Source organism: Dendropsophus ebraccatus, chromosome 4 (genome assembly GCF_027789765.1).
Source record: "Dendropsophus ebraccatus isolate aDenEbr1 chromosome 4, aDenEbr1.pat, whole genome shotgun sequence".
NCBI lineage: Eukaryota > Metazoa > Chordata > Amphibia > Anura > Hylidae > Dendropsophus > Dendropsophus ebraccatus.
Window position 1 is genome coordinate 135292208 of NC_091457.1, and position 288358 is coordinate 135580565.

The following is a 288358-nucleotide window of genomic DNA, read 5'->3' on the forward strand; positions in this document are numbered from 1 at the left end:
AGCGGCCAAACCATGAGAAGGTACCCTTATGCCACCGTAAGAGGTCCTTCTCTATCGTCTGAAGCAGAGGAGGGAAATTAAGCTTATACAACTCCGGAACCGAGGGCGTAAGCTGGACCCCCATGTACTTGAGGGAAGTGCGGTACCACCGGAAGGGAAAAGACGCTTCTAGAGAGGAGGTCACTGCCACGGGCAGGGACACGTTAAGCGCCTCCGATTTCTGCAAATTAATTTTGTAGTTGGAAAGAACCTGATAGCGGGAGAGTTCCCTCAGAAGATTAGGAAGAGAAAGAGAGGGTTGAGTAAGAAAGAAAAGAAGATCATCCGCATAGGCTGCCGTTCTGTGTTCCACTGGCCCCACCCGAACTCCTGTGATGTCCGGGTTCAGTCTCACTCGCCTAAGAAAGGGCTCCAGTGTCAAGATGAAAATGAGGGGGGAGAGGGGGCAGCCCTGCCGTTTTCCGTTAGAGATTGGGAAGGCGGCGGAGAGAAGGCCGATACCTGGGCCAAGGGGTGGGAGTACAGAGAGCCAATCCACCTCAGCATGTGAGGGCCAAGGCCGATACGTCTGAGTCTGGCGAACAGGAAGGGCCACCTGACACGATCAAAGGCCTTCTCCGCGTCCGTAGAAAGGAGCATGGCAGGGGGGCCTGAGGAGCGAGTCTTATGGATTATGTTTATGGCTCTAGTGGTATTATCGCGGGCTTCCCTCATGGGCATGAAACCCACCTGATCGGGATGGATAATGTCTTGCAACAGGGGAGTGAGCCGTGCAGCCAGAATTTTAGAGAAGAATTTAAGGTCTAGGTTAAGGAGGGAGATAGGTCGGTAATTTTGGCAATATGAAGGGTCCTTGCCTTCCTTGGGGATAACGGAAATATGGGCACGGAGGGTGTCGACAGGGAGGGAGGAGCCAGAGGACACAGAATTGAAGGCCGATAGAAAATGGTCCCGTAGGAGAGGGGCGAAAGTTTTGTAGTAGGGCAGCGTGAGCCCATCCGGGCCCAGGGCTTTGCCTGAGGGTGACGTCTTAAGTGCCCAGTCCCATTCCTCGGCTGTGATGGGAGATTCAAGAGCCGCTGCCTCCTCCTCAGACAGTGCCGGGAGGCCGGAGTCCTCTAGGTATGCACTTATGTCCCGATGGGGAGGTGAAGAGTCGGGGGCCCCCTGGGTCGGGGAGAGGCCATAGAGAGAGACATAATAGTCCCGAAAGGAGTCTGCTATTTGGGAGGAGAGAGTTTTGTGCCAGAGGGGGAGGAAATGTGGGGAATAAAAGAGCGCGCTCTCTGTTGACGCAGGGCCCGAGCTAGGGTCTTGCCCGGCTTATTGCCGAACTCGAAATAATGACGGCGGCACCGCGCTAAGGAGGCTTTAGCCGTGGCGAAAGTGAGCTCTCTTAGCTTGCCGCGCAAGGCCGCCAGCTCTGCGCCCGCAGCAAGGGCGAGGGACCTCTTGTGCTGCTTTTCAAGGTTCGCAATCTGTGCGATCAGTGACCGGATACTTGCCGCTCTCTCCTTCTTGAGGCGGGAGGCCAACTTGATGAGGGTACCTCTAATGAAGCATTTATGTGCTTCCCACACGATCAGTGGAGGCGAGTCGGGCGAGGTATTGGAGGAGAAATAGGCGGCCAGGTCCGCCCGGACTTCAGCCAGAACCCCCTGGTCCCTCAGTAGAGTGTCGTTTAGGCGCCAGCCGGCTGGGGGGGGGGGGGATAAGGCCAGGGAGAGGGAGATCACTGCGTGATCTGAAAAGGTAATAGGATCTATAGAGGCCGCAGACACCCGGTCCAAGTGGGCGTGTGAAACAAAGGTATAGTCTATGCGAGAGTACACGTTATGGGGATGAGAAAAGAAGGTATAGTCTTTGTCCCGGGGGTGGAGAAGCCGCCAGGTGTCTATTAGCTGATGAGAGTGAAAAAGTTGTCTCGCCCGCCGCAAAGAGGTAAAGGAAAGAGAGGAGTGGCCAGAGGAAGAATCAAGAAGAGGGTCAAGAGCCATGTTGAGGTCACCTCCGAAGACAGTCATACCTTCCACGAAGTCTTCCACCTCTGATAGACACTGTTCCAGGAATGCCACCTGGCCTGAGTTGAGAAGATAAGCCGTACCGAAGGTACATATCGCACCCGCCAATTTACCTTTAACGAAGAGGAACCGTCCCTCAGAGTCTGACCTCTGATCAATAAATTCCCAGGGGACTGAGCGCGCCACCAGGATCGACACCCCCTTCGTTTTAGAGTCTGGGGAGCAGCTGTGGTAAATGTCCGGAAAATGGTAATCTGTCAATCTCTGCACCTGGTCACCACGGAAGTGGGTCACCTGGATAAGGGCTACCGAAGCCCGTTTTGCCCACAGTAGGCGCAACAAAGAGGAGCGCTTCTCTGTAATATTTAACCCCTGTGTATTGATCGACAGGCAGAGCACGGTCGACATGACTCAGTGAGGAGCAAACCTGGATAACTAAGGTAAGAAGATGGACCGGGGTGGGGGGGGGAGGAAGGAGAGATGAGGGGGAGAGAAGGTCGGGGGACAAGGAATAGGGAAAAGAAAGAAGAATGAAAAGGGGATGGAAGGCAGACAACCTTCCGAGCACTAGGGAGGTCAGGATCCAACAGACCACCGTCCAAGGACCTGTGTGGGGTTGTGGGAAAACGCGGAAGAGCATGCCCGAGGACCCAGCCCGGGCCCAGAGTCCGATGTCAAATAGAGAGAGGACAGTGGCATAAAAGGGGAAGCCCCCGAGGGGGGGAAAAGCGACAGGTAAAGGAGGAAGCACCCCGAGGACCTGTGAGAGGGCCGCGAGAGCCAAGACAGTAACCTGCGTTGACCCCGAGCTACAGTTCCACACACCAGAGGGTGTTAAGGAGGAAAGAGAGACCAAATAGGCAGAGGGAAGGAAAACCTTTTTCGGTATACGGACCAGCAGAACCTGCGTTAATTGAGCCAAGGAGAAAAAACATTATCAAGACATGAACAAATGTCACACTGTAACGCCTGGAGTAGTGGATCTACTGGACCGTCACTAGCGATGGCACTAACCTCACAGGGAGCGGAGTCTAAGGGGCCGCTGGTTCTCACCAGAGCCCGCCGCAAGGCGGGATGGACTTGCTGCGGCAGGCGACCCCCAGGTTGCTACCCCTGGCTTGGTTGCTAGTGACGGCAGGCGAGGCGTGGCAGGAGCAGTAGGCAGGAGATGGTGCTGGCAGAGGTCTGTAGGCGTAACCGCAGGTGACAGGCTGAACACAGGAGCAATAGTGTAACAGAGGAGCAGGAACCAGGAACGAGGACTAGAGACCAGGTAGCGGACAGGAATCAGGAACAAGGACTAGGGATCAGGTAGCGGACAGGAATCAGGAACAAGGACTAGGGACCAGGTAGCGGACAGGAATCAGGAACAACAGGGAGCTGGGCCAAACGCTATGGGAAGCATGTAGAGGCTCCAACACCTGGAAGGGGGCAGGGCTGGAACTTATAGGGGAGTGATTGACATACAGGCCAATTAGGAGCGCACTGCCCCTTTAAATCTGAGACAGCCGGCGCGTGCGCGCCCTAGGAGGCGGGGCCGCGCACGCCAGCCGGCACCGCGACGGACAGGAGCGCGGTGAGGTGAGGCCCCCCCCGGGGCCGAAGCAACAGCAGCGCCGGGTTCCTGCCTATGGACACCGGCTGCTGCAGATGCGGGAGAGAGGGTGCGGCGGCGGTCCGGAGCACGGGACGCCGCCGTGGCCCTAACACACATACATGGCAAACAGTTAACCCCATGACCCTCATACGTTAAAGTAAGCCTCCCACACTTCTGGTCCACCATTCATGGGTTATGATAGAGGGACAAAGGGGACGGGGGGGGAGGATGGGGGAGGATGGGGGAGGAAGGGGTGGGGGGAGGGAGAAGGAGGGGGGGATCTGGAACCATGAATGGGAGGGGGAGGGAAAGAGTGGGAGAGGGAAGGGGAGGGAGATGATCCTAGTGGAGGGAGGGAGGACACATAGGGGATAGGGAAGATAAATCCAGAGGGGGGGCGACAAGCGACAGACAGGTGGTGAGGGGAGACCATCAGTGGATTGAAAGTGGCGCCCAGTTCTGACCCCTATGGTAGACACTGGTCAGATCATCCATGGCCGCATCTCTACAGGCTCCAAAAGAACCCCTGAAGCGTCCCGGGTATCATGTGAGGCGGCCAGGGGGTGAGAGGGAAGGATGAGCCCAAGGGAAGGCCAGGGTGCAGGAGGGTAGGGAGAAGGGAGTGAGATAAGGCACAGTTCAGGGATGGGGGGCATATCCCTCCAAGGACAATGGGACCGGAGCGGTGCATAGCAGGTACTTCGGCCCGGCAGGGGCTACAAAGCTGAACAGTCTCAGTGGGACCGATCCCCGTATGGCGTTACTGCTCAGCTCATGGCATCACTACCATTGCCGCCCAGGTCTGTCCATTGAAGGGAAAGGAAGAAAAAAAAAAAAAAATCGAATCAGTGGGGAGGCAAGGTTCCAGGGGACAGGGCAGGGGGACCTGGAGAGAGGAGTGCGGTAGGGCACTGCTCAGGGGTGGGGAGTGTATATCTCCAGGGACAGTGGCAAAGGGGCAGAACAGAATAAGTACCTTCGCCCACCAGGGCCTATGAAACGGAGCGGTCATACTTGGGTCGATCACCGCATGGCCGTACTGCACAGTTCAGTTCAGGGCTGTAATGCTGTTGCCATCCAGGACTATCCAGTGAGTGGTGATACGTGGTGGGCTGTCGGGCATCACCTGCCAATGTCAGGCTGACACCATTTAGCGGGACTCCGTCGGGTGATGCGGTGGGGAGCGGCGCTCTCGATGGCGCGGAGAGGAGGTGGAACCTCGTCATGGGGAGCGGGATCTACGCGGCTCCTGTCACGGGGAACGACCCCCCCGATATCAAACCAGCCGGCGGAGGTGGTAGCACCGGCTCCATCCAGTCTGGGAGGGTCAGCGAGGAGAGACCCAGGAGCTGCAGAGCCCCCGGCAGGTCCGCTGGTGTGCGGAGGAGATAGGTTGTCCCGGAGTGGCGGATAATTAGGTGGAAGGGGTACCCCCATCTGTAGGTGGCCCCCGAATCCCGAATAACGTCTAGCAGAGGACGAAGCATGCGGCGCATAGCCAGGGTGCGCCTAGACAAGTCAGGGAGGAGTACGATCTCTGCCCCTTCAAAATCCAGTGGTCCCTTCTCCCACGCTCTTTGTAAGATCGCTTCTTTTTGCTGGTAATAATGTACCCGGCAGAGCACATCCCAGAGCTCATGCATGACACTTGCTCCCCAAAGTATTCTATAAATGTATTCATAAAGTCCCCAAAAGTACAGTGCATAACATTACATTACATACACTGTAATTCCTATGGAGTGTCCAGCAAGGGCACACTATATATAGAAGTCAATGGTACTCATTGACTTCTATATAAAGAGCGCCACCTGCTGGACACTCCATAGCAATTACACCTTTCGTCGTGACGTCACTGGATCTGAGAGAATTCTAACACTTCCTGATACACTAAATTAAGGGAAATAGCAGTATATGAGCATTTCCCATAATTAATGTACATTAGAAAATAACTTTTCATAAGTAATAACATATAAAAAAATAATTTTGGCCGGACTTCTCCTTTAAGAACATCCCAAGCAAGATGACCACCCTATAACAATGTACAAAAAGTGAAATAAAAAAAAATTACAGTCAGAAAAAAAAAAAAAAAAAAACAGATTAGAATAAAACAACTTTTAGTATCTAGATCTAATCAGTAAAAGTTAGGTGAAACGTTCCCTTTATATGCTCACTGTAATTTCAAGTAACTTCCCTCTATTTATCAGCCTGTGTAATTTCAAAAAAATGTAAATCACATAAACATGGACCTAGACTTTACAATGTATTTTCTGGGGTAAGGAATATTGTTTTATTAAAGTGAACCTGTCAAGAAAAATAACTTTAAACAATTCATTAGACAGCAGAAACCCATATATCCATGCTGTCAGTTTCCAGATCACAAGCAGTGCATACTTACCATCAGACCTGCTGTGTGATCCGGCATCCCGTTCTCTAATCCACCAGCCACTGCTGTATCTCCAGGTCACTGTCTCCTCACTAATGATTGACAGTCAGAGGAGGCAGGGCCTAAAATTGCAGTACAGGAGTGACGGTAAAGCAGGATGCCGAATCACAAGCAGCGCGGATGGTAAGTATACAATGCTTGTGATCTGGAAACTGACAACATGGACATATACATATTTGTGCTGTCAGTCCCCATGTCTGCACATAGGATACAGGGATCCTTCATGCCATGTACAGGTACTGCAAATGAGCGCTGATCTTGCTAATAGGTGATCATTTGCGTCCACCCACCGCCTACAAATCTTTACACATTACAGCACCCTCACTCTGTCTCATTAATAATTTACCTGATGTCATTTGCAATGCATATATACTGTAATACTTCAGTACCATGTCCCTGTGGCAGCTGTGTGAACCGGTCAGATTCATGTTTATAAAGATTAGCTAAGAAGCGGCTCAGTTATCAGCAGATGTCTGCACAACCAGACGGCTTCTCTTCTGACTAACAGAGCAGGACAAGGACAAAGCTATGAACAGGATATGTGAATCGTCATGAGTTTTAATCCTTATAAAGAGGACCGAAGTGAAATGAGGTCAAAATGTCTGTTTATTCTCATTGTCCTGGCTGGATAAAGCGGCCAACGCCAAATAGAAAGTCAACTATCTAATAAGGTCAATAAGTCTATGCTGCAATGTTGTAACGTGTCTAACCTATTCCGGACATTTAAGATGTTTTATGCTGCCCATTCTACCAAAGAAGGTCAACAAGTCTATTACCACGGCTGCCTATTGTGTTACATAATAAAGGAAAGAAATGTCCATGTCCATGTGCCTGACCCAAGGTCAACCAACAGGAAAAACATCTGGTTTGGAAATCCTTTACACATTTACAAGATCTGATTGTATAGCTGGACTCTGTCACCACCTTCAATGGCTAAATGTATTTTTTCTATGAGAAAATTATAGTAAATAGTAGCCATATTATGCTAGTACAGTTCTGAAATAGTGTCTGCAGCACCAAAAAACCTTAGCAGTTGACTAGTGATATGGATCCTCGCTTGTTATTTATCAGCAGCATGGTTCTAACCAAGGTCAAGATGACAAGTGTCAATAAAACATCTGGTATCAAATACCATTAAATTGGACTCTTTAGTGGGTTCTTTAAACATAAAAAGAAACTATACCAATCCATCATTACACCCTAAGGCTATGTTCACACTACGTATATGTCCGGCCGCATATTTTTTGCGGCCGGACATATAAGTGTAAAACTCCGGCAGGGATTTACGCAAGTTGCGGCCGGCTACGTACGGTCTGCAAACTTACGCCCGTAAGCTACGTACGCTGCCTGAGCGGCGTACAAAGCGATCTGACAGCGGTCTTTTACTTGGATATCTTCGGCTAGCCCCGTACACCCCACAGAACCTTTTGGATCGGCAAATCAAAGTGTAAAAATGAAGAAATCACCACTACGTACGGGACCGCATGTCACGCTACGGGCGTACGTTACAGCATTCCCGAAACAATGGTCTGGTTCATTTTTTACGGCGCCGCATACGATCCGGGCGTAAGTTCTTACATAGTGTGAACTGTGCAGCCGTAGATCCTATACTTTCCATTGTACGCAAACTACGTAAATCTCCGGCCGCTTATTCACGGAGCGCGCTACAGCCAGAAACTTACGTAGTGTGAACCTAGCCTTAGGGTACAAACACACACACCGTATTTGCAGCAGATACGCAGCAAATACGCAGCAGATTTGATGCTGTGTTCAGTTATTTAGATCTAATCTGCGGCGTATTTGTTGCGTATTTCCTGCGTATCGCAGCAGTAAATAGGCTGCGTATACGGTGTGTGTGTTTATACCCTGAAGGTCTGTCAAGGGCGTATAAAACCCTCCAAGCTCACCCTCCTCCCATTTCATATGTGTCCAAATGGGAAGCTGAATTAGGCGTTTCCTACCCACCAGAACAAAGGTCTAATGTGTTCTCCGCTATAACCAAAGTGTCACAATGTATTAATCATCTGCAAGCCTCTAGAAAAATGCTTTATAGGTGGTATATGACCCCCATTCCGCCTCTCCAGAATTTTCACAGCAGTTTCCCCCATTTGCTGGAGATGTCAGAGCTCCATGGGGAACCTTCTGCATATTTGGTGGGAATGCCCAACCCTTAAACCACTATGGACCCAGATCTATAACCTGATAACCCAGATACTTCACACCCCATTTAATTGGACACCTGGTTTAGCCCTCTTGGGATTGGGCATGGACACATGGGACATATCGGATACTACTATTGCTTTTCATGTCCTGACATCCACTAGGAATTGCATAGTTAAGAAATGGAAATGCAAGGACCTACCTTCCATAAAAGAGATAATACATGCCGTAGACTACAACTTTGTGACGGAAACTGCTGTGGCAACCAGACTGGGCTCCCTATCGGATGTGCAGAAGCGTTGGGAAAAATTGAGTCTCTATTGCTCTACCCCTTCTACAGATCCGTTACTCGATTCTGATGATCGAACCCCTTCATAAAGGCACCTGTGTGCCTCTTACCTAGCCTCGACCTATAGTTAATCTGGTAGAAAATATATGAGATGGAATATGTGACATGCAGTGTTCTACGCATGGCACCTTTACATCACCTTGCGAGTGTGTTATATAATTCTTCTTGTTATGTAACTCTTCTAGTTTTGTTTTCTTGTTTTATTTGATGCCTTTGCTTTTTTTTTTTATATATATATATATATATATATATATATATATATATATATATATTTATTCAATTTTCCAAACAGAAGTATATTAATAACAATAAAGTCACATACAGTATGTACATTTCCGGTCGCACAGTAATACAAAAGCACATTATTCACCTTCTGAGTTGGACAGAATGAAAATAAGAGCGAGAATCCCTTATAACAAGTCACGTATCTGGCAGTCGCAAGGGGCCTAGCGACCCTGCGATATCCGCTTTACAGTACCATTCCGTATATCTAAATGGTTTAACCAAATCAACAATGGCGGAGTGGTCATAGTGTGTAATAATGAATGTTTTCCATTTCTGGAAGAACTTTTTAACAGCCTTCTCTTTGTGCCTTTCTGTGTCGATTCTGTCAATAGTCAAAAAAGTCTTCATCTGCTCTATCACCATAGGTATATCAGGGGGAGAGGGAGATAACCAGTTAAAAAGGAGACAGCGTAAGGCCACCACTAGCACTACATGAACCAGTTGGGGGGTAGAGCACCGATCATCACCGTCGTCAGGGGGGCGGGGTTGATGGAACAGGAGCACCTGCGGGGTGAGGGGGAGTCTGATCTTCCAGTGCGTATATACATATTCAGTTACCTGTTGCCAATAATGCTTTGTGGACGGGCAATTCCATACGCCATGCCACAGGTTAGACAGGGGCAAGTGACATTTGGGACATGCAACAATTCGGTCTGGGAAGGAGGGGGAGGGTAGAATGTCAAAATCATAGAGGGCACAATGGGCCAGCTTGAAGAAAGATTCCCTCCACCTCTCATTAATGATGCATTTCCGGACAGTAGCCCACCCCGCCAAAATGGTATCTGCTATGTCTATGTCTTGTGTCCATCTCACCCAAGTCTTAAAGATCGAGGCTTTGTCAGGTCTTTTGGCCTGTGTCTCATTTCGAATCGCATTGTATAGGGAGGATATGGACGCTTTGTGCGGCTCCGTGCCAATAATGTCATCCAAGGCATGGAGATTGGCCTCTTTGGAGAGGTCTACTAGTCTCTTTTTAAAAAAATTAGAGGCTTGTCCCGCAAATAAAGACCACGCGGAGGGGAAGCCATATTTGATGCTGATTTCAGCAGGGGTCAACCACCTATGGCGCTCTCGGTCCATAAGGTCCCCTGCCACGCTGGGTCCTTGGCGTGGCTCCCGTCGCAGCCAAGGGAAGGATTGTCCCTGGGGGAACTCCGGGTGACGCGCCAAGGGCATATTTTTAGATAAGAGGGAAGGAAGGCCAAAAGCCTTGCGTATCTCCTTCCATGATATAATCGTATCCCTCAGCAAGGCAGAATGCTTGATGGCTTGGGGTAATTTGGCATAGGATGTGTGGAGAAGGGCTTTAACATCCCATGGCTGCGCATAGGATTGTTCAAGGAGGGTATTAGAAAAAAAGGAGGAGCCATGGATCCAGTCTAATACGTTTCGGAGAAGGCAGGCAAGATTATAGCTTCTTATATTCGGGAAGTTGAGTCCCCCCTCCGCTTTACAGAGCATTAGTTTTGTGAGGGCGATCCTAGGGCGTTTCCCCTTCCAAACAAACCTTGTAAACGCTCTGTTCAGGGCAGAGACGTCTTTGTGTTTAAGTAAAAGGGGAAGCGTCTGGAGGGGGTACAACAGGCGGGAGAAACTAATCATTTTTATTAAATGACAGCGACCTGAGAGGGTTAAGGGCAAATTCTCCCATTTTTTCAGTTCAGCAATTATTTTCTTAAAAAGAGGGATATAATTCATAGTATATAAAGTGTCCGTAGTCCTACCAACATGCAGGCCTAAATATTTCACGGAGGAGGGGGCAACCGCCACACCGAGTCGTCGGGCTTGCTCCTGCCAATCCGGTCTAGTCGTGCCAATAGGAAGGATTTCACTTTTCGTTACATTAATTTTATAGCCAGAGAAACTGCCAAAATATGTCAGAAAGTCCAGGATCCCCGAGAGGTGCTCTGCAGGGTTGCCCAGAAAAAGTAAAAGGTCATCAGCAAACATAGTGAGCTTGACCTCCTGGGCACCCACCTGAATCCCCTCAAAGACTGGGTGAGGTACCTGGCAAGAGGCTCAATGGCCAAATCAAAAAGGAGAGGCGACAGGGGGCAGCCCTGCCGCGTCCCCTTTTCCAGCTGTTTGGGAGCTGATAGGAGGCCCCGGGTGGAGATGTGTGCTTTAAGGTCAGAGTATAGGCCACCCAGGAATGTGCGGAATGCCCCCGTGATGCCAAATCTATCCAGCACCGAGCCCAGCCAGTCCCAGCGTACGTTGTCAAAAGCCTTCTCAGCGTCTAATGTGAGAATAGCTGGGCGTTCGCCTGGCTGCGGTCGATGCTGGACTCGGTCAAGCACCATAACTACCTTCCTAATATTTGTCACCGCTGACCTGGTGCGCACAAATCCCACCTGATCATCACCTACCAGGTCTGGTAACAGGTCCGCCAGTCTATCTGCTAGAATTTTTGATATAAGCTTTATGTCCTGGTTAATCAGGGAAATTGGTCTATAAGACCCAGGATCTAAGGGGTCCTTCCCCGGCTTCGGGAGGACTTTGATGTGGGCCACTTTAGCTGCAGTCGGGATAACCCCCGTGCGTAATATGCCTGTGAAATACTCTGCCAGTAACGGGGATACCTGTGCTGTAAGAATTTTATAGAACTCCCCTGGGTACCCATCTGGGCCTGGGGACTTGCCATTGTGCAGGGCTTTAATGGTCGCTGCGACCTCCTCCTCCGTGATATCCGCATTCAGACCATCCCTCTGCTCTGGAGTCAGGGAGGGAAGAGATAACTTGTCTAGAAACCTAAGTCCCTCGGAGCAATCCACTGCTTCTGAACGGTAAAGAGCAGTATAATAGTCTTTCAGTGTCGCTGCAATTTCATGGGGTAGTTTATGAGTCACCCCTGTGGGGCCTCTGAGTGCCAATACATGGGAGGGGGGGGGGTTCTTCCCTTAGGCAGTCTAGCTAGCAATCTTCCCGCCTTATTCCCTTGCCTGAATAGATCCGATTCGTACTGACTACGATGCATGCGCTCCCTCCGGTCAATCCATAGTTCGAAAGCCGAGCGAGCATTCTGCCATTCTAGCTTAGAATCTGAGGAAGGGGAGCTCACAAAGTTAGAGTATGCCTCGCGTAACCGCCTGCTAGCCCCAATGTATTCGCGGTGGATCTTCTTTTTTAAAGAGGAATGGTAAGCCAGCAATCTACCTCGGAGGACGGCTTTGGCCTGTCATTTCTGTGTTCTCTATTGTCTGAAGCGAATTCTAACCACCAACCCTTAATCAGTTCCGGAAATGCATCATCTCTAGACAAATAGGTCGGGAATCTCCAGAGAAAATGGTCAGTCTTAGGAGCAGTCGTGAGAAACTCCATAATGACAGGGGCGTGGTCAGAGATGACTAAGTCCTTGATGTCCACCGAGAGCAATTTGTCACAAAGCCGTGGGCTGGCCAGCAGGTAATCTAGACGTGACCAGGAGGAGTGCGCATGGGAGAAGTGTGTAAATTCTTGGTCGTCTGGGTGCATGAGGCGCCAGCAGTCTTGGAGATCGGCAGTAGTGAGGACGTGGAGGACTCTGTCTCTGGGTCGTACTGGGCCAGTCTGGACCGTGGGGCTGCTTCTATCCACCGTCCAGTCCAATGTGGTGTTTAGGTCGCCCCCTACTACCTTCCAGGGTATCCCGTCCGCCTGAAGATCAGTGACCACCCCGTCAAAAAAGGCCTTGTTCTCCCCATTAGGAGCGTAGATGTTATAAATACTATATGTGTCTCCGTTGTGGTCTAAAACTAAATGTGAAAACCTCCCGTGCTCATCACTAGAATGAGAAAGTAAAGAAAAAGAGAAAGATGTATGGATGAGAGTGACGACTCCAGCCTTACCATCGAGAGCAGACGAACCGAAAACGTGCCCAACCCACATTTTACGCAACCTAAAGAAATCATCTGTAGAGAGGTGCGTCTCCTGCAAAAGGACAATGTCCGGCTGCAAGCGTTTGAGGTGACGTAGCACCTTGACCCTTTTCTGCGGTGACCTAAGACCTTTGACATTCCAGGTAAGGATCTTTATGGATTCAGCTGTCATCTAAAATATATTAGCAGTTCTAGGGAACTGCCTATGGGCCACATGGGATCGGAACCTTGGGTTAGGCAATTGTGGGGTGAGCACGTCGGTGCGGAGAAAGGCACAATCACTAGATAAAGACAGAAAGCAGAAGATCTTTTGCATTCATTTGGATAGGCAGAATAATCCCTAATGTATGTGACTTCAAAACATAACATAAACAACCTTAGTATGACAAAAGTCAAGATAACTTGAAACATCAACATCCCCTTGGAGTGTCAAAGATGACCCTTAATGTACACTCAGCACTAGGGTAGGAAACTTCCTTTCTTCGGGCATGCGGCGCAGAAGAGACCCCACCGCCCAGCCCATTTTATTAACTAATGTGGCAGCCATAGGGCTCACAAGTCCACGGCACTTGTTCTCCACCAGCTATGAAGGGGCATGAATCAGCACTAATCAGGAGAAGGTCATCTTTGAGCACACCACCATCTATATGTAAATATTGGGAAGCTAAATAAGCCTCTATGGAGAATGAGTGAGAGAGAGATATACAATAATGACAAAAGAAGACGTCCCCTCATAACAGCTAACAATTAACAATGATTCAGGAGACACCCTTAAAACCCCCCCCCCAACTAAATCTCGCAAAAGCAGCTCGTCCCCAGGAGAAGAGGAGAAGGGGGGCGCAATTCCTGAGCGGATAATATACATTACTCAGTCAGACAGGTGTCCAGCTCCTAGTCAGGAGATGGTGACCTCTCGCTGTCTGTACGCCGAGCAGGAGAACGTCTGCGTTTCTTCCGGTCCAGATGCGTCTTAGAGCTGCCAGAACGACCACCAGACCGTCCACTGTGAGATGCGGACGAGCGGGCCTCCATCGGTGAGCACGAACGGCTGCGTTGTTGCCGCTGCGGAGAACGAGGTGCATCCGGGTCCAGGTGCAGGGCTGAAGCCGCTTCTTCCGGGGTCGCATAGGTCGAGGAGGAGCCATCATTATGGAAGACTCGTAAAGTCGCAGGGTACTGGAGTTGGAAACGTTTGTTGGCCTTGTAAAGCGCAGAGCAGATATTGCTAAAAGCCCTACTCCGTTTGGTGACGTCCACAGAGAAGTCTTCAAAAAGGAGGAGGCGCTTCCGGTGTAAGGTGAGAGGCTCGCGCCTTTTGCGAAAAGCGCGTAATAGCTCTGTTTTGTCATTAAAGTCCAGCAGTTTAAAGATCACTTGTCTCGGTCTTTGAGATGCGCCCTCTTGCTGCTTTGGGTCTTGTGAGGGCCCCATCCTATGCGCCCGTTCAACCCTACAAGGGTGTTGGAGACCCAGCGCTTTGGGAAGGTCACGCTCACAGAAGCGTTGTATCTCAGCAGGGAGTATTTTTTCACTGACTCCCACCAGCCTTAGATTGTTGCGGCGGGAGCGATTTTCTAAGTCCTCAAGTTTATCTCCTGCTCTGCCCATATCTGATTCTAAAGCAAGAAGTCTGTCCTCCATATCTTTTTTGTCATTTTCCAGAGAGAGAACTCTTGTTTCCAGCTCATTAATGCGTGTGGTGTGGTCAGAGAGTTCCAACTGCATGTTATGCAATGTGGCTGCTATAGCCATTTCCACAGATTTCTGAATCTCCGGCGCCATAAGCCTGGCCACCTCCATAGCTAATTGTTTGTGGTCAAATATTCCCCCTGGGGGTGGAAGGGGTCGGTCTGCGGCTAGTGGCTGCGTACTGGGAGAGGGGGACATGTCTGCAGCGGTCCCGTTGTTCTGCGGCTGGGTGCCAGGCACAGTGTCCTGTGTGAGCGGGGTCTGTGCGTCTATGGCTGTATCCGCGGGCGCCATGTTTGCAGCGGCGCGCCGCATATCAGCCTGTCCTCCTGCAGCGGGCGGCTGCCGGGGAGTACCTTTCTGGAGGAACTTGTCCATCGTCCGGGGTCGCCGGGACCCGGTACTGTAATGGCGGCTGCCGGTCAGTCGTCCTGGGGGGACAATTAATGCTGGTCGGGCCGGCGTGTGCGGGAGCTTCTGCCTGGCGCTGCTCACATCCCCGCGCCGGAACCGGAAGTCGATGCCTTTGCTTTATGTGTTTTTTCTGAGCATTTAATGCTGCCCAATCTGTATGTGAACATTTAAAAATCTTTCATAAAATTATAAATAAAATAAAAAAAAACATAAAAAGAAACCATACTCACCTGTCTGCATCCTCTGCAGCTGCCCGTCCCTGCTGCCCTGTAAAAAATGTCTCATCAATCACTGGAGGAGGTAAGTCAATGCATCCACCATCTACTGACAGAATAGACAGTTCCTGTGGGGGCAACACATCATAGGAAGCAGACAGAAGTAGAGAACAGGGGAACTATTGGATCAGCAACTCCAGGGAATTAGAGCAGGTATGTTGCACCATTAAACCCTTATCGTCACAGGGCATAAATGGAAGCCCTGGCGTCGTTAAGGGAGTTCAGAGGAGGGTCGCCCGGCGACCCCGCTCTGAACCACCACGATCCTGGGTGCTATCTGCAGCCCGGGACCGCGACAATTAGCAGGCATGGTCCGATCACTGTGTCCACTATTTAGCCTTTTAAATGCAGCTGTGAAGTTGACAGCTGCATTTAAAATGCTTATTCGTGGAGGAGCGATCCCCGCATCTTTACTGGGCCAGGGTCTGCGCAGTAATGGCGCTGATCCCGGCTCGGCATTCTATTGCTCTCGGCTGCAGTATCAGCCAATGATCTGAATGACAGATCAGACTAGGAATACTATAAGTCCCCCAGAAAAATTGTAATAAAAAGTGATCAAAAAGTCGCATATGCGCAATCAAGGTACCAATAGAAAGAACACATCATGGTGCAAAAAATGACACCTCACACAGCCCCACCTCACACAGACCAAAGGATAAAAGCGTTATAAGGATGGTAATAAAGCAATTTTAAGGAACATTTATTTTTTAAAAAGGGTTTTAATTTTTTAAAAGCCATTAAATAAAAGTTACACAAATTACGTATCGTTGTAATCGTAAGAACTTGAGAAATATGCATAACAAGTCAGTTTTACCCTAGGGCAAATGGCGTAAACATGAAACCTCCCCAAATTTAAAAATAAAGTGTTTTTTTTTCCATTTTACCACACATTTAATTTTTTTTCTGGTTTTGCAGCGTACTTTATGCAAAAATTAAGCCTGTCACTGCAAAGTACAATTAGTAGCGCAAAAAATAAGGGCTCATGTGGGTCTGTAGGTGAAAAAATGCAAGTGCTATGGCCTTTTAAGCACAAGGGGGAAAAAAAAGGAAAGCGGAAAAATGGAAATTGGCCCAGTCCTTAAGGGGTTAAAGGAGAAGTCCGGCAAAATTTTTTATTAAAGTATTGTATTGCCCCACAAAAAGTTATACAAATCACCAATATACTCTTATTACGGGAAATGCTTATAAAGTGCTTTTTTCCTGCACTTACTACTGCATCAAGGCTTCACTTCCTGAATAACATGGTGATGTCACTTCCTGGATAACATGGTGATGTCACAATCCGACTCCTGGGCTGTGGCTGCTGGAGAGGAGTTGGCAGGGGGACACTGAGGGACACAGGACACTGAGCATCCCCCTGCCATCATCCTCTCCAGCAGCCACACCCCGCACAGCTCTGGGAGTTGGGTTGTGACATTACCATTTTATCCAGGAAGTGACATCACAGAGTTATCCAGGAAGTGACATCACCATGTTATCCAGGAAGTGAAACCTTGATGTAGTAGTAAGTGCAGGGAAAAAGTATTTTATGTGCATTTCCTGTAATAAATATATATTGGTGATTTGTATAACTTTTGGGGGGCAATACAATACTTTTAATAAAAATTTTCAACGGACTTCTCCTTTAAATATTTTCTATCCATGTAATAACCCTTTAAACTACAGTGTATTATTAGCATAGAGAGAAGTAAAAGAGGGAAACAAAAAGGACAATATACTGATAATTTTTTTGTAAAGCAGATTACAGCCATAACTTGCAACATATGAAATAATCCAGAATGCCTATGCAGGAAAACATTCCAATTAGTTTTCTCAGTAAAGCTTTAACATGAATCACATAAAGATTTATGGGTTAACTTCTGACGCCATGTGTCTTCTGGGAAGATAACATAGACTCAGCCTTTTATACCAGAATAATCATTAATAGTTATTTAAGTATCTGCGAATAACCATTAATATTGTGATTTTCTCCTGGTCAAGGGCAGGTCTTTGGGAGTTGACTTCTCTTTAACTCATTACTTGGAAGCACTGAAAACTCTCAGTAGCTTATTATATGTGTATTAATACTGTTACATGTATTAAACACAAAGCAATTGGTCTATTGTGCTGCATTTTATTGCAAACCACATGTTTGGAACGATAGGTGCCAGTTTTCCTTAAATGAGAAGTCCGGCCATTTTAAAAATTAGGCGGGGGCAGCGGTGAATTTGATAACAAGTACGAACTGACCTCTCCCCGCGCCTGCAGTGAGTGGCGGGATTGGCTTTAGGACACCCACTGGGCTCTGGCACTGCACACACTACGACTTGGGGATGGCCAGCGCTCCAGTCATTGATTGGCTGAGCGGCCAGTCCATCAGCTGGGACAGGCCTTTTTCCATGACATCATCACGACTTCTGGTGGGGGTCCCGAGGCCAGTCCCGCAGCTCACCTTGGGCATGGGGAGAGGTAAGTTCGTACTTGTTATCAAATTCCCCCCTGCTGGTGCCGAATTTTGGAAATGGCCAGACTTCTCCTTTAACCTAAATGAGCAGGGGCAGGGGGGAATTTGATAATGAGTGTGAATGAGTACGAACTTACCTCTCCCCACGCCTGCGGTGAGCAGTGGGATAGGCCTAAGGACTCACACTGGGCTCCAGGATCTCCAGCGCTGCACACACTATGACCTGGGGCGGGGCGTCACTCCAGTCACTGATTGGCTGAGAGGGCAGTCCATCAGCCAAGACAGGCCTTTTCCCATGACATCATTATAACTTCCTGTGGGCACGGGGAGATGTACAGGGGCCAGATTTTTAAAATGACTTCTCCTTTAACCTGAATGAGCAATTTTTTTTTTTTTTATTAGTTTTATTAAACAAACAAAAGTTTCAAATATATCTCTCTATCCCTAATAATATACTAATTCAATTATACATTATTCATCTGGCATCCCTAACCTCCTAATGTTTATACCATATGGGGAGTATTCCAGCTCCAACATGCCCTAAATGTCAACATAATCCGGCCGAATTTTGGCACATGATGTGGGCATGCCCTACTATTGTATCATTTTGGACTGAGGTGGTACAAATCTTTTCTGAAGTCATGTCTGTACCCATACCTGTTGACCACCTGATTTCCCCATTATGGCATCTGGATGAAGAGAAGTGGACTCACTACCACCATATTTTCCTTCAGGAAAGTCTGTTCATGAGCAGGAAAGCTATGGAAAGACTCTTGCCGCCACCAACACCATTGAAATGTGGAAGAGTCAAATAAATGCGATAATTCAATATTAGGAAATTATCTATTTACATAGGAAGTGTCCAAAGAAGTTTAATAAAATTTGGGACACTTAGGGGGACATTTATCAAACTAATTGCGCCTGTTTTTAGTCTAATATATCTAGTTTGCGCTAAAAAAAAATCTAATATGAATTTATGAAGCTTTTTTAGACAAGACTATCCAAATTAGATTTGACTTTTAGAATTAGATTTTTTTGTTGTTAATTAGATCGAAAGTGCGCCAGAATTTATTAACTGCTCAATTTGTTATAAAGTCGCATATATTAGCGCATCGCTACGTCTGCTCCGAACCAGGTGAATAATATTTTTTACAAAGGAGCGGTGTGTGCGGCTGGAGAGTGGTCACTGTAGGTATCGGAGCGACGTGAATGGGCTGTGAGATCTCCATATAGCGGTCGCGTAGTTGAGAGTGGGCGGAGTTAAGTGTGACCACTAAGAGCTGCTGCGGCTGTACGGAGCATGCAGGAGACCGGCTGCTGATGTGTTGGAGTGCAGTGGAGTTGGCTGCGGTTGTGTGCATGTGTGGCCGAATGAGAACGGGTCCATACAGTGAGTTGATGTAAATATATGTAAAATGTAAATAGAAGGATGTGTTAGTAATTAACAAGGTAGAGGCAAAAGTGAAATGGTTAGTATGGAGTAGATAAGAAGTGTGTAAATACATGATTAAAGGATACATAATGAATGAGAAGTACATATGAATGATATGAAATGATTAAAGGTACATAATGAATGATGAGTATTTATGAATGATAAGTACATAATGAGACACTAAAAATGATGGAACATGAATGAATGATGTATCTTTATGGTATTATGTACCTTTAATCATTTCATATTATGTATCTTGTAATCATTTCATATCATTCATATGTACTTCTCATTCATTATGTATACTTTAATCATGTATTTACACACTTCTTATGTACTACATACTAACCATCTCACTATTTGCCTTTACCTTGTTAATTACTAACACATCCTTCTATTTACAGCCGCAGCAGCACTTAGTGGTCACGCTTAACTCCGCCCAATTCTCAACTACGCGACCGCTATATGGAGATCCCACAGCCCATTCACGTCGCTCCGATACCTACAGTGACCACTCTCCAGCCGCACACACCGCTCCTTTGCTTACAGCAGCGGCCGATCATGAATAAGCTACAGCTCCCCCGTACCGCGCCGGCTATACAGCATGTTCAACCTCATGTTTATTGATTAATAATTATGTTTATACAATGAATTTTATCCGCATGTCTGTTTTACCTATGTGCAACACACAGCAAGGAAAAAGCATTCACAGAAAACTAGACTGAACTGGGAAAAGGTGAATACTATTCACCTGGTTCGTAGCAGACGTAGCGATGCGCCAATATATGCGACTTTATAACAAATTGAGCAGTTAATAAATTCTGGCGCACTTTCGATCTAATTAACAACAAAAAATCTCATTCTAAAAGTCAAATCTAATTTGGATAGTCTTGTCTAAAAAAGCTTCATAAATTCATATTAGATTTTTTTTTAGCGCAAACTAGATATATCAGACTAAAAACAGGCACTGGGAAAAGGTAAATATTATTCACCTGGTTCAGAGCAGACGTAGCGATGCGCCAATATATGCAACGTTATAACAAATTGAGCAGTTAATAAATTGAGCTAAAAAAAAAAAAAAAAAAAAAAAAAACACTATCTTTTTTGGACTATTTTTAAGACCATTTTTTTAAAGACACATTTACCATGCTATTAGACTTTAACAGTAAATTGGACTCAAAAGATTAGATCGATTTTTATGTCAAAACATCTTTAAAAAAAATCATTGTTTTAGATTTGTTGGTAAATGTCCCACTTAGTGTCAATGACCCCTTATAGCTCCATCCTCCCATCCTTCAGCGCTTATATCACTATACCTATAACCATACAGGTTTGTGATGACAGTTTCTGCTCTTGATCTATGTTCGAGGTTTGAATCTTTATATATTTGTATTACTTGTACTCGCTTTTGCCATGGTGGCAACCTATATGTATAAACCAACAAAACACAACAGTCACTGAACTCAGGGAGAACAGTGAAAAAATGCAATGGAGTACTCATTTAACCTCTTAACGACGCATGACGGGTATACCCGTCATGCGTCCGTTAAGGGTAAACAGAGAGGGCTCCCGGCGTGAGCCCTCTCTGCAGCGCGCGGTCCCCGGTTGCTATGTGCAGCCAGGGACCGCGTGTATTAGCCGGCGCGGCCGATCGCCGCGGCCGGCTAATTAACCATTCAAATGCCGCTGTCAAAGCTGACAGCTGCATTTGAACAGTGAATGTGGCCCCTCTCCCTGGTGTCTAGTGGGGGATCTCCCCCCCGCGATGCGATCGCGGCCGGGAGATCCGTTGTACTGAGCCGGCCGGGGCTCAGCGTCGCTCCAACGCTGTTCCCGGCTCGGCAATCTATTTAGATGGTCTGCAGCAGACCATTATAATAGAGCCATGATCTGATAAATCATTGCTCTATTATATACACAGGATTGATCTCAATGGGAGATCAGTTCTGTGTATATAGAAGTCCCCCAGGGGGCTTCATATTACTGTAAGTGAAAGTAAAAAAAAGTGTTTTTATTAATAAAAAATCCCCTCCCCTAATAAAAGTCTGAATCACCCCCCTTTTCCCATTTTACAAATAAAAATAAATAAATAAACAAACAAACATGTTTGGTATCGCCGCGTGCATAATCGCCCGAACTATTAATTAATCACATTACTGATCTCGCACGGTAAATGGCGTAAGCGCAAAAAAATCCCAAAGTGCAAAATTGCGCATTTTCGGTCGCATCAAATCCAGAAAAATTGTAATAAAAAGTGATCAAAAAGTCGCATATGCGCAATCAAGGTACCGATAGAAAGTAAACATCATGGCGCAAAAAATGACACCTCACTCAGCCCCATAGGCCAAAGGATAAAAGCGCTATAAGCCTGGGAATGGAGCGATTTTAAGGAACATATATTTGTTAACAATGGTTTTAATTTTTTACAGGCCATCAGATACAATATAAGTTATACATGTTATATATCGTTTTAATCGTAACGACTTTAGGAACAAATATAACAAGTAAGTTTTTCCATAGGACACACGGCGTAAAAATGAAGCCCCCCCAAAGAAAAATAATTGCGTTTTTTTTTTCAATTTCACTGCGTATATAATTTTTTTCTGGTTTCGCAGCATATTTTATGGAAAAATTGCGAAGTATAAATAGTGACGCAAAAAAAAGGGCTCATGTGGGTCTGTAGGTGTAAAAATGCAAGTGCTATGGCCTTTTAAGCACAAGGAGGAAAAAACGAAAACGAAAGTTAGCCCGCTCCTTAAAGGGTTGAGTCTCCATTGATTGCCCCCTACAAAATTTGAATATGCAAAGAAGGGGTCCGTGGAGCCTCAGTTATGAGTCTCAAAACACAGGAATAGCCAGATATCCCTCTCTCCAGAGAAGGAAGCCCGTTGCCAAGGGGTGCCTCCCAGTGGGGAGAACACCAAACCACCCTGATACGTAGTCCCTCAGGTCCTCACTCTGTTGCGAGCATTGGGACCTAAATAAGGAAACACCAGTGTTGCCCTTGCAAGTCAAAGTCTAACTCTGTGGCGAGTATAATGTCATAAGACAAGGGTTACCAAGGCTAGGCATCCATCCACAGACAGCTGTTTAAGGGTATTTGCCCCTCGTCAGTGTGGAGCAGGATTCTGGCTACTGTGGCAATGAAAAATGGACCAACAAAACACAACAATCACTGAATTCAAGGAGAACAGTGAAAAAATCCAATGGAGTACTCATTTAAAAGTAGAGGGCAATCAATGGAGACTCTTAAATGAGTACTCCATTGGATTTTTTCACTGTTCTCCCTGAGTTCAGTGATTGTTGTGTTTTGTTGGTCCATTTTTCATTACCACCAGTAGCCAGAATCCTGCTCCACACTGACGAAGGGCAAATACCCCGAAACAGCTGTGGATGGATGCCTAGCCTTGGTAACCCTTGTCTTATGTTATTATACTCGCCACAGAGTTAGACTTTGACTTGCAGGGGCCACCCTGGTGTTTTCCGATTTAGGTCCCAATGCTCGCAACAGAGTGAGGACCTGAGGGACTACGTATCACGGTGGTTTGGTGTTCTCCTCACTGGAAGGCACCCCTTGGCAACAGGCTTCCTTTCTTCCCTGGAGAGAGGGATATCTGGCTATTTCCGTGTTTTGAGACTCGTAACTGAGGCTCCACGGACCTTTTGTTTGCATAACCTAAATGTATAGTTACAAATGTTCTCAAATTTTTAATAAAAATTAGTAAAAAAAAAAAAAAAAATTGGTTGGGGTCTGGGTGTTCAGACCCCCACTGACCATTAGAAGTGTGTATTCACTCTGTTCTGTCTGCGTAACAGGAGATAGACTTCAATGGAAATGCATGCTTCTCCTGTTGTTTCTAATCGGATCACTGGAGATCTGACCACCCAGGCCGCAACCAATAAAAACTTTTGACATATATTTAGGACATACCAGGCAATGTCTAGGCTAGTAAGGGGGTTAATACCAACTTCTCTAGTGGTCTTAAATACTAAAAAGTTGTTGCTTAGGGTAGTAAAAGATATATTGACAACAGTCTTGTTGGCCTAGGGTATTGTCTAGGTCAATGTTAATATTCTTGGTGGTCTAGGAAATTAAAAGAACCAACAATGTGAAGTACCAAGTAGTCTACAGTAGTAAAGGATTTTGTCAATTTCTACTTTTTTAGAAGGGTCTTTTGACAATAAACTGATAACAAGAGTTCCCCTGCTGAGCTGTAATCACACCTTAAATAACTGAGCAAGCAGCCGGTATGGCCAACAAAAGTACAGGGGCCCGAGGGGGCAGGCCTAGACGCCTACAACGTATCAGAGAGGCAGGACCTACAGCGATGCTGTGGGCGGGGCTTGGTGGCGCTGCCGTCATGAAGCCCCTCCCAGGTGGCACAATCCGCCAACGATAAAAAGCATTTTTCATTGGACCAAAGACCAAGAAATCTATTATAAAGTAAGGTATGAAAACGGCAGAATTAAGGCTTAAGAAAGGGTTTTTCCGATTTAAACTTACTTGTAGGAGATTGCAGGGGATCTGACCTCCGTACCCCTCTCCCTGGAAGATCTCTAGATTGGCTTCCTGACTCCTTTGTTTTTAATCGACCCCCAGCTCCATTCATTCTCTTTAGAGCCACCGGAAAAAGCCAAGTGGCTCCATTAAAAACAAAAGGAGCCAAGTGCCAATCTAGAGATCCCCAGGGGGCAGAGACATAAGGGCCTATTACACTGGTCGTTAAGAGGAGCAAACGAGCGTTCTCAGCGCTCGTTTGCTCCTCGTTCCCTGCTCGCTGCCGCCGCTATTCGGCGCGGCTGCAGCAAGCGGGTGAGTGCGGGAGGGGGGGGCGGGGAGCTGCGGGGGGGCTGCCCGGGTGATCGTTGATCGTCCGGGCAGCCCATAGGATACAGCAGCGTCTGCTGCCGATGCTCCTATTCAACGGAGCGCCGGCAGCAGATCGCTGCTATATCAGTCGCTTGTTTTTCAACATGTTGAAAAACAAGCGACTGCAACGATCAGCCGACATGAACGATGTCGGCTGATCGTTGCACTCTATTCCACGGGACGATTATCGTCCGTAGCAGCCGATATTGGCCGAATACGGACGATAATCGTTCCGTGGAATAGGGCCTATAGGGCCTCCTGCGATCTCCTGTGGATAGGGGACAAGTACGGTTAGGCCAGGTTCAGACTATGTAACTGTGCGGCTGTATTTGCGGCTGTAATTGTGCGGCGGTATTTTTGGTGGTTCATGCGTACGCTGGAAAGTATAGGATATACGGCTGCACAGTGCACACTATGTATGAATCTACGGCCCGATCGTAAACGGACCCGTAAAAAATGAACAAGACCATTGTTTGCGGCTGGACATGCGGCCGAGGATTGACAGGCGGTCCGTACGGAGTACTTCAAAAATAGCCGGCAATGATGCCGAATGCCGATGCCTCTAATAGTTAATATATTAAATGAATAAAACACATTTTCTTTGTAATAAAGTCCCTTTCGTTGGTCAATAATTAAATTCTAACGAATCCATCATTTTGCAATTAAATATACTGTTAAAATAAATAGATATATAAATAAATGTATATTTATATATATATTTATTTTTTGACAGTATATTTAATTGCACAATGATGGATTCGTTAGAATTAAATTATTGAACAACGAAACTGAATTTATTTAATCGAAAATGTGTTTTATTAATTAAATATTAATTAGTACAGGAAGCTCCATTCCACGGGACGATTATCGTCCGTAGCAGCCGATATTGGCCGAATACGGACGATAATCGTTCCGTGGAATAGGGCCTATAGGGCCTCCTGCGATCTCCTGTGGATAGGGGACAAGTACGGTTAGGCCAGGTTCAGACTATGTAACTGTGCGGCTGTATTTGCGGCTGTAATTGTGCGGCGGTATTTTTGGTGGTTCATGCGTACGCTGGAAAGTATAGGATATACGGCTGCACAGTGCACACTATGTATGAATCTACGGCCCGATCGTAAACGGACCCGTAAAAAATGAACAAGACCATTGTTTGCGGCTGGACATGCGGCCGAGGATTGACAGGCGGTCCGTACGGAGTACTTCAAAAATAGCCGGCAATGATGCCGAATGCCGATGCCTCTAATAGTTAATATATTAAATGAATAAAACACATTTTCTTTGTAATAAAGTCCCTTTCGTTGGTCAATAATTAAATTCTAACGAATCCATCATTTTGCAATTAAATATACTGTTAAAATAAATAGATATATAAATAAATGTATATTTATATATATATTTATTTTTTGACAGTATATTTAATTGCACAATGATGGATTCGTTAGAATTAAATTATTGAACAACGAAACTGAATTTATTTAATCGAAAATGTGTTTTATTAATTAAATATTAATTAGTACAGGAAGCTCCATAAGCCGTTAATTCATATTGCCGGCAATAGAGCATTCTGTACTAATCATCACTTTACTTTAATGAAAACATCAAATGTTTCTTCTAATTATGTTATCACAATAGCATTATTAGAAGAAACATTTAGAATTATATGTGCGCTCAGCTGATTGGCTGATCGGCTGAGCGCACATATAAAGAGCCGGTCCGCAGTACAGTGACTTCATTGTGCTGCGGACCAGCGAAGAGGACACATCGGGGTGAGTATACAGCTCTCCCCACCCCCTCCCCAGCACTGCACCCCTCCCAGCAAGGAAGGGGGGTCACTTAACCCCTTCCTTGCTGGGATGGGTGCAGTCTGACATCAGTCTGGCCCCCAAGGGGTTAAGGGGGATGCAATACATCCTCCCTTAACCCCTTGGGGGCCAGACTGTAAGCAGCGATCTGTAAAGATGCTGCATACTGTAAGGTGCACAACACCGCTCACAATGATGGGTGTTGTGCTCCTGTTTGTGTGTTTTTTGTGTGTTTCTCCCTTTTTGTTTTTCAGATATCGGTATCCTGTGGATTACGTCGGATTCCGTGGACTACGTCGATGACCAGCGGTTTTTTTATGTTTTTTTTTAATAAAATGGTCAATGAGGGGTGTGGGGGTGTTTTTATTTGAATAAAATTTTTTTTTAACTTGTGTCTTGTCTTTATTTCTTTACTTTATAGACTTAGTAGTGGAAGCCGTCTAATAGACGGAATCCATTACTAAGTTGGGGCCTAGTGTTAGCCGGTCTAAAATGGCTAACACTAACCCCCTATTATTACCCCAGTACCCAATGCCACCAGGGGTACTGGGAAGAGCCGGGTGCCAGTGGTCCCGGAGCGTCAAAATTGGCGCTCCTGGACCAGGCGGCAGCAGGCTGGTAAGATTTAGGCTGGGGAGGGCCTAAACCAATGGCTCTTCCCACCCTGGTGTTACCAGGCTGCTGTCGTTTGGTTTATAACCCGGCTGGTTATAAAAATAGGGGGGACCCTATGCGTTTTTTTTTATTATTAATTTATTTAAAAAAAAACCCGCATAGGGTCCCCCCTATTTTTATTTAAGACACAAGTTAAAAAAAAATTTTATTCAAATAAAAAACACCCCCACACCCCTCATTGACCATTTTATAAAAAAAAAACATTAAAAAAACGCTGGTCATCGACGTAGTCCACGTAATCCGACGTAATCCACAGGATACCGATATCGGAAAAACAAAAAGGGAGAAACACACAAAAAACACACAAACAGGAGCACAACACCCATCATTGTGAGCGGTGTTGTGCACCTTACAGTATGCAGCATCTTTACAGATCGCTGCTTACAGTCTGGCCCCCAAGGGGTTAAGGGAGGATGTATTGCATCCCCCTTAACCCCTTGGGGGCCAGACTGATGTCAGACTGCACCCATCCCAGCAAGGAAGGGGTTAACTGACCCCCCCCCCTTCCTTGCTGGGAGGGGTGCAGTGCTGGGGAGGGGGTGGGGAGAGCTCTATACTCACCCCGATGTGTCCTCTTCGCTGGTCCGCAGCACAATGAAATCACTGTGCTGCGGACCGGCTCATTATATGTGCGCTCAGCCGATCAGCCAATCAGCTGAGCGCACATATAATTCTAAATGTTTCTTCTAATAATGCTAGTGTGATAACATAATTAGAAGAAACATTTGATGTTTTCATTAAAGTAAAGTGATGATTAGTACAGAATGCTCTTTTGCCGGCAATATGAATTAACGGCTTATGGAGCTTCCTGTACTAATTAATATTTAATTAATAAAACACATTTTCGATTAAATAAATTCAGTTTCGTTGTTCAATAATTTTATTCTAACGAATCCATCATTGTGCAATTAAATATACTGTCAAAAAATAAATATATATATATATAAATATACATTTATTTATATATATATTTATTTTAACAGTATATTTAATTGCAAAATGATGGATTAGTTTAAATTTAATTATTGAACAACGAAAGGCACTTTATTACAACGAAAATGTGTTTTATTATTTTAATAGATTAACCATGAGAGACATCGGCATTAGTGATAATAGCAATTCATGTAAACTGTGTCCTCTGCTTTCCCAGATGTATCCAGAGGTGTTTGCATCACTTTCTTAAGATTTTATTTGTTATTTTTAGTTGAACCAGATTTCAAAGTAAATGACCGTATGTTTTGAGCCGCATGTCTATTTTTTCCCACGGCCGTAGTTTCATCCACACATTTACAGCCGCATAAAAAATACAGCCGCACAGTTACATAGTGTGAACCTAGCCTTAAATCGCGAAACCTATTTAAAGCGAATGTACCATCGGGTACATTTGCTTTAAGTATTGCATAAAATGGCGCTGGCTGGGTGGTGCCGTGGTCCTTTTTTTGATCTCCCAGTAGGAGGAAACCCCTGCCCCTCTGTGACATGGCTCCATTGATTCTAGTCGTGTAACAGGGGAAGTAGGGCAGGGGTGGTTTAGGCTGCTCAGGCACATGGGGGGGGTTGTGGACACCATAGGTTTTATAGCAAAATTTCAACTGTTACCTCTGTAATCTCTCTATAGCTGATACCTTATTCATTGCGGAAGTTAAAATCCTCCAACATCTCCTCCTCTGCATTAAAGGCTGATATTGCTGCGACATTGTGCTACTAGACATCGCATGCTGACTGCAGTTTCACCCACATGCAATGATTGATATATATGCTGACTTCTGAGACATGAATTCAGAGCAAGTGAGCGCCAGGGAGAAAGCGGCTTCAGCCATCTTCTGCTCTCCGGAAGCTGATCATTCTGCCATCATAAACCAGATTTTATCATTCAGAATTCATAAACTTTTAAATAAAAAATAAATTACAAATCTATATAAAACTTTCTAAAAACCCGTTGATTTGAAAATATAAAATTACTAACCGGTAATTTCTTTTCTTTGAGCCTATGACGGCACCCCTGGAGAGGACCACCTCCTCCCATTGGACAGGAAACAGGACCACTGGACCTTTAAAAGAAGCATCTCGCCCCACTCACGCCAGTCTGTTAGCAAGAACCTAGGAGCGAAGGCTTAACAAACATACATGTAGAAAAGGACACACAGCAACAAGTGTAACACATGTGTGCTAGGCAAGTGAAAGTATCTTAGAATATATAACTATCTTTCTATGTGCATAACCTAAATTAAGTGTAATAACTTATAATGGGTGGGTATAGGCGGGGTGCCGTCATAGGCTCAAAGAAAAGAAATTACCGGTTAGTAATTTTATATTTTCTCCTCTCGCCCTATGACGGCACCCCTGGAGAGTAGACTAGGAATATCCGCCTAGGGAGGGACTACCGCCTGTAGGACTCTACGGCCAAAGCTAAGATCCTCCGAAGGAGAGAGCTGCAACCTATAATGTCTGAAGAATGTATGCGGGGAACTCCAGGTAGCTGCTCTACATATCTCTTCTATAGACACTGCGGCCCTCTCAGCCCATGAAGTAGAGACTGCTCTAGTAGAGTGTGCTGTTATAGAAGTAGGAAGTTCCTTATTACCACTTCTATAGCATTCCTTGATGGCCTGTCTAATCCACCTAGATATCGTCTGTGAAGAGGCTGCCCTACCTCTATTCTTCCCCTGGAAAGCTATCAGGATATTGTTATCTATCCTCCATTCCCTGGTAACTTCAAGGTAGTGTATTATAGCACGCCTAACGTCTAACGTGTGAAATAAAGCCTCCATATCGTTAGATGCATCTACACAAAAGGAAGGAAGGATAACCTCTTGAGATCTGTGAAATTCTGATACTACCTTAGGAAGGAAGGCCGGATCAGGGGAGAGTGTGATTCTATCATCTCTAATAACCATGTAGGGCTGAGTGATGGAGAAAGCTCTGATCTCTCCAACTCTTCTAGCGGAAGTGATTGCTAGAAGGAATGCCACTTTCCAGGAAAGAAATCTGATCTGTATCTCTGCAATTGGCTCGAAGGGGGATGTTGTTAGTCCTGAGAGCACCAGATTTAAATCCCATGGCGGCAGCTTGTTTCTCACTGACGGGTGGAGCCTTACTGCTGCGTTAACAAAGCGCTTGACCCACGGATGCTCTGCCAGCTTAAAGTCGTACAGTACACTGAGGGCAGAAATTTGTACCTTGATAGTACTTGGCCTGAGGTGCTTTTTGAGACCTTCTTGTAGGAAGTCTAGAACCAGAGGGATGTTGGGTGGTTCCAGGACGTTAACGGGATGACCAACGAATCGGAGAAAGGTCCTCCAGGTTCTGAAGTAAATGTCCGAAGTGACCTTTTTCCTGCTAGCCAGCATAGTAGATATTACCTCGTCCGAGAGTCCACGGTCTCTCAGTAACTGCCTCTCAAAAGCCAGGCTGTCAGATGGAGGCTCCCAATTCCTGGATGGTATACTGGGCCCTGGTTCAGGAGATCCGTTCGTTCTGGTAGAACCCAGGGATCCGCTAGAGACATCTTGCGGAGCCAAGTGAACCATACCCTTCTGGGCCAAAATGGAGCAATTAATATTATATGTGCCTTGTCCTGCCTGATCTTCCTGATGACTCGTGGTAGGAGTCGAATAGGCGGGAAGGCGTAGAGTAGACCCCTCTGCCATGATTGTGCAAGCGCGTCCAGCGCTAGTGGCTTGTCCGACTGGCATAGGGAATAGAATACTTTGGTCTTCTTGTTCTGACGGGAGGCGAATAGGTCTATCTGTGGATAGCCCCATAGAAGGCAAATCTGCTGGAATACTTCCTGATTTAACTCCCACTCCCCCTGGTGCAGCTGATGTCGGCTCAGGAAGTCCGCTCTGCAGTTGTCTACCCCCTTGAGATGTAGAGCTGAGAGGGAGAGAAGGTGAAGTTCTGCCAGCCTGAATATAAAGTGGGAAATCCTCATTAGTTCCACTGACCTGGTGCCCCCCTGGTGGTTTAGGTAGGCTACTGCTGTCGCATTGTCCGTGAGGATTCTCACATTTCTTCCCTTGATGACTGGAAGTGCCTGTGATAGTGCCAGAAACACTGCCCTTAGTTCTCTCACATTTTGTGACTGTCTGGAGTGCTCCGGGTTCCATACCCCTTGAAGAACTAGTGAGTCTGAGTGAGCCCCCCAACCGTATGGGCTTGCGTCTGTAGTTATCGTTAGTAACTCTCGTATGTTCCAAGGCATACCCTTGTTCAAGTTGTTTCTTTCTGTCCACCAGGATAGCGACCTGAGAGTCTGTGGAGATAAAACAAACACATCGTCTAGATTGTCAGTCTCTCTATTCCATACCTCTAATATCTGTAATTGTAAGGTCCTTGAATGATACTGGGCCCACTGAACTGCCGGGATGCAGGAGGTAAAAAGTCCCAACACTGACATTGCTCCTCTAATAGCGACTTCCGGGTGGTCTATTAGTTCCTGGACCTTTTGGATGACCAACAGTATCTTATTTTCAGGCAGAAAGGATCTTTGAGAAACCGAATCTAGGCATATTCCAAGAAATTTACAATACTGTGATGGGGTCTTATTAGACTTTTCATCATTTACTTCCCATCCTAGCCTAGAGAACACCTCTTCCACTATGGAGATGTCTGCTGTCACTGAGGCCATGGACTCACCGACCAAAAGAAAATCGTCAAGGTATGGGATAATAATAATGTCTCTCTCCCTGACATGGGCCATCACCTCAGCCATAACTTTGGTGAAAATCCTAGGTGCCTGGGAAATACCAAATGGCATGGCCGTGTACTGATAGTGAAACACCGATCCCTCTATATTCACTGCTACCCTCAGGAATTTTTGGTGATCTGGATGAACGGGGATGTGGTAATACGCGTCCCGAAGATCAATTGTGGCCATATAGCAATTATGGGATAAGTTTAGAATAGCCGTGGAGATGGACTCCATTCTAAATTTTTCGTAGGAGAGAGCTTGGTTAAGGGGTTTGAGATTGATAATGGTCCGAAAGGAGCCATTGGGCTTCTTAACCAAGAAGAGGGTCGAATAAAACCCTCTACCTTTCTGGTCCTCCGGTACCGGAACAAGGACCCGTTTATCTATTAATGACCTGACCTCCGTCACCATGGCCGTATGTCTCTCGGGATTAGAGGTAACATTAGTAACAATAAATCTTTCTCCTGGGGAGGACAAAAAAGAAATCTTAAGTCCAGACTTTATTATGTCACACACAAAAGAACTGTTGGAAATCGCAAACCATTCTGAACAGAAAAATTGTAATCGCCCTTCCACAGGAATCTGGCGTCATTGTGATTGTTTCTTAGAGGTATCCCCTCCTGAAAACATAAGACCTCTACCTTTTTTAGGGGGCCTCCAGTCCTTTCTTCCTACTTGGGTGCCACCTCTGCCTCTTCTGCCTCTACCTCTGGAAGGCCTGGTTGCTTGTGTAGAGACTAGTGGGAAGCTCTTTTTCTTATCTGAGGCCTTCTCTAGTACCTTCTCTAAGGCCGAGCCAAATAAGAGATTGCCCTCACAAGGGACCGCACAGAGCTTAGCTCTGGATGTGACATCTCCCTTCCAGTCCCTAAGCCATAGGGTCCTCCTCGCAGAATTAGAAAGGGCTGCCGACCTGGCCGACAATCTTAAAGCATCCGCAGAGGCCTCTGCCATGAAGGAAACCGAACCCTCTATGATGGGAAACTTGCTCAGCAATTCCTCCGTAGTGGCCCCCGATCTAATCTGTTCCTTTAGTTGTGCCACCCAGATTTCTGTAGCCCTTGCTACCGAGGTAGTAGCTACGAGAGGTTTAAAAGTGGCAGTAGTTGCTTCCCAATTCTTCCTTAAATAGACCTCTGCCCTTTTATCCATAGGGTCCTTCATGGATGCGGAATCCTCAAAGGGCAAAGCATCTTTCCTTGTTAATTTTGCCACCGGAGGATCAATCTTAGGTGCTGATTCCCACGTTGATACCTCCTCAGCATTAAACGGATATTTTCTCTTATAAGCCTGAGGAACAAAGAACTTTCTATCCGGGCGAGCCCATTCGTTTGTAATCAATGTCTTTAGACTCTGATGTATAGGAAAGACTGGGCGTTGTCTGGGGGCCAGACCCTCGAACATAATGTCCTGAATGGACTTAGGCTGTGGATTGTCCTCTATGGCCATGGTCTGCCTGACAGCCTTTACAATATTGTCCACCAGCTCAACTGGCATGAGCTTTTTTGCCGTATCTTCCCCCTGGGTTTCTATGGTCTGTAAAAGCTCTCCTGGTTCCTCCAGGCCAGATAACTGTTCATCCCCTTCAGCCTCTTCCTCCTCCTCATCCTCCACCTCCTCATAGGGAATATTCGGAGCCTCCCCACTAGGACCTGGGATTTCCCCAGGAGGGATCTCCACCACGGGATCTACTGCAGGGGGAGTAGAAGTGGATGTGGAAGGGAGAGAGGCCTGAAATACACAGAAAAAAATGTACTATAAAATATTCTCTTCTCTCTCTCTTTTTCTTTTAAAAGATAAAAATAGGAATTAACACACCTACCCGAATCTGCCTCTTAATTAATCCCTTCATACTTCTCAAGAATGCTGGTCCCTGGTCATCCAGCACTCTATTCATGCAGCCCCCACATAAGGTCTTTGTGTAGGAACTACTTAGTCTCTTCTTACATATAGGGCAATCCCTAGGTTTAGCCCTGGCTCTAGCAACCTCCTAGATTAATATACAGAGAGAGAGAGAGAAAAAAACCTATTTAGACTCTAATAAGAAACAAGACTTCATTGGGGGGAACCCCTCTTACCCACACCATACCGCAATGGTCTCAGGTTGAGGATTATCCGATTGTTCAGCGCCTTGTGACTCCATGATATTCTTCTTATTGGAACTTTTGGGAGTTTGTAAAGAGAAAAAAACCACCAAACAGTGGCTGAGTACACCTGTACTAGCAGCAAGCTCTCCTGGATGTACACTGCCTCAGCGACAGAATCCAGCTTTTATTCCTGGCACCTGCTGACAGAAGACCGGCTGGCTCCGCCCCCTGCCGCGGCGCTGATGCGGCACACCCTCCCGTGTGTGTGGAATCCCACCCCCGACAGGCCGAGGCCCGGATGCTGCCGGCAAGGCCGCAGGATATCCTACTCACAGGCCCCAGCGCGTGACGTCATCTCGGGGCGCCGGCGTCCTGCGTCGTGACGTAAGCGCGCCCCGCACGCACGCCGACGGCGGCTGCCAGGAACCACCAGGGCGCGCGCGCGCCGCTGCGCCCAGAGGCCCAAGCAGGACCCAGCACCAGAGGAGACCACGCTGCTCGGGACTGGAGCGCCGGGGTCACACGGGGACCCTCTCCAGGAGGTGCTGGGGCGGAGGACAGACTTGGCCGTGGCTCCTACAGCGGAGACTTATGCGGCCGGGATGACGGCACTATAGGTACGCCGGGTGCCCCAGTCCTAAAAGCTTCATGAAAAAGGAAAAAAAAAAAAAAAAAACCAGCAAGCAGGAGGATATACACTCCTGCACGTCCTGCTCCCATGGACAGGAAACAGAAACTGGCGTGAGTGGGGCGAGATGCTTCTTTTAAAGGTCCAGTGGTCCTGTTTCCTGTCCAATGGGAGGAGGTGGTCCTCTCCAGGGGTGCCGTCATAGGGCGAGAGGAGAAAAAATATTTTTTCCGCAGGATAACCCTTTTAATAACTATATATAGTTATATACTGTATAACTATGTAACTTGGTAGCATTTGCAGTTATATTACTATGACAAAGCCGCTATTAGCCAATAATTATTATTAGCTGGGTGTTATAAATAGCGTGCAGCTTCTTGTGTTGTGTAAGAGCTGGATTTCTGTAGGCAGACAATGCGTGTTTGTATAGTTATCACAAATAAATAAAGGTTTGTACGCTGTGATAAACTGGGATCAGCTCGGCTAGCACTACAAATACAGCGTTCTCAACCCAGAGTGGATGAAGAAGCAGAGAAACCCTGTACTAAAGCCCATGGAGGAGACTTGTATAGGAAACGTGATCTTCTGAATATATATATATATATATATATATATATCTATATATACAGTGGTGCCTTGGATTACAAGCATGATTCGTTCCAGGACTGTGCTTGTAATCCAAAGTTTTAAGAGTTTAAACCAAAGCAAATTTTCCCATAAGAAATCATTGATATGCAGACAATTGGTTCCACACCCCAAAAATAATGTTTTATTATTCTGAATGACATGTAAAACAAATTAAACAAACATTCAGAAAAAGCAGAATATGTGATATTATAAGTTACTGTACAGTAATGGAGAGGATGGGAAACACAAGGACAGAGACTGCAGGGAGCATGAAGGAATGAGCAGGACAGATGTGGGCGCAGTATAGCAGCACTCTCTGTCTGGGGAAAGAGGGGTTACAGCTATGGAGAGTCCTGTCCCCTGATGTAAGCCCCAGCCTGAAGTGGATCTGCTATGATTTGGAAGGTGAGGGAGACTTCCTGGGTCAGAGTACAGGGCTGTAGATCCCACTATGCAGACCATGCCCCTCCTCCACTCGCGCTCCCAACCAGTATAGGGAGCTCTTAAACCAAAGCAATGCTCTTAAACCAAGTCACAATTTTGAAAAACTGTGAGCTCTTAAACCAAAACGCTCTTAAACCAATTTACTCTTAAACCAAGGTACCACTGTATGTATATATATATATATATATATATATATATATATATATATACTGTTACTAATAAAAAAAAATACTTTGGCTTCATCATGAAAATGCTGATTTGGGAGAGCAGGGACACAATAGATACCATGGTACAACCTCTGCATAGTTATGGGGTCTTCTTTGCAGTGTGCCACCCACCATCTACTTGGCACATAACATGGACCTCACGTTATTTGTGTCGTATGATGATGAGGAAGGGCCTAGTAAGAACCAGGCAGAGCTCCTAAAGTTATACAAACAGTGAAGCTCCCGGTGATATGCCACTTACCCAATTCCCATTTAACTCAACAGGAGCCAAGCAAATTGCATTAGACTGCTGTCTATGACAGGAACAGTTCACAACAGTAGTAAATCCCCATAAAAAAAACCCTCTACTGTTCTAGACAGTTCCTGTCACAGCAGAGAGCACTGTGTCAGACTGGAAAGAATACACCACTTCCTGCAGGACATACAGCAGCTGATAAGTACTGGAAAACTTTGCAACAGTAGATTTGAAAGAACAATTTTTTTGGTCGGAGTGCCCCTTTAATTATACACAAATTACAGAAGTCAGAAAGGCTTAAGGGTCTTGCTCCCTCCATACCCCTACCCTCCACATATCGGCTGGAATCTCCCATCTGTGTGATCAGGCTACATTGTAATTTGCTTTCTTGCCTGATACGCAGCTGCCAAGAGGAAATAGCCCTAAAATGGCCCTATAATGTTTACTGTTGCATGTCACTCATATAAAATCTATTAATATGTAACCATTTCATTTCTTTTGACAACAGTCCATCCACGGCCTAAGAATATTTTGTAAATACCATTCCCATTATTGCGGCTACACCGATGCAGCTCTAGAAGCGTCCTCTTGTTCTTTACTAAATATAATTGCGTGTTCTGTTGTAATGTTCTTGTTCTTGTAATGGTCTCCGTCACTGTCCAAGCCCCAATGACACTTTATGAGATTTTTTTAATGTTTATTTAATTTCTTTGTTTTACTATGTTTCGTGCGAAGGAGTCGTTTTATAAGGCTGTACAATAAGATATTGACAGTATGATTTAATTCAGGGAATGGCTGGATGATTCATTGGATCTTGTTAAGTATTAACAAGACTGAAAGGAAAAATCTAAGGAAGGAGAGAAGACTGCTGCTGCTGACTATGCAATGATTTATACAGCCTTAGGCTATGTTCACACTGCGTATGAATTCGTCCGTAGATCGTACGCCGCTGTACATGTGCGGCTGAAACTATGGGCGTGGGAAAAATCGACATGCGGTCAGATGCGTACGAACCGCGAACATACGCCCGCAGTACAGTTATGCTTCCCTAGCTTGTTTCGAAGCGATCTGAGGCAGGTCATTTACTTGGAAATCTTCGCCCAGCCCCGTAAACCACACAGAACCTTTTGGATCGAAAAATCAAGTTCAATTTGGCTGAAATAAGTACTTTGTAAGGGACGGCATGGAAATCCACGGCCGTGAGTTTCAACATTTCCGTCCTCAAACATTGGTCTTGTTCATTTTTCACGGCGCCGTATACGATCCGGCCGTAAGCTCATACGTAGTGTGCATTGTGCGGGCGTATATCGTATACTTCCAAGCGAACGCATCAACCTCAAAACTACGTGCGTATATTCGCGGTTCGCACTACGGACGGAAACATACGCAGTGTGAACATAGCCTTAGGCTGGGTTCACACTACATATATTTCAGTCAGTATTGTGGTCCTCATATTGCAACCAAAACCAGGAGTGGATTGAAAACACAGAAAGGCTCTGTTCACACAATGTTGAAATTGAGTGGATGGCCGTCATTTAACGGCAGTTATTTACTGTTATATGGCGGCCATCCACTCAATTTCACCAATGTGTGAACAGATCCTTTCTGTGTTTTTAATCCACTCCTGGTTTTGGTTGCAATATGAGGACCACAATACTGACTGAAATATACGTAGTGTGAATCCAGCCTTAAAGGGGTTATCCAGTAAAAATCTGTTTCTTTCAAATCAACTGGTTTCAGAAAGTTATATAGATTTGTAATTTACTTATTTTTAAAAATCTCAAATCTTCCAATGCTTATCAGCTGCTGTATGTCCTGCAGGAAGTGGTGTTTTCTTTTCAGTCTGACACAGTGCTCTCTGTGAGAAAGGAACTCTGCAAAGCAGCAACAAATTCCCATACAAAAGCTCTCCTGCTCTGGACAGTTCCTGTCTAGGACAGAGGTGGCAGCAGAGAGCACTGTGTCAGACTGAAAAGAAAACATTTCCTGCAAAACATACAGCAGCTGATAAGTATGGGAAGACTTGAGATTTGTAAATAGAAGTAAATTACAAATCTTTATAACTTTCCGAAATCAGTTGATTTAAAAGAAAAAGATTTTCGCTGAATAACCCCTTTCAAGCGCTCTACTTACCATTCTAAGTTGATATCAATAAAAGCATTCAGATATTACCTTTGTTGCCTGTGTCTGTGTTTTCATTTTCAATTATAAAAAACTAAATTTTTTATGTGAATAGTGTCAAAGAGGAGGAGCCAATTGTTCCCTGGCCTTAGCACTGCTACACCTCACTGTGCTGTATGCATCCCTGAATATGCAGGAGGGGGGGGGGGGGCATACAGCATGGCGAGGTATAGCAGTGCTAGGGCTCAGGGAACAACAGGCTGCTCCTCTTTGACACTGTTCACGTATAAAATACGTTTTTTATAAGACAAGAACTTTGGCTACGTCTAAAACTGTTTTACCAATATATAGCCAGATTCTGGAGCATAATGAATGTGGTAATGCTATAGAATCGGTTTTGTTTTGTCCATGTTCTATAGTACAAACAATGGTGGAACATATACTGCAACTGCTCCAGAGTTCTGGTCCATCAAACTGGGCTTAGATGAATTGCACCACATGTTCTGAGCCTTGTTCAACAAAGAGACGCAGCATATTGAAAATGGGCATGGTTTAAAGTGTACCTGTAATGACACCCGCAGCTGGACCAGCGTTGAGTTCCTTTGATGTTCGGGTGTCCATGGATACAAACATGCAATGAGACTGTAATACACTATGGGCAACTCCCATTGGATCCAATAAGGGTAATGCACATTATGGTCTTATTGCGTATTGGTATCCAAGGAGACGTGAACTTCCAAATAACAGAGAAACTCGCCACTGATATGGCAGAAGGCGTCATGACAGTTACACTTTTTTTTACAGTACCTGGTTGGCGTTGGCACAGAAATCCCATTCATTTTTTAAAATCCCACTCAGTTCCCGCAATCAGTGCCAGTTTCTTCATGTGCACTTCGGCCAGTCTATGCACTGGAGGCGGGCCCGGCGCTCCCAGTGTACCGATATCCCCTCCCCTCTGTGACACACCTTCTTCAGAATCAAGTTGGGCCATATCCCCAAGGGGAGGGTATATAATTACACTGGGGGTGCCCCACTCACCTCCACTGCATAGAGCGGGTCAGTGCTCATTACAGGAACTGAGATCAGCGATCTGTTTCTATTATGGCTCTACAAGGCATTGCTCCCACCTAGCCGGAATCCTGCTTCACACTGATGAGGGGCAACACCCCGAAACAGCTGTCTGTGGATGGATACCTGGCCTTGGTTTTTCCCTTGTCATTACATTGACTTATAGGGCCACTTCATATGGTGGTTTTGGTGGTTTCTGTACAGGAGCCACCCCTTGGCTTGGTCCTTCCCAGAGGGATATCTGGCTAGCTCTGTGTTTCAAGACTCTAAATGAGGCTCCACGGGCTCTTCTTTTGCATAATCACAGGAACTGGACAACGTTGTGAAAAATTAACTAAGTCACCGGGATCTCTGCACTGGCGCCGACTAGGTAGTGTAAATAAATAAATTAATTGGTACATTAACTTTAATGGTAATGGGACAGTGTCAAAATGCAGCAAAACTGCACCAAATTCTGGTGCATTTGAAGACTGTATGAGGGTTTGTGCACTCTACAAAATCCTGGCTGATCACCCACTGCGGATTCCGCAGCTCACCTCCGCTGGTGGCCATGCACATCTCCACTGGTCCCACTGGCTTCATTCTATGGTTTGCCAGATTCCGCCATCCGCTTGAAGAATGAGTGGGTTCATTCTTCGGGTGGATGGCGGAATCTGGCAAACCATAGAATAAAGCCTATGGGAGCATGGGAGATGCGCCCGGCCGAGACTGTTAGCTGGTGAATTTGTGGCGGGTGATGCCCCGGGATTCCGTAGTGTGCACATACCCTAAGATTGCAAGAAAACTTGGAATTAGACTATGTTAATAAATTCCCAACATGTAAAATTGTATGGTATGATAAATGCCCCAAAATAGGGGTCATCTGGGGGGATCATACTTCTTCCCGGCAATGTATGCACAGTACTTTTATTGTACGGTATTTTAGATTTCACATTTCACTGAATATGGTGAAGACAGTGTCAGAATTCAGACCTTTATACAAACATAATTAAAGAATAGAAGTTTTGCCATGCCAAGGAATGTTCTCAAAATATGTGATTTTACAATTAAAAATTGTTGTGGTACGTGGCTTTTTAACCTGCAAACATATTGTAGGATTAAACAATCCTCAAAGGACACATCAAACTTTTCCTGCTACCATAAAAAAAATAACACGGAAACATCGCAAATACAAGAAACTGGATATGTTTTGCAGAGAGGATGTTTTCTTAGAATGAGGGTGATATGTATTTTGGCATATTAATCATTTATTTTATTTTTTTAATTTCAGCTATACAAATTGCAAAATCTAAAAACGCCATCCGATCCTCGAATATTTTGTTTAAGTAAAGATCTTGCTTCATTTCGGCTGAAAATGTCTCTCTAGACCAGGGGTCTCAAACTCAATTTACCCAGGGGCCGCTGGAGGTAGAGTCTGGGTGAGGCTGGGCCGCATCAGGTTTTCCACAAGAAGGGGACTGGGGGGTGACACAGGGGACTGGGGGGAGACACAGGGGACTGGGGGGAGCAGGGGGGTGACACAGGGGACTGGGGGGTGACACAGAGGACCAGGGGTGACAGAGGGGACTGGGGGTCTCTGAGAGGGGACTGGGGGTGACACAGGGGACTGGGGGGAGCAGGGGTGACAGAGGGGAGCTGGGGGGTGACACAGGAGACTGGGGGGAGCAGGGGGGTGACACAGGGGACTGGGGGGAGCAGGGGGTGACAGGGGAGCTGGGGGGTGACACGGGACTGGGGGTCTCTGAGAGGGGACTGGGGGTGACAAAGGGGACTGGGGGTCTCTGAGAGGGGACTGGGGGTGACACAGGGGACTGGGGGGAGCAGGGGGTGACACAGGTAACTGGGGGTCTCTGAGAGGGGACTGGGGGTGACACAGGGGACTGGGAGTCTCTGAGAGGGGACTGGGGGTGACACAGGGGACTGGGGGTCACTGAGAGGGGACTGGGGGGAGCTGGGCACACACCCCTCCTCCTCCTCTCACCCCTGGCACCGGCCCTCTCCTCTCAGCCGCACATGCAGCTCCTCGATCTCTGGAGGAGGAGGCCCCGGGGACTGCAGGGTGAGGTGATCGCATCGATGCAAGTCCTGGGGCTGTAAAGCAGGATCGGGGGTCTGCACTGCAGCGATGCGATCACCTTGCAGTCCCCGCGGCCTCCTCCTCCAGAGACCGGGGAGCTGCATGTGCGGCAGGGACGCTAGGGGGCGGCGGCTCTGCTAGGCGGCTGTAGGCCCCTGCACCGCTCACCTGCCCCGCACCGCCGCCGCACACCTCCCCTCCCACCGCCGCTGCCGCCTCCCACCTATCTGTCGTCTTCGGGAGGCCGGCCGAACAGCTGCAGTGTCCCTGATGCCGGCCCCCCTCTGCCGCGTCATCAGCTGCTCAGCCGCGATTGGCTGAGCATAAAGTTAAGCTCAGCCAATCGCGGCTGAGCAGCTAATGAGGGCCGCACTTACAGGAAAGCTACCATTGAGGTGGGGGCCGCAAAATAGTGTCTCGAGGGCCGCGAGTTTGAGACCCCTGCTCTAGACGTTTAACCCTATAGGGTACATTTACGTCTACTTAGTCTGCAGCAGATTTGATGCCATGGACTTCACCCTGAAAATTTGATTGTGTGGGTTTAATCAATAGAAATAAATATCTGAATCTGAAGAATTATATCTACAGTGTGAAATCCAGAGCATAAAATCTGTAGCAGAATAATTACTGTGACTGTACCTTAAAGGGTTACTGGTGTCAGAAAGTTATACAGATTTGTAAATTACTTCTATTTCAAAATCTTGTCTTTCAGTACTTATCAACTGCTGTATGTTCTGCAGGAAATTATATATTCTTTCCAGTCTGACACAGTGCTCTCTGCTGCCACTTCTGTCCATGTCAGGAATTGTCCAGAGCAGGAGAGGTTTTCTATGGGCATTTGCTACTGCTCTGGATAGTTCCTAACACAGACAGAGGTGGCAGCAGAGAGCACTGTGTTAGACATAATTTACTGGTATCAGTTAATTGGAAAAGAAAATCCCCCTATAAAGGTGAAACCACACAGTGCGGTTGTATTGTGAATGGCTATATACAGTTAGTACCACTGAAATGCTACTGTTAACCTGCATTTTCTTAACCCTTATAGAAATAACCAGGAGATGAAAACAGTCCCGTAGCAAAAATACTTCTTTGTTGCTTTTCGTGATGCAAACACATAACAAGATATACGGAGTACAAAAAAGATATCACCACAATGCCGAGGAACAGTAGAGTCCGGTCTTCACGCAACAGCGCTCATCAACTCCACATGTCCCACGTGAAAAGAAATGCCTACAATAAGGGCATATTACAAAGTTATATAATTTATATATAACAGCGATGATTAAGAGTGACACTGCTCGAAACACGTCCACTTTGTGCTCCTGTAAATGTTTTTATCTGAATAAACGTTATTGCACGTTCAAGTCAAGCGCTGGATCTTTTCCATTTTTGAAAGTTATAGAACTTTGCTGAAGAAATGTAAGAAAATATATACAATTTTTAGTTAACCGGAATACTCTTTTAAAATCAAGAAAGTGCAGATCTGAGGCAAAAGCCACACCTGTGGGTTTATAATACACTTTCTAATAGGGATAGGGAGATAAGTGGCTGCAATAAAGATCCAGTAGGTCGAGCAAACCACGCTTTTGAGTCTGATTAAGGGCTCGTTTAAACTGAGTAAAATCGGCAGAATTCTTTGGTGCAACTCTCTGTCGTGGAATCCCACCTGCCTCAATGTCCCACGGTGTCTCTATGGCAGGGGCCACGTACCTCTGCTCCCGACGCTCTCCCCTCAAAGATTTGACATGTCAATTCTTTGAGCGGAGAGTGACAGAAGCTTATAGCCCATAGAGACACTGTGGGACACTGAGGCAGGTGGGATTCCACGACAGAGAGTTCCACCGATTTTATTTAGTGTGAACTAAAAACTAGTTTAAGTGCAGGAAATGACCCAAACAGTCACCAGCTATTTATTTCTCATGCACTGACACGTGTAACATTGTTCAATGTCAATAAAAAAAAAATGTAATTAAATAGAATATGCTGCAAAAGCAAAAAATTATTTGTAAGGTAAAATTTAGAGACGAGCAAACGTTGAATACGGTCGAGTTCGTATGAACCTGAGGGTGCAGCATTTGATTGGCAGCAGCTGCAGAAGTTGGATGCAATCCTAAGGCTGCATTCACACGTTCCATGAAGTTGTCCGTGCGCATGAATCCGTGCACAGGGACAAATTTATAGCCCATTGCTTTGTATTGGGCTATTCACATGTTCAGTGTTTTCACAGATCTCCGATCCGTTCCTTTTAAAAATAGGACATGTCGTAACTCGGAACGGAAGCACGGATCTGATTCTACATAGAAGTCAATGAGATCCGTGTTTTTCATGGATGTACACGGATGTGACATCTGTGTTCGTCAGTGAAAAACACGGATGTGATGTAATCAATATAATTTAAAATGCTTCAAAACAGATCCGTGAAAAAAAACGTACACGGATGCAAAATGGATACCAAAACGGACTGTTTTGCACGGATCACAGAGGGAGCTAGCAGACTACAATCAGGGCCGTTTTATTACACTGGTCGGCCGGGTGCACAGCCCTCAAGAGTGCCCACCCCTTCCCTTTTTGGCACCCCCCCAACCCAGCGTTATCAGAATCGGTGCTCCACACACAGTATAATGCCCTGAAAGTGCCCCCCCCCACTGTATTAAGAGACAAATACATACTGTAGTTACCTTATAACTTTATTAATAAGTCACCAATGATACCATTACATAAAACCGCTACACAATAACAACTATCACTACAGACCCTATAACAAAGTGCAGTTACATCCATTTACTCACAGGGGGCGACTTCTCTGATCAGTCTTTCACCTTTTCTGCCAGAGAAACATTCTAGGCTCCAACACATACAGTAATTACCCCCCTCTGTGCCCCTATATAGAAGTTACCCCCCCCCCCCTCTGTGGCCCTCTACAGTAGTTACACCCATCTGTGCTCTATGCTCTGTGCCCCAATATAGTAGTAAGGTCCTTATATAATATAGGCCCCTCTGTGCTGCACCAATTAAGTATATAGACCCCCTATGTGCTGCCCCCAGGAGTATAGACCCCCCCGTATGCTGTCCACAGTAGTATAGACAGCTGTGTGCTGCCCCTAGTAGTATATAGACCCCTGTGTGCTGCCCTCAGTAGTATATAGACCCCTTATGTGCTGCCCCCAGTAGTATAGACCCCCCTGTGTGCCCCCTACAGTAGTATAGACAACTAGGTGCTGCCTCCAGTAGTATATGGATCCCTGTGTGCTGCCCCCAGTACTATAGACTAGGTGCTGCCCCCAGTAGTATATAGACCCCTTGTGTGCTGCCGCCAGTAGTATATACCCCTTGTGTGCTGCCCCCAGTACTATAGACCACTATGTGCTGTCCCCAGTGGTATACAGGCCCCTTGTGACTGCCCCCAGTAGTATATAGCCCCTCTGTGCTTCCCCAGTTATATACACCCCCCTGTGCACCCCTCCAGTAGTATATAGCCAACCTGTTCGCTTTCCTAGTTATATATAGACCCCCCTGTGCGCCCCCTGGTAGTATATAGACCCCTGTGTGCTGCCCCCCAGTAGTATATAGACCCCCCTGTGCGGCCTGCAGTAGTATATAGACCCCTGTGTGCTGCCCCCCAGTAGTATATAGACCCCTGTGTGCTGCCCCCAGTTATATATAGATCCCCCTGTGTGCCCCCCAGTAGTATAGAGACCCCCTGCGTGCGCCCTCCCCAGTATATATATCCCCTGTGTGCCCCCAGTAGTATATAGCCCCCCGTATGCTCCCCCAGTTATATATACCCCCTGTGCACCCCCTAAGTAGTATATATATCCCCTGTGCAACCCCCAGTAGTATATAGCCCCCCTGTACGCTCCCCCAGTTATATATACCGCCCTGCGGCCACAAGAGTGACTGACAGGGAGGGAGCCAATGGCCTGTAACTGTGAGCGCTCATGGCTACAGTGCACAGCGCAGCAGCAGGCGGGGGGGGGGGGGGCTGCACGGGGCGCCATAGATGGGTAAGTAGATTAACTACTTACCCATTCCCATAGCGCCCCCCTGACAGGCTGTTGGCCGGAGCCCTGTGCGACTGCGCTGGTCGCATAGAGCAAAGGCCAACCCTGCTCAGGGTGGATCCCTTTAACCAGTGGGACCAGTGCACATGCAACATTTGCTCTCTGGTTAAAGCGGCCCTGACTACAATCACAGACCAGGAAAAACACTGAACGTATGAATGCAGCCTAAGGCTGCCTGGAAAACATGGATACAGCCATAAGCCACAGGCTGTGTCCATGTTTTCCAGGACTCCCTAGGGCTCCATGAATATAAATGCAATGAATATCCCAGAGTCTCAAACAAGACTGTAAGTAAAATATACGTGAAGTAATATGGCGGTTTGGGCAAGCAATAACCCCTTCATGACTGATCTCATTGATGAACGGATGTCCAGATTACATTGCAGCAATGTTCCTCCTTGCCTTCTAAGAGCCATTGCGCTTTTACTTTTCCACCTACAGGGCTGGTTTGGGTGTCACTTTTTGCGCCATGATCTCTAGTTTTTATTGGTATCATATTAGTGTAAGAAATAAATTTTGATTTGAATTTTGAAACTTTTTTTTAGTTTTTCTTTTACACTTTTTTTATTACATATTTAAGTCCCTTAAATATACTGATGAATGCTATGCCACAGCATAGTATTCATCGGTATTATCTGCAATCTGTACATAGAGTCTGCCTGAGAGCAGACTCTATGCAAAGATCGAAGATTCGACAGGACGGAGGTAAGTGGTTTACCCCGCCTTTCTGTACAAGTGATTCGGTCCCGATCAATCAGTGACAGGTCCTTGTCCTACTACTTTAAACACCGCAATCGCTGTGCATTAAGCCTGGGTCTGGGGACAGTAATGTGTGCAGGGTACAGCGCATTGAAATGGCCCTGCACACATTAAAACTCCTTCACTGTCAGGAACGTTTATATTGCTTCTTGCTGCATGGGGTATGTGCAGCAGGAACCTATATAGCCATATGGCTGACTTAAGGGGGTTAATAATAAGTTTGTGTTGCAGCATATTTTAAAGAAAAAATTAAGTGTGTCATTACAAAGTACAATTATTGTCGTAAAAATAATAATAATAATAATAATAATTAAAAAAATGACAGCGCTGTGGCCTTATAAACACAAGCAGGAAAAAAATTTAAATTGACTGTGTCATGAAGGGGTTAAAGACTTGTACTGAAAAAAAATGCAGAAGATAAAATACCAGAGGTAAAAACAGCCTATAGTGATTTATACTAAAATAAGAAAATGTGAAGGAAGCCAAACATGGGTAGTATCAGTCTATCTGCCTGATAATCACCCCGTGTAATAAGGACCTCAGTGTACTCAAGTGTTTAACAATGAAAGATAAACAGTTCAAATAAATAACATATTAAACAACATGTGAGAATACGTATACTTGTTTGGTAATGGCGCCAGATATTATAGATAGATGGACAGTGACATCTAGTGGCCGTGCCTAGTCATAGCCTGCAGCTACTGGGACACTAGTGGGTGCTGCTGTATGCACTACAGACAACTGATAATACAGTACTGTGTAGGCTACGGCACTTACTGAATACAACAAAAAAACACGATAGGATCCTGCTACAGAGGTTTTTTTTTTTTTTAGAGGTTATAAAGAATTGGGATGTATGGGAAACAAATAGCAGGTTAAAAGAATCTAATGTGCTGTTATGTTCCTATTGAGCAGGGGATGCTGAGAATAAGGGTAATTTTTTTTGCGCTTTATATTTTCCTTTATATATGTAAATGAGGTTTGGCTGGCGCACTAGGCACAGGACCACAGCTCTTGGTGCACCCATCCTTCCCGCCCACAATCACACCATTTATACCTCATCATGCTGCAGCTAGAGATGAGCGAACCGGGTTCTGGTTCGAGTCGATCCGAACCCGAACGTTCAGTATTTTATTAGCTGGGGCTGCTGAACTTGGATAAAGCTCTAAGATTGTCTGGAAAACATGGATACAGCCAATGACTATATCCATGTTTTCCACATAGCCTTAGGGCTTTATCCAAGTTCAGCAGCCACCGCTAATCAAATGCTGAAAGTTCGGGTTCAGATGGACTCGAGCATGCTCCAGGTTCGCTCATCTCTAGCTGCAGCCCATAGAAGATAGGTGTCAGCTGTATATTATTAGCACTGGCCCTGTCACATCTCTGATCTCTCCGAATCCCAACTACTACATAATTGGGGGGTGCTGGCTGTCAAGGCAGCTGGGGGTCTTCTGATGGCCCCTGTAATAATAGATTTTATAGTCTGTAGCGTTTCATAGAATATTACCAATACTCTGAAACACTCCACTATTTTTCTTCTATTTATGATGGAACCTGCAAAAGGTGTGAATCCAACTTATAGCTACTCCATATTCTAGTAAGGCTCTGGTAAGGCTTTCGTCTGGCCAATGTGTACTACTTTGTTAGGTAAAATGTCACATACCATGGCAGAAACACGGTACAGCAAACAAAGTCATGGCCTCAGAGGGGCGGCAGGGCTGGCATCAGATACCAGCAACCGGAAACTAGAGCCTACTCAGGTACCGGATGCTACACCTGGCTCTTTAAGAGGTGAATGATGCAGCAATGTGACTGCCATTGGCTCCCCGCCCTGCCAATAACTCTGGTCACCGCAGGTAGCATTCTGCCTCCTGCCACAAGAGGTCGCTCCCTACCCCCACCCAGCCCGGTGAGTATATTTGTTTTTTTATTACATGATGCGGGTAGAGATGTGCGAACCGGCCGAGGTTCGGGTTCGTATGAACCTGAACTCTCGGCTTCTGATTCCCGCTGTCTGCAGCCTACCGTAGTCCCATGTGCCATAGTAAAATGAATAAATGTACTATGTGCCAACTTCTATTATGGCATTCAAAAACCTAAGTTGGTTGTCACTTCTTCCTTTATTGGACAGCTCTCATTTGAATTGGTGACGAGATCCGTCTCATCTCAAAAAAATTACAAATGCTGAAAAAAAGGCCTAGTCCCATAAGCAGCGGGATTCTTAATTCCTCAACATCCATCCACTTCTTCTGTAAAGCCAATGTGCAGCTATTTGCTTGGTAAAAGGGCTGCCGCGAGGAGCTACACATGAGGTAACAATGGCGGACCTGTATTTGCAGATGTTTTTGCGGATGTTATGGAAGTACATGTGTAAGCACGGCCCAATCAAGGATCCACAAAATGGCGACATATGAATAGGCACAGATCCACAATTATGAACATATTTAGCAGATGTGTGAATAGGGCCATACCACCACGGGAGACAGATGGAATTCCTGAGATCTGTCCCTGACAGAGGGGCTTTGCCCGTAGCATTCTTGAATGGAATGGACACCATTGCACTGCTGGCATACGGGATGTCGTTGTGCCCAGCACAGCCATGGCCTCACTTATGGACACAGACAGGGAAAAGGACAGAAGAAGTGATACTGTGCAGTCTCCATATATACTGAGGATTGCACCCAGCATACAGGACAGGAGAAGTGATACTGTGCAGTCTCCATATACAGTATACTGAGGATTACACCCAGCATACAGGAGAAGTGGTACTGTGCAATATATATAATATTTTTTATTTTTTTTTGAGGATTTCACCCAGCATACAGAACAGGAGAAGTGGTACTGTGCCCTGTCCATATATACCGAGGATTACACCTGATATACAGGATAAAGGAAGTGGTACTGTGCACTGTCCATATATACAGAATAAAAGGAGGCACTGAGGATTACACCCGGCATACAGGACAGAAGTGGTACTGTGCACTGTCCATATATACAGAATAAGAACAGACACAGAGGATTACACCCAGCATACAGGAAAGGAGTGGTACTGTGCACTGTCCACATATACTGAGGATTACACCTAGCATACAGGACAGGAGAAGCAATACTGTGCACTCTCCATATATAGAGGATTACACCCAGCATACAGGACAGGAGAAGTAATACTGTGCACTGTCCATATATAGAGGATTACACCCAGCATACAGGACAGAAGTGGTACTGTGCACTGTCCATATATACCGAGGATTACACCTGATATACAGGATAAAGGAAGTGGTACTGTGCACTGTCCATATATACAGAATAAAAGCAGGCACTGAGGATTACACCCGGCATACAGGACAGAAGTGGTACTGTGCACTGTCCATATATACAGAATAAGAACAGACACAGAGGATTACACCCAGCATACAGGAAAGGAGTGGTACTGTGCACTGTCCATATATACAGAATAAGAACAGACACAGAGGATTACACCCAGCATACAGGAAAGGAGTGGTACTGTGCACTATCCATATATACTGAGGATTACACCCAGCATACAGGACAGGAGAAGCAATACTGTGCACTCTCCATATATAGAGGATTACACCCAGCATACAGGACAGAAGTGGTACTGTGCACTCTCCATATATAGAGGATTACACCCAGCATACAGGACAGAAGTGGTACTGTGCACTCTCCATATATAGAGGATTACACCCAGCATACAGGACAGAAGTGGTACTGTGCACTGTCCATATATAGAGGATTACACCCAGCATACAGGACAGAAGTGGTACTGTGCACTGTCCATATATACCGAGGATTACACCCAGCATACAGGAAAGGAGTGGTACTGTGCACTGTCCATATATACTGAGGATTACACCCAGCATACAGGACAGGAGTGGTACTGTGCACTCTCCATATATAGAGGATTACACCCAGCATACAGGACAGGAGAAGCAATACTGTGCACTGTCCATATATAGAGGATTACACCCAGCATACAGGACAGAAGTGGTACTGTGCACTGTCCATATATAGAGGATTACACCCAGCATACAGGACAGAAGTGTTACTGTGCACTGTCCATATATAGAGGATTACACCCAGCATACAGGACAGAAGTGGTACTGTGCACTGTCCATATATACCGAGGATTACACCCAGCATACAGGAAAGGAGTGGTACTGTGCACTGTCCATATATACTGAGGATTACACCCAGCATACAGGACAGGAGTGGTACTGTGCACTGTTCATACAAACAGGACAGGGCGCCTATAGTCCAGTTTTTACAGCAGCAGCGGCGTCTCATTCAGAGGAAACGAAGTGAGATCATGTGACTCATGTGGGCGTGGCCTCGTCCATTGCACGTGTGGTTGAGCTTCCTGAATGTCGGTAGGAGACTCACTGCCGGTGTTGTGTGCGGGTAACTAATGGGGGCGCTGGTCACATCTACTATAGCTTCGTTGCACATGCGCAGTAGACATTACAGAGGCTGCGCCGTGCATTACGGTCATCCAGTGGAGACGTTTCATCGTTAGTCCAACCAGACTGTAGCTTTAATTTTGTAAACTGAAATCTGATTGGTTGTCTCTTGTACTCCCACGTGGACAGGAAGCAGCAGCCGTAGTGTCATACTGCTGCATGACAGCTAGGCGGCAGTGTTGTCACATGACCATAACAAGCAATGGCTGCTGCAGGCCTGCATATCCCTATAGAAGTATAGATGACTTGTTATAGTGGCTTATTACAGCTGACATCAGTTATTCTTAGACAGTGTTCACACCAGCTTTATAAACATCTCTAATAGATGATGCTGTGACCCATCCTTCATTGTTACAGGCAAGAATTCACTATAGATATATTATCTCTTATTGTGTCCTCAGAGGGAAGACAATGTCTCAGGCCACGTTTCACGCTCCCCGGAGGAAGAGGAAGGTGTACGAGTCCTATGAATCTCCCTTTCCTGTCCCGCTATCTCATGATGGTTACATGAAAGATTTCCGGATCTGCCGAGGAGAGATTATTAACAATACCGTCATTGTGAGGAGTGTAGAGGACATAGCACTTCTCTATGGAAAGGTAAGTGTTACTTTTTTTTTTTTTTTTTTACTAATTTTCCATGTGACAATCCACATTTTAAAAAAAATTATATTGTTTCCATTCTGACCCCCTTCCCTGTAGAACAGGGATGTCAAACTCTCTCCAGCTGTTACATAAATGCAATTCCCATCATGCCTGGACAACTAAAGCTTTAGCTTTGTTGGTATAGTCCAGGCTTGATGGGAGTTGTAGTTTTGTAACAGCTGGAGGTCTTTAGTTTGACACCTGTACTGTAGAATGACCTCTATAAAGGTCACTGAGCATGCCCATAAGCCCTTCTTTTTCCTCAGAAGGAGACAGATCCTGTTGTTGCCTATGCTCAGTGGGGCTGGCTGTAAACAACATCTCTAAATGCAGTTAAGATAGCTGAGGCAAGATGGCAGCCCTCATAATAGTGTACAAAAAATTAAAGGGCAAAATTTATTGATAACCTATCCTCAAGATAGGTTGTCATTTTGAGACCAGTAGGGTGCCAACACCTGAAATCTTCACAGAGAGTTGTGTTTCAGAGCTGTAACCCTGCCATACAACAGGAAGCAGACAGCTCCGTACACTGTATAGTGGCCAGGCTGGGTTACTACAGCACAACTCCCACTCAGGTGAATGAGGGCTGAGCTGCAGTAACCCAGCTTGTCCACTACACAGTGGATGGTGCTGTCATACATATGCCACAGCTGTGACAAATAGCTGAACAGTGGGGATTGTTGGGTATTGGCACCCCTCCCACATGATATTGATGACCTATCCTGAGAATAGGCCGTCACTCAATTTTGCCTAGAAAACCCCTCCTCTGCAGCACAGCAATGTCTATTTAGAAGTGATATATGGGGGGAGGCAAATTTCTCATAGAAAGATATCGAATAGGTTAATGAAATAAATTACAAACATTTTCTAAATCACCCACAGTTACATATTAAATGGCAGCGTCCTGATGCCAACCTGGCTTGGCGGCAGCAGACACCAGAGTGTACTCTACGGAATCTGCGTGTAGAACTTCAAGCTGATTCCAGCACGCGCCCCCGTTTGAAGTTCTGCCCGTCCCATAGGCTCCATTCTATGCTGGGGCAGATTCTGTCGTCCACCCAAAGCATTGACATGTCTGTATGAGGCTTAGGGAGTTCAGTACATGAGCCTTATACTAATTTATAGGATTTGTGCTTGGAACAAACTGTTGTATTTGTCTTCAGGGATATTTTGGGAAGGGGATCCTGTCACGTAGTAGACCAGAGTACAACATTGAACAGGAGGAGCTAAGAGTGCGGTGGAAAGGTAAGGATGATATACATAGTACAATAAATAGTTTTCAATATAGGGGAGACACCCAGAAACTGAACAGCTTTTTTCTTTTACAGGTTCAAAAGTGAAATTTCCGATTATTTCATCAATCAAGTAAGTGCATTTTTTATTACCTTGTATTATATTACTAGTATTTTTACCTATTTTGTTCTTTGCCCTACTTTTATCTTATTATCTACGATAATTATATATTTTCAGATACCAGCATCACTTACAATGGGCCAAAGAACTTTTAGAAGAACAGAATATGGACCCAGAGACTGTTATTAAAATACTTGGAGATTACACCAGTCCCATTCTTCTGCCAGATGAAAGAGAAAAGACTTTGGAGGACAACGTAGATGAGCTCCCACCATCTGAGTCCGCCAATAGGTCATCTACTTCTGATAAAGACTGTATGGTCCGGGAAGGAAATCCTGCGTATGATCCTTTGTCAAAATATGTCTCTGAGAACCCTGACACCGATCACACTCTGCTAGACAGAGAGGTTCTGGAGAAGATGCACTGCCATAGGCATGATGACTTTATCATACATTGTGGATGTAAGCCTGAAAAACAGACCGGACACACTGACCCGGAAGAAAGGGGACATGAGTATGTGATGGTAGAAGAGGAGGCTACGGCAGAGGCTGAAGACATGGAGGAGGAAAGAAGTGTAAGGAAGCTCTCTGAATCTACAGGCCGCCATACACATTAGAGAAAAGTGTCTAATATATATGGTTTCCTCCTGAATCTCCTCAATAGACCAGGTTGGCTAACTGCTGGTATTGAGCCCCTGAGAGTCCTGTCCATTGTGCACAACTATTTCTCATTCTCTCCATTTCATGGGGTGGGAACAGAGCTGGGCTGTTTTCCAGAAGTACCAGACACACAGGTACTTCCTTTTCCAGACAGTAAAGTTCCACTTACACAGAAAGATTATCTGCCAAAGATTTAAAACCAAAGCCAGGAATGGATTTGAAAAGAGGAGAAATCTCAGGCTTTCCTTGTCCTATGACCTGATCTTTGTTTATAGTCTGTTCTTGGCTTTGGCTTTAACCCATAGCTGCACTAGGACGTTACTGATCGCGCTGCGATCCTGGGTGCTACGGCTATTAGCGGGCACGGTCCAATCGCCGTGCCCGCTAATTAAAGGAGAAGTCCGGTAAAAATTTTCATTAAAGTATTGTATTGTCCCCCAAAAGTTATATAAATCCCCAATATACAATTATTATGGGAAAAGCTTATAAAGTGATTTTTTCCCTGCACTTACTACTGCATCAAGGCTTCACTTCCTGGATAACATGGTGATGTCACTTCCTGGATAACATGGTGATGTCACAAGCTGACTCCCAGAGCTGTGCGGGCTGTGGCGATCCGATCGCGGAAGGGTGATCCCCACATCCTCTTCCGGCTGGGGTCTGCACCATAATGGCGCTGATCCCGGCTTGGCACTCAGCAGCAGCATAAAGCAATAGATCACAGATTTCATTGATCTATGCAGTATATCTATACTGAATAGATCTCAATGAGGGATCAGTGTAGTAATACTAGAAGTCCCCCAGGGGGAATTCTAGTGTGTGTGTAAAAAAAAAAAAAAAAAAGTTTTTTTTTATTAATAAAAAATCCCCTCCCCTAATAAAAGTTTGAATGACCCCCTTTTCCCCATTTCATAAATAAATAAACATGTTTGGTATCACCGCACGTGTAATCGACCAAACTATTAAATTATCACATTCCCGATCTCGCTCGATAAACGGCGTCAGCGCAAAAAAATTCCAAAATGAAAAATCGTGCATTTTTGGTCGCATCAAATCTAGAAAAATTGTAATAAAAAGCGATCAAAAAGTCGCATATGCGCAATCAAGGTACCGATAGAAAGTACAGATCATGGCGCAAAAAGTTAAACCTCACACAGCCCCATAGACCAAAGGATAAAAGCGTTATAAGCATGGTAATGGAGCGATTTTAAGGAACATATATATTTTTTAAAGGTTTTAATTTTTTAAAAGCCATCAAATAAAATAAAAGTTATACAAGTTACATATCGTCGTAATCGTACTAACTTGAGGAACATGTACAATGAGTCAGTTTTACCCTACGGCAAACGGCGTAAAAACAAAACAAAAAACTAAATTTGGAAAAAAAAATATTTTTATTCAATTTCCCCACACATATAATTTTTTTCTGGTTTCACAGCTTATTTTAGGCAAACATTACATCTGCCATTGCAAAGTACAATTAGTGGCGCAAAAAATAAGGGCTTATCTGGGCCTCTAAGTGGAAAATGCACGCGCTATAGCCTTATATACACAAGGAGGAAAAACCGAAAGCGCAAAAATGAAAACTGGCTGTGTCCACTAAGGGTCCATTTACACAGAAAGATATTCTGACAGATTATCTGCCAAAGATTTGAAGCCAAAGCCAGAAATAGACTATAAACAGAGATCAGGTCATAAAGGAAAGCCTGAGATTTCTCCTCTTTTCAAATCCATTCCTGGCTTTGGCTTCAAATCTTTGGCAGATAATCTTTCCGTGTAAATGGACCCTTAGGGTTAAATCTTTGGCAGATAATCTGTCAGATAATCTTTCTGTGTAAATGGACCCTAACAGCGCAACTCATACTCCTCTTTGCTATGCCTTGAAAGGACACTGAACTGGGTTGATTTATTACACAGTATGGTACTATAGATGGTATGTAGGGGGGAAGGGGTTACTGCTACTCTGGTGTTACAAGCTGCTATGTGAGAAGAAAGGAAAGAAACAAGGAAGGGGTTATGTTAAGCACTAAAGCGCTGCTGATGTCAAGCTGAAGGAAGGGGGTTTGGAGAGATTAAAGTGCGGCACTATGGACATACAGCAGTAGTTACACTGGGTATTACTGACTTTTTTAGGTGGTGAGAAAAGAGCGGTCCCTTCATACAGCAATGGCTAAACCCCACACTGCCAGTGGACAGACAGTGGACAGCAAAGTGCAGGGAAGGGAGACACCTAGTGGCCAATACTGTATAGCTTTTATCTTTTTGGTAAATTTTGTTTTCTTGTGATAAGAAATCATTTTTACTAAATTAAGTCATATACAAGTATGTTAGGAATCCTATAATGACATGGAGGGAAGTTGTTTAAAACTATGGCGATCTTTTAGGTTTTTTTGTGACGTTTGACCACACCTTGTGACCTTTTTCCAACAATATCAAACGGTGGCTTTATGTTTCAAAATCTGGTGTTCTTCTAATTCTACCTTCCTCTTTGAAATGGAGAAGGTTATGTGGAGTATTTAACATTTTGTATACATAGATTTTATTTTTTATATTCATTTGTTATAATTTACATCTAGGAGATGAAGAAGTTGAAGTTAGTTTGCCGCCGGAATCCATTCCGAATTTTTGAGTATTTACAGCTCAGCCATGAAGAAGTAAGTTTCCTCATCTCTAATGTTCCCTATGGAATACTTCTATGTGTATTTTTAATACTTAGTCTTCTCTTTTCAAATTGTCTCCCTAGGCCTTCTTCTTGGTATACGCCTTAGGATGTCTGTCCATAACCTATAAGAAGGTAAGGCACATTTATACAGTTTTTAAAACATAAATTAGATTTAATGGAATACCAGGAAAAGCTGATACCCTGCGTTATGTCAAGTGCAGGGCCTGAGGGCTGGTGCACAACTCTGAGGTCCAGAGAACCTTAGGGGCCCTTAAGGCCGGGTTTACATTTGTCCGGCGGTGCGTCTGCGTTTTGGCGCATGAGAAAAGCGCCGGAGGGAAACGCATTATTGAACTGATCCCATTGTTTTCAATGGGATTGTTCAATATATGCGGCGTGTAAATAGTGACGCCGGACCGACCGCACGGGAGAACGCAGCATGCAGCGTCCTCCTGTGCGGCCCGCAAGGCTGTGTGGCGCCGCATCCACTAAAGTGAATGGAGCGCCGGCGTTGAGGCAAATAGCAGCACAATGTAAAAAAAATAAACATATATCTCCCCCTGTGTGCTCTCCCCCTCCCCTATAGCCCCCCCGTTGCTCCCCCAGTAGTATATAGCCCCCCCTGTTGCCCCCCCAGTAGTATTTAGCTTCCCTGTGCGCTCTCCCCCAGTAGTATATAGCCCCCCAGTAGTATTTAGCTTCCCTGTGCGCTCTCCCCCAGTAGTATATAGCCCCCCATGTGTGCTCTTTCCCTCCCAAATAGCCCCCCTGTCCGCTCTTCCCCTCCCATATAGCCCCCCTGTGCGCTCTCACCTTGTAGTATATAGCCCCCTGTGAGCTCCCCCAATTAGTATATAACCCCCCCCTGTACGCTCCCCTGCAAATCCCATTGAAAATGACAGGAAAACATACTGGGGAAAAAAATGTCAACTGATGAGAGCAACTTGTGATAACTGATGGAAACTGATGGTTTTTAATGAAAAGAAGGATAGAAAAACTGATGGCAACTGATGGAAACTGATGGTTTTTAATGAAAAGAAGGATAGAAAAACTGATGGCAACTGATGCATTTTTGGCATCAGTTGTGGTCAGTTTTTAGACAAAAAACGCAACTGATGCAAACTTATATATGTAAACCTAGCCTTAGAAAGCTGAGAAACAAGCAATGTTGTCCCATAGGAAACAATGTAAATTGGTTGAATTGGCTGATGGCTGATGACGCACATCCCTCTTTGTAAGCGAAGATGTGCAGCCGATAACAAAGAACTGTAATGGCAACATGAACAACGCAGTGAACGTTTGTGTGGGCCAGCCATGCGATTTTTTTTTGTGCTTTGTAAAGGCCCTGAAAACTAGCACAGCTGATCTCGTTTGCGCCCCTGGACAGCCGAAGGTTGAGTCATGTATTTCATAAACATGAACAGGCCATAAAAATAAAAATGTTCACCTCCACATATCATTGTCATGATGTCACTCGCGTTGACTGGCGTCGAGCTTATGGGGCATTAGGTCATCATATGGTAAAAATCACATGCTAACTTATTCTGTGTATCGTTATGATAACAAATGTATATAGTGTTTTATTACTTGCATTACATCGCCATATTCTGACCTATGAGTTTTTTGTTGTTTTTTTTTTGCTCACGGGAGCTGTAGTCTTAATTGGTAACATTTTTGGACTAGAAAGTTCCACTTCTGGTCACTTGTTCAGTACACTGCAATGCTGTTGTTTTTTCCTCCTCGTGCTTAAAAGGCCATAGCACTTGCATTTTTTCACCTAGAGACCCACATGAACCCTTATTTTTTGCGACACCAATTGTACTTTGTAATGACAGACTTAATTTTTCCATAAAATATGCTGCGAAACTGGAAAAAAAAAATTTGTGTGGTTAAAAAAAAAACAACACTATTTCAGGTTTCATGTTTAAGCCATTCACCATATGGTAAAACCAACATGTTATCTATGTTCCTCAAATCTGAACTATTACAACAGTACGCAACAGTATGTAACTTTTATTTTATTTGACGGCTTTTAAAAAATTCAAACATAAAAAAAATGATTAAATGTTCTTAAAATTGCTCTAATACCATCCTTATAACGCTTTATTTTTTAGTCTATAGGGCTGTGTGAGGTGTCATTCTTTTAGCCATAATCGGTACTTTCCAGTGGTAGCTTGCTTACATATATGTGGCTTTTTGATTGCTTATTATTCCAATTTTTCTGGATTTGATGTGACCGAAAATCAGCAATTTTGCGCTTTGGCATTTTTATATGCTTATGCCATTTACAGTGTGAGGTCAAGAATGCCATAATTTAATAGGCGATTTTTTTATTTTTTTTTTACACAGTAATTTGAATTCCCCCCCAGGGGACTTCTATGTTAACTGCACTGAGAGATCAATGGGGGGAGGGGGGGAGAGACGCCCACTAGACAGGGCCGATTCTAGCTTTTCTGCCGCCTGAGGCGAGAACTGCTAAAGCGCCACCGCCGCCTATCCTGTGACCTGACAGCAGTCTAAACTGCAGGGACCTCAGAGCAGGGAGAGAAGATCCAGGACAGGCACAGTGCAGCATCGCAGTGTGTATGGGACAGCACCATAGATAACAGTGTGCGCCCTGCGGTAACCAGATTTTTTTTAACTGTTCGAGCCACTATGGGCCCCCTGAGAGCTTCAGGCAGCTGCCCCAAACAACAATCTGCAACTGCTGACCTCTGACCTCAGGAGCCAGAGAAGAGCCATAAAACGGGCTGCTCTGTTAACTCTTTCAGTACTGCAGAATGTAGAGTATTACTGTGCATCACTTACATTCTGCAATACAGAAAGAGTTAACAGCAGAGCAGAACATTACTTTTATGCCTCTTCTCCTGCTCTTGCACTATGCTGAGGTCAGCTCGGAGTTCGGCAGTGCAGAGAAGACATAATAAAGCGTCCCCGCTGCTGTTAACTTTTTCTTTTCTACAGTGTGTAAGTGATGCAGAGTATAATAACTCTGCATTGTCGAAAGGGTTAACAGCAGGAGACACTATATCTATGTCTTATGTGATGTGAATACCTGTGAATACGAGGCTTCCAGTGCCTCCTCAGCGCTTCTCATGAGGCAACTGACAGGAAACACGGCTGGGCACTGAGCCGTAACTAGTTGTAATGATAATGACACAGGACGCTGATGCCGCCCCCCTCAAGGGCTGTGTTATCTGCCGCCTGAGGCGAAGACTTCACTTCGCCTCATGGCAGATATGGGCCTGCCACTATACCACCAGGAATGTGGTCTTAATAGCATTTAAATGCAGCTTTAAATGGCTAATCAACTGGGCACAGCGATTTGCCCGCTAATAGCTGTGTCCCTGGCAGCTAAGAGCCGCGTGGTTTAGTGCGGGGTCACAGCGTGACACCTCTCTGAACTCCCCTAAGGGCGCGATGACATACATCAACGGGTACGTATGGCTACGGGTCCTTAATGAGTTTTTCAGGGGAAAGAATAACATACTTCTTCAATAGGAAGAAGTTAACATTTGTAAAAGGTAATTTGCTGGCGCCATCTTGTGTCAATGTCGTCTTTAGGCATCAAAAGGCTAGCTTTACTCCCATCCCTTAGTTAGGCCAGCCTACCTCTATGTTGTCCAGATGACTCTTGCTCATCATTAGATGGCTGAGCAAGCTGGCAGCCATCTAATGATCTATAGGGAGATCAGGCTGGGCAGGAGAATAATATCTTTTGAACAAAAAGCAAGACCAGAAAGTAGTAAAGATCCGGAGATGGTGACCAGCGATCGGCGAAGGTCCAGGAGAGCATGGGGATTCTGGGGCTTTTTTTTTTTTAAGTGTCAGAGTTGTCCTTTAATGCAATATAAACTAAGAAATGTTTCCTTAGATTTCCATTGGCTATACAGCTATACTGTATATATTATCTAGAAGTTGAGTATCTGAACCAGTTATACCATCTAGTATTTGTTTATTTCCTAGGAATCTTTAACTATATTAAAGTTATGGGAATTGTTCAGCGCGGCACAACCAAACTTCCAGACACGTTATATGGCATATCACCACTTCCGAAGCAAGGGCTGGGTGCCCAAAGTGGGACTGAAGTATGGAACTGACCTGTGTAAGTCAGTATTTCACACCAAAAGATGAGGACCTTGAAATTAAGGATATTATAACAAAGCACAATTGGTCCAGCACAAATCAAGCCCTTATATGGCTCTGTACACGAAAAAATACAAGAGCTTTGCGAGTGTGAAGAGGAAAAAATGAAAATGTTAAAATTTTTCATTTTATTTTTTGGTCACTAAGTGGTTAAGTGAACAGATGTAGTTCAATGTTCTTCCATGGATAAGAAGACTACTTTGCATGTTCCAATTCCATAAATTTAGATCAGGAATAAAACATTGAAATGAAAGTTAGTATTATGGAGCGAGAGTGATAGAAATGAGGCGAGCGATAAGTCTATAGTAAGATTTGCTGAACCTAATGACTTGGCTGTCAAGTTGTTCTGCTTTCCAGGAGTCAGGAATCTTAATTCCACAGTTCTGCAGGGTTTCGGAAAACGGAAAGCAGAAGAACTTTTACAAAAGAATACATTTATTGACTGCCAGTTCTATATCTAAGTATAGCCTAAAAAGAATGCAATAAATGGGAACCAACATTGTGTGCTAGAAGATATGCAGGCCAGCAGGCCGGTCCCCGCTGGCAGGGAGTGGAGCTCCCCGGCAGCCAGCGGAGGTGAACCAAGGCCAGGTAAGCCGTGAGCCCCGCTCCAGTCCCCACCGGCGGGGGTGAGCCAAAGTCAGGAAGCCTCGAGACCCGCTCCGGTCCCCACCGGTGGGGTATGGAGACCCACGGAAGGCGGCGGGGGTGAGCCAAAGTCAGGAAGCCTCAAGCCCCGCTCCGGTCCCCATTTTTTGTATGTTTTAAGCCAGATAGCTCTGATTTTGATGTGTTTTTTTTTCCCTTTCAGTGCTGTATCGTAAGGGCCCACCCTTCTACCATGCAAGGTAGTTAAATATCCTCCAATGTGTTTTCTTTGCCCTACTAAATGATATTTTCATTGCTCATATAATAAACAGCAGTATTAGTGTATTTTTGCCTAACAGTGTTCTATTGCCAGGCCCAGCGACATCAGATGGCATGTAGGCAGTGTATTGCAAGCAGCACTGATGGCACAGCACAGATTCTTGCTTTCTACCTGGCATGCTAATGTGTCCTGTTCCTGTTAGAATGTATAATAGTTTGTTCATTTGCAGGAAGGGGTTGTGCAATAATTAAAGGGATATTCTGGGTAAGGGGTGTTTTCTATGGCCAGGAATGGGCTGTTTTAACATAATAAAGTTACCCTACCTCCCTCGCTCCTACCTTTTTAAGCCTAGTTGCACAACACCAAATGAAACCCTTTTTATAACCTAAAGGTTATAAAATTGAAAGGATAGCTGTCACAAAAAAAAACCTGAAAGTCACATTTTTATTAGTCAGACCCCAAATAAACAGTAGAACGAACTACGAGAGAAGCACAGTGCCACGTGTTGCTGTGCTTGCTTTGTGTCTGAGACCCCATAAACCAAATTTTTAGTTTGTCTTGGTTCTGTGACACAGAGAGAACGCAACAAGGGTATTTTTCGTAGCTCGTTCTTGTGATTGGTTGGGGTCTCTTCAGGTCCCGGCTGAGCAATCCCGCTTCCACTTCCAAGATACACTTGTCTGTGGGTGGCAGCCTGCTCAGCCAACCGATGGCCACCGCGCTGTCCCAACCTATTTTCCATATAGTGTGAAAAGTGTGTAAAACTGTGAGATAAAATGGAAAAAATAGGTATTTAGTATCATGTTTTGTAACCTATGGCACGTACCAAAAACGTATGTAAATGGGCACTGTTTACAGTAAGCACATTCTATCTTAGCTTTGTCCATACAATCAAGAGGGAATCGTAGTAAGTGTACAGACCCGTCTCCCTTCGCTGGCTTGGGCGCTTGTTTCTCCTCTTTTTGTGACTTGTCCAAAGTTTTTGTTTGGAGTGACAGGTTGATTTTAAAATAGGAAATCATTATTAAAAAGAATCATTGTTTCCATCTCCTTTAGTTACTCAGTAATTGTAGAACTTGTGGATGAAAACTGTGAGGGTCCTCCTCTAAGGCGACTGACATGGAGGTCCTTATCCGGCCTCAACAGGACAACTATGAACGTTTCTAAGGTAAAAACAAACTGGCTGGTGGGAAATGTTTACTTCATTTTTTTTGCACCTACTTGTTATTCAGTATGTAGTTTAAGTTTAAGCTCTATAGCAGAAGTTTAATAGGGCTTTCCTGGATTCTAAGAAAGTTTCTAAGCTGAAAGTGAATGTCTTTATTTTATTTAGTTTCTTTTATATATATACTATATCATAATTAATGGTAACAAGGTATCCCCATTCACCATTTTGTTTCTTTAATCAAAATATAATTTCATCATGTGTTTGTTAGAGCTTCATTGTTATGTAGAGCTCTTGTATAACCGCAGGGTTACACACAATTCTGGCTTCCTGTAGCTGCCACTAGGGGGAGCTTAGGAGTTTGCTGCATACTATGTATACCTCATACAGAGTAGTGTATACTGTAAGCTTCTGAGTTGCTCTTAAAATGACTCTGTACTCACAATCTGACCCCCTCCCCAAACCACTTGTACCTTCGGATAGCTGCTTTTAATCCAAGATCTGTCCTGGGGTCCGTTCGGCAGATGAAGCAGTTATTGTCCTAAAAAACATACTTTTAAACTTGAAGCCTGTGCCAAACAGGAGTATCTGTGCCCTAACTTTGCACAACTTCTCTGTCCCTCCTCCCCACCCTCTTCATCATTAGGAATGCTCCAGGCAGAGTGCCTCCTATTCCCCACCTGTGGCAGCCCGGCACATGGGCTGGATCGTTAAGGACCTGTGCAATGTTCAGCATGGAGAAAATGTTCCAGTGGCATTCCTAATGATGAAGAGGGTGGGGAGGAGGGACAGAGAGGTTGTGCAAAGTTAGGGCACAGATTTGGCACGGGGGTTCAAGTTTAAAAGTATTTTTTTAGGACAATAACTGCATCACCTGCCGAACGGACCCCAGGACAGATCTTGGATTAAAAGCAGCTATCCGAAGGTACAAGTGGTTTGGGGTGGTCAGATTGTGGGTACAGTGTCGCTTTAAAGTCTTCATATACATTAGAGAAAAGAATTCTAAACTTATTGGGTCGGCCGACGTTCTAATGTGTACAGGGTTTCCACCAAAAGGTTATAGGGAGGATAAGGATCAGGCAAGTTGAATTTTATCTGGCTAATTCTTTGGTTCTTAGTGATATAAGAGGAGCCTGGCAGCGGCTTACCACCCCCCAGCCCACCCCCCAGCCCACCCCCTTCAAGTCTGAACACACAAACGTTCAACTGAAACAAGTGTGTATAGGAGCATAACTGTATGTGTATACTATCATTACTAGTGACCTGTAACTCTATGATGGTGTATCAGAAAAAGAACCGAGCTTTACCTGCTGTAATGATGTGTTAAATGCACAAAATAAACATAAAAATGTTTCCATACCATGATGTGACCTGAAACCCCTGACAATGTGGGTTTGGGAAAGCGTATGCTCGTTGTTAACCTTGCTAGTAACTGATATATTTGACTGTCTTGACAGGAGCTTCTTATTTGTTACTTAATCAAACCTCCTGGCTTCACAGAGAATGACATGAACACCCCCGAGAGTATAAAACGGTTCAGCGTCCAGGTAATTCTGAGAAGTTACTTAACTCATCACAAACTCATCACCTATAGTGTTAGCTTGAAAGCCCCTTTAATTTCTGTTGCTGTGGATAGCTAATATTTTCAGCCTCTGTATCAGTTATGGATCCCATCTGCATACACTACATACATGGCCATTGATTAGAAGAATCGGCATGTTACACTGCATTTTCTAATTATCAATTTGGCTAGATCTTAGTAACTACAGCTGATTGCCAGGTGTTCCTGAAGCTGGTTCTACAGTAGTTGAATCAGAAATTACAAACTGTCACTTTAAATTAATGGACAGTCAGTGTTCAAGTCAGGGCTTCCTGGTGGGGTCCCTGCCTGGGCATTGTTCCTGTATGCTATCCATATGACCTAGCAGGGTCTATGCACAGGAGTTCTCCTGGTCCCTGTCACTTAAATAAAACTTCTGACCTGTCAAGAGTTTTGTTCATTCGGGGGCCGGGGTGGTCATTGTAAGTCTATGGAACCAGTGGATTGTAGTAAATCTTGGAGAGAAGCATACAGGCACGCACTTCTCCCACAACCAAACACTTTAAGCTGTCCCTATAACCGTGTCTTTTCTCTTTTGTAGGAAGTCATTGTGAGTCGCTGGATCTCCTCTCGTGAGAGAATGGAACATGATGAACTATGACATGCTTTCTACAATAAAATGTCTATTCAACCTGCTTGCTTTACTTGGAGAGATAGGTTAACTTCATGCATTCAGAACCATAGAACCCATTAAATAAATTATATATGGTTAATTTTCAAAAAATTTCTAAATCATTTTCTGTTTACTAATAGTAATAATTCCTTTATTTATGTAGCGCCAACTGATTCCGCAGCACTTCATATGGATTTGTCAGTTTTGGTCCCTGTCCCCATTAGGGCATACAATCTAAATTTGCCTGTTTTGGGAGGAAAACAGAGTATCCAGAGGCACCCCCACGCAAACACAGGGAGAACATACAAACTCCTTGCAGATGTTGCCCTTGGTGGGATTTGAACCTGTAAACTTAGTGCTGCAAGGCTACAGTGCTAACCACTGAGCCTCTCTATACAAAACATAGGTTTATTCTGCACATTTAGGGTGCCTTCACACCTACCGGATCCACAGCGGATCTCACTTCTGCGGATTTGAAGCGAGAACCGCTGCGGATCCGGTACCATTCACCCCTATGATAGCACGTATTCGCAGCGGGATTAACATCTTGCTGTGAATATGTGCTTTAACCCCTCGCTGTCCGCAGCCCCGCCGTCGCATTAGCCCATCCTCGGCCGCATCCCCCATCTCCGGCCGCATCCCCCCATCCCCCGCCCGCCGCCGAGAGCATAAAGTACCTGCTCGGCGGCGCGGCTGCAGTGAGGCTCCCGGCTCCGGTCCCGCTAATGAGCAGGTACTTTATGCTCTCGGCGGTGGGCTGCAGGATGCGGCGGGGGATGGGGGGATGCGGCCGGAGATGGGGGATGCGGCCAAGGATGGGCTAATGCGGCGGCGGGGCTGTGGACAGCGAGGGGTTAAAGCACATATTCACAGCGGGATGTTAATCCCACTGCGAATATGTGCTATCATAGGGGTGAATAGTACCGGATCCGCAGTGGTTCTCGCTTTGAATCAGCAGAAGTGAGATCCGCTGTGGATCCGGTAGGTATGAAGGCACCCTTAGTGGAGGTGTCGTTGGTCCAGTAGCTTCTATCTGCCCAGTACTGGAATGAAGATCTGTGTTATTCCAGGAGTTGTCCTTGACCCAGTAGTTGTAGAGAAAGTAAAGGAAGCACAATCTACTTAGACCTACCTAGAGGCATCTACTATATAGTAATAATTCCTGGACACCTCATGGCACAGAGTGATATACTTAGATGCTCGGCGGGTTCTTGGTAATACAAATTTCTCTGTAAATTCCTCTTTTGTAAAGGTTTTCTTCTCCTGTAGATGCAGGAGGCCATTGATGAACTTCAGGGCATACGTGTAGCAGTTGTGCTCCTTTTCATCATATCTGTAAGAGACATTAGTAAAATGTATAATGTGAAACCTAGAAATATGTCGGTTGTGGAAACTGTGAGATAAATTGATCATTAGCCATCCTGTAGGGGCTGCGGGGACATGTAAGTAATGTATACTTACCTGTCCCACTCCCCCGCTGCTGCTGGATCTCGGGCCAACTGTTCTCCTCCGCTATCAGTGTTTTGGAAACATCTGGTGTTGTCCTGCTCCCTCTGGAAATGGCCAGCCAGCATAGAATCTATGTTGACCAGACGTTACCGGAAGTTTCCAAAACACTGACAGCAGTGGAGCATGGGGAGCCTGAAATGTGTCATCGGTGGGGGATGTCCCCCGCAGCCCCGGCAGGATCGTTAACGATCAGTTTATCCTGGAAAACCCCTTTAAAGATTTATCTGAATATACCTGTTAGGTAGCCATGTCTCTTTACAGGAAAACTCTTCTAGATACGTATCCCACTGGTGAATGAGGGCGTATTGGTCGGGTGGCACTAGTGGGATGCTCACACACTGCTCCCAGCCAATGGTATCTTTGTGGGTGCCAGTTTCATTGTAATGATGCACAATTCCTGATAAAAATAACACACATTATATTCTGGTAGATCTGGGGCACATTCACAAGTAATGTCTAATTCTTAGTGTAGACGTAGACTAGACATGCACCAGATTTAACACTCATGCTTGTTTAATAAAAATCTTTAGGAAACTTAGTGTCACTGTCGTTAAATTTTTTTTTGCAGAAATCAATAGTCCAGGTGATTTTAAGAAACTTTGTAATTGGGTTTATTAGCCAAATATACCATTATCTGCATGTAAAAAGCCTTTTCCCAGGTCTCCCCCTCCTCTGCTTTCTATCATCCACTCCTCAGAATCAGGAAATCTCGACAGTTTTTTCATCAGTCGGATCTGTCTGGTCTATGAAGAGGGGAGGGCGAAGGAGCGAGATTAGCGGGAAGCTGAGAGACGAGAACAAAGGATTGCTCAGTGGGGGAGCTATTCAGGGCCCTAATTAGAGGTCAGAGAGGTCAGTGGTGACTGTCAGAGGAGAGAGCCACGATGTGAATGTAAATTAACTCTTTGTTGTCCTGAGAGCTTCAAACTGCTTTTTCATGCTAAAAAAAATCATTTTTCGGCTAATAAACCCAATTACAAAGTTTCTTAAAATCGCCTGGACTATTGATTTCTGCAATAAAAATTTTAATGACAGTGACACTTTAAGCAATTATAAACTAGGGACATGTCACTTATTCCAGTATATATAATATTTGAACCATGTTGCGTGTTCCCGTTGAGAAAAAAAAATAGGTGCACATTGCACAAGTTTCTAATACAATGGTGCCTTGGATTACGAGCATAATCCATTTTGGGACCATGCTTGTAATCCAAATCACTCTTAAACAAAGCAAAATTTCCCATTAGAAATCATTTGAAATGCAGACAATTGGTCCACGCCCCAAAAATAATGATTTTTTATTCTGAATAACATGTAAAACAAACATTTAGAAACAGCTGAATATGTGATATTATAAGCTACTGTACAGTATAGCAATCAGCATGTGGTGTATAATGTATAGTAAGCGCAGAAACCTGAAAAACAGCAGCAGTTTGTAGATACAGGATGGAACTGCAGATCCCCATAATGCAGTAGCGTAATACAACAGGCTGGAATTGAGAAGCAGGGCTGCTGTCAGAGGTCTGTGTGGTCACATGACTGAAATAGGGAAGGGGGTGTGTTCAGCATGAACCAATCAGGAAGTGAGAATCACAGAGCTGTGCAGGAGGACAGTGACAGAAACTTTTCTATACAGCAGTGTGTATAGCTGAGTAAGTTCAGAAACATTATAGCAGTAGTGTAAGTGCAGGCACATTATAGCAGGAATGGAGAGGATTGGAAACACAAGGACTGACAGAGACTGCAGGGGGCATGAAGGAATGGGCAGGACCTTTGGGCACTGTATAGCAGCACACTCTGTTCAGAAGCTATTGAGAGATTACCTCCACAGTCCTGTCCCCTGATGCAAGCCCCAGCCTAAAGTGGATCTGCTATGATATGGAAGGTGAGGGAGAATTTCTGGGTCAGAGTACAGTGATGTAGACCCCGCTATGCAGACCATGCTCTTCCCCCACTCCCGCTCCTACCCAGTACAAGGAGCTCTTAAACCAAGTTACAATTGTGAAAAACTGTGAGCTCTTCTTGCAAAACGCTCTTAAAGGGGTTATCCAGCGCTACAAAAACATGGCTACTTCTTCTCTACTCTTAAACCAAGGTACCACTGTATGTTTCAAATTGCATGTGGAAAAACTGGGAAATTATTTATACAAAGACAATTGGTGTAAAGATCGTGCAGTAATAGTAACTCATGCTGCAGTTTCTTAATAGGGATTTGCAGCATTGTACCCAAGTGAGACATTAGCTTGTTAATTCCATTTCTTATAACCTTCTTCACCTTTAGAGCTGGTGATGCCAACATGGAGATCTGAGCAGCCATCATAATCCCTAGAAGAGACAATGAGAATGGTCTGGTCATCTAAATAATTAAACTGTAATAATACAGTAGACATTGTATAGCCAGAGCACAAAGCCGGGAGGAAAATAGAACAGCACTGAGCAGTTTCACAGCAATAGGATTAGGTGTTTCCATGCTAGCTTTGCCATACTGTAACACTTTAAGGCAACCCCTATCTCTGCACATTACTAGTGCTGATCCTCTTCATAATTTCTGCTGACATAGATGGCATAAAGAGATACTGTATATTCATGTCAGCGGAAATTTTAAATAGAGGGGATGGTGGTGGAGCAGTAAGGGTAAGTATAAGAGATGAGCGACCCTCGAGCATGCTCGAGTCCATCTGAACCCGAACTTTCGGCATTTGATTAGCGGTGGCTGCTGAAGTTAGATAAAGCCCTAAGGCTATGTGGAAAGCATGGATATAGTCATTGACTGTATCCATGTTTTCCAGACAACCTTAGAGCTTTATCCAAGTTCAGCAGCCCCCGCTAATCAAATGCCGAACGTTCGGGTTCGGATGGACTCGAACCCGAACCCGGTTGGCTCATCTCTAGTAAGTGTACATTTCTGTTATGTTCCCGGCAGCATGATTCATTTTCAGTAATGACCTGACAACCCCTTTAACAATTAAATTTTTTTAATGGAGATACAACAAAGCCTGTAGATCAGGTCTTATTGATAATTAACTCACCCTAGAAAGCGGCCCTTTGTTGGTCTCAGTACAAAAGAGCATTTTTCCCGGTGAGCGTTAACAAAAGGGCTGGGAATGCTGACAGGAGCCTGCTCCAGATCCCAGGAGCTCACTGGGTTTTGCCCACAGATTGGACATTGCAGAGGGACAGAGCTGCTGTAAATGTCTCGGTTGCAGTGAGTGACCTTCACCAGGCTGGGAGCTGGAGGCTGTGGCATCTCGGCTCCTTCCTGATCTCTGAACTTCGCCATAGCAGCTGTCACGGGAAACAGGAAGAGACACCTGAGCTGCCCTGCCTGTCTCCTGGAGGAGATATCCAGCACTGACAATACTACTACCTGCAGCTACAATATGTGCTCAGAGGGGATAATGCAGGGTCAGACTATGACAAGTCAATATTATCATGTGATAACTCATATCAACAGGTTCAGCCATAGGGGACATTCGAAATTACCGCTGTATTGTGGTATTATTTTACTGTGTGAACATAGCCTTATTCTGCTTTTAAATAGTTATCCGGGCTTAGAAAAACGACTACATTCTTCTAGAAACCGCGCCAAGTTGTAATACCACACACATCTTGGGGACAGGTGTGGCGCTGTTTTTGAAAGAAAATAGCTGTGTTTTTTTTTTTTTTTTAATCCTGGATAACTCCTTTAGGCTGCTTTCACACGGTGTTAAAATTTAGCAAAAACGCCAGCATCCAGATGTTGGCTGGAAGTCAACTGAAGTTTATGATCTGCCTTACAGACATGGCGTTTTTTTTGCCTGAAAAATACACAAAGATCATCTCTGGAGTTTTTCTGACAATTTTTTTTTTTTTGGAGGCAAGAGAAACACCAAACAATAATCTGTGTGTGAAGCCACCCTTAAAGGGGTTGGCCACTTCATAGTAAAATTTTTTGTGTGTAGTATAAGTAAGTGTATTCACAGCTCCCTTTGTGCCTCACAGAGCATGGTCACATGCTCCTCCATTTTGGCCATCTTATGGACAGCCTCACCACAGAACAGGACACCACAGATTATCGGGCGAATTTTCGCGATAACGATCGCATTGAGCGATAATTGCTCCATGTAAACGTAGCAAGCGATCAAGCAATTAGCTAAAAATCGTTCATTTTGATCTTTGAACATGTTAATAAATCGTCGTTGATCGTTCGCAAAAAATTCGCAGATCGTTCACTGATTTTTCCTATGTGCGAGATAGGCTTAAGTGATCGCAAAAGAATTGCAAAACGAATTTTCTGTACGCTATATCGTTCCATCTAAACGCTGATCGTTATAAAAAAAAAAATTGTTACTTTGAAATCGTTAATCGTACGATCGGGCGAATTATCGCTTTGTGTGAACGTAGCATAACTTTAGCTCTACCCAGGGAGTTGCTGTCAGTATATATAGTGAGTACATTTACTAATACTGTACACTGAACAATTTACTTTAAAGTGGCCAACCCCTTTAAGACTGTGGTTGCCCCCCACCCACCCACACCTGATGGGTCATTGTGAATCTTAAAAGGAGAAGTCCAGAGATTTGAAAAATTTCACAACTGGCAGGACGGAAAATAATAATCATTACTTACCTTTACCTGTGCCTGCGAAGGAATTATCACCTGAGTTCTGATGATGAGTGACTGCAGCAGTGTCCCACCACAGTCACTGACTGGCTGAGGGGGTCTAGACAATGGCTGTGCAGGGGGTCCCAGCACTGGAGAGGCACAAGGAGAGGTAAGTTGGGCTTGTTTATGTTCCCCACTACCAGATGAATTTTTTTTCAAATCGCCAGACTTCTCCTTTAAGTTGCACGCATGTGATGCTTGCATTTGGATATTGTAGGAATCCACTCCCAGCTAGGCTGAGAGTATATCTCAATCCAGTGCTAGTGGATGGAATGTTTGCCCCTTTTCCCCATGCTTGTCATTTTTAGTTTTTGACCTTAAAATGGGGGCATAAGTTAAAGCATTACAGTCATTTTAGTAACTTTTGATGTCACAGTGATACTGGAATCATACATTTAAAAAAAAAAAAAAAAAAATTTTTTTTTTTTAAATGACACTGCAGTTTTGGTGCTGAAACTAGAAGTGGATCCAACAGAAAAGAGAAGTAAAATGCCTCCCTTTATATTCTCCATGCCTTCTGAATCCATTTTTGGCAGTGTGCATTTCTCCCCAGATGTCAATCAAATGTGACCCTTTTGCTTCATTATAGTCTCTACAAAGTAAAAGAGTCAAATCTTTGGCCAGCTTGGGAGAGGATAGCCATGCCACGACTGAATATATCTACTAATGACTATAGGGGGAGACTTATTACACTGTTGTAGTAGATTCTCTTTGTTGCCCATAGCAACCAATCAGCACTCACTATAACTTTTTGACAGGTTGCCTACATTTATCAGCGACATGGGGCAAAATGTGGTGTGAATGACCTCCAAGGGTATGTTCACACTGAGTAAAATCTTCGGAATTCCGTGGTAGAATCCGGCCTGCCTCAGTGTCCCACAGTATCTCTATGGGGAGGGCTTGTGTGTCTCCGCTCCCGCTGCTCTCCGCACAAAGAATTGACAGGCGCGGGAGCCCTCCCATTGAGATACTGTGGGACACTGAGGCCGCGGAATTCCGACGATTTTACTCAGTGTGAACATACCCTAATCCATTCTGCGTGACCTCATGTATATGGCAGAGCCCAGTGCAAGATGTCTGTACAACAGTCAGGTACGTGGATGTTCTCCACAGGGCTGTGGAGTCGGAGTCGTAATTGGAGCTAGTTTTGGCTGGAGTCGGAGTTGGAGTCGGAGCTAGCTTTGGCTGGAGTCGGAAAAAAATGTACCGACTCCAGCTTTGAAAAAAAATCTTTCAAAAATATAGTTGAATTTTGATATGAATTTTACAAGTTTTGCTCATGAATATATATTATGAGCAACATTCTAATAGGACACTGACCCTATTACATAAGGGGGGGTCATGGAAAAGTTGTTGGTCACTATTTGGCAGTTTGTTTCTGAGCTGGAAGAGTCCATTGTGTGTGTGGGGAGATCTGTGCTGTTCTCTTCCTGGATGCTGGTCGATTGTGTATGAGCAGCAGTGTAATATGAAGATATCCTGTGTAATATAGAGGAGGAAGAGAAGACATAAGTAGTGTAGCAGTAACCTCTGTCCTCAGTGTGGTGTTTTCTCTCTGGGAGAATATTGTGTGTTTTTCTTCAGTGTTCAATGGCTGCAGCAGTGTGTATCTGTGTGCGTGCTATGGCTGCAGTAGGCTGTGTGTGTGCTATGACTGCAGCAGGCTGTGTGTGTGTGTGTGCTATGGCTGCAGCAGGCTGTGTGTGTGTGTGCTATGGCTGCAGTAAGCTGTGTGTGTGCTATGGCTGCAGCAGGCTGTGTGTGGTGTGTACTATGGCTGCAGCAAGCTGTGTGTGTGTGCTGTGGCTGCAGCAGGCTGTGTGTGGTGTGCGCTATGGCTGCAGCAAGCTGTGTGTGTGCTATGGCTGCAGCAGGCTGTGTGTGTGTATGCTATGGCTGCAGCAGGCTGTGTCTGTGCGTGCTATTTCTTGTCCCAACAGTGACCTTCTATATCACTGTGGGACCTCTATATCACTATGTGTGACCCCTATCTATATCACTATGTGTGACCCCCTGTATATCACTATGGCTGACCTCCATATCACATGTATCTGGCATTGTTAGCAGTGTTTCTTTGTGTATGGTGAATAATTATTCAGAAACATAGAAGACTGTCAGCAGGAAAAGATCACCTGCTCCATCTAGTCTAGTTCTGAGTTGTTCAGGACATGGAGGCTGGAGACTGGCTGCATCCACTGCACGCACAGGAGAAGCTGCTTTATATGTTTCAGAAGTCGCCCCAGGATCATGTGAGACATTAGGGAGAAGCTGCTGAGCTAGTGTGATAAATAACTCCCCTGGTATATGACTGGCCATTTATGAAGGAGCAGGAGTCGGAGTCGGTCCTGAGAAAATTCAGGAGTCAGGGTCGGAGCTGCGGCTTACCGACTCCACAGTCCTGGTTCTCCACACACTATTGTACTACCTCCAATGGACTCTATTGTATGTACTGTACATAAACCTTTACTCATAGATGCAATGCTTCTACAGAATTCCTCTACATATGAGGGAAGATTTATCAAACATGCAGTAAAGTGAAACTGGCTCAGTTGCCCCTAGCAACCAATCAGAGTCCAGCTTTTATTTTCCAAAGAGTCTGTGAGGTATGAAAGGTGGAATCTGATTGGTTGCTAGGGGCAACTGAGCCAGTTTCACTTTACACCATGTTTGATAAATCTCCCCCATGGAGCATGCCACCATTATTGGACAGAATCCAAAATAGGATAACCTCCCTATGCCTCTGTATCTAATTGGATGTATATAGAGGTGTAGCAGGGACCACATTATCCATATGGCCTAGTTTATAATACTATGTCCCCATGCGCATGCATCTTTGAGAAGAGCCTGCGCCTATAATTTCAAGGACAGAACTAAACTAACTCAAATGTCTCTATTGCCAAGTTGATGACACCCAGGCATGGTTTAGTAAGAATATAAGCAAACTAGTCCCTTAAAAGCGTTATATATATATATATATATATATATATATATATATATATATATATATATATATATTTGGCTAAATGTATGACCTTTTAAAGTTGAAAACTCAATGGTCCGGAACTACAGTGCTGCTTCTAAAATTCTCGCCGGAAGAACTACTGTGCTGCACAACTATTGACGTCATCCCGCGACGGCAGCTAGGGGGCGGGGACAGGTGAAAGAAGGGGGAGGAGCCTGTGGAAGACCTCTGTGCGGCAATAAGACGCGTGTGGCCGGTGTCCGGTCGGAGCCATGAGTACGAGATACGTGACGTGCCGGTGAGTGAGGGGCCCGGTCCCAGGGGCAGCGGCCGGGTGTGTACCGTGTAGAGACGCGGTGGGCTGGGTGCTGTAGTGTTGGTGGGCGGGACTGTGCTAAGGGTAAGTGGGTGGGGAGGAGCAGTGAGGCTATTGTACACAGCAGCGCTATGGAGAGCCCCATGTGAGCCGTTGCAAAACTACAACTCCCAGCATGCCCACACAGGCTTCAGCTAAGGGGGAATGCTGGGAGTTGTAGTTTTGCAATAGCTGGAGAGCCACAGGTTGGGAAACACTGTGCTAGACCATACTTATCATCCCATGTGTGATCTATGGCTGAGCAGCAAGACCTGTACACAGCCCAAACCTGTCTCCACACTGTGCCTGGTCATGTATATACTATACATGAGCCCCAAGACCCTTGTCCAACCTGTACGTCATTCTCAAGACCCTTACCCAACCCTCACTTTACTCTGGAGACCTTTACCTATTCCATGACCTATACTGATCACATATGTGCATCTCTACACACTTACCTGACCTTACAGTATTAGTAACTGTATATACTGACAGCAGCTCCCTGTATACCTCATAGCGCTAAATCAGACTCCCCTCTTTCAGGCTGGGCTGTCCTGCTATGTGGTGAGGCTGTCCATAAGATGGCCGACATAGAGGAACATGTGACCATGCCCCGCCCACAGTGTCCAGTGCCATAGGCATATACAGGTTCAGTGGCGGACACTGGGGAGTGGGGCATGGTCACATGCTCTTCCATGTCGGCCATCTTAAGGACAGACTCACCACAGAGCAGGGCAGCCCAGCCTGGAGGAGGGGAGTCTGAGGTACACGGGGAGCTGCTGTCAGTATATACAGTGAGTACACTTATACTGTACACTTAACTATTTTACTATAAAGTGGCCAACCCCTTTAAGCAGTGTGAGGTTTATGCTCATATTTTTTATCTCAGCAGCTTTTTCACACATGACAAAACATTCTCATGTCATCACAAAGCTTCTGACTTGATTTGACCCGTGTCATGTTTTCCGTCCTCATTGTGTATTTTCAGGTATTTTATACACGGTGTATGCCGAGAAGGAAACCGCTGTTTGTTCTCACATGACTTGGCCAACAGTAAACCTTCTTCTATCTGCCGCTTCTACCAAAAAGGACAGTGTGCTTATGGATCCCGCTGCAGGTATGAAACAACAGTGATGTGCAATCATAGATGACCATATCCCCTAATGATGAACATTAATAGTACCACCTGATAATATAAAGACCCTCTCCCCCAGCCACCATGCTGTATTACATAGCTCCTCTAAGAAGGTAGTACCTGGTGAGATCTGTCCTCTGTATGTACATTGCAGATATATATTTGTGTTTTACAGATATGATCATGTTAAGCCTTCCGGCTCTCCCACGGTTTATTACCCACAAGATGTTCCAGCAGCAGCCACGGTAGAGACCCCCACCACATCATCATCTGCAGTGGAAACCCCTCCAGTTGTCACCAAGAGCACCCCGCACAAGCGAGAGAAGAAGTCTATTGTTCTAAGAGATCGTGGTACGTACAGCTTAAAAGGTTTTCTCATTACTGAAATTTGCAGCCCATTCGTCCCATGTGACCGTATCCAAACATAAAGTTCAGAACATAACTGGCTTACGTAGGAAGGATACACAATCCGTAGAACAGGAAGAGATCTCAGTACTAAAGCTTTAAAGGGGTACTCCAACAAAAATCTTTTTTAATTCAACTGGTTTCAGAAAATGATATAGATTTGTAATTTACTTCAATTTAAAAATCTCAAGTCTTCCTATACTTATTGGCTGCTGTATATTCTGCAGGAAATGGTGTTTTCTTTTCAGTCTGACACAGTGCTCTCTGCTGCCACCTCTGTCCAAGACAGGAACTGTCCAGAGCAGGAAACATTTTCCTATGGGGATTTGCTACTACTCTGGACAGTTCCTGTCTGGGACAGAGGTGGCAGCAGAGAGCACTGTGTCAGACTGAGAAGAAAACACAATTCCCTGCAGGACATACAGCGGCTGAGAAGTACTGGAAGACTTGAGATTTTTAAATAGAAGCAAATTACAAATCTATATCATTTCCTGAAACCAGTTGAATTAAAAAGATTTTCACTGGACAACCCTATTAACTTTCACGTTTAAGGAGTACGATGACCCAGCATTTCACCTGAAGATATAACATTGAAAAAACAGTCACTAGCTCCTTTTTTCTATAAAAATCTCAAAATTCTATAAAAATAATAATTCACATTATACAACCTAATCTGCAGGACCATAAGATGGCATTATAGATGACTAAGGGCTATAGTAGCTTGATATGGTGGTCAGTCTGTAAGACGGTCTTCTCCTATTTATTATGCCTTGTTCCATACTGCGGATACTGTGGAGTTTAGGGAGCTTGAATAAAGTTTTGGAATTTTAGGGGAAATTTTTTCAGTTCCTAAAAAGTATACGATGGGCTATAATGTTAAATTTGTTGTAATCTCATCAGATCTATGTGGACTAACAGAAGAGAAGAGTCGAGTCAATCCAGTTCAGAGCCCAAATTCTTGCAGCGAAGCACAAGGTGGCGATCAGGTACTAAAACCGCATTCTTACCTGGAAGCCATCTGTACGGGATTAGAAGAAGTGGAAACGGCCACCCCTTACGTCCAAGACCCCCAGCAGCTTTGTCCCTATGCAGCTGCTGGGACATGCCAGTACGGAGAAAGCTGTGTCTATATCCATGGAGACATGTGCGAGATCTGCAGCCTTCAAGTTCTTCATCCATATGACCAGGAGCAGAGAAAATCTCATGAAAAGGTGCGGAGAGGTCACTGTCAATAGGGTCTTTGCGCAGTTTCAGGTTTTTATTGTGAAATTGTCTTTAAAGAGAACCTGTGATCAATTTTCTGCTGCCTGAACTACAAGTCATTACGGCCCCGGTGTCGTCTTCTCATTCTGTCAGCCTTGATTGATGGATCTCTCCCTGTGTGGGTAGAGTGACGGAGAGGAGTGGCCTGGTACTACCCCAATAGCTCATGGTTCAGGCAGCATGGATGTGATAACTGGTACCCTTTAACTCAGGATTAAGGCCCCGTGCACACAACGGCACAAAAGGAATAACAGCTGCGTTCCTGGCTCCATATTTCGTTAGATTCTCTTTGACAGTTCGTTTCTCCACATAGCCACATTGAAATTCTTGCTTGGTCCAAAAGGAGTATGTTACTTGTCATTCATTAAAATGCATGCCTTTTGCTTCTCCCAAGGATAGTTTCTTAGCTCTGTCCTTTTGTTTATTCCAATGGTGCAGTGTAGGCCTCAGATTCCATCTAAGGGCTCTATCTATAGGCAGCCATTTGTTGCTAGAAAGGGAAAGACTGACTTGACCACAGCACAGAATCACTAAAGGGAAGAATAGGACCATGTGTAACAGGCCTTAGACTTAGGGTCCATTTACACAGAAAGATTATCTGCCAAAGATTTGAAGCCAAAGCCAGGAATGGATTTTAAAAGAGAAGAAATCTCAGGCTTTCCTTTATGACCTGATATCTGTTTATAGTCTGTTTCAGGCTTTGGCTTCAAATCTTTGGCAGAGAATCTTTCTGTGTAAATGGACCCTTAAGCTGTGGATAACAGGATAAGTTGTAGGATTGGGGACTTGCTTTGGACATATATGTTTAAAGCAGGAAAATAACTGGTAAATGATTTTTTTTTTTTTTAGGATACGTTTTTGCAATCCGTTTTTACGAAAAAAGGCATGCATTTGTGTGCATCCGTTTTAAATGTTTTTCTATTGACTTCCATTATAAAAAAACAATTTTTTTTTTAACTTAAACAAAAATAAGGTCAAGTACGTTTTTGTGTCTTTAAAAAAAGGATGCGTTTTGGATCCTTTTTTTTTTTATAATGGAAGTCAATGGAAAAACAGATCAAAATGAATGAACACAATTGCATCCATTTTTTCATCCGTTTTTTTTTTCGCAAAAGCGTAGTGTGAACCCAGCCTTAGATTATCAAACTCTATTCACTACCCTTTAATAACGATAACTTGTCTGCAGGTTAACCCTTTGAGGACCAGGCCCAAAATGACCCAGTGGACCGCGCAAATTTTGATCTTAGTGTTTTCGTTTTTACCTCCTCCCCTTCTAAGAGCTCTAGCACTCTCAGTTTTCTATCTACAAGCCATGTAAGTGCTTGTTTTTTACAGGAATAGTTGTACTGTGTAATGGCGTCTTTCATTTTACCATAACATGTATGATGGAATTCCAAATATATTATTTATGAAGATATAAATAGGTGAAATCGTAAATAAGAATGCAATATGGTAACGTTTGGGGGTTCCTGTGTCTACGTAATGCACTATATGGTAACAGCGACATGACACTATTATTCTATAGGTCAGTCCGAACACAACCATATGCAGGTTACACAGATTCTCTAATGTTATATATGTATTTTTTTATGAAATCCTTTTTTTTGGCAATTAAATATTAATAAAATGGGCTTATTGTGACGCTTATAACGGTTTTATTTTTTCACCTACGGGGCTGTATGGGGTGTAATTTTTTCCGCCATGATCTCTAGTTTTTATTAATACCATATTTGTGAAGATCGGACATTTTGATCACTTTTTATTGATTTTTTTTAATATATAATGTAACATAAAATCGGTAATCTGCGCACTTTTTCCCCTCTTTTCGTGTACGCCGTTTACCGATCACAATGACGCTTGTTATATTTTAATAGATCGGACAATTACGCACGCTACGGTATATTATATGTTTATCTATTTATTTATATGTTTTATTTATATAATGGGAAAGGGGGGTGATTTAGACTTTTATTGGGGGAGGGGCTTTGGGGTAGTGTAATAGTGTTTTGAACTTTTTTTTGTTTACACATTTGAAGTCCCTTTGGGGGACTTTTACATACAGTACTTTGATTTATACACTGATGAATGCTATGCCATAGGCATAGCATTGATCAGTGTTATCGGCGATCTGCTCATTGAGCCTGCCTGTGCAGGCTCAGTGTAGCAGATCGCGGATTGGACCGCACGGAGGCAGGTAAGAGACCTCCGGCGGTCCGTTTCAAGTGTGACTGCGGGGGTCCCGATCGGTAAGTGACAGGGGACTCCCCCTGTCACTTACACTTAAACGCTGCGGTCGCGATCCGCCTGCGGTCGCGGGCGGCGTTTAAGGGGTTAATGACACGCGGCAGCGCGATCGCTGCAGCGTGTCATTACCGGTGAGGTCCCGGCTGCTGTTTGCAGCCGGCCCCCACCTGCTATGAAGCACGCTCCGCTCCGGAGCACGCTTCATAGCGGGAGAAACACCCAGGACGTAAGGTTACGTCATGGGTCGTCTGGGGACAGACTTCCATGACGTAACCCTACGTCCAGGGTCGTCTAGGGGTTAAGGCTGGGGCTATACAGCTGTTCTGCGTTGCTAGATCAGGAACCACTGTGTTGTACAACTCATACAAGTGAATTGTGAGTTGTGTTGCAATTTTTTTAAAACTGTGAGGCTACTGCACAACCCTGTTCACTTGAACATGCTGTTCTCTATGAATCCTGGGGGTGTTTACTAGGCTTGTGTCTTATCACTCTTCTGTTTCTCCTCCTCCAGATGTGCATGGCGGCCTTTGAACATGAGATGGAAAAGGCATTTGCTTTCCAGGCCAGTCAGGATAAAGTGTGCAGTATCTGCATGGAGATTGTGTATGAAAAAGCTTCCCCCTCGGAGCGTAGGTTTGGGATCCTTTCGAACTGCTGTCATACATATTGCCTCTCCTGCATCAGACAGTGGCGATGTGCCAAACAGTTTGAGAATCCTGTTATAAAGTGAGTGTAAGACTTTACCAAACATTATTAGACAACATGGAAACACGTGGGGGATGTGGTTCTTATACTTCTCTATTCTTGTCCGAGATTTAACTGTGCTCAGCGCTGCCCCTCTGTGGTCACACAGTATTCTACAGTGATGATTTCTTGAATCCTGATCTTCTATCTACACCCACACAAAACATCTGATCAGGCTTTACAGAAGACATAGGGGTCGGCAAAACAAACAGCATTTCTTGTTGACCATATTCAATTACGGAAATGTAGTATCCGTGTTTTGTTTAATCACTTTTAGCCTTCACTTTGTGCTTCTATATAATGTTCCTTCTTTCTTCATCAGGTCTTGCCCAGAATGTCGAGTCATATCGGAGTTTGTGATCCCCAGTGTGTATTGGGTAGAAGATCAGTCCAAGAAGGATGAACTTATTGAAGCTTTTAAGCAAGGAATGGGGTGAGTGTGAGAAGTGAATAGGTGTAACTCCAGCTGTAATCTCCAATCTAATCTGACTTTCGGTGTGGAATGACTGTAATATACAGTAGGTGGTGCAGGTGCTGGGGCAACCTTGTTACCCAAATATTGTAGAAAGTTATGTATCGTCACTGATCCTCTGGTTGTAGATTTGTGCTTTAGTGTTCCTCTACACAAGATGACAGATCAGACGGGAGATTACACTAAAGTAGTCTTGTTTTTTTGTATAAATACTATCACATCTGCCAGCTTAGAGGAAAAAAGAGCCCCCAAAAATTTGTCACAAGTAATGATTTAGTTTTGTACTGATGGCTAAAATATATGACCAGCTGCATTAAACAGTACATACACTGAGAATAAAATGTGCTCCAAAATGTCAATAGACCAGTAGATGCCTCATTCATCTGAGAATAAGTCGTTTTTACAGGACTTGTCTACCCTGAGGAGCTTTTAAACATTTAGTCTGGGCTGCAGGGAACATAACAAACAGATATACTCACCCGCCCAGTCCGCCACCTCTGGATTTCTGGAGCAGATTTTATGCTCAGTATAAAGAATCTCTGTGCTGTAACAGCCAGGATATACTGCATTCCGTATTACTTTCATTACTTTCATTTTCATTACTTTTTCATTTTGACGTCCTATATGTGCAGCACTTTATGCTTGCCATCCAAACAAAAATCAATAATCTTAAAGACTGTATCCTGAAGCAGTGTACAAAATTAGACCACATGACCCACGTAGAGACTAAGCATCCTGCATATCCTTTGCTGTCCTTTAACCATTTGCAGACATTGCTGTTTGTAGTTTGTGAAAAACTTCTGCATTGTTGTAAACCGTTCAAGTATAATGTTTCATATGTTTCTGTTGTAGTAAAAAAGCCTGCAAGTATTTTGATCAGGGACGTGGCACCTGCCCATTTGGGGGTAAGTGTCTGTACTTGCATGCGTACCCCAATGGAACCGTAGCAGATCCAGAGAAGCCACGGAAACAGCTTGGGTCAGAAGGCACAGTGAGGGTAAGAGTCACACCCATTTATTATTTCATTTATCCTTTTTAGATGTTTGACCTATGGATTACTGTGTATTTGTGTGATCACAAGCTTCCTGCACAGAGAAGACCATTGTAGACAGACACTGGAAACAGATTAAGCATTTACAGATGACTAGTAAAATTTTGGACATGCTGAGATTAAAGTTTCTCATTGTCATTGTAAAAAAAAATGTATTACAGACATGTCAGAACTTTTGATAAGTTGGGGTCTGAGTGTCCCCCCCCCCCCTTCCTAATCTCTAAATACAACCAGGAGACGCCTGAGCCTGAAAGCTTCTATCCCCAGCTTCCTGCAATGGGGCTCATCTTGTACAGCAAGTGCTCAGCCATGCCTTGTTATCCAATGGTCGGTGGACAGACCCTAACCAAATAAAACTTTTGACATGTTTCTGTGACATTTCAAAAGTTTTTTTTTTTTTTTTTTTTTTTTTTTTTTTTTAAACGCACAAAAACGATTAAGGGTTCATGGATATAGCAGTGACAGTGTGGAGATCCGTTGGGCCCATTAAGTGACCCAAAGGCAATCCTTATCCTTTTCTTTCTTTTAATTTCTCCTCAAATGTTACAAAAAGATCAGCAAAAAAGAAAAAAAAAAAAAAGCTGTGTCCATAGAACTCAACAAGGTGTGCAATATTTAACCACACAGTCTCTACAAAAACAATCTCTTTCAGATGCACAGAACAGATTATTATTGTATTTTACAGTCTTACTGTATAAGACTACTTTTTAACCCAGGAAAATCTTCTCAAAAGTCAGGGGTCGTCTTATAGGGCAGGTGCTGAAAAACTTCAGAACCAGACTGGAGAATTTTATATTTTAACTGGAAAAGTTGGGTGTCGTCTTATACGCCAGAAAATATGGTAGTTACAGAAACCGCTGGAACAAATCTGTAGCGTGTCAACAGGTAACCTGTATAGCCTTCACTGTACTGTACTACATACTGCAATACCACTAAAGGAGACAATAGCAGTCTGGAAATGAGGGAAGAATTAAAAGAAAAATTGGGGATAAGAACGAAAAAGAATAATGAGGGACGCAGAGTGCGGAGAGTTATAGTGGCTTCTATCTGGAAACCACAATGAATTTGTGCTGCTGTACAGTTTTTATTTGCCTTTTTAAGGGATCACTGAAATTAGCATGGCCATAATATTCCATAATTCAGATGAATAGTAACACTGCAGTGCTATAGTCTACTGCATTGTGGCAGGTAAACTGGTGTGCTGGTTATAGTGCCTCATGCAATACGTGTTAAGAACATAATATTCATTGTCGCTGGTGTAACTTGTCCTATAAATCTACACTTCAATTTCTTTGCAGTTCTTTAACGCAGTCAGGCTTTGGGACTTTATTGAAGATCGTGAAAACCGGAGCGTCCCCAGTACCGACGATGAAGTGACTGAACTTGGTGACCTGTTTATGCATCTGTCAGGAGCCGACCAGCAAGACGCCGCTACTTCTAACTAGAGACTGTGAGGGATGAGTGTGAGAATGGCAGAACCAAGTGTCCTTCCCCTTAGAAAATAAAACTGAGCCACGCTGTGATCTTCTCCCAGCTCTGGGAATCCCTGTACCCAGCTCTCATCCTGTCAGGTTCTTACTTCACCACTCATTGTTTTGTATGTAGTATATAGCATAATACTAAATAGGAGCTGCCATATCTTAAAGGGAACCTGTCACCCCCCGTACCGGGGTGACAGGCTCCCGACCCCCCGTTAGAGACCCCTATACTTACCTCATCCCGCCGGGTCCCGCTTCTGGATTCGGTCGGGTCCCGGAGATCTCAGCCGCTGCAGCCCGGCGCGCGCGCTGAGAGATGAGTCCAACACCCATAGAGAATGACAGGAGAGTCCAGCGCTCCGTCATTCTCTATGAGCGTTGGACTCATCTCTCAGCGCGCGCGCCGGGCTGCAGCGGCTGAGATCTCCGGGACCCGACCGAATCCAGAAGCGGGACCCGGCGGGATGAGGTAAGTATAGGGGTCTCTAACGGGGGGTCGGGAGCCTGTCACCCCGGCACGGGGGGTGACAGGTTCCCTTTAAGGTGCCCATAAAATATTAGCTCATGAGGTTTTTCAGATTTGTGTCCAGGAGAAGGTGGCAGTAGCCAAGACCAAAGGGTCCTCAGTCTAACAAATATTCCCATCAGATTGTAACTTTCCGGTTATGTTGCTGGAACACTGTTCTATGAGACAAACAATTGGTCAGGATTAGTTATAGGAACACAGCTTCAAATAGAATGCGGATGATGAATTTTCTTAGTGTTTTCCTTTCAGATACTTTGTTACTTGGTCCCTGAGCATTTGTGATGTTGTGATTGGTCAGGCCTCAACTGATAACAATTATAATCCAGGATAAATCCAAATGCGTTTGCTATGGCCACTTAACAAAAGGAAGTATTTTAGCAATGGCCTATATAACAATACCCTCAGCCGGTACTATTCCAATTGTTTGTGTGTGTTTTTGGGGGGGGGGGGGGGAGGGGGTAGAATGGGGTTGGACGTAGGACCCTACTGATCAGACCCTATATTAACTAAGTACAAAATTACAGATTTTAGCCTATTTGTGAAAAATTATTTTTGTAGGTGTAAAATTGGGTGAGAAGACTCAGATGGATCAATTCTGTACAATTACCGTGGCTTTAACACAGTAAGGATAGCAAGCAGGCACTGTGACTTTACAATATAACTTTAGTAGGGATGAGCTGAGCGTGTCCCCAGGTGGCTTATACAGCTTCCTTGGGGGGCACATGTGGGAGCTCACATGGCCACTTTCTTCCAGAAACAGCACCTCTCTTGTGCTTAGTTTGGGTTGTGCAGTTCAATTCTCAGTTGATGTGAATGGAGTTGAATTGTAATACCAAACACGACCTGAGGACAATGGTGGCGCTATTTTTATAAGAAAGTAGCTGTCTTTTATAACCGAGGATACCTACTTAAAGTAAAACTATGTGTGTGCATCTTATCTGCTATTGAAAAGAAAGCTATGTAAGGCTGGTAGCGTTTATTGATTGATACTCATAATGATGATATCTGGAAACTCGCTAAAATAACTCAATAAGCTGAACTTGTGTGTTTGTGCCAACATTTTGCCATACACATTAATATGCATGTGATAAATCCCTTGACTATCTAATGTGTATGGGGGGCTCTGATATTGCAAGAGAAGAAATAGCATGTTGGACTTTTGTTCTTGGGTGAGACAAGTTGCCGCCTGAGGAGTTTGACAGTGGCTTTCTTCCCTCTTTGTTCAGAACACATGGACACTTGTTTGGCTCACAGCTGTCTGACGTGTTAGTGGCTGCAGTCTGGTTGTACTGTGTAGTAGTGGTTTTTCAGAGTGTTATTTAATCTGTATTACATATGTAAAAAGCTTAGTATTAGGGGGTGGGGTTATCCTCTGATACCCCTGCACTGGCTTCTCTCCTAGAACAGATCCAGGAAATAAAAGCAAAAGAACAGCACTCCATGGTTCACTAGGCTTTTTATAGGTTTCCCTTAGAACAATAGTCCAGATAATACTGCTGGTCAGTGTCTGCAAGTATGGTGCAATGTATTGTGTTACAGTCAACCCTTTACAAGGCTGTATGGAGGAAAAAAAAAATATCACAACAAAAAAAAAAAAAACTATGTACATGTGGGGGGGGGGGGCATATTGGTTTGTTAGGTCTAAGATACAACAACATTAAATTAGTGATGTAATTAAGTGGTGCATAGAAAGAAAGTATTTTATTATAGCAATTTAATGCTACTTGCGGTAAAATATCACTAATTAAATGCATGTGTGAACATAGCCCAAAGGTTAGTAAGGAGATAAATGGCTACCAGATTTTATACCTCTTTTTGGGTGCTGTATGAACTTGACCCTTTATATGTGTATTCAGTGTGGTCCACTATATATTTCAGATTAATCAATTTACTATTAGACAATGCATAATACTTCTGCAGCATAGTGCAGTCCATAGTGGTAAATCCCACTATGCCTGCGCCTTTCATTTGCATCATTGCCCCCCATCCAAAAAAATAAAATAAAAATCACATAACTGTCATTGTATCTTAGACCTAGATGATCTTTTCTCGCCTGCTAAAGGGTTGACCATAATCTGACAAACTGATAACTAATGGCCAGTTCACACAGAGCAAAAGCAGAATTTCAGTGCCCATAAAATTGCTGCAGTGCCATTTTCCATGAGTTCAATAGAACTTCCACTCACACAGCAAAATGTCTGCAGCAGATCTGCTTTCCGCCCAAAGAATTGACATGTTCATTCTTCCGCTGGGGGAATCCTATAGAAATTAACGAGGCTTTGATTTTCCTCTGAGATTTTTCAGCGGGGAATTTTCATGTGGAATTGTCAGAAAGAAAAAAAAGCAAAAGAAAACTTTGCAACATTGTCAGTGTCTCCCTCCAACACTTCTGCATGGAAAGTCGGTGTGGATATTCCACTGGCATTTCAGCGGAACACTTTACTCGCTAATTCCACCACTTTTGCTCAGTGTGAACAGGCCCTAATGCACAGTCATTTGCCAGTGCTATTGTGTGGTTCAGTCTACTTTAACTAGACTTAGTAACATTAAAGAGGAGTTCTTTTGCCTTCATCTCCTGGATTGATTTTGTATTGGAAGAAGTCATCCCCCTGGAATGTGCACCCACCCACTGTGTGATGGGAAATGCTGCCTGGTAGAGATGAGCGAACAGAGTTCAAGTCCGAGTCCATCTGAACCCGAACTTTCGGCATTTGATTAGCGGGGGCTGCTGAACTTGGATAAAGCTCTAAGGTTGTCTGGAAAACATGGATACAGCCAATGACTATATCCATCATTTCCACATAGCCTTAGGGCTTTATCCAAGTTCAGCAGCCACCGCTAATCAAATGCCGAAAGTTCGGGTTCGGATGGACTCGAGCATGCTCCAGGTTCGCTCATCTTTACTGCCTGGTCTTCTATTTATGAATTGACAACATCTGGATATGGCCATATGGACTTTTTCACTTAAAAAAAAAAATCTGCATGATTTTTTTTTTTTTTATCATAAATCAGCTAGTTAGCACATAAGTCATGAGCTTTGTCTAGTTGGCCAATAAGCATTCCTATTTTATTGGTTACCCCCATGAGAAGCTGTCTGCCACTTATTACCATAACATGTCAATTCATCCAAACGGCGGACTAGGTGACCATAGACATACAGCTGCGCTCTGTTCCAATTTCATTCCATGGTCCTTTCCTGTTTATTTGTATGGACAGCTCAATAGTTTCACACAGAACAAATCCAGTCACCGCTTTATCTCAATGAGGCGTGATCTAGTCGGTCTGGAACCACACACTGAAAAGCTCATGTTACTTTTTATAGTGAAGATGCCATTATTGGTGAACATCATCATGACATAGAATAATCTGTGGTTCTTACATTTTTATTGCAAACTCACTCAAGAAATATTCATACTCTAAATCGGTTTTATGTCTTTGATCACTGGAAAGTATATAGAAAGATCTCAAAGGCTTCATTCACACCTGTATATTGTCTTAGGGTACAGTCTACGCAGAAAACGTGTGACATACATTAAACAGGCCATAAGGTAGCATGCATCTCCCTATATGCTACTGTGGGCTCTGTTAAACAGATTTGTTTCCCCTTTACTTTAGCAGTAGTATAGGATATATCTGTTGAAGAAATTTCTGATCTGATACCATTCAAAAATAGTGATAGGAGAAATCCATGCACATGCTACAGAATCAGACCCAATCACATATGTATTACCAGCCAAGGAAAATATAAGCAACATCTGAATATAACCCAAGATGCTATTGTATTTTTTTTTTTGCAATATAGAGATAAACACACACCTAATAAAAGGACACCATTGTCCTGCATTGGGCTAATGTAACCCGTATAGACACATGTGAAATACTAAATAGTAATGAGAACATAGCCCTACATATATAGAAGTTAGGTCGTATGCAGTAATTCTATTAACACCTTCATGCCAGCAAAATATTTTATATATATATATATATATATATATATATATATATATATATATATATACATACTGACATGAAGGGGTGAATTCAGCAGGCTCAGGAGCTGATCCCATTCAATAAGCTTTGGGAGTAGGTTACTATGTGTAGCACACCCCCTGAGCTATTTACTAACACTGGTGATCATGCTGGTGGCAGTAATTTACCCCTTTTAATGCTGCCATGTTAAGCTACCACAGCATTGAATGACAGGTGCCACACTTGTTAGGTGTCTGATCAGCACCCTCTGCAACATTAATGTGGGGTGCTGATGGGTTGCTTAGCAAGCAAAGGGTCCATACTTACTCCAAAAAGTCTCTGACTATAAGCAGAGCACTGATCTTTGCAATGCTATATTGATTTCTTATGAAAAGTCCCTAGGGGAAGTGTAAAACAAAACAAAAAAAAAAGTTTTTAAAAAGTTTTTCCCAGATCATAAAGAAGTATGAATGAAGCCATGGCAGATAGAATAGATACACCAGCTGATGCCAGCCTGTCCCGGCCAGCCCGGAGATTGTGGACCTTATGTTATCATGAATGTCTCAGGCATTACCCTAATGTGCGGCCATAGGACTGACTTGTGTTTTTGTGTAAATATTAAAGTTATCTTTACTAAGGTATTGACTGCCATGTATGATATTCCTGCAAATGTTTGAGCCAGGGACTCCTAGTCAAAGTAGTGTTTATCCAATAAGATTCTGGCTACCGTGATTTCAATGAATACCACGTTACACGGGTATGCAGATATTAGTATCAATTAATTTGTAAAATTTAATGCAGTTCTTCTGCATTTAAAGCACTCACACACACACAATGCCTTTCCCTGCTATGGGCAGCAGCCTTACATATGCACATGGGCAATGCATGTGAGATTATGGGACATAGTCAGTGAGAAGGCATACCAGCCTGTGACACTTCAGGGGCTCTGCACCACCTCTCTAAGGTCCCTTTTACACATCCGGACATAAGGACCCATTCATTTCTATGGCTCAATGCACACGTCTTTGAGAATAGGTGGTCTGGTTTCACAGTCTCAACAATGAATGGGTCTGCGCAAATGTGGACAGCTACATGTGCACATCTGCAGACAGCGCTGTGGATGTGTGAATTTGGCATAATATAAGCCACTGAAGGTGAAGCCTTTTTCTACAGAAGCACAGAGAGCTGTATGAAAGGTAACATGTGCCACGCAGTCATCAGTGTGTCAGCTGATTCCCTTTAACACATGCAGGGAGTGCAGCATAGTATCCAGGGCACGAGCACACACTCCCAAGACAAAGGCCCCTTATACCTAGGGCTCTTTTTATATTACATTGTAGATTTCTTGACGCCATTTATAGTTAGTCCAAGGTTTCTGTCACCCACAGGCTCTCATATGAAAACATACTGTGTGGTATACTTTTTATATTGGATGCCTCTCTATAGAATAAGAATAATGAGTCTACTTGCTGCCTCTATACCTTCCTTAGAAACACATTTTAAACATAGCATGCCACTGAAATTAAGTTAAATGTCAATATAAAGTTTGTTATGTCTAGTCCTCATATGCATAATTTTGTTTTCCCTTCAAGGAAAATTGTGTTGCCTATGAGAGTTCCTGTGGCTCGGTGGTCTCTCCAAGGAGACAAAATACCCCCATTATATCCACACAGTACATCCTAAAGTGCCAGATTAGTTCCCTAGTGCATACGATAGTGTGGACAGGCAGTAAGCCTAAGCATTGTTACCTTGGAGAACCACAAAACATTTTTTGCCAAGTTGTGAGCTGAAGCTACCAATAAAGAGGCAGTCATTGAGGGAAAAAAAAAAACACAACTTTTGACACGTCAAAAGTTTTGGTTAGTCGGTATCTGAGTGTTTAGACCACGACTAATTGGGAGAAATGAACATGAGAAGACAGTCGCATACTGCAAGTCTATAGCGGGCACATGACTGTGTGGTAGTCTCCCCACTCATTCCTCTGAACGCCCAGACCCTGGCCGATATTTTTTTTTTCCCCGTGACATGTACCCTTTAAAGTCAATGGGAGCTTGAGTAGTGGCCCAGTGCTGCACATGGATTATGCCCTTGTGCACATGCAGCAGATTTGTTTTTTGAGGTTTTCATGATGATGATGACAAACGGTTATAAAATGTGAAACACATTTAAATTTATTAAAACTGGGTAATCAGGAGAGCTGGAGTTTAACATAAATGCAATAGGAAAACAAAGACAAATTACAACCCAAATCAAAAATAAAATAAAAGACTGTGTACACACTGATTCCCATATCTAGTGCAGATTCCAGTGTGTGCATATACACAACACGCAAATCGTACATATGCACACGGGCGATGCTCTGCACACGGGCCCATACTGTAACAGGTAATCCCGCCGCAGAATGTCCACCGCATTACAAAACAGAGTACCAGAGTGAAGCAGATTGTGCTGAGTCAGGTATTAGCAGTTCAGTCAGTTTTCTCGCTCCTATGTCCAGAACTGTGCAAAATAGTTCATTAAGAAATTTCCTTCCGTTAGAAAATCATGTGACATAATAGACCTTTACAATCGACCGTTCCAGGGGAGTCAGTGACCCGTTGGCACCTATGTAACACATAATGTCCTGTAACAAATTCATCAGAGGCCAGAGACTGGTAGTTCATGGCTCAAGAGGTGCATTGTGTACGAATGGGAAATAGTTCTTTATCCTCCACGTCATCTGCCATCCTATCTGTAATGACTGCTCCAGAAATGCGAATATAGCAGCATTTTCTTCATAATATCAAAATGAACGAGTGGAGACAAAGCAGTTTTCAGCTTATTTTTTTTTTTTTTTTAAACTAATCTTAAGAACACCCAGGGCCTAGGAAGCCGTGCAGGGGACCGTCTCTTCAGAAAACTGGCAACCGTGTGGACGTCAACGTACATGAATTAATGTCTTCTGTGTGGGTGGCACGGTGCAGGGAGGGCTCTGAAGCACTTCGGTTGATTTTAGGCAGAGAGTGTTGTAACAGCTCGATGGAAGAGAGGATCTGGAAACAGAAACATTTTTATCAGTCAGTGTAAATCATGTGCAGCTTAGGCAAATAAAATGAGGGTGTCCAAATAAGAAAACCTTTCATATACTTAAAGAGGTTGTCCAGGCTTTCTTCCACTTTCTTCCAGAAACAGCACCACCCCTATTCTCCATAAGGAGAGCCACACGCTAGACAATATACTAAATATTGATCACTCAAAAATTGCAGAAAATGGATTATTTCTGGTGAGGACAAAACATTCTGCACTTATGTGTTGACAAGTCATCTGGCCTGCAGGGGGCACCCTAATCATTCTGCTAAATATCCATAAACAAGGTTTTATACAACTATAAATACATATTCTACTTGGTTCTTTCAGTCATGTGGCCATTTCCCACATAACAGATCAGTAAACACTGAAAGCCCAAACAAAAACTGAATGGATACACTGACTGCCAGCAAGTCCAGTCTACTGTACACATCAAGCTTTGTACTTTGTACTTAATATACTATGTGCACCAATTCTGCCCCCCCTCCCAAGGAGGAGAGCACAGGGACCACATCTACATGTGCTATTTCTCCAGATATATAGTAACATAGTAAATAAGGTTGAAAGAAGACAAGAGTCCATCAGGTTCAACCTAGGGAAATCCCACTGTGTTGATCCAGGGAAGGCAAAAACCCCCTTGAGGCAGATGACAATTGCTCCATCACAGGGAGAAAACTCCCTCCCAACTCCAATGGCAACCAGAACAATCCCTGGATCAACGTATCACCGGAAATCTAATGCCCATAACTTGTAATATTATATTGTTCAAGAAAAGCATCCAGGCCTCCCTTGAACTTATTTAATGAATCGGCCATGACAACATCATGTGGCAATTGTGTAATTTTGTAACAAATAAGCCAATTTTTGTAACAAACCAAGGCATAAAAATGTGGCACACACATAACTAAGCCTAGCAAAAAGTATTTTACAGTCTTACACAACAGACTGCCATTGAGGACGCAGCCTCAGATTAGATTTATAGTCCCAAGTCCACTTACTTGAGGAAACAGGGGTCTTTCCTCCTTGACTTTCTGCACACAGTCTGCTACCAGCCGCTTCATTGCTTTGGGACAATTCTTATACAACTTGCTAAGATCAGGCACCAAACATCCCCGTCCGACCAAAAATATAATCTATGGGGAAAAATTATAATGAAAACAGGAATAGGAAAGAAACAGCAACAAATGTGCAGCATATTTACAACATAACTTGACAGTCTGTAGGTTCTGTTATCGAGCAGTTTACCATATGTGGTAGATTTAAGTGTCACGACTGAGACATGCCATGTGTCACATGTATTCAGGCTACACAATCCATTCTTAGGGGACCCAGCTGGTTATAAGGAACCTGCGGACAATGCAGTAATCTGGTGCCACAAGTAACAGGAGTAGCAGCACTCACCTGGTCTCGGTCCCTGATGTGAGAATATGGCAGCTCCCCGGTCATCAGTTCATACAGGACAATACCATACGAATAAACATCTGACTGGAAACTGAAGGGATTATTATCCTGCAACCGAATGACTTCTGGAGCCTATGGAAGCAACATATACATCTCAGTGAGCAACAAAGTCATGTATACAATGAAGCACTTAATGCTGCAATAAGGTACTATAAGGTCCAGCTAAATAATGTATACAAGACAGAAGCCTAGAACGTATCATCCCATCTCCTATCATCAACTCATGTCCACACACTGGTTTCTCGGTATTTGCTGAGCGATAATACCAGACCACACTCATATATTCATGCTGACTATAAGGCCAGGTTCACATACACTGGCTACATCAACATTTTTGTATCATATTACAGATACAAATCCTAGTCCGGCTGGGTTTCTCATGTTTAAGTTATCAGGACAAAGCTTGTGGCCATTATATATAGGAGTGTGATATGTAAACCCTTCTAAGGCGGAATCTGTTGGCGTTATACAAATAAATATTATTATTATCTGCTGCTCCACCCATGTGAAATATACAGCCAGTGCAGGTCACATACAGGAACATTCACCATAATGGGAATGTGCAGTGTACAGACTAAAGGATATGTGGGGCTCCATTTATTAGGCTGGAACGTACAATTCCTATAAATCTCTGTGTAGGCAGATTTATTATACAGATCTATAGGCCATAAGGGCAGACCAGATCAATAACTAATCATGGAAATCCAGAAACACAATATAAAATGGAATTACTCAAGAAAATTCCTAAAGGATGAACATCGCAAAATTAGGAAATTTAAATCTAAAATCCAGTCTTCATTCATGCTAAAACAACATTTAATCCAGCATCACCAAGACCTGATATATGGCAGATCACCAAGGAGAGATCTATCAATCAAGACTGGGGGGCCACAATGACTCAGGGATGTAATAATCCAGAATATTTGATAATCTGCCATGCCTCAACATCAATGAGACCTGATATCACACACACCTCCACATCTTTACTGGGATACATCTCTATAAGACAAGAATTTCTACAACACGGTGAATCAGAGTAACATTTTTCTGACAAGTGTAATTGACAGTGTCATTGTAAATGAGTTATTTTTATCCATGACGTTTAACAGGTTTCTTGGCAATTGTGGACAGGGTGACTGTGAGCGTACACTTGAGACGTCCTTTGGCAGCGTGCCTGTACACAAGGAACAAATCTATAAGTCAGCACAGCAAAAATGACGTGTTGTGTTGCCAGGGCCACCTTCTCATGACTTACCATCCACAGGATCGATCCAGTCGGCTGCTCCACCTGCTGTGAACCGCTCCATCGAGACTTGACCGTGGCCAGTCCAAAGTCACCAATTTTTACTGTTAACCCTTCATGCAGAAAGATGTCTGTATTATGGTAAAGGATAAGCACACAACCTCAGTACTTTAATAAAATGCTTAATAGTGGCACTATAGAAAGTTTACATCGACCGCATTTCTATATGCAACTGCTTACTTTTACCTGGAATATCTATAAGGGTGCGTTCACTCCTACAGGATTCGCAGCAGATCTGCAGCAGATTTGATGCTGTGTTCAGTTATTTAAATGAAATCTGCTGCGGATCCGCTGCAGAAAGTACGCTGCCAATCCGGTAAGTGTGAACGTACCATAACAGTGATCTCCAACTGTTGCAAAACTACAACTTCCAGCATGCTGAGAATTGTTGTTTTGCAACAGCTGGAAAGCCACAGGTTGTAAACCCCTGATCCATACAGCACAGGCTCCTAAGTACAGCAGTATCATGTCAGTGTTCTCCGACCTCTAGCTATGAGCATGCTAAAAGTTGAAGGTTTACAACCACTGGAGAACCATATGTTGAAGACTAGTGATGTAAAGACTCTCCCCTATCTAGTAGTTCCCATAACAATTTTTCTGAGAAAAATTTTTTTTAATTCAACTTATATAATTATTGGTAAATAAGTTTTCCAATTTAGTAAAAAAAAAAAAAGAAAAAAATCCTGCTAGGGCTGTAAAATGGAAAATACTCATCTTACTGGGTGCGGCACCAGTGTCTCTGTCCAGCCTGGTGCCTTAAGGCCATATTCCACGGGCCGACTGACAGGAGCAAACGAGCACTATTAGCGCTCGTTTGCTCCTCATTCCCCGTTCACTGCCGCCGCAATTCCACGCGGCGGCAGCAGCGAGTGGGTGAGTCCAGGGGGTGCCGCGGGGAGCTGCCCGGGTGATCACTAGATCGTCCGGGCAGCCCATAGCATACAGCAGCGGTCTGCTGCGGCCGCTCCTATTCCACAGAGCGACGGCAGCAGATCGTTGCTGTATGAGTCGTTTGTCTTTCAACATGTTTGAAAGACAAACAACACAACGATTAGCCGACATGAACAATGTGGGCTGATCGTTGGCTTCTATTCCAAGGGGAGATTATCGTCCGTAACGGCCGTTCCGTCGAATAGGGACTTTACTTACCCTGACAGAGCGCTCTCCTGCTGATTTTCCTAACCAATTGCAGCCAATCAATGATTGTCATCTGCAGAGAGGTTCGCGTGCATCATCAAGGGACATAAATAGGGGTGAAATAGGATGAGGATGGACCGGAGCACTGGCGCCAGACCTGACAAAGTGAGCCTTCTCTATTTTATTATATTACAGCTCTGCACCCATCTGTAGATCGATTATTCAGGGAACCTTTACCCCCCTACACAGGTAAAGAGGTTTTTTTGCTCCAGTAAAGGATACTGTTTGACTTCATGTCTCTGTGGATAATGTTCTTTGCATGTAAATAGCTGCAAAGAGAACAAAGGGCTGTTAAACATCAAAGTAAGAAAGAATACAAACAAAGGAATAACTTGGCTTGCCCTCCACAAACTGGCTAAAGGTTGTTCACGTTATTGCAGAGACTGGATTGTGCCTTTATACCTAACGCTTGATCATTGTACTGCTGGGACACAAGCTCCAACAAGTCGCCTGCCTGCTGGCACACACAGAGCAAAGCTGACATTTAGCTTATAATCAGTAAATATCCTGCTTGGCAGAACACGTGACAAGCCGCCGAGCAAGAATATCAAGAAACATGTCCACCGAGAACCTGGGATCTCTAAGCTATAAAGTGAATAGTAAACAGCGGATACTGGGAGCCACACATGAATGTTATTCTGGAACATAGAGATCCAAGGTAAATTATAGATCTGACTTCTTTCCTTTACAATGATCTACAAGAAGGACGACTTGCCGACTGCTGTGACCTCTGTGCAGCGATCAATACATGATGGTTCATCGCACTTTGATAGAGAAGCATTCATTCTATTCCATAAAGGTCCTTCTCAATCACATCTTTTCCAAGAGCTGCGGGGGGTGGTCGCTAGATCATCCGGGCAGCCCATAGCATACAGCAGCGGTCTTCTGCCGCCGCTCCTATTCCACGGAGCGATGGCAGCAGATCGTTGCTGTATCAGTTGTTTGTTTTTCAACATGCTTGAAAAAGACAAAAACGACTGCACGATCAGCCAGCATCAACTATGTCGGCTGATCGTTGGCTTTATTCCCTGGGACGATTATCGTCTGTAAAGTCCAATATCAGCTGAATACGGCCGATAATCATTCCGTGGAATAGGGCCTTTACAATGGAGTCCAAAAAGGCGATGAGAAGGGGAGTGAACTGTTCAGCTGTGTGCTTCTCCCAGCTCTATTTACCAATTAGGTGGTTTGGCATTTGGATACAGCCCTACGGAGTCTGGGAAAACATGTATACAGCCTATGGCTGCATGCTCTCATCTCTAGGGATGATCTGAACACCAAGGCCCTGACCAATCAAAACTTTTGAGGTCTCTAGGACATGATCTCTTAAAGTGACAGTGCCCAGTTAATTGACTGAATGCAGGGAAGTCAAGAATCCTAGTCTTGTACTGACGAGCCCAAGTAAAAGGGGGGTGATACTATGGTTACAAGTTAAATGCAAAGCTCTGAAATCCAGATATATTAAATCCCACCAGTAGATTCCCTTCAAAACTACAACTCCCAGACGTGGCTGTCAGGGTACCCTGAGTGTTGTAGTTTTGAAACTGCACGAGCAGGAGATTGCAATACTGAATACTTACTCCATGCCTTGTGCGGTCTGTCTGGCAATGTCTATCAGCTGAAACATCTGGAATTTGGTCTCCTGTACATGCAGATGTTTGTAGAGACTGCTGCCCTCACACCATTGTGTGACAATAGCCAAGTTTTCTTTTGTCATGTAACCCATGAAGAGCAGAATATTCACATGTCGCGTTTTCCTGTAAACATAGTAAACACTATTTTTCGATAGCGGATAAGATGCTGCGTAAAATCTAATACATCTTAGTCCCAGCACTACAGTATACAGATATTATACTGGAATATGTCAAAGAAAATCGATGTATAAATGCTGATCGCTGCTGTCATACTAATCTGATCAGCTCAGATGAGGCAGTAACCTCTACACTGGCCCAGGATGAGTCACTGGATGTCTTACTGTATCTTGCTTTTTAAGGCATCTGATACTGTGCCATATTGGTACAGAAAAGAAGAATGCTTGGGCTGGGGAACTGTGTGCAAGTGGTAAGAAACAGGCTCAGTGATAGGAAAAAGAGTGATTAACAGTCCAAACGCTGATAGGGTCATTGTTACTAGCAGATACAAAAGGGGTAATTCTCTTTACAATTGGATCAGGTAGGTTGATCCAAATATTTATTCCGAAATGTGGAGCTGGGAAGGAATTTTCCACCTTAAGTTGAGGAAACTCTGCTACTACATCATTTGCACAACTTACCTGAGAACAGCAACTTCATTTCTAAAAGCCTGCAACTGTTCTGGGGTTGGATCTGTAACTTTAAGGATTTTTACTGCCACATCACCTAAAAAACAGGAGATCAAATGATGTCAGAGCAATTCAGGGGTGAAATAGGGATCATAGTTCTGCTCTATGACACTTCTCCATTTAGTGAAATATCAACTTCTATGTTAGAACACAATGACGGCTCATTCCTCACAGTGATACAGAAGCAATAGAGGAAGCTAAAAAAGCTACCTTACTGAAAAGGTATGTGTTAGTATTAGATTATAGGAATTAACAAGGATAAAAAAAACAAAAAAAAACACAGCTACTTTCTTGTAAAAGCAGCACCACCCATCCTCAGATTGTATGTGATATTACAATTCAGTTCCATTCACTTCAATGGAACTGCGCTGCAAAACCTGCATCCAAACAGAGGACAGGAGAAGTGCAGTTTCTGGAAGAAAGCAGCCATGTTTGTCTAAGCCTAGACAACCCCTTTAAGAGAAGTGATAAACAGATCCCAAAACACAGTTCACTTAGGTTTCTTCATTGCACTCATGTTGTACAAGCTTGTAGTGCCCAGCACCATGCACTTTCTGTACTAAAGTCGGCACTCGGTCTGTACACAAGGTGCCATAACGCAGACCTTAGCAATCAGACTCCTGTATGTTTGCATTGTCTCCTGCCCAGATGCCGCTCTCCCTAGCACACAAACAGTTAAGCGATGCCCAGGCTTCTCTCCAGCCTGTTATTATCCAGCAACTGTTTACTGTCACATCTCGGTATTTTTGGCAAATTACATAGAAACCGGGCCAGGGAATCATTGCTTGCAGGTTTATATATAAAACACACAATCTCGCTGATGTCACAAGCCTCATACCCTGAACACGGCCTTTCTTATAAAGCTGCATATCTTGGCTGCGCTCTGCTAACCGCATCATGAATTAAACAATTTGCCAATCTGTTGGTCAGTTCTTTCGCCACCGTGTAGTGGAACAGAACAAGACGCGTTTTCAGAGACTCCTCTGCATCTTCGTACCGTCCCACATGCCAAGTGCAATTTTGGAATATTAATATGAAAACCTAATTAAATATAAAAATGTCCAATTGCTGTTTCCTATAGAGCGCTATTTAACCCTATAAGGTGAGAAAGAAAATGACTCAGTTGCCTATCTTTCCTGCTAATCTAGAGAATCCTGGCTTGTTTGCTTTCTTGGTCTTATTAATATAACATGTAGGTTGATATTCTTCATGGTAATGATATTCTTCCACTGACCTGACGTAAAGCGTACCTGTACTGTAAAGCCTTCAGCATGGTGAGAAGGTGACAAGCCCATGAGAACCCCCTCCGTGGTGCACAGATATTTCTAATTCTCTCTATTTCAGCAGTACTCACACCAGGACTTTCTTCCCCTTACTTGTCTGGTCAATCACAGCACAACACATACTCCTCTCTGCTATGCCATGGCATAGTTGGAGAAAGGCTGGCACTATGTTAGGAAATGGTTTACAGTACACCACTATAGATGGGCATGCAGGGGAGAAGGGGTTATAGCAATATTCTATGTGAACAGAGATGAAAACAGCAACAGCATCCCAGCTAGGCAGGGGCTACAGCATATAAGCAGCCCAGGTCTAGGCATTGTATTGCAGCTGCTGACAACAACAAGCTAAAGGGAGGAGGAAAGAGGGGATGACCGCTGCCCAAAACTAGCATGGACGCTCTGGATGATGCAAACCCACTCAGCTTGCATTCATATAGTCTAGGCGCTGTCCGGCACACAGCAGAAGTTACGCCCCATCTCCCCTAGAGTATCTGTTAATAACAATGGAATGAGCTTAACAGGAAGTGAACCCCTAATTCTGTTCTAGGGATAGAATAAAGATGATTCAGCACTTTGATTTTCCTAATCTACTATGTCTCTCTGTCTTTTGGAGGACAGGACTTTTATCTATAGTGAATTAAAACCAATATAGTATCATTGGCCAAATAAGATTTGATGGGGAAAAAAAACAAAAATATAGTTCACCATTCTCAACACTTCATCACCCACTACATCAATTTACACTTTATGTAATATGCATGGAACAGTTTAGTGTGGCTGGAGATGTAGGCATCTCCCTCTCCCCTCTCACAGCATGAATCCCAGACATGAGCAGCAGCACAAAGACCTTGCAATACACCCCCCCACACACACACACTGAACATTGTCTACTGATCACCTGAGGATTTTGGATATTCCTAAAGGGTAATGTCCAGAATCAGGGAAAAGAGGAACTAGAAGAAGCTAAAAGGGAAGATGGGTATCAATTTTTCCTCATAAGATGTGATGCAAATCTTAAGTAGCCAACCTTTAATGACCATATAAAAACTGGAAAAATCCTTCTACTAAATGAGTTACTATGTAAAGCATGAAATATTTCGATGCACAGGAATGTGGAGGCAGAGTTAATGTCTACACCGCCAGGTTCTCCATTTCCTTGTCAAGACTGAATATGTATGATGTAATTCCCACTTCAAGGACAACACCCAAAGTTACAGTCATCAGCCAAAACTTTCTACTTCTCTGTGTGCAAGTGAAGAGGCAAAACTATATATCTGTATGGGGTGCACACTAATTGTCAGAGGGAACAAGCCAAACTTTACACGGCAGCTTCCAAAAGAAGATATAAGCAAGAGCAGGAAGCAGTATATATTGGCTATACATCTGTAGTTTCCCATGCTGCAATAGAAAGATATTGAAAGGTCCCAATACCCTAATAGTGTTCCCACTCCACATTAAGACGTCCTAGCACATTCAGTCCTGTTTGTACTGCACATAATCCCACAAGTGGACAGGTCACTGCCCTCCATGAGACTCAGCCGACTCTTCTGCGGCCTCCAAGATGCTCCGGTTCTGCGCTTTATAAAAGACGGCATCTCAAATAAGGGGGCGCTCTGCTGCTTCTCAGGACCTGAACTGGTCTGAGCCTTACATACAGCTGTTACAGTGGAAGTTTTTGGCAAACTATTTACTTGTAACATCTGTTAGACGTCTGCTGGAAGGGAGCACAGTGAGGCCTATGTGTGCTTTGCGATGACGTCCATTAAAATAATGGGTTTATCTGGGATGACGAGTGTGGACATGCACCGATTCACCACCTGTAATTTAGTGCCGCACTTACAATGCACATGCTGCCACGAAAGTCAATGTCTGCTCCTATCACGCTCCGGCTAACGTACATTAAACAAATTAATCTGACTGGAAGTCGATCTTCAAAAGGAGATTCTGCCGCCTGTAACATATTTCCTCACAAGAATAGGATTTTATAAATGAATGGAATGCGATAGGCACACAAAGAATCTGGGCAAACATGAAAAGCTTTGAGCGGAGCTGTACCCGAGGAGAGTAGGTATGTGGCTCATCAGCAAAGTGCCTTAGAGTCTCTTATAAAAGCAGTTTTTAAAAGGGTTGTCGCTTGATGACAAACCCCTGACCATATACCCAATTGATGGTGTACTGCAACTAACACAAAGATCAAGATCGGTGTCAGTGCTGTGGTCAAGGCTGTAAAAACCCTATGGCAAGGTTGAAAAAAACCAAAATCAATGCAGGTTTTTCTTTCTGACAGTTCCAGTCCTAATTTTGGTTAAAGGGAACCAATGAGTACAACTGTGCTGCTAGAGCTCCCAACTGCATCCTACAGATCTAGGATAGAGCTCCACCTACAATAGGAGCCGCGTCTGCCAGGGGAAAATGTTTTATTACAGGCGGGAATAACTGACAGGCAATTAGGCCTGTCAATCATCCCCACAGAGCACACTGACAGGCAGAAAGCTGTGACTAGACACAAGCAGCTCTCCCCCAGATGACTAGTTGCACCCCCTTTTCCAGCCCCGCGCCCCACAGTAAAACACATTTTCCCCCAGTATAAAGATACCCCCAGCAGATGCGGCTCATATGGTAGGGAAGCTACATACTAAATCTGTAGGACACAGCTGGGAGCGATAGCAGCACAATTGTGCCGATTGGGTATCCTCAGTACTGTAGCATACAAAAAAGGAATCCACACAAGGGATCCAAAAGAATTTTTGCTAGACAATAAATAATATATCACATTGAATCTTTATTATTACACAGTAAAAAATTACATTAAAAACAGAAGGCAAAAGACAGTATCATACACCAAAAATTGGGGAGGGGACATATATCAGATTAACATATCTTTGTATAATAGTATATTGCACATATTCATGAGAAATATATACATAGATATATATGTATGTGTGTGTATACGTACAAGCAAATACCAGTATGTGACTAAATGAAACCAAGTGTATTATTAATGTATATAACTCAAAATCATAAAGAAATATAAAAAATGTGGATGTACTCCAAAATATATTGCAGAATGTGCTATAAATAATAAAATAACCGACCCAATAGAAAGGGTTCAACCTATGTTAAATTGGTGTGTACCGGATCCACAACAAATGAATAAATGCAAAAAAGTATATACCTATATACATAAACACACATATACCCCTGGTAACTGCATATACATATGATGTGAGTAGGTAGAGGGGACATCATATGTATATGCAGTTACCAGGGGTATATGTGTGTTTATGTATATAGGTATATACTTTTTTGTATTTATTCATTTGTTGTGGATCCGGTACACACCAATTTAACATAGGTTGAACCCTTTCTATTGGGTCGGTTATTTTATTATTTATAGCACATTCTGCAATATATTTTGGAGTACATCCACATTTTTTATATTTCTTTATGATTTTGAGTTATATACATTAATAATACACTTGGTTTCATTTAGTCACATACTGGTATTTGCTTGTACGTATACACACACATACATATATATCTATTTATATATTTCTCATGAATATGTGCAATATACTATTATACAAAGATATGTTAATCTGATATATGTCCCCTCCCCAATTTTTGGTGTATGATACTGTCTTTTGCCTTCTGTTTTTAATGTAATTTTTTACTGTGTAATAATAAAGATTCAATGTGATCTATTATTTATTGTCTAGCAAAAATTCTTTTGGATCCCTTGTGTGGATTCCTTTTTTGTATGCTAAGTTGCGTGTTTTGCGTATAGGCCAGAATATTTAGGGCATCTTGTGGTATATAATCCTCAGTACTGTGTAAAAGTATTCGCTTCCCAACTAATCCACAGTTGTCCTGCAGGTTGCCGATGCTTTTTGCAACAGAAAGCATGGCCGGCAGTCGCAATTCAAAGCTATACTTACACTATAAGTTTCTGTCTATTAATGCTTTGTACAAATGGAGGAAAACACATAGGGGACGATTTATCAAAGGGTGTAAAATTTAGACTGGTGCAAACTGCCCACAGCAGCCAATTACAGCTCAGCTTTCCTTTCAGCACTGCCTAAAGCTGAGCAGTGATTGGTTGCTGTGGGCAGTTTGCACCAGTCTAAATTTTACACCCTTTGATAAATCTCCCCCATAGACCATATGTCATGAAATGAAAATCTTTTTTCTTGGACATTATAACCCTAATCACATAGCTGACATCACAGGTGAGGGGCCATTTTCCTTAATTAGGCCAACTACACAAGCACAACTATTTTTATTTATCTAGCTCGGGTATATGGATCATCACAGAAGGCGGATGCAGATTCTTCTCTATTAGCAACTATGTACTACAAGCAGGGGTGTAACTAGGATTCGTGGGGCCCCATAGCAAAAATGCATGCACCCCTCCCCCCTCCCCCCAAAACATACTTACCTGGTCCAGCACGTCAATTGTGCATCGGGAAGCTGGGAGAACAAAGGAACACTGCATGGCCAAGGTGAGTATGTGTATGGAGGGGGCTCTTGTGGCCCGGGTTCCATAGCAGTTGCGTGGTCTGCCTTTATGGTAACAACGCCACTGCCTTGAATATGTATATAACATCCTCATATATACCACTATTATATATATTAGAGGTACACATGAGGGTATTTTATACATATTAGAGAGGGATAAGGGTATTATATACGTATTAGAAGGGTATGAGGGTATTATATAATATGTATATAATCCCTTTAAACCCCTCTACTATGTATATAATACCCTCATATTACTTGTTAGGGAGGCCTTTGAGAGCCGCCGGGTGGCCACCATGTACCATGGAGGCAGGTCACGCTCTGCCTGGAGGCCCGGGCTCCATAGCAGCTACGTGGTCTACCTCCATGGTAGCTAGACTACTGACTACAAGGCATCTGTGTAACTACCGTTTGATTCACATCAATATTTTTTCTTCTATTCTTTTTTTAATTCATACAGACAGGTCTTTAGGGCTTTGACATTCCGGCTGGTTGAACATACGAGACTGGGTGTTCTTACATATGGAAAAACACCAAAAAGAACAAGCAGTGTGAACGTTCAGTGCTTATAACGGGGTATTTACTTGTGCTGTTTTGTGGCTTTAGTCTCTCAGGATTGTTTTGCAAACAAATTGTAGAAAAAAAATAAATAAAAAAGGAAAATGCTACCTGAATATGTAGACTGCTCGGAGAAACATTAGAAATCCTGACAACAGAACCACAAATCACTGAATTAAACTGGGCCATATTGACCATTTAACCTTTGTTTCACAACAGCTCCTGACAACAAGAGCCACTTAACACCTTGTCAATCCTGTGATCAGGGCCAGAAGATGGGCCGCCTGCCAGCTCTTCCTTGTAGAACTTCCTCTATATGCATATAGCAAGTATAAGATGCAATGCTTTCCCACCCGGTTCAGTACTTACCGTGCCATTTGCCTTTGTATACTGTCCCAAAAGATCCTGATCCTATTCTGGAGGACAGCATGACCTCGCTTGCCTCTATTTCCCAGTAGTAACTGGAATCTCTCTGTCCACGGGAGCGCTGTAAAAACAAACATGTTAGATCTATTGTTTCTACATCTGATCACTTCCCAAACTGGTAGATTCATCCTCCACCATCTGACTACCTGCAGTACAGCAGACCCCAATACACACGCTACCATTGTCCCCATCCAGTCCTTACTAGCTTTCTGTCTGGACATAACTGGCAACCCGAGGGCTTTACTGGCAGTTCAGGGCTTTTCCCATAATGACAACTTATTTCATATTAACTGGACCGGTGATAAGTGACTTCTGGAACCCCCAAAAAACTGGGGTTCTGTATTCCCATGTTCGAATGGAGTGGAGGTCAAGTCTCCTCTGAGGCTCTATGGGACTTCAAGAAATAACCAAATGTTATACTATGTGCAACAGTCCCATTCAATATGAATGGAGTGGTAGTGCACATTCTTGACACTTGAGCCCCTTGTACTAGTGATCGGAGGGGCGTCTCAGTAGTCAGACCTCTAATGATCACATATCACTGCAGAGAAGTAAAAGTTTCCATTATGGGAAAGCTCCCTTTCATCTACTCGGCAACACAAACTGTTCCAAAGTTTCCCAAAATACAGAACAGAGCGTTGCACTCACTATTTTATTTTTCTCCTGGCTGCTGGACACTGCTGATTTCTCTCTGTGCGTTGGAGCTGGGGTTTTGGACTGAGACCATCCTGTAGGACTCAAGTTATTTGGACTCCCTGACAAGGAAATAAAAAAAAAAAAAAAAAGGTGAAGATTGAAACAGGATACAAATAAATATAAATATAAGAAAATATAACTAAAATACATCTAATGAAAACAAATCTAGAAACACAAACCATTAAATATTACTAAAATAAATACAAAATAAGGCCGGGTTTACACACTGTTAAACACAGAAGGGTCGTTGTCAGTGAAGATCATGTCGGCCAGTACTGCAGTACTGGCTGGATGAACTTCATTTATGTTGAATTAGGATGCGGGCACATCCGTGTGTGCCCACATCATAATTCACCATACCAGACAATGTAAAGTGTGGCTGGAGCCATTGTGTGAACTGACAGTTCTGTGTGGCTGCTAAAGAATAGCAGCCACACAAAACTGCCATGTCAGTTATCCGTGCGGCTGCTTGCAATCCCAGCCGAAGCGTATACTGTGTGTATACACTCCGGACAGGATTTCATTCAATTTTCAATGCGAAGTATGTTTTTAAATAATCACGGCCGTTGTTGCAGTTGTTGCAAATTGCAACAACGGCCATGATTAATTAAAAAAGTATGTTGTGTGAACATAGCCAAAGAATGAGACTAGTCTATAGAGATTATAAATAGATAGATACACAGATTCACTTACCTGATTCACTATGTGTTCTTACAGCATCCTGCAACACAAAACACAGGGTTTCATTAACCAGAGACAGAACTCCACAAGAACAAAAGAATAATGCCAATGGGGGAGGTCACACAGGTCGGAAAAAGGAACATCATGCAACATTACCAGGAACTTTTATAGAGACAGTACTAAATGATCTTTTAGCTATTTATTTCCTGTCTGCAATATAAAGCAAGCACAGCAAGTGGGCTTCTATTTTTCTAATTCTTGCACTGTGCACAGTGTACAGAAGTAAATCTTTAAAACACGCATCACCCCAATGCTTTGGCGACATTCCTTTCCCTTCAATGGTGACACGATGTCCCGCCATGAGATTAGTAATAAGCTTTACAATAGCAATCATCCAACAATATAAAATCTGGTAATTTACTGATGGCTGACACGTTGTTACACCTCCCTACTCCGGTATGTTAAATGCAGCACACAGGCACACTTTGCATGCTGTAGTATGTCTGAACCTCCTCATATTATCCCCATATTATCAAGAGACTTAAACCAGTTTACCATGCAAAATAATAGAGCGCTGACAGGTGCAGAACGGGAGTCGACACCTGGATGGACAGGAGTCACAGTAAGCCAACCGCATTTCACATTGTCACATCTCCTACTCAGCACGAGTATATGGTATCTCCAGTGTCAAGAAATCTTCATGCTGCAAAACTAAGTTAATCCACTAAACAAAAGGTAGAAGGACCCCCCATAAGTAGAAGAGACACGACCCACGATATAAAGCAAGCCTTCAATTGTCAGCAATAAGATCCTGAACATCACTAGAACCAAAGCCGCAAATACCTACTCTGCCCCACAGACAAAAACGTCTGCTCCTGGACCGCGGAGAAGTACTGAGCCAGTTATTCTAGTCAGAGGAAACGAAAGATAAAAGAGATGAAGAAAAAATGGAGAGAAGAAAGTCTAACTTACTATGTTATAAGTGGATAGACTTTAGTAGTGTGTGATTTATAGCACTGAAATGAGCACCAAAAAAGGACCAAAATACTACGTGTGACCGCTACCTTAAAGGGGTAGTGCAAAGTTTAAATTTTATTCACTAAATTACACACATTACAAAGTTATACAACTTTGTAATGTGTGTTATCAATGGGGAAGGGGGCCATTCACTTAAATAACACACATTACAAAGTTGTACAACTTTGTTATGTGTGTTATTTAGTGAATAAAAGTTAAACGCCGCACTACCCCTTTAATAAAGTGTCACTGTTTAATTTTTTTTGTAGTAATCAATAGTACAGGCGATTTTAAGAAACTTTGTAATTGGGTTTATTAGCCGAAAAATCCATTTCTATCATGAAAAAGCAGTTTGAAGCTGGGAAAAGTCTTTTTGAATGCAGATAATGGCATATTTGCCTAATGAACCCAATAACAAAGTTTCTTAAAATCGCCTGGACTATTAATTTCTGTAAAAAAAATAAAAATAATAATAATTATATTATATATAATTAAAAAAAAATACAACAGTGACACTTCAAAAGTGAACCTGTTAGTAAGAATCAGAGGAAAGGGTATTACCTCTATCATTCTGCTATCCACAGGCATTGTTGTGCTGACCATGTGGACATTGGGCGTAGATGTGGACCTCTGTCTTTGAGAAAGGGAACACTCTGAAGACGGATTTGGAGTTGTGAAGGTGAAGGCATGAGGTGTAGAATATCTGTGCTGAGAACTGGAAGAAAAAAAGATAAAAAAAACATTTAAACACAATACATGAGGAGAACTTTAAGAACCAAACATAAGGCAATATCCAATCTACTGTCTGCGCTGGTCAGCTGTAAAACATCTAATATAGTGTACGTCTCCCCTACGACACCAAGACAGCTTGGAGGCAGCAGGGGATGGGCTTTTGAAAGTCCCCAATGGGCTCAGACCAGATGGGCTAGCCTTTACTGCTCACAGAAACCATTGCACCTTGGTTGCCCATGACCCCATCACCAATTTATCCCTCATTCTTCCTTTGACCAGTTTTGCGAGGCATTAAACCGCTGTATACTAGGATTACCCCCGCAACAAACAGATGAGTACACAGCACAAAGACAAAAAGGAGTCAGGTTTTAGCCAGACGTCTGTGTTCAGAAAGACAATAATATACTTTATAGAGGAAAGCTACACAAAATACTATTACTTTACACTGATGGAATGTATTAGCTTATCTATAGAATTATAACCTCTCTGCAATAGAACAGAATTGGAATGAATTTACCTTGCTGGGCCACGGACTGATTCCCGCATCCGTCGCATTGATGGTAATGAAGGTGTGCTGCCGTCTACATTATTTGTGTTTGGAAACAATCTGCTAAGAGAACATTGCATAGGTAAGAATAGAATCCCTAAGTTTGAGCACGACACTGGAAAATAGAAAATATATAAAAAAAAAAAACTAAAACACTACAGGTAAGTAATAAATAACGTCGAGAACATCAGTCTCTAGATTTATTTTAGTAGGTCACAGCTCTGTAATGTTGATTTTTATATATATATATATATATATATATATATATATATATATATATATATATATATATATATAATTTATTTATTTTTTTGGTGTGTTGAGCGAACTTGCAGAAAATTCCAGTTTGGCGACATTTGACTGAAACCTAAGCATTTGATTCCCGGTATCTGAAGAAAGTGGAAGCAGCCCTAGGGAGTCCTGGAAAACATGGATACAACCATAGGCTCTATTCCATGTTTTTCTGGCAGCCTTAGGGCTGCTTCCAACTTCTCTGGCTACCGCTAATCAAATTACACGCTTTTGGCAAGTTTGCTCAACATTACTCTTTTTCTTTTAAACCTTTAAAGGGGTAGTTCAGCAAAATAAATTATTATTATTATTATTATTAATAATATTTTAAAAATCTTTCAAATTGGTACCAAAAAATGTCCAGAGATTTGTAATTTACTTGTATAAAAAAATCTCAGGTCTTGAAGTACTTATCAGCTGCTGTATGTCCTGCAGGAAGTGGTGTATTCTTTCCAGTCTGGAGAGCAGGAGAGGTTTTCTATGGGGATTTACTACTGCTCTGGAAAGTTCCTGACATGGACAGAGGTGGCAGCAGAGAGCACTGTTTCAGGCTAGAGAGAATACATAACTTCCAGTACTTATCAGCTGCTGTACGTCCTGCAGGAAGTGGTGTCCTGTTTCCAGTCTGACACAGTGCTTCCTGCAGGACATAGAGCAGCTGATAAGTACTGGAAGATTGGAGATATTTTTAATAGAAGTAAATGACAGATCTCTGGCACCAGTTGATTTGAAAGATTTTATTTTATATTTTGCTAAACTACTCCTTAAATACAAGTCTTGGAAACACTATTTTAATAGCCCTATAATATACTAACACATTGTACATAACATAGCCAGGGACATATTAATATGAAAGTACATACCAACTTTCTACCCCACCCCAATCCTATTGTTACATGGTTATCTCCCCCTATTTCCAGGTGTCATAGAAAATCTTGGTTGGACTCTATAGGAAAAACTGCCCTGGTGCCAGAACTACAGTGAAGACTGACATGCTGGCAGGGCATGCAAAGAGACAGTATATATGTTTTTAATGCTTTTAAGTTGACGGGTGATGTATACCAAAGTTTGGGTGGTCTGTATTGAGCGGATAGGGTTAAATATAAAGATAAACAGTGACTGATGACAGAACGGCTGAATCCCTTTTAGACAGATGGAGCGATGAACATGTGATAGACATTAATGAGATTATTATTTACATTCAGGATACAGGCGGCGCTGGCGCGGTTACACTCCCTTTGCGGACTTTCTATTCCAGCTTGATGAAAGCCTCTGGTGAGGAGCTGGATGAGCGCCGTGTTTATGCCCTTTGCTCATCCCACTGTCATCTCATTTACAATAATAACTTTGTTTAAAAATAGAATAAACTGGTTCATCCAGATGTTTCTCAAGTACCGGAATTTCTACTCATCCTATTAGGGCAGACATTGTCCAGGCTGCTCTATTTCCACAGTGACATAAGTGAAGCAGCATTTCACACACTAAGATACTCGGGGAGCACGTCCCGCTCACTCACAGTAATTGTCGGATATTGCTCCAGTCCACACACATGGTCGGGACCTTGGTGCTGCAGTGCTCGTGAAACTTGTACCCGCACGTCTGACACCGGAAACCATTCAGGAGAAACTTCTGACAGATGTCACAGAAGGCCAACTTCAAGAAAGTCTTTCGTACCTGGGAATTTAACAGAGTATATAAACATCACCTACACTTAGGACCCCATATAAGAGCTAGAACTGTGTGTGGTTGTCACTCTGGTAGATCCATTTAGTATATGATGTATGTTAAAAGTCAATTATAGTACTAGTAATGGAAAAAATGTAATGGGTACTGTCTCTTGAAAAAAATAATAACTTTTTAAAAGTTGGCAGAGACAAAACTTTTGATCAGTCGGGATCTGGCTGTTAAGACCACCAATGCTCACTAAAACATGCTGGAAGAAGTGCCCAACATGTGCAATTTCCTTGCAGCCCTGTGCCACATGATGAGTGAGAGAGCAGGGAGAGAAGCGCTCAGCCACACACTTCTCTCCCCATTTTTGTAGCGAAGAATTGGCCCCCTAGCTGATTTAAATTAACGTCTCTCAAAAAAAAAAAAAAAAAACTTTAATGTTGTAAAGTGCACAATGGTTCTCAAGCGGCAACTATTGTCGAATCATCACTCAATGGCGTGCATAAAGTTTGACCACATTTTCATTGGAAGTTCTGTATAGGAAACATAATTTACAGGATATACAACAAAACATTGGCTGATGTAAAAAAAAAAAATTACAGATAAGGGAGAGCACAATGCAAAAAAATGACAATGAAACTTACAAAATTATGGGTTGTGAGTGGGACATGATCCAAGAAATCCACTTGAAGCTCTGCCCCTATTAAGGACATCGCGTCGGTGCTCCAGTCCAGCCGCTGTTTTCTGATGGAACATACAATATATGAAAAACAGGACACGCAGCACATAAAAGAAAATGAGAGACATGAGAGAACAATGGAAAAGCAAAATGAACCAGTGAGATTTTCATGGGGCAAACATGGCAGGAAAAGCTGCTCGGGATTTCTTTAACAGCATGCTATGGTATTAGAGGTTGCGAAATCACTTCATCTTTTTACAGAGGAACAGAAATAGCTTCAACCTCCAGGAGAAGCGCTTCATGGAAAAGTAACTCTGTTCTCTATGCATCCAGGACTTGGTTATTTACGTGAGAGGGTCGACCACTCTCCTAAAAGCCAGGCTGCTTTTACTGAGGGCACAGCTACTTGTCTCTGATCTCTCTCCTAAGGGCTGCCTTCTCATCACCCAGCTCCTCCAAGGGTTACCATTTATCCCCAAATTTTATCACCCAACTCTAATATAACATAAGGCCAGGCCACTTGGCCCCTAGTTCTCCCGAAGGGATGACCACTTATCCCCCAACTCCTTAGGTGATCAGACCTCTTGTCCTTTAACTTCTTTACAGGCCAGACCCTTAGTCCCCCAACTTTCCCAAGGGCTGACAACTCAACCCCCAACTCTCCTAAAAAGAAAAGGTCATTAGTCCCAAAACTTCAACTCTCCTGAAGGACAGGTCATTAGCCCCCCACCTCAACTCTCCTGAAGGACAGGTCATTAGTCTCGAAACCTCAACTCTCCTGAAAAACATTGCTTGACTTCCCACGGCTCACCACTTAACCCAAATTCTCACGAAGGGCAGGACGTCTAACTATTCAACTCCTAGCTCTTCAGTGGGTAAGACCACTTGACCCCTAGCTGTACATAGGCCACAGCCAATTGTTCCCTCTTTCTCCAGAGAGCTGCGCCAGAAAGCCATACAGAGGGCACACCACTCTTCTATCCAAGATATAATTTGTTGCCTATCCAGAAGATCAGCCTCCTTCCACAGTTTACTACAGCTTGTCACCATTGTTACTTATATTAGTACAAAAAAAAAAAAAAAGTGTGCGCTATATTGATGCTGTAGTGTGAATCTATTTATGGCATCAAAGTGCAGCCTGAGGCAATGTGCTAGACATAGCCGGTCGACACACACACACCAGATTATGTCCTGGCCCGGGTACACACCTCAACTTCTCTTTGCAAATTTCAATGGAATATTTGAAAAGGCAAAAGTTAAAAAAAAAAAAAAAAAAAAGTCATTGTATCTGTTGGCTGACAAACACAGCAGTCTCACAGATCCCACAGGAATAAGTTTCGTGACTTGTCCCCACCTACAGAAACTTAGTATCTGATTACCTCAACCATAACAAAACGCACTGGGAAACATCCCAGCAGTTGCAGCAAGGCCCTGGCCAAGCATATGGTAGAGGGGGGGGGGGGGTGCAACATCAAGCTGATACTCCTTTCTACTCAGAAACATTTCACATGGTTGAACAACTTACAGTAAGACTCGTGACACATCAGGTCTAATAGGTAAACTACAGGAAAACTGAATATATTTCTACAACTATATTAAGAAACATTTATCATATCCAAGGAGGTGATACTAAAACATTGCACAGTGTTGGGCCTCAAAACTTATAGTGTATTAGTGAACAATCAATCCCCATTACAAACTGAATTTATAAAAAGAAAAAAAAAAAAAAAAAAAATCAAAAAAAAAAATCTTAAAAGGAAAATAAACAACAATAAACAAAATGCAGCAGACAAATCTGACCAAATGCCAAGAAAAACATCTGGCTGCACCTTGTGTTCCCTTCTCCATGCTTGATGAGTGGGGTGGTAGGATCTGTTTGCCCATCGGACGTCTACTGCCCTGCTGAACCCTTCTGTAAAGCACTAAGAACCAGAGTGTTAAGGTGGTCATACACCTTCAATAACTGACGGCCAAACGATAACCCGGCCATCTCCCATCCTATCCCTGCCCAGATACAGGAACTTTCGGCATGAGCAGAGCAATCCTGTTTGCTCTATGGGGAGGGTAGACAGCTCTGGCTGCAGATTATCTCTCTGACAACAAAGGGGTCGGCAGTGATTTTCCATCACACCTAAAACTTCCACCATCATCATCATCATCTGTTGCTGGAAGGTCGGGAGAGCCCCATAAACCCCATACTGATGGCTAAAAGTATAAGTTATATGGGGAGCTTTAGCAAGAGAAACTGCAGCAGCATCCCCCTCCTCCCCCTCTTTTACTATTTTACACTTAGCAGATCTTTGGTGGGAGGTTGCTATACATTTACCACAGTTAGGAAAAGGGAATTGCTGCTAGCCAGGGGTTAAAAACACACAGCCACATGCTTTTCCCACCTATATCAGTGGAGGTCTTCACACAAACACTGACTGATCAAAACTTTTTAACATATCTGTGGGACCTTTCAAAACTGTTTTTTTTTTCTTAAGTGACAGTAATTCTTTAATAAGTGTTCGCTCTTATTACTTTCTGACATCAATCTCATATTAAAATCAGTCTCTCTGGTTGTGAAGAAAATAATGACCTAGTTTCGTAATCAAATGGTAGTCCTAGAATTGTTATGGATGGAAGCCATGACGCTAGTATGAACACAGCCACTTGTCCGGGGAGATTATCCTGGGAATTATTGTTATAGCGTTCGAATTTAAAACGATAATCGACCAATGAGAAGCTGTTGATCGTTTGTATGGCAGTGACAAAATAATCATTGTTAATCGTTCTCTGTAATTCTGCATTCGTTCACTCATTGTTCGCTGCAATTGCACATTGTTCCTTCATTTGCTGGGATCAGCTGGAGTAAACGATCGTAGTAACGACCGTAACTAACGACTATTGTTTTGTGTCATATGGTGAACTATTTCAGGTTAACAATAAACAATCTTGTTTGCGATAGTTTGTCGTTAATCATTAAAAATCGATTCGTCTAATAGGACCCTAATTGTTAATACAATGTCCAGAGGACAAACACAGACTAAACACTGCACAGAGCTCAAAAGCCTCAGCCTCTTACCCTTTGGTATCCTGCAGAAGACGGAAAACAGCGCAACATTCTGGCTGGAGGCCTCGCACCTTCAAAGCTTTCATAAGACAGTCGTGTAAACTCATTCCGCTCCGTACATTAACCTGCGAGAATTAAGCGCAAAAGTGTTACCGTAATCTGTGCACCGGGCATTCATCTATTTTTCTACAAACAGCAATTTAAAAGATGAAAGCCACACTAGCAGGTAAAAATACATTTTACTTTAAAAAAAACTTACAATTTATAAAAATACACAATTTCTTTTTTTTTTTTTTTATAAAAATACTGGCACCAACTACAATATCGGAATTCTAGACTAAAACACTTCAGAATGCAGAGAACCCACTTGGGACCACCGATGAATTATACGGACAGTAATTTATATAAATAATGGTCACAACGCTGGAAGCAACCTTTTCTGTACCTTTAAGCTTGTTAAGCTTTTTTGGAAAAAATATTTTCCCAAATATTTCAATTTTACTATTATAATTAAGCAATTTTAATAATCCTAAATTGTGCAGCTATTATTCTGGCCACTAAGCCTAATAAGAGGCTGACACTGTAAAGAAAACTTTTCAGCTGACTACAAATTCCCATAACAGACAGAATTCCAATGAAGGGTGATGCCAGTATGTAGATCAGACTGGATAAAGCTGCTAAGGTCATGCTTAGCACAATGACCACAAGGCATGTCTAAAAAAACTTTCCTATAGTAGTCAAGGAGTCAAATAAAGACTGTTTTGTAGCCGCTTTAAAGCCAATGTACTATCACAGGTATTGAAAAAAAAATGTTTGTACCTATTAGGCACAGATATGCTATCCTTTTTCCAAAACGCCACCGGATTCTTGCACTCTTCGCTGTTTTCAGCTTGAGCACTGACCCAGCCCAGTGCCCCCTGGTGTGACTATAACCATAACATTTTCATTACCTGTGATGGTAAATTTGCTTTAAAGCATCTCTCCCACTACTGTTAATGGAGCAAAGCTGACACTCATAGGGCTGCCTCCGTAATAATTTACAATAAATTAAAAGAAAACGAACCTATTACCAAGTCTTCGCATGTATGGCCATTTAAAATAAAACAAAAAAATAAAAACAGAAAAAAAAAGTTAAAAAAAAAAAACTACCTAAGGCTTGTCTAAATAAGATAAAAAAAAAAAAATCAGTTTGAAAAATAATTCTTTAAAATCAGTTTGAAAAATAATTCTTTAAAATAAAGAAAATTCTATTACATTTAATCACTGACAGCATTTCATGAACCAATGAACAGTTGACAGTAAAAGTGGCTGAATGAAGCCTTTCACTTTCCACCCTGAATGAGACAATAAATAATACTTCAATTTTATGTGGAGTTTGTCCTGGAATAAAAAAAAAACCTTCCATACATTATTGCGGTAGGCATGTTCCTATAGAAGATCACTCAGATGTTTGTTATTCTTAATGCCGTTAGATGTGAGCTATGTAGACGTGGATTTTTCTTATTTGGATCCAAGTTATGCTTTCACTAATATTTATCTTGGACGACATATCTGGAAAGTCAGCGAGCGGCTTGCATGGAGCACACTGCGAGCCATTGACAGCAATTCCTCCATCTCGCTGTCATCGCTGATTTTTGGGAAGGATCCAGCAAGGATTGGTGGGAGGACTGCATAACACACATACATACATACCTCAGATGATAAAGATTACATATAATGCACAGACAGCTAGAAGGGAATGTGCCGGGTCTATGGGGAATGTACAAACCAACAAACTTAAAAATAAAATAAAATGATGGATGATTGCACCGGAAAAATCTGAGCTGTTCAGAGTATGGCCCCACGTAGCGGTGGGATACATGCAAATGTAACCCCCAACCACATGTAGTGGGCATGGTTTTCCCTCAGATTTGTTTAACCCAAGGCCTCCATACATGTTACAAAATTCAGCCAAACGCGTTAATTTCGTTGGGACTTGTCAACCCTCTGTTGTGTATGGGGACCTCCCAACTGTCCCAAATGTTGTAAAGCAGGGGTGTCAACCTCAAATAGACAGTGGGACGAAATTAAAAACTTGGACAAACTCGCGGGCCAACCTTAATATTCATTGAAACGCACAAGCAGCATATGTGTAACTTTCAGAGTGGCCTGCAGCGTTCCTGGCACTGTCAGAGTGCATCACCAAGTACTTTGCACTATGATAAATGATATGACAAATCCCCACAATGGTGCCCCATTTAGAACTCAGCCCCCCCAAATGTTCTATTTATATATATATATATATATATATATATATATATATATATATATATATATAGTGTCTCACAAAGTAATAGTGTCCCGTATAGTAGTCATTCCCCCACAATACTGCCCCATAAAGTAGCCATCACCCCACAACAGTGCCCAATATAGTAGCCAGCCCCCACAATATTGCCCGATATAGAAGCCAGCCCTTCCAATATTGACCCATATAGTAGCCAGCCCCCCACAATAGTGCCCAATATAGTAGCCAACCCCCACAATAGTGCCCAATATAGTAGCCAGCCCCCACAATAGTGTCTCATAGTATCCAGCCTCCCACAATAGTGCCCCATAAAGTTATCCAGCCCCCACAATAGTGCCCCATAAAGTGAGCCAGCCCCCAGAATAATGCCCCATGAAGTAGCCAGCCCCCACAATAGTTCCCCGTGTAGTAGCCAGCCCTAACCCAATAGTCCCCATGTTATAGCCAGCCTGTGCCCTGAATGCAGCTGATACCACTAGGGACAGGGGCACTGTTGGTCCTCTTGCTGCCATGTCTCCGGTGCCCGGTGTAGCTGCTCGCACTTTATCTCCTGCACGGAGCTTTGGCTCACGTGCCAGGAGGAGGAGAAGCTGGATCTGCCTGCAGCCTGAACCTGTCACCCCTGGACGGCTCCCGAACTCGCACTACCCCTGGATCCGTCCCATATACTTACGCCATCCTGCCGGTCCCGCTTCTGATACCGATCCTGCAAAGGAGATACGACCACCCGCTCATCTGCACGGACGGCAGTTTCTCCACGGCCGGATGGACATCAGGAGTGGGACCGGCAGGATGGTGTAAGTATAGGGGCCGGATCCAGGGGTAGCACGAGTTTGAGAGCTGTCCAGGGGTTACAGGTTTCCGGCGCACATCGCATCAGATTACAGTATGGGCGGTCCAGAAGACCGCCCATATTATAATCTGTTGCGGTGTCCTATCGGCAGGCCAGCTCTAGGGAATCAACTGATTTCTTAGGCGGCCAAAAATAATTGCGCACACACACAAACAGATAAAAACGGATCTGTTTTTTTTTTTTTTTCGATCTTTTTCAATTCGTTTCGATCCTTTTTTTTTTTTTGCATAATGGAAGTAAATGGAAAAACTGTTTAAAACTGATGCACACAAATGCATGTTTTTTTCATCCTTTTTTGCAAAAACCGGATGGAAAATCGGATTGCAGAAAAACAGTGTGAACCCAGCCATGGGCTAACCATGCATATTTAATCCAAAGCTGCTGCTAGACACCTCGGACATCTTTCACAAAACCACTAGAATTGTGCAGTGAAACCCAACATGCCTGGATCCTCCTTTCTCTTCATCATCTGCCACTGGCCCCAATACACAACAGACCCCTCAGCAGGTTAGTCCCGCTTTCTGATGTGTAAGTCACAGGGCCGCTTTAATCCTGAATTATTCAGATGACAGAACACATACTGCATATCATTACTAATTCTGCCTCATATAAAAAATGCTCTCGGCATAAAACAACTTATTACCAGGGCCGGCGTTAGGGCGGGGCAAACAGGGCACTTACCTAGGGCCCCCATCCCCCGGGGGCCCCCTACGGCAATTACATAATGTGTCTGGGGCAGGAGCACACTGGGAGCGTCCTGCAGCGTCTGTGAATGATCCCTGGCTACATCAGGGGTCACACAGAGGCTACAGGACGCTCTGCTCCAGTGTGCTGCTTCCCTCTCCCCCTTCCTCCAGCTTCACTACACCATGTGACCTCCCCTTTGTCACATGGTGTAATATTACAGCAGTCGGGACATGGAGGAGAGGGCTGCAGGCTGTAGTGTGAGGATCCCAGCCTGCTGCTGCTGCTGCATGGACATGTGTGGATGCACCACTATTCCCAGCATGCTGCTAGAGGTAGTAAGTATACTGTGTATGTAGTGTGTAATGTGTATGGATGTAGGTGTATGAGGGATGAATGCAGTGTGCGTTACAGGTCCTGTGTATAGTGTATGGGCTGGATGGGTTGGATCTGTATAATGTGTTTTCATGGATGTGTGTGAGATGGTGTGCGTGTGTGTGTGTGTGATGGTGTGTGGTGTGTGATGGTGTGTGTGTGTGTGTGTATATATATATATATATATATATATATATATATATATATATATATATATAAATAATGTGTGTGTATGTATGTATCAGCACTGCTGACTGCACTGTCCAGCAGAAGTGTAGCAGTAAATGTACTGTATATAGGAGCTGCAGCCATTCTCCGGCCTCATCAGTCCTATGTAATTGCTGCAGGTGACCACTGAGGCCGCTGATTGACTGCAGCTCCTATGTATAGTGTATGATGATGTCACTAAGGTAATACTGTGTATTTTACTAAGAAAAAAATAAGGTGGTATTCAGTCCTTAGGTGGTGGTCACTGTATGGGGGTAATATTAGTCTGTATATAGTGTCATTAATGCCATAAAGTTACCACCACATAATACTATATACACTATACAGACCAATATTACTGTCATAGACTGACCACCACATAATATTGGTCAGTATATAGTACATATATAGAGTTATTATGTGGTGGTCACTCTATGGCGGTAATATTGGTCTGTATAGTGTGTATATAGAGTCATTATGTGGTGGTCACTCTATAGCAGTAATATTGGTCTGTATATAGTGTATATAGAGTCATTATGTGGCGGTCAATCTATGGCAGTAATATTGGTCTGTATATAGAGTGTATAGTGCCATTATGTGGCGGTTAGGTGTGGTGCTATTATTGGTCTGTATATAGTTCATTATGCGGTGGTCACTCTGTGGTGCTAATATTGGTCTGTATATAGTGTGTATATAGTCATTATGTGGCGGTCACTGTATGGGGGTAATATTAGTCTGTATATAGAGTCATTATGTGGCGGTCACTGTATGGGGGTATTATTAGTCTGTATATAGAGTCATTAATGCCATAGAGTGACCACCACATAATGACTCTATATACAGACTGATATTACTGCCATAGAGTGACCACCACATAATGACTCTATATACAGACTGATATTACTGCCATAGAGTGACCACCACATAATGACTCTATATACACTATATACAGACCAATATTACTGCCATAGACTGACCACCACATAATGACTCTATATACAGACCAATATTACTGCCATAGACTGACCACCACATAATGACTCTATATACAGACTAATATTACTGCCATAGAGTGACCACCACATAATGACTCTATATACACTATATACAGACCAATATTACTGCCATAGACTGACCACCACATAATGACTCTATATACAGACTAATATTACTGCCATAGAGTGACCACCACATAATATTGGTCAGTATATAGTGCATATATAGAGTCATTATGTGGCGGTCACTCTATGGCGGTAATATTGGTCTGTATATAGAGTGTATAGTGTCATTATGTGCCGGTTATGGTGTGGTGCTAATATTGGTCTGTATATAGTGTCATTATGCGGTGGTCTCTCTATGGCGGTAATCTTGGCCTATACATAGTGTGTTTTCTTCAGTAACAGTATGGAGGTAATATTTGGTCCTGATATAGTTTTTTTTTTAAAAAAACATTTTTAAAACAAAGCATATGAATAGTTTTTGTGTTTACAACAGTAGCGCCAGTCCCGCCGTGTACAGTAGCGCCAGTCCCGCCGTGTACAGTAGCGCCAGTCCCGCCGTGTACAGTAGCGCCAGTCCCGCCGTGTAACCTTCTGAACTGACTCAATGTGAGTAAGGGCCAGAATACACGGGGCGAAAATTGTCCAAATCCGGACGATATCGCTCTGTGTAATAAAGACTACAGTCATCAACTGATCATTGTCTTTTGGCAGGTGTAAAAATCATTGGCTGCTGATTGTGCGTATGACATATGACATAATAAAGCTGTTACTTACCTTATCACGTCCCCCGGTGTCCTCAGGCTTTGTCTGTTTGTTACGGCCAGTGACTGGCTGAACGGCCGATCACTTCAGAGAGGGGACCAGAAGTGAATGCTGCAGCTGCGGTGACTGGGAGATCCCAGAGACACGGCCTGAGGACACGGGGGAACGTGATCAGGTAGTATATATCTTTATTGTTCACAATATACAGCAAGGGCTGCACAGACATCACTAATGATATATATATATATATATATATATATATATATATATATATATATATACACACAGCCTTTGCTGCACAATAATTGAGCCATGTTGTCGGCTCTGTAAGTGAACTCCATTCTACTAGATTGGCGCTCACTTCTCCGGAATATCAGGCCGTGTAACACGGCCCTTAAAGTGGCCGTACACTTCCAATAACTGCTGGCTGAACAGTCCTTCAGAAGACAATTATCTCTCCCATCTGGCCCCATCCTCAGGAATGTTCTGCACAGATGTGTTCCTGTTGTAGGCCCTATTCCACCAACAGATCTGACGAGATTTGAAGCCAAACCAAGGAACAGACTATAATCAGAGAACAGGTCATAAAGGAAAGACTGGATTTCTCCTCTTTTCAAATCCACTCCTAGGTTTAGCTTCAAGTCTTTGGCAGATAATCTGTCGTCAGATCTGTTGGTGGAATAGGGCCTTAAGAGGGATAAGCTATAGCCAGACAGATCTGATGGCGGCTTATCTCTCTGAGAACAAAGAGGTTGGATGTTGATTTTCCATCACGCCCGACCCCTTATGTCCACTGATGTCATCTGTCAGACTGTCCACAGAGCCTTATACACCTTACACTGATGGCCGAACCCACCACGAGCAGCAGGTACCACCAACAAAAGTGTAAAATGTATGGGGACCTTAAATTGTTGCTACAATATTTCAGCATATGGGGCCCCACCTTCAACTTTGCCCAGGGCCACATTTAGTCTAAAACCGGCCCTGCTTATAACACAGTGTCCACGTGAACGTAAAAAACACCAAAACACATGACCTACACATGACGACAAAGCAAAATCTACATATGTCTTCTAGGGATTAACAGAGAAGAAACCACCGACATCTTATCTTACCAATGAAGATGCAAAGCATCGAAGAGGATGGAGGAGCTTTCATTAACCTAGTGAACCCACACACTGCTGAGCTAAAGTATGTCACTGGAATACAGCAAAGGTCTCATGCCATGTCACTAGATTATACAGCCCCTATATTAGAGACCCCCAAATAGTAGCACATTGGACTTCAAGAATCACACCATAGATCTCACTAGGTGCTGAAGTCATTCTGAATTGCTTTCATCCATCTCTGGCTACAATTTCTTGCATATTTCTGCCAACTAGAGTCCTGTTTTTCTGTTTTTCTCAGACAGCAATGGCACTGAACTGGTGGTCTGCTGTTATGGCCCTTCTATGATAAGGAACAATTTGTGGTTGCACATCAGTGTTGTATTCGGCTGTACAGATGAGCATAACTTGAGCATGCTTGAGTCCGATTGTTCTGCATTTGATCATCAGTGGCTGAAGAAATTACTGTATACAGCCATGGAAGTCAAGGAAAACATGGATACAGCCATACGGTAATTGAGGATTCTCGACATCCTCTTCTGGTCTCTGCTGTTGAGTTGTTTACATCCACAGGATCTCCTTTCACACTGTTGTCGATATACTGTCGATGCTGTTGCATGAGAAAACCCTGGTCCACACAAGTCTGCACCAATGATCAGACCATGTTCCATGTTGTCAGGTTGCTGGATTATCCCAATGTAATGTCAATTGAAAATAAAATTAATGCACAGAAAACTTGATCACTGGATTTAATGCAGTATACCGGGGTCACCGCTCTATTTTCAAAAGGGACAACTGCGATCCAGAGGCCATGTTCACAGACTGTTTTTAGGGACCAAAACGTTTCAGAGCCAAAGCCTCTCATTTACAGCCATAAAGCATGTTGGTTCTAGCTATAGTTGTGTATTTTTGTACTTTATGCAACACTTATTTCTAAAGTCGGCCAGTCCAAAGTAGGCACTTTGCTAAATTTACACACAGAACTATGCACAGCCGACACAGTACACAACATCACATCCTGGGTATCAGACAAAAAAAGTGACTGCACACAAACGGCTATATAAAAATGGAAAATCTCTCTCTCCTACCATTTTACATTACAATGGAAAACTACTTAGCCAGCAATCCTGGAAATATTAGCAGTAGAGATGAGCGAACCGGGTTCAGGTTCAAGTCGATCCGAACCCGAACGTTCGGTATTTGATTAGCTGGGGCTGCTGAACTTGGATAAAGCTCTAAGGTTGTCTGGAAAACATGGATACAGCCAATGACTATATCCATGATTTCCACATAGCCTTAGGGCTTTATCCAAGTTCAGCAGCCCTCGCTAATGAAATGCCGAAAGTTAGGGTTCGGATCGACTCGAGCATGCTCCAGGTTTGCTCATCTCTAATTAGCAGCTGAGGTGTGCTGAGAATACAAAACTACAACTACAACTCCAATCATGCCTGGACAGCCAAAGTTGACCTTTGACCCAGCTGTCATCATGCAACAGTGCAAACGCTTTCCCACAATCCTTTGCTTCTATGTGAAGTAAGAACCAACTGATTGAACTTAACATGAGTGACCCAACTTAGTGGGTGCCTGGTGGGCCATAACCAAGAGCAAAAGGTTATCAAACAAAGCAGCACATGGGGGATTAATGAAATTATAGTTTTCAAAAGATAGTTTTCATTTACCATAATGCATCAGTATAGACTTGACACAACCCATTTAATGTGTAAAATACAGTACAGGGAATAAAAAGAGAAGAAACTATTAGTCTATGATCGGGGTGTGACCACATCTACATTCCTGCAGCTACTTTATCATATAAACCAGCGAGTTAATGAGGGAAAGAAATTCCTATTCTCCGCATCATACCAGCGCCACAATAAAACTATATATCATCATTCACGTCTGTATAGATAGGATCCGCGCAGCAATGCGGTGCAACAGGTGTGTCAGGTGGATCAGCCGCCACCATCACCATTACTATTTCAGGCCCTATACAAAGGGATCAGGCATGACACGTGTGCTATCGCCACAAAGCAGATTCTGGTGAACTGCCTGGGGATAATCGTACATTACTGGAATGAAAAGTAGAAGATTGCGGATTAACGTCGTCGATTCATCACCCAAATATTTTTCTCTCATTTGACAGGAATGCCACATTTATATATATATATTTTAAATATTAACCCCAAATACAAGAATGTTATCTAGTGTGTTATCGATCCCTGTCTCGGCTGACGGATGCCCGCTCAGCCCATCAGTGATTGGAGCAGTGTCGAGTTTCAGTCAATGACTGGGTGAGCGGGCTGTTTATCAACCGGACTGTGACATCGGCCCCCGCAGGAGATTCTAGAGCCCGGCAGGGGTCCCGGAGCGACAATCCAGCGCTGGAGAAGCACGGGGAGAGCAGAGTCTGGATAGTTTGTTATGTTCCCAGCTTCCCCTGCAGTTTGAAATTCTTTTCTCATGGCCGGACTTCTCCTTTAACTCCAATATGGCGCTTGTCAAGGGCTGGGATATAAAAAGGCAGCAAGTAATCAGTCAAGTCTTGAAGTTGTTGTTTTGGAAGCAAGAAAGATGAGTAAAGTGTAAGAATCAGTACGACAGTGACAAGGGCCAAAATGTGATGGCCAGACTACTCAGAGCGTACCCAGAACAGTAGGACTTGTGGCCACACTAAGAAACAGAATGTGCAGAGACCATCAATCCAGCATGAGATCCATTAAAATCCATCAATTTATGGTAGACACATTAAGAGCATGGTGCAATGACTAATACTTCTACTTTCTACTTGTGGCCGATTAGTTCTCTGGTTTTGGTTATTGTACTATTTAATGCGCTATGATTAGAACCGTGCCTTTTTGGATAAACTTCTGTTATGGATCGATAACATGCTTTTAATGTTGTTTCTACAACAAACTGATGAGATTTATTGGATTCATTGCTGGATCGATCTCCCTGCTGCACATAACTTCCCTGCTTGGAGCCACTGTGAGGTGCATGTTACGTCAAAGACAAGGTGAGCAGCTTCGATTAGATGTAAGAAATAGAAAGTGTTTTGTAAGGATGCCGAGAACTTACAAAATACTCGACGTGTAGTAACAAAATGTTCAGTCCCTATAGTTCCTACTCATAAAGAGGCTCAAAAGAGGGGATGGAGGATATAGCTGATGTGGATCTGCTGCCGTCACCGGGAGAATGTATATACATATGCCATGCAACAATCCAGGCAAATTCCAGCTGATAATTATTATGCACAAAGTCAGAGCAAACAGCACTGGCTTCATTTAGAAGGGAAAATCTGGTAGTGCTTCCCCTCCAAGGCTGCGTCAATATGCAGCAGCTAATTCCCAGGAGAATCTGTATATGTTTTACATGGGACAATTATCGGCCGAACCTGGTAGATTATTGCCATGTGTAAAAGAGTCAACAATCAGAAAATGAACAAGCAAACGCTCATAGGTTGGCTGATTGCTGGGACCTGTAGTCATTTGTTCGCAGCACCTCTCCCCATACAAAAAGGGGATGCAAGGCCCACGATAACTGAAGTGAACGGTCGCTGAAACAATAAAGTGATTGTTCGCTTGCTGCCACTTATTGTGCATACTCAATCGGCACTCATATTATGGAGATTATGAAAACAAGGCAATTCCACATCAAAATCGGCAAGGTTTGGTGCAAATTTTTCATGCAGACTGGAGAATTCTGAACTTTCCAATTGACAAACATTCTAAAACGACAATCACTCTAAGTGACCTTGTGGCTATCACAGCCTGCCACCTGTTATCCTGCCTATAATGCAAGTCAGGACAAGTATGACAAACAAAATTGATATTTAAGAGTCTGGAAACAAGCATCTTGTGTTCTTACACGTCTTTAGTCCTCATTCACACATGCCAGCAGTGTGCCACACAGAAAGTCTTTGCATGCGAGGCATGGCTGACCTGTAAAAGGCCACATCTCTGGTTTCACAGAGTTCTCCACATTACCAATGTTATTTTCCTATTTTGTAGTTACAGACGTTAAAACAAAAACACACAATGGTACTTACAACAGTCCTCTGCTTATTAGGTAGGTAGACTCTGATAGTACTGCTCGCCTTAGAGGGGTCACCCAGCTTTCCATCATCAGACGCTCGCCGTTGATACGCAAACTGTTGCATAATGGTTGGTGACATGCAGCTGGGCCCATCAAACACAGAGTCCTTAAAACCAAATCCATTGCTGATCTTCATCCATGCTCCCTGAATATGCTCCATTGGAAGTTAAAGGTGTGCAAGGAAATCTAGACAAGAGGGAATAATAATAATTTAGCAAACAGAAAGAAGTTATGGATATCAAAGATTTCTAAGGTCTGTGCAGCTCAGCAAAAGTTGCAGTAAAGTCACAACGGTTGCAATGCAGCTTATGAATTCTTTTGCCATAGGAACTATCAGGACTGCATGCAACTCACACTCTTAAAGGGGTCGTCCAGCGCTACAAAAACATGGCCAATTTCTTCCAGAGACAATCCCACTCTTGTCTCCAGCTTAGGCGGGGTTTTGCTGCTCAGTTCCATTGAAGTCAATGGAGCTTATTTGCAAATCGCACCTGAACTGGAGACAAGAGTCATGTTGTCTCTGAAAGAAAGTGGCCATGTTTTTGTAGCACTGGATAACCCCTTTAGTGTGCGTTCACACCTACAGGATCTGCAGCAGATCTGCAGCAGATTTGATGCTGTGTTCAGTTATTTAAATGAAATCTGCTGCAGAAAATCAGCTGCAGATCCTGTAGGTGTGAACGCACCATTAAGGGGTTATCCATCAAATGATATTCATGACCTATTCACAGAAAAAAGATGCTAAATGTCTGGAACAACAGATTTTGAGCTCCCATTTCTCCTCAATGCATGACCACAGAGAGGAGGAGTGTAAATAGATTTGTGGTCAAGCATGTGCACTGCTGCTGTAACCAAAGTCTATAGGAGCTGAGCTGGGCTGTGGAATCCTAAGCCACAGCTCTGACTTAGGGCCCTATTCCACCGGACGATTATCGTTAGCATAATCGTTAACGATTAACGATCTCAAACGACCGCTATTGCGAAAGACCTGAAAACGTTCACTCATTTCCATGGAACGATAATCGTTACTTATGATCGTAATTGCGATCGTTTCTTCTTCCATATTTATTCGCTATTGCGTTCGTATCTATTGCGAACGACCGAACGATGTCTTATTCAATGCGAACGATTTGCGAACGAGCAACGATAAAAATAGGTCCAGGTCTTATAAAGCGATCAACGATTTCTCGTTCGGTCGTCAATCGTTAACTGCATTTCAACCGAACGATTATCGTTTAGATTCGAACGATTTAACGATAATCTGAACGATAATCGTCCGGTGGAATAGGGCCCTTAGACTCCTGAATTTTATCAGGCACTGACTCCTTCATAAATGGCCAGTCAGACACCAGGGGCATTATCTATCACACTGGTGTAAAGTAGATCTGGCTCAGCAGCTTCTTCATAATGTCCTACATGATTCTGGGACGACTTATAAGTGAAGTCAGTGTGTGTGCACTGGATGCAGCCAGTCTCCAGCCACCCCGTTCCAAAGAACTCAAAAGTAGACTAGATGGAGCAGGTGGTCTTTTTCTGCTGACAATCTTCTATGTTTCTAACTAATATTTCCCACGCACAAAAATAATAAAAAATACAAAATAAATTGCTAACATGCCAGATACCTGTGGTATAGAGGTCAGACATGGGGCAAGATTTCTAAGCTCTGGCCCAAAAGAAACTACCCGCTTAGCCAGTCAGTGACTGCAACTGTGCCCCGCCACACTCACTGATTGGCTGAGCGGGCATTTCTGAGTGGGGCCGTCACATCACAGGATCGGGAACCTGACCATGACCTGTTACGCTGCACTGCAGGGGTACGGCGACGGTAAATAGGACTTCTTTATTATGTTTTCACCAACCCCTGGACCCCCTGGATTTTCACTGTTCCCCAGATAACCCCTAATTTCTACCTCTCTCTCTCTCTCAAACACACACAGCCTGCTGCAGCCATAGCACACGTACGTACACACATCTTTTTCCAGAGAGAAAGAAAAAACACTGAGGACAGAGTTTACCGCTACACTATTTATTGGCTTCTTTTCCACCTCCTTCTCTATATTACACAGGATATCTTCATATTACACTGCTGCTCATATACAGTCATCCAGCATCCAGGAAGAGAACAGCACAGATCTCCCCCCACACAATGGACTCTTCCAGCTCAGAAACAAACTGCCAAATAGTGACCCCCCCGCCCGTATCTAATAGGGCCAGGGTTTTATTACTGATATATGGAGGGAATGCTTCATCCTGTGTAACTAATGTATGTGAGAAAGCGTTTTTTCTGGGGGGTTTTTATAAATATGCTCCTTAGATTGATAGAATATAAAATATATTAATGAGGAACATTATATAAAAATATGAAAATTGAATTATAAAATTTTGAAAGATTTTTTGCAACTTCAACCAAGACTAGCTTCAACTCAGACTGAGTATAGTTCCATCAATCCCATAGACACAGAATAGAGAAGCACTGCACATGCCCGACCACTGCATCATTCCAACCAGTCATCAATGTGGTTATTGGGAGCAGAGATTATATAGAAGACAAATTAGACTAAGTCAAAATAAAGGCAAAAGGGAAAAATAGCTGTAAAGGACAATATAACTACTACTAAGCAATTCCTTGCAATCAATAAAACTCCCACAAGAGTACCCACCAACCTAGCTTGTCCCCCTCCCAAACCTTATTATTGATGTAGAGTTTCCATTGTGTATGAAGAAGCTTCATTGCATGAACTCGCATAGTGCTCCCTTTTGGTGGGGTTTAATACTACCACATACTATAAGCTTTCTCTACACCTTTGCTTGTAAGACCCTAATAGAGGAAGGAGGGTCCTTTAACAGGTCCTCATCATGTATTTAATACTGGCTGCAGACAACCCAGTCGACCCCCCCATCCCTCCAGGGGCCACATAGTGGCTGCCTGGTTTGCGTAATGCAGGCAAACGCTAGGATTGATGTCCTTTTGATTGAAACTACATGTACATTAGTAAAGGGATCCAGTCATCCAGCAGCCCAGATTGCAGAGGATTTCAGAATAAAGGTGATGTCATTTTGCACACGTCGCTATTCCGAGCCAAGTCTGCTTGTCTGCAAGTTCCTTAAAAACATATCAGCCTGAAGGAGCTCAGTCTTCTCAGCTGCACATTCACATTCTTCACGTCTTCCTTCCTGATTTCTTATGAGAAATTACAATCTTCTTGTATAATGAACAGTCTAAAGGGTCAGGGTGAAGACAAAACACCAAGGATCCCGTATAATAATGTGCAAAAAAGAAAAAGCTGCCATATTCATGTAGACATGACCGTCCAGGACTTAAGATAGCCTGGACTATATGAGGAAATCCTTATACAAGTATAATTCCTATATGACGGATATGCTCATTCATTCTTATTCACAGCACCTTGGAATCATGTGGGTAATTACGGGGCAGCTAGGAACATGTAGCAGCGTTCTTCCCTACAGAGAACCATTCATCTCAGTGTATCCAGGCTAATCCAAAAACCACAAAGATTCCCGGGACAAGTGTGCTTTATCTGAAACTTTTACCAACCTAACAAGTGTTATAGTAGTAAAGTTTTTAGGCTTTTCTCAGGAGCAGAAACACAAAACTCTTCTATAAAGAAAAAAAAAACCCAGTAGAATAAAAAAAAAAAAAACTACCTAATTCAAATGTTATCAATTAATGGGGTATTACTATGTGGACACATAATATGCCATATGTCTGATTGATGTAGGTCCCACCTCTAACATGCGAGACTCTGGTCCCTCCTCCCTTTGGACTAGTTATAACCACCAGAAATGCTGCAGCGATGACATCTTGTACATCCATGTGATCGCATGAACCAATCACTGACTGGGTTAAGTAGGTATGGTGCCACCTGGTATTTATAGTGTGTATGTATATTAGTGTTGGGTCCCTACCAATCACTAAAATTAAAAAAATCTGTATCACGCCCTGTTGGAATAAAGGGGACGGTAGGGCGTATTCTAGCAATTTCACTGTGTGTCTGAAAAATTAACTTCTATTAAGTGACATAAGACAGACACGGTGATGTCATCAGTGCGAGCCCAGGGACCTACGCCCACCTGACTGATTACAGAAGATCGCATTCAGCTTGATAACAGTCTCTCCCATAGGTTTTGTACAGGATGTAAGACCATGACGTTCTCTCTCCTGCAGAAAAGCAGAGCTGCCGAGACCGCTTCCCTCTCAGGTCCCTCTGCCTTGTGACATTTTAAAGGTTATGTATCCAACTACGCATCTCGTCTCGATGAGGAATCCAATGAACTCACTATGACCCATGGACCCCAAATATTACCAGATACCCTTCATGTGTTTGCCACATAACAAAAGGCAAAGCCATAGAATGCAGAAGTATTTATTTTGGCACCGATGTTGCCTGCTCGCCATGGGTCCCCAGGGACGGGTCAAAAGGACAGTATTATAAATAGGCCCGGCCAGTGGTCTGTCATGTCCAAAGTAAACAGGTTGGCGAGAAAAGTCAGACATAAGCAGGTTTTCTCCCGCTTGCTCAAGAAGCCTGAGGTACCCAAATAGAGAATTACGAGTAAGCTCTGGGAGGTTGTAGGATCAGGCCAGGAGGTCAGCGGTTTTCAGTCAAGTCAAATATTACTTTTCCTAGCACAGATGAGACCTGAAAAGTCCAATGAAATGATGTACACATAGAACAAGATTTTAAATGAAGCTTGTGTACAAGATTTTAAATGAAGCTTAAGGCTGGGTTCACACTACGTATATTTCAGTCAGTATTATGGTCCTCATATTGCAACCAAAACCCGGAGTGGATTAAAAACACAGAAAGGATCTGTTCACACAATGGTGAAATTGAGCGGATGGCCGCCATATAACAGTAAATAACGGCCATTATTTCAATATAACAGCCGTGGTTTTAAAATAACAGCAAATATTTGCCATTATATGGCGACCATCCACTCAATTTCACCATTATGTGAACAGATCCTTTCTGTGTTTTCAATCCACTCCTGGTTGCAATATGAGGACCACAATACTGACTGAAATATACGTAGTGTGAACCCAGCCTAAAAGAGGAACCAAAGAGGAAATACATTTTCTCAAATCAACGGGTTTAAAAAAGTTATATAGATCTGTGATATACTTCATCTAAAAATCTAAAGCCTTCCAGTACTAATCAGCTGCTGTATGTCCTACAGAAAATGATGTACTCTTTCCAGTCTGACACAGTGCTCTCTGCTGCCACCTCTGTCCATGACAAGAACTTTCCGTAGCAGGAAAGGTTTTCTATGGGGATTTGCCACGGTTGTGTACATTTTCTAACACGGACAGAGGTGGCAGCAGAGAGCACTGTGTCAGACTAGAAAGAATACACCACTTCCTGCAGGACACACAGCAGCTGATAAGTAATGGAAGTCTTGAGATTTTTAAATAGAATATAATAATGGACTAATCCTGTTAGTCATCAATGACAGAGCAACAAGTGAAAAGTTCTCAATCGCTTTACAAGGCCACAGAACCCAGTTGTGGTTTGCTAAGTGAGGTCTTACCCCAACCATAACATGCATAGGACTCTGTATTGCTGGTTTAATCCTTTCTTTCCCATCCACATACCTCTCAGACTGCAGGACAATGAGCGGGCGAGGAGCTTGCACTGACCACAGGTAACCTGCTGGTGGATTTACTCCGGCCCATCCTTCGGGACATGTGGAGATAAACTGTTTATATAGCACTGCCTGTACAAACTCACATGCAGCTTCTACACCGATGCCAACAAACTTGTTTATAGACGCAGTTCCTTTATGCTGCGCGTAGGAACATGTGACATCAGTGACTAACATCTCCAGGAGAATAAATCACTGGTGACAACTACAGAGAGCTGAGGCACCTCTTACAGAGACTGCATCAACAAGACAACCCCCGCCTATAGGCACAATCTGGTATTATGGGTGCTGAGGCACAGGATTTTGGTCCATTGGTGGAGCCATGAATTGCTCCAAAACAAGACTGTTTTACAATTCACAAAATGAACTCAAATGGAAAAACAGTTGTCAATTCACATTTAAGTAAATATTACAAAGCGTAGAATTATGGCTCAAAAGAAAACAATAATTTTCTCTCTTTTTATGGATCAACAATGCAAAAAAAAAGAGAAACAGCAAAAAAATCAATGCTAAAATTCCGCAAAATAAATAAATAAAAATATATTTTATACATAGAATTCGTTTTTTTACCCATTATCTACTACAAAAGGAAAAAAAAAAAAAACTCATGACATTACTAAACATAGCAAAAACGTCCCCCTCATCTGTTGTACTGTATTACGCTCTGGAGTTTAGCCACTCTGTGTGCGACTTTACTCCAATAGTAACATATAAATCTTATATCAGGATCAGATGTATTGCCCAAAAGTAACCTGTAGAACGCTGGATATATAAAAGTCGCTCTCTTGCTTTGTAAAGCAGGAATGTCCATCTACATATCACCAGGAGAAGTAGGTCAGTATTACACAAAAGTGACAGCGATGCCAACCAGGAGGCTTGTTACAGCATGCGGCAGCACCCGAGGGCTCCTGTTCATGTGTGCACCAGCTGGGCCAGCAGCACTGACGCCGCAGTCTTTTAAGGCTGTGTCCAGCTGTCCTGTCCATTACTCATCTGCTGTCATGTAAAAAAAAAGGGTTACAACTAGAGATAACCGAACCTCCAGCATGCTCGAGTCGATCCGAATCCGAACGTTCGGTATTTGATTAGCGGTGGCTGCTGAAGTTGGATAAAGCCCTAAGGCTATGTGGAAATCATGGATATAGTCATTGGCTGTATCCATGTTTAGAGCTTTATCCAAGTTCAGCAGCCCCAGCTAATCAAATACCGAACGTTCGGGGTCGGATCGACTCGAACCCGGTTCGCTCATCTCTAGTTACAACTATACTAAAGTGCATGGGTTTACTAATACTGCCGGCACATCAGGGATTGTAACCAGAAATCAGTGCTGGAATGGTATCAGTCTGGCCCAACTGCACAAGAAATACACCCTCTTCAATCCAGATGGTGCTGTGATAAACCATTAAACTATCAATACTGATATACTACACATTTATGGTACCGATTGGTAGCAGATTTTGCCATATCAGAATATACCCTAAAAGTGTCCCTGTCAGTTTTCATCGATCCGAGATCGGAGTGTTCAGATCAGTACCGATGGTGAGCCCGACTCGTCAGAGCTGAGAACGGACTGCGGTTAGTACAGTCTTCTCCTGGCTTGTTCTCCCGATTGGTACAGGGTGAGAACACTCAGACCCGGACCGATCAAAACTTTGAACATGTCTCTGTGACATGTCAAAAGCTTTTTTTATGATGACAGGTACATTTTGAAGAGCATCAGTGGTCAGTATGAAAAATGACTAATTTTAAACACTTTTTATTTTGTTGCTACACTCCCTGCTTCACCAGGCACAGTTTACTATTTGGTTGACCATATGTACTTTTTCCTTAACACCTAAACACTGGGTTTTTGTACTGTGCCCTAGTATAACTGTTTAGTTTTTTACTTTTTAGTGGTACATCTCACAAATGTTCCTCAATTGCCCTAAGTGAATAAGTTTTGACCCCATGCAGAACACATACAGTCTTATTCGTAGAAGAATACAAAAACCTAAAAATAAAAAATCTCATTTCATAGACATGCAGACAGTCACATTTCATGAACTAACATTAGCTGTGCTCCTGGAATAGTATATGAAGCTTGTATTCATGAGGAGGGGGCAGGGGTTGTGGTGGTATCTAGCATTACCCAACACAAGTCGTAGTATTTGGAGGCTATTTTAGGCGGCTGCGCTCATTGCTTCAGGAGGAGGGCACCAAGTTATTAAATACAGAATCAGACACGTTACAAGGGTGAAATCTGGAAGGCTTGGGCTTTATTGGGACGTCAACCCCATCACCTAAAAATAAGTAGAAAAATATCTAGCATTTTTTTAAAGTTGGGATGACATGCTGTGACCACGGTATAGAAACAACCTGAACAGATATGGATGCCGATGCAATTTCTAACCCGACTAGCTGAAAGCTAGTGAGTAATGGTCCATTTACACAGAGCGATAATTTACCCAATCGGTCGATTAACGATTTTGAAGCAATGATTTGGTTTTTATAACGATCAGCGTTTAGACAAATTGTTAGAAAAACCGTTATTGCAATCGTTTTTAAGATCTCTTAAGCCCATCTCACACATAGGGTCAATCTTTGAAAGACTGTTTACACGAAGCGATTTGCAAATTTTAAGCAAACGACCAATGATGATTTGAGAACATGTGGAAAGATCAAAATCAACGATTTCTTGCTCGTCGCTTGATCGTTGGCTGGGTTTGAGTACATGTTTATTATTCCTGTCTGAGAACTTTAAAAGGAACTCCCATGAAAATAAAGAGGCAGGCAGGCGGAGGGGTCAAATATGGACCTTATGGGCATGTTCCTGCAATGTTTTTTCTGGCCGCAATTTAGGACAGTCATCATTTTGAGGTGAAAATACATCCATACTTTATTTACGACTGTAATTATCAAAGGGCACAATAAATATTTACAGCAGTAATCATCAGAAAGCAACGTTACCTTCACCCGCCACAATCGACCTAAAAAACAGCCAAATAATAATAAGATTAAAGAAGTGTGAACTAGGGGTTATCCATCATTAGGGAAACGTAACAGCTTTCTTCCAGAAATTGCACCAAACTTGTCCTCAAGTATATGAATGGAGGAGTAAAGTTGTAATATTGCACACAACCTGATGACAGAGGTGGCGCTGCCTTCTGAAGATACAGTAGGTGTCTTTAATTTGTCACTGGAGTCAATCCCTTAAAATTCTTATATGTTATTTTACACAAACAAAAACTTGCCAGTAAATGTTATTTGTCATCATCTAGAAAAATGCTCAAGAAGAAGAAGAAAAAGGGATGCAAATGTACTTGGCAGTGAGCATTTAACCTTTAAAGCAGTGAAGTTTTCAGTGACAGATCTCCAGAGACAGGGCGGGATAGCTAAAAACAGCAGCTAGAGGCCGAGCAATAACACAAACAAACCCTCCGGGCGCCCTACACGCCTGCAGCAGCTCCACATTTCATCTTTCTCTATTAGATCTCTATATGACCAGGAGGATTACTGCAGGATACATGGTTTGGGTGCTCAGTGTCCGGCTCATTCTCAGGTCTGTAGTAATGTACACAGCCGGGCGGTGCCGAGCAGATGTCCAGATATTCTGTATACTACATACCGCCCAGCTGTATAAGCAGCTTTGGTTCCCCCTCCTGAAGCCACCCCCACACTGCACTAGTTGTATTTAGCCTGTGAAACCACCCATGGAATTGTCAAGACTTTGCCTATCTACAGGAAACATTCCCATTGCTGTGACAGTGTCAGCGGTCATGTACGGCGGGGTGTCAGCCGGCCCCACTGCGCACTTCACTATACAAATAACTGTGGTGAGACACAGGGTTGATATTTCAGTTTTCTTCAAAACTAAAGTAAATGTTTCCTCACTATCACATCAAAACAGCCCTTCCTCTCCGTAAAGCTTTAGTATTGGGACCAAGTAAAACAGCGCCCTGAAGTATTGACTTTGGCGCAAGCAAATACTTTGGGGCAGATTTATAAAGATTGGTGTTTCATAGACCAGTGTTAAAGTGGTCACTCGTCAAGTCCGCAACTCCATGGAACGCTAGATATAGCCAGGAGAAGTGGACAGCTCTGTGCTTCACCCCCAGCTCACCACTGAATGTCTCTCATTGAAGTCTATGAACCCCATCCCCTGCAATAAGATGGCTCAAGTGTCTAGCTGGGGAGCAAACATGCACAGCACCAACAATTCCCCCCCCCCCCCAATCTAATTTTTAGCTTTGCAATTCTCCCTGACCTGGGGGAGGCTACTTGTCATGATGTCCAGAAGAGGAGATCCTGCTCTACTATAGCTATGAGCACACCTTATGAAACAATGGCAGCAGCATGAAGGACGTTACATACGGTAGTAGTACTGAGCAGTGTAAGCTGTGTATCAAGCACCAGGGGGAAATGTAACACTTACTAGAGCTGCCAGCAGGTTCCCCGAGCTGCTTTCTTCAGTGACTCTCCCATCCCTTCTCCATGGACTTTTATAGGGAACAGTGAGCTGATCCTTCCCCCAACACGGATTCTAGCAGTTTTTCAGTGATAACTATAAGTTAAGATGGGAAGGGGAGGAGAAGCTTTATTATTCTATCTTTCTGCTTATTTACTTTAGGGGAAAGCAATCAAAACAAACAAAAAAAAACTTCTGTACCCAGGTCAGATTGTGAAAACACTGATAGAAAGCACAGAAAGCAGAGAACGTATGGAACGTATGTCACCAGACGACCCTGGACGTACATTTACGTCCTGGGTCTCTAGGGAGCTATGAAGCACTCTCCGGAGCGAAGCGTCCTTCACAGGAGGTGGGGGCCGGCTGCAGTGAGAAGATGGGCCCTCGCCGTTAATGAAAGACTTAACCCCTTAACCACCGCAGCGTTTAAATGTAATTGACTGAGGCCTCTCCTGTTACTTACCGATCAGGACCCCCGCAGTGTAACTGCAGGGGTGCTGATCGCTTTAACGGACCGACGGAGGTCACTTACCTCCTTCAGTGTGGTCCGATCAGCGCTTTGCTGATTGAGTCTGCCACAGGCAGGCTTAATCAGCAGAGCGCCTATTACACTGATCAATGCTATGCCTATGGCATAGCAATGATCAGTGTATGCAATCTAAGTATTGCAGGTAAAAGTCCCCCAAGGGGACTTAAGTGTAAAAAAAAAAAAAAAAAAAAAAAGGATTTTTTACAATACCCCAAAACATTTTCCCCCAATTAAAGTTAAAATCACCCCCCATCCCATAGTATAAATAAAACATATAAAAATAAATAAACATATTATATACCGTAGCGTGCGGAATTGTCCGATCTATTAAAATATAAAAATCGCCATTCCGTATGGTGAACGGCGTAAACGAAAAGAGGGAAAAAAGCGCCAGGATTACTGATTCTTTGTTACATTATATATAAAAATAATAAAAAGTGATCAAAACGTCAAATCTTTACAAATAGGGTATTATTAAAAACAAGAGGTCATGGCACAAAAATGACACCCCATACAGCCCCGTAGGTGAAAAAATAAAACCGTTATAAGAGGCACAAAAGGACCATTTTATTAATAACCAATTAAAGGGGATTTCAATTTAAAAAAAAAAATTAAAAAAAATCAGAAGATCTGTGTAAACCTGCATGTGATTGTGTTTAGACTGAGCTATAGAATAATGGTATCATGTCACTTTTACCATATAGTGCATTACGTAGACACAGGCACCCAGGGGCGGATTAACTTTACCATAGGCCCCGGGCTGTTTACCAAGTCTGGGCCCCCCCATCCCACAGTAACTATGGCAGCACTAGCCTGGAGTTCATAGTACAGGACAGATAATGTCATGATGTCCTGATTTGTGCAAAATTGCCATAAAAAACAGTCATTTTTTGCAAATCATGTCGGAAGTGTAGCTAGGAGACGGTACACCACTGAAAGTATAAGTCTTTTTGGGTGGTCATGGGCCCCCCAGGAGCTCAGGGCCCCGCGCTGCCGCCCGAAACGCCCCTATTATAATCCACTACTGCAGGCACCCACCAAAAGTTACCATTGTTTTTTTCCAATTTCACCAATTTATATTTTCATAAATAATATTTGGGGGGTTCTGTCATACATGTTATGGTAGAATGAAAGACGCCATTATATAGTACACCTGTTCCCGGAAAAAAAAAGCCCTTATATGGCCCTGTAGATAAAAATGTGAAAGTGCTAGAGCTCTTAGAATGGGAGGAGGGAAAAACGAAATCACAAAAATGAAAATTGGCGCAGTCCACTGGGTCATTTTGGGCTTGGTCTTCAAAAGGGTTAAAGGTCTTCCAGTACTTATCAGCTGCTGTATGCCCTATCAGAAGTAGCATATTCTTTCCAGTCTGACCCCGTACTAGGGCTGGGCGGTATACCGCAAAAATACTGATACCGTCACTGGCGTCAGTTAACCGACCTCAACTTAGCCAGGACGGTATCTGCGGTAATTTTGTGTTTCCCAGAGAGCTTCTGCACGCAGTCGCGGCCCGGCGTGAGCGCTGCACGTTATGTGCAGGGACGCCGGAATCAGAGCGGGAGGTGGAGGAGCAGCAGGGCCCAGGTGAGAATGCCCGCCCCCGGCACCCGTCCAGTGTGAGCGCCCGCCCTCCCCCTGTCCCATCCGGCGTCCCTGCACACACAGGACATTAACGTGCAGCGCTCGCCGGGAGGAGGGGGGGGGAACCAGGACCAGTCCTGTCCGAGCGCCCTTCTCCTCCGGCCGGCGAGCGCTGCACATGTTAATGTCCTGTGTGTGCAGGGACGCCGGTGTGCGCGCGGGAAGTGGAGGAGCAGCAGGGTCCAGGGGAGAATGTTCCTGAGTGATCCTGTCCTGACCGGCGTCCCTGCACACACATGACATTAACATGTGCAGCGCTCGCCGGCCGGAGGAGAAGGGCGCTCGGACAGGACTGGTGCCGGTCCCCCCCCCCCCTCCTCCCGGCGAGCGCTGCACATTAATGTCATGTGTGTGCAGGGACGCCGGTCAGATCTCAAGGTGGAGGAGCATATGCATGCAGCTCCCTGTGTACCCATCCACCCCTGTCCGCCCCCCTGTGTACCCAGCCACCCCTGCCCGCCCCCCCTGTGTACCCAGCCACCCCTGTGTACCCAGCCACCCCTGCCCGCCCCCCCGTGTACCCAGCCACCCCTGCCCGCTCCCCTGTGTACCCATACATCCCTGCCCGCTCCCCTGTGTGCCCAGCCACCCCTGCCCGCCCCCCTGTGTACCCAGCCACCCCTGCCCGCTCCCCTGTGTACCCAGCCACCCCTGCCCGCCCCCCTGTGTACCCAGCCACCCCTGCCCGCTCCCCTGTGTACCCAGCCACCCCTGCCCGCCCCCCTGTGTACCCAGCCACCCCTGCCCGCTCCCCTGTGTACCCAGCCACCCCTGCCCGCCCCCCTGTGTACCCATACACCCCTGCCCGCCCCCCTGTGTACCCATACATCCCTGCCCGCTCCCCTGTGTACCCATCCACCCCTGCCCGCTCCCCTGTGTACCCATCCACCCCTGCTGGCCCCCCTGTGTACCCATCCACCTCTGCCCGCTCCCCTGTGTACCCAAACACCCCTGCCCGCCCCCCCGTACACCCCTGCCCACCTCCCCGTAGAGGAGATAGATAGATAGGAGATAGATAGATAGGAGATAGAGAGATAGGAGATAGATAGGAGATAGATAGATAGATAGATAGATAGATAGATAGATAGAGATAAAGCAGCAAGAGTCCGCAGCACACCAGCATGTAGTGAAGAGTGGTTCATTCCATCAAATAAGGTGCAGGATACGACGTTTCAATTCACTCCAGAATCATTTTCAAGCATGCTTATCTCTTCACTATATGCTGGTGTGCTGCGGACTCTTGCTGCTTTGTATTTTGGAATCCCCTGCCAAAGGCCTTTCTGTGTTCAGCACCCTCTACTTCAGCCTTGGATGTGCGTCTGTCACGAACGATAGATCGATATCTTTACAGCGTGTCAGTGCAGTGCCATCTACAGCCCCCTATAATGTACGTCCCTGTACTGTCACCTGTATATACTATATACCCATCATATATACTCTGGGTACCTATAGTACATAGCTATATACCTGTATATACACGTCCTGTAGTGTGCACATAGCTGTATACCTGTATACACACGTCCTGTAGTGTGCACATAGCTGTATACCTGTATATACATGTCCTGTAGTGTGTACCTAGCCTTGGGTTGCTGCTCATTGAGTTACTGTACTTTTTTTAACTTTATTGAAACAAACTATCCCCAGTTTGGCACGGCCGAGTGGGTGTGGCTTGTAAAAGGGGTGTGGCTTACAAAGGGGGCGTGTCATAGTTATCATCCAATTATCGTTACCGCAGCTACATATGCGATAAACCGCGATATTGATTTAGGCCAATATCGCCCAGCCCTACCCCGTACTTTCTTCTGCCACCTCTGTCCGTGACAGGAACTGTCCAGAGCAGTAGCGAATCCCTATAGAAAACTTCCCCTGCTCTGGACAGTTCATGACACGGACAGAAGTGGCAGCATTAATATTGGAAGAACTGAGCTTTTTTTTAATAGAATTTACAAATCTGTATAACTTTCTGACAGCAGCTGGTAAGTTAAAGGACATGTCTGAGAGAAGAACACAACAAATGCACTTCGCCCCCAGGAATCAGTGTTAATTCACGGAGAACCTTTCCAAGGTTGATTATACTGATGTCATGTTGACCTGACCAAGCACGGCTAACAACATCGCCTACAAAGTATTCCTCACACCTGCAGTCCATCAAAGGCCGACCCTAGCCACTATGGGTGAAGGTGGCCATTAGAGATGAGCGAACCGGGTTTGGGTTCGAGTTCATCCGAACCCGAACATTCGGCATTTGATTAGCGGTGGCTGCTGAACTTGGATAAAGCTCTAAGGTTGTCTGGAAAACATGGATACAGCCAATGACTATATCCATGTTTTCCACATAGCCTTAGGGCTTTATCCAACTTCAGCAGCCACCGCCAATCAAATGCCGAAAGTTCGGGTTCGGATCGACTCGAGCATGCTCCAGGTTCGCTCATCTCTAGTGGCCATGCATACACGAACATTCAGCCGAAAGCTGTTGCTTCCAATCCCCCTCATACACATGCAAGTTTGGCTTAGCAGCAGATTATCTAACGAAAAACAAGCATATCTGAATACTCCAGCAAGTATTGGGTGGGTGGTCTCTCTTTAAGTTATGTCCGGAACATGGCTGCCATCTTAAAAGCCACCATACTGGATCAAGGGCAAGTTTTTCCAATGGGAAGGTGACCATGGAGAATCAGAATTCTATTGCCGCAATATCAGATTTGCAATATCTCTTGTGGTTAAAAAGTTATCAACACAGAAAGTTGCTTTGAGTTCAGTTTCAGTTCTGTGTTCAGCACCATGGATAATACACTGAACACGTCAAATAGCTGTGCATCATAATAATCATAGATCTTTCAATAACTGGCTCCAATGACGCTACTGTGAATTGATCTCAAAATGAAAAGAATCAGACCAATCTATTCACAATGTGAATCCTACCTTGTAAAACAAAAAGACCGGACCGATGTGGGCCAAACTTTCCTTATATCAAGTGTCACATTCGATTTTTAGTTTAAGCACTCAGGAAAAGGGACGTATAGCAGACGATAGCGGAACTGGGAACCTATGTAGCAAGGTCAAGTTATAACATCAATGTAGTAGAACAGCTGACAGCATCAATCCTAGGATCACCTTGTGGAGGAATTCTGCACACCCCAGTGGCAGAACAATGCACTCAACCTTTTATTAATATTAAAAGGGTTGTCAAGCTAAAAAAAAATTCTTTCAAATCAACTGGTACCTGAAAGTGCCAGAAATTTGTTATTTATTCTATCAAAAAACCTCCAGTCTTCTAGCACTTTTCAGCTGCTGTATGTCCTGCGGGAAGTGGTGTATTCTTTCCTGTCTGACACAATGCTCTCTGCTGCCACCTCTGTACATGAGAGGAACTGTACAGTATTAGCAAATCCCCACAGACTGGAAAAAATACATTACTTCCTGAAGGACATACAGCAGCTGATAGATACTGGAAGTGGTATATTCTGTTTTCGACAGAGACTGTACAGAGCAGGAGAGGTTTTCTATGGGGATTTGCTCCTGCTCTGGACAGTTCCTGTCATGGACAGAGGTGGCGGCAGAGAGCACTGTGTCAGACTAGGAAGAATACACCACTTCCTGCAGGATTTACAACAGCAGCTTTAAACTCAATGGACCTGCTGATTGTACGATGCAGTGCAAATTGCAGGATTTAAAAAAAAAAAAAAAAAAAGTTGTTTCAAAGAAAGTGCACACATTCATTAAATAGATATTCAGAGACTTGAAAATGTCATGTGAACAGTGTCTTATCTACTAAGTATTTGGGCAAGATGGCTGCTTCAGAAGATACAGAAACCTGCAGCACTGCATTTTTCTACATAACATGAATAAAAGCCTTTATCACCCAAAAGGTTTACAGTCAGGAAGTATTACAGAAATATGCTGCTTTGATCACAAACGTGGGAAATTTCTGCAATGGGATCTGCAATAGAGATGTGAAGATAGCTAGAGCCCATAAAGGAGTTGTCTAGCAGCAATACTCACCTACCCTGATCCCACACATCTTCTGATGCAAAGACCCTGCAGTAACTGCCCTGCTCAACCAATCACTGACTGCAGGGGTGTCCTGCCTTATAGTTAGCAGGCACCACGCCTCATAGGAACCAGGAAGAAGCAGTGAAAAGTGGGGATTGGGAGCCATCAGAACAGCAGCTGCAGGAGACTGGGGCAGGGGAGTATCAATATTTTATACCACATTTGCATATTAATATAACACTATCCCCAGATTATTTCTTTTAATTGCTAAAAGCAATGTACTCATTTCTGCAACACTGTCCTGGAACAAAGACATTTGGGAAGCCTTTAGGAAAGGTTTTCCGGCCGTTACGTGACTCATGGTCCTATCCCTACAAAATGGTATGAAAGCGGGGAGGATTTTATAAGCCAGAATTTACAGATCTAAAAAAGGAACATAAAACAAAAAAAGAAGATGCTACCTTTGCTGCACAGTAATAAACACCCTTCAACTAACATTTATACAAAATGTCAAACGCTCATTGTGAGACCCATTACATCTCTTATGCACAGAAAAGCCGAGCTCCTAGTGTTTACTTGGGAAGACGTCCAGAGCACGTGTTGTGTGGAAAGTACAAGGGCCTGAATCAGCTGCTGCTCCAGGGGAATGGAAACAAGCACATCTGGAGGGTAGGACCCTGCCATGAAGCCCACACCACACTGCATCTCCTCTCCTCAACTTTCTATATTAGAGTTTGAAAGAAATCTAATAATGAAGAGAAGAATACTAAATCAAAGAGCCCATATCATATTATATTATACATAGAATAAATCAGCATTTGGCACACGTGCAAGGTAAGGCAACATTCACACTGGTGGGTTTCGGACTTTTGTGCAGCCTCAAAAATACTAGAGCACAGATACTGAGAATTATAAGGTCAAGTCAATGAATTCTCAGAATCTGTAGGCATCTGTCCTGATTTGGAACTGCGATTTGGGCGATGAACAGAAGCCAAGATGCCAATAAGAAGACTCCCATGGCTGAACGGAACAGCTCGTTGCACAACTTAGGGATTTAGATTTCCAGGAACAAGTTTTTAAATAAGAATGTGGAAAAACAATGTGGTTTTTACCATTAGAGTATATTCACACTGAGTAAAAGAGGCAGAATTCTGAGGTGAAGCCCCCACCCCATACTCTGCTCGGAATCCCGCCAACCTTAGGGCCCTATTCCACCGGACGATTATCGTTCAGATTATCGTTAAATCGTTCGAATCTAAACGATAATCGTTCGGTTGAAATGAAGTTAACGATTAACGACCGAAAGAGAAATCGTTGAACGCTTTATAAGACCTGGACCTATTTTTATTGTTGCTCGTTCGCAAAACGTTCGCAAATCGTTGACATTGAATAAGACGTTGTTCCAGGTCAGGTGTGGTTTTCAATTAAAGGGAACCTGTCACCCCCCGTGCCAGGGTGACAGGCTCCCAACCCCCCGCTACAGCCCCCTATACTCACCTGATCCCGCTTCTGGATCCAGTCGGGTCACGGAGATCTCAGCCGCTGGAGCCCGGCGTGCACGCTAAGAGAGGAGTCCAACACTCATAGAGAATGACAGGAGAGTCCAGCGCTCCGTCATTCTCTATGAGCGTTGGACTCATCTCTCAGTGGGCGCGACGGGCTGCAGTGGCTGAGATCTCCGTGACCCGACTGGATCCAGAAGCGGGACCCGGCAGGATGAAGCCAGTATAGGGGGCTGTAGCGGGGGGTCGAGAGCCTGTCAATTGCCAGAATTGATAAAGGTTCCGGTAAAATTTGCTATCTATTCCGACAAAGTGAAAATCCCAAGAACAGTGCCTGAAAACACTCACAAGGACAAGGAGATAGTATTACATGGATACAGCTAAAGCGTGATCCAACCATACGTGTCATTTATGAAGTAATTTCCCAAACAAATGTCGTTTGACTGAACTAGACTACCCCTTTAAATCTGCATTCACACACTTACGGTAAAGCTGGGTATACACACTGACTACGTGTCGACTGGTTATTTGGTTGATAGCTCTCTCTCGATTTACCCATACACATGGATAGTTTGAATGTATTTCAGAGTATAGAGGGGAAAAACGTCGCTGCCAGACACCTCTGATGACAACTTCTCTCCCTCAGAAAAAGGCATCCTGAAACCCAACAAGCCCAACCACTGTTTACCCAAACACCTGCCCCTAAAGGGGTAGTGCAGCGCTAAGCATTTATTCACAAAATAACACACATTACAAAGTTATATACGGGGACACGGGGAAGGGGGGCCATTCACTTACATAACACACATTACAAAGTTGTATAACTTTGTAATTTGTGTTATTTAGTGAATAAATGTTTAACGCCGCACTACCCCTTTAATTCTCCAGAGGCCCCATTACACGTTTTGCCAAACTGAAGGCTACCAACACACATTAGGAAAAATCCAGCTGGATCTCTAATGTGTATGAAGGCCTCCAACCAGATGTCCGACGAGAGGAGGATCAGACATGTTGGATTTTAACTGCCCTATCCTTTTGTGCTCTAAGAGGTAAGTCAGTGGGGTTTGGCATCGGCTTAAGGACCTTTTACACATGCCGATTATTGGCAAGGGATTATTGCTAGAAACACTCCTTTGGCAGATAATGGGCCTGTGTAAAAGCGTTAGTGATGAGCTGAGGAGTAGGAAAACGCACACTCATGGGCTGATCACATCTTTGGAGCAAGTCATAAAAATCATTGTTTAGCGGTCACACATCTCCTTGTGTAAACAGGACATGTGTGGCCCATAGCAATGTATTTAACTGGCTGCATGAACAATACAGCAATCGTTCCTTTGTCCCGACCGCTTGATTAGTTGTGTATGTTAATTATGTAAAGGCAATGCTAAGGGTCCATTTACACAGAAAGATTATCTGCCAAAGATTTGAAGCTAAATCCAGAAACGGATTTGAAAAGAGGAGAAATCTCAGTCTTTCCTTTATGACCTGATCTCTGTTTATAGTCTGTTTCTGGCTTTGGCTTCAAATCTTTGGTAGATAATCTGTCAGATAATCTTTCTGTGTTAATGGACCCAAACAAGTGCTGATCTTGCCGAATGACGCTTGCTTGATTCCATGGACAAACCCATATTCCTGACATCTGCAGACAACAAGCCCCATACATAAGATAGTCGCCACTTCCTGCCAAAATAGCCAGCGGACGATTACAGCCGTCACCAATATTGGGGACAGATATAGAATAAAATAGACAGGGGTTAGGGATGTACACAGACTTTACCCTGCGGATGTCCTGTGCACTTCTATACATGCTTCTTATACATTCCTGGCACAATGGGCTATAAGGAGGGTATATTGGGACTTCTCATACCTCTAACAGCTCACCTAAAGCAGGTAAAAAGGAAGGGATTACAAAGAGGGGGTTTACATCTACACTGAGTCTATTCAATCTCACAGTCATCTTACATTCCTGTCTGGTGTACAACCACATGAGATACATCACAGGCCAGCGACATGTTGGGGCATGGATCATCGTCTGAGCAATACACATGAAGAAACGTACGGAAAAAAAATGTGACATATACACGCCAGACAAAACATTGGTTGTCTGCAGATTTACAGCGTAATGTAAAGTATACTGGCAGGCCGTAGGTTCAGCACAGGCAATGGTGCTCAAGTCGACAGCCTCAGAGCCCATGCACACTACACGGGGTATAGACAGGTCCATGGTATGAATGGGTCTACGTCCAAAGCTACATATGGCTACATATAATGTAACGTTTCAAGGAGAAAATGTCTCTAACGTATAAAGGGACGGAGTAGGCCTTGTTCTAGATGAGGTCAGTGTGGATCAAAGACCTGGGACTACATCTATCAAAGGGAATGTACTAGAGATGAGTGAATCACTCATATAAACAAAGCGAAGCACTTCGCTCATCAAGCCGCCAGCCTTTCGGCGCTGCTCCGCTCCCTGACGCTCCTCCCAGGATGCTGGGAAAGGCTGGATCCAATCATCGGAAACTTCTCCCAGTTTCCCAGGATTGTATCAAGCTTTTTCCCTGGCACCAAGGGTGGAGCGGCAGGAAGCGGAGTAGCGCTGAAATGTCTGCAGCATGATGAGCGGAGCGCCGTTCTTCTTGTACATTGGCCTGCTCTATGCTCTGGAGGCGGGCCCAGCTTGCCAAACGTAATGAGTTCCCCTACCCTCTGTAATGGGCCTCTATTGGGATCGAGCCTAGTAGAGTCACAGGGGGGAGGTGATATTTTTACACCTCCAGAGCATAAAGTAGACCAGTGCACAAGAAGAAAACTGTGCCTCTATAACTATAGTGATCACGTGTACAATATGGTGTGTGATTATCCTGAGATGACCAGAATAGCATACGGCTTCCGCTGTCCTTACATTTAAGGGCACAATAAGGCCAAGGAAGTTATTAAAGTACAAAAGAAACAGGATGTAATGTTAAGGGACAGGCGGAAACATATACTTTATTTAATAGAAGGTTCTTCTATAGGAAAGAACATTTCGTGACACATAAATACATACAGTTTCCTAATTTCCCAATTCTGGGAAAAGATCTTACTAACGGCTATGTGATAGACAAGCTGTATAGAGAACATCAGAGCGAGACCACCTGGCCATTGCTGATCTGAACATTGTTGAGTTCGACGCTAAGCAATGTTATGTCCCATAGACAGTGAACAGAACATTGGCCAAGCATGTACGCTGCTGATCCATTCACTCAGAGGACAACAGACTTCTATTCTGATGATTGGTGGGGTCTCAGCAGTCAGACCACCACAGATCAGCCTGTTATCCTGTGGAAACTTTTCAAATCTCAGGATAGCACCTTGAGGCCCCGTTCACACAGAGCAAGAGGGGCGGAACGCCGTTAGCCTCCGTGTCATAATGACACTCTATGGGAGGCGCGCGCTGCATTTCTCGGTGCTGAAGAATGAACATGTTCATTCTTCATCGCTGAGAGATGCTGAGTGATGCAGCGCGGCTTCCATAGAGTGTCATTATGACACGGAGGCTAACGGCGTTCCGCCCCTCTTGCTCTGTGTGAACAGGGCCTTAAGCCAACCCAAGTTTTTTGGTTCTATATATTAACAAGGGGGTCATGACCTCTGATGCACAGAGGGCCAAAATAAATGGCCCAAGGTGGTCTTGAGATTGTGATTTCTGTGGGATCTTCTGATGATGAGCCCCCACAGAAATAAGAAATGTACATAATTCTATTGTTCCACCAGGGATGACACATACCCTTACGAGCGACATACAGCTGATGGAAGTCTGCCACTAGGGAATGGAAACATTCACTGTCTACAACCAGAGGTGAGAGAAACCTTCCTCTCAGCCAAACCCAGAGCTAAAGGTTCGGACATTGACTGGTTTAGCCTGGACAAATTAGCTCAGTTTTCTAACCCTGAATACAAGAAAGTGGAGCTGAGACACCACCACACTGCAAATGAAAGGACTAAACAACTTCCCGTAAGGGTAAATTCAAGCAAAAAACACACTGACACCAGGAAAGTGTGTGATAACACTATATGAGTGAGGTAATCATCTTGGGTGATAGCTGTATTTAAGAGTTTCTAGTACCGGAATAGCTCTTTAAGCTGCATACGGTTTACAACCAGAAGCTGAAAACCATGTGGACATCCTATAGACACATGATCAAGGATACGATTAAGGCTGGACGACCGCAAATGTGAACAACAGTCATTCACAACTAGTAGAGAAGTCCAGGATAGACACTTAGGAACAGGGAGAGGCAGAAATTAGTCAAAATATATAGGGGGCCTCTCCTCTGCAAGCCCCCTGGGCCAATATGACGAGGGTGTTCCTTGGGACCCTGTTACTAAGAACAACAATTGCAGTTTCAATGAAGTCAGAGGGGCGGGGCATGTGTCAGCTGCAATAGGGAATTCATACAGAGTTATTACTAAATGCCCAACAACCAAAATTAGATCTGAAACTTTTTCTTCATAAAGACTTTTTAAACACCGCAGGTCTCAATGTCTTTTCTCCTGCCGTCATTCCTTGCTACATCTTAAGTCTCTTGCTGCTCGACCCAAAAGTATGTGAAGGGAAATTATTGCAAACAATGGTAACCAAGATACATTGTATGCAAAGCAAATCTGTACATAGAGATGCCCCGAGCAGAATTCTAGGTGCCTCAACTCTGCAGAGAGCTTTACTGACGGGGCGTCCGCAGTCTGGGAGACGGCCGTGTGAAATACTTGCATAAAGTTAGTCAAGAAGTCATTATCTGGCACACAGATGTGCAAGCGACCTTACACAGTCTTTTGTGGGTTTCTAAGTAATTCACTCTGAAGCTATATAGAGATAGGGAAGTTGATCTTCTAAGGTTTAAGCAGGCACCAGCTTAGAAGTGTCTGCTGACCGCTCTCAGCATTGGGGCGTGTATTATACTTGACTACTTCACGCCAATGTGCCATTCTGATAAAAAGGAGCGAAATGGCTGCTCGACACCTCCGTCCCAACTTATATCAAGGCTAAAGACACCTGAAAACATCTAACCTCTAAGGTCCCTATTACTCTAATAACACAGTGTGGACGTGCAGTCGACACACTATTGGTACTGGCGATGCCAGGAAATGTGGCATTACCCCATCCACTTGAATCATCGCAACACCTTAACAGGGGCTGAATAATCCCTTTAAGGAGTAATGGAATTATACTAGTACTGCAGCACCTTCATTCTTCTAATCAGTGGGGGTCTGAGAGATCACCCCCATCCCCACAATCATATAGCAGGCAATCACTTATTACCATTATAGACACACACTATGGTGATATCCATGTTTTCCCAGACTCCCTAGGGCTGCACCTAACTTCTTTAGCCACCAGTAATCAAATGCCGACTGATCAGAATTGAACATGCTCAAATTGCGCTCATCTCTAATGCACACCACATAGCTCTTGGCCCCTAATGCTATATCTGTAACAAGGTACCTTAACTATTATGTCATTTATAGCAGTGGGGACCTTGGGGCCATTTCAGGCTTCATAGCCACAAACCCTGCAACTCCAATAGTTACACCCGTGAGCCCGCTCAACCCATAGGCTCTAAACACAGCAACAGGGGATGTCTTCAGGGTCCTTTTATATGGCTCAATATTAGGCAGTGGAAGGAGGCAAGCGGGTTCCGATCAGCAAGGTAGACGCTCGTGTGTAGTGCCTTCAGAGGGTCACAGTATCGTTCATGTGGCCATTTAACTATATTGCTATCGGCTACAAATCCAGTTTACTCAGGGAGATATGTGGCTGATAGCGATAGAGATTAAAGTGTCACTGTCATTTTAAAATAAAAATGACATGTCACAGAGACACATCAAAAGTTTTGACCAGTCCAGGTCTGAGTTTTCAGATGGGTGAACGAGCGGGGAAAGGACCGTGCTGCAGAGTGTAACAAAAAAAAGAGTCAGGCTCCATAGACTTCCACTATGACTGAAGAGCAGGAGTGGCCGCACTGCAGGAGTCTTCTCCCGAGGATCAGGCATATTCCCTCTACTTTACATGGGACGATTATCGGCCAAAGGAGCATTTCTAGCATCACTCCTAGCCGATAATCAGCCCATATAAAAGGTGTTTTAGTCTATGCTTATTTAGGTCAATGATGTAAAAACACATTCTTGGAATTGGGGAACTACCCGATGACAGGCTTACAGGAACCGGCCCACTAGCACAACCCTATTGTCCTTCTTTGAATCCCATGCCAACACTACGTACAACTTGGCACTACCAACGTTGTCCATTACATCGTGAAAAAAAGTGTTCACCTATAAGAATACACAGAAGAAGCAGACTAAACGAAGAACCTCAAAAAGTAGTCAGGCAGGACTGTTGTATTTGGGAGGAGGAGGAGGGATAGAAGTCTAATGGCCCTATTCCACGGGTCGTTTTAGAGGAGCAAACGAGCGCTATTAGCGCTCGTTTGCTCCTCGTTCGCCGCTCGCTGCCGCCGCTATTCAACGCGGCTGCAGCGAGCGGGTGAGTGCGGGAGGGGCGGCGGGGAGCTGCGGGGGGGCTGCCCGGGGGATCGCTGATCGTCCGGGCAGCCCATAGGATATAGCAGCGTCTGCTGCCGATGCTCCTATTCAACGGAGCGACGGCAGCAGATCGCTGCTATATCAGTCGCTTGTTTTTCAACATGTTGAAAAACAAGCGACTGCAACGATCAGCCGACATGAACGATGTCGGCTGATCGTTGCACTCTATTCCACGGAACGATTATCGTCCGTAGCGGTCGATATCGTCCGAAAACGAACGATAATCGTTCCGTGGAATAGGGCCATAAGTAAATTACATCCTGAAAGTGCCCAGACTGGATAGAAGAGCAGGCAGCAAATCACAATGTGACAGAGGCTGAAGCGAACTGAGCTAAAGGCAAGGGTTAGCGAGCAGGACAGGGATCAATAAAGGTGGCACCACATGTTCCATCTGACTACATTACACTCTGCGATTGCATGAGATCCAGGGCCGCTCTATGAAGTCACCGCACTGTAAAAACAGAAAGGATTCCAGCCGACTCTTCTTCCATCCAGAAGACTTGAACATGTTTATACACAGGGTTAGATCTTGGCACAAAACCGCTGCGCTTGAAAAATAACATTTGGACGCGGCAGATTCTTGGGAGTTGTGTAACTTTCACTGAATAAAAGTACAGTGGGGACAGGGTAGGGGGAGAAGGGGCTTTCTATGCAATCTACACATTAAACAAACCAAAAGATACAAGAAACCAAAAACATCTGTACAATATTATTAAAAAAAAAAAAAAAAAATCTAAAAGGCAGAAACATAAATCCTTTGAGCTGTTCTGGCTTCTATGTACGTGGTCACCCAGCTTTCCCAGAATGAACTGTAAGGCCGGATTCACATGGGAATTTTTGTTCCCTATACTATTATAGTCTGCTTTATAATATAAAAGCGCAAAAAAAAAAAAAATAATTATCTTATGACGTGTGGGGATACAAGGAAAAGCAACAAAGAAACAGCCTTGCAGAGAGGACTACTCAAGAAACTATTTACAACACAAGTCCATGACAAGACGTCTTTCTTCGTGCGCTGGTGCGGAGCGCAGCGTTTACGATGATTTAAATAGAAGAGTCAGGAATGCAAAGCAAATCTGAACATTAAAGAGTCAACAGTGAGAACAAACAGTGTCACAAAAAGAGGGGGTCAGTACCTCAGGACCCGGTGTACCCCAACACCACCCAGCTTCTTATGGTCACAGTACACACCTGTAAAACCATTTATACACTGTACCCAAAAACCACAACATCGCACAACCTTACAGTCACATTATACACCTGCACAGGAGTCTACACACACCATTATATGTATCAGCATACACAACCCCGATCCAACAAGCTATAAGGTTCTGCGGGGTCATAACCCCCAAACATCACACCTCCTCCATAGCCCAAACAGATGTACAGCAGCTACGCACACCGCTCTGTCCCTGTACCCCTAAATCACACTGACCACCATACTCATGACCACATCGCCATTCTAGCACCCAAAACACGCTGCCCACCCCAGTACCCCTAACATTGCCCCCCAGCATGCCCCTTCCTCCAGTACCAGTAACCACACTGTCCCCTAGTGCCCCTCAGCACTCATTCCTCCAGGGGTCCCTTACCTCACTGCCTCCTAGTATCTTCTGCAGCACACTGCCCCCAAGTAAACTGACCCTACTACACCCTGCAGCACACTGCCCCCAAACACCACCCCAGTACCCCCTTAGCACACTACCCCCACAGCAAACTGCACCCTAGCATGCCCTCAGCACTGCCCATCAGAACCTTCTCAATACCCCAAAATACACTGCCCCCCTAGTACCCCCCGCAGCACACTGCCCCCCCAAGTATCAACCAGTACCCCCCTAAGCACACTGCCCCCAACTACTCCCTCAACACACTGCCCACCTATTCCCCCCCTCCTCAGCACACTGCCCCCTAGCATGCCCTCAAAACCCCCTTAGCACACTGCCCCCCTAAGTATACTGCCCCCTTAGCTCAATGCCCCTCTCTCTTTTAACTACCTCCTAGCCCCTCAAAAAACATTGCCCTTAGTTCTCCCTCAGCACATTACCCCTAGTTGCCCCCTAGCACCCCCCTCAGCACGCTGCCCCCTAGTTGCCCCCTCAGCACACTGCCCCCTGGTTGCCCCCTAGTAGCCACCCCAGCACATTACCCCCTAGGTGCCCCCTAGTACCCACCCCAGCACATTACCCCCTAGTTGCCCCCTCAGCACACTGCCCCCTGGTTGCCCCTAGTAGCCACCTCAGCACATTACCGCCTTGTTGCCCCCTAGTACCCACCCCAGCACATTACCCCCTAGCACCCCCATTAGCACGCTGCCCCCCTCAGCACACTGCCCCCTAGTTACCCCTTCAGCGCGCTGCCCCCTAGTTGCCCCCCTCAGCACGCTGCCCCCTAGTTGCCCCCCTCAGCACGCTGCCCCCTAGTTGTCCCCCAGTTCCCCCCTCAGCACACTGCCCCCTAGTTGCCCCCCTCGGCACGCTGCCCCCTAGTTGCCCCCCTTAGCACACTGCCCCCTAGTTGCCCCCCAGTTCCCCCCTCAGCACACTGCCCCCTAGTTGCCCCCCTCAGCACGCTGCCCCCTAGTTGTCCCCCAGTTCCCCCCTCAGCACGCTGCCCCCTAGTTGCCCCCCTCAGCACGCTGCCCCCTAGTTGCCCCCCTCAGCATGCTGCCCCCTAGTTGCCCCCCTCAGCACGCTGCCCCCTAGTTGCCCCCCTCAGCACGCTGCCCCCTAGTTGCCCCCCTCAGCACGCTGCCCCCTAGTTGCCCCCCTCAGCACGCTGCCCCCTAGTTGCCCCCCTCAGCACGCTGCCCCCTAGTTGCCCCCCTCAGCACGCTGCCCCCTAGTTGCCCCCTTCAGCACGCTGCCCCCTAGTTGCCCCCTCAGCACGCTGCCCCTAGTTGCCCCCCAGTTCCCCCCTCAGCACACTGCCCCCTAGTTGCCCCCCTCAGCACGCTGCCCCCTAGTTGCCCCCTCAGCACACTGCCCCCTAGTTGCCCCCTCAGCACACTGCCCCCTAGTTGCCCCCCTCAGCACGCTGCCCCCTAGTTGCCCCCCTCAGCACGCTGCCCCCTAGTTGCCCCCCTCAGCACACTTCCCCCTAGTTGCCCCCCTCAGCACGCTGCCCCCTAGTTGCCCCCCTCAGCACGCTGCCCCCTAGTTGCCCCCCTCAGCACGCTGCCCCCCAGTTCCCCCCTCAGCACACTGCCCCCTAGTTGCCCCCCTCAGCACGCTGCCCCCTAGTTGCCCCCCTTAGCACACTGCCCCCTAGTTGCCCCCCAGTTCCCCCCTCAGCACACTGCCCCCTAGTTGCCCCCCTCAGCACGCTGCCCCCTAGTTGTCCCCCAGTTCCCCCCTCAGCACACTGCCCCCTAGTTGCCCCCCTCAGCACGCTGCCCCCTAGTTGCCCCCCTCAGCATGCTGCCCCCTAGTTGCCCCCCTCAGCACGCTGCCCCCTAGTTGCCCCCCTCAGCACGCTGCCCCCTAGTTGCCCCCCTCAGCACGCTGCCCCCTAGTTGCCCCCTTCAGCACGCTGCCCCCTAGTTGCCCCCTCAGCACGCTGCCCCCTCAGCACACTGCCCCCTAGTTGCCCCCCTCAGCACGCTGCCCCCTAGTTGCCCCCTCAGCACACTGCCCCCTAGTTGCCCCCCTCAGCACACTGCCCCCTAGTTGCCCCCTCAGCACGCTGCCCCCTAGTTGCCCCCCTCAGCACGCTGCCCCCTAGTTGCCCCCCTCAGCACGCTGCCCCCTAGTTGCCCCCCTCAGCACGCTGCCCCCTAGTTGCCCCCCTCAGCACACTTCCCCCTAGTTGCCCCCCTCAGCACGCTGCCCCCTAGTTGCCCCCCTCAGCACACTTCCCCCTAGTTGCCCCCCTCAGCACGCTGCCCCCTAGTTGCCCCCCTCAGCACACTGCCCCTTCGCTCCGCTCACAACAAGCCTGAACTAGATACAAACAACTGAAACTGTTCTCCAGGACTTCTCTAAACTCCCAGCGCAGAACTCCGGGAGCTGCACTTCCCCGGCCCCGGGAGAGCCCGCACCTCCCGCTGTCACTTTACCTCTCTGGGATCGGGGCTCGGCGGACGCTCAGCACATATCCAGGCGGGGGACAGCAGCAGAAGAGCGGACAGGAGAGTTCCCGGCAGCCGTCACTCCCGAGCCTCACAGTCCCTGGCGCTCGGAGCCGCGCATAGCGGTGAACACTGGAGGGGGGGCTTGGACGCTTCCATTAGTAAACATCACTAGAGGACGGGGAGGTTCAAAACGTAACAACTCAGGAGTTAATCCGCCACCCAACCCCCTTCTGAGTACCTCCCCCCGTGTTGCTGCTTAATGGCTCCTCCCGCCATCGTCATTAGATCCGACCCCCTGCCAACTAGGAGTTGCCACGCCCCGGCCCCCTGATAGGCTGAGGTAGCATCGTTGACAAGACTTACTTCTTGACATTAACCACGCCCATATTCTTTGTTCCCGCCTCTGTGCTTCAAACTCCGCCCACATTGAGGAGCAAGAAATCTATTCGGACAGACAGGTCCCCTCACTGATAGCACAAGTTCCCGGAGCTCCAGCTGTTGTGGGCGATGGGATCTGCACTGACAGCCAGTATGGACTGTGTATGATCAGATATAGCAGTGTGCACATATCACTGGGACACATCATTAACCCCTTAAGGTCAAAGCCTATTTTCGTTTTTGCGCTTTTGCTTATTCCATTTTAAGTTTAAAAGTCCATAGCGCTTGCATTTTTTCACCTAGAGACGTATATGAGCGCTTATTTTTTGCGAAACCAATTGTACTTTGCAATGACAGGCATTATTTTTCCATAACATATGCTGCGAAACCGGAAAAAAATCATTTGCGCTGTCAAATTGAAAAAAAACCCAATTTGTTTTGATTTCGGGGAGTTTTGCATTTACGCCGTTCGTCCCATGGTAAAACTGACTTGTTATGCATGTTCCTCAAGTCGTTACGATTACTATGATATATAACATGTATAACTTATATTGTATCGGATGGCCTGTAAAAAATTCAAACCATTGTTAACAAATATACGTTCCTTAAAATCGCTCCATTCCCAGGCTTATAGCGCTTTTATCCTTTGGTCTATGGGGCTGTGTGAGGTGTCAGTTTTTGCGCCATGATGTGTTCTTTCTATCGGTACCTTGATTGCGCATATACGACTTTTTGATGGTTTTTTATTACATTTTTTCTGGATTTGATGCGACCAAAAACGCGCAATTTTGCACTTTGGATTTTTTTTGCGCTGACGCCGTTTACCGTGCGAGATCAGGAATGTGATTAATTAATAGTTCGGGCGATTACGCGCGCGGCGATACTAAATATGTTTATTTATTTATTTATTTATATTTATAAAATGGGAAAAGGGGGGTGATTTGGACTTTTATTAGGGGAGGGGATTTTTTATTAATAAAAACACTTTTTTACTTTTTTTTTTACATGGACTAGAAGCCCCCCTGGGGGACTTGTATATAGACAGCACTGATCTCTCATAGAGATCAATGCTGTGTATATACACAGCAAAGATCCATGAGATCGGTCATAGATTGCTATGGCCTGCTGCAGGCCATAGCAATCTATTGCCGAGCCGGGATCAGAGTCATTCCGATGCTGAGGCCCGGCACGGGCAGAAGAACGGATCTCTTCCCCGCGATCGCATCGCGGGGGGGAGATCCGACCCACTAGACACCAGGGATAGTGTGCATAAAGCACTTCAATGCAGCTGTCAGGTTTGACAGCTGCATTGAAGTGCTTAATTAGCCGGCGCGGCAACGGGACCCGCGCCGGCTAACAGAGGCACTGCCCGGCTGCACGTGTCAGCCGGGATCAGCGCCGTTCAGAGCGGGGTCCCGGCGGGACCCCGCTCTGAACACCCCCCGCGGCGCCATGACGTATCAGATACGTCATGGGTCGCTAAGGGGTTAAAGTGATCACCTCAAATCCAATAAATGATAGCTCTATCTACTGAGCGTACCAGCCTACCTAACTTTTGGGTGACTTAACTACTTTGGGTTATTTACCTGCCTACCTAATAGGGGAACCTCAAGGAAGACTATACAGTGGTACCTTGGTTTAAGAATAACTTCGATTAATAGCATTTTGCAAGAAGAGCTCACAGTTTTTCAAAATTTTAACTTGGATTGGGAGCATTGCTTTGGTTTAAGAGCTCCTTGTTACTGGGTGGGAGGGGGAGTGGAGGAGGGGCATGGTCTGCATAGTGTGGTCTACAACAGTGCTTCTCAATTCCAGTCCTCAGGCCTCACCAACAGGTCATGTTTTGAGGATATCCCATACAAAGAACATCTGTGATAATACCTGGTGCACTGAGTATAATTATATCACCTGTGAAATACTAAGGAAATCATCAAAACATGAGCTGTTGGTGAGGCCTGAGGACTGCAATTGAGAAGCACTGGTCTAAAGCACTGTACTCTGACCCAGGAAGTCTCCCTCACCTTCCAAACCATAGATCCACAGGCTGGAGCTTGCATCAGGGGACAGGACTGTGATTGTAATCTCTTCATAGCTGTAACCCCTCTCTCTATGGACAGAGAGCTGCATTTATGTGCCACATATGTCCTTCTCATTATTTCATACTCCCTGCAGTCTCTGTCCACCCTTGTGTTTCCCATCCTCTCCATTACTGCTATAATGTGCCTGCACTTACACTCAGCTTTACCCACTGCTGCTGCTATAATGTGCCTGCACTCACACTCAGCTATACACACACTGTTGGTGCTATAATGTGCCTGCACTCACACTCAGCTATACACACACTGTTGGTGCTACAATGTGCCTGCACTCACACTCAGCTATACACACTGCTGCTATAATCTGCCTGCACTTACACTCATCTATACACACTGCTGCCAGTGGCGTAGCCACCGTGGTCGCGGGGGTCGCCGGCGCGACCGGGCCCGCCACAAGGGGGGCCCGCGGGGCCCCCCGATCAATCACTCTTGTGACCGCAAGCATTGTTTTGCTTGCGGTCACAAGAGTCTGGCTCCGTCTTTCCCCGACTGCTGCGCGGCTGCCGGGGGTGTCGCGTCTTACCCCCGGCAGCGCGCGCATCCCAGAACTCCCTGCGCGCCTTGGGCCCTGACTTCCGGTTTCCGGCGCGCAGGGAGTTCTGGGATGCGCGCGCTGCCGGGGATAAGACGCGACACCCCCGGCAGCCGCCCAGCAGCCGGGGACAGACCAGGAGGAGTGAGAATCAACGTGGGAGCGCGATGTCAGGTGAGTTAAGTTTTGTTTTTTTATCAGCCTGTATGGGTGGGGGGAAAGGAGGGGGGCATCTATGAGGGTGGGGGGAAAGAGGGGGCCATCTATGAGGGTGGGGGGAAAGAGGGGGCCATCTATGAGGGTGGGGGGAAAGAGGGGGCCATCTATGAGGGTGGGGGGAAAGGAGGGGGGCATCTATGAGGGTGGGGGGAAAGGGGGGGGGCATCTATAAGGGTGGGGGGAAAGGAGGGGGGCATCTATGAGGGGGGGGGGAAAGGGGGGGGGGCATCTATGAGGGTGGGGGGAAAGGAGGGGGCCATCTATGAGGGTGGGGGGAAAGAGGGGGCCATCTATGAGGGTGGGGGGAAAGGAGGGGGGCATCTATGAGGGTGGGGGGAAAGAGGGGGCCATCTATGAGGGTGGGGGGGAAGGAGGGGGCCATCTATGAGGGTGGGGGGAAAGAGGGGGCCATCTATGAGGGTGGGGGGGAAGGAGGGGGGCATCTATGAGGGTGGGGGGAAGAGGGGGCCATTTATGAGGGTGGGGGGAAAGAGGGGGGCCATCTATGAGGGTGGGGGGAAGGAGGGGGCCATCTATGAGGGTGGGGGGAAGGAGGGGGCCATCTATGAGGGTGGGGGGAAGGAGGGGGCCATCTATGAGGGTGGGGGGAAAGAGGAGCAATCTATGAGGGTGGGGGGAAAGAGGGGCCATCTATGAGGGTGGGGGGAAAGAGGGGCCATCTATGAGGGTGGGGGGAAAGAGGGGCCATCTATGAGGGTGGGGGGAAAGAGGGGGGCCATCTATGAGGGTGGGGGGGGAAGGGGACCATCTATAAGGGAGGGAGGAAGGGGACCATCTATAAAGGGGGGGAAAGGGGACCATCTATAAGGGAGGGGGGGAAGGGGACCATCTATAAGGGAGGGGGGGAAGGGGACCATCTATAAGGGAGGGGGGGAAGGGGACCATCTATAAGGGAGGGGGGGGAAGGGGACCATCTATAAGGGAGGGGGGAGAAGGGGACCATCTATAAGGGAGGGGGGGGGGGAAGGGGACCATCTATAAGGGGGGGGGGAAGGGGACCATCTATAAGGGAGGGTGGGGGGAGAGGGGGCCATCTATAAGGGAGGGTGGGGGGAGAGGGGACCATCCATAAGGGAGGGTGAGGAGAGAGGGGGCCATCTATAAGGGAGGGGGTATAGGGGGCCATCTATAAGGGAGGGGGTAGAGGGGGCCATCTATAAGGGAGGGGGTAGAGGGGGCCATCTATAAGGGAGGGGGCCATCTATTTGGGGGGGCAACATAGGGGGAGAGGGAATACACAGAGGGGGGCATATATTATTAGGAGGTCACATAGAGTCAGGGCTACCCACTAAATGAGGGTGTAAAGGGGCCAGTACAGATGTGCAGTGTGTAGAGAGATGGAGATGGTGTCAGAGTGTGGAGCCTAATATGTCTGTCTGGCAGATTCTGTGGATTCGTGGCTCGGAGAAGTTCTCATAACGGCCCAGGACAGATGGAGAAGATGATGAAAAGGAAAGAACTCCGATCAGAAAAGACGTCTCCTGTGAGTCACCTGATATAACTGCACTGTAATGTATATGGTGTATAGAGCCTGTGTAGAGCTGGGGCCACCTCTATATGACTGGATGAGGTGATTTAGTATACTGGATTTGGTCAGTAACAATATGGTGGTGATGGTAGTGGTTGTGGTGTGGCGGTAATGTTTCCTTCCTATATTCTGGTATTACTGGTAATATTGGTCTCAGTATACAGGATTTGGTCGGTAACAGTATGGCGGTAATAGGTAATATCTGTCTTGGTGTGTGTGTGTGTATATATATATATATATATATATATATATATATATATATATATATATACATATATACAGTGGTACCTTGGTTTAAGAGTAACTTCGTTTAAGAGCGTTTTGGTTTAAGAGCTCACAGTTTTTCAAAATTGTGACTTGGTTTAAGAACATTGCTTTGGTTTAAGAACTTCCTGTATTGGGTGGGAGCGCGAGTGGAGAAGGGGCATGGCCTGCATAGTGGGGTCTACAGCACTGTACTCTAAACACCTTCCAAATCATAGCAGATCCCCTTCAGGCTGGGGCTTACATCAGGGGACAGGACTGTGTGGGGGGGGTAATCTCTCCATAGCTGTAACCCCTCTCTCCCCGGACAGAGAGTGCTGCATGTATGTGCCCACATCTGTACTGCTCATTCCTTCCTGCTCCCTGCAGTCTCTATCAGCCCTTGTGTTTCCCATCCTCTCCATTACTGTACAGTACAGAATAATAAATATATTTGGGGTGTGGAACCAATTGTCTGCATTTATATGATTTCTTATAGGAAAATTTGCTTTGGTTTAAGAGTGGATTTGGATTACAAGCACGGTCCTGGAACGAATTATGCTCATAATCCAAGGCACCACTGTGTGTGTATATATATATATATATATATATATATATATATATATACACACACACACACAACAATAGCATCACTTGGTCGTGAAAGGAGGGGGGGGGGGGCCCAAGTTGGCCTCTCGCACCAGGGCCCAGGAGACATTAGCTACGCCCCTGACTGCTGCTATAATCTGCCTGCACTTACACTCAGCCATTTACATTGCTGTAAGTTTCTGCCACTGTCCTCCTGTGATTCTCACTCCCTGATTGGTCCATGCTGAACATTTCCCATTGCAGTCATGTGACCACACAGACCTCTGACATCAGCCCTGCTTCTCTATTCTAGCCTGTTGTACTACACTACTGCATTATAGGGATCTGCAGTTCCATCCTTCCATATTCTGCTGTTTCTTATTGTTTAATCTGTTCTACATGTTATTCAGAATGTAAAAAAATCATTATTTTTGGGATGTGGAACCAATTATCTGCATATCAGTGATTTCTTATGGGAAAATTTGCTTTGGTTTAAGAGTGATTTGGATTACAAGCACGGTCCCAGAACTAATTATGCTCACAATCCAAGGCACCACTGTAAGCATTTATGTACGCGAGTGATGTCACTGCTGGCGAGCACAAATCACATATTAGTCAGGTGATCACTGCTTCCAGTTGAATTATATGACATCTATAGAACCCAAAAGTCAATGGCCTGGGCTGCAGGGTGTGGGGGCTATAGCTGTCTCTGTATGACAGCTATTGAAGATGTTGGGCCATCTTAACAGTGTAGGTCACCTGAGCCCCCATAATGCACTTGCTCTCTGGTGTCAGGAGAATTCTAAATGTAGCTTTTCTTTTACTGAGGCATCAGGGTTTTTCCTTATGATGTATTTACTGTCCTCCGCTTGCTGCATACATACTACAGCAGGTGTAAAAGTACAGTCTCCGCCTCTCAAAACAATGATAAAGTTCAGTCTGTTATAAAGGAAAATGGGGAGATTTATCAAACATGGTGTAAAGTGAAACTGGCTCAGCTGCCCCTAGCAACCAATCAGATTCCACCTTTCATTCCTCACAGACTCTTTGGAAAATGAAAGGTGGAATCTGATTGGTTGCTAGGGACAACTGAGCCAGTTCTACTTTACACCATGTTTGATAAATCTCCCCGATAATTTTTAGCTAAAAGGAAAAGTCTGGCAACAACATTTTTTATAGGACACGGGGGGGGGGGGGGGGGGGGGAACATAACAATGGTAACTCACCTCTGCCCGTGCCTGCGATGTATGGCAGCTCCGGGTCCTACCAGGATATCCTGAGCTGCCGACATTACAGCTCAGCCAGTCAGTGACCGGGGCGGGATGCCGCTCCAGTCACTGATTGGCTGTCCATCACCCAGGATGGGCATTTTACCCCCCGAGTCGTGACATTATCTCAACTCGGGGGAAAATGCCTTCCGGTGTGGGTCCTGGAGGCAATTCATGTTCAAAACTGCTGCCATCGTTAAATAGGTGTTAGGGCCAAGAGACACATGGTACCTTTCATATATCTGACTTTGCAGAAAATAAGACCCAGCTTCATTTTGCAGGCTTGTTCAGTATATTATAAGCCCTACTCCAAGAATAAGCCCCAGTTACAGTCAGCTGACCAGATCCCTGAGCATCAGCCAATCTGGGCCAGACTTGTTATGCCTCGCCCCCACCTGCTTAAAGGGGTTATCCAGCGCTACAAAAACATGGCCACTTTTCCCCCTACTGTTGTCTCCAGTTCAGGTGCAGTTTGCAATTAAGCTCCATTTACTTAAATGGAACTGAGTTTCAAAACCCAACCCAAACTTGAGACAACAGTAGGGAAAGAGTAGCCATGTTTTTGAGGCGCTGGATAACCCCTTTAACCCAAGCTACAGGGGAGGCAGGAGTGGTAAAAAGATGCACAGTAGGGGGCATCTATTATGGGGTGGGGGGTCAACTACAGAGGGGTGTATATTTTATGCAGATTGTATACAGTATGGTGGAAGAACTATGAGGTGGGGGGTATACAGAATGGGGGTCTTTCTGCACAGAAACTTAAAGTAGGGGCCTTTCTGCAGAGGGGGGAGTATACAGTATGGGGGAAGAACTACAGAGGGAGAGGGAGGTATATAGTATGGAGGCCTTACTATAGGGAAACTTACAGTATAGGAGCCTAACAACAGTGGGACATACAGTAAGGCAGACAACAGTTCTGCTTTTTTTCCGAATATAAGACCTACTCCAAAAATAGACTCTGGCCCTTTTTTTCTGAGGAACAAAAAATAATTTAAGTCCTATTTTAAAGAAACACAGTATTTCTATAAAACATTCAGCTATCGTTTATAAACCCTCACAGTATTTATAAGAGAAGGACTGAACCATACAGCAAAGATTCCACAAATTGAAAAGATTATATTTATCATATTTCTCGAACCACCTGATAGACGACTTGAAAACGTTCCCAACAGTGGTTTAAGCGCAGGCTGCAATCTCTGTGCCAGAACAGAAGATGATGGAAACAGCTGGTGGTCTTGGCGCAATGATTGATTGCTGGGATTAAAAAAAAAAATAAAAGGAGAAATTTTAACTACCATCATATATTTGGGCGTTTGATCTGTAAACTCAAACATGATTCAAATGATCTCTATGTGCAAGGGTAAGGGCTGAGACAGATTCCACTGAAGGTGCAAACGGCAGGGCCAGAATTCAGACCTGTTATTATCATCACAAATGATTGGTATTTCCCTCCACAGGGAATGCACAGTCATCCAGGACAGGTGACTTCATTCTGATATTATTCCAAGAAGATTTTATTTGTATATTAAAAAAATAAGCAAAGAGCTGAGTGGATGATTGGGAGTGTAGTTCTCACCTAGGGACATAAACCTGCCACTAGAGAACTATATGATGGGAGGTTAACACCGGTCTATGGACCATATTGTGTGTTATATAAATATTACAAATACAACATCATAGAAGCAGACTTATATTTTTGTTGGATTGCTTTAATTGGTCTTCTTAAGGTGGTGCACCAGAGACTAGAAGCAGAGCAAGCGCTGACGGCAGTCAGAGGGAGGCTTACGGGAGGCGGAATTGTGTTGGGCAGCCTCTTCCCCCTGTGTACAGTACCGTATAAAAGAATATACAGTACACGGGGGGGGGGGGGGGGGGGGATCCTGCTCTTTTTAGCGCTATGTAGCAGTGCTAGAACATAGCAGGAGATAGGGAACTGCATGGCTTATAGCCCTGCAGTTCCTGACACAAACAGTGGTGGTGCCCCTTATTGCTGCCAGGCACCAAAAGAACATATACTTTTTTTTAAACCTTTATTCATATTGCTCCTGAGCACTGTTAGGAGCACTGCCTGCCCCCAGTGTGCAAGTCTCACACACTGGGGGCGGGCAACGCTCCTAACGGTGCTCCAGAGCAAGGATTACACTGCTAACAGCACAGGAACAGCACGGAGGAGGAAGGTAAGAGACATACCTTCCTCCTCTGCACCCTGTGTGTAATAGGGAGCTATCAGCAGGTTCAATTAGTCTAACCTGCTGATATTTCCCCTTAAAAAGGTTCACAGGCCCTGGTGAACACGCTTGTCTTGGGCCCTCCCCCACCAACTTTGGTCTTATAGATATGCTGTCTCCAATAAATACAAACACACAAGCATAACAAACTGAGAGAAAGGGGTTAACACACAGTTCTTATTTCTTGTTGTTTTATTACTTTACTTCTCTGACCTCTAACCTGTGGGACACTTCTGCTCCTGTCAGTGCTCCCGCATAGACCTCTATATATTGCAGCTGCACCCCCTGCAACCCCTTTGGCTATGCCACTGAGTATACCCATACCTCGAGCCAAACATGGCATTTCTGCCATATAAATGTTAGGGATTTGTTGACATGTTCTCTCTCAAACTGACGAATCACACTGGTGAGTGCCACTACTTAATCTTTTGATTACATTGTTACCAGACGAGACTGTACTATTAGTGAGCACCCCAGGATGCATCATTCATTATGGGACTTTATGTCTTAGTCCTCATTCACACCTGTAGTGCTGATTGCTTCTGATCCTATTGAAAATTTCAAATAGTATCAGCCTTTATTGTGTGAACTAACGGCCGTTGTTTCCTTTAACTTCAATGGAACATCTGTTATTTCAAATTAAAAATGGGGGGCGTTATTTTACTAAAAAATACAGAGTGTGAACATGGCTTTAAAGGGAAATTAGTTCTAGTGAATGTCAATATTGAAGAGGGATTTAATGGCATCGCCAATGGGGGGATCGCCAATTTGAAAAGGGGGGTGGTCTTCTCATGGAGATGGTTTCAGGGTAAATGAATAAATAAATGAGTCATTTGAAATTGAAGGAGCAGAAAGCAGCTAAACAAAACATGCAAAAGTAAAAATAAAGTGCACCTGAGCACATCTCTACAAGGAAATTATACTCAAATAGCAGTAAACACGGAAAAAGTAAACACGGAAAAAGTCAGAGGAGACATTTGGCCTTTGCTTGAAACTTTTCACTCTGATGGAATTGTGAATCCCATTGATCCCGGCTCTAACCTTATACAAACACAAATTACATTAAATTGGCATCCAGCGCCCTGCCACAATTTTTTTGTCCAGCTTGTGGTATTTTGTGAGTGCGTAAGCAAGCAGCACACAGATGTCTCTCTGAGTTACCCCATAAATAGTCACTCGTCTAGCAGAGAGAAGTGTATTGTTGGTTGTCTGCTTTATGTCTATACCTTCTATACAAACAAGACAAATGGCAGATTGTGTGATGTTTTGGTAGATGTGGATTAAATAGAAATAATCAGTTGCATATAACTGTGTACTTGTGCGGAAATCTGATATAGACTTCATTATGTCGTATACTGTATAACACATAGATGTGACATCAGCATTTCAGCATTTCAGAACATAGGGCTCAGAAACTTTTAACTTAAAGTGACTCTGTACCCACAATCTGTCCCCCCCAAACCACTTGTACCTTCGGATAGCTGCTTTTAATCCAAGATCTGTCCTGTGGTCCGTTTGGCAGGGGATGCAGTTATTGTCATAAAAAAAACTTTTAATCCTGCAGCACTGTGTCTAACGGCCGGGGGTTACATTTGTATATGCATTAGGCTGGCACCACCTCTCCGTCCTTCCTCCCCACCCTCCTCATCATTAGGAATGATCCAGAAACATATACTGCCATTTGAACATTGCACAGGTGTATTAACGATCCAGCCCATGTTCATTATACACACAGGTTGGGAATAGGAAGCAATCTGCCCGGAGCATTCCTAATGATGAGGAGGGCGAGGAGGAGGGACAGAGAGGTTGTTCCAGCCTAATGTATATACAAATGTAAGCCCCAGCCGTTAGACACAGCGCTGCAGGATTAAAAGTTGTTTTTATGACAATAACTGCATCCCCTGCCGAACGGACCCCAGGACAGATCTTGGATTAAAAGCAGCTATCTGAAGGTACAAGTGGTTTGGGGGGGTCAGATTGTGGGTACAGAGTCGCTTTAAAATCTAACATAAAGACCCTTTTTCTGTGTAATATAAGTTGGTTTTAGTATACACTGCTTAAAGGGAATCTGTCTGCACCCATGCCCTGCCCGAGGTGCTGACAGTGTGCTGTAGTTAGCAGTCCCCTAGTGAGCATGGTACCTTTTGGTAATTTGTCTGTGGAGTGGATTATGAACTTACATCTACTACTGTAATGAAGAGTGAAAGATAAGTTGTGGCTCCGTGTTTGTGCCTCACTCTGGTACACCTCACCACTCATTCCTTCTCCCTCTTCTGCATAATATAATAAATCAATGCTGCCCGGCCTCCTGCTCACTCAACTGTCAGCCAGTGTCTCTGATTGCAGATCAGTCCTCTGTTTGCAGATACTGACTGACAGCTGAGCAAGGCATAGAGTGCGGCACAAACACTGAGCCACAAGTCCTCTTTGACTCTTCATTACTGTAGGAGACCCGAGATTGTGCATAATCCACTCCACGGACAGATTACCAAAAGGTACCATGCTCACTAGGGGACTGCAGACTACAGCACACTATCAGCACATCGGGTAGTGTCCAGGTGTTGACAGATTCCTTACAAGTTGCTTCAAGTGTCACATTATTGCTTTTTGATGTTTTTTGTGCCCCTATAACAATCCAACCACATCCCCTATAAAAACAGCCTATATCTATAATGTCTTATGGATGCAAGCACAGTACTGCCACATAGTTCCAGAGAGAGAGACCCAAAACAGAGATCAGCACTGAGGAAGAACTCTTCCTGGCATGGTGGCCTAGTGGTTAGCACTGTTGTCTTGCAGCGCTGGGGTCCTAGATTCAAATGTAACTAGGGCAACATTTACAAGGAGTTTGTATGTCGTTGTCCCCCTCCCTAATGTTTGCATCGGTTGACTCTGGTTTTCTCCCATGTTCCAAAACTTTACAGATGGGCAAGGATCAATGTAAGAGATGACAATCTCTGTACAGTGCTGTGTTATATGCTGGTGCTATATTGCTATAAAAATAAAGGTTATTAGTATTATCTGTTCTTTCTCACTTTAGTATACAAGACTTTCTGTACCATCTAGAAACAAAAAGATGTCAAGAACTCTAAGAGACAAAGGAGAATAATTCTCTCCTGATCTGCTTCATATTCCAAAATCAGACAGAAAGTGGACAGGCCTCTATTGCAGAGATTGGCTTAGGCTGGGTTCACACTACGTTTTTGCAATCCATTTTTTGCAAAAAAACAAACAAACAAACGGATGCATTTGTGTTGATCCGTTTTCCATTGACTTCCATTGTAAAAAACAAACAAACATTGATCCTTTTTTTTTTAACGGACACAAAAGTAGGGTCAGCTACGTTTTTGTGTTCCTTTTATAATGAAAGTCAATGGAAAAACGGATGCACACAAATGCATCCGTTTTTTTCATCCGTTTTTTAAAATAAAAACGATGAAAAAAATGGATTGCAAAAACGTAGTGTGAACCCAGCCTTAGGGAGGTTTCTGCCACAGAACGTTGTTTCACAACAAGACACAGAGACACTCCCCTTTTTGGAAAGCAATTGTTCACCTGGTTCTGACACTAAAAAAAGACAAAAAAAAAATGTTGCATGCAAATACCCTATACAATCTTTCTAGTTCTGTAAGGTCTATTTGATCAGCCGCTGCAAAATAGCTCTTGCGGAAAGCATGTGGTCAGCTTTTCTTTGGGTACTAAAACTACTTGTCCAACCACTTTATTAACAATGAGACTCTATGAATCAATTGTTTAAATACTTTATGCTGCTTACATACATAGACCGTAAGTGCTAGCAGTGTTGTCTCTTATAGGTCTGCTACATATTACACTTAGTTTGTTTGTAGCAAAGTTGTGTATAAACAACATGGCCACGATCACAGCAGACGCCAACCAGCTTTACAAGAGGTTTGAATTGCATGTGCCTAGTTATGCAACAATACAGGAGAATGCATTAAGAGGAGTGTAACTATGACTTAAAGGAGTACTCTGGCAGAAAAGAAAATTCTATTCAAATAAACCAATGTCAGAAAGTTATAAAAATTTGTAAAATACTTCTATTAAAAAAAATCTCAATCCTCCAAGTAGTTATCAGCTGCTGTATGTCCTGCCGAAAGTGGTGTTTTCTTTTTATATTGACACGGTGCTCTCTGCTGCCACCTCTGTCCATGTCAGGAACTGTCCAGAGCATTAGCGAATTCCTACAGAAAACCTCTCCTGCTTTGGACAGTTTATGTTACGAACAGGGGTGGCAGCAAAGAGCACCTTAAAAGACTGGAAAGAAAACAACACTTTCTGCAGGCCATACAGCAGCTGATAAGTACTGGAAGGACTGATATTTTTTAATAAAAGTAATTTTCAAATCAGTATAACTTTCTGCCAAAAAATTTTTTTTTTTCACCAGAGTACCCCTTTAAAGGGAAAGCTACCTCGAAAAGTTAGAAACAAAGAGCTGCACTGCATATCCTTCTTCCCTAAATGGGTACTGTCACTTTAAAAAAAGACTAAGGACATGTCAAAAGTTGACCCAATTGATCAAAGTGCATTGGGTTGTCTGATATTATGTAATGTGAAAAAACAATATTTAATCGCTTATGGTTGATCTTCCTGTGAATTTAGTTACCAGCAGAATTCCAAAGTAAGCGTGAGTAATATATCACAGGTCACAGACAGGTGAAGATACAGTAATATAAGACGGAATCTTTTGGACTATTACAACACCTTACAAGTCTAAATTTAAGTCACGTATAAGATATTATTATGGCACACCCACTGGAGATCTAAGTCAGATGAGGTCAATTTTATTGTGGGAGTGACCGTAACTAAAAATAAGTAGCCTGCATTTATAATGTCATGTTACACCTCTATATAATTACATGCTAAATATAAGATAAAATTGTCCCATGGCATTCCAGCCTGCTCAACACAAAGATGGAGATCCCATCCTTCAGCTGCTGCTGGTCCGTCTGAGGAAAACTGACCTCACTGCAGGAGGAATATCTATCAGTTTCTATGTTATTCCAACTATAGTTGCAGATCTGAATGGTAATGGCTTATCTGTCAGACTGACCAGTTTAGGCCGCTACCCTATTTGTGAAATTACTGTACATTAAAGCATATCTGACGTTCATATTGGGCATAGATAATCATCTATAGGTAGCCGGAGATATTGTACTAGTACTTTATTATATGTGTAGCAATCGCATGGCCTTCTGGATAGGAAATAACTCGTTTTATAACTAAAAGAAACAGGGAACCTGTCACATTATAAATGCAGGCAGCATGTTACCGAGCAGGGGGGCTGAGCAGATTGATATATCATTTTGTAGGTCTTGGATAGAGATGAGCGCAACCTGGTCATGCTCAGGTCAGATCGTTCAGCATTTGAATGATGGTGGCTGAAGAAGTTGGATGCTGCCCTAGAAAGTGTGGGAAAACATGGATACAGCCTAGTATCCATGTTAGGCCCCATTCACACAGCCGTGTCAGTTTTTACTGTCAGGAAATCCTGATCAGGAGGCCTCAAATGGCATCAGGAAAGCATCAGGATCAGTAATCAATTTTTACCTTCAGGAAACCATTAGGAAATGCCTTCTGGATTTTCTGATCAGAAAAAAAGTATTTTCAATATGGTCTAGTATGCCAACATACATTACAAGTACCCACATTGCCCCCTGTGTACCGCGCCATCGTCTCCCCCTCGCGTACCGTGCCACCATGTCCTCTTTGTGTACCATGCCACAGTCTCCCCCTCATGTACTGTGCCACCATGGCCCTCCCCCCCCCTTGTGTACTGTTCTTAATGCCATGTGTTATCCTCTAATCTGTTGCAGAACTACAACTCCCACCATGGACTGTCAGCAGGGCATGATGGGAGTAGTAGTTTTGCAATCTTAATGCCCACAGGTGGGGAAACTACAACTCCCACCATGGACTGTCAGCAGTTTTAGGGGGGGGGGGGTAATTTCACCTGTCCAGGTTCTCTGGCCTCTTCTGATCCTGTCTCAATGTGGGCGATCATTGCTGCTGGCGGGGTTTCTAGAGGGGTGCAGGGGTCAAATCATCACTGCAGTCCGGGGAAGGGGAATAGAGGTGCCCGGTGCCCGACCATCACCGCACTCAGGGGGGAGGGGAATATATGGGTGCCAGGGGCCCATTAAGCACTGTGGGCCAGGGAGGGATGGCAGGAGTTAGGGGTGGGGGAATAGTGGTGCCTGCACGGCACCGCACACTCCCCCGTGTGCATATGTGGGTGCCGGGTTGTGAGTACCGCTGCAGTCTGTGTAAGAATGGCAGGATCGGAAGCAGCCGCGGCAGCAGGAGGCATGGGACCACCTTCTTCACTGGTGCAGGCAGGCATCTACCAGTTCACCAGCGAGGTTCGGGGGTGGTTGACAGGTACGGGCAGCGGAGGGTGCGCTTTCCCAGGCCATCCAGAGGTCCGGGTGCTTTCCTGATGTGCATCATTAAAGCACCCGGAGTTCCAGATGAAAATAGGACAGGATCTAAAAAAAATCTTGAAAAAAAATAAAATAAAATAAATCTATTTTTTGGAACGTGCACCCTTCAGGAAAAACCCTGAATGGTGTCTGTCACTAATGCACTCCTGTGGCTCCGGAAATCCTGATAAGAAATCTGAGTGGATTTTCTGGACGTGTGAAGGGGGCCTTATCCAGGACTTCCTATGGTTGCACCAAACTTGTTTAGCCACATGACTGAGTATGACCACTTAGCCCAGAATGAGCAGAGATTTACATGTATAAATAAGTTATAAAACTTTATATTAATCTGCTCAGCTCTTCCTGCTCTATAACACAATGCCTGCAGGTTAGACTTCGCACTTTCAGTTTGACATTTCCTATAAGGAAATCTTATGTTAAAAGGGTATTCCCATCTTAACTAGAGGAGCCAATTAAAGGGTTATTCTCATCTCAACTAAGCGTAAGGCCTCATTCACACATCCACATTAACTGTACACATTTATTTTTTAAATTAACGATAGATCACATTGTTTTGAATAGGGCTATTCACACGTTTGCATTTTTTCGTTTGCTGTAGTGCGGATTAGCAATTGCAGATTGGGTCACTGTCTAGAACAGTGATGGCAAACCTTTTCAGCTTGGTGTGCCAAAGTTTGGCAAAAAAGCAAACATAACTAGGGTGGTGGGTGTGTCACTTTAACAAAACAACATAATTTCCCAATATTTGTAGTTTAAATAACAAAAAATTATACCCCAGTCCGCATCCCTTCACCAGCTTACACTCCCAGTCCCCCTGCCCCCATCCCATACCAGACCACTGTTTTTAGAGCAGAGTGGTGGTCTGTAAACCACACAAGGATTTTTCTACAATGGAAGAGAAGGAGCAGCATATGAGGAGAAGGAGGTAAGTTTGCTAAATCAATGTAATTGCAAAAATATGTAACTTGGTGAGTCCCCTAAGTATAACTGTTAGTTGAGGTGAGAATGTCCCATTAATTGGTTCCTTTTCTTAGGATCTTCTTTTTTGGTCAGAATGGAAAGATGTTGAAAAGAGGGTTTCACGCTCTGGAGGACCTGTTCTGCTCCGCATTTCAAAGACAACCTGTTGAATTGATTGAGCACTGTGTAATGCTGATAGGAAATTAAATGCACATATAGATGATTACCCACACATATAGATGATTGTTGGGAGTTGTAACGGTAGAACAGATGGATCCGCTGGACCACCATAGTGAAAATCCTCAGCTGCAAGGCAAGTTGGGTTTGCCGCAGCAGGTGACCCCTAGGTTGCTATTACTGATTTGGCTTGCTTGCTGTGGCGAGGTGCACAGAGAGCAATGTAGACAGGGCACAGCCAGGAACAGCAGCAGGGGACAGTGCAAAGGACAGGAACAGTAAGGGCAGGTAACAGGGACAGAAAATAACACTTTAATAAGGTGGGGACACAGAAGTTTCAACAGGGGAGCCACAACAAGGCTGGGCTATTTAAAACACACATGCTGCACGTTGCAGCCAATGAAAGGGAACCTGTCACCCGGGACGCAGGTGCAGAGCCCGCTCAACCCCCCCCCCCGTTCAGCTCCAGATACTTTCCCTTTCCTGCAAGTCCTGCTCCTGGAACCGCTCCCGGGATGGAGATATCGGAGCCCGAAGCTGAGAGCGCGCTGTATGCTAATCAGCAGAGATGAGTCCGATGCCCATAAAGAATGACTGGAGCCGCCAGTCTCTATCGGCATCGGACTCTTATCTGCAGCGCGCGTGCACCGCTTCTGACGGGGATATCTTCGTCCCGGGACCGGTTTCATGAGCGGGACTTGCAGGAAAAGGTTAGTATCCGGGGCTGCATCGGGGGGTCGGACGGGCTCTGCGCCCGCGTCCCAGGTTACAGGTTCCCTTTAAGGCTGGCGCTGCACGCCGTAGAAGGGGGAAGGTGTGCGCCAGCAAAGAGGAAACCACCAGGGAACGGAGACTGGTAAGGCGTCCCGAGAAGGGGCTGAACTGCAAGCGGAACCCAGATACGACATGCAGAAGTTTTATCAGTGAGCTTAAAGGGGTTATCCAGTATTAGAACGATACCGCTAATTTCTTGCAAAAACGACCCCACCGCTGCCCTTAGTTTGTGTGTGGTATTACAATTCATCTATTCACTTCAATTGAACTGAGGGTGGGTTCACACTGCGTTTTTGCAATCCGTTTAACAGATCCGTTTTTTTTAACGGTCAAAAAAGTAGTGTCAACAGTACTTTATTGTGCAACAAAAAAAAAACGCATCCGTTTTGATCCGTTTTTTTTTTTTTATAATGGAAGTCAATGGAAAAACGGATCAAAAACGGATGCACACAATGCATCCATTTTTTGCAAAAAAGGATCCGTTAAACGGATGCTGAAAACGCAGTGTGAACCTAGCCTGAGCAGCAAAACCCACACCACAAGAGTGGTGCTGCTTCTGAAAGAAAGTGGCTATGTTTTTTTAAGCCCGGAGTACCTCTTTAATGAGAAGAGTATCTTTCTACAAGCATTAATTGTCCAAGAAGAAAAGTGTTACCAAATATTAAAGAGGGGAGGGTGGCAGGTACCTCTAGCTGTGAAATCATGGAATCATGGAAGGTATTATATCTCATGTTTCGTTCCTAAATAATTTTATTTATTTTTTTTACCCAAGGATTTTGCTGCATTGTTTTCAGGCACTGAATAATGGTACAGAGCGTCACAACTGATGGTGAAGTAAAATAGTTTAAAGCGAATGTACCAGCAGGTACATTGGTTTAAGATCAATAGACTGGCACCGGCGAGGGGATGCTGGTGCTGCAGTCCTTTTTTTGAACAGTGGCCCGATATCCTCGTATGGCGCCGGTCTGTTCCTGGTCACCAGCCTGGCCTGAAGCGCTGGAGTGTGACCCCAGTGTGACGTTCTGCCCTCCCATCCCCTCTGTGATTGATTCCAATCAATGGAGCTGCGTCACAGAGGGGAGGGGTTTCGTCACACTGGGGGCCAGCCCAGTGCTTCAGGTCAGGCCAGTGACTGGGAATAGAATGGCGCCATGCTCAGAAATCGGGCGCGGTTTAAAGAAAACACTGCGGCACAAGTCTATTAATGTAAACTTCTTAAAGCAATGTACCTGCTGGTACATTCGCTTTAAGTGAACCTGTCACTGAAAAGAAAACACTTTAGTGCAAAAGTGCACAAAAAATTTTTTTCTTTCTTTCTTTTTTTTTTTTTTTTTAACATATTTTCTTTTACCCCCACGTGTCTTAAAAACGTTCCACAAATTCCACAAAAAAAATCTTCCACAAAGATTCACAATTATACTAATCATTACCAGAGCGAGGGCAGAGAAGACAGCAGAGGGACACAGTAGCAGGCAGCAGAATTCTGTGCTTTTTTACTTACCAAGGGACTTCTATAGTTACTGTTTACCTTCCCAGAATCCTTTGCTGGCTCAACCTCAGACCACAGGAAAGGCTGATGTGAGAATACAATATATGTGTGAATTGGAATGGTTAGGATTTCCCAGATAAATCGATGTCCTAACGTTGTGTCCAAAAATTGTAAAAAGTGTTAAAAATATTATTTACAAATATTTTTTTTTATAGCACTGTGAAAATGTCTATTATATATATGTGTCTTCCACTTTATAGAAAGATTGTGTTCCTTTGTGAGCCATATAAGATATGTATATTCTCTACATATTCTCCCAGCAGAGCGCCTATGGGTCTGTAAAATGGACTAACTGGGACCACTGTTTCCAGAGCTATGTGCTCTGGTAATGATCAAGTTAAAAATTCAACACCCTGATGATAGGTAAATTCCTTATTTGGCTTGTTTACTTGATAGAACAGCCATATTATAGGAAAAAATGTCCATAAAAACACCCCCTGTAAACATGCTGACATACAAGTGAATCTTGATGGTCTTACCTTTTCGGTCGGCAGCACAGCTTCCAGTATATAAGGCCAGGTTCACACTGTAAACTATGTGGGACATTTATCATCTCAAAAAGTAGCCAGATGTGAATAAATTTATTCGCAAATGGCCGTTTTACCAATAAATATTTGCTTATGGCCATTTTCCAGCTTCGCCAAGGGGGTGGAACAGGGGGCACTGACTCTGGGTCTGCTTAATTTATCATTTTTCTCGCCGAAAAATAAGGAAACCTCGCCAGCTCTGAGCTCGCTTTATAACAGGAGCTGCCAAATATCTGACCGTGCCAACATATAGAAAAATGTAGGAGAGAAAAAAAGGAGGAAAAATGCAGGGCACTGGATAAGGCATATAAATATCTAAAATTAAAAAAAGGAATAAAAACAATCCAACCTAAAGTAACAGAACAAAAAACTGCTTTTATTAAAGGGAATTTGCCAGTTGTAATTCACATTTTAAACTGCTGACACTGTTAGCTGTTAGGACAAGGAGACACGATGGCCCGTGTAATAGGACCCTTAGGCTGGGTTTACACGGCATTTCTGAAGTTCATTTTATCATCCATTTTTTGCAAAAAAAATGGCTGAAGAACGGATGTATTAGTGTGCATCTGTTTTGATCCATTTTTTTCTATTGACTTCCATTATAATAAAAAAAAAAAAAAAATCAAAATGCTTCCGTTTTTTTTTAGCGTACACAAAAAAGTGGTCAACCACATTTTAAAGTGTTCCGCACGGGCAATGTATATGTTCACTAAATGTAGCCACAATAAGATTATTCTCATGTCTAAGGGTTCATTGGTAGAGATGAGCGAACCGGGTTCGGGTTCGAGTCGATCCGAACCTGAACGTTCGGTATTTGATTAGGTGGGGCTGCTGAAGTTGGATAAAGCTCTAAGGTTGTCTGGAAAACATGGATACAGCCAATGACTATATCCATGATTTCCACATAACCTTAGGGCTTTATCTAACTTCAGCAGCCACCGCTAATCAAATGCTGAAAGTTCAGGTTCGGATCGACTCGGGCATGCTTGAGGTTCGCTCATCTCTATTAATTGACAACAGGTTAGGCTGCACTTTGCCATCCTTTTTGACAAGATAACTGTAAAGGGGGACAAAAGGATTGTTAACGTGTCCTGAGGCTATTTTGGGCCCTTTTCTCTGCTGTGTTTTTAGCAGTTTTTTGTTTCCCGACAAAGTTTTTTTTCCTCATGCTTTTTGGGCAGTTTTGGATGGTAAACATAGCCTGACATTGGTCAGCAGAAGTCGAGAACAATAAAGCTCCGCCATACTCTGCTCCATTGTCAAAGCAAGTGTCCTTCGATTTAAACTCAATTATGACCATGAGTAGAAGATTCTTAGAAACCATTGTATCTTGGTATTGCCCATATAGTATGTCCCAAGCTCTTGTAATAAATTATGCAAAGTACGGTATAAATATATTATGTAAATTATGAATTATAAATTATGCTCATGAAGGCCCCATAGCGTCATAGGTGACTGCAGTCTTTATGCCCACGGAAGGTTTATGGCATAATAACTAGATATCGAGCAGGAAAACCCTATACTACCAGTAATAAAACGAGATCACGGAATACAATCTCTGAGAACTTACTAATGCATTTAAATCCCCCTGAGCACAATTCAATTAAATTGCAGCTTAAAACCCAATCTGATTTGTGCTTTTATCAGTCTCTATCTATGTTATGTGCAGTTATGTCATCTCCTTCTCTAATGTAGTCATTCATTTATTTCTTAGAGACTAAACGTATTTATTTATTCAGTGCATGATTTCTGCGGATGATGACGTCTGTAGTGGAGAGACGATTGCTTGGTATCTGGTATTACACGAAACATGAATAATTCATCTGTAAAAGACCTCAAACTGGTGACAAAGTCCTTGGAGAGGGCTACGTATAATGGGTATTAGACTTTTGTCTCCATTGGGCGACCTTGGAAGGTTATTTTGATACTCGCTCAGTCGTGTCTTCCTCATTCGTAGTGGCTGTCCAGGACTGCAGCCGTACTGTCTGAACAGACACTTGTATGGGTTGGTGGAAAATAAAGATTGAGGATTGTAATTTGTTCCATACAATTATTTCACTGCCTGTCTAGATCATGAAAGAGCACCATGACTTCCATTTAATCAATGGCTTTCTGAAAAAATATATTACCATTTTTATTGGTGGTATTTAATTGTCACAGTTATAATCTACATAAAAAGGTACCATATAAAAATTATGAATGAAGCCATTAGGAAATTACCTTCTTCAGAAGACTTCCAGCAGCAGATTGAAGGGGTTGTCCAGGATTAGAAAAACATGACTCCTATCTTGCAAAAACAGCACCACGTCTGTTCTCAGATTATGTACGGTATTACATTTCAGTTCCTTTCACTTCGATGGAATTTAGCTGCAATACCACACATTACTCAGGACAAAAAAGGTGCTATTTCTGAAAGAAACTTAGACAAGCCCTTTAAGGGCCATTGCACACTATGGAAATCACGTGGATAAATTTCCAGGTATTCAGTGCACACTCCCACTTGACTCTCCGTCCGTCCCATTGACTCCATTCTATGCTTGGGGGGGGGGGGGATGCTTCAGCCGTCCGCCCAAAGAATTGACATGTCACTTCTCTGAGGAGATGACGGAATCCGCCTGACCATAGAATGGAGCCTATGGGACCGGCGAATTTTAATCGTGAGTGTGTGTGTGTGTGGGGGGGGGGGGGGGGCTAACACTCTGTACCAAAGAAGTTCAGATACAGGTTGATTAGTCACTAGACAATGTACACAGGAATAAATTCAAGCTCCTGGGCTTCAGTGCAAAATCTATGGTATGATCTACACCTCCTGTGTGTCAGTTACATATAAGGGAGTAAAACATAAGTGACTGCACTTTCCCTCTTACAAAAGGTATACTATTAAATGGGTAATCTGGAGGGAAAAAAAACCATCAATTTAAATGGTGTTAGAAAGTTAAAGATTTGTAAATTATTTCTATTAAAAAATCTCAAGTCTTCCAGTACTTATCAGCTGCTGTATGTCCTGCAGGAAGTGGTGTATTATTTCCAGTATGACACAGTGCTCTCTGCTGCCACCTCTGTCCAAAATAGGAACTGTCCAAAGCAGAAGAGGTTTTCTATTGAGATTTGCTACAGTTCCTGGCATTTCCTGACATGGACAGAGTTGGCAGCAGAGAGCACTGTGTCAAACTCGACAGAATATACCACTTCCTGCAGAACGTACTGCAGCTGATAAGTACTGGAAGGCTTTAGATTTTTAAATAGAAGTTATTTAAATATCTGTATAACTCTATGACACCAGACAATTTAATAAAAAAAATATTTTTTTCTGGAGTACCCAGAGAGTTAAAAATTAAAAAAAAAGTGTATCTGCATCATTTCTATAATGTGAAATTGTTTTGCAGGACTTCTGATGGTTTCTTTAATCTATACTGGATTGTAAGATTAAACATTTACATGCCAATTTGTTATGGCGATATATTGTAGTTATAAAGAACTTTTATCTCCGTAATGCACTCATAAATAAAGCATTGCTATGTCTAGCTCTTGTAGTCTTGTCCACAAATCCTATAGCAACACTAAAGTTCAAGCAGAGAGTTGGTTAATAAGCACATAATACTGGCAGGAAAATTACATTCACATATCAGGTATGGGGGTTGCTGTGAGAGTATCCAGAAGTATGTGATTAGTTTCTGCTAATAAAGTACCAAGCAATGCAATGTCATGTCAGTTTTGTGTTTGTGGGTATACATATACTGTATGTTTATATAAAAATAATCAAATAGTCTATGAAAAAGTAGGTTAAATATCACAGAACGTCTTGGTAGACAAGGTATTGGGAGGGGATATCCATGTTCTAGAACAGTCATGTCAAATGGCCTGCCTAGGAAATCAATGGTTTTCCTAGAGCTGGCCTGCCAATAGGACATCACAACAGATTAAAATATGGGCGGTCTTCTGGACCAACAATATTATAATCTGTTGCGGTATGCTAAAGGGGACCTGTCATCCCTGGACGTTCCCCCGGACCCACCCTACCCCTAAATACGGCCCCCTATGCTTACCCCATCCTGCTGGTCCCACCATGGAGATACGGCCACCCACTCATCTGTGTGCGCAATATGCAAATGAGCACAGATAAGTCTGATGTACAAATAAAATCACCAATTTCCTATGGACGTCGGACTCATCTCTGCTCATTTGCATATTGAACGCACAGATGAGTGGGTGGCCGTTTCTCCATGGTGGGACCTGCAGGATAGGGTGAGCATAGGGGGGGCTTATCCAGAGGTAGGGTGGGTTCGTGGGGCTGTCCAGGGGTGACAGATTCCCTTAAATTCTAGACCACAGACAGAGCCAGCTCCTCCCCTTCCTCCCCTCCAGTCAAATGAGACAAAGCTCTATGCAGGAGATACAGCATGGGCAGCATTGTGCAAGGGCCCTTACTGGCTCTGGCTATTGTGCACAACGGACACCGGAGACTGCACTAGGAGCGGCCGCTATGTGCCATCACCATGGCCCTTCTCCAGAGACAGCAAAAGGACCAACTGTGCCCCTGTCCCCAGTAGAGGTACCAAGGTGACGGCCGAGTTCAGATGACTACACAGCGCTGGACACCGGCTGGCTACTATTTGTGGCACTATTGTGTGGAGATGGCTACTATATGGGGCACTATTGTCGGGGATGGCTACTATATGGGACACTATTGAGGGGGCTTGCTACTATATGGGGCACTATTTTGGGGGCTGGCTACTTTATGGGGCATTATTACTATGTGAGGCACTATATGGAACACCCTTGGGGAGGCTGGCTACTATGTGGGACACTATTGTGGGGATTTATGATATAATTTATCATAGTGCAAAGTGCTTGGTAATGCGCAACACTCTGACTGTCAGTAACGCTGCAGGCCGCTCTGAAAGTTCCAGATATGCTGCTTGTGCGCTTCAATGAATATCAAGTAAATGTCAGGGTTGGTCCACGACTTTGTCTACATTTTGATGTTTTATGTAGTGGGGAGTACTAAGTTGCATCAGTAGTGGCACTAGTAATGAGCTGCACTACTGTGGGGGCATCAATACTGGAGTGGGAATCACTATGTAAGGCATAACGGAGGGGTACTCAGGGAGACATCATTACTAAGTGGTGGCAACAAGGGTCCTATTAGACGGCCCGATTATAAACTGTACACAAGCGCTGATCTGCTAGATCGGTGCTCATTTACTGAGCTATTACACAGGTCAACTAGGCAACAAGGGCTGCACCAACATTGTTAGCAATGTCCATGCAGCCCTTGCCTTTAGTGTAAAATTACTTACCCCGTTCCCTGGTGTCCTTGGAGGCCTTCCCCGCTGTCTGCAGCTCTGCCTTCTGTTCCGGTCTTTGCCCTGACAGGCCCCCAGCCACTGAGACAATCATTGGCTGAGACAGGCCGCGGCCAGTGATTGGCTGAACGCTGTGGCCAAAGACCGCATCAGAAGGCAGAGCTGCAGACAGCGGGGAAGGCCTCCAAGGACACTGGGGAACGTGGTAAGGTAAGTTAATACTTTATTATTTTACAATTTATCTATTACATGTAATGATGCACGTGCAGTGATGTTAGGTCTGGACCTAAAGAATCGATCAGCCAATGAACGATTCATTGGCTGATCATTCTTTCTATTACATGGAGTGATAATCGACTTAATTCGGCTGATTATCACTTTGTGTAATAGGGTCCTAAAGAGCATGGTGCCCGGAAAACATGGGTACTGCCTAGAAAACATGGATACAGCCGATGGTTTTCCAGGCAGTCCTCGAGCTGCATTCATCCTGTCCAGGCAGCAGGAGTCAAATGTCGATACTTCAGAAGTTCACAAACCAGAACTTACTGTAAATTCGCTCATCTCTAACCCTGATCTTCTAAGAGCAACAATGCCCCTGCTAGCTAGGCATAGGATATATTGCTAAACTCTAATAAAGCTTATATAGCCACATCCATAAATCAGATTAGATAAAACCACCAGTGGATATTCAAAAGAAACTTTTTGGACAGAGAAGTAACAGCATTTTTATTCAGTGACACACATTTGGGCTGGGTCCATAATGTCTCCCGCTATGCGATAAACAAGCAAGTTTGCTTTCTAGATTAACTCTTCCTTACATGAAACTTTAAATGTTCCAGAGACAGCCTCACTTTTGTCTCCAGCTTGGGCAGGGTTTTGCTGCTCAGTTCCATTGAAGTGAATGGAGCTAAATTTGAAAACCGCATCTGACCTGGAGACAAGAGTCGTGTTGTCTCTGAAAGAAAGTGGACATGTTTTTGTAGCACTAGATAACTTCTTTTAGGGTACAAACCCACACACCGTAAACGCAGCTTATTTACTGCTGCGATACGCAGCAAATACGCAACAAACACGCAACAAATACGCAGAAGATTAGATCTAAATAACTGGACACAGCATCAAATCTGCACCACCAAATCTGCTTCAAATCTGCTGCGTTTTTGCTGCGTATCTGCTATGTATACGGTGTGTGGGTTTGTACCCTAAGTCTATTTGACTTAAATTATGAAACCCATATAAAAAGCTGCATAATGAAACACATGCATAATCAAACCAGACAGCATTGATTTTATTATACATAGACAGGAACAGACCTATTTAATCGCTTTTACTTATCACCCACATCTGCACTGTGGCATCCATTGGCATGCAATATTTTTTAGAATCTATGAGCAAGGCACAAACTATACTTAACCCCTAGACGACCTAGGACGTACCGGTACGTCCTGGAAGTCTGTCCCTAGACGACCCTGGACGTACCGGTACGTACGTCGCGCTTCATAGCAGGTGGGGGCCAGCTGCAATCAGCAGCCGGGACCTCACCGGTAATGACACCCTGCAGCGATCGCGCTGCCGCGTGTCATTAACCCCTCAAACGCCGCAGCGTTTAAGTGTAAGTGACAGGGGGAGTCCCTTGTCACTTACCGATCGGGACCCCCACAGTGTGACTGCAGGGGTCCCGATCGGTAAAACGGAGGTCTCTCACCTGCCTCCGTGCGGTCCGATCGGTGATCTGCTGCACTAAGCCTGCACAGGCAGGCTCAATGAGCAGATCGCCGATAACACTGATCAATGCTATGCCTGTGGCATAGCAATCATCAGTGTCTAAAATAAAAGTAGTGTATGTAGAAGTCCCCCAAAGGGACTTAAAATGTATAAAAAAAAAAAAAGTTAAAAACACCAACACACAACCCCAAAACCCCTCCCCCAATAAAAGTTTAAATCACCCCCCATTTCCCATTATATAAATAAAACATATAAAAATAAATAAATAAATAAACATATAATATACCGTAGCGTGCATAATTGTCCAATCTATTAAACTATAACAAGCGTCATTGCGAACAGCGTACACGAAAAGAGGGAAAAAAGTGTGCGGATTACCGATTTTATGTTACATTATATATAAAAAAAAAATAATAAAAAGTGATCAAAACGTCCGATCTTCACAAATATGGTATTATTAAAAACTAGAGATCATGGCGGAAAAAATTACACCCCATACAGCCCCATAGGTAAAATAATAAAACCGTTACAATAGGCCCATTTTATTAATATTTAATTGCCAAAAAAAAGGATTTCATTAAAAAAATATATATAACATTCGAAAATCTGTGTAAACCTGCATATGGTTGTGTTCGGACTGACCTAGAGAGTAATAGTATAATGTCGCTGTTACCATATAGTGCATTACGTAGACACAGGAACCGACCAAACGTTACCATATTGCATTCTTTTTTACAATTTCACCTATTTATATCTTCATAAATAATATATTTGGGATTCCATCATACATGTTATGGTAAAATGAAAGATGCCATTACAAAGTACAACTATTCCTGTAACAAATAAGCCATTACATGGCCCTGTAGATAGAAAACTGAAAGTGCTAGAGCTCTTAGAAGGGGAGGAGGAAAAACAAAAGCGCAAAGATCAAAATTTGCGCGGTCCACTGAGCCATTTTGGGCCTGGTCCTCAAAGGATTAAAACCAAAAGAGTTGCACAATTAGGCAAAAGTATACAAAAAGTCTTTATTACAGTAAATCAATTAATAAAAACAGATAAAATGAGATATGGGATAGAACACAGAGGTCAAAACCAGAGGGGGAGGAAGACATCAGTGTAGTGTGACAAAATTATAAGTAAAGTATACTGTGGTAGAGAGTGGTAGGGTACTACCATCTAATAGTCATGTATGGAAATGACAACCATAGAATATGTGTGATATAAGGGGAAACTGTATATGACCCCAAACAAATTAAGCAATAGTGCGATTAAACAAGTGATCAACCAAACATACACAAAGAAAAATTAGTTGTATATAAGACCATACACGAGTAACTCATACCACAGGACCAACACTGAGATCTTACCCCCCGACTGGCACAACAGCCCGACGTACGTTTCGCTCACTTCATCAAGAGCTAATACTTAAACTATAAAATCATATTCCCATATACTAAGGGTCCTATTCCACGGGCCGAGCAGGGCCCGATTAACGTTGTAAACGAGCGTCAATCTGCTAGATCGGCACTCGTTTACTGGGCCTATTCCGCGGCCCGACATTCGTTAGCAAGGGCTGTAGGGACATACATTACCTGTCCAGGCGCAGGTCTTCTCCTTCTCCCAGTCCCGCGCGACAGCATGAGCTTCGGAGCGGCCTGACTGAACTGACAGAACGCTCAGCCAATCACTGGCCGCGGCGGTCCTGGCCAATGATTGGCTGAGCACTCTGTCAGCTCAGACAGGCCGCTCCAAAGCTAACGCTGCCGCGCGGGACTGGGGGAAGGAGAAGACCTGCGCCTGGACAGGTAATGTATGATGTTTGTAAAATCGTCGGTCGCCCTCCGCACCCGCTATTCCACGTAGCGATGCGCGGGTGGCGACCGATGATTTTAGGTTTAAACCTAAATAAACAATTAGCCGATGACACAATCATCGGCAGATCGTTCTCTCTATTCCACGGAGTGATAATCGGCCGAATCGGGCCGATTCCGCCAATTATCGCTCCGTGGAATAGGCCCCTAAGGGTAGTGATATTGTCAAAAATCAAGATAAGGAATAAAGGCGTTATTGGATCTTTGTTAGAGCTAAGAGCCACTAACAAAGAACCACTCTTAGGGCCCTATTACACCAACAGATTATTAACCCCTTCACGTCAGCCATCTGTATATATACGTTCCTATTGCACATGCCCCGTGCAGTAGGAATGTACATATACGTTCCGGCTTTGACGGGGCTTTGTGATGAGAACGGGATCGCTGCAGGGACAGCGATCCCGCTCTCATCTGTGTACAGCACCGGAGATAATGAGGATCAGCTGCGATTCCGCAGCTGACCCCCATTAACCCCTTAGTGACCGCCGAAATGGCGTTCACTAATGGGCCGGTGCCGCCGCTGTATTTCATCTCCCCCCACCGTGAATCCACGGTGGGGGGAGATGAAATAAGTAAAAATCAGACCCCAGATCAGCCCCCTAGTGCCCCAGTCACTAACCCCCCCTCCCGCGGCGGCCATCGGATCCAAGATGACCGCCGCGATCACTGTGAACAGACTAATGTCTGTTCACAGTGATCAAAAAAGAAAAATGAATGAAAGCCCCATGCTCTCCGCCACCGGAGGTAGCGGAGAGCATGGGGCAGTCATCGGGACCCCCCCTGTGGGGTCCCGGTACAAGCGATCAGCGGTATATACTATATACCGCTGATCGCTTGTGCCATGTGCTCCAGGCACTTTTTATCCCCTGTCACCATGAATGATTGGTGACAGGGGATAAAAAGTGATGTCCCCCCACCCCCCAAGTCGCCCCCCACCCCCCCTGTCACCCCCGTCCCCCAGTCACCCCCCCTTCCCCATATACTCACCGGATCCACGGAGCTCCTTCCTCTTCGGTGTCCTGGCTGGTTATGAAGTGCGCATGCGCTCCACAACCAGCCAAGCTCTGAAAATTTAAAGTGACAGAGACCAATTTGGTCTCTGACACTGAACTATGATTACTGAGATAGAAAATATCACATTAATCATAGTAATACAGTGAAAATGAATGTATAAAGTACAAAAAGTGACAAACATACAAAAAAATAAAACACACACTTTTTATTATAGTAATAATTACAGTTTACTCCCAAATTACCCCTAACCCCCCCCCAGATTACCCGTAACCACCGCAGGTTGCCCGTAACCACCGCACGTTGCCCGTAACCACCCCAGGTTGTCCGTAATCACGTCAGATTGCACGTAACCCCCCAGATTACCCGTAACCACCGCACGTTGCCCATAACCACCGCACGTTGCCAGTAACCACCGCACGTTGCCCTTAACCACCACACGTTGCCAGTGACCCCCTCCAGATTGTCCGTAATCACCCCAGATTGCCTGTAACCACCCCAAATTACATGTAACCACCCCAGATTAGCTATAAGCACTTCACTCTATCCGTAACAATTCTAGATTGTCTGTAACCCCTCCAGGTTGCCCCTAACCACCGCAGGTTGGGCATAACCACCCCAGATTGCCCGTAATCATGCCAGATTACATGTAACCCCCCAGATTGCACGCAACCACCGCAGGTTGCCTCTGACCACCGCACCTTGCCTCTGACCACCGCACGTCGCCTCTGACCACCGCACGTCGCCTCTGACCACCGCACGTCGCCTATGACCACCGCACCTTGCCTCTGACCACCACACGTCGCCTATGACCACCGCACATCGCCTATGACCACCGCACCTTGCATCTGACCACCGCACCTTGCCACTGACCACCGCACGTCGCCTCTGACCACCGCACGTCGCCTATGACCACCGCACGTCGCCTATGACCACCGCACGTCGCCTATGACCACCGCACCTTGCCTCTGACCACCCCACGTCGCCTATGACCACCGCACATCGCCTATGACCACCGCACCTTGCATCTGACCACCGCACCTTGCCTCTGAACACTGCACCTTGCCTCTAACCACCCCAAATTGCCAGTGACCCCCTCCAGATTGCCCGTAACCACGCCAGATTACAGGTACCCACCTCAGATTACCTATTAGCACTTCAGTTTATCCGTAACCACAGCAGGTTGCCTGTAACCACCCCAGATTGTCCGCAACCACCCCAGATTGTCCGTAACCACAGCAGGTTGCCTGTAACCATACCAGATTGTCTGTAACCACAGCAGGTTGTCCGTATTCACCCCACGTTGCCCATAACCACCCCAGGTTGCCTCTAACCACACCAGGTTGCCTCTAACCACACCAGCTTGCCTGTAACCACCCCAGGTTGCTGTAACCACAGCAGGTTTCCTGTGACCACCCCATGTTGACCGTATCCACCCCAGATTATCCGTAACCACCCCAGATTACCCGTAACCACCCCAGACTGCCCGTAACCACCCCAGGCTGCCCGTAACCACCTCAGACTGCCCGTAACCACCTCAGACTGCCCGTAACCACGTCTAGATTACCCGGAACCACCCCAGATTACCCGTAACCACCCCACATTACCTGTAATCTAATTTTTTTTATTGTATTTTAGTAACTGCGCTATTATAATAACTGTTACTAGCTGCGGTTTTGCTCCAGCAAATTGGCGCTCCTTCCCTTCTGAGCCCTGCTGTGTGCCCATACAGAGATTTATGCCCACATATGGGGTACCGTTGTACTCAGGAGAACCTGCGTTACAGATTTTGGGGTACATTTTTTATCCTGTTCCTTGTGAAATTTAGAAATTTCAAACTAAACCAACATATTATTGGAAAAATTCAAGTTTTTCATTTTTACTGGCCAATTTTGAATACTTTCCTCTAATACCTGTGGGGCCAAAATGCTCATCCTACCCCAAGATGAATTCTTTTAGGGGTGTACTTTCCGAAATGGGGTGACTTTTGGGGGGATTCTATTCTGTAGACACTACAGGGGCACTACAAACGCACCTGGTGCTCAGAAACTTCTTCAGAAAAATCTGCAGAGAAAATGCTAATTGGCGCTCCTTCCCTTCTGAGCCCGGCTGTGTGCCCATACAGTGGTTTATGCCCACATATGGGGTACCGTTCTACTCAGGAGACCCTGCGTTACAGATTTTGGGGTGAATTTTTTCTCCTGTTCCTCGTTAAATTGAGAAATTTCCAACTAAAGGAACATATTATTGGAAAAAATCGAGTTTTTCATTTTTACTGTCTACTTTTGAATACTTTCCTCTAATACCTGTGGGGTCAAAATGCTCACCACACACCAAGATGAATTCTTTGAGGGGTGCACTTTCCAAAATGGGGTGACTTATGGTGAGATTTTACTCCGCTGGCACTACAGGGGCACTGCAAACCCACCTGGCGCTCAGAAACTTCTTCAGCAAAATCTGCATTGAAAAAGCTAATTGGCGCTCCTTCCCTTCTGAGCCCTGATGTGTGCCCATACAGTGGTTTATACCGACATATGAGGTACCTTTTTACTCAGGAGAACCTGCGTTACAAATTTTGGGGTACTTTTTTTCTCTTGTTCCTCGTGAAATTGAAAAATTTCAAACTAAAGGAACATATTGTTGGAAAAAATTTGAGTTTTTCATTTTTACTGTCTAATTTTGAATACTTTCCTCTAACACCTGTGGGGTCAAATTGCTCATCCTACCCCAAGATGAATTCTTTGAGGGGTGTACTTTCCAAAATGGGGTGACTTATGGGGTTTTTTCTCTCTGCTGACACTACAGGGGCACTGCAAATGCACCTGGCACTCGGAAACTTCTTCAGCAAAATCTGCAATGGAAAAGCTAATTGGCGCTCCTTCCCTTCTGAGCCCCGCTGTGTGCCCATGCAGTGGTTTACGCCAACATATGGGGTACCGTAGTACTCAAGAGAACATGTGTTACAAATTTTGGGGTGCTTTTTCTCTCATGTTCCTTTTGAAAATGAGAAACTTTAATCTAAATGTATATATTATTGGAAAATTTTAATTTTTCATTTTTTTACAGCCTCATGGTGAATACTTTTCTCCAGCCCCTGTAGGGTTAAAATGCTCATTATACCCCTAGATTAATTCTTTAAGGTGTCTAGTTTCCAAAATGGGGTCACTTATGGGGGTTTCCAGTATACAAACCTCCTAAATCAACTTAAAATAAGAACCGGTCCCTAAAAAAATCAGTTTTGGAAACTTTCACGAAAATGTGGTAATTTGCTGATACATTTCTAACCCCCGTAACACCCTAAAAAAGTAAAATATGTTTATGAAATGAAGCCAGAATAAAGAGGACATATTGGTAATGTGACTTGTTAACTAATTTATGTAATACAACTTTCTTTTTTTAGAAGCAGAGAATTTCAAAGTTCATAAAATGCAAATTTTTTCAATTTTTCATGATATTTTGATGTTTTTCACAAAAAACACACAAAGTAGTGACCAAATTTTACCACTAATATAAAGTGCCATATGTGACGAAAAAACAATCTCAGAATCGCTAGCATACGTTAAAGCATCACTGAGCTATAAGCGCATAAAGTGAGACAGGTCAGATTTTGAAAAATGAGCCTGGTCTTTTAGGTGCAAATAGGCTTGGTCTTGAAGGGGTTAATAAATGGATTTAAAAGATGAGAAATCTCAGTCTTTCCTTTGTTACCTGTTCTCTGTTTATATTCTGTTCCTGGATTTGGCTTCAAAAAAATCTGTCAGACATACACAATGTAAAAAAAAAAAAAGAGAAAATGTGTCCCCCTTTTTCTATTTAAAAAGACGTCCGTTATTGCCGCAATTTAAATGACTTGAATGCAATGCATTGCCGTCCATGGAATGATGGACGTCCAATGCACAAAATGTATAAAATAACGGACGTTATCTGCGCAGACATCAAAATAATGATCATGTCAATTATTTTCGGATGTCTTTTGCAAAAAGTGGATGTTGTCTTTTAGTTGTTCACACACAGTTTCTCTCTTTTCACCGTCCATTTAACGTTTTTACTATTAAATTCAATGGACTTTTCAATTAAAGACACAGCCAAAGGCCAGTTAACCCAAAGGTCCACCAAAACAAGATTAATGTGCCAACAGCTGTCATTGCAGTGACGGGCGGCCAAACAGCAAAATGACGGACGTCATGTTAAACTCAAAATGACGGATGTCCTTTTACCAGAGCGGGGAAAAAAACCATTGTGTGAACATAGCCATACGCTGCTGGGTCAGCCCTTCCATTGCTGTAGCTTTTTACAGCAAACATTTAAAGGCTGAGCTACATTCAGTCTATAAAAACATTCTCACAATAAAATAACTCGTGTTCATACTTTTTTGTTGTTGTTGTTGTAAAGCACAATGCGTTAGGATTTTTTACATTTAAACAGACGTTCTGTTGTAAACGATGTTATACCTGACACATAACTGTGACGACTGTTGAGACTAATAGTGAATACGTAGGCTGCAGCTGGTTTGGTATTTGCAAACTGGAGTACAGAATCTAAGGAAGCTGATGTCTAGTTCCTTAAAGGGGTAGTGCGGTGTAAAAGGTTTTTTCACTCAATAACACACATTACAAAGTTATACAACATTGTAATGTGTGTTATTTAAGTGAATGGCCCCCTTCCCCATGCCCCCCCCCCCCCCCCGGCCATGGACCCGGAAGTGTGATGCAGTTCACTTACAGAATCACTGTCGACCCCGACCGCCATCTTGGGACGATCACGTCAGGAGGCCAGCTTCTTTGAGAGAGCTTGTGTTATGCTCAGCCAATTGCGGCTGAGCAGCTGATGACACACAGTAAGGGCCCTATTTCACAGTAACGATAATCGGCCGGATCGGCCCCATTTGGCCCGATTCGGCCGATTATCGTTCGGTGAAATAGAGAGAACGATCAGCCGATGATCAAGTCATCGGCTGATCGTTCATTTAGGGCCAGACCTAAAATCATCGTTCCCCCACCGCGCATCGCTATGGTTGACCGGCCATTCAGAAGATAGAGCGCGGGGGACCCGGGGAGGAGACGGAGCGGAGGACAAGCCCTGCAGCCAGGTAATGTATGATGCTGCAAGGGCTGCAAGGACATCGGTAACGATGTCCTTGCAGCCCTCGCTCAACGATCATCGGGCCGTGGAATAGGCCCAGTAAACGAGCGGCGATCTAGCAGATCGCCGCTCGTTTACATCGTTGATCAGGCCCTCCTCAGCCCGTGGAATAGGACCCTGAGCATACTGCTTCACACTTCCAGGTCCATGGCTGAGGGGGGAGGGGGGGTGGACATGAGGAAGGGGGCCATTCACTTAAATACCACACATTACAATGTTGTATAACTTAACCCCCATGTAGTGACTGAGCATGGATGTGGTGACCAGACCAGAATACTGTGGCAGGGATATACTGTAGCATTGTAAGATGAACCCAGGAGTCAGAGCCAAGACACTGCACCAGAGGTAGTACCACAAGTCCTAGGTAAAGTCACAGAATGGCAAGGTAGAAACATGGAGCAGGCCAAAGTAAAGAGCGGGGTATAGAGAACAACAGGTACTAGGCATTTGATCCAAGGGTTAAGAAAAGACTGGAACAAAGCTTAGATAATTCAGAAGCGATTTATATCAGGCAATAGTAGGCTAGAGGCAAATGCTTGACTAGTGCTGACGCTCAGGTCACTATTGCATAGACTAGCCAACTTATATAGCAATCTGGTCTTATTTTAAAGTAGCCAATGGAAGGGAGACGGCAAAGTAACAGCACAGTAGTAGTAGTTAAAGCGCTAAAAGAGAGAGTGAAATGTGTGGTGGTAGATGATATGGGGATCAGGCACAACATTCTGCTTTAAAACATATTGGGTCAAATTTATCAAAGAGATCAGAAGCCCAGACAGGCCACTTATGGACACGGTGCCACGGCCACAAAGAGAAGGGAGCTGGAGCTTGGAATAGTGAGTAACAGCACTATTTGTGACAACAATATCCCATGCTGCTATAAAAACCATGAAATTAATCTAACAAAGACCGTAAAAAATCATTTTGTATGTTGCTGAACTGAACAAATACCAGTGAAGTTGTGGACAAATTGCTTAATGGTTTCTGCTACCATAAATTACCCAAATTATACGGTAACCATCGTATTCTTGGCCTAAACACCTTATGTCTTCACTTCAACCACAACAGTGAAAAGATCTGCAAAAAAAAGCGAGTTGAAAGCAATAATGTACCACCCATGGAGAAGTTTTCTTCTGATGCGTGTAGGGACTATTTCCTCTCTGGCTGTGTTGCAAGTCCCTGCATAGCGATCTTAGGAAGAGGGTTTTTTCTGATTCATGTAGCTGCCTGCTATTAATACAAGCATTGTAGGTGCCATTTATTGAATATGAGCTTTAGTGAAAAAGCATCTGTCAGTATAGATAGAAAAGTAATATAGATAGAAAAATGGAAAATAAGAAAAAAACACCAAAAATTCTCAAAAAATATATTTAACATATACTAATTTTATAGTAATAAACTTAATTGAAAAGCACAGTCTGTAGAGCTGTAGTAGCAGTACGACTGGATGCAGATATTCAGATAGGCATTTGCCATAAGGTACCAACTATTACCTGATGCACAAGGACAAAAGTGTGGGTATTGTATTAATTGAAAAGCAGACTAAAAACAAACTGTATACAGAATGTATAAATGACCTGAGGAAGGACACAATATCAACCCTACCTCACTAGCCAAGGACTCGCTTACATGTAATGTATTGCCTCCCCCCACCTCACTTACATGTAATGTATTACCTCCCCCAACCTCCTCCTGTCACTATCATATAATAAAGTCACAGAGGAAGCAGTGGCGGTCTTTGGCAGCAAGCACCCCAAGCAATCGCTTGGGGCCCCCAACATCCAGGGGGGCCCCCACGCCCTGCTCTTGTGCTCAAGACTGCTGGACAGGGCCGCTGCTGCCATCTGAACTGTAACTATGAGCACTCGTAATGAGCGCTCATAGTTACATGCAGCAGCACTAACAGGGCAAGAGACATTGGCTCCCTTCCTGTCAGTCACTCTTGTGGCCGCAGGAAGGGTTTTCACTGGAGCATCGGCGCCAGGACAAGGGGAGTGCGGCCTCTTGTGATCGTAGGGAAAACCCTTCCTGTGGCCACAAGAGTGAAGAGAAGAGGAGACGCTCGGACCCAGGTGAGTATAAGTGTTTGTTTTATTGTGTTATATACTATATGGGAGGGGGAGCACACAGGGGTCTGTTTAACTGGGGAGCACACATCGGGGGTCTATATAACTAGGGGGAGCACACAGGGGGGCTATAGACTACTGGGGCTACACAGAGGGGTCTATATACCACTGGGGGCAGCACACAGGGGTCTATATACAACTTGGGGCAACAGAATGGGGTCTATATACAACTTGGAGAGCACACAGGAGGTCTATATCCAACTGGGAGAGCACACAGGGGGGCTATATACTACTGGGGGAGCACACAGGGGTCTATATACTACTGGTGGGGCACACAGGGGGTCTATATACTACTGGAGGAGCACGCATGGGTCTATATCCAAGTGGGGGAGCACACAGGAGCTCTATATCCAAGTGGGGGAGCACACAGGGGGGCTAAATACCCCTGAGGGAGCACACAGGGGGCCTATATACTAGTGGGGGAGCACACAGGGGTATATACAACTGGGGGCAGCACACAGGGGGTCTATATACAACTGGGGCAGCACACAGGAGGTCTATATACTTCTGGGGGGAGCACACGGGGGGGCTATATATAACTGGGGGAACACACAGGGGTCTATATACTACTGGGGGAAGCAAACAAGGGGTATATACTATTGGGGGCAGCACACAAGGAGTATATATTACTGGCGGTAGCGCACAAGGGGTATATACTACTGGGGGCAACACACAGCGGTCTATTGTTTTGGAACGTGTGTCGAGGGGGGGGGCCCAGACATAACTTCGCTTGGGGCCCCAGAAATGCCAAGACCGCCCCTGAGAGGAAATGTGCGCCATGCTATATGCACTGGAATTATAAATAACAAATCATAAATACATATGGACCATAAATGTATAAAGTGACAAAGTTGTTATATCCTAATCGATCCGACGATTGTACAAGCTATTATATATAATATGCTTATTTATTTTTACATGTTTTATTTATAAACTGGGAAAGGGGTAATTTTAAAATTTATTAGGGGAGGGACTATGTCATCTTTTTGTAAAAAAGTTTTTGTTTTTTTTTTACACTTTTTATGTTCTTGTAGGGGACTAGTATATGCAATCATTAGATTGCTGACACTGGTCAATGCTATGCCATTGTATATCATTGATCAGTGTTATATGCTATCTTCTCATAGAGATCGCCGGGATGACTGCCCGGAGGTAAGTATGAGACCTCCAGCAGACAATGAAAACGATCGGAACCCCTGCAGTCACACTGCTGGGGTCACAATTGGTCAGTGATAGAAGCAGCAAGAGGTTAAAAGAGGATAAATGGAAAATATAAAACATTTGATATGGCGCTGGCGCTGACATAAAAAAGGAAGTGTGACAAGTGGGGAACTGGAAGACATCACAGGGGGAACTGCAGGAGGCTCAGGTAGGTGAGTGTGCCTCAGCACCATAAATAATTTATACATCTGGAATGCTCCTTTAAGCAATTCTTTTTTTTTTTTCCATTTAATTTATGTTATATTATTAGGATATGTTGTCCACTTCTCATAACAATACTCCTTTAAGGGTTTGTTCCCATTATGGGAAAATGCCGGCCGTATTTCTGAACAGCTGTTGTTTTAACAGTAATAGATGCTTATATTTTCATAATGAAGGCGACAAATAATGATCATGAACATTATTTGACTGCTGTCTTTTGCCGCTAGAATAACAATCCAGAAAGACGGCCATCATTTTCCGCGTTGTGGGGACATAGCCTTAGGCTATAAACAGCCGTTATTTGCCATAAAATGACGGCCATTCACTCAATTTCAACAGTGTGTGAACATAGCCTTTCTGTGTTTTCAATCCACTCCTGGTTTTGGTAGCAAAATATTGAGTAAAAATACTTATAAGAACTGTATACAGTTACATACAGTATAAAACTAGAAAAAATAAGGAATAATGTGCCATACTTTTTATGTTTGGTTTACCTCATTTGCATGGTAATGGCTTGGCTGTTGGGTTGTGCATTTAGCATTACAGGAAACATAACAGATATGTTCCCATTATTCCTGTTACTGTATTTTATGTCTATACTATGTGCATGTTTCCTGTATCGTATCTGTATTATGGTTAAAGGAGTCTGGAGATTTACTTCCTTTTTTAGGTCCGGCAAGGACAGGGGGGAAATTGATAAGGAAAAACTACTAAAGCCCCTATTACATGGGGCGATGGAGCTGGCAGCACTCTCTTGCTCCTTGTTCCCCGCTTGCTGCTGGCGCTATTAGGGTCCTATTACACTGAGCGATTTTTAATGAATAACGACTAACGATAAACGATCGCAAACGAGATTGTTTATCGTTAACCTGAAGTCGTTCATCATATTACACAGAACGATAATTGTTAGTTACAATCGTTACTATAATCGTTATTGCGATCGTTACTATGATCGTTTATTCCGTCTGATCCCAGAAAAGCAATGAACAATGTGCAATTACACTGAATGTCTAGTGAAAAAACACGGAACTTGAGCGAACTAACGTGGAATTACAGCGAAAGATTAGCGAACGATTAACGATAATTTTAGGTTCAGATCTAAATTAACGATCAACGACATACAAACGATTTTTCGATCGTTGCCTGCAATTGCACAGCATGAGAATCGTTTAAATTCAAACGATTTAACGTTTTTTTGCACGATATTCGTCCCGTGTAACATGACCCTTACATGTGTCGGCAGCAAGCAGGTGAGTGCAGGGGGGCCTGCGGGGAGCTGCCCGGGTGATCGCTAAATCGCCTGAGCAGCCCATAGAAGATAGCAGCGTTACAGCTGATATCGACCGAATACGGGCAATAATCGTTTCATGTAATAGGGCCTTTACTTCTCCCCCTGCCCACGAATCCCCGTGCCAGAAGGTCCGGGACCCCCACCAGAAGCAATTTTCGGCCAGTCCATCAGCTGTTTCGTGACCCATGCAGTGCAGGAGATCCCAGATCAGCGATCCGGTGCTAGACAGGCACAGCAACGGGTGAGTAGTAGTGGTTATTATGTTCCACCCTGCCCCTGCCTCTTCAAAAAATAGTTGCAGCCCGGACTTCTCCTTTCACTTACAATTTTTACCACTATTTAATTAAAAAAACAAAATGGGGGTATTATTGTATTCTAGCTTTTCACACCAGTGTTTTTTTGAGCTGAATGTACAGTAGTGTACTGTTCATCTCCAATTCCTATGTTTGCTTGAGCAGGCTCCTGTATAGGAATGGATGGACGCCAAAGATCATCTTGTGGCCTGTGATTTAATTTGGAAAATACTAGAAGTAATAATTTTCCTCAACCACAGTTTCCAAAATAGCCCGGTTTGAAATGTTCTTAATTTTTTTTTTTTTTATTGAAATAGTTTTGTTTTTATACAAGAAGACGGATATTTGCATACAACAAATCAGTAGATTATTTTTTCTAACAATAATAACATGGGTATGAAAACTATAAAAACGTTATTTACTTCCTTCTAGACGAACTCTCTTCACCTATATTTGTCAATCAACTATTTCCATTTATCCAAAGGAGATCTAATGCTAGAAAATGGCCAACGGTTTAACCCCTTAACAGCATGTGAACATATCCTTGAAGAGAATGTATTGCTTACTTATCAAAACCAGATACTCCAACATGTTCTTTTTTTCTAATCTGTTTCTATTCTCCGAATGTAATTTTTTGTACATTATTATGGGGCTGCCTTTCTGGCTGAGCTATTTTAACAGCATTTAGTGATATCCTTCACAGCAAGCCCTATGGACCACAGGCACAACATGCTCAGTGACCTTTGTAAAGGGCATTCAACAGGGAGGGGGAGGCTAAGTTGTGAGCAGCAGCCATTGTGTTCACTTCTGTTATCTATATACTGGTGTTACCTGTCACTGTACTCCTGTCTGTGTTATCTATATACTGGTGTTACCTGTCACTGTATTCATGTCTGTGTTATCTATATACTGGTGTTACCTGTCACTGTACTCCTGTCTGTGTTATCTATATACTGGTGTTACCTGTCACTGTACTCCTGTATGTGTTATCTATATACTGGTGTTACCTGTCACTGTACTCCTGTCTGTGTTATCTATATACTGGTGTTACCTGTCACTGTACTCCTGTATGTGTTATCTATATACTGGTGTTACCTGTCACTGTACTCCTGTCTGTGTTATCTATATACTGGTGTTACCTGTCACTGTACTCCTATCTGTGTTATCTATATACTGGTGTTACCTGTCACTGTACTCCTGTCTGTGTTATCTATACACTGGTGTTACCTGTCACTGTACTCCTGTCTGTGTTATCTACATACTGGTGTTTCCTGTCACTGTACTCCTGTCTGTGTTATCTACATACTGGTGTTACCTGTCACTGTACTCCTGTCTGTGTTATCTATATACTGGTGTTACCTGTCACTGTACTCCTGTCTGTGTTATCTATATACTGGTGTTACCTGTCACTGTACTCCTGTCTGTGTTATCTATATACGTGTGTTACCTGTCACTGTACTCCTGTCTGTGTTATCTATATACTGGTGTTACCTGTCACTGTACTCCTGTCTGTGTTATCTATATACTGGTGTTACCTGTCACTGTACTCCTGTCTGTGTTATCTACATAATGGTGTTTCCTGTCACTGTACTCCTGCCTGTGTTATCTATATACTGGTGTTACCTGTCACTGTAATCCTGTCTTTGTTATCTATATACTGGTGTTACCTGTCACTTTACTCCTGTCTGTGTTATCTATATACTGGTGTTACCTGTCACTGTACTCCTGTCTGTGTTATCAATATACTGGTGTTACCTGTCACTTTACTCCTGTCTGTGTTATCTATATACTGGTGTTACCTGTCACTGTACTCCTGTCTGCGTTGATAAGGATGACACTGTTGGGAAATGATCTGTACAGGCCAGGAAGCCTCAACTTTGTTTTAAGCCTAGTGGTAAGAATGAAAACTGCAATTTTTCTGGATTATTTTAAAATTTGGAGCTGGTTCTAAATACAGGAATTGCACACCCTAAAATTTAAAGGGAACCAATCACGCCGAAATTGCCCCCATTGATAAGGAAGCGTGCTGGTACATCAGCCAGCACGCTTCCCAAACATCCCCCTGTCCCCTCTGTCCCCTCTTTTGTTAGCCCGTAATCTTACTTTTGCGATGTCCCGCGCCGTATGCTAATCAGCCCTAAGTAGTCCGGGTGGGCTGAACTAGTCAAGGTGGGCTGTACTAGTCACGGGCCTGGGCGCTGTAATCACGCCCAGAGGGGCGTGATTCAAAGACCTTCGCTCCACCGACGTCATCTCTGGCCCGCGTTCACGTCGGCGGCGCGCCGCGTCTTTCGCATGCCGCGCATGCGCAGTACGGCGGGAGAAGACGCTGACGTACTGCGCGTGCGCGGCGTGCGGAAGACGTTAGCGGCGCTTGCGTTCCAACGCCGACGTCTTCCGCACGCCGCGCACGCACAGTACGTCAGCGTCTTCTCCCGCCGTACTGCGCATGCGCGGCATGCGAAAGACGCGGCGCGCCGCCGACGTGAACGCGGGCCAGAGATGACGTCGGTGGAGCGAAGGTCTTTGAATCACGCCCCTCTGGGCGTGATTACAGCGCCCAGGCCCGTGACTAGTACAGCCCACCTTGACTAGTTCAGCCCACCCGGACTACTTAGGGCTGATTAGCATACGGCGCGGGACATCACAAAAGTAAGATTACGGGCTAACAAAAGAGGGGACGGAGGGGACAGGGGGATGTTTGGGAAGCGTGCTGGCTGATGTACCAGCACGCTTCCTTATCAATGGGGGCAATTTCGGCGTGATTGGTTCCCTTTAAACCCTCTAAATCCTACATATTTCCAAAAGTCAGAGAACCTAATGTTTGCAGTTGTGTTGGTGCCCGCCACATCAGGGGGCCTGGTGCTCCGCTCCTGTAATACACTGGGCCCCCTGTGCTATCATCATTTGCTGCACCTGGTGGCCTCCTGACAAGCACTTGTAGTTATGACTACACTTGCCGGCTTAGTGGTCAGATGGGAGGGGGGGGGGGGATCAAAAGTTTGCTAAAGAACCCCTAGTCATTTCCAGTTACACTCTGATTCGGATTATAGTATATGCTCTGTATTTGTTTCTAGTTTTCCTAGCGTTTTTCTAATAGCTTTTTCTAGTCTAGTTTGTTCTTAGCTAGTCCACTAGGTTTTTAGTTTATTCTTGCAATCCTTGTACAGTGGTGCCTTGGATTGCGAGCATAATTCGTTCCAGGACCGTGCTTGTAATCCAAACCCACTCTTAAACCAAAGCAAATTTTCCCATAAGAAATCATAGAAATGCAGACAATTGGTTCCACACCCCAAAAATAATGATTTATTATTCTGTATAACATGTAAAACAGATGAAACAAACATTCAGAAACAGCAGAATATGTGATAATATTAGTTACTGTACAGTAATGGAGAGGATGGGAAACACAAGGGCTGACAGAGACTGCAGGGAGCATGAAGGAATGAGCAGGGCAGATGTGGGCACTGTATAGCAGCACTCTCTGTCCGGGGAGAGAAGGGTTACAGCTATGGAGAGATTACCTCCACAGTCCTGTCCTCTGATGTAAGCCTCAGCCTGAAGTGGATCTGCTATGATTTGGAAGGTGAGGGAGACTTCCTGGGTCAGAGTACAGTGTTGTAAATCCTTCTATGCAGACCCTGTCCCTCCCCCACTCCTGCTCCCACCCAGTACAGGGAGCTCTTAAACCAAAGCAATGCTCTTAAACCAAGTCACAATTTTGAAAACTGTGAGCTCTTAAACCAAAATGCTCTTAAACCAAGTTACTCTTATACCAAGGTACCACTGTATCTCTATTTTATAATTTCTCTGTTTAATCCAATTTATCTTTTTGCTTTAGTTCCTTTGACTGCGTTCTACTCAGCTGTGTTTTGCCTCTGGGTCCAAGTGCTTTGCTAGGGTTGAATTGCAGGGTTATTATAGGGATAGTAACATTTGGTATTCAATTTTTACTGGCTTCATCTTCGTTTACTTGTCCTATCATCCATCATTATATAGTTCCTGCCACCTACTGGTGAATTGCTATGTTTGTTACAAAGTCCATATAAAAATGTATTGACCATTGATTTCTATTGTGCTATTCTGTGAATAAATAGGAAATGTCCTAATGCAGATGCGGATGCACTATGGATGCAATTATAGACCTTCTTTCACTTATCAAAGAGTAAAAATAACGGACCTATATGCGGACCTGAAAAATCACTGAACGTATGAATATTCTTGTGAATGTCTGCTTTCATACAATTTAGCCCTTCTTCTAGGTCTAGAATAGAGTTGATCGAACAGCAGAAATCTTAGGTTCTATAAAACTCGAACCATGTCGAACCTTCCGCATTTGATTCCCGATGCCTTCCCGGTCCATAGGGAAGGAGGAGACAGCCTGGGTACTTCCTGGAATTCCAGGCGGTACCCTGGAACCTAAGATTTTCCACTGTTCAATCACCTCTAGTCTAGAAGGCAAGGAAAGTGTGGAAGTTGCTCTCGCTTGTTGGTGGATAAAAAAATTCTATCTACTAGTGGTCTTTCTGGGCCACCAAAGCCTGTCTGCCATGTATGTGTATTTAGCTACTGCTCCCAACACCTCCAAATAGTTCAGCCAGAACAGTCTAGATCAGGAAAGAAGGACCTTCGTCCCTCCAGCTGTAACAAAACTACAACTCCCTCCATGCCTGGAGCATGATGGGAATTGTATTTTTGCAACAGCTGGAGGGCCTGAAGTTTGCCAATCCCTGGTCTAGATGGTGGATGAATCGTCAAAACGATCATCCTGCTTCTCCCAGTCCAATGGTGGGCCTCCTTTCCAAGTCTCACAGAAAAATGCAACACCTCACCGCAATGGCAAGATTCAGACCCACTACAGACATGAAAATAGTCATAGCAATGTGCTCCTGCCTAGTGTGAATGGTGTTCTAGGAGAGCTGACCAAATGTGTCTTTTTTTTTTTTCTATGTTTCAGTTGGGGGCAGTGGCTGCCTCTACTTGGTGGTGCACACCACCTATCCCACCCAGGTGGTGCAATTATTTTTGCCAGTATAAGACGGATCTTGCATGCCCAGAGCATAGGTGTATTTCATGCCATGGAGAGGCCATAGTACAGTGTAGGACTGTCCCGAGCATGAGGCCACCTTATCATGGTGGGGTAGTTTACACTGTTTGCAAATGGTAAACAAGAGCCTCATTATTTTTGTGGAAATTTTTTTTAGCAGTTGGGGGGGCTGCTTTTAACTATGTTCATGTCTGTAGTGGGTCTGTATCTTGCCATTGTGGTGAGCTGTTGCATTTTTCTGTGTGTTTGCAATTTCAGCCACAGCATCGTGCTCCTGCCTAGTGTGAATGGTGTTCTAGGAGAGCTGACGAAATTTGTCTTTTTTTTCCTTTCCAAGTCTGTCAACTAGGCAAAATGTCTTTATATTGGTCCCAATAGTACTTTGTTGTCTTAGATTTTTGTCTGTCTTACTTTTGCTAATCGCTCTTATGATGCAGATCTTTTTTTCCGTTTTGGGACTGTTCCTCATGGACACTTCTGTGGATACAATTTGAACTCTACTTTCCAATGCTAGGAAACACCAAGAAGTGCTCCATAATTATCTGTTTTCTCTATATGTTTTGCAATGTCCACATAAATTTATATTCAACTGAAATAATATTACACACTATTGCGACTTGTCTACCACATTGCGAATATTTGTGACTTGTAGTATTGCTTACTCTGAAAATTCTAATAAATTCTAAGAAAAAAGTCTTGGTATACATCAGAGAGGCATGTCTATCAGTCAACGATCTCTGACCGAGATGTACACTACCCTAAAGTAGCATTTGAGAGCCTTTTTTTAGGGCTTGGGGGGGAGGGGCACTTTTACACCATCCTGTGGCAAGATGCAATGTGTAATTAGACCTGTCATCACTTATATGTCTCCCTTGGCATACATGCCAAGTTTTGCAGCAATCTGACATTTTTATTTGGGTGTAGATTTTAGCAAGCTGTCTTAGGGTGCCTTCACACCTACCGGATCCACAGTTGATCTCACTTCTGCGGATTCGAAGTGAGAACCGCTGCGGATCCGGTATCAATTCACCCCTATGATAGCACATATTCGCAGCGGGATGTCAATGTGAATATGTGCTTTAACTCCCTGGTGCCCGCAGCCCCGCCGTTGCATCCCCCATCCCCCATCCCCCGCGGCGGCACATCCCCCCCCATCCCGGCCACATCCCCCCATCAGCCCACCCCCAGCCCGCATCCCGCCGCTGAGAGCATACAGTACCTGCTCGGCGGCGCGGCTGCAGTGAGGCTCCCGGCTCCGGTCCCGCTCAGCTGATCTGAGCGGGACCGGAGTCGGCAGCCTCACTGCAGCCGCGGGATGCGTCGGCGGGATGCGGGTGGCGGCGGGCTGATGGGGGGATGTGGCGGGGATGGGGGGGATGCGACGGCGGGGCTGCGGGCACCAGGGAGTTAAAGCACATATTCACAGCGGGATGTCAATCCCGCTGCGAATATGTGCCATCATAGGGGTGAATTGATACCGGATCCGCAGCGGTTCTCGCTTCGAATCCGCAGAAGTGAGATCCGCTGTGGATCCGGTAGGTGTGAAGGCACCCTTATAGTAAGAATCTCTTTTGTTGCCCATTGTACCCATCTAGGTGCACTATTTTTATTTATTTATTTTTATTTTGACAAATTGAAATTTGCATTGTTTTAAACAAGAAGTGAGACATCACTATGTTTTGGCCGCCAATTCTCTGCAATTCATTTCCAACCTTTATTCTATAAAGCTATTTTTCCTTTACTGAAAGTTAATAATTCATTGTGGAAAGTAAACTATTTTTACTTTAGCACAAAGTTTTTTTTTTTTTTTATAAATTCCTGTTTTAGCCTGAAGTCTCTATTATTCTATATTTGTATTCTTAGAGGACAGACTTTGCAGTGGTGTATAGTATCTGCATGACGCCACTAGATGTAACTGTACTCCTTGTCTCTGCCAGACTGGAATTGCATGTATGATCAGCACGGTGAGCCACAGACTGAAGAAAATCAAGCGTTACTTTATTATAGCAGTAAGCTGCTTTTGGTGGATACAGAGTCACTTTAAGACATTTGTGTCCCAAGAGGAGAGGAAATATCAGCCAATTCCCCTCAAGGCCAGACAGCGCAAAGTGCGTTTCTTGAAAACCAAACACAGCATATGAGCAATAACAAACTTTCCAACTCCACTGTATACTAAATTATTCTCAAGTCAAAAGGGAGTCCATCAATTTAACAGCTAAAGCTTGGCTGAAACTGGATGACGCAGCAGAACAATGATCCTAGGCACCAGCAAATCTACAAAATGATGATAAATAAAATGTAGATAATCATGGCTATGTTCACATGTAGCAAAAGTGCGGAATTCAGCGTCGGAGAATTCCGCCAGCCTCCCTGTCATAATGACAGTCTATGACAGTTCATTCTTCAGCGCGGAGAGAGGAGCCGCACTTTTCGCACTTTTGCTACATGTGAACGTAGCCTAAAAAAATTATCATTGTGTCAAGCCAATTAAACTCTTTAACGACACAGGGCGTAGATGCCGTTATCTTAGGGCTAGAGAAGGGCGCAGAAGTCTGAATGGGTGCTAATATTACATTTGCCCTTTTGTTCTCAGGGAGAAAAGACGTCCAAACAACTGGAAAAGAGTTGTCATGCTGGAACAATCCTTTAATAACCCAATGTTGGTTCTGAAATTTGCATACAAAACATGACCTATAGTTTATGTCCCAGCTCTAACCCTCAACACTGCTGCTTATGAAAAAGCTTTGAATGCCATTTCAGAGATGGGGAAATGTTACAGTGTTTTCTGTTCATAACTTTTTCTCAGGACTGTGGCATTTTGATGTGTTGAAACGACTATGAAAGGTTAACTCAAAGGGGAAATCTGAAAATCTGGTTTCTCAGAGTCAAATAAACCTTTGTTGCAATCTATAAGAAACTAATGCCGCCAGATCTGTGAGGTCAACAGAACACCTTGAATTATTGACACCTATGTTTACACAGTCTCTAAATTTAGTTGGTGTCATCAGATGTCCTGAAACCTGAAGACAAAGGAGTAACTTGAAACTTAAGATAAAAGGGCTGATGCTAATGCTCACAATGACAAATCAGCTCTCCAACAAGAAAAAAGCCAAATTGTACCTTTATAATGATGTACGTGACACCAGTGTCATTACTAAAGGGTAATGGGAAAAAAATGCAAAAATAAATTCATAAAAAAATAAAAGTAATAACGCAAAACCCACAAAGTATCCATGTTCCCTCATCCCTGAGCATAAGAGGGTAATTGTTGGCAATTTGTTTTTAAGAACTTTACACCAGATCATAACTATCTTTCAGAAAACACAGAGTTCAATTACTGCACAGAAAAGTGGCGGCTTTAGCCCTCTGCAAGGTGTTATCTGGGGGTAATGACCTATGGGGCAACAAAGGACCTACAGCTTGAATTCTGGTTGTGGATGAAATGATGCTTTAAAGGGGATTAATAGGTTCTTTCATAGCCACACTGCTAGCCTTGTATGTATAAAGAGATTCATATAGAGATGGTTCACATAGAATTAATAAACTAAATACCCCGACTCACTCATTAATTAGCATTAAAAAGGGGGGGGGGGGCGACCGCTTTATTAAGAGAAGCCACAGACCTGCAGTGTGCCGGTATTCCCAGAGGTCTTCAAGATGTTCGTGAATTCAGAATTGAATCCAAAATGGCATTCCTGGAAACTACTTACACTGGCTCCCAGTTATATATAGTATAATGTCTAATTGTACATACTGGCATCAAGTTTATAGCCCATGCTAAGCTGTTAGAGGTGGAGAATGGATCTTGTATATTTCAAGGGACACTTGAAAACTAATATTGTAAAAACAGTACATGTGAACACACATCCAGATGAATATCCCCCTTGTCTGAGAAGTTTGCCATAAAATAAGGAACCATTTGCTGATGATGGTAATGATGTTGTTGTTAATGATAAAGATTATTATGTTTCCAGCCACTGGGGGCACCACATTTTTTTTATTGATTCTGTCAAGAATTTTCTACTACACTGAAAATCCTTGTGACCCTTCTGGTTTTGTTAGATCAAGAAAGTCACTGCTCTTTTTTTAATTATGTAGGTCAATAGAAAATGGATTTTGCAGTATGGTATACAGCAGCATTTATCTTTACCATCCGTAAATGTATCTGTTTACTTTCCTTTTAAGCATATATGTTAAATGGAAACAAGAACTCAGCCTTACAACTTTAAACTGAGGTATTCCATTGCCACACATGCATATGATAGTTAAAGAGGACCTGTCACCCCTGTGCTGGGGTGACAGGCTCCCGACCCCCAGCTAGATCCCCTTATACTGACCTCATCTCGCCGAGTTCCGCTCCCGAAGCTGGTCCCGGGACGGAGATATCCTGGTCAGAAGCCGACACATGCGCTGTGGAGATAGGTCCGGCGTCCATAGAGAATGAATGGAGCCGGACTTATCTCTGCAGCGCCCGCACGGTTCCATTCTCTATGGACGCCGGACCTATCTCCACAGCGTGCGCGCCGGCTTCTGACCAGGATATCTCCGTCCGGGGACCGGCACTCGGCGAGACAAGGTCAGTATAAGGGGATCTAGCTGGTGGTCGAGAGCCTGTCACCCCGGCACGAGGGGTGACAGGTCTCCTTTAAAAATGGAAATAAATATATATATTTATTAAATAAATATGGAAATATATATTAAAATAAATGTCTATGTTTTTCTTTATACAACCACCTCCATTGACTGGCAGCAGTTAGGGGTGACCCCGGGCCGTCTGCTGCCACCATTGTCTAAGGGTTGTTTAAGCTCTGCAGTTCCCAGTACCCTATGCTACACAGGGTTATTCAGAGTGGCATCACCACCCATGTATATTCTTATTTAAATCTAGAGTATTTGGGGGAAGGCTGTTCCTCACTATAGCAGAACGTGACAGCCTCTCCATAAAAAAGCAATGATTACTATTACTAGAGCCAGTTCCTAATATGAATGTTGGTGGCAGCAGAGGGGTTGTGCTTTAGGGCCCTATTAAACAAAGAGATAATCGGCCGAATCAGGCCAATCGGCTGCTTATCGATCCGTGTAATGGAAACAACAATCAGTCAATGACAACGATCATCGGCTGATCGTGTCTTTTGGTCCTGACCTAAAATCATTGGCCTCTGTCCTTACATCACTATGTGCACAGTTGACGACTGTGTAAAAGGAAAATAATAAACTGTATACATACCTCTCCCTGCTTCCCGGTATTCTTTTTTCTTTAGCTCGCTTCCCAGAGCTAGCTTTAGAGTGGGTCTCTGAACTGACAGGCCACTCAGCCAATCACTGGCTGCGGTGGTCCCGTCTCAGTCAGTGATTGGCTGAGCGGCCTGTCAGCTCACAGACCTGCTCTGAAGCTACAGCTGCGGCCCTGGGAGGTGAGCAGAGGGCAGAAAATCACAAGGACTGTGGAGAGGTAATGTATACAGTTTAAGGGCAAGGGCTGCACAGACATCGCTAATGATGTATGTATACAGCCCTTGATGCACGGATAATCCATCCGTGTAATAGGCTCAGTAAACAAGCTCCGATCTAGCAGAAGTAAAGTGATCAGGCCATGTAATATGGCCCTTACTGCTGCTACTCAATTGGAGTGGCTGTATAAAGAAAAAAGTATACATTAATTTTAAGGAAGGTATATTACAATTAATATAACTTTATTAAAGCAATGTACTAACAAAAAATCTAAGTCTCCGGAGTACCTCTTTAATGTACTTTGCAATTTGATTATTCATATTATGTTCAGTACAACATTGAAGTGTGTTTGCTTGTTCATCAGCTGATGGCTCGCCCTTTTAGATAGGGCAATATTATCCCGTTCACCCTGTGGGCGCTATTGATGTACTATTAAGACGTGCGCTGTATAGTGGGCATAGCTATTGCTATTTGAGGAGAGGTTGTGGCTGCCACTGTTTGAGGGGAATTGCCAGAAACTGGATTTCAGCTTCTGCAGGTCCTTATAAAACACTGCTACAGAAGCTAACTATAGATACCTACGATAGATAGGACACAGAGACAAGATCAAAAGACAGATGCTAAATGTAAGGGCCCTATTCCACCGGACGATTATCGTTCAGATTATCGTTAAATCGTTCGAATCTAAACGATAATCGTTCGTTTGAATAGCAGTTAAAGATTAACGACCGAATGAGAAATCGTTGATCGCTTCATAAGACCTGGACCTATTTTTATCGTTGCTCGTTCACAAAACGTTCGCATTGAATAAGACGTCGTTCGCAGTAGATACGAACGCAATAGCGAAAAAATAGCAAAGAAAAAACAATCGCAAATACGATCTTAAGTAACGATTATAGTTCCATGGAAATGAGTGAACGTTTTCAGGTCTTTCGCAATAGGGGTCGTTTGAGATTGTTAACGATTATGCGAACGATAATTGTCCGGTGGAATAGGGCCCTAAGAAAGGGGTTTCAAAACATTTTTAAATAGGATATAAAAATCTCATATAAGATCCGGCTGCTGCAGAATAAGTATTGCAGTGTTAACATATTCTTACTTCAAAGGCATATTATCTTTAGCTGTACTATTAGGATCTGGCAGGAAAGTAAGCTCTGGGGACAGATTAAGCAGTTGTCTCCCAGGGAATCCTCGGCCTGAATGTACATTGGTTTATTGATGAATTCAGGCAGAAAGCAAATTTTGCGGTCTCTGTGGACAATATTAATGTGCTAATTATATCGGTCACAAAAGGTGGTTGGTTTTATATGTCAAAATTCTACTTTGTATATAAATATTTATATTGTTTATATATGATGGGATGGATGGACTGTATAATATGCTGCTCTTCTTTTTAGAATACACTTGTTCCAAAGCCTTGATCTTTAGTTACACATGAAACTAATGCTGTGTTTACACAGAACGATTATCGTTTGAATTTTCACAGCAAACAATCAAACGATGAGCGAGAAATCGTTCATTTTGATCTTTCAACATGTTCTTAAATCGTCGTTCCTTGAAAATTCGCAGATGGCTTTGTGTAAACAGTCTTTCACCGATTTACCCTATGTAAAAGATGGGCTTAAGCGATCTTAAAAACGATCGCAATAAAGATTATTCTTACGAATTTTCAAACGATTTTTCTAACGATTTATTCGTCTAAACGCTGATCATTATAAAAACCAAATCGCTGCTTCAAAATCGTTAAATGATCGATTGGGCGAATTATCGCTCCGTGTAAACGTAGCATAAAATACAAATAGTACTTCAATTTGACTATAGATCTATCAGTCATATTTCTGTGACTACATGGCAAATAATTTGGCCAATGTCTGGGTTCTTGCCATACACAGTGTCACTTCTTATATGTTAACTAGTCGTGGTTTTAAAAGATTTTTGTTCCTGCATAATTTAAGCAATGCTGAACATGGTCTCTAACCTGCAAATGTGGTTTGCAGACATCCATGCACATTGCTGCAGGCACAACGCTATCAATATGTACTGATAACTGCATGACACTGCCATGTGTTTACGTCTACTTAGGTCTGTGCATAGAAAACATGACATCAAGAAATGAATACTGTATTTTATTTCTCACAAAGGCAAAAAAAAAATGTCAAGATTGCAGCAATCTGCACCTCCCAGCTTGGGAGATACTGAAACAATTTGTACAAACTCCTACAAGGTGTACACTCCCCTCTGCACAAACTCCAGGATATTAAATCTAGATATACTAGCAGAGATCCCTATTAAACATGGATGCATAATAAATGGCAAGGCATGCACAGCCACCACAGCCGTGCACTGATTGGTTGATGGGGACCGAGGGGAATGAAAATTCCACTACAGATATGTAACCCCATAGAACTTCACACTACCATGTGTACTATCCGCTGCAAATCTGGTATATGTGAAGTTACACACCTTTTTATTGGCTGGAGCGCATCGCATGTGACGTTACCAGAAGACGCTGAGGAGGACGCTGAGGAGGAAAAACACCTGGCCCGCCCCCACGGCTCTGATGACATCGTCACAAGATGGTGCCCGGGAGAAGAGGACTGGGGTCGACAGTAATTGGGTATGTATACTTTATTTAAAGGGGTAGTGCGGTGCTAAGAAATTATTCACAAAATAACACACATTACAAAGTAATACAACTTTGTAATGTATGTTATGTATGTGAATGGCCCACTTCCCCGTGTTCCCCGACCCCCGCCCGTGGACCTGGAAGTGTAGTGCATTATACATACCAGATGCGTGTCGACCCCCGTCCGCCGTCTTCTGACAGTGATGTAATCTTCGGGAGGCTGGCCGACCCGCTCCTGCCGTCCCCCTCCGCCGCGTCATAACTATGCTCAGCCGCGATTGGCTGAGCACAGTTATGCTCCGCCAATCGCAGCTGAACAGCTGATGACGCGGCAGAGGGGGGGCCAGAATGAGGGACGGCAGGAGCGGGTCGGCCGGTCTCCTGAAGATGATATCACTGTCAGAAGACGGCGGACGGGGGTCGACACGCATCAGGTATGTATAATGCACTACACTTCCGGGTCCACGGGTGGGGGTCGGGGAAGGGGGCCATTCACATACATAACATACATTACAAAGTTGTGCAGATAGCTTATTGACACACATTACAAAGTTATACAACTCGTGGGGAATTTTGGGTTACAGAAAGTGGTTTTTGCCCGGTTTTGACCTTTTTTTAATCTCTGGTGCCCAAAACTAAACACAATATTTCATGTGTGGTCTGACCAATAAGTGTAGTAAAGCTTCTGCCAGGGACTTTGTGTTCCCCTGCCAGACACCTAATGAAGACACTCTGAGAGGAGAACTTGCAGACTGGTGAATATTTTTTGAGGCAGAAAGTAAGCCACCATTCTGGTTGTAAATTGAATTTTTTTTTCTAAAGGCAAGGGACCCCCACCAGGCTCGGGGACCTCAACCAAAGCCAACATCACAACCAGTTGATTGACAGGCTGCTCAGCCAGTCAATCAGGGGCGGCATGCCACTGCAGTCACTGATTGGCTGAGCGGCCAGTCCTTCAGATGTCATCAAATGGCTTCCGGAAGGGGTCCTGGGGCCGGTCACGCAGCTGATGGCAGACATGAGGAGAGGTAAGTGAGGACTGGTTATTATAATCCCCCTGCACCTGTCTTTAAAAAAAAAAATGGCCAGATTTCTCCTTTAAAGTGATTGTCTGGAATTTTTGCCTTGAGGGAAGGAACTCACACCTCCCCCACTTACCTGGTCTTTGCCATTCCAGGGATGCATAGACAGAGAACCTATGCAATAATGAAGACCTTTAGGGATCTCTGTAACAGCAGCACTATAAATTCTACTTTTAGGGTATATTCACACGGGCGGGCTCGCAGCGAGCAGGTCCTGTCAGTTTCCATAAACTACATACTTGCTGCGGTCTAAACGACCGCAGCGAGTATGTAATTATACCGCGCTTAACCCCTTCTACTCCCGCCGGCTCCCCCGCTGTAAGCAGCATACATTACCTGTCCTTGCTGCACGGATCCGGCGTCCTGCTCTCCTGCCCGGCCAATCAGTGGCTGCGGCTGGACAACACACTAATTGGCCGGACGGGAGAGCAGGACGCCGGACCCGTGCAGCAAGGACAGGTAATGTATGCTGCTTACAGCCGGCGGGAGTAGAAGGGGTTAAGCGCGGTATAATTACATACTCGCTGCGGTCGTTTAGAGAATCTCGCTGCGAGCCCGCCCGTGTGAATATACCCTTAGTAATAATCTATCACTACTAGTTATAGGGCCTTTTACATTAGAAATATGCTAGCTTTTATTTTCCATCTGGTTTCAAATTGATCTGATGGGTTGCAATGAGAGAACCTAAGAGTTCTGAGGATTATCTGTGATCATTGTTTAGTTATAGTGACCTCTAGTGATTGTTTCTGTATTTTACAACCAAAATACAATTATGTGCAGGGAACAGCGACTGGCCTATGACAACATATGCTATTTAAGGGTACAAACCCACTTGACGTATTTGCTGCGTGAATCAGTCTTAAAAATAAGCAGGCAAAACGCAGGTTGGCTTCATACAATTGTTCTGTGATAAAATACGCAATTGCGTATTTTTGAAGCATGAAGCTACATGCGTTTTTCGCACAGGTTGTTAACAACTGATGCTTTGCTAACAACAAGCTTCACGCTTCAAAAATGTGCAATTAAGTATTTTAACGCAGAACAATCGTATAAAGCCAACCTGCGTTTTGCCTGCTTATTTTTAAGACTGATTCACGCAGCAAAAACGTCAAGTGGGTTTGTACCCTAATTGCTAACCCTGGTGTTAATGTTACTACAGCCCTCTTAGAATTTTGCTACCTCTCACTTTACGGGCCCAGTGTATTTCTAACAATCGATGGGCCATTCACCTGTGCCAGTTTTGCTGCAGCTTTTAGAGTCAACACTGGCAGAGCAATTTAAGACAATGTAAAATATTTCCCATATACTGACAGTATAAAACAGCATAAAAAAGCACATCCTTCTTTTTATTTTATGCAGAGTTTACAAATGTTAAAATAGGGCAGACTGTTTCTGATCCTTCCAAAGGTTATATCGAGTTGACTTTATAATGTATACTTTCAATGCAAAGACGCACAGTAAATGTCTCATTGTTAAATGCCTCTGCGTAGAAAAGCAGTGAACTGCTTCCAGGGCCGGACTGGGACTTAAAATCAGCCCTGGCAATCAAACCCCAGCAGCCGTGTAAAATATGCACTGTAGCAAATTCTGCTTCATTTAGTCGTGTCCCCCACTACTCCCTTACACATGTGAACCCCACCATCAGCACCTAAAAATAATGCTAGTCACATCCTGTCACTCACAGTAGGTGTCTTCTCTGCATGAAGAGACGCCCACTTTTCCTTTTCTTCTCCATCTGGCTCCGGCCATCATGAAGGCTTCTCTGGCCATGACTCCTCTCCACGGGATCCGTTAGACAGACATTTTAGGCTTCTTTCTTCAGCAACATCCTCATCTATACATCATCCCCCCATATAGAATAGCCCCCCCCCACGATGCACATCCCTCTATATAGAATAGTCACCCCTGCATCCCCTTAGTATAGAATAGCCCCCCTGCATTCTCCCATATAGAATACTCCCCCTGCATCCCCCCATATAGAATAGCCCCCCCCCCCGCTGCACATCCCTCTATATAGAATAGCCCCCCTGCATCCCCCCATATAGGAGTCAGCCCTTTATCCCCTCAGTATAGAATAGCCCCCCCGCATCCCTCAATAAAGAATAGCCCCCCCGCATCCCTTAATAAAGAATAGCCCCCCTGCATCCCCCAATATAGAATAGTCACCCCTGCATCCCCCAATATAGAATAGTCACCCCTGCATCCCCTCAGTATAGAATAGCCCCCCCCCGCACCCCTCAATAAAGAATAGCCCCCCTTGCATCCTCCCAGTATAGAATAGCCCCCCTGCATTCTCCCATATAGAGTAGCCCCCCCTCTGCATCCCCCATATAGAAAAGCCCCCTATAGAGCCTCACACAGTAAGCCACCCCCCCTGCATTCCCCATATAGAATAGCCCCCTGTAGAGCCCCAGACAGCCATCCCCCATATAGAATAGCCCCCCTGTAGAGCCCCAGACAGCCATCCCCCCCCTGCATCCCCCCATATAGAATAGCTCCCCCTGCATCCCCCATATAGAATAGCCCCCCCTGCATCCCCCCATATAGAATAGCCCCTCTGTAAAGCCCCAGACAGCCATCCCCCCCTGCATCCCCCCATATAGAATAGCCCCCCTGTAGAGCCCCAGACAGCCAGCCCCCCCTGCATCCCACCATATAGAATAGCCCCCCTGTAGAGCCTCAGACAGCCATCCCCCCCTGCATCCCCCCATATAGAATAGCCCCCCCCTGCATCCCCCCATATAGAATAGCCCCCCTGTAGAGCCCCAGACAGCCAGCCCCCCCTGCATCCCCCCATATAGAATAGCCCCCCTGTAGAGCCCCAGACAGCCATCCCCCCCCTGCATCCCCCCATATAGAATAGCCCCTCTGTAGAGCCCCTGACAGACAGCCAGATCCCCCCCCCCAATGGCCACATGTAAAGGGGTTAAAAAAAAAAAAAAAACATTCTCACCTCACCTTGCTCCCGGCAGCTTCTTCCTCTCGGTCCTGGATCTTCGGTCCACAGCTGCTTCTTCCTGCTGCAGCGCAGCGGCGCCTCTTCTTGCTTTCCTCCCAGGTCCTCAGCGGCGCGTCAGGGAAGTGACGTCACCGCTGGGGGCCTGGCAAAGGTGCCTGCAGACGTGCCTGCGCGCGGCACGTCTGCAACCCCGGGCCGGCCCTGACAACTTCTTCCAGCTGCAAAGACAGGCCCGGGGAGGCACATGCCACAAGAGTGACTGACTGGCAGGGCCGGGGCCAATGGCTCCCTGGCTCTGTCAGTCAGAGCGCGGCCCTTGAACGCTCACAGTTAAAGGGCCAGGTCACCGGTCCTCTGCAAAGGCTGAATGAATAGCGCAGCGGCCGGCTGCGCTATTCTTGCAGCCACTGCTGAGAGCCGGCGCACATGGGGGCCAGGACAGGCGGCCCCCGGATTGGTAATCCTGGCAGCCCAGCGGGCATTTTCCAGATTACTAATCCGGGCCTGACTGCTTCATTGTGCCACGGGGACACTCTTTTGGCCTCTATGGGGTTAATACGAACCTATGGCTTTGTCTGGCATAAATCCACTTCTGCTTTTGGCACAAAACTGCAGTGTGTGTTTCTGGCCTAAAAGCACAGACCGATATTTGGAAGGTATTGTGTGTCTTCTTGTCCTAACAGCATCTAATGGTCCGTTTACACGAAGCGATAATTAACCCAATCGAGCATTTAACGATTTTGATGCAACAATTTGTTTTTTTTAACGATCAGTGTTTAGACGAATAAATTGTTAAAAACAATCTCAATAACGATTTTTGTAAGATCGCTTAAAGTGACACTGTCACCTCCTTTGTGCATTTTGACATCTCTACACAGGTGTAAAGGGTAAATTTAGCGGTTTTCATACCTTATTTTATATCATACGTCATGGTGCTTGTTCAAGTAAAAAGTCATCTATTATCAACTGCAGATTGAGTTAAGTGGGTGGGGCCTTGTGACATTAGCGCCACTTAGCCCCGCCCACAACACCACAGATGGTCCCGCCCCCTCGCCGGCCATTGGAACAGGCTGGCGAAAAGGTCTAGACCCCATCCCCTTTACGTCGGCCAACCAATGGGCGTCAAGTGGGTGGGGCCAACGGTGCACTTAATACAATCTGCAGTTGATAAAAGTACACTTTTTACTTGAACAAGCACCATGACGTATGAAATGAAATAAGGTATGAAAAACGCTAAATTTACCCTTTACACCTGTGTAGAGATGTCAGAATGCACAAAGGGGGTGACAGTGTCACTTTAAGCCCATCTCACACATACGTTGAATCTTTGAAAGACTGTGTACACTAAGCAAGCAGCAAATTTTTAGCGAACGACCAACAACGGTTTGAGAACATATTGAAAGATCACAATGAACGATTTCTCACTCGTCGCTTGATCGTTTGCTGTGTTTACACGAGCTGCTTATCGCTCAAATGCGATCATTATTGCGAAAATTCGAATGATAAGCGTTCCTTGTAAACACAGCATTACAGTGTCAGCCATTTGCAACACAGATTACAGATGACAAATTCCTTTTAATGACGGATTGTAGATAATTTCTGTTTGATCCTTCAGACATCTGGCTAAAGGTACAAACCCGCTTGCCGGATCTGCAGCGAGTCCCCTCGCTGTGTATTTGCAGCGAGACTCGCTGAGGATCCTGGCCCTATACTTTCAATGTCCGCAGCCCGCCCCGTTAACCCCCTGCCGGCTGGACACTATACATTACCGGGTCCCTGCTTGCATTGTCGGTTCCCGGCACGTTCCGCCCGGCCAATCAGTGCGCTGCCCTGCCGCAGCGCACTGATTGGCCGAGCGGGACATGCAGACACCGGGAGCCCCGAAGCAAGCAGGAGCGGGGACCCGGTAATGTATAGTGTCCAGCCGGCAGGGGGTTAACGGGGCAGGCTGAGGACAAACTCGCAGCGGGGATGTACATCCCTGCTGCGAGTTTGTCTGGCATTGAAAGTATAGGGCCGGGATCAGCAGCGGATCCGGCAAGTGGGTTTGTACCCTAAACATTATTTCTTGTTGTAAGGATATAGAAATATAACAGGGAGGTAAAGGCAAAATAAAAGTAAACACATGTCTGAGCTAATGTCTAATTTTTGACCCCCTAAATCCTGCAAAATATAAACAGCAGACAGAAACCATACAGACCCCATTAAAGCGACACTGTACCCACAATCTGACCACCCCCAAAACCACTTAATCCAAGATCTGTCCTGTGGTCCGTTCGGCAGGGGATGCAGATATTGTCTTGAAAAAACAACTTTTAAACTTACAGCCCGTGCCCTACGGATTAAAAGCATCTATATGAAGGTACAAGCGGTTGGGGTGGGGGGGGGGTGGGGGTTGGGGGGTTTCAGATTGTGGGTACACAGTCACTTTAAAGTCAAAGGGGTTTTTTCAGGAAATCGTCTGGATCCTTTAGTGTCGGACTTTGTAATGGAGGATCTAGACAGAAGTGTGAACCTCAACTGACTTCTTAAAGTTTCTGCTAGATCTCTTCGGAAGCACAGGGGTAGAGTGTATGCAATTCTAAGAGCAACCATACACGATAAATCGAAGATACTGCCATCAGGCTATTAGTATGTAGGTGATTACTAAACACAATTTTGTTTAAAGCGGCACTTCGCAGAGAACCTGCTGATATGCCGCAGTAGCAGAGGACCGTAGTAATACATAGCCATTAGTTTAACTCCTCTACCCCGCCGCATTGTTTGTAAAATCGCTAAATGCTCTTATGCAAATTACTTGCATAAGAGCATTTGGGGCGTTGCTCGGGGCCAGAGAGCATCTTGCGTCCTGCCCACTATGCACATTCATAACTGCATAGTGGGCTCTATACATGGGGGCTGCCCAGGGAAGCAGTCCCGGCCGAGACGGGCTGCTTCCCGCGCATCCGTGAACCCCCCCGGGCCTCCATCGATCCTCCGGGAGGTCCCTCAAGACGTAAGTATAAAGTTTATCTTATACTTACGTCCTGAGGGACCTACGGGAGCATCGGCAGCAGCCCGGGGGTTCACACATGTGCAGGATGCAAACCGTCTCCGAAGGGACTGCTTCCCTGCGCAGCTGGCATGTATAGAGCCCACTATGCAGTTATGAGTATGCATAGTGGGAAGGACAAGAGTGGTCGGGCTGGGCGGGACGCAGCGATGCTCTTTGGCCCCGAGCAACACCCTAAATGCTTTTATGCAAGTAATTTGCATAAGAGCATTTAGCGATTTTACAAACAATGCGGGGGCGTACAGGGGTTAAACTAACGGATATGTATTACTACGGTCCCCTGCTACTGCGGCATATCAGCAGGTTCTCTGCGAAAAAATTGCTAAAAGTACCGCTTTAAAAAAATAATTAACCTTTGTTTTACACATTCAGAACACTACAAATCAAAGAAGAATGTAAACAGAATAATAACAATTTATATTATTTTCCTATTTCTAAAGCTGGTCATACACAAGAAAGCAATTTCACCCCCATGTGCATATTTATGGCAGTGACAGAAAGGCCAAACCCTGCAATTCCCACAGTGACAAAGGGTCAAGAGGCCCCAAGCACAACAACCATGATGGGTCCCCCCAAAACACGCAATTCAGATCACCCTTATTTTATACAATAGGCCAAATTAACTGGGTTACGGCCTTTAGAGAAGATATCAGAATCTTAATACTATACTGTGGTTAATAAAGAGCCCCCTTCCCTTGTACATAACTTTACATTATTGATTGTGGTTTTTCAGTGGTTATGGTCACTGTTGTTTCCATCAACTTCCCTTCACTTGATCCCTATGCCCATGTGATGTGCCATAGGCTGTATACATGTTCTTCTGGGAGCCCAAGGGCTGCATCCAAGTTTTCCAGCCACCTAGAGTCAAATGACATCAGACATTCAGCACCTCGCACATCACTACTGAAGGACAGAAGAAGAGTGAAGTCAGTGTGAGGTGGGGAATCTTATAAGTGGAAGGGAAGGCATTTTCTCTAAAAAGATATACCTCATATGTCCTGGTGTACCTAAGGGAGTACAGTGAGAGCTCACAGCTGCTATCAGCTGCTATCAGCAGCTGTGGGATGGCACTAAGACCATTTAATAATAGTATATTATTATGGTGCGTTTACACGAATCGATAATTGGCCCGATCGTACGATTAACAATGTCGGAGTAACGATTTTTTTCATAACGATCAGCGTTTATACGGTACGATATATCGTACGGAAAATTCGTTTTGCGATCCTTAAGCCTATCTCACACATTGGTTAAATCGGGGAACGACTGTTCACACGGAACGATCTGCGATTTTTTTGCGAACGACGAACGACAGTTTGATAACATGTTGAAAGATCAAAATGAAAGATTTCTCGTTCGTCGTTTGATCGTTCGCTGTGTTTACACTTACGATTATCGTTCGAATTCGATCGTTATTGCGCAAATTTGCACGATAATTGTTACGTGTAAACGCACTATTATATAATACCATTTAACAATTTAAATGCCGCTGTAAAAACTGACGAGGGCAAACCTTGATTGGTGGTCCAATGGCCAGATCACCTCCCTGCAGTGAAACCGATCTGTTCATTAGGAAGCCTTGGGCCTCTTTGATATGTCCCAGGCTGCTTGACTCTAGAAGTGCATCAGGCTGAGGCAATCAAGTGTGAATATTCTGGATCAATGTAGTACATATGCACTGCATTGATTCCTATAAACAATACCAAGGTGGACTACAGATTAGTAGGGTGGGGAAATATATATATATGTGTGTATATATATATATATATATATATATATATATATACACTCACCGGCCACTTTATTAGGTACACATGTCCAACTGCACGTTACCACTTAATTTCTAATCAGCCAATCACAATGGCGGCAACTCAGTGCATTTAGGCATGTAGACATGGTCAAGACAATCTCCTGCAGTTCAAACCGAGCATCAGTATGGGGAAGAAAGGGGATTTGAGTGCCTTTGAACGTGGCATGGTTGTTGGTGCCAGAAGGGCTGGTCTGAGTATTTCAGAAACTGCTGATCTACTGGGATTTTCCCGCACAACCATCTCTAGGGTTTACAGAGAATGGTCCGAAAAAGAAAAAACATCCAGTGAGCGGCAGTTCTGTGGGCGGAAATGCCCTGTTGATGCCAGAGGTCAGAGGAGAATGGGCAGACTGGTTCGAGCTGAAAGAAAGGCAACAGTGACTCAAATAGCCAACCGTTACAACCAAGGTAGGCAGGAGAGCATCTCTGAACGCACAGTAGGTCAAACTTTGAGGCAGATGGGCTACAGCAGCAGAAGACCACACCGGGTGCCACTCCTTTCAGCTAAGAACAGGAAACTGAGGCTACAATTTGCACAAGCTCATCGAAATTGGACAGTAGAAGATTGGAAAAACGTTGCCTGGTCTGATGAGTCTTGATTTCTGCTGCGACATTCGGATGGTAGGGTCAGAATTTGGCATCAACAACATGAAAGCATGGATCCATCCTGCCTTGTATCAACGGTTCAGGCTGGTGGTGGTGGAGTCATGGTGTGGGGAATATTTTCTTGGCACTCTTTGGGCCCCTTGGTACCAATTGAGCATCGTTGCAACGCCACAGCCTACCTGAGTATTGTTGCTGACCATGTCCATCCCTTTATGACCACAATGTACCCAACATCTGATGGCTACTTTCAGCAGGATAATGCGCCATGTCATAAAGCTAGAATCATCTCAGACTGGTTTCTTGAACATGACAATGAGTTCACTGTACTCAAATGGCCTCCACAGTCACCAGATCTCAATCCAATAGAGCATCTTTGGGATGTGGTGGAACGGGAGATTCGCATCATGGATGTGCAGCCGACAAATCTGCGGCAACTGTGTGATGCCATCATGTCAATATGGACCAAAATCTCTGAGGAATGCTTCCAGCACCTTGTTGTATCTATGCCACGAAGAATTGAGGCAGTCCTGAAGGCAAAAGGGGGTCCAACCCGTTACTAGCATGGTGTACCTAATAAAGTGGCCGGTGAGTGTATATATATATATATATATATATATATATATATATATATATATTTGTGAACTGCTTTTTTAAGACTATTACATAGTAGCTCATGAGAAGACACCACACACGTGGATCTACAGACATCTGTCGTCTCACATCACAGGGGCAGTAACACATGGAAGGCTAAATATAGTCTGTTCTCCCACCACACACCCACTGTTCACTACATTATACAAAGTTTTTAACATTACTTTTTTTTATCTCAATAGACAATTATAACCAGAAATCAAGAAGGCCTCTAGCAAAACGAGTTGGGCCTCTACCGCCTAATGACAGAAAACTGAAACAACTACATGGGCTGCGATAACTAGAGGTAGAAATTATAGTGTCAAATATGAAATGACCCACATGATAGTGCTATATAGCCAAAAGCAACAAACGTGTTATATCCCTATCCCTACAAGGACTCAATCAGGTATAGGAACACTCAGCCTTAGGGTGCAAACACACAGGACGTATATGCAGCGAGTTTGTCTGCAGCCCGCCCTTTTAACCCCCCGGCCGCCGGAGCGTATACTTTACCTGATCCCGGCTCCGGCAGTTCCCGGTGTCTTCAGCAAGCCGGAGCAGGGACCAGGTAAAGTATATGCTCCAGCCAGCCGCAGCCTCCTTAACACATCCTGCAGCCACGATCGTCCCCACGGGCCGCCCTCCCGCAGCCCCGATCGGGGCTGCCGATCAGGGCTGCCGGGCGGGCGGGGGATGATCGGGCTGCAGGATGTGTTAAGGAGGCTGCGGCTGGCTGGAGCATATACTTTACCTGGTCCCCGCTCCGGCTTGCTGAAGACACCGGGAACCGCCGGAGCCGGGATCAGGTAAAGTATATGCTCCAGCGGCCGGGGGGGGGGGGGTTAAAAGGGCGGGCTGCAGACAAACTCGCAGCAGGGATGTTCATCCCTGCTGCGATTTTGCCTGCCTTTGACTACACAGGGACGGGATATGCAGCGAGTTTCACTGCGTTTACGCAGCGAGAAACTCGCTGCATATACGTCCTGTGTGTTTGCACCCTTAGGGTAGCTTCACACATACCGGATTCGCAGTGGATTTTACACTGCAAGTTTGCAGTGAAATCTGCGCATCCTGGAACTGTCACTTCAATGGGGTTACATACCCGCAGCAGAATTTTCATTCCGCTACGAGTATATAACCTGGCCCCTTTAACCCCCTGCCGCATACCTACTTGGCGCCACGGCTGCATGTGAGGCTCCCACTCAGTCAGTCACTGCAGCAGGTAACGTATGCTGCGGGCTGTTAAGGGGGCCGGGTCACATACTTGCAGCGGAATGAAAATTCCGCTGCAGGTATGTAAGCCCATTGAAATGACAGTACCAGGATTCGCAGTGGATTTCGCTGCAAACTCGCAGTGTGAAATCCGCTGTGAATCCAGTACATGTGAAGCCACAGGATAGGGGACAAGTAAGAGATCCGTGATCCTGCTTGCCCCACGGTGATCTCCAGACCAGCCCCTGCCTCCTTTGTTTAAAATACAGCAGCAGGTGGGCCCTTCATTCTCCATCGAGCTCTATATAGAGAGCAGTGTCCAGCAGTCAGCTCTTTACAGCAGCTCCATAGAGAATAAATAGCGCCTCAGGTCGGCATTCAGGAGATCGCCAGAGGGCATGGAGGTCGGACACCCGCAATCTTTTACTTGTCCCCTATCCTCTTAATTAAGAATAATTTGGGACATTTAGCAAGCAGACTTATGGTGCGTTTACACAGATTTATCTGACAGATCTTTACAGCCAAAACCAGGAACAGACTATAAACAGGGATCAGGTCATAAAGGAAAGACTGGGATCTATCCTCTTTTCAAATCCATTCCTGGCTTTGGCTTCCAAAATCTGTCAGATAAATCTTTCTGTGTAAACGCACCCTTAGGCTGGGTTCACACACAGTATATTTCAGGCAGTATTTGGTCCTCATGTCAGGTCCTCATAGCAACCAAAACCAGGAGTGGATTGAAAGCACAGAAAGGCTATGCTCACATAATGTTGTAATTGAGTGGATGTCCGTCATTTAATGGCAAATATTTGCAGTTATTCTAAAACAACGGCTGTTGTACTGAAATAATGGCAGTTATTTACCGTTATATGGCAGCCATCCACTCAATTTCAACATTGTTTGAACACAGCCTGTGTTTTTAATCCACTCCTGGTTTTGGTTGCTATGAGGACCTGACATGAGAACCAAATACTGCGTGTGAACCCAGCCTTAGGGTCCATTTACACAAGCAGATTATCTGCCAAACATTTGAAGCCAAAGCCAGGAATGGATTTGAAAAGAGGAGAAATCTCAGGCTTTCCTTTATGACCAGATCTCTGTTTATAGTCTGTTCCTGGCTTTGGCGCATAATGTCAGATAATCTTTCTGTGTAAATGGACTCTTACATAAGAAATCTCCTTTGTAGAGATGAGCGAACCGGGTTCGAGTCGATCCGAACGTTCGGTATTTGATTAGCTGGGGCTGCTGAACTTGGATAAAGCTCTAAGGTTGTCTGGAAAACATGGATACAGCCAATGACTATATCCATGATTTCCACATAGCCTTAGGGCTTTATCCAACTTCAGCAGCCACAGCTAATCAAATGCTGAAAGTTCGTGTTCGGATGGACTCAAGCATGCTCCAGGTTCGCTCATCTCTACACCTTTGTTGCCGACAGCAACCAATCCCTGCTCAGCTTTCAGTTTCCGAGAGCAACATGACAAATGAGAGCAGAGCTGTAATTGGTTGCTATGGGCAACAGAGAAAACCTCCCCCAGTGTTGCTAAATGAAGCCCATATTGGAGCGGAGTCAACAGCAGCAGCTACGGCTACAGTCCCGCCAATGTGTGTCAATACAACACACTTCCCTACTGATGGCCACATCTATTTACACGGTAGGGTCGCGTACATTTTACGCCGTCTAGCAGCCACTGCCTGTCCCTCACCGCAGCACGTGTAACCCTACACTCATGCACGCAGATCCACTACAACTGCTTCAAAACCAGTCAGCTGGTTATAAAAAGCAGAAAATGGCGGCCACGCCTGACTGAGGTAAAATGACAGGTCAGAAGGCGGGAACCTCCCCGCAGCGAGCCTCGAGTCACGTGTAAGGAATCTACCATCTGCAGCACCACTCTACACCAGCACACTGTACACGGCGAAACTGCAGAGGGGAGGGGGTGGACAATTCACGGGGCGGATATCTATAGACTATCATGCACATGAAGCAAGCGCTTCTTTATACTCTATATTATTAACGACCAAGAGGTGATACTACAGTTTGCTGCAGAGTATTTATTTTTTACCTAGGCTAAAAATGTACTTCCCCCATAGCGTGCAGCTGAATGGTTCGTTCTAATTGACAAGTGACAGCCTACCTTAACTACCATTGGGCGTGTCTTTCAAGGCTAAACGCCGCTCGTGATTGGCTAGTCGTGAGGCAGTGGCTGTGCATCGTCAAAGCTGATTGGTTGATGCGCTAGGAGCGCCGTGCGCAGCTCGACGGGCATTTTGGGGTCGTGTGCAAACCGCGTGTGGCGCAGCGAAGAGGAACTAGAGATAAACAGCAGCGGAACGGTGAGTGGGGGCCTGCATGGCGGAGAGAGGAGCGCGGGGAGGCTACGGAGGGTCAGGGGAGGGGAGTAAGGGCGCTGGGCCCTATGGCGGGAGTGCGGCGGAGCTCCGTGCTAGGTGTACGCCGAGGAGGGGGCGCGGCGCCAGGCCTACGCGCTCAGTCTTATCGGTGATGCAATGGCGTCACTGTATAGTGGTGCTGCAGCACTGGCCCCGCACGCGGTAACGCGTCTGGTGTGAGCGGCGCTGCGGCCTCCTCCGCCCTCCCCGGCCTCACGTGCTGCCGCTCTCCCCCGGCTCCGGTATAGGCGCCGCTGACTATTTATAACTCTAGATAGGAGCAGAGGCCGCGCAACACGTGGTCTGATCGGCTCACCATATATGGACAGGCTAAGGGTATGTTCACACGGGCCCGAAATGCTGCGGATTTTACCAATGAACTACAATAAGGAGGCCAGAAGCTGTAATGCATGGGCGACTAATCTGCAGCGTTTCAGCCCTGTGTGGACATACCCTCATGGGGCATGGTGGAAGGTATACATGCTGTTATACACACTCCTCTATGGTGTACACCAGTGTTCCCAGCATGCGGCTCTCCAGCTGTTAGAAAAAAAACTACCTCAATTATGCCCTATGCATGATGGGAGTTGTAGTCTTTACCCTTACTAATTGCTCCATTCATTACTTACTGAATAAACCCTAAATTTCCCAGAAGCCTCCTTTCTAATCTAAGTAGTCATCTGCTGCATCCTATCGCCCCTGTGCATGATAGATATGCATTATGGTTGTGTATTTTCACCAGTTTATACAGGTTTTAACTTTTTCTCTTTTTTTTTTTTTTTTTTTTTTTTTTTTTTTTTTTTAATCTGGTATATAGGGCTTTATTATGGTATAATATTGGGGGGATTGACACTATATTTTATTACATTGTGTCCCCTTCCCATTATGTTTCTTTATCGATGCTAGGACCAAACGCTGTGTGGGCTGTCTTTTTTTTTTTTTTTTTTAATTTAAATGATGAATTGTGATGCAAGCTTGCCATCTGGCTGACCAGACCCCTACAAATCTCTAGACATTGCCAGGAGAAGTGCACAGTAGCGTGCTTCACTCTCCGCCTGGCTACATTATCAGTCTAGCCCTTTAGCCAGTCCATTGCAGCTGGACAGTGAAGCATGCTAGTATGTAGATGGGTGGGCATATATTTGGGGGGGGTTCATCAAACGGCAAATGGGTCTGCCATGTGTATGTGAATATATTAATAAAAAAGCCACTTTTAAAATGGTGTGCATGGCTTCATTGTAAGGGGTCAGTGTCCCAGTAGTCTGCCATGTTGCAGGCTGGTGCACATGTGTCAGGCAGCCGCATGGGTGAGAGGTGTGTACATCTCTAAAATCCATGAGTCATCACCAGTGGTATATGGAACAGTCGCCCCCTTTTCCCCATGGCATGTGTTCCATCATCCTAAACAGTTACCTCCCCTGCCATCAGCTGTCGGTGGAGAGTTTGGAGACCCCCATACACCCAGAGGTGGCAGGTTGTGTTAAAGGGAACCTGTCACTGGGGACGCGGGCACAGTCACCCGAATATCAGCGCCCGAAGCTGTATGTGCCCCGCTGACATGAATCCGACGCCCATAGAGAATGAACGGAGCTTCGGACTCATCTCAGTGGCGGGCGCACACGGCTTCGGGTGCTGATATCTTCATCCCAGGAAGAGGACTCGCCGGAAACGGTAAGTATCCGGCGGCTGCACCGTGGCATTGGGCGGGCTCTGTGCCTGCGTCCCCGGTGATAGGTTCCCTTTAATTTTACATAAGGTTGGTTGGGAATCGGTGTCTTATGGCTCCCCCTGAGCTGTGTACATGGCTGTCATTGAGCTCTGTGTATACAGCCATCAGGAGGGCAGGGACAGTAATAAACCCTTCCTGTCTTCTCTCTGTATAGTCTGACAGCGGGCTCTCTTCTCCTCCAGCAGCACAATCTCCATGTTTAGGGGGGGAAAAACCTTACACATCTGGCTGGCCCACAAATTACACTGCAGAGTCTGTGGGCGCTTCACAAGTGGTCTCTTATGCCGGTCCCATTAATGGAGTCCATGAGCCTCTGTGTAAGAAACTTTAGGGATCAGCCCTGATCACCAAGGGGAGCCAGGATAAGCCATACATTGCTAACAGATGTTCATAAAGACATCAGTCAGTGGGCTGGCTCCAACCATTGACACTTATTGTTAGCAGCGTATCTGTACTAGATAAGTGGGTCCCTACAGGTGAATGTCCTCCCCTTGTCACATCTGTATACAAGACTCATTGGCAGAGCTTGCCCTCATGAGACATCCCAATGCTGTTATTTTTAGCGAATGCCTTGTAAGATGTATTATGCATAACATGAAATGGCTCCAGAGATGCAACATCGTGCAACAGATGTCGTCAAGGCCCTGGAAATTACCTGCTAAGGGAAAAGACAATTATATACACTACTTCTCCTAAAGGTCACATGACTTCATGCCTGTTAGACTACATAAAATTACTCTTGAATATTTTCATTTCCTATGTTAGGGTATGTTCACACTGAGTAAATGTGGCAGAATAATTGACCATACAATTCTTTGCGTGGCGGGAGTGGAGGAACGCGAGCCCTCTCATAGACGGGCTATGGCACATCGAGGCAGGCAGAATTCTGCCACATTTACTCAGTGTGAACATACCCATAATGTTTTATGGCAGCAAGCGTAATGGAATTCCCTCTCCTTAGGACAACCCTGTACATATGCAGATGTAATACATATCCCTCTTAGGTTAAATATTAGTTGTGTCACCAGTAAACCTGTGATAAGCATGGGCAGTCCTATGTAGCTTGTGCTTTCATTGACATCTGATTTAGATGAAAGGTAGTGGACAGGAGTCCTGTATCCATTGAGGCACTATATTTCTCTCTCTCTACAGGTGTCAAACTCATGGCTGTAAGGCTTTAGCTGTCCAGGCATGATGGGACTTGTAGTTTTGCAACAGCTGGGGGGGCCACAAGTTTGACATCTGTGATAAGAACTTTGACTCTTGGGATCTTTTGCCATGGTGTCGGGGGCTTGCCAGATGTATTCACTGGAAATCTTCTCTAACATAACCATGTATGCTAATATCTATATGTTATAGAGCAGAAGGAGCCGAGCAGATTGCTATAATCTTGTCACGTTCAGTATAACTTGTCATTTATTAATGTAATGTCTCTCAGTCCAGGATGAGGTCTTATCAGTGACTGATGGCTCTCTGTATATACACTTGTACAGAGATTCTAATAAGTAGATGATGACATCTTATACTAAACCGTTCCCCATACCCCTATGGTTGTACAGGGCACGCTGTAGGCAACAACATGAGACTCCTGTGATCTGTGTGGTTTTACAGTTTGACAGTTTATTTGGCAATACCACGTCATACAAAGCCAGTCTGATGTCAGGTAGCCAAGATTCCTATGCTGTTAGTCAGCATCTTCAACGTTTCTTTTTGCACTCAGTAGTTGATATATTGTGAACATTTGTAAATTTAAGCATGCTTTTATTTGCTTGTTCATGCAATGCAACTTAATATATTTTTCTTAACAGTAACCTACTCTTACGACATGAGCAGCAACGAGTGCTTTAAGTGTGGCCGCTCTGGTCACTGGGCCAGGGAGTGCCCTACTGGAGGTGGAGGTGGAGGTGGACGTGGCCGAGGTGGAAGAGGACGTGGACGTGGTGGATTTAACTCTTCAAGAGGTAACCAGATTTAAATTTTCTCCATTCTTTGCTTTTGGCTGCTGCCCAAACCCCTTGCCCCTTTTCCCATTTTTTTTTAACACGTATGTCGCTTTGCCGTTTTATTAATATACTTTTTTTTTTCTTCTCCAATATAGGGTTCCAATTCATTTCTTCATCTCTTCCAGACATTTGTTATCGTTGTGGAGAGTCTGGCCACCTTGCTAAGGATTGTGATCTACAGGAAGATGGTGAGTGCTGATCACACAAGGTGCAGGCCGACTCTACATTAGTTACTTAATGACTAGGTTGTGTTGTAAAACTTTCTTTGTAACTGGACAGCATCAGCCCTGACCCCAACAAGCCCCTAAGAACTGAAATGCTTGTAAATACAGGAAACCAACTTAGAACTTATTGCTGGTAATCTTAAAACGCTTCTAACTTCTCTACAGCAGTCTTTTCCAACCAGTGGCTCTCCAGCTGTCGCAAAACTACAACTCCCAGCATGCAGTCTCACCTAAATACTGTCATGGCATGTTGAGAGTAGTAGTTTTTCAACAGCTAGAGACACCAGTGTTGGGAAGCATTGCTCTATGTGAAGGTGTTCTTGTTCTGTAGCCTGGTATGGTTGTCTCTACATGCTACTTTGTGTAGTCTCAAAGGCTCCTTTTACTCATTGTGTTAGTTTGATTGCTGTGAGCTAGATGTTAACATGTAAATATACCTTGTGCAGCTTGCAACCTAGTGGTTTCTAAGCACCACACTTATCTATATAAGCACTTTAAAATCCTTAAACATCCTGATTTAGTAGAGCATCTCCGTACAGTTTTCTAGACCTAGGCTATGTTCACACAATGTATCTTTTCGTAAAAGTATGGCCGTTGTTGCAATCGGCAAAAACGGCTGTACTTTTTACGAAAAGATACGTTGCCTTGTCTTATTTGGAATCCCGGCCGGGGCGTATGCACATAGTATGAGCTCCGGCTTGGGATCTCTCGCGGCGCCATAGAAAAACGACATGTCAGTTTCTGCGGCCGCTTTTCAGTGAATTGCAGCTGCAGAAAACCCTTTCAGTGCACGCTATGGAGCGGGCGGCCGCAAGCTTCGTAGTGTGCTATGGGGAGTTCTGATACGGGAGCGCACAGATGCGACCGCATCAGAACTCTGCAGCTGCAAAGATCATTTGGCCGGTACTGCAGTACCAGCTGGGATGATCTTTTCAGAGGCCGGTCGTTCAGTGACCCGGCCGGGTCATGGAACAGCCGCTCTTTTACTGTGTGTGAACATAGCCCTGCACTGTAATGGGCTCAACCACACTGAATAATAATAATGTGTTCAGGGGTGACGTTAGCAGATTCTGCAGCAAATTACAATACAGTGAAATAATGGAATCTGAATGGCTTATATGCAGACCCTGCTTTTGAATTGCCTTAGTAAAAGGTTACAAGGTACATGTCCATATACCACCCGGTTCAATAGGCGGTGTGCTGCCTGTCACTTCTGAAGCAGTCCATGTGCCAGATCTTTTCATACAGGTCTTTATCTGATTAGTTGTTGGACTCAAATATAGAATTAGGGTCCAAGCCATAACGGTAAGGATAGGAGACCTTTTTCATCTCACGAGTGACCACATTGTTGGACGATACAAGGATATTTAGGCCTCAAGGTTGTGAACAGCTGTTTTGTTTTAAGCACTACATGAGGTTTTGTTATCTTGTACTGATCTTCATTCACTGCCTATATTCTAACCCAAAACATTGTTCAGTTTTCCTGCAGTTGGAGATTGTTAGCAGGCTTTCCTGGATATTATCTGAGCTGTTAGGTATGTTCACACTAAGTAAAACAGGAGGAATTCCACGGCGGAACTCTCCCCTGCAGAATCCTGCCTGTCTGTGTGACACTGCTCCTCCACTGCCACCGCTCTCTGCTTGAAGTGACATGTCACTACTTCGAGCGGAGAGCCGTGACAGCAGAGGAGCGGCGTGCTCTCCCGTATACAGGCTATGGCACACTGAGACAGTCGGGATTCTGCCTGTTTTTACTCAGTGTGAACATACCCTTATAGCGTATTGGAAGATAGGGTTCAGATATACAGTACCTGGGTTATAGTACAAACTTATAGTACAAACTTCCTAGAATAACAGTATCGGCTCCTTGCAGATTTACCAAGAAGTAATTCTGAGAGGTCTTTGCCACTGAAGCCTATGGATATATGTAGCTCTGGGGTATAATGCAGGCTGTAACTTGGGTCAGTGCAAGATACATAAAGCAATTTACTTACAAAGTTATTCGATGTGTATAGATTATACGTGTCCTCTGATCTTTGAAAAATATGCAAATAGTAAAGGATTACTGTCTGTATCTGAAATGCCTCTGTTAGGGTTTCAGCATTGTCCAAGGAGTACGCTGCTCAATTCCACACAGCAGAAGTAGTATCCTAATACCATTCCATCTGAAGTCAGAATGAAACCCCTGGCTTCCATAGGGTTAATAAAGAGCAAGCAGAGTTACATTAAACATACATTGCATACACTGCAAAAGTAACCAGTGAGCAGCAGATCTGTGGACACTAACAGCACTTCTGTGCACTTAGAGAGGTAGAGGCAATGTGAAAGGTGAGAGCGATCATGAGAACTGTAGTCCTTTTATATAGTAATTCCCCCCACATCAACCCTGCAAAATAAGGTGTTACAGATTGCTGGGCACAATAAAGAAAGTACTACTGCTATGAGCTATAGTGGCATCTCATGGTGTGCATTCAGACATCTGTAGATGCTTTTAGAAGACTGTAAAGCTGTCCACTTTGCTGTCTGCAAAATGTATGACATTCCTATATGTAATTCTTTGTCTTTGTGCTTAGCTTGCTATAACTGTGGAAGAGGTGGGCATATTGCAAAGGACTGCAAGGAGCCAAGGAAAGAGAGAGAGCAGTGCTGCTATAACTGTGGCAAACCAGGTCATCTTGCTCGAGACTGCGACCATGCTGATGAGCAGAAATGTTATTCTTGTGGAGAGTTTGGTCACATCCAAAAAGACTGCACCAAAGTGAAATGCTACAGGTAGGGTATAATTTAGATTAACCTAACCCAGATTCCTATATTTATGCATGGTATGGCTCTTAACAAAGCTATTCCTGAACATTTACAGGTGTGGTGAGACTGGCCATGTAGCCATCAACTGCAGCAAGACCAGCGAAGTCAACTGTTACCGCTGTGGAGAGTCGGGGCACCTTGCACGGGAATGCACGATTGAAGCTACAGCTTAAATTTCTTTTGTCGCCCCTCCTTTTTCTGATTGATGGTTGTATTATTTTCTCTGAATCCTCTTCACTGGCCAAAGGTTGGCAGATAGAGCTAGTCCCAGGCCAGTGAGCTTTACTTGACGTGCAAAAGGAGGAAAGGGTGGAAAAACGACTTCCTGCATTTAACTACAAAAAATGTTTATGTTTAGTTTGGTAGAGGTGTTATGTATAATGCTTTGTTAAAGAACCCCCTTTCCGTGCCACTGGTGAGTTGGGATTAAATGAATGGGAAGAGTTGAGTCAGACCAGTAGACCCTTCTCAGGTTTATTGTAGCACCTGTGCAAAAGGGAGAACTGCTACTGGGAGAGTTTGTGAAAACTGCAAATTTTAAGTTTTTGGCGGTCTTATTGTCTGACCTCAGCTGTTCTTGACATCAACTACATCTGTATCAGGCTAAGGCAGAGTTAACACGTCAATGTCAGCAAGTGGCCAGGTGTACAAATCCAGCGAAAAACGGCCACCGAGTTAGAATCGGAGATACAGGTGAAAGAAAGATCTGGATTTTTTTTGTTTACCTTTTTTCATGGAAGTAATGAGTAAAAACCCAGAACACTTATCAATGAATATAGCGAAAGAAAGCTGTTCAGGAGCTGCAGAGAAATGTTTTCACAGAAATCAAGATGTTATTTTTGTATACTATATCACTTTAGACAACTGTATGATTTCATTTGCTTGTAATCAGTTTTTAAAGTCAGATGGTAAAAGAAACTGAAGTCCTGGAACATAGAAATGTAATTTTAAACTATCAATAAAGCTGGAGGAGGAAGGGGAGTTTGCCTAAAGTCTGTTTCCATTTACTTATTTATTCTAGCATCCTTGTCTGTGGACAATTGTCCATGAAGCATTCATTAAAGGGGATATTCCAAGAAAGTATATATTCATCTTTCCACAGAGTACTGATACTGCTGAAGTTAGGTGATAACTGGGCAGTCCAATAACAAGTGAATAGCTTTACTGTTGAGCATGTTTGCTTCTGTTCCATTTACTTGGAGGACAAAGAGCTGTCCTTTTTATCAGTGGAGGTCCCTGCACTCGGGACCCATTTTGCTTATCATTCTTTACCAGATTACATGGTAAGTATTAATCTTGGCATAGCACCTTTTTTAGAGGTTACCTGTCAATATGCTTCTCTCTACAGTTTGGAGTGGAGACATGGCTGATACTGGGAGATCAGGTTGATGCAGAAATGTGCCACTAGAATTCTATACTAATTAATATGGCTTGTGGGCGGTTGCTTTGGCATCCTGATCTTCCAGTGTTAGCTGTGTGTCCACATCATGGAGAGAGACTGGTACCCTAAAATGTTAAGTTATACTTTTTAGTGGCATTTCTGGATGGTCATTTTCAGCCCCTAACACAAAGGAATCAAATGCAACTAAAGGCTATTAAGCTACCTCTGCAACTGAGCATTGCATTCTTACTAGAGATGAGCGAACCTCGAGCATTTCGGCATTTAATTAGCTGTGGCTGCTGAACTTGAATAAAGCCCTAAGGCTATGTGGAAATCATGGAAATAGTCATTGGCTGTATCCATGTTTTCCAGACAACCTTAGAGCTTTATCCAAGTTCAGCAGCCCCACCTAATCAAATGCTAAACGTTCGAGTTCGGGTCGACCCAAACCCGGTTCGCTCATCTCTAGTTCTTGCTGATCTATAGAATTCTCACCGTTGCACTTTACTACCACCTAGAAGCAATGTCTACAGCTGTAGGAGACTACACCTGAGGTTGGGGTACCATATGGACCTACTGACCTGTATGCTGTTTCATGAGGCTCAGTGCACTTTCAAAGCTTGGATTTAGACAGAAACCTTATATTGTACCAATCATTAATTTACACCCTACACTTGGACCTGGAAAAATTTATGTTAATACATAAGTATACTTCTGTGAGTATATAAAAAAAATTAAAACCACCTCAAAGTATAGCTGCCAAAACCAGACTATTGCAGATTTAGATGCCAATATAGATATCTGTGAATGTTGTAATTTACCGTTATTGTTCATGACTTGGTTGTATATATTAGATAAGCATAACAGATTATATACATTAGGAGGGAAGTAATGTATACAATAGCAGACAGATATTCCAGGTTGAACATTGTTTGGTATTGGTGCAATGTTAAAATATGCCACATTCAGCACTTTATAACAAATGAGGATTATAGCTGAATGGAGTCAATGCAGTGTACAAATCCGGTGTTACAGGAGGTTTTCTTCTAGTGAAGTACCATAAAAATCTAGTCTATAAACCATTCCAGCTGGGTGAGGTCTGCTTGGAGTGAGCTAAGGCCAAAGTGGAGGTATCAGAATTTGGGTATTGTCTCATTAATTTTTCCAGGCTCCAGTTTAACACATGAGAAAATCCACAGTGTCCACAGTGCAGTGACTGGAGCATGTATGGCACTTATACATAAGAGTAGTAGATATAAGCTTATGGCCACGGCTCCTGTCACTGCATAAGAAGGAGGCTTAAAAGACTGCCCTTTGGGCTTAAGGCAGCAATAGTTATTTTTTTTTTTCTTACTTTAAATACATTACATAGCAATCGGCTCATCTCCTTTTGCATGCTCACATGATGAAGAGGAAACCAGTTTATTGTGGCAGCTTGACTGTATATTGCTTTTTAAATGATGGTTACATAGTCATGTCACATTTATATTACTACCAGCTAATATCCAGAGTAATTGCTGTGTGCAGTATGGAGAGCAGCTAGATGGCCTGGGAGTGACTCAGGAAGGTCCTGGTATTTGTCACAGGTATGTGAAGCCATGCTGACTGTAGTGCACCTCAACAAATGCTAGGTCTGTGCAGTGAACACAAGGTGGTCCTACAGATGGGGAATTGGGCGATCAGGGTAGTACTTGGAAGTCTTGGTTATGTTCTTCCAACCAATGTGGGAAGTTTCTAGCATTGCATTGTCCTGGTGGAAAATTCCATCCACCCATTGAAGAAAATCAGCATTAGAGATGAGCGAATCTCGAACATGCTCGAGTCCATCCGAACCCAAACTTTCGGCATTTGATTAGCGGTGGCTGCTGAAGTTGGATAAAGCCCTAAGATTATGTGGAAAACATGGATATACACTCACTGGCCACTTTATTAGGTACACCTGTCCAACTGCACGTTACCACTTAATTTCTAATCAGCCAATCACATGGGGGCAACTCAGTGCATTTAGGCATGTAGACATGGTCAAGACAATCTCCTGCAGTTCAAACCGAGTATCAGTATGGGGAAGAAAGGTGATTTGAGTGCCTTTGAACGTGGCATGGTTGTTGGTGCTAGAAGGGCTGGTCTGAGTATTTCAGAAACTGCCGATCTACTGGGATTTTCACGCACAACCATCTCTAGGGTTTACAGAGAATGGTCCGAAAAAGAAAAAACATCCAGTGAGCGGCAGTTCTGTGGGCGGAAATGTCTTGTTGATGCCAGAAGTCAGAGGAGAATGGGCAGACTGGTTCGAGCTGATAGAAAGGCAACAGTGACTCAAATAGCCAACCGTTACAACCAAGGTAGGCAGAATAGCATCTCTGAACGCACAGTACGTCCAACTAAGAGGCAGATGGGCTACAGCAGCAGAAGACCACACCAGGTGCCACTCCTTTCAGCTAAGAACAGGAAACAGGCTACAATTTGCACAAGCTCATCGAAATTGGATAGTAGAATATTGGAAAAACGTTGCCTGGTCTGATGAGTCTCGATTTCTGCTGCAACATTCGGATGGTAGGGTCAGAACAACATGAAAGCATGGATCCATCCTGCCTTGTATCAACGGTTCAGGCTGGTGGTGGTGGTGTCATGGTGTGGGGAATATTTTCTTGGCACTCTTTGGGCCCCTTGGTACCAATTGAGCATCGTTGCAACGCCACAGCCTACCTGAGTATTGTTGCTGACCATGTCCATCCCTTTATGACCACAATGTACCCAACATCTGATGGCTACTTTCAGCAGGATAATGCGCCATGTCATAAAGCTAGAATCATCTCAGACTGGTTTCTTGAACATGACAATGAGTTCACTGCACTCAAATGGCCTCCACAGTCACCAGATCTCAATCCAATAGAGCATCTTTGGGATGTGGTGGAACGGGAGATTCGCATCATGGATGTGCAGCCGACAAATCTGCGGCAACTGTGTGATGCCATCATGTCAATATGGACCAAAATCTCTGAGGAATGCTTCCAGCACCTTGTTGTATCTATGCCACGAAGAATTGAGGCAGTTCTGAAGGCAAAAGGGGGTCCAACCCGTTACTAGCATGGTGTACCTAATAAAGTGGCCGGTGAGTATAGTCATTGGCTGTATCCATCTTTTCCAGACAACCTTAGAGCTTTATTTAAGTTCAGCAGCCCCCGCTAATCAAATGCCGAACGTTCGGGGTCGGATGGACTCTGACCCGGTTCGCTCATCTCTAATCAGCATGTTTAGATGTACGTGATCTGCTAAGATGGACTCATAGCCGAGAGAATCAAGCAGTGATTGCAGAGTGTTCCCTGAAATTTCCTGACTGATACGCAAACTTAAACTTGTTTGATAAAGCAGAAAACATGACTCAATGAAGTAGCCAACCCCATGTTGCTCAGTGGAGGCCCTATTTCAATATTGCTCTGAGAACTGATGCCTTCATTGAACTGTTTTATACACAAGTCTGGCAATGCTCCGGTTTATTTTGGCAATGAGCTGCTCCACTTAAAGGGGTTATCCAGCGAAAATCTTTTTCTTTCATATCAATTGGATTCATAAAGTTATATAGATTTTTGTAACTTCCATTTAAAAATCTCAAGTCTTCCCATACTTATCAGCTGCTGTATGTCCTGCAGGAAATTGTTTTCTTTCCAGTGTGACAGTGCTCTCTGCTGACATCTTTGTCCAAGACAGGACCTGTCCGGAGCAGCAGATGCAAATTCCCATAGAAAAGCTCTCCTGCTCTGGACAGTTCCAGTCTCGGACAGAGGTGGCAGCAGAGAGCACTGTGTCAGACTGGGGAGAATACACCACTTCCTGCAGGACATACAGAACCTGATAAGTAAGGGAAGACTTGATATTTTTAAATAGAAGTAATTTACAAATCCATATTACTTTTTAAAAACAGTTAATTTGAAAGAAAAATATATTTTTGCTGGATAATCCCTTTAAGTGTATCAGTCCAATCTTATTCACAGTGGTGTCATTTCTTCACTCACCATATACTTTTACCACTCCAACAGAGAACACTTTACATATGGCACAGTTTCAGAAATCCTACAACCCTTGGCCTAAAAGTCAATACCCATTCCTATTTATTTTACCCATTACAGCAACTAGGGATGTGAGTGCTGCCTATCACGCGCACACTCTATACCCACCGAGCCAGATTACCACATATGAGCTACACGCTACTGATGTTAAAAATTGGAATGAGAAGGACCAGGTACTTTGGGGGAGTTTACTAAATCCAATATACTGGTTTACTGGCATCCAAAAGCAAATTTTTGTGTGGCATTCAACATCTGTTACTATTATATTGCACACTTAGGCCTTATTGTTCTTAGTATATACGGTCTGTGTGCAGTGGAACTGTTTAAATCTTTGTTTTACTGTAAAGTTCAGCTGTGTGAAGATTAAGGGTGCGTTCACACCTACAGGATCCGCAGCGGATTTTCATGCTTCGAAATCAGCTGCGGATCCTGTACTGTGAAGCTCAATGGGTCCCTCTGCATGGGATCCCGGCCCCTTTAACCCCTGCGCCGCCGCCGGCCGCAGCTTACAGCCCCGACCCCCTTAAACCCCCGCACACCCGATCGCAGCCCGGCCCCGAGCATACATCACCTGCTCGGGCCGTGGCTGTGTGATGCTCCCGGCGCCGGGAGCATCACACAGCCACGGCCCGAGCAGGTGATGTATACTCGGGCTGGCACTGCGATTGGGCATGTGCGGGGTGGGGGGCGCAGAGGTTAAAGGGGCCGGGTCCCATGCAGGCAGCGGATCCATTGCGTGTATGGGACCCATTGAGCTTCACTGTACGGGATCCGCAGCTGATTTCGCTGCAAACTCGCAGCATGAAAATCCGCTGCGGATCCGGTAGGTGTGAACGCACCCTTACAGAGGGTAGCATAATGAATCATAACTCCGAGAACTCTGTTCCTTTGCACACTGTCCATATATATTCTGATGGTGCACAAAAAGTGTAAATAAAGCCATAGGCCTTATTTACACGTCCCGTAATCTACGGAGCCATATTTCCGTATTAGAGTTAGTGCACATTGTTGTCTTCTGGGCTATTCACACGATAAGTAGATTTCAAGGATGTAACAAAACATATCCGAACATAACATAAGCTAAATCCAATGGATCCAACGTAAGCCATGCTTGTACATATCTGCCCCCTGGCAATCCGTGGGGGCAGGGAGGGAACCCCAACTCACAGGACCCGGCCAATACTTTGACATGTCATAAAATGGAATCTTTCTTTTCTTATGGTAAATGTCTTGGCTTGTTGCATAATCACAGCATTGGGAACTGAAAGTGAGTGACCTATAGTTCATTCCAACACTATACATTTAGCTGTGTGGCCACACCTAGGCTCTGAATCTTAATTATTAACAGGGCTTCCTATATAACAGGGCAGGAACCTAGTTAGGTTTTATACTTGACTCACTGCAACTTTGCAGTCTGCAAGAGAAAAACATTAAAATGGCAAAAGGTTGCATTTACAAATCTCCCTGTAAATGAGCAATATTACGGGTTGTCTCACCTAATTCTTTTATCATTTATTGTACAGAAAAGTCTGGACAATTTACTTTATTAAACTTGGGCGATATCACGTTGGTCTTTCTCATATCATCATGGACTTTTAACTTTTATCATAAGTTGTAGTTTTTTAATGGCGGATCATGGAGTGCTGAGACCATCACCTTTATTGAACCCTATGTGAATCACAGGGTATTTAAGGACTAATTACAGTATACATTACAGCAGCAAATCCAGTATAAAATGATCTGTATGAGCGAGACAACACCTTTAAATATAAAAGTATATAGCAGGTAAACATTACTCAGGTTCTGGATTTTTACTTCTACAACTTGAGAATCATGTTTAATGCCTGGCTCAACCCAACTCGGGGCTGTTTGAACCTGAAGATAAGTTCTGTATTTAATTGCATATCACATATTAAAGTCACTGTCATCAGCCAACATGCACATAACCATATATAATATAATACCACAACCATATATACCGTATGTTTCCATAGTTAGAACGTTCTGTGTCAATGTATTTTTTCTCATTGGTGTATCTGTAGTTTATATGATCACTAACTTTTCAATATTTTTTTAAGATGTCCATGTATATGTCAAGCAATGTTCTTTAAGGCCAGTAAATAACTTGTATATGCTACTTTTCTCCATTTTTTTCCCTCTGGAGGTTCTTATCTCTATTTTTCAGTTGTCCTTAAAGGAGAAGTCCGGCCAAAATTATTTTTTTTATATGTTATTACTTATGGAAAGTTATACAATTTTCTAATGTACATTAATTATGGGAAATGCTCATATACTGCTATTTCCCTTAATGTAGTGTATCAGGAAGTGTTAGAATTCTCTCAGATCCAGTGACGTCACGACAAATGGTGTAATTCCTATGGAGTGTCCAGCAGGGGGCGCTCTCTATATAGAAGTCAATGAGTACCATCAAACTAACTATCGCGCTGTTGACTCCCCGCCGCCCGCGCCGCTCCTCACTATCCGGCCGGCCGCTGACTCCCTACCGCCCGCCCCGTTCCTCACACTATCTGGCCGGCTGCCGCTCTCTGCTCTTGCATGCCGGCCGCGTCAGCCCGCCCCTACCCCTGCAGGGAGCAGTCCCGTCCGGGGTGGGGGCGGGCTGACGCTGCCGGCATGCAAGAGCAGAGAGCGGCGGCCGGCCAGATAGTGTGAGGAACGGGGCGGGCGGGAGTCAGCGGCCGGCCGGATAGTGAGGAGCGGCGGGGAGTCAGCGGCACCATAGTTTGATGTCGGGAGGAGGGGGGGGAGCGGAGGAGGAGGGGGCATGAAAAGCAGCCCCTGTGTGAGCGGCGATGTGATAGGCATAGCACAGGTACTACTCCCCATTATCTGCAGATAATGGGGGAGTAGTACTTTGTATATGTGCCCAGCACCGAGCAGGGAGGGAGGGGGGAGGTAGATGGCACATCTCTCCCTCCCTGCTCGGTGCCCTGCAAATGTATTAATTGAATACATTTATGGGATACTTTGAGGAGCAAGGACACTTGCTCCCCAAAATATTCCATACATGTATTCATAAAGTCAAAAAAGTACTGTACATAACATTACATTTACATACACTGTAATTCCTATGGAGTGTCCAGCAGGGGCGCACTATATGTAGAAGTCAATGGTACTCATTGACTTCTATATAGAGAGCGCCCCCTGCTGGACACTCCATAGGAATTACACCATTCGTCGTGACGTCACTGGATCTGAGAGAATTCTAACACTTCCTGATACACTAAATTAAGGGAAATAGCAGTATATGAGCATTTCCCATAATTAATGTACATTAGAAAATTGTATAACTTTCCATAAGTAATAACATATAAAAAAATAATTTTGGCCGGACTTCTCATTTAAGCTATCTGGTGGAGACTATGTGCTATGAGGCCAGCAAAACACAACAATCACTGGGCTTGGTGAGATTAGTGCAAAATATCCAATGGAGTACTCATTTAAGAGTCGCCCCCTACAAAATTTGAATATGCAAAGAAGGGGTTTTGCCAAGGGGTGCCTCCCAGTGGGGAGAACACCAAACCACCCTGATACGTAGTCCCTAAAGTCCTCACTCTGTTGTGAGTGTAAAGACATAAGATTTTGTAGGGGGCAATCAGTGGACACTTAAATGAGTACTCCATTGCATTTTTTCTCTGATCTCCCCAAGCTCAGTCATTGCTGTGTTTTGTTGGTCTATTTTCCATTGCCCCTGGTAGCCAGAATCCTGCTCCACACTGAGGAGGGGCAAATACCCTGAAACAGCTGTCTGTGGCTGGATGCCTAGCCTTGGTAACCCTTGTCTTATGTCATTACACTCGCAACAGATTTAGACTTTTATTTATAGTGGCCACCCTGGTGTTTCCCTATTTAGGTCCCAATACTCTCAACAGAGTGAGGACCTTAGGGGCTACGTATCAGGGTGGTTTGATGTTCCCCTTGGCAACAGGCTTTCTTCTCTGGAGAGAGGGATATCTGGCTATTCCCGTGTTTTGAGACTCGTAACTAAGGCTCCACAGATCCCTTCTTTGCAGATATGCTATGAGGACAACATAGAGCAGTACTGAAGTGTGTAAACTGTGGGACAAGCAGAGGACTTGCTAGAGCCTCAGCAGCTTTTGAGTGGCTGTCTCTCTCTTCCTTCGATCTACTCAGTGAGAGGAAATTTTCTTACACTTGCTCGAACTACTGATCTATACAACATTAGTAGTAATGACAAAGCCCATTTAAAGTCAACATATTATCTAGATTTGTTTTACTGTTTAGATCCAGATACTGGGACTTTTTATTTTTTCCTTTATCTTTTTAAATTTTTTGTACATTATTACAGAGGTAACCAAGTTGCCTGAGCAGTTTTTAAAGGGGTAATGCAGTGAAAAAATGTGTTTTTAGATCAACCGGTGCCAGAAAGTTATACAGATTTGTACATTACTTCTATTTAAAAAAAATCTCAAGTCTACCAGTACTTATCAGCTGCTGTATATCCTGCAGGAAGTTATGTATTCTTTTCCGTCTGACACAGTGCTCTCTGCTGCTACCTTTGTCCATGTCAGGAACTGTCCAGAGCAGTAGAGGTTTTCTATAGGGATTTGCATTTACTCTGGACAGTTCCTGTCTCCTGGCACCTGGAGAAGTTGGATGCGGTTCTAGGAAGTCCTGGAAAACATGGATACAGCCATAGGCTTCTGCAGCCACTGAGAATCAAATGCTGAGTGTTCCGGTCTGGACGTAGTTCGCTCATCACTATTCACAAGAAGTACAACAAAGCCAAGTGGGTTATCACTAATGGCTGCCAAACAGATAGACAGATTAAAGTGCAATGGGCATCTCTCTCCAAAACTCACATAAAGCGAAGAGTGTAGTTATGGAGGATGCCTGGAATAAGGCTTAACACTGAAACGATGGGCGTTTTGGCAGCCATCAGTGATAAACCAGTCACAATACTAGGGCTGGGCTATGCTGTACTTCTTTTAATGCATTATTAAGCACCTTTATTTACTATGGTATTGTAATATTGTATTGCCATTATTACTCCATTTACTTCATGTGAGTTTTTAAATGTCTTTCATCCAATATGATATTGTATATAATGAATTGTTCAGTGACGTGTTGTCAGGAGCCAGCCCTCATGGCTGGAGCGTGCGGCTGGCCCAATGTTAATGCCAACAGTGTCCCTAGCAACCAGCATGGCCCGGTGCAGGGAGTGCAACAACGGCGTCCATAGCTACTGGCTGGCCAGGTTGCTAGGGGCATGGCGACTCCTTACTTAGTTGTTGCCATGGCCAGGGCTTCATTGCCACAGCCAATCGGCTCAAGTGTGTGGCATCAGTGTTGTACTGACTGGCGGCCAGCACCGCCAGTCAGCTTTGTTATATAGCTGAAAGTGGAGTCTCAGCCCCAATCACGGCTTGAGGCTGGGCTCCAGTCAGCTTAAAGGGGTAGTGCAGCGGTAAAGAATTATTTACAGAATAACACACATTACAAAGTTATACAACTTTGTAATGTATGTTATGTCTGTGAATGGCCCCCTTCCCCCTGTGCATAACAGTTATGCTCAGCCAATCGCAGCTGAGCATCGGATGACGCTGCAGAGGGCGGCCGGCATTCAGAACAGTCGGAGCTGTTCGCCGGCCGGCCGAAGAAGACGTCACTGACTGAAGATCGGAGACGGGGGTCGGCACGTGACAGATAATGTATAGCGCACCACACTTCAGGGTACACGGGTGGGGGGGGGTGGGACACGGGGAAGGGGGCCATTCACAGACATAACATACATTACAAAGTTGTATAACTTTGTAATGTGTGTTATTCTGTGAATAATTCTTTACCGCCGCACTACCCCTTTAAGTATCCAGCTTAAGTATTCTCCCCTGTGTGTCCTTCCTTGCCTGCGATAGAGCCTCAGTACCTGAGTGTCCCTTGAAGTAGCATTTATCCTGATTGTTGTTCCTGGTTTTCTTATTCTGGCACTTGCCTTACTGACTGACTGACTTTTTTGTCTTACGATTTTGTACTGCACTGACTGGCTGTTACCGACCTTGCTTTCTGACCACGAGTTATTGTGTTTGTTTGTCTTATCTGCATTTTGTGTTACACCTGTTCAGGCCAGGGGCTGTCGCCCAGTTATCCACTGCCACTTAGGGGAGTTGCGGTAAGCAGGCAAGGTTCAGCAGTGCGGGTGTCAGTGCTAGGGCCTCACCTGTCTTGTGTCCTCCAGTACTATTCCTGACATGTGTTTTTAAGAATAAAAACTGGTACTAATACGTTAACTATATGTAGGATCCCAAGTGATCTGTGTACACAAGTCTGATTCTATTCTCTTTATTGACTTCTATTGGGGAAAGCCAGCATTCATATAGCATCTAAACAAACTATTTTTTGCACACAGCAGCAGATGGTCTACGCATAAAAAAATATACTTATATGCTATTAGTGCAGTTGCTGTGTTGTTATTATTGGTTATTTTTAAAGCACCCTTGATTCCAGTGCGCTATACAGATGATAGGGGTGACAAACAGAACATTACAGAATCAAAATACATTACAAGCATAAGGCAAATGGTAGACTGGTACACAGGAATAGAGAACCCTGCCCGCGAGGGCTTACAGTCTACAAGGTAAGGGAAGGTAAAGGGCAGCCAGTGCAGAGTTATTGTGGGTTGTAGCCTTGTTTAACCCCTTCAAGACTAAGCCTATTTGGGCCTTAATGACCAGGCTCATTTTTCAAAATCTGACCTGTCTTACTTTATGCGCTTATAGCTCAGTGATGCTTTAACATATGCTAGCGATTCTGAGATTGTTTTTTTGTAACATATTGTACTTTATATTAGTGGCAAAATTTGGTCACTGTCTTGTGTGTTTTTTTGTGAAACACATCAAAATATCATGAAAAATTTGAAAAATTTGCACTTTACAAACTTTGAAATTCTTTGCTTCTAAAAACAGAAAGTCACATGACATAAATTAATTACTAAGTCACATTTTCAATATGTCTTCTTTATTCTGACTTCATTTCATAAACATATTTCACTTTTTTAGGGTGTTACGGGGGTTAGAAATGTATCAGCAAATTATCAAATTTTCATGAAATTTCCAAAACTGATTTATTTAGGGACCAGTTCTTTTTTTAAGTGGATTTAAAAGGCTTGTATACTGGAAACCCCCATAAGTGACCCCATTTTAGAAACTACACACCCTAAAGAATTAATCTAGGGGTATCATAAGTATTTTAACCCTACAGGGGCTGGAGGAAAGTATTCACAATTAGGCCGTAAAAAATGGAAAATAGAAATTTTCCAATAATATATTTGTTTACATTAAATTATCTCATTTTCACAAGCAACATGAGAGAAAACGCCCCCCAATATCTGTAAAGCAGCTTCTTCTGAGTAGAACGGTACACCATATGTGGGCGTAAACCACTGTTTGGGCACACAGCGGGGCTCAGAAGGGAAGGAGCGCCAATTAGCTTTTTCAGTGCAGATTTTTCTGAAGAAGTTTCTGAGCACCAGGTGCGTTTCCAGTGCCCCTGTAGTGTCAGCAGAATAGAAACCCCCCAAAAGTCACCCCATTTTGCAAAGTACACCCCTCAAAGAATTCATCTTGGGGTGTGGTGACCATTTTGACCCCACAAGTATTAGAGGAAAGTATTCAAAATTAGACAGTAAGAATGAAACAATTGAATTTTTTCAATAAGATGTTTGTTTAGTTTGAAATTTCTCAATTTCACTAGGAACAGAGGAGAAGATGCACCCCAAAATTTGTAACGCAGGTTCTCCTGAGTACAACGGTACCCCATACGTGGGTATAAACCACTGTATGGGCACACAGCGGGGCTCAGAAGGGAAGGAGCGCCAATTAGCATTTGCAGTGCAGATTTTTCTGAAGAAGTTTCTGAGCGCCAGGTGCGTTTGCAAAGCCCCTGTAGTGTCAGCAGAATAGAACCCCCCCAAATGTCATCCCATTTTGGAAAGTGTACCCCTCAAAGATTTCAGATTGGGGTCTGGTAAGCATTTTGACCCCACAGGTATTAGAGGAAAGTATTCAGAATTAGACAGTAAGAATGAAAAAAATGAATTTTTCCAACAATTTGTTTGTTTAGTTTAAAATTTCTCAATTTCACTAGGAACAAGGGAGAAGATGCACCCCAAAATTTGTAAAGCAGGTTCTCCTGAGTACAACGGTACCCCATATGTGGACATAAACCACTGTATGGGCACACAGCGGGGCTCAGAAGGGAAGGAGTGTCATTTTGCTGGAGCAAAACCGCAGCTAGTATCGGTTATTAGAATAGCAAAGTTGCTAAAAAAAATTGAGATTACAGGTAATCTCGAGGTGTTTACGGGCAGCCAGGGAGTGTTTACTGCCCATCTGGGGTGGTTACGGGCAATCTGGGGTGGTTATGGGCAATCTGGGGTGGTTACTGGCTATCTGGGTTGATTACTGGCTATCTGGGGTAGTGATGGGCAATCTGGGGTGGTGACGGGCAGTCTGTGGCAATCTGGGGTGATTACAGGCAATCTGGGGGTGTTTACTGGCTATCTGGGGGTAGTTATGGGCAATCTGGGGGTGTTTACTGGCTATCTGGGGGCGGTTATGGGCAATCAGGGGGTGTTTACTGGCTATCTGGGGTGGTGATCGACAATCGAGAGGGTGTGGCAATCTGGGGTGGTTACGGGTAATCTGGAGTGGTTACAGGTAATGTGGGGTGGTTACGGGTAATCTGGAGTGGTTACAGGTAATGTGGGGTGGTTACAGGTAATGCCAAGTGGTTACAGGTAGCCCGGATTGGATACAGGTAATGCGGGGTGGTTACAGGTAATGTGGGGTGGTTAAAGGTAATGTGGGGTGGTTACAGGTAATCTGGGGAGGTTACAGGTAATGTGGGGTGGTTACAGGTAATCTGGGGTGGTTACAGGTAATCTGTGGTGGTTACAGGTAATCTGGGGTGGTTACAGGTAATCTGGGGTGGTTACAGATAATGCGGGGTGGTTACAGGTAGCCCAGGGTGGTTACAGGTAGCCTGGGGTGGTTCCAAGTAATGCCAAGTGGTTACAGGTAGCCCGGATTGGATACAGGTAATGCGGGGTGGTTACAGGTAATGTGGGGTGGTTAAAGGTAATGTGGGGTGGTTACAGGTAATCTGGGGAGGTTACAGGTAATGTGGGGTGGTTACAGGTAATCTGGGGTGGTTACAGGTAATCTGTGGTGGTTACAGGTAATCTGGGGTGGTTACAGGTAATCTGGGGTGGTTACAGGTAATGCGGGGTGGTTACAGGTAATCCGGGGTAGTTACAGGTAATCTGGGGTGGTTACAGTTAATGCGTGGTGGTTACAGGTAATGTGGGGTGGTTACAGGTAATGCGGGGTGGTTACAGGTAATCTGGGGTGGTTACAGGTAATCTGGGGTGGTTACAGGTAATGCGGGGTGGTTACAGGTATTCCGGGGTGCCGACAGCGGCATTCAATGGGTTAAACTACCTGGAGCGGAGGAACTTCCGCTCGGGGTAGTGTCAGGGGGAGATCAGGTGTCACACTGACAGCTAATCCCCCGCTCTGCCGCCGCAAGGGGACGGCAGAGCATTCCGATACGTCCGCCACTAAAAGGCGTACGTATCGGAATAAAGCCCATTAGTGACCGACGTAAAAATACGTATTGGCGGTCACTAAGGGGTTCATGTAATATTTGTATTGCCTGCGTCATTACGCACACGGTGATACAAAATATGTGTACTTTTTTTTTTTACATTTATTATTGTATTGGGGGCTATGGGGATTATGTGTAAATTTTATTTTATTATAAATGTATTTTGTGTGTGTGTGTGTGTGTGTTTTTTAACACTGTTTTTAGTCCCACCATGGGGACTTTACTGTAAAATTGCTTGATTACAGGCACAGTGCATTGCAGAGCTCATCAGCACTGCAATGCACTATGCCTGTAAAAGGCAAAGCTGATCAGCCTCAGCCTTAGGCTGAGCCTGACCAGCTTCCGTAGCTGTGACACCAGGAGGCTTCGGGGAAGCCTCCTGACGTCACAGCTCCATCGGGACTGTGCGATCTCACCGCACAGCCCCGATGGAGGAGGAAGGGAGGATTCTCCCTTCCTGTAGCACTACAGGTACTGCGATCGCACAGATCGCAGCACCTATAGGGTTAACTGCCGAGATCCGGGCTCGGCCCGGATCTCGGCAGTTGCGGCGGGTGCCCGGCTATCACTGACAGCCGGGCCCCGCCGGGAATGACAGGAGCGCAGCTCCTGCGCCCCTGTCATTCAGAGGACGTGCCGGCACGTCCATCTGCGGGAACGGGCTGCAGATTTGGACGTGCCGGTACGTCCTAATGCGGGAAGGGGTTAAAGAGATTTGTTTTCAGGTTACTTTTTAAGGTCTTGATGTTGGATGAGATTTGGATGTGTCGCGGTAGTGAGCTCCAGAGAATGGAGAGGCTCAGGCAAAGTCTTGGAGGTGGTTGTGTAAGGTACGAACAAGGGAAGTAAGACAAATGGAGGTCATTGTAGGATCAGAGGTTGTGTGAGGGTCAGTAGCAGGATATCAGGTGAGAGATGTAGGAGGGTACGGGTTGTGGATTGCCTTATATGTCGTGGTATTGATCCATGTAACAGAACCAGTTTAGGCCTAAAGTTGATCTATTTATCATACCAATGTGAAGATAGAAACATGCTTTTACTCTCTAATGCAAAGTGTCAAAGTGTCTAATGCAAAGTGCTGCAAGCTGGAATCCATCCTTGTTCCCCCTCCAATCCTTATCTCTTCTTGATAAAGCCCCTAAGCAGGTACAGGTCTGGGAGGGGAGAGCTAAGAGGTGTTACAGTCCTCAGAACGCCGGGGGTTAGGAACGCCTCTTTGACGCTTTTCATTACCTGAACAGATATATTTCCCACAATATGAATAATTTTTCCCATGGAGAGGAATTTTTAGATGGGAAATATTTTGCTCTTCTATTGCGCAAATTAATCATGGTTGGAGCTTTTACCACTAATAACTAAAAGAACAAGTTTAAAAGGGAAATATCGGCAGGTTAGACAAATCTAACCTGCTGATAGCCCCCTATTGCGCAGAAGGCGCCAAGGAGGTATGTCTCTTACCTTCATCCTCAGTTTAGTGCCCATGCAGTTAGTCGTTTACTCCTTGGGCCGGTAAGACTGTTTGGAGTACTGCCCCTCACCTATAGCGCTGATCCAGCCTGACCCCAGCCAGCCCCGTCATTGATAACCATTAGAAGGGGTGGGGTGGCTGGAGGTGGATCAGTGCTATGAGGGCGAGGCGGTGCTTGTAATTGTGCCCCAGTTGGTCTTACTGGACCGAGGAGTAAATGATTAACTGCACGGGTACGAAGCAGAGAAGAGATTGAAAGTAAGAGACATATCTTCATCCTCAGCGCCTCCTGCACAATAGGGGGCTATTAGTAATTCAGATTTGTCTAACCTGCAGATTTGCTTTTAAGGCATAAACAAGAACTGTTTTGAATAGTGGGAAATATTTCTATCCTTCACAACACATATGTATAGTACACAAATTATTGAGATGCTAATATATTGTAAATCAGGGGCGTCAAACTCAAATACACAGTGGGCCAAAATAAAAAAATTTAATGCAGGTCAACCTTGATAAATATGAAAGAGCGCATGCGGCAGTCTTGTCAGAGCAGCATGCAGTGTTCCTGGTCTTATAGTTTTATATAGTAGTCAGCCCCTAGAAGCCACCCTATTCTGGATACAGCCCCCCATACTTACCCTGTCCTGGTGATCCTGCATCCGAGCCAGTCCCCCAGTGGAGATACGGTGGCCCACTCATATTCTCATGGAAGTATGGGGGGCTATATCCAGGGCTAGGATGGGTTCTGGGAGGGCCGTCCAGGGGTGACAGGTTATCCCAATAGTTTTGTCTGCGGCCCCAGAGCCTGTGGGAGGCGCCAGGCACAGGACGTGTGCGATGACGTCACTGCTCTGCCAATGTCGGGGCACTGCTCCTAGGCCGCAGGCTAAAAACTGCCTGTGGACTGCAACATTATAATATGGGCGGTCCAAGCAGCCACTCATATTATAAACTAATGCAATGTCGGCAGGCCAGATGTAAATTGCATGGTGGACCAAAAATAATGGCACTGTGGGCCAGATTTTGCCCGCAGGCCAAAGTTTGACATGTCTGTTGTAAATGATCAGAACATTTTTGTTTTTTCACACTAGGGCTGCATGGCAATCATGGCAAACATTGCTATCAGTGGCTGCAGATAGCAGTGAATCTTGGATGGATTTTTGGTTACTTTAAAATAATAATAATAATAATAAAAAAAAGTGGACATTGGTTGGCCAGTATACAGACTATTGATATCTACTGTGCAGCGCATACATATTGTGACTATTGTTTTACAGAGACAATTACATGTGATAAAGTGCAAATCATTACAGTTTGCCTGCTTTGCAATCCATCAAATAAATCTTTATATAGTGTTATAGCATTTTCACTGTAAATAAGATATACCAGGAAGAAGTTCCATTCTACATAATGCCATATATTCCAAAAGGAAGCAGTTAATGGTTGCTAGAATACACAGTGTATGTCTCAGTTTCATGGCTTAGAAAGTGTAACACAATCCTTGTTATATGAGAGGGTCCGACGTGACACCATTGTGGAGCATCTCTACAGCAGAAGCCGAGAACACTGTGACAGCTTCTTATAGAGCAGAAGTAATAACTACAGGGCTACGGGTAAGTTTTATAATATTGTAGGAGTAATTGTGGTGTGATGTAATCCTGCAAGAATAGTCTGCTCTGTACTAAGAGTGCTATCAGTATGCCATTTGGGCCAGAAAAATTATCATTTTACAGCTCATAAATGGCAACAAAGCCAATTTTGTCTATTGATCTATTTTTTTTTTCTATTTAACAGCTGTTAAAAAAGTGTCAGGTTCCTTTTTTGGCCATATATGCAGCTGCCCTTTTCAGGCCAATATTTTTGTGAAATATTTTTCCATGATTTTTAATTTTATTTTTTAATTTAAGTCTAAGAAATATGGTATTACAGTTAAAGTGTCATATAGCAACAGTGTATCTGTAGAACATTCATCATATTTCTACAGTATATCACATACCGTGGACGTAAAGAAACTGGTCTAAAGTTTAAAAAAGATGATTCCTTTTAGTTTCCAAAAAAATATGAATTTTTTTGAATTATTTTTTAAATCACAAAGGTGAATATAATAACTAAAATGAAGTATGTATCCCAGGTAGAATATGACTAAAGAGATGCCTAGCAGCTCAGTTCAGCCTCTCTGCATTAATTACATAGGTAGAGAATATTATTCTGCATATAGACTTGAATTTTCATATCATTTTCTATTGTTCCGTTGTTGGCAATAGACAGTAGCGGAAAGACAAGTCATTTATCATCTGGAAATTAATCCAACCAACCCCTCCCCCCGGATATTAATCCCTAGAGGGGCTGTTCTGCCATTGTTGCTGAATGCAGCCAGTCCTTTTTTCCATCCACAGTGACCAGATGGTACATGGATGTGAACTGGCATGAAAAAAACCTTCATTCACACTATGGAATACAAAACCACATTGTTTACAGGGCATGTTTTATATTCTTTAGACCACATTATAACATTATAGTGTTTTGGTGGCATTTCCTCCCACTGAAACTATAAGAGTACAAATACAGCCAGGAAAATCCACATGTACAAACCACAATAAGCATCTTGAGACAACGGCAAGGAAGCTCAAATGTCTCTAAATAAATAGATACTGCGTCATTGAAAATGGACTGACCTTTTGGATCATTGATTCAATATGTGTGTGCTAAGAGCAGTTAAAACTCCAATGACAGAAGTCTTGGGAATTATTTGATTTTTTTTTGCTCAGTCTCTGAATTTTCATACCAAAGTATATAGCTACAATAGAATTGCAGGAAAAAAAATCCCCATAATGCCCATACCCTATGATCTGTGTAACCAGTGATCCCTAACCTCCAGCTAGTACAATGTTACACCTTGCCACCATGCCCTAACAGCTATAGGCTCTCAGGGCATAATGGGAAGTTGCAGTTTTCCATAGGTTTGGGATCTTTGGTTATAATGGTAAATTTTTTTACAGGCCTAGACCATTTGATAATACCTTCTTGTCTGAAACCAGTTACTTTCATGAGATAGCTGTTGGCCAAACACTCATTCAGCTAACAGTTATTTCTGCCAACACCACCATAAACATGTATGCTATGCGTGGCCAAACGGGCATGTTTTTTTCAATTGGAAGGGAAGACTGCCAGAAACTTGCAGAAACGAGGATTAAGTGTTCAAAGGTCCGATGTGCCTGATCTCACGTTCTTATGAATCTGTCACTGAGAAACAGTCAGGAAATCCTCATGCAGATGTCTGACCCTGCTTAAATAATTGGGTAACCTGGAAGAAAGTCATAAAAGAAACAATTGTTGTCAGATTAGAAAAAAAATGGATAAAATAAACTGATATAATAAATGAAAATTGATCTAATGATTACTTTATTTTTTTTTAAAGGTAAAAAAAAAGATGAAGAAAATGATAATTAGAGGGGTTGTTTGGGGGTAAGCATGTTTAAATATGTCTGGGGAAGGTAAATATTATGTATGCCCGAGTTAGGTAAAGAAAAAAAAATACTCACCTACCCTGCTCCTCCACAGATGCCATGCCATTACTTTCTAGTTGTACCCTGGGGAACTGCCTCTCTCAGCCAGTTACTGGCTGCAGCAGCGTGCTGCCTCAGTCAGCAGTGATTGGTTGAGTGACGCAGTTCTTGCAGGGATAATGGATAATGCATAACCAGAAACCAGAAGTAGTGATGAGTTGTAACAAAGCATTACGGCAGCAGCTGTGGGGGGAACAGAATTTTATATCCATTTAAGCCATGATTCACATTTTTATCATGAGGATCTTGAGGCTGTGGGTGCGGCAATAGAAGGACTGTCTGATACATGCTGGGATAATGTTGGTATCAGAGAAAAAATTTACCTCTCAGGCGCTCCAGTCAAACATGGTTGCAGCAGTGTACATGGGAGGGAGCCTATATGTCCATAATGTAGCAGCATGACTTCTGGGGTCTGGCATCACTATAAAAACAGCTCTGTAATTATCAAAGGTCCTATGGTTTGAGTTGTAGATCATGTCTGTATAAAAACTATTTGACGTATTGCAAACATGGCCGTATAAAAACTATGGTTATTGCAAACATGGCCCCTGATGACCTGGCAAGGGGAAACATGTAGGGCAATTGATCAAAGAACTAAGCGGGCTCCTCTGAGGTAACAAATGTTATCATACTCATGATAACATGAAAAGGTTATCACAATTTTCACCAATATCATCCACAATCATCCTAACTAGGTACAGTTGTTGATGAATCATGATGAATCATGAACTTATCTGTACTGAGAACTAACGTTAATGTACTGGAGAACACTGAGTCAGTTCTGTAGAAAGGAATTGTAAAAGTCAGTAAAGTGTATGTGCATTTATCTGGTAAAGTGATGAAACTGATTTGACCTATACAAATAAGAAAATTACATAGATTTATATCAGCAGATTAGTTATATATCTTATACAGTATAAGCTAATAACCTCAGGTTTGATGATGTATACAGTCTGTTTATTGTAATTAAGTTTTTAATGGCTAATTAATAAAGATTAATTTTTAATATAGTAAAAGTTCTTAAAATAATGAGAAATATTAAATATCTTTCTTGTACTCTCTTTGCATAGCTAAAATATGACGGCATGATGCAGGAGTATGGCGGAAATTGCAAATGTCCTGGTTGTCTGGATACAAAAAAAGTATTTTTGTGCCTCAGGTGCTGCCAAAAAAATTTATAAATACAAAAAATAGATATACTCACTTGCCCTGATCCCCCACTGCTGCATTCCCATTTGCTTTCAATGTCTGGTTCTCTCAGCTTCTTCTTATGTCCTTTGACATGGTGACCATGCAGGAATTGTTCACTCAACCACTGACCACAGCAGTAACACATCTCAGTGATAGAATGAGCAGGCAGTTCCTGCATGATTCCCATGTTGTAGGAAGAAGCCGGAAGCACCAGGGATCAAGAACCAGCAGGACTGCAGTGGTGCCGGATGAGGGCAAGTGAGTGTGCCTCATATTTTTTTTCTTTTTTTGGTAGTACTTGTGGCCCTTTCAAAAATATTTTTATCCCTGGACAACATATTATTTGTATGCATTGCCAGCATTCTACATCTAAATTACAGCCTGGTTCCAAGATACTCTGAAAAAGAATGTTACCAGACCACGCTTTGTTTAGGGCACTGGTAATCTGTTGGCTCCACAATTTGGTTTTTGAGCAATCACATTTCTAAATGGCATATAAATATCCATGATGGAAAGTGTTACAGAAGGACCACAGATGGTCTCCTTTTGACCATACCAGATTGCAGGAAAGGCAGTTAGATGGTCTTCAGACTACAAGAAGGGTAGTTAGCCTAATCCTAGAACAAACAATATGTAGTCAAAAACACTGCAGTAGGTAAACATAAAAGCTAAAAATCCTCATTAGGAATATACAAAGAAATAAGTCAGTAATATGCATAGAAATTAAGTCAGTCAATCTCAGTCATACATTGGTAGCACAGCAGCAGCAGGTCATGATGGTTACATGTGATCGAAATCACATGATTGTTAGGATCAGAGAGTTTTGGGGTTAAAACGCTGGTAAACAGTGAGGTAAGTTAAAAGTTGTTAAAAGTTTTTTAAGGGAAACTAACAGCATATTAGATGCATTTAACCTGCTATTATTTCTCTGTAGTGCATAGCACGATGAGGATGTAGGTAAGCTTCTTACCTTCATCCTTAGCACTGTTTTTGTTTAATCCCTATGCAAATGAAGTGGTTTGGTACACTGGGGGCGGAGCTACTGCCCTCAGTGCATCGGCCTGCCCCTTCTCATATAGCGTTCTTCAGTGATAAGTGCCAGAGTGACCTCACTTCAAAGCATAGCTACAATATTTATTAGGAGGGGCGGATCCGTGCCCCGCCTTCAGTGTACTAAACCGCCTAATTTGCATAGGGATTAAACTACAAAGTTCACAACAATGGTGACAAAGATGAAGATAAGAAGCTTACCTACATCATCAGCACGCCGTGCGCTATAGGGACATAATAGCAGCCTAGATGCATCTTACCTACTGGTAATTTCTCTTAAATGTATTGGATGTTTGGTATTTTTGTATATGTGAATGGAATATGGGTTTATGCCTTTCTTTTCTCATAAGCTTTTACTTATCTCTCGCAGTAAGAAAACATGGAAAGTTTCTTTACATCATGGGAAATAGATGTTCCTTTACATACCGAACCTGGTACTGAACCTATAGAAGATGAGGTCAATGATCAAGGCATTGAATGTTCACCATCCCTGACTGAGGAGATGAACCAACTTACTGAGAATTCCCTGGAAATAAAAATGAGGGACATGATGAATCTGGACACCACTGGGCAAGATTTTGTGATTCTACAACAAGCATGTGTAGAAACAGGCAGTAGAGAAGAGGAGTTCAAATATTTAGAGGAAGAACCCAAAATGTGCAATGAAAAGACGGCCACATACTGGACTGGTGGTGGAGCTGAAAACTTCGACCAGGAAAGTTTTCCGACATTCGTAGAAGACACGAACTTTGATGTTGCTGAGACAGATCCCCACTTCATGGTACAAATGGAGCCAGTGCAAAGCAATGCCAAGATTTACCTTCCACTTAAGAAAACCCTGAGAAATCTTAGACTCCTTGACATGAAGCTGAAATACAATAGTCAACAGTTAGCCCATCCAGAACATCCAGTATCAGAATGTAATAATGACTCCAGCTCAGATGAAAGTGAATCCAAGTGTTTAGAGCAAGATGAAAATCGACAGGGAAATGGTGGAGAAGAAGACAATACATATTTGATTGATCTCCTTTCCCAATGTCAGTTCAAGCTGGAACAAATGGAGGAGCTAAAACATTACTGCAAGAAAGTCACTTGTAGTGTAAGTCTAGTTTTCTTTCAGTTTACATCACGTTTATCCCCTTATGTTCATGTATCAAGGAGGAATCTACTGCTTGTCCGGCCAGCACTATGAGTAGTGAAAAGCTTTCCATACACTTAAGATAGCAGCTGCTGGCAGAACAAACTGACAGCCATCAGCCCGGACCTCTTTGGCTTGGCCAAGAGTGCATGTTTATTTCGACAGAGAGAAAGGAATGAGCCCTTGTCAGTTGTCTCTGCCAGCAGCTTATCTCTAATGGGAACAAGGACTTGGACTTTATTTTATCCTCAAATGTTTCTTACACTAATATGTGTAAGTAGGGGGCTGCTAGACCCCCTATACACATTACATCATTGGTCAAACATATGTGTACAATAGGCAAGGGACAAAAAGTTGTATATCTCACTAAAGTTCTTAGATTTCATTACTGTGATGAGTCAGAAAGATATTTCCCAACAATAGAAGCAAAAGGCAACTCATGGCTATAAATCAAGTTAATCTGCCTGGTTTTAATTGGCCACAAAATATAGTTTATTTCTAAAGTAAAAAGCTAGGAATTAGCAGCCAAAGGGTTAAACATTCTATCAAAGCCTTTTTTTTTATCATACAAGGACTACTTTCAAGTTTCAGAGGTAAAAAGGTGCAGTGCTTACAAAAGGTGGCAAAATAAAGTGACAAACACGCAAAGCAGAATGTTTATGGCTATGTTCTCAGAACGTTATTTTTGAGTAAAGAACAGACGCTGATTGCATTAGAATCAGCGTCCGTTCTTTAATGCAGGGGCAGTATTGCATTGCCGGAAATAACAGCTGTTCACACAATGTAATGTGCACTTTGCATTGAAGTGAATGGCTAATTGATTTGCGGGCACACCCACCGGTGCCCACAAGTTAATGTTAAAAAAAGATCATTCCTGCAGCCGATACAGAGGTATTGGCTGCAGAAACGTCCTGAATGCAGCCCGGCGGCCGGCAGTTTAACAGCGTCGGTTGCTATGCAACCTACGCTGTTAAACCAAGTGTGAACATTGCCTTAAAGTGTACAAGTCGTTATAACTTTCATCTAAATCAACAGTCTATGTGAAATAAAGCAAGTCTGCAGTATACATTGATTTTTTTTTTCTTTTGTTATCATGCTATACTTAACAGAAATCCTGGTCCAGTCTCCTGAAGCTTTTTAGACTTGAGTTGTTTGAAAACAAGAGACTAAACACATGAAGTCTCGGTCAATACAGAGAGTCAGAGCTCAATGTGTCCGTCAATCACATAACTGCCTTCTCTGTGAGCGCTCAGTTGACCTGGGATACACTGGATGTAAATGCTTTATCTCACATCGACTGTTGATTTAAGTTTTGAAAGTTATAACGACAGTGACACTTTAAAGTGTCACTGTCGTGTAAATTTTTTTTGCAGAAATTAATAGTACAAGCGAAAAGAAATTGTAATTGGGTTTATTAGCATGTTTTTTTATCATGAAAAAGCAGTTTGAAGCTCCCCCCGCCCCTTCATTGTTCTCTGTGGAGAGGGGTGAAGGGAGATGAGGCACCAAAACAGGACAACAAAGAGTTTCTTTATAGCTACATCACCAGGCTATCTCCTCTTAAGTCAGCATTGACCTTTCTGACCTCTGAATAGCGCTTTCACACAGGTCCCTCTGTGTAATCCTTTGTTCTCTGCTCTCTGCTGCTGACTAATCTCCCTCCTTCCTCCTCCCCCCTCTCCATAGAATAGACAGGGCCCGACTGATGTAAACCAGTCGAGGTTTCCTGATAATGAGCAGTGGATGAGAGAGAGGGCGGGGGGCTGGGGAAAGTCTTTTTGAATGCAGATAATGGCATATTTGCCTAATAAACCCAATTACAAAGTTTCTTAAAATCACCTGTACTATTGATTTCTGCAAAAGAAATAAATAAATAATGAAATGACAGTGACACTTTAAGGCCATTTACATCATGTTTTGGAGCAAAGTGACCAGTAGATGTCAGAATAGCAGCCATTGTTTTTAACAGTTTTCGACTTTTTGGGATCTCACAAAAAAATTGTATACATTTAAAAAACAAAACCAAATGCAGTCACTAGTAGATAAATGGATAGGCTATGATATAAGCAGTACCTTTTTTTTAAAGACATTTGTAATCCGACAATGTTACTCCAAAACAAAGTGGGAATGGGGTCTTATAGAAAGTACCTGAACACTTATAAGTCTTCCTTGGCTTAAGAATAGAGATGAGGCCATTTACAGTAATAACAAAGTGAATCATTTCGTAATCTCGGCCATACGCTTGTCAGCCTGCTGCTTATTAAGTTCCACTCCGCTCCCAGGACTGGATCCAGCTTTTTCAGGCACCTAGAGTGCAGAGGCAGCCAGCTAATGGGTGTATAGCCAAAAATAAAACAATTCACTTTGTTATTACTGTAAAATCTCTAGCTAGGAAGAATAGAGGAAGAGAGGTAAGGCTCAAATTGAACCCCCTGCTATGAATTCTTCTCAGTTGTAATATTTTTATAGTCCAAAATATACTGAAAGGTGCACTTAGAATTCAGACGGTAAAGCCAATAGGGACCCCAGACTGATATGAGAGATGACAATCTTTGTGTAGTACTGCAGAATATGTTGGTACTATATAAATTAAAGAGGTTTGGTTATTTAAATTTAGAGAAGTCCGGCCAAAATTTATTTTTTATATGTTATTACTTATGGAAAGTTATACAATTTTCTAATGTACATTTATTATGGGAAATGCTCATATACTGCTATTTCCCTTAATTTAGTGTATCAGGAAGTGTTAGAATTCTCTCAGAACCAGTGACGTCACGACGAATGGTGTAATTCCTATGGAGTGTCCAGCAGGGGGCACTCTATATATAGAAGTCAATGAGTACCATTGACTTCTATATATAGTGCGCCCCTGCTGGACACTCCATTGGAATTCCAATGGATGTGTGAATGTAATGTACTGTACTTTGCGATTGAATACATTTATGGAATACTTTGGGGAGCAAGTGTCCTTGCTCCCCAAAGTATCCCATAAATGTATTCAATAAATACATTTGCAGGGCACCGAGCAGGGAGGGAGAGAAGTGCCATCTACCTCCCCCCTCCCTGCTCGGTGCTGGGAACATATACAAAGTTCTTCTCCCCCATTATCTGCAGATAATGGGGGAGTAGTACCTGTGCTATTTTATCGCCGCCCGCGCCGCCGCCGCTCACACAAGGGCCGCTCGCTCCGCCGCTGCCGCTCACACAAGGGCTCACCAGGGACACCAGGAAGCACCAGGAGCGTTGTGCTCCCGGCCGGGGTGGGTGAGGGCTAACGCGGCCGGCCAGCAGGAGCAGAGAGCGGCGGATGGCCGTATAGTGTGAGTGGCGGCGGGGTGTCAGCGTGACCATAGTGTTTCGAGGAGGAGGAGGGGGCACCTCTGTGAGCGGCGGCGGCGGAGCGGGTGGCCCTTGCGTGAGCGGCGGCGGTGGAGCAAGCGGCACTAGTGTGAGCGGCGGCGGAGCGGGCGGCCCTTGTGTGAGCGGCGGCGGCGGAGCGGGGGGCCCTTGTGTGAGCGGCGGCGGCGGAGCGGGCGGCCCTTGTGTGAGCGGCGGCGGCGGAGCGGCACTAGTGTGAGCGGCGGCGGCGCGGGCGGCGATAAGATAGCACAGGTACTACTCCCCCATTATCTGCAGATAATGGGGGAGTAGTACTGTGTATATGTTCCCAGCACCGAGCAGGGAGGGGGAGGTAGATGGCACTTCTCTCCCTCCCTGCTCGGTGCCCTGCAAATGTATTTATTGAATACATTTATGGGATACTTTGGGGAGCAAGGACACTTGCTCCCCAAAGTATTCCATAAATGTATTCAATCGCAAAGTACAGTACATTACATTCACACATCCATTGGAATTCCAATGGAGTGTCCAGCAGGGGCGCACTATATATAGAAGTCAATGGTACTCATTGACTTATATATATAGAGCGCCCCCTGCTGGACACTTCATAGGAATTACACCATTCGTCGTGACGTCACTGGTTCTGAGAGAATTCTAACACTTCCTGATACATTAAATTAAGGGAAATAGCAGTATATGAGCATTTCCCATAATTAATGTACATTAGAAATTTGTATAACTTTCCATAAGTAATAACATATAAAAAATAAAATTTGCCCGGACTTAATTTAATTGTCCCAACAGGATAGGGAACAAGTATGAGATCGCAGGGGGTTATTAATAGAGTCGCAGGTCGGCATTAAGCAAGCTCACATGCTGAGCTCGATTCACAGCGAGTGAGGGCCGGATGCTATCAGCAGCTGGGCCCTCACTGATAATGACATGCTGCAGCCTGTGCAGAATGCCAGTTACACTGATCACTGCTATGCTATGACATAGCCGTGATCAGTGTATGCAATCTAAAGATTGCATGTAAAAAGGGGCGAAAATAAAAAAAAGTTGAAATGTTTTTTAAAAACACCCCCAAGCTCCTCCCCCAATAAAAATTACAATCACCCCTATCCCATTATGCAAATAAAACAGGTAAAAATAAGTAAATAAATAAACAAGTTATATACTGTATGTCAAATGACATAAATGAAAAGAGTGTCATTTGATGACATTTACGCAATTACTGAGAATAGAGCTCAGGCAGGTTTCCAATAGACTGCAATGTAGTCTATTGGAAAGATGATTTCTTGAATCGTAAAAAAATGCAAATAAATAAAGACTGATTTTAAGTAGAGATAAGCAAACTAACCCCTTACTGGTAAACTCCAGTTATTTACACACAACACACATCCATACTGAATACCTTTTCCTGTGTTGTGTTCCTAGTATGCAGTGGAGAATACCTGCTGTGCTCCAAGGTACTTGGATTTGGGGCACCATACCTCACTGTTGAACAGGGAAATGAAGGCTAGCCCATCTAATCTCATCCCATAGAACATTTACTGTAGTGCAAAGTACTGAAAAAATTAAAGGGGTTGTCCTATTAAATATTATTTATAGATAAATCCAGTCCCTATTAAAAAAAAAAAAAAAAAAAAGCTTGTAGCATCATTTTCCAGGAGTAATGCTAGTATGACGCCGCCTGCTGTTTCTCTTTAGTAAGTGCTGAAGTGGACACATAGGCTTAGTCTTGCGTTTCTCCCAATCTTCATCATATATGCGGAAGGAAGAATCCCTGGTGTACTAAATGGGATGTCTGTGAAGCTTCACATCTTCTCTGCTTGGCAGGGGCAGTGGCGGTCTTTGGCACCAAGCACACCAAGCGATCGCTTGGGGCCCCCAACATCCAGGGGGGCCCCCACGCCCGCTCTTATGCTCAAGACCGCTGGACAGGGTCGCTGCCCCGCTCGCTGCTGCCATCTGAACTGTAACTATAAGCACTCGTAATGAGGGGAGCGCACAGCGGGGATCTATATAAATGGGGGAGCACACAGGGGGGCTATATCACAGGGGGGCTATAGACTACTGGGGCTTCACAGAGGGGTCTATATACTACTGGGGGCAGCACACAGGGGGTCTATATAGTACTTGGGGCAGCAGAATGGGGTCTATATACAACTTGGAGAGCACACAGGAGGTCTATATCCAAGTGGGAGAGCACACAGGGGGTCTATATACTACTGGGGGAACATACAGGGGGTCTATATACTACTTGTGAGGCATACAGGAGGTCTATATACTTCTGGGGGAGAACAAAGGGGGCTATATATAACTGGGGAACACACAGGGGTCTATATACTACTGGGGGAAGCAAACAAGGGGTATATACTACTGGGGGCAGGACACAAGGGGTATATACTATTGAGGGCAGCATACAAGGAGTATATATTACTGGCGGTAGCGCACAAGGGGTATATACTACTGGGGGCAACACACAGCGGTCTATTGTTTTGGAACGCATGTCGAGGGGGGGGCCCCAGACATAACTTTGCTTGGGGCCCCAGAAATGCCAGGACCGCCCCTGGGCAGGGGAGGTCATTGCAGGCTGCTTGCTTTTTCATGGGACAACCCCATCAATGCTGAATAGTGCATATTGTGTATGGGACTGTGCAGTCACTGACCAGTCGATAGATAGATAGATAGATAGATAGATAGATAGATAGATTAAGCGAACCAAGTCTGCCTGGCACCCGCATCTCTGAGACTTGCAGTGCCACTCATTTCCTTAATCTAGATAGATAGATAGCTAGATAGATAGCATAATAGACTGTAAGGCGCCCCCCTCCCCCAATACTGAAAAAAGAAATCATATTGCTAAATCTGAAATACTAACCACTTTCCCTCAGTGTCAACCACAGTGAAGAAAAAAAAAATATTACTAATAAGAAGTTTTTTTCATTCTATTAGAACAGATACATACAGCCATGTGTATTCCTAATGCCCTTTCTCCATATTTAAAATACAGAAATCAGTGAATAACAGTCTGTATTCAGATGGCAGACACCAGCAATAAATTAAAGAGAGTTATACCAATAAAAGATATAATAAAGATTTTATGTATACATTTAGCAACCCCCAAATCATTTAATCAGGTTATATATACAGTGAAATCTCGGATTACTGGCAACTTTGAGAGCGTTTTGCAAGACAAACTAACAATGGAGAAAGAATTGAAAACAACCAAGATTTCATAATACAATGTGTATATACAATGTGTCCGCATCCTGTAATGTACTAGTTAATAAGCCCCCTGCTACCGGACCAACTCTGGACACCTTCTAGCTTTCCTCCAGTGCCCATCCATATCACCGACCCTGAAGAACTGCAGAGATCCTCCTGTGGAAGCGAGCAGCTCGGCCCTATCTCCTCCTTCTGCTGCCGGAGGGCTGAGTGAGGCTACGGCACCTCCTACTTTAGTATTCATGTAGCCTAGATCCAGTGTGCCCAGGTGTAACCCAAGCGGGGAGTAGAGATGAGCGAATCTCGAGGTTTGGGTTCGTATGCCTCCGTGAAGAGGGTGGATACAGCCGGAGGATCGCCTGGAAAACTGGGATGCAGCCTATGGCTATGGCTGTATCCCAGTTTTCCAGGCAGTCCTCCGGCTGTATTCATCCTCTTCACGGAGGTGGAAGACAGCGGGAATCAGTCATTCATATGAACCCAAACCTCGGCAGGTTCGCTCATCTCTAGCGGTGAGTGCTTCACCTCCCCATGGCCTCGATCAGGCATCTCCCGCTGCTGCCATTTACAAGTCACCACTATCTTGCCTACACGTGACGCTGGATGGTGTGTGACTGCTGCTTTCCTTTTACCCTTATTAACCTAATTATTTGTTATAGGAATATTTATGAGTGGTTTGGATTACAAGCACTTTCCGGGAATGAATTATACTTGTAATCCGAATTTTCACTGTACAGTTGTACCTTGGTTTAAGAGTTAGGGCCCTATTCCACGGGGCGATTATCGTTCAGATTATCGTTAAATCGTTCAAATCTAAACGATAAACGTTCGGTTAAATAGCAGTTAACGACTAATGACCGAACGAGAAATCGTTGATCGTTTAATAAGACCTGAACCTATTTTTATTGTTGCTCGTTCGCAAATCGTTCGCATTGAATAAGACGTCGTTCGGTCGTACGACGAACGCAATGGGGACGACAAGATGACCGCAAGAACGATCATAAGTAACGATTATCGTTTGGATCGTTTATTGTTAACGATTATGCGAACGATAATCGTCCCGTGGAATAGGGCCCTAACTTGGACTGAGTGCTTTGTGCAAGAAGAGCTCACAGTGTTTCAAAATTGTAACTTGGTTTAAGAGCATTGCCTTTGTTTAAGAGCTCCCTGTACTGGGTGGGAGGGGTAGTCATTGCTGTCATGTGACCACACAGACCTCTGACAGCAGCCCTGCTTCTCTATTCTAGCCTGTTGTACTATGCTACTGCATTGTGGGGATCTGCAGCTTCTTCCTGTATCTACAAATTTCTGCTGTTATTTAATTCTTATGCACTTACTATACATTATACTCCACATGTTGAATGCTATACTGTACTGTAACTTATGACATATTCAGCTGTTTCTAATTGTTTTGTTTCATTTGTTTTACATGTTATTCTGAATTTTTTTTAAATTGTTAATTTGGGGTGTGTGGAACCAATTATCTGCGTTTCACTGATTTCCTATGGGAAAATTTGCTTTGGTTTAAGAGTGGATTTGGCTCCCCGAACGAATTATGCTCATAATCCAAGACACCATGGTAGTTGAATTGTCTCTTTTTATTGCAGCTATGGGAAGCTCAGCAAACCATTGAATATTTAAAAGAAAAAGTTTCTGAGCTTCATAGAGAAAATGTAAGAAAAGAAGAAGACATCTTCCTGCTGACAGAAGAGGTTATAAAATGCCGGAGCCTTTTATGCCAGACATCTGAGAAAGCCACAGATGTAAAAACAAAGATTACACAGACTGGTGACCATGCAGAGACCCGGCAGACGCAACAGGAGTTTGCTTCTATCTACACAATAAGTGACCAGTTAGCAGAAAATCCTGAACCCATAGAAAAACACTCTTCTAAGATTTGTGTTATTTTATAAGTTATTAGCAGGAAAACACTCTATCTATCTATCTATCTATCTTAGTAATAAAATAATGAGAATGATCTTTATTTTGATGTTTGTAATATATTACTGATGTTATTCTATACTGTGTGTGCACTGCAAGCCAATTTCCCATTGACTTCAATGGAAAGCTTTATTACTTTGAAAATACGGCCGTATTTTTACCTCAAAATTATGGCTGTAAAATTATTTTGCTTTTATATTACTGTGTGTGAACATTGCCCAATGGAAAACTTGCTGTTGTATCTAGAAAGTTTTTTGGCAGATACCGGTACTGGTTCAGATCAGCAGCTTTAAGTACCTGTGTGTCTAATGCTGGGTTTACACGGAACGATTATCATTCGAATTCGAACGATAATCTTACGTGTAAACGCAGCGAACGATCAAACGTCGAGCGAGAAATCGGTCATTTTGATCTTTTATCTTGTTCTTAAATTGTCGTTCGTCGTTCGCAAAAAATTTGCCGATCGTTCCGTGTAAACAGTCGTCCCGCGAAAGTCCGGCCGCCCGCAGCCCGGCCCCCCGCTCATCCGCAGCCCCTGCGCCGGCTTGATTGCCACCCCCGCCGCCCCGATCGCCGCCGCTCCATTCGCCACCCCCGCCGCCCTGATCGCCACCCCCGCCACTCCCCCGCCAAAATCTGTCAGATAAATCTCTCTGTGTAAACGCACCCTCAATCTCAGCTTCTACAATTTATGAACTGAGATTAAGAGACACAGGTGCTTAGTTATCCTGTTATTCATCCAGTGTACACTTATGTGCTGTTTTCTTCTTCAGGATGCGTTCACACTGAGGAATCTCTGTGGATAAGTCCCTGTCCGCTCGTGCGCGCATCTTCGCCTGTCCCATAGACTCCATTCTATGGTCAAGCTGATTCCCCCATCTGCCCAAAGAATTGACATGTCCATTAGAATGGAGTCTATGAGACGGGCGAAGATGCAAACGGGAGCTCACAGGTGCGAGCTGCGGATTCCATGGGGACTTTTCCGCGCAGATTCCTCAGTGTGAACGGACCCTCACACTGACAGTTCCTCTTTTCTGTCATGCTCCTTCTAGGGAGGGTGGGAAAAAAACTAATAAAAAAAAAAATAAATGAATTCAGACCAGATGCCCCAATAAATCTGACTCCAGACATGGTCCCTAAAGAAAGCTAGACCTCATACCTCGGCCCCTAAATGAACCAGACCTGGTCCCTAAAGAAAGCTAGACCTCATACCTCGGCCCCTAAATGAACCAGACAGACCCCTGGCCAGACCTTTTGGATACCTGGTTAATGGAATTGTACCTTATATTAGCCCCCTTGAATCTTATTCCTGCCTGTATCCTACCTCCTAACATGCAGTTTTATAATGAGAGAATTTAGGTTATTCACTTCAGCTATCAGTGGTTTTAATGTTATCACTAGTTTGGGTTCAATGATCTTAGTGAGAGTTCATGAAGTTTATCAACTATGCAAACAGCAAAGGTTAGGATCAATTGTTTGTGCACATTTAATAAAGCTGTTTTGTTATGTTAAATAGTATTTAACTATATGGCCAAAATTCTGATCCATGTGTTCAGCTGGCATAAAAATGAGAACAAAAAAAGTTATACTCACTGGTAGAGATGAGCGAACTTTTCAAAAGTTCGGTCTGACTGGACTTTCAGATTTTTTCGGAAAGTTCGGTCCAACCGAACTTCGGATTTCTTCGAATTTCATAGTTTAAAGCATCTATATGATACGGGGGTAGTGTATTTGGTTGAATTTAGGGCTCTACATGTCAGTAACATCATTATGTTTTCGATATCTCAAAGTCAATTTTTTTTTCAGACTTCAATATTCACCACTACAGGTTCTATACAGGAAACTCACCATTACAGGGTCTATGCAGGAAATTCACCATTACAGGGTCTATGCAGGAAAAAGGTCACAAATGCAGTGAAGGAGCAGCAGTAGTCATTGGTGGCCAGAGGAGGTCCAGCAATAGTCATTTGAGGCCAGTACAGGAGCAGCAGTAGTCAACATGGAGGCCAGGCAAGAGCAGCAGTAGCCAACATGGAGGGCAGGCAGGATCAGCAGTAGCCAACATGGAGGCCAGGCTATATATATATAGGACAACTATAGAAATTGTCTATATATAGCGCTTTTTTTAAGATATAATGCTATACACCTGAACCAGGTATTTTAGTCTCTCAGGATAAGACGGATGTGATATACACACTTTCAATCAGAAGGGTCCAAGTATAGAAATTGGGTATATAGCACTTTTTTTAAAGATACAATGCTATACACCTGAACCAGGTATTTTAGTCTCTCAGGATAAGACAGATGTGATATACACAATCAGAAGTATAGGACTTGTATATCTGTACTGCACGTTTTGGTTTCGTGCACCCTTTTCTGTCCAATGCCTATTCTATCTATATTTCGCCCTCTCTATATTTCTCTCTCAATCACTAGATGTTTCTCCTCTCCGCTTTCCTAATCTTTCCTTTCCCACAATATCTTCTCAGTAGTCTGTAGTACACAACAGCAGCTTGCTTCCTTCCTCTCTCTCTCTCTAAACACTGCATGGTGCGGTCATGTGACCGCTCCTTTTAAAGCAATACCGACGTCACACAGGGGGTGGGCTAGTACAAGATCCCTGCTGATTGGATGCGTTCCGGGCATCATGGGAAATCGCTTTTCCCGCCTGGAACACTTCCTGCTTTCTAGAAAGCAAGACAAAAAATTAATAAATCGGAAGCGGATTTCCAAAAATCCGAATTCGATCGAACTCGTATTTTTGGGAAAATCCGAACCGGATCCCATATCGGGCGAACCGGTTTGCTCATCTCTACTCACCAGCCCCAATCCTCCACAGTATCTGTCCTGATGCACAAGAAGCACCTGCTCAGCCCATAACTGCTGTAGTCAGTGACTGTCTGAGTAGATGCTTCTTGCTTGTCAGGAAGATTGGAGAGATCGGGCAATCCTTCATCACTGATGAATAGGCAAACCAGGAAGTAACTAATCGTTCATCAAATAGAAACAACTAATGCTGCTTTTACACGGAGGGATAATTCGCCCAATCGTACGGTTAACGATATCGAAAGAACGATTTTTTTTAGAACGATCAGCGTTTAGACGGAACGATATATCCTACGGAAAAATCGTTTTGCAATCGTTTTGCGATGGCTTAAGTCTTTCTCGCACATAGGTTAAATCGGTGAACGACTGTTTACACGGAATGATCTGCAAATTTTTTTGCGAACGATGAACAACAATTTAAGAACATGTAAAATCAAAGTGAACGATTTCTCGCTTGTCGTTTGATCATTCGCTACGTTTACACGTACGATTATCGTTCGAATTCAATCGTTATTGTGCAAATTCGAACGATAATCGTTCCGTGTAAACGCAGCATAATAGTACAGCACACATTAATTTAATTGTTTTCATAGGAAAGGAGTCACCCCTTTAAGCAATATAGCTGGAAGAGAATGAACAACAGGTTGATAGTAATTTCTTGTGTACAATTTCAATAACTGTTTTCATCAAAAAGTAACTATTAACCAGTGATTCCCGTAACATTGTCATAAAAAAAAGAAACACCAGCCAATATGTTGCAAGAACTGCTATACGTGCTGTACGCAAACCCTTCACCAAACAAATGAGAACAAAAAACAAAGCAGCCAGGTTCCTGCTTCTACCACTCGCCAGTAAATTTAATGTAACCACTTATTCCATGCAATAGCGGATTATAATAGGTCTGTTTGGGACGGTAGCTCGGGACCCTGAGCTCCTGGGGGGCCCATGGCCACCCAAAAAGACATACTTTGAGTGGTGTATTGTCTCCTGGCTACAGTTCTGCCATAATTTGCAAAAAGAAATGCTGCTTTGTTGCACAAATCAGTGCATCATGACATTATCTATCCTGCACTATGAACACTACGCTAGTGCTGCCATAGTTGGGAGGGCCCAGGCTTGGTGAACAGCCTGGGGCTTATAGTAAAGTTAATCCGCCCCTGATTCAATGCACCGACAGACCCTGTCCAAGATGCCTCCACGCCTGATTGTAGGCAAGAGGTAGCTCAGTAAAAAAAAAAAAAAAATAGCTCATTATCTGATGAAGCAGTTGGCTCATAGTAAAGTGTCGGCCAGGGATGTATTTGCAATAAGGATTCATGGCCTGCGGAAAGGGAAGCATTGTTAAGGGGGCCAGCTCTTCAGTAAGTAAAAATAAATAAATATAATAATAATAATAATAATAATAATAATACTTTTGATGTAGCTGCTCCTGACATGCTGTGGCCTGAAGAAAAACAATGTTAAATCTACATGGAACTTGTTAGGAACCGGACAGCAGGACAAGACAAACAGTGAGCCCTAAGCTCAGCCCCGCCCACTGTCCTCTACCTATTTGCCACAATCCGCCCTAAAATGGCGGCGAGCAACTGGGCGGCAGTCCCTGCGCTGGCTAGGTGGGACACAAGGACAAGACAGACAGACAAAACACAATAACGAATGGTCAACAGTCCGGGTCACAACAAACGGGCAGCAAAAGTACAAAATCACAATCCGAAGGCAAAGTCAATATAAGGCAGTATGGTCAGGGGCAGGCAGCAAACAAGAATGGTCAGAAAGGCAAAGCAGGGTCAGAATCAACAGAGCAAGAATAGAAACACAGAACCAGGCAGAGACAAGCTCAATATCCGGCAGTGAGAGGCAGGCTGGCAGACACTATATAGGAGACCAGAGGTCCAGTGCAGAAGCTGATTGGACCAGACCCCTAATCTCCTCAGAACACCTGGGGCAAGAGCAACCTGACTGGCAGGGAGAACAGTCTGTCAGACTAGCTAACCAGCATCAGAGTTAACTCCGGAGTGGCCAGGAGTATCTCAGGCAAAGCGGGTGTGGCTGAACACACAGAAGGAAATAGAGCAGTGTTCAGACAAGGTTCAGGTTACTGCTCAAGACATACAAAACACTGAATATCAGCACCATCTCAGCCGCGCAGCATGAGCTGAGGGGCGCACGGAGTTCATCCCAGGCACATTCATGACAGTACCCCCCCTTTTATGAGGGGCCACCGGACCCTCACTCAATAACCCAGAAGTAGGCGGAAAATGACCTCTTACCACACAGGTTTGAATATCACTAGCAATATCGCTATCAGTCTCCCACTCGTCAGCGGAGGACTCTGAGTTATAAACAGATGAGGTACAGACAGAGTTATCATCACCACAATTTTCATTTACATCAGGCACAGGTATGGCAGGATTATCAGAGGAACAATTTATGCCAATTTCACCAATTGTTACCTGTGCGCCCAGATGACCTTCCTGGTAGTCATCTGGACGCTGATGATGTTCTGATCGCTGGGGACGGATGGGGCAATGGCTGATGTAGTGACCACCGTTCCCGCAGTAAAAGCACAGGCCATTGTCTCTCCGGAAATTCTTGTCTGGTCCTGACATTCAATCCTCCCAGCTGCATAGGTTCCTCCTCTGAGACAACAGGGAGGAAAGGTTTTTCAGCAGGAAAAGAAGAAGATTTGAAGAGGTCAGAGTTTGCTTTCGCCCTCTTCCTGTCACGGAGTCTGCGGTCGATACTAATGGCCAAGGCCATGGTCTCTTTAAGGGTTGGAGGATCTGGGTGACCTACCCAGGCATCCTTAATGGCCTCTGCCAATCCTTGCTTAAAGTAAGCCTTCAAAGCTGGTTCACACCAAGCAGTCACCACACTAAATTTTCTAAACTCGGAACAGTATTCCTCTGCTGGTCGTTTACCCTGACGGAGAGAGAATAGGTTATTCTCTGCCAATGCCCTGTCATCAGATTGAGCATATATAGTACCCAGGGACAAAAAGAATTTCTCCAAGCTATTCCATTCCTCTGCCTCAGGGGGAATTTTGAGAGCCCAAGCCTGAGGATCTCCCTGAAGTAGTGAGACCACAATACCAACCTTCTCCTGCTCAGAAGGGAAGTGATTGATCCGAAAAAACAACATGCAAGCACCCCTAAAGGACTCAAACTTTTCCATATCACCAGAAAATCTATCAGGGAGCAACATGACCGGTTTTCTAGTCCTTTCCACCACTGGGGGCGCTACCACAGCATTATTCTGGTTGACGGACAAAACTTGAACCTGTTTAGCTAGGTCTTCAACCAGGCAAGACAAAGCCTCCATCTTAGCAACTAGGTTAGATTCCATTAACTGGGTGATCTGGTTTGCCAGTTTGACCACCAGGCCTGACACCCCCTCCACCCGGGTAGCAAGATCTTCCACAGTAGCCATGGCACCAGAGGGGGCAGTATATATATTGGGCCGGATATTCTGTCAGGAACCGGACAGCAAGACAAGACAACACAGTGAGCCCTAAGCTCAGCCCCGCCCACTGTCCTCTACCTATTTGCCACAATCCGCCCTAAGATGGCGGCGAGCAACTGGGCGTCAGTCCCTGCACTGGCTAGGTGGGACACAAAGACAAGACAGACAGACAAAACACAATAAAGAATGGTCGACAGTCCGGGTCACAACAAACGGGCAGCAAAAGTACAAAATCACAATCCGAAGGCAAAGTCAATATAAGGCAGTATGGTCAGGGGCAGGCAGCAAACAAGAATGGTCAGAAAGGCAAAGCAGGGTCAGAATCAACAGAGCAAGAATAGAAACACAGAACCAGGCAGAGACAAGCTCAATATCCGGCAGTGAGAGGCAGGCTGGCAGACACTATATAGGAGACCAGAGGTCCAGTGCAGGAGCTGATTGGACCAGACCCCTAATCTCCTCAGAACACCTGGGGCAAGAGCAACCTGACTGGCAGGGAGAACAGTCTGTCAGACTAGCTAACCAGCATCAGAGTTAACTCCGGAGTGGCCAGGAGTATCTCAGGCAAAGCGGGTGTGGCTGAACACACAGAAGGAAATAGAGCAGTGTTCAGACAAGGTTCAGGTTACTGCTCAAGACATACAAAACACTGAATATCAGCGCCATCTCAGCCGCGCAGCATGAGCTGAGGGGCGCACGGAGTTCATCCCAGGCACATTCATGACAGAACTGATGTGAAATGTACTTTTGCAGCCACCGACACACATTATGTTTTGGATTTGTGATTGATTTCCCTACTTTCTGTGTATTGTGATGAGATCCATGGTCAATCTCCAACACAATCCAAATGTAACTGATGTGATTCTCGCTGTGTGTAAGTGGGGTGTATTCAGTCCGACACCTTGTTATTGTAGCTTCGGCTCCTACTGAAGTAAATAGGAGCTGGTACTAGAGTAACTCAGTGTGGCCGCTAAAACCAGTATGGAGCCAACTTCTACTGGCCCTGTTTTCCTTCTAGTGCAGGTGCTGGACAGCTATTGGTACCCTACTGATCAACTATTGATAGACAGGCTATCAATTATTTTCTTGGACAACCTTTGGGTTCACATTTATTGTTTTGATCAGTATTTTATCCTCATTTTTTTATCAGCAGGAATGGTGGTATCCTTCTCACTGCCACCGGTCCTCTCTCTCGCACTGGCCTTCTCTCCAGGTCAAGACTCTTCACTGCCTCTGCTCCTATCACTATCACTTATTTTTTTGGCTCCAGTCTCCTCCCACGTTCCCTTCTCCTCTCATGATGGCTGCCTATGGGAAGAAGAGAGAACACCTGTGCGTGCCACCCCTCTGCCAGAACTTGTTGAACTCAAAGAGACATCCTCAAGCCAGACCATGGTCTCCCTGGACTCTGCTCTGATGTTCTACTACTGGACACCTTCCTGGTTTTCAGATGCTACCAATGGTCTTTTTGCTTCTTGGGAATAAAAGGACAGTCACACTGAAACCACCACATACCCCTCTCCTATATACCCCTCTCCTTATAAGTGCTGCATGTCTCCTGACCAACAGAATCGCCAACGGTGATTCCAGCCATAGACTGTATCCAAAGCATGTTTGCAGGTTCGCTCATCTCTAATCAAGACCTGACACTGTTCCCATCCCCTTCAAACTTAAAGGAGTTGCCCAGACAAAATTTAAAAAATTAGGTGACATCTGTCTTACTCCAGTGCAACTGGTGCACAGCCACCGTTAGTCACAGTTCCTGTAATGTCACGTCACCACAAATACTGCCTGCTTAATAGTTCAGTGTCCAGTAATAGTAAGTGTACTCACTGTATTTACTGACAGTAGCTCCCTGTGTACCTCATAGAGCTAAAATCAGACTCCGATCCTCCAGGCTGTGCTGTCCTGCTCTGTGGTGATTCTGTCTATAAGATGGCTGATATGGAGGAGCAAATGACCATTTCACAACACAATATTTAGCTGAGTGCACCTGGGTTTTAGGTGGGTGTTAGTAGGAGGCTCTTGTCTCCAGCAATACAGTCTATCTGGCAAGTCACCACACTCCAAAGACAAACTTCTTAGAAATGCTTTACTGAATAGTTTTGTTCTATACAAAATACGATTCCGCAATGTTACAAAAATATATATCACCCATAGTGCTCATGGGGTAGACATCTCTGGTTAATGGATCCATTCTACTTCTCCCGGAGTTCTCGATCCACCGTCTGCATCTTCGAAGGCTGATAGGCGTGCAATCATGCAGCTTTGATGGATGTCTCAGGAGTGAGGCTCATGCATGCCGCAATGTGTGCTCCCACCACGATACATAGTATCTCAAGTCTCGCGAGACTAATTTACTAAAAACAGAACAGATGGCAACATATTATTCTTAACTATTTCTAAACCATTACAGTTACCTTTTTTTAAACTATATACTCTGTTACCTAATCTGTAATCCATGATCAAAGATCAATAGCAAATCAGTTGGTGAGGGCAGATATTAAGAAAAAAACTTAAACAAGACAACAATTTCTGAGAGCAAAAAATCAGGGACTTTTCCTTGTTTGTCGTGTGTGAATTGCCATTCCATCATTAAAGGTGATACTGTAACCCACCCGATGAAAGGAAATAAAATACAACTTAGATGATGGTTTTCGTGCAATTCACACCAGGTAATTTACTTGTTGAAATGTCCGTGCAGTAAAGCCTATATTGTTCAGACCTCCAGACCGGTGAAGGTTTGTGTGAACGAACATAAAACAGCTATACGTAACTATGGCAAGAAAAGGGAAGGTAGTAAATTTGGTGAAACAGGAGTAGCTAAACTTTTTTTGAAAATAAACATAATGTCAGTGAATTGAGGTGGATGGTGCTAGAACAGGTAGAAGGAGAGGACCCTGAACAGGTAAGGGTTAATTTGCTTAGAAGAGTGGTCTTTTGGATTAAGAAGCTGAACACACTTAGTCCCAATGGGATGAATGAGAACTGTAATTTTAATGTATTCTTATGATGTGGTATTATTCCTTTCATGGATTACAGATGAGGTAACAGAGTATATAGTTGAAAAAAGGTAACTGAAATTTCTTAGAAATAATTAAGAATAATATGTTGCCATTAGAGATAAGCAAACCGGGGTTCGGGTTCGAGTCGATCCGAACCCGAACGTTCGGCATTTGATTAGCTGGGGCTGCTGAACTTGGATAAAGCTCTAAGGTTGTCTGGAAAACATGGATACAGCCAATGACTATATCTATTATTTCCACATAGCCTTAGGGCTTTATCCAATTTCAGCAGCCACTGCTAATCAAATGCTGAAAGTTCGGATTCGGATCGACTCGAGCATGCTCCAGGTTCGCTCATCTCTAGTTGCCATCTGTTCTGTTTTTAGTAAATTAGTCTCGTGAGACTTGAGATACTATGTATGGTGGTGCGGCATGCGTGAGGAAGGGAGCCTCGCTCCTGAAACGTCCATCAAAGCTGCATGATTGCACGCCTATCAGCCTTCGGAGATGCAGACAGTGGATCAAGAACTCCAGGAGGAGTAGAGTGGATCCATTAACCAGAGATGTCCGCCACATGAACACTATATGCTTTTGTAACATTGTGGAAGTGTATTTTGGAAAGAACAAAACTATGCAGTAAAGCATTTCTAAGAAGTTTGTCTTTGGAGCGTGGTGACTTGCCAGATAGCGCATATGACCATGCCCCGCCCCCCCTAGTGTCCACCGTAGACATATACAGGCTTAGTGGTGCACACAGAGGATGAGGTATGGTAACATGCTCCTCCTTGGACAGACTCACCACAGAGCAGGACAGCACTGCCTGAAGGAGAGCTCTATAACACAGGGACCCAGAGCTGCTGTCAGTGCTGTGAGTGCAGTTACTTATACTATACACTGAACAAACTTACTATAAAATGACCAACCCCTTTATCCAATCAAAGGGGGCAGTGGTGTCAGGTGTGTTGCCATTTAAAGCATTTCCAGGAGTGTCATTTTCTATTCTTCAGAACATTGGCTGACGGGTAAAGCAAACACCAGTACACCTGTGTGGGGGTGCAGGATGGTCAAAAACAACATTTATCTTGCTGTTACTTATTAATCTGATTTCTCTTGTAGGTTATTATATATTTGTTTTTACCAGAAATAAAATCATTTGCAAAATGGGTCGCCGTCTTCTAGGTTTCGCTTTGCTCTTCTATGCCTTGTGCCCAATAAGCAGCGACTTTGTGATTGAAGAAATAAGAAAAATACAGGTTTGTATATATAGTTCCTGGTAGATTTGGCTCTGAATTTCATGATCACTTTTTAATGCTGCAGAGGATTTTGGGTAATGCTATCAGACATCAATTTGGATAACGTCGTATTTAAGAATTCTTAATGTAGTAAAATATTTTCAGTTTATACATTAATACAGAGCAAGAAAATAACATATATATAAATCTTTCAACAAAAAAAAAAAAAATAACAATCATGATTTTTACCTAATGATGAATGAGCTCCCACAGATTGTATAGTAGTATTATTTGGGCACTGTATAGTAAAGTATTGCTCTGTACTATATTATTATATTTTATTATAATAATATGGCAATATTGTTTAGGAAACTCAGAGCATTGTTATGTGCGCATTGTAATTTGCCAACATTTGGCACTTGCCTACTCCTTGATTGCATGGATCAGTATAGTAGGACAATATAGTAGTATTATTTTGGGATGGTTTGGGTTTTATTTTTACACTGTTACTTTTTTAGGGGCTTCTGTTGAGCCTGTATTTCTATCTGTGATGCTTGACCATAGTCTAGTTATTTATTGGCTGTGACGACTATTTATGTGTATGGGAGGACTTGTTTGATGGACACCTTTAAGGGGTCGAGGAACTTACCCTTGTCTAAATGAGGCAACAGTTTCTAAGTGGGCTATGGGACTCTAATCTTGACCCCTGCCCTTGCTTGCTGGCCTCAACAGGGAATCAAACCTAGGCAGAGGTTATCAGGGGGAGGGTGTGTGAGTTTATTTGGCTCAGTGGTTGGAAAAGTAGTAAGAAATGAGATGGGTCAAGGAGAACAGGAAACAAGAAAACAAGAAAAATGATGGACAGGGAACTTGAATACTGTCTGATCCTGCTGTTCTGAAAAGCTGCTGACTGATCCTTTCAACCATGGAATGATTGTTTCACTGGGGACACGAGAGGGTGCTTTATTATTAGAGATGAGCAAACCTCAAGCATGCTCAAGTCCATCCGAACCCGAACTTTCAGCATTTGATTAGCGGGGCTGCTGAAGTTGGATAAAGCCCTAAGGCTATGTGGAAAACATGGATATAGTCATTGGCTGTATCCAAGTTTTCCAGACAACCTTAGAGCTTTATACAAGTTCAGCAGCCCCCGCTAATCAAATACCGAACGATCGGGTTCGGATCGACTCGAACCAGAACCCGGTTCGCTCATCGCTATTTATTATCTTAAATGAGGAAAGATGAGAATATATAGTACTTCATGTTGGAAACTAAGTATGTTGTGTTGCAAGGGAGAAGAGATGCTGTAGGGGAGAGAGAGAAGACGTTGTGCTATGAGAAGGGGAATGGTGCTGCAGGGGGAGAAAGAAGGGTGGTACTGTAGGGGTTAAAGGGGTAATTCACTAATTTTTTTCCCTTTCATATCAACTGGTGCCAGAAAGTGGCAGAGATTTTTTAAATTTACTTCAATTAAATAAATCTCAAGTCGTCCAGTACTTATCAGCTGTTGTATGCCCTGCAGGAAGTGATGTATTATTTCCAGTCTGAGACTCTCTGCTTTCTGCTGCCATCTCTGTCCATGTCAGGAACTGTCCAGAGCAGCAGCAAATCCCTATTAAAAATAAAATAAAATAAAAAATGAATGAACAACCCCTTTAAAGGGAATCAATCATGCCGAATATGCCCCTAATGATAAGGAAACGTGCTGGTGCATCACCCAGCACGATTCCCAAACATGCCCCTGTACTGTCTGTGACCTCCTTGATTACACCGTAATTTTACTTGTCCGAAGTCCACTGTATGGTAATTAGCTTTAAGAAGTCACAGTGGGCTGAACTAGTCGCGGTCCTGGGCGTAGTAGGCAGGGTTCTGGGCGGTTTTGAGCGCCCAGAGGGACGTGATTCAATGACCTGCGTTCCGCTGATGTCACCTGGGGCTTGCAATTTACGTCCCGGGCCCTGCGTTCCACCTCGGCTGCGCAGTACGGCGGGAGAAGATGCTGATGTACTGCGCATGCGTGGCGTGCTGAAGACATCACAGCGCCACCAACGTAGAGCGCAAGCCCCGCAGGTCTTTGAATCACGCCCCCCTTCTGGGCGTGATTACAGCGCTCAAAACCACCCAGGACCCTGCCTAGCTACGCCCAGGACTGTGACTAGTTCAGCCCACCGTGACTACGTAGAGCTAATTACCATACAGCGCATGACTTCAGAAAAGTAAGATTACGGTGTAATCAAGGAGGGGACGGAGGGTACAGGAAGATGTTTGGGAAGCGCGCTGGGTTATGTACCAGCACGTTTCCTTATTATTAGGGGCATATTCGGCGTAATTGGTTCCCTTTAAGGCAAAATGTAGGAAACAGTGGGGGAAACTGGTTTGGGGCTTTTAACCTCTTAAGGACATAGGACGTACCGGTACGTCCTATGTCCTCACTTGCACTTCAAAGCGGGGCCACGCGGCGGCCCCGCTTTGAAGTGCCGCGATCCCGGGTGCCGCGAGTAGCCCGGGACCGCCGCTATTAGCGGGCACGGTCTGATCGCCGTGCCCGCTAATTAGCTAATCGGAGGCAGCTGTCAAAGTTGACAGCTGCCTCCGATTACCGGAGGCAACGTTTCCCTGGTGTCTAGTGGGGGAGATCGCTCCTCCGGGACCTTGTCCCGGAGGAGCGATCTCCGTTACTGATGCTGGCCGGGGACGCGTCCAAGATGGCGCCGTCCTCGGCTCGGCACTCGTTCGTTTTCGGCTGCAGCAGCCGAAAGCAAACGAGTGCCGATCTCATGGATCTCTGCAGCATATCTATGCTGCAGAGATCTCAATGAGAGATCACAGTGTATATACTAGAAGTCCCCTAGGGGGGCTTCTAGTATATGTGTAAAAAAAAAAAAAAAAAGTGTTGTTAATAGTAAAAAGCCCCCTCCCCTAATAAAAGTCTGAATCACCCCCCTTTTCCCAGGTTTTAAATAAAAGTAAACAAATAAATAAATAAATAAACATGTTTGCTATTGCCGCGTGCGTAATCGCCCGAACTATTAATTAATCACATTCCTGATCTCGTACGGTAAACGGCGTCAGCGCAAAAAAATCCCAAAGTGCAAAATTGCGCATTTTTGGTCGCATCAAATCCAGAAAAAATTTAATAAAAAGCGATCAAACAGACGTATATGGGCAATCAAGGTACCGATAGAAAGATCAAATCATGGCGCAAAAAATGACACCTCGCACAGCCCCATAGACCAAAGGATAAAAGCGCTATAAGCCTGGGAATGGAGCGATTTTAAGGAACGTATATTGGTTAACAACGGTTTGAATTTTTTACAGGCCATCAGATACAATATAAGTTATACATGTTATATATCGTTTTAATCGTAACGACTTGAGGAACATGCATAACAAGTCAGTTTTACCCCAGGGTGAATGGCGTAAAAACACATTTCCCCCAAATAAAAGAAATGCGTTTTTTTTTTCAATTTCACCACACTTCGAATTTTTTTCTGGTTTCGCAGTGTACTTTATGCAAAAATTCAGCCTGTAATTGCAAAGTACAATTAGTGACGCAAAAAATAAGGGGTCATGTGGGTTTCTAGGTGGAAAAATGCAAGTGCTATGACCTTTTAAACACAAGGAGGAAAAACCGAAAACGTAAAAACGAAAATGGGCCATGTCCTTAAAGGGTTAAAGCGGGAGATTTGGTAGTAGGAGGGAAGAGCAACAGACACCCAAGAGAAGGTTTTTTTTTACTACTTAGCCCACGATTTTTCTCCATTCATACTTCTAGATTTTATGTGGATGATGTTACAGACTCTTTCCTTAATTCCTCTTGCAAATCCACGAACAATCAGTATCCCACTGATGTCAATGGGGTTCCACAATCCCCCTCACACATTACAAAAAATTATTGTTTTCTGAGGAACATTCCAGAGCCTATGGTTTATTACTGTTCATAGTTCACTCGGCTATTGTTACAAATCACGCTGTACTATAGTTCTTATATGAATTGTGACAGCATTTTCTTATTTTGCTTGTCTGAAAACCCTTGTCTAACTTTGGTACCAACAGACACCAGTGAATATGGGTTCAATCAGGATGTGCTGAGGTGTCTGTCATCTTATTGGGAAAACTAGTTCTGAATGCTGTACATATTTTCCCATAAAAATTGCAGATATGAACATAAATAAAAGGTATTTTGTTTAATTTTTTGTTTCTTTTTTTTTCCTTACAGAAAAGAAGTATTAGGAAGGTAAGATGTTTCATCATATCAAACACACAACTGAATTGTTAAGAGACGCAATCAGTGTATTCTATTACAGTAAAAGATATAACAAAAGTCGGATATCTTTCTACATGAATTTCCAGATAACTTCTGCTTATCCATGTATTTTGCCCCCTGCAGCCGGCCGCTGATATAGAAGTCTACAGTATAATTATCAACAGCCAGGTGACATCCCGCTTTGCCCATAATGTCATCACAAGCAGAGCTGTTAATAAAGCCAATATCTCGAAAGAAGCCTTCTTTGATGTGGATCTACCCAAAACAGCTTTTATTACAAATTTCAGCATGTAAGTCCAATTTGTTTTAAGCATTTTCTTAAAGCGACTCTGTACCCATAATCTGATTCCTCAAATCGCTTGTAGCTTCGGATATCTGCTTTTAATCCAATATGTGTCCTGGGGTTTGTTCGGCATGGGATGCAGTTATTGTCCCAAAAAAGTTGCAGCCCTGTGTCAAATTGGTGTGGCCTAGAGTGTGTGTGCCCAAGCCTTGCACCCCCCCTCCGTCCCTCCTCTTGTGTGAACACTGCACATATGCCTTAACGATCCAGCACATGTGCAGCGTTCAGACAAGTGATGAATGGGAAAAATACTGCCCAGGGCATTCCTAATGATCAGAGGACACTCTAGGTTACACCAATTTGACACAGGGCTGCAAGTTTAAAAGTTGTTTTTTAGGACAATAACTGCATCACCTGCCGAACAAAACCATGGACAGATCTTGGATTAAAAGCAGCTATCTGAAGGTACAAGTGGTTTGGGGGGGGGGGCAGTTGGGTTCAGATTGTGGGGACAGAGTGGCTTTAAGTCTTTAAAGCAAGGATGGGGAACCTTCGGCCTTCCAGCTGTTGCAAAACTACAATTCCCATCATGCCTGGACAGCCATGATGGGAATTGTAGTTTTGCAACTGCTGGAGGGCCAAAGGTTCCCCATCCCTGCTTTAGGCTATGTTCACACGCTGTGAGAGACCGGCCATTCCGTGAACCTGGCTGGGTGACGGAATGGCCGGTCTCTGCCCAGATCATCCCGGCCGGTACTTAAGTACTGGACGAATGATCTTTCCGGCTGCATCGTTCTGATTAGCGCGTGCCCGCATCAAAACCTCCCACAGCACATAATGAAGCAAGCGGCTGGAGCCGCTCACTTCATTGTGTGAACTGACATGTCAGTTCTTTGCGGCGCTGCACGTGATCCCGGCCGATGTGTATACACTCCGGCCGGGATCCCATAGAAGCAGAGGCAGTGCTCCACAACGTGAAAAGTACGACCATTGTTGCAGATGGCAACAACGGCTGTACTTTTACGTTGTGTGAACATAGCCTTAAAGTGTAACTGTCATAAAGAAAAATGTTTGAAATGTCACAGAAACATGTCATTGCTGAGAACCCCACTGACCAGGAGAACAAGCAGGGAGAAACATGTAGTAGTGTGCTTCACTTTCCCGCTGTCAATCATCTCCATCCTGCGGCTTCCTAGACCACTAATGGATGGAGGATGGAGACTGCTGAGAGTTCGGATGTAAAATGTGGGGAAAAGATGTTCCAGGTAAAACCCCCTCAAAGGACAAGGGGGCATTGCCTCCGCCTGGAGAAAAAAAGGTTCAATCTCCGGAGGCGACAAGCCTTCTTTACCATGAGAACAGTGAATCTGTGGAACAGTCTACCCCAGAATCTGGTCACAGCAAAAACAGTGGAGGGCGTCACTACAGGCTTTACCCATCATCCATCCCCCTTCCCGTTATCCGTCCCTCCTTTAACTTGATGGACATGTGTCTTTTTTTAACGGTATTAACTATGTAACTTTGTAACTATATTAAAAGTTGTTTTTTTTTCTTTTCTGAGTGACAGTGCCCATTTGAGAACTAGGGTAGGTCAAATAAATGTCAGTATTGTTTTCAAGGAAATGTTGTGTGCAATGGAAAATTAATATTGCCAGACTATATCAGACTGACCTAGGGCTAAAGAGATATATAATTCTCTCTTTTTTTGATATACCCCAAAAATGCACTGATGTTATGTCCCATCTGATGGACTCTTACACACACACACACACACACACACACACACACACACACTTACATGCTTTGATAATAATAAAAGAGGTATGAGTTATGAGACCCCGCTGATCAGACATATCAATCTCTTTTCTTGGGGCCATTTAAGAGAAATCATTGTGAGGAATTGCCTTTTTTTTGTTTTCTCTGTTATAATTGTATATTACAGGATAATAGATGGAGTAACATATCCAGGAGTCATTAAAGAAAAGGAAGCTGCTAAGAAACAGTATGAAAAAGCCGTATCAAGGGGCCAAACAGCTGGACTTGTCAGGTAAATGATATTATTTTTCCCGTTTAGTCATAGATAGATAGTAAGAATATTAAACAAGTACTCCAGAGAGTAACGTTCTTTTTTTTTTTTTTGGAATACATTGCTTTAATAAAGTTGCATTGCTTTGTAATATAACTTCATAAAATAAATGTATACCTTTTGGTTTATACATCAACTTCCTTTGAGTGGGCGCAGTAAGGAGCAACATGGGCCCCTCTGCTGCCACCAGTGTTCATGATTGGAACTACAGGGAAGTCCCACAGCTTCTTATCCCCTGCTCTGGTCCAGCACTACCACACAGCACTAGTAATACAGAGCAGGATTCAACCCCCCTTGTATTAAACCTTGTACACAGGAACGGCAGAGCAGTTGCAGTTTTTTTTTTTTTAATAAAAGCTGGAATATGATTGGTTGGCATAGGCAATTGCTCCACCTTTACTTTGAATAAGGTTTGAGAAAACTCTTCCCCAATATAGTTCAACTGTGGACTTTGTTATAGGTCTAGAGCTGTTCCACAGCAAAGTCTACAAAACCTGTGAATATACAGTATTTACTACTACTGTAAATGTTTTCCACATGGAACTTCTGTGCGGGGAAAATCTACAATGAATCTGTCATGTGTGTGGCTGTAAACAGTCATGAGAAATTAAGTCAGGTGTCACATGGTTTAGAAAAATCTAGAAAAAATATGTTTGATATTCAGATATGGATGCAGGCCACCATGGTCAGGTGAAATGTCATCAGTAAAGTTAACAAGAAATGTGTTTGAAGATGTGTGCGGAATAGAGGTGAGCAAACTTTGAGCATGCTCAGGTTTGTGCTATGGATGTATCCATGTTTTCCATGATTCTAGGATGATCCTGAACGTGCTAGAAGTTTGCTCAACTCTAATGTGGAACACCGGACCTGGAGACTACAGATACTGGTAACAGGCACTAGTGTTACAGTGTAGCATGTACTAGTGTATGGCAACTGCATAATACTACACAATTATAGAACTATACCAATTCATTTAAAGTGTTGTTTACGACCCGTTTTCTGCAAACTTTTCAGGAATATTACCGAGAGTTATAACAAAAGAATATATTGTATGCTACATATATTATACCACAAATATGTTATACTAACATCGTTTTTTGTTATGGTCTACACAGGGCCTCTGGCAGAAAGACTGAGAAGTTCTCTGTGTCAGTTAATGTGGCTCCAGAAAGTAAAGTAACATTTGAGTTGGTCTATGAAGAAATGCTGAAACGTCATCTTGGAAAGTACGAGATGTTCATCAAAGTTCAACCAAAAACTCTTGTAAAAAAATATGAGGTACATATGAGCTGTGTAATAGGCTCAGTAAGTGAGTGCCGATCTAGCACACTGATGTGTAATAGAGCCTTTAGACCCTAGCCAGGGTCTACTGCCAAGACCTGCTCCCTGCTATACAAGATGAGAAGGGGTCTCAGGACTCTGATCGTTCTAAAATTTTAACATGTCTTTGTGACATGTCAGACGTTTATTTAAATGGCAGTAACTCCTTAGCTAAAAACATAGTCACTAAGAAAAAAAGGTGTAAGAAAGGATCGCAGTTAGAAGGCACTGCAGAAGCAAAAACCTAATTTCAGTAGACTTAATAGGTTGTATTTTTGTAGGCAAGGAAGCACCCTGAGTCCTGGAAATATGGGTGGTACCTATGTTCCTATTTTTCACTGTCTATCAAAATAAAATGGTACTCACAGTCCCAACACAGTGTGATACTGCAGCAGGACACAACATACTGTTAAGCTCTGAACAAGCACTGAAAATGTATAGCATGGTCTTGAAAGTATAAGGCTGGGTTCACGTTATAATTCTGCAATGTGTCACATATGGGTTGGCAACCAGTGAAAATTGGATGCGGACATATACAAGTAAATAGACTGTGGAATATGAAAACTTATGCAACAATAAGTGATAGTTTATTTACAGTGTGAACAGTACAATGACCGTGTGGTAACGTACTGTACCAAAAACTTAGTCCGGTATTCCGACAGGTAGCATTAGTATTGAAAAAGGAGAACAAGAGGTCCCATAAAGCACATCTGCATACCAGCTGCAGTCTCCCACATTCAAGGAAATATCAAAGGTGAGTAGGAGGCAGAGGGGTTACCGTGGTTCAGATGTTCTCCATATCTGTGTTACCAGTCAGCGGACAGTTAGTTCTCCTTAGCTTAACGCGTTTCTTGCAATAAACATTCATCAGGAGCGGTGATAGGAGCTGTGTGAATTGTCATCTGCATGGCACTGATGATGGCCGCCATTAGTGCCATGCAGACGCCAATTTACACAACTCCTATCACCGCTCCTGACGATTGCTTATTGCAGGAAACGCGTTGAGCTAAGGAGAACTAACTGTCCGCTGACTGGTAACACAGATATGGAGAACATCTGAACCACGGTAACCCCTCTGCCTCATACTCAACTTTGATATCTCCTTGAATGTGGGAGACTGCAGCTGGAATGCAGATGTGCTTTATGGGACCTGTTGTTCTCCTTTTTCAATACTAATGCAACCTGTTGGAATACGGGACTAAGTTTTTGGTACAGTACGTTACCACACGGTCATTGTACCGTTCACACTGTTAATAAACTATCACTTATTGTTGCATAAGTTTTCATATTCTACGGTCTATTTACTTATGAGCTACATGAAAACTAATCTATGAGAACAAAATTATTTACTCTTTGTGACAAATACAAGTACATACATGAACTGGCAAGGGTGCCTTTGATTTAAAGTGACCCTGTACCCACAATCTGACCCCCCCAAACCGCTTGTACCTTCAGATAGCTGCTTTTAATCCAATATCTGTCCTAGGGTCCGTTTGGCAGGTGATGCAGTTATTGTCCTAAAAAACAACTTTTAAACTTGCAGCCCTGTGCCCAACGGCCGGGGCTTAGATTGTGTATGCATTAGGCTGGCACAACCTCTCTGTCCCTCTTACCCGCCCTCCTCATCATTAGGAATGCTCCAGGCAGATTGCCTTTATTCATCAGCTGTGTGAATACTGAACATGGGCTTAAAGGGGTAGTGCGGCGGTAAACAATTATTCACAGAATAACACACATTACAAAGTTATACAACTTTGTAATGTATGTTATGTCTGTGAATGGCCCCCTTCCCTGTGTCCCACCACCCCCACCCATGCAGTCCCGGCCGCCCTCTTCAGCGTCATCAGATGCTCAGCCGCGATTGGCTGAGCACAGTTTGGCTAAGCCAATCGGGGCTGAGCAGCCGATGACGCGGCAGAGGGCGGCCGGCACTCAGGACGGAAGGAGGGATTCGGCTGAAGACGACATCGCTGACTGAAGATCGGAGACGAGTCGGCACGTGACAGGTATGTATAGCGCACCACACTTCCGGGTACACGGGTGGGGGTGGTGGGACACGGGGAAGGGGGCCATTCACAGACATAACATACATTACAAAGTTGTATAACTTTGTAATGTGTGTTATTCTGTGAATAATTGTTTACCGCCGCACTACCCATTTGATTGTTAAGGCACCTGTGCAATGTTCAGACAGGAGAAAATGTTCTGAGCATTCCTAATGATAAAGAGGGTGGGGAGGAGGGACGGAGTGGTGGTGCCAACCTAATGCATAGACATTCTAAGCCCCCCAGATTGTGGGTACAGAGTCACTTTAAATATTCCAAACATAGTTAACTACTGAGTACCTAGGGTCATATCCCAAATATATACATGTATTTTCCAGGACTCAAAAGTATGATATGCTACACTTGTGGGTGCCATAAAATACAAGTATATACATTTTTTGGACACAATCTGAACATAGTAACATAGTAACATAGTCAAAAAGGTGGAAAGAAAACAAGAGTCCATCAGGTCCAACCTAGGGAAATCCTACTGTGTTAATCCAGGGGAAAGCAAAAACCCCTATGAGGCAGATGACAATTGCCCCATCACAGAGAGAAAATTCCTTCCCGACTCCAATGGCAATCAGAATAATCCCTGGATCAACGTATCACCGGAAATCTAATGCCCATAACTTGTCATGAGTTGGCTATGTTCAGGCCATTAAAGTCAGTTGGGCCCATGCCATTTTGGGAATGTATACATCAGAATCCCGCTTTAAATGTTTGCTGACATATACGTGCAACATATTGCAGAACTGTATTGTAAACCCTGCTCTATAGTAAATGTACTGCATCAGTTTAAAATCTATACTCTGCAACTAAATAAAACATTTTTTTTTTTTTTTTTTTTTTAAAAAAAAAAGCAACCTCCCTCAATTTCTCCAAGGTCCAATTCTGAAGCTCACTTGCCCATTGTGGGCACTTCCAATGGGTCTGTAGATATGCAGCTCCATACTCTGAAACTATGGATGTCATATAATAGGGAACTTCAGTTGATTACTCCATTCAACTAACAGGCAAGGAAATCCCGGCTCCTGTACAGTCCATTGTAGAGATAGATATTCATTTAAATGGCCACATACAATATTAGTTTCCCTGCAACAGTCCTTGAAGGCAATTTCCCCAAACAGCTGGGGGTAGGTGCAGGTCACTTAAATAAATCCCAATGCTGAGGCTATGATTAGCACTTAAAGCTTAGAGAACAGGTACATTTTCTTTTATTCTTAATTTCCCCAAACACAATTATTTATTTTATTATAGTGCTTGAAAAGCACTATATTGTAATCTGTATTCTTCTTCTTCTTCTTCCAGCCATTTTTCTGCGCTTAATACAGCCCGAACCGCTTTGTGCACACACTCCGTTCAAACTGCGTTTCGAAGCCCTCGGCGGTGTGTGGTGTGCTATCTATTTATCGTTTCGATCGGATTTGTCGTTTTTAAGAAATTTACGTTAAACGACCCCAAATTTCCCATAGAAAATAATGACCCATTGCAAATAATGGCCACACTCTAACCGCTGACAGCCAATCACAGCACATATGCAAATAGCTGAAATATAGCAGCCAATAGGAACTCTAAGGTCTCGTCATGCAATGTATCACACCATCCACAGTCACATGTCCACTATTGGCCAATAGAAGATGTAATATATGGAGGGTCCTTAACGATTTTGTCTCCTCGACATGAGTAAGATTGTCATGGTAACCGAGCAATGATCTTTACCATTATAAGTACTCAGATCGCTCTTAAAGGGACCCAGGTCACCCTTAACCCATAGCTGCACCAGGACGTTATTTAACGTCCTCGTGCCGCTATGGGAGTTCAGAGGGGGGTCGCGCGGCGACCACCCTCTGAACTGCCGCGATCCCGGGTGCCGCGAGTAGCCCGGGCTCGCGGCTATTAGCGGGCACGGTCCGATCGCCGTGCCCGCTAATTAAGTACTTAGAAGCAGCTGTCAAAGTTGACAGCTGCTTCTAAATACTTGCGGTTACACATCCCTGGTGGTCTAGTGGGGGGATCGCCCCCCTGCGGCGCGATTGCGGGGGGGCGATCCCTGCATCCATACCGGGCCGGGGTCTGCTCCGTAATGGCGCTGATCCCGGCTCGGCATTCTATTGCTTTTGGCTGCAGCAGCCAAAAGTAATAGAACACCGATCTCATGGATTCATGCAGTATAACTATACTGCATGGATCTCTATGAGAGATCAGAGTGCATATACTAGAAGCCCCCCAGGGGGGCTTCTAGTATATGTCTAAAGTAAAAGAAAAAAGTATTTTTAATAACACAAAACCCCCTCCCCTAATAAAAGTCTGAATCACCCCCCTTTCCCCATTTTATAAATAAAAATAAATAAATAAATTAATAAACAAACATGTTTGCTATCGCCGCGTGCGTAATCGCCCGAACTATTAATTAATCACATTCCTGATCTCACACGGTAAACGGCGTCAGCGCAAAAAAATCCCAAAGTGCAAAATTGCGCATTTTTGGTCGCATCAAATCCAGAATAATTGTAATAAAAAGCGATCAAAAAGTCATATATGTGCAATCAAGGTACCGATAGAAAGATCACATCATGGCGCAAAAAATGACACCTCACACAGACCCATAGACCAAAGGATAAAAGTGCTATAACCCTGGGAATGGAGCGATTTTAAGGAACGTATATTGGTTAACAACGGTTTGAATTTTATACAGGCCATCAGATACAATATAAGTTATACATGTTACATATCGTTTTAATCGTAACGACTTGAGGAACATGCATAACAAGTCAGTTTTACCCCAGGGCGAATGGCGTAAAAACACATTTCCCCCAAATAAAAGAAATGCGTTTTTTTTTTCAATTTCACCACACATATAATTTTTTTCTGGTTTCCCGGCACATTTTAGGCAAAAATTACATCTGCCTTAGCAAAGTACAATTAGTTGCGCAAAAAATAAGGGCTCATTTGGGTCTCTAGGTGGAAAAATGCAGGCGCTATGGCCTTATATACACGAGGAGGGAAAAACGAAAACGCAAAAATGAAAACTGGCTGTGTCCCCTAAGGGTTAAAGGAACGCAAGTCGCTCTTAAAGGGACCCAAGTCTCTCTTAAAGGGACGGGAGCCATGTCGCTCTTAAAGGGACCCAAGTTGCTCTTAAAGGGACGGGAGCCATGTCGCTCTTAAAGGGACCCAAGTCGTTCTTAAAGGTACCCAAGTCGCTGTTAAAGTGGCGGGACCCAAGTCGCTCTTAAAGGGACGGGACCCAAGTCGCTCTTAAAGGGTCCCATGTAGCTCTTAAAGGGATCCAAGTCGCTCTTAAAGGGACGGGACCCAAGTTGCTCTTAAACGGACGGGACACTCCAAAAGGTATGGGACCCATGTCGCTCTTAAAGAGACCCATGTCGCTAGAGCGACCTGGGTCCCTTTAAGAGCGGCCCGGGTCCCTTTTAAGAGCGACCTGGGTCCTTTTAAGAGCGAAATATGTCCCTTCAAGAGCGACCAAGGTCCCTTTAAGAGCGGCCCGGGTCCCTTTTAAGAGCGACCTGGGTCCTGTTGAGAGCGAAATATGTCCCTTCAAGAGCGACCAAGGTCCCTTTAACCTCTTAAGGACATAGGACGTACCGGTACGTCCTATGTCCTCATTAGCACTTCAAAGCGGGGCCGCGCGGCGGCCCCGCTTTGAAGTGCCGCGATCCCGGGTGCCGCGTGTAGCCCGGGACCGCCGCTATTAGCGGGCACGGTCCGATCGCCGTGCCCGCTAATTAGCTAATCGGAGGCAGCTGTCAAAGTTGACAGCTGCCTCCGATTACCGGAGGCAACGTTTCCCTGGTGTCTAGTGGGGGAGATCGCTCCTCCGGGACCTTGTCCCGGAGGAGCGATCTCCGTTACTGATGCCGGCCGGGGACGCGTCCAAGATGGCGCCGTCCTCGGCTCGGCACTCGTTTGTTTCCGGCTGCAGCAGCCGAAAGCAAACGAGTGCCGATCTCATGGATCTCTGCAGCATATCTATGCTGCAGAGATCTCTATGAGAGATCAAAGTGTATATACTAGAAGTCCCCCAGGGGGGCTTCTAGTATATGTGTAAAAAAAAAAAAAAACGTGTTGTTAATAGTAAAAATCCCCCTCCCCTAATAAAAGTCTGAATCACCCCCCTTTCCCCAGGTTTTAAATAAAAGTAAACAAATAAATAAATAAATAAACATGTTTGGTATCGCCGCGTGCGTAATCGCCCGAACTATTAATTAATCACATTCCTGATCTCGTACGGTAAACGGCGTCAGCGCAAAAAAATCCCAAAGTGCAAAATTGCGCATTTTTGGTCGCATCAAATCCAGAAAAAATGTAATAAAAAGCGATCAAAAAGTCGTATATGCGCAATCAAGGTACCGATAGAAAGATCACATCATGGCGCAAAAAATGACACCTCGCACAGCCCCATAGACCAAAGGATAAAAGCGCTATAAGCCTGGGAATGGAGCGATTTTAAGGAATGTATATTGGTTAACAACGGTTTGAATTTTTTACAGGCCATCAGATACAATATAAGTTATACATGTTACATATCGTTTTAATCGTAACGACTTGAGGAACATGCATAACAAGTCAGTTTTACCCCAGGGCGAATGGCGTAAAAACACATTTCCCCCAAATAAAAGAAATGCGTTTTTTTTTTCAATTTCACCACACTTTGAATTTTTTTCTGGTTTCGCAGTGTACTTTATGCAAAAATTCAGCCTGTAATTGCAAAGTACAATTAGTGACGCAAGAAATAAGGGGTCATGTGGGTTTCTAGGTGGAAAAATGCAAGTGCTATGACCTTTTAAACACAAGGAGGAAAAACCGAAAACGTAAAAACGAAAATGGGCCATGTCCTTAAAGGGTTAAGAGCGAAATTGGTCCCTTTAAGAGCAACCTGGGTCCCTTCTAGAGCAAAATATGTCCCTTTAAGAGCGACCTGGGTCCCTTTAAGAGCAAAATATGTTCCTTTAAGAGCGACCTGGGTCCCTTTAAGAGCGAAATATGTCGCTTTAAGAGCAAAATGGGTCCTTTTAAGAGCAACCTGGGTCCCTTTAAGAGTGAAATGGGTCCCTTTAAGAGCAAAATGGGTCCCTTTAAGAGCGATCTGGGTCCCTTTAAGAGCAAAATGGGTCCCTTGCAGAGCAAAATGGGTCCCTTCAAGAGCGACCTGGGTCCCTTTAAGAGCAAAATATGTCCCTTTAAGAGCGAAATATGTCCCTTTAAGAGCAAAATATGTCCCTTTAAGAGCAAAATTGGTCCCTTTAAGAGCGACCTGGGTCCCTTTAAGAGCAAAATGGGTCCCTTTAAGAGCGACCTGGGTCCCTTTAAGAGCGACCTTGGTCCCTTTAAGAGCGACCTGGGTCCCTTTAAGAGCAAAATGGGTCCCTTTAAGAGCGATCAGGGTCCCTTTAAGAGCAAAATGGGTGCCTTTAAGAGCAAAATGGGTCCCTTTAAGAGCGACCTGGGTCCCTTTAACCCTTTAAGGACATGGCCCATTTTCGTTTTTACGTTTTCGGTTTTTCCTCCTTGTGTTTAAAAGTTCATAGCACTTGCATTTTTCCACCTAGAAACCCACATGACCCCTTATTTTTTGCATCACTAATTGTACTTTGCAATTACAGGCTGAATTTTTGCATAAAGTACACTGCGAAACCAGAAAAAAATTCGAAGTGTGGTGAAATTGAAAAAAAAAAACGCATTTCTTTTATTTGGGGGAAATGTGTTTTTACGCCATTCACCCTGGGGTAAAACTGACTTGTTATGCATGTTCCTCAAGTCGTTACGATTAAAACGATATATAACATGTATAACTTATATTGTATCTGATGGCCTGTAAAAAATTCAAACCGTTGTTAACCAATATACGTTCCTTAAAATCGCTCCATTCCCAGGCTTATAGCGCTTTTATCCTTTGGTCTATGGGGCTGTGCGAGGTGTCATTTTTTGCGCCATGATTTGATCTTTCTATCGGTACCTTGATTGCCCATATACGTCTTTTTGATCGCTTTTTATTACATTTTTTCTGGATTTGATGCGACCAAAAATGCGCAATTTTGCACTTTGGGATATTTTTGCGCTGACGCCGTTTACCGTACGAGATCAGGAATGTGATTAATTAATAGTTCGGGCGATTACGCACGCGGCGATAGCAAACATGTTTATTTATTTATTTGTTTACTTTTATTTAAAACCTGGGAAAAGGGGGGTGATTCAGACTTTTATTAGGGGCGGGGGCTTTTTACTATTAACAACACTTTTTTTTTTTTTTTACACATATACTAGAAGCCCCCCTGGGGGACTTCTAGTATATACACTGTGATCTCTCATTGAGATCTCTGCAGCATAGATATGCTGCAGAGATCCATGAGATCGGCACTCGTTTGCTTTCGGCTGCTGCAGCCGGAAGTAAACGAGTGCCGAGCCGAGGACGGCGCCATCTTGGACGCGTCCCCGGCCGGCATCAGTAACGGAGATCGCTCCTCCGGGACAAGGTCCCGGAGGAGCGATCTCCCCCACTAGACACCAGGGAAACGTTGCCTCCGGTAATCGGAGGCAGCTGTCAACTTTGACAGCTGCCTCCGATTAGCTAATTAGCGGGCACGGCGATCAGACCGTGCCCGCTAATAGCGGCGGTCCCGGGCTACACGCGGCACCCGGGATCGCGGCACTTCAAAGCGGGGCCGCCGCGCGGCCCCGCTTTGAAGTGCAAGTGAGGACATAGGACGTACCGGTACGTCCTATGTCCTTAAGAGGTTAAGAGCAAAATATGTCCCTATAAGAGCAAAATATGTCCCTTTAAGAGTGACCTGGGTCCCTTTAAGAGCAAAATATGTCCCTTTAAGAGCGAAATATGTCCCTTTAAGAGCAAAATATGTCCCTTTAAGAGCGAAATATGTCCCTTTAAGAGCAAAATGGGTCCTTTTAAGAGCGACCTGGGTCCCTTTAAGAGCGAAATTGGTCCCTTTAAGCGTGAAATTGTACCCTTTAAGAGCAACCTGGGTCCCTTTAAGAGCGACCTGGGTCCCTTTAAGAGCGACCTGGGTCACTTTAAGAGCGAAATATGTCCCTTTAAGAGCAAAATGGGTCCTTTTAAGAGCGACCTGGGTCCCTTTAAGAGTGAAATGGGTCCCTTTAAGCGCTAAATGGGTCCCTTTAAGAGCGAAATGGGTCCCTTTAAGAGCGACCTGGGTCCCTTTAAGAGCAAAATATGTCCCTTTAAGAGCGAAAACTGTCCCTTTAAGAGCAAAATATGTCCCTTTAAGAGCAAAATGGGTCCCTTTAAGAGCGACCTGGGTGCCTTTAAGAGTGAAATTGGTCCCTTTAAGAGCGACCTGGGTCCCTTTAAGAGCAAAATGGGTCCCTTTAAGAGCGGCCTGGGTCCCTTTAAGAGCGACCTGGGTCCCTTTAAGAGCAAAATGGGTCCCTTTAAGAGCGACCTGGGTCCCTTTAAGAGCAAAATATGTCCCTTTAAGAGTGAAATATGTCCCTTTAAGAGCAAAATGGGTCCTTTTAAGAGCGACCTGGGACCCTTTAAGAGTGAAATGTGTCCCTTTAAGCGCGAAATGGGTCCCTTTAAGAGCGACCTGGGTCCCTTTAAGAGCAAAATATGTCCCTTTAAGAGCGAAATATGTCCCTTTAAGAGCAAAATATGTCCCTTTAAGAGCAAAATGGGTCCCTTTAAGAGCGACCTGGGTCCCTTTAAGCGTGAAATTGGTCCCTTTAAGAGGGAAATTGGTCTTAAGAGCGACCTGGGTCCCTTTAAGAGCGAAATTGGTCCCATTAAGAGCGAAATTGGTCCCTTTAAGAGTGAAATTGGTCCATTTAAGAGCGACCTGGGTCCCTTTTAAGAGCGAAATATTTCCCTTTAAAAGCGAAATATGTCCCTTTAAGAGCAACCTGGTCCCTTTTAAGAGTGAAATATGTTGCTTTAAGAGCAAAATGGGTCCTTTTAAGAGCGACCTGGGTCCCTTTAAGAGCGAAATATGTCCCTTTAAGAGCAAAATGAGTCCTTTTAAGAGCGACCTGGGTCCCTTTAAGAGCAAAATTGGTCCCTTTAAGAGCGAAATTGGTCCCTTTAAGAGTGAAATTGGTCCATTTAAGAGCGACCTGGGTCCCTTTAAGAGCGAAATATGTCCCTTCAAGAGCGAAATATGTCCCTTTAAGAGCGACCTGGGTCCCTTTAAGAGCGAAATACATCCCTTTTAGAGCGAAATATGTCCCTTTAAGAGCAAAATGGGTCCTTTTAAGAGCGAACTGGGTCCCTTTAAGAGTGAAATGGGTCCCTTTAAGCGTGAAATTGGTCCCTTTAAGAGCGATCTGGGTCCCTTTAAGTGCAACGGGGGCCCTTTAAGAGCGACCTGGGGCCCTTTTAGAGTGAAATTGGTCCCTTTAAGAGTGATCTGGGTCCCTTTAAGAGTGAAATGGGTTCCATTAAGAGAGACCTAGGTACCTTTAAGAGCGACCTGGGTCCCTTTAAGAGCGACCTGGGTTCCGTTAAGAGTGACCTGGGTCCCTTCAAGAGCGAAGGGACCCACGTCGCTCTTAAAGTGACCCAGGTCGCTCCTAAAGGGACCCATGTCGCTCTTAAAGGGACGGGAGCCAAGTTGCTCTTAAAGGGATGGGACCCAAGTCGCTCTTAAAGGGACGGCACCCAGGATTAAAGTTAAATGGAAGTCACTGGTAAAGGGGCGCTCTTTTCAAGCACTATGTATTTCCCTGGAAATGCAAATCTAGTTACAATTGAAGTTCAATATAATAACATTGTATTCTTTGTGTTTCAGATTGAAGTAAGCATACACGAGCCTCAAGGTATCAGATTTCTAGATGCTCAAGCTTCTTTTTTAACAAATGACCTGCTACCTGCTATTAAAAAATCTTTTTCTGGTGAAAAGGTAATATCTTATGTGTTGTAAAATTCCTATATTGCTTGGTTGTAATTTTCTCACATCTACCTAAAAAAGTTTGTTTTTAGTTTGGGCTTCCAGAATTGCTCATATCTATTGGTATAGAGTGACATTTAGGAGCCAAATAATTATGGTTTTGTTTCTTTGTTGTCCTCAGGGCCATGTCTCTTTTAAACCCACAATAGATCAGCAGCGTTCTTGTACCAACTGCGAAACCACTTTACTGAAGGGAGATTTTACTGTGAGCTATGATGTTAATAGAGAATCCATTGGAAACATACAGGTACACTTTGTCCAATATGGTCAATAAGGAATATGTATGCAGCAAGGGCACATCCTTTTCTGGGCTCAAATGTAGTGTTGGAGTCTCTGCTTCTCTCTGTAATAAGCTTTGTTCACAGTCCCTTGTCTCTTCTCCAAAGGTAAATATTGATTGTGTATTGGTTGGCTACCACTGATACTCCTTAGACCTGTGGTTGCACTGATGCTCTGCAATGCCCAACAGCAGTGTGTAGGAAATTAGGTGGGATCTACCACCTAAAAGGAGATAGGTGGGATGCTTTTCCCTATGTGGGTGTCTAACTAATGTAGATGACTTGCCCCGACAATGTCACAAAATGGTTACTAAGTGGCAACAGAGTACACAATATAAATTAAACATTAACTGCAATATGTATAAGTAATGAAATTGCATGAACAACAAGGCACAACTTGCAGTGCTGGAACTTCACACAGTGGGACATTGCATACATCATTATATTGTGAGACATAACATGCTTGCACATAGTAATTCTTTGTCTTTGCCATCAAAGTATTGTTGACGTACTGTGGATCTGCATGAGGATCAGCAATGCTCAGCTGTTTCCATCAGTGGAATGAAACTTTTGATATTAAAATAGATTTGTTATATTTGCTTTCAGGTTGTCAATGGATATTTTGTCCACTTTTTTGCTCCCCATAAATTGTCTGGGGTACCAAAAAATGTAGTTTACGTCATAGACAGAAGTGGATCAATGTGGGGCAGGAAAATTGAGCAGGTAAGATATCCTATAAATAATTTTGTTCTGTGTGAATTAAGAGCTCTGTGTTAGGAAGTTACCTTTCTGTGTTCCTGTTCCGGCTGTGGCTTCTTCACTGTGGAGTCCGCAATGGAGCAGTAGTCTTAAGCCCCCCTGGTCTGCTGATGTTACAGCCTTGCAGCAAATTAGCAACCAGGGATGAGTCACGGGTCAGTTAACCAATCAGTGCTGAAGGAAAACTCACCAATCGTGTGATCTGTTGCTCCTGCAGAAATCTGGAGGAATAATTAAACAGGCATCTACTGTCAGACCTATCCTGTGCATATTCCGAACAGGCCATAAATAACCCAGATAGGAATACCCCTCAAATGGGCCTATGGCTCTGACGGTGCCCGTGATTGTGTGCATTGTGCCCTTTACTAAATTTCTTCCAATTCCTGATCTTCTGGTAACTTTGACTCCTGACACGTTTGTTCTGACTTCTGTCATTGTATTGTGAAGTGGTTTTACATGATCCTCTGTGTGAACCCTGGCTTGCCTTTGGTATTACATTTGTTTCTGATTTTGTCTCTGACTTTGCCTCTATGACCCTCTAACCCATATTCTGAGTAAGTTCTTGGTTTTCTCGTTTGGCTCTATCCATGACTGACAGGCATTAACCTGGCCTGATGAACTTTATTTTTCCGTGACTAGCCCTGTGCCTAAGGAGAGTAGGAACCGTTGCCCAGTTAGGGACTGCTGCTTAGGGCAGATTATCCAAGTAGGCAGGGAGAGTGGGTTGGGTTCAGTTTAAGGCTCACTGTGCCTCTACAGATGTGACATTTATGCTTGACAACCCTGCGCAAGAGTGGCGATACAATTGTCGAGGCACTATACAATGCCCAGATGGTTTCCTGAACAGACAAAACTCTAATAAATAGGACTCCCTTCTCAACCGACTGCCCGTTGTGAA

General features: G+C 44.3%; 7 protein-coding genes across 15 annotated transcripts in view; 4 read left to right on the forward strand and 3 right to left on the reverse strand.

The window, feature by feature from the left end:
* Positions 1 to 14892: 14892 nt before the first annotated feature.
* Positions 14893 to 33151, reverse strand: LOC138789333 (uncharacterized). The gene is made up of 6 exons (XM_069967939.1): positions 33098 to 33151; positions 32831 to 32998; positions 31650 to 32739; positions 29414 to 30570; positions 15046 to 15158; positions 14893 to 14968 (listed from the first exon to the last, which is right to left on the reverse strand). Exons 1-6 carry the CDS (start codon positions 33149 to 33151, stop codon positions 14893 to 14895), a joined length of 2658 nt encoding a protein of 885 aa, XP_069824040.1.
* Positions 33152 to 49645: 16494 nt separating this feature from the next.
* TSEN2 (tRNA splicing endonuclease subunit 2) lies at positions 49646 to 63589 on the forward strand. Of its 3 annotated transcripts, none has more exons than XM_069967089.1 (12): positions 49646 to 49730; positions 50222 to 50417; positions 51626 to 51707; positions 51791 to 51827; positions 51933 to 52389; positions 55051 to 55128; positions 55218 to 55268; positions 59103 to 59241; positions 60094 to 60130; positions 61207 to 61318; positions 62773 to 62862; positions 63457 to 63589. In XM_069967089.1, exons 2-12 carry the CDS (start codon positions 50232 to 50234, stop codon positions 63514 to 63516), a joined length of 1329 nt encoding a protein of 442 aa, XP_069823190.1. In that variant the 5' UTR covers positions 49646 to 49730; positions 50222 to 50231; the 3' UTR covers positions 63517 to 63589. The 3 variants fall into 3 exon arrangements, with proteins under 3 accessions (XP_069823190.1, XP_069823189.1, XP_069823191.1); XM_069967088.1 differs by having other exon boundaries at positions 49686 to 49761; XM_069967090.1 differs by lacking the exon at positions 49646 to 49730 and adding an exon at positions 49851 to 49871.
* Positions 60392 to 73474, reverse strand: MKRN2OS (MKRN2 opposite strand). Of its 4 annotated transcripts, none has more exons than XM_069967094.1 (7): positions 73457 to 73474; positions 68067 to 68322; positions 67313 to 67362; positions 66453 to 66527; positions 65272 to 65434; positions 64661 to 64861; positions 60392 to 60914 (listed from the first exon to the last, which is right to left on the reverse strand). In XM_069967094.1, exons 2-7 carry the CDS (start codon positions 68315 to 68317, stop codon positions 60602 to 60604), a joined length of 1053 nt encoding a protein of 350 aa, XP_069823195.1. In that variant the 5' UTR covers positions 68318 to 68322; positions 73457 to 73474; the 3' UTR covers positions 60392 to 60601. The 4 variants fall into 4 exon arrangements, with proteins under 4 accessions (XP_069823195.1, XP_069823194.1, XP_069823196.1 ...); XM_069967093.1 differs by lacking the exon at positions 73457 to 73474 and adding an exon at positions 72067 to 72174; XM_069967096.1 differs by lacking the exons at positions 60392 to 60914; positions 73457 to 73474 and adding an exon at positions 61069 to 61856 and having other exon boundaries at positions 68067 to 68355.
* MKRN2 (makorin ring finger protein 2) lies at positions 72803 to 81965 on the forward strand. The gene is made up of 8 exons (XM_069967091.1): positions 72803 to 72941; positions 73987 to 74115; positions 74309 to 74484; positions 75439 to 75749; positions 78557 to 78771; positions 79112 to 79222; positions 80114 to 80258; positions 81611 to 81965. The coding sequence occupies exons 1-8, from the start codon at positions 72916 to 72918 to the stop codon at positions 81755 to 81757; spliced, it is 1260 nt and encodes a 419-aa protein (XP_069823192.1). The 5' UTR covers positions 72803 to 72915; the 3' UTR covers positions 81758 to 81965.
* Positions 81966 to 88430: 6465 nt separating this feature from the next.
* Positions 88431 to 151740, reverse strand: RAF1 (Raf-1 proto-oncogene, serine/threonine kinase). Of its 2 annotated transcripts, none has more exons than XM_069967097.1 (17): positions 151555 to 151740; positions 123104 to 123336; positions 111799 to 111911; positions 108697 to 108796; positions 107898 to 108055; positions 106061 to 106153; positions 105373 to 105526; positions 103807 to 103834; positions 103066 to 103172; positions 102361 to 102478; positions 95585 to 95669; positions 94893 to 95069; positions 93535 to 93581; positions 92068 to 92186; positions 90753 to 90884; positions 90350 to 90484; positions 88431 to 89317 (listed from the first exon to the last, which is right to left on the reverse strand). In XM_069967097.1, exons 2-17 carry the CDS (start codon positions 123308 to 123310, stop codon positions 89177 to 89179), a joined length of 1914 nt encoding a protein of 637 aa, XP_069823198.1. In that variant the 5' UTR covers positions 123311 to 123336; positions 151555 to 151740; the 3' UTR covers positions 88431 to 89176. The 2 variants fall into 2 exon arrangements, with proteins under 2 accessions (XP_069823198.1, XP_069823200.1); XM_069967099.1 differs by having other exon boundaries at positions 106061 to 106150; positions 151555 to 151739.
* Positions 151741 to 218008: 66268 nt separating this feature from the next.
* CNBP (CCHC-type zinc finger nucleic acid binding protein) lies at positions 218009 to 225927 on the forward strand. The gene is made up of 5 exons (XM_069967100.1): positions 218009 to 218117; positions 221712 to 221864; positions 222002 to 222094; positions 224704 to 224902; positions 224991 to 225927. The coding sequence occupies exons 2-5, from the start codon at positions 221729 to 221731 to the stop codon at positions 225106 to 225108; spliced, it is 546 nt and encodes a 181-aa protein (XP_069823201.1). The 5' UTR covers positions 218009 to 218117; positions 221712 to 221728; the 3' UTR covers positions 225109 to 225927.
* Positions 225928 to 267366: 41439 nt separating this feature from the next.
* The window catches only part of LOC138788804 (inter-alpha-trypsin inhibitor heavy chain H3-like), an 86817-nt gene continuing 65825 nt past the window's right edge, over positions 267367 to 288358 (forward strand). For all 3 annotated transcript variants that reach the window (XM_069967101.1, XM_069967102.1, XM_069967103.1), the window contains exons 1-8: positions 267367 to 267498; positions 271697 to 271714; positions 271868 to 272034; positions 273970 to 274074; positions 275229 to 275391; positions 286265 to 286375; positions 286545 to 286670; positions 287308 to 287424. In XM_069967101.1, coding sequence (XP_069823202.1) covers positions 267406 to 267498; positions 271697 to 271714; positions 271868 to 272034; positions 273970 to 274074; positions 275229 to 275391; positions 286265 to 286375; positions 286545 to 286670; positions 287308 to 287424 — 900 coding nt within the window. In that variant the 5' untranslated portion in view covers positions 267367 to 267405. The remainder of the gene's footprint in view (positions 267499 to 271696; positions 271715 to 271867; positions 272035 to 273969; positions 274075 to 275228; positions 275392 to 286264; positions 286376 to 286544; positions 286671 to 287307; positions 287425 to 288358) is intronic.

Bases quoted from the DNA above. Each gene is read 5' to 3' on its own strand.
- LOC138789333 (XM_069967939.1), bottom strand. From the start codon at position 33,151: ATGGAGTCACAAGGCGCTGAACAATCGGATAATCCTCAACCTGAGACC. The intron at 32,999-33,097 runs GTATGGTGTGGG...ATATTAATCTAG, and splicing joins CTCAACCTGAGACCATTGCG to GAGGTTGCTAGAGCCAGGGC. The intron at 15,159-29,413 runs GTAAGGCTCCAC...TTGCCCCCACAG, and splicing joins AGCGCTTTGTTAACGCAGCA to GAACTGTCTATTCTGTCAGT.
- TSEN2 (XM_069967089.1), top strand. From the start codon at position 50,232: ATGTCTCAGGCCACGTTTCACGCTCCCCGGAGGAAGAGGAAGGTGTAC. The intron at 50,418-51,625 runs GTAAGTGTTACT...ATTTGTCTTCAG, and splicing joins TAGCACTTCTCTATGGAAAG to GGATATTTTGGGAAGGGGAT. The intron at 51,708-51,790 runs GTAAGGATGATA...TTTCTTTTACAG, and splicing joins GCTAAGAGTGCGGTGGAAAG to GTTCAAAAGTGAAATTTCCG.
- MKRN2OS (XM_069967094.1), bottom strand. From the start codon at position 68,317: ATGGCGAAGTTCAGAGATCAGGAAGGAGCCGAGATGCCACAGCCTCCA. The intron at 65,435-66,452 runs GTTTCTGCGCTT...TATTTTTATCAG, and splicing joins AAACTGCTGCTGTTTTTCAG to GAATTGTGCATCATTACAAT. The intron at 60,915-64,660 runs GTAGGTCTAAGT...TTTATCTCACAG, and splicing joins TATATAGTAGATGCCTCTAG to TTTTACACACTTTTCACACT.
- MKRN2 (XM_069967091.1), top strand. From the start codon at position 72,916: ATGAGTACGAGATACGTGACGTGCCG. The intron at 74,116-74,308 runs GTATGAAACAAC...TGTGTTTTACAG, and splicing joins GCTTATGGATCCCGCTGCAG to ATATGATCATGTTAAGCCTT. The intron at 80,259-81,610 runs GTAAGAGTCACA...ATTTCTTTGCAG, and splicing joins GGTCAGAAGGCACAGTGAGG to TTCTTTAACGCAGTCAGGCT.
- RAF1 (XM_069967097.1), bottom strand. From the start codon at position 123,310: ATGGAGCATATTCAGGGAGCATGGATGAAGATCAGCAATGGATTTGGT. The intron at 105,527-106,060 runs GTAAATTCATTC...TTTTTCTTCCAG, and splicing joins TCAGTCCGTGGCCCAGCAAG to TTCTCAGCACAGATATTCTA. The intron at 93,582-94,892 runs GTAAGTATTCAG...TTCTCTTTGCAG, and splicing joins CAGACCGCACAAGGCATGGA to CTATTTACATGCAAAGAACA.
- CNBP (XM_069967100.1), top strand. From the start codon at position 221,729: ATGAGCAGCAACGAGTGCTTTAAGTGTGGCCGCTCTGGTCACTGGGCC. The intron at 222,095-224,703 runs GTGAGTGCTGAT...CTTTGTGCTTAG, and splicing joins TTGTGATCTACAGGAAGATG to CTTGCTATAACTGTGGAAGA. The intron at 224,903-224,990 runs GTAGGGTATAAT...GAACATTTACAG, and splicing joins ACCAAAGTGAAATGCTACAG to GTGTGGTGAGACTGGCCATG.